The following is a 284,798-nucleotide window of genomic DNA, read 5'->3' as shown; positions in this document are numbered from 1 at the left end:
CTGGTGCATCCCCATTGGGTTGTGCTAATCAATCCTCAGCATGTAACTTCTAAAAACTTAAAAAGTAAAATAATTGCAAATACTGCAAGTCAGTACTTAATTTCCTTTCAAGTTTTCCTCCCAGTTTTGCATCCAAGTCCTGAATTAAGTCCGCTTTACTGGATTGTATCCAGATAGTGCTGTTATGGTGTTGTCATTTTTTCTCTTTAAATCAAATTACTTAAAAATGGTGGCCTGTTGCCTGAACACAAATATTTTGAATTTAGTTTGGAAGATTTTTTTTTTTTTTTCTTTTGGCAACAGCACTTCCCATAGATAATATTTTCTTTTCTCCCAAGTAAAGTCACTTTTATGGCCCACACAAAGTAACTGTAGCAAGTCAGAAAATAAATATTGTCTGTAGTCCAAAGTATAATCAACAAAAAAGCAATCGAGTGATGGCTGGAATATTTTTGTGTTGATGACTGTGATTTTTTTTGTTGTTGTTGTTGTTGCTCCTGTTGTGTTTAGAAAGCTGCAACAGTGAGTTATACTGGAAATATTCAAGGTCAGGTTGGATCAGGCTCTGAGCTGTTCTAGTTGAAGATGTCCCCGCTCATTGCAGGGGGGTTGGACTGGGACCTTTAAAGTTCCCTTCCAACCCAAACCACTCTGATTCTGTGCTCCACATTGAACTGGATAAAACACAGGTGGTGCAAGTGGCAGTATTTACTTCAGAAATGGAACCAGACTGTTTTCCCAACACTGAAATTTAGGAACGGATCATTTCAATTTTTTTCCCCCTCTAGTTCTTTGGTAAATATATCATTGTGCTTATTATTGACTTTATAGTCTGCTCTTTGGGGGGAGACAAAGTATTTAGCAGCAGATCTCAATTTTCATGTATGAGTGTCAATTAAGCTTAGAAGAATTCCCTTTTGCTAAATGAATCTGTGATGTTAATTGTCTCCTGAGAAATTAGCTCAAATAATTTCATTAGTAAAAAATTTCAGGGAGGGCCAAGCTCAGGAAAATAAATAAATAAATAAAAATTAAAAAGTGCTGCTGTCTTAATTTAGCACAGTTCGTGTGTCTATATTTTTAAGTCACATTTTCATGTCTGAGGTGAGTTTTCAGATTGGGGACTGAGTTTCCCAGGAGTGCCAAGCTAGTACATCCAGCTGCCCAAAACATGCTGGCATTAGGCAGGTCAGGTCTGGGACCCCAAATGGACTTGAGTGCCAGCCAAGCACCTACCTGCTTTTGGGTATCAGAGCAATATTTCCCTAACCAGACAGGTCTTTAAATTGGGTGGGTTGGTTGTGCAGTAGGTCCCTAGTTCCTGGAAGCCTCTTGGAGAAGAAGAAAAGCCCTGAGCTCCTGGCTTGGCTCTCTGCAGGATCCCTGGAAGGAGCTGGAACCTTTTCAGTGGTGGCCCTTGGTTACTGGTGCAGTGTGTCACAGGCTGGGACCTGGCTCCCCTCAGCAGTAAAGGAGCTGTGCAAAAGTGGTCTGTCAGCAGTGGCAGCAGCATCTCTGGGGCTTGGGGGGCTGGGGAAGGTGCACCCCTCCCTGGGCTGAGGGACTTACGCTGTGCCACCTATGGCTGGTCACATCAGCAAGGCAGGGACTGGGTAAGGAGCATGAAACAGAGGTGATAAAGTATCAATTGTCATTATTCAATGCAGAGTTAATTAAAAATGTGAAGGGGCTGCCCCGTCATCTTCCCTGCCGTGAGAAAGGTCTCACAACCTCTCTTCAATTCACCGTATTTAGTGGTGAATTAAAAATGGAAAGAATTTGCCGAGGCTCTCAAGAAGTTGAATGATTGTTTCATGCGTTAGCTCTCCTCTTTCGGCCATGCTCTCCTTTTTATTGCTACTTACTGCTGGAATGAGGTAGGTTAGGAAATCCCACAGCTGGGGGGAGACCTCAGGTGTGGTGTCAGGGCATGTGGATCCTGGGCAGCTGGCACAACTTTGGGCTTTTATGTATGCAGCTACAGAGCTGTTTCCTTCCCTCTTTTAATCTGGGTAATTTTCTCAGCTCTCCGTTCTCTGTATACAAAGATATTTTTGGAATTAAGCTCATGAAATGTTTTTTCCTTGGTGATTGATAGATAAATATCACGAGCTTCCGAGCAAATAAATTCCCCCCTCCTGCTTTCCCTGCTCAGCAGTCACCCAGAGGATTCATGCTGCTGCATTAATCTGTATGCAAGCAATCAGGTTGGTAATCTGTGCCAATAAAGGGATTTATGGTCTCTCAGAGCACAGAGGCTACAGTCAATCTTGCTGACAGCACTAGGGTATGCCCCATTTAGTTGTCGGAAGACAGCAGGGTGTTTTTTCCACGCTGACTTTAAAGTGATTTCTGTGACCTAAAGGACATGAGTATGAGAGGACTAAGGACTTTTAAAGACTTTCATACAGAGTCTGTTTTAGAGTGCAGAAGGTGTCTCTAACACCTGCATGAAACTAATAACAATAGTCCTTTATGTCCCCAAAGCTAATCTTAAATTGTGATCTGATGCCTGTACTTGCTGTGCTTCTCTATTCTCTTTTGATCTCTGCCTGTTATACCTTGCTCTCATGGTTGTCTCTGCCATTCCCAAACTAAACTCTGCATTAGCTGGTTCCCCATCCTGGTTTCAGTTATGTCCTTCAGCCTTTCAGCTTTTTTTTTTTTTTTTTTTTTTTTTTAAATTACAATTATTATTTGTTTATTTTATTTAATTTCATGACTTGGTCACAAATCTACCAAGAGCCACAGACTGTTTCTGAAGGATGAATGGAAGGTAACTGAGCAAAGCAAGGCTCGTGTCAGCTGTCCTACCCTTGTTGTGTGGAGGGGTCTGCACTGCTACAGCAAAAGCGCTAGGCTGGAAGTATCCAAAGGGGAGCAGGATTTGAGGCAGAACCTTCTTAGCCTCTGCTTCAGCCACCTATGGTGACTCCTTGTCCAGCTTCGGGCTTAAATAATTCCCTCTATTTCACAGAGAAAGCTCCACTGCTCAGCCAGGATGTAAAGGGGTTCCTTTAGGCCCTGCAGTGTTTGCTGCTGACTTGGTTCTCCAAGGAGCCCAGACCCCATTTACGTTTGGGATATGAGCAAGGAACCTCTCCTCTTAATGCCATGTCCAAAGATGTGGTTTCTGCTCTTTTCACTGCCCTGGAAATATAATTTTACCTGAAGTACAAGCTTGTGCAGAAATTATTTTATTTCTCCACGCTTGTTAAACTGGTATTTAAGCTGTTGAAACTTTGCCTATAGCTATTTCAGGTTCTTCATTAGATCTGGGGTGTGACTTTCACCTACCTGAAAGTGTTGTATTAAGTATTGACCTGCTGTGATTGTTGCACTAAGGCTGGGTTACACTGGTTTATTATCTGGAAGAAACTGGAAAAATTTCTCTATGCCCTTTGACAGATCCCAGGAGTAGATTGTAGGATGGTCAAGACTGATGAGATGTCCCAGCTCAGTGGGGTCAGGAGGACCATCTACATGACATGTGTGTCACTGGGGGCAGCTTCCATCAACAATGGACTTACTACAGTGTGGAGTGACATTGTGTCTTGCAAATGTAATTTAATCTGGATGATATTTAGGTGATATTTAAATGAAGACAGTTCACTGCTTTTAAGAGATTGAAGGTGTCACAATGCTCTTGGAATGACCAAACTGGTTGGGGGGGGGGGGGGGGGAAGGCTGTGTCTGAGAAGGACAAGTCAAAGTAGAAAGGGAGGATGATGTTTTTTCATTTTCCTGTCAGCAGCAGGGATGTGGGAGTCCACCCCCATGGGACACTCTTGTAGAGATCTGTTATTCCATGCAATTTCACCTGTAACCATTTTGTCCAACTCATAAATCCTAACCTCCCCTTATACTCCATTACTGGAGTACCTGATCACAGACTCCTTAGTGTGAAAACACAACCAAACTGAGCAACAAGAATAAAATCTCTAGAATTTCCTTGACGTCATCCCTCCATGCTTCACCCCATGCAGGATGCAGCTCCTGCGAGCTTTGCCTCCTCTTCAGCACACAATCACTCCTTTTCATTTTGACCTTTTAAAAAAACTACCAGGAAGTTCCAAGACTCTGGTTGGGATGGAGCCCTCCCATGTCTATAAACAGTTTAAGAAAAATGAAATGCAGAGGTTAGTAAGAGGCTTGCAGAGACTTCGTTAAACAGGTGGCCATGTCATGGTTTCTTATTAAATAAACAGAGCTAGTCTGGAAATCATCCAAGAGACAAAGAGGTGTTGACATTCTCATTTTCATTGCTGCAATTCAAGTTTTAACTGTTTCTTACCACTGAAAAATGTGATTGTGTGCTTTTTGAGCATTAGTGACAGCAGAGTCACTAATGCAGATTTTCTGTCCCAGCACTTCCTGGGGTGGGTGTTCCTCCAGACCTGTGCCTTCCATGTAGGAGACAGCTGAGGGAAGAGATTCTCCATGAAGTGTTAATTTAACAGGAATGAAAGGTGAAGTTCTGGAAGATGTCTGACAAAGCCAAGGATCTCAAAGCAGTTGAGCTTTCATGCCTGTAGGAAGAGGAATGAAAGTGGAACTTGCCAGTAGAGGCAGCATATAAACCCAGGGCAGACAGACTACCTGCGACAACAGCTTCATCTCTGGAGTGGGGAGAGATGTCTATTGAAAATAAAATAAGCTGCTCCAGAGAGGCAGAGGCATTGCTAATGGCCCAAAGCTAAGGCAGTGATTAACACAGCGTTCATTTTATTTGCATTTTATTCTATTCTTTTAAAGCTATATTGGGAAGAAAAACTTCTAGGGTCAAAATGAGGTGCAGATTTTCAGTACCATGCTCAGTTGAATGGATGCATAAATCCCATTAGCAGTAATGGAAATCAGTTGTCTAACCCAAGTAATTGAAATTGTGTGCTGAATTTGCTTTCTTCCACAGTAGTAGGTCTGAATCCTGCCTCTTGGGTTGCTGTTGGTAAATAAAATGTGTTTTGTTGCTACCAGGACTATGCATAAAGAGAATGTTGTCCTCCAGATTTGAAGGTGTAGTGCAGGTGTGCAGCTGCAAAGTCATCAGGACTTTTTTGGAAAAGGTCATTTGCCTGAGGAAGGTGGAGACGGGGATGCTGCCATAAGGGAGGTGCCAGGCTGTGTATGGACAGATGTGTGTGGAGGATCAGCTGGTGTCCAAGAGATTGTATTTACATGGCTCATCTTTGTTTCTTGCTGAGGTGGGATTACATGTTTGCCTGTTTTCTAAAAAACTACCATTGTGCTGTCCTGCTGTGATTAAGGACACGAGCCTCCAGGCTGGGCATAAAATTGCTCCAGGCCAAGAACTGCTACTTTTTAAAATTTTAACTAGATCTAACAGGCCACCTTCTTCTTTTGGTAAAACTGGTTCTTCCTTGAGGGGTACTTTGAATTTGCTCTCAGCTTCCAGTAGGATTTTAATGTAGGCCAGGCTTACGTGGGTAAAGGAGGACAGCAGTGAGAGATCAGCAGAGCCTTTACTGGCCCCAGATATTTTCCCCTGGTGAGACTGAGTAGCAGAGGAGCCTCCCAGCAGGTGACAGGCTTTGAGGACCATCGAGTCATGCATTTTTGCTCAGTAATTTGCACCTGCATATCCTGGGATGCCAGGGGGAAGAATGCCCATCACTTCAGGAGGAATGCACTTAGCTGGAATGTGAGAGTCAGTGAAATACATGGTGTTGATGCCCCAGAACTGGGCAATGCTGATTTGTCACAACTTTCGCTGGATGAATAAATCATTAATGTGGTTTTTTTCTGAAAGCAGAAAGGATGGTGTGTCATGCAGCTCTGGCAGTCTAGAAGCATGTTCAGTTCTGTCCATCAGCCCTTCTGCAAATGAGAAGGAGCAGTGTTGATTAGGACAGGCTTATTATTCCTGCTGTGTTAACACTCACATGAATAGCAAATACAATCCTAGTGGATCAAGAAATTACTGTGAAAGATGCAGTTCAGACATTTGGGTATGGCTGGGAAATTTTTTACCTTTTCTTTCCTACTTTATAAACCTGGAAATGAGACTCTAGTAGGAATACATGTAGAACTTCACACCCCTTGTCAGATCATATATGCAGAAGCATGTAGGGCAAGATCATGTTTTTCAAGCTTGAAGGAAGTCAGTGATCCAGACATGAAACAACCACCCAGATGATAATGTTGGTTAGGTAAAGGTAGAGAAGAGTCTGTGCATTGAGTTTATCCTGAAAGAGTTTGCAGGATTCAGGCACAGTTTGACTGTGAGAACCCAGGAAGTGCATGAAGTGACATATTATGACCAATTAGAAGGGTGACTGGTCCCAATGGGCCTTTGTATCTTCAGGTAAAACAAAAGGAGTTATCCAAGCAGGCTTGTCAAGGAGAGAATCTATGCAGGCCTTTCTCCAACACGTCTCTAGGAAGAGAAGCCAGGCAGGTAACACTCTACAGGAGTTCCTCAATTGGCAGCACAGTGGGGAGAGGCAGGTGAATGTCCTTTCTCTGCAGAAGGATTGGATTGAGTACCAGGCTTTGTAAACATGCTGTCTTCATTTCAGATCTAATGTGAAATTGGTTCTTTGGCCTGGAATTCACAGACCTAATGAGGCTACTGCTTCCTGACAGCTGTTGATGTCTCTTCTGTGTATCTCATTATTGCTGGGAAATCAAGAGTGACTTGCCTGAACTCACCTTGCAGTGTGACTGGGTTTATAATGTTACAACTGCTTCTTGTGATTTATCAGTTAATGGTCTTCCAATTAACTTTGATTTACATTGATCTATCCATAGTGCTGACTTTGTACCATATTATCCTGCAACACCAGCAGGCATAAAGTCACTCACTTGAGTAAAAAGCATACAGAAGCATGTTGAACCAACCGGGTCATCTTTATCAGCTAGAGCTGAGAATTTCACAGCAGAGTTATCTTGATGGAACATTCAGTTATATTATAATCTTAATTCTTTTGGGTTTGCGTAGCATATTAGCCTTTCTGTCATTTTGCTTGGGTTCATGCAAGATTATAGTTTCATGTCCATCTGCTTATTTTGGCTTATTTTCTTATATTTGGCTTATTTTCTTTTATTTGCTTATTTTCTTCCAGTCCTCTGAAGCACCCATAGCATTCCATTTGTCAGAAGTCAACACTGAATGATGCTAGTGGGTGTCAGGAAAAATGGAATAAGAACTGTTTCCTGGTGGTTTCTCTCTTCAGCCACACTATTCTGCTGTGAGATCCAGAAATGGTCAGGCACAGTAAAAAGCACTGTTTGCAAAGTCTTATTTTACAGACCCTTGTGCAAAGAGAGATCCTCGAAGGCTCATGGACTTCACAGCTCTCCCTTGATTTGGGGCATTTGTGATCAATGCCAATGTCAACTTTCTCAAGGCAGTTTTTCTAAGCTTTTATTTTTCTGGCAACTCCAGCTTATCAACTTTATAAGGGTTCTTGTGTTCCAATTTCAACACTTATTTTCCATGGATGAATCTTATTTCTTCACAGCAGCCTGTAGCTGAGTGTAGGAGATTTTTTTAGATCATTAATTTCAGGGAAGACTTTGACTCAGGTGTGATAGTTGAGATGATTACTGTCATTTTGTTGCCCACAGATTTATTTAGGCTGAGATACTGGCATAAATTTGACCATAACTAGGTGTTAATAGGCCAGGAGTGAACTACCTCTCTTGTGTAAGGCCCTGGTAAAAAACAATAGCTGCCTTGGCTGTACTGGTCAAGCTCTTCAGCAGCCCCAGGCTGGCCCTGCATATACAGCTGTAAACAACAAAATAGCTGAGTGTGCCTAAGAGACAAATGAGTTATTGCTTGGCTCACCCCAAGTAGTCAAGACCTTCTGTGCCCTTAGCACTTGTGTTGTTTTGATATAACTGCATTGAGGGTAGAGAATGTGCAGCAATGGGGAATGGCTGAACCCAAAGGACTCTCTGTACCTTACTAAAAATAGTGTCATTTATTTAAAAAAACCTGTATTTTTGCAGTTCTGTTAGAGAAATGATAGGACAACTTGACCAAACATATTTAAAATGTGAGCTTTGGGGTGGCACTGGAGGACAGAAAGCACATTGTTTCTGGTTGCAGTGGATCCAAACGAACACTTGGCGTAAGTAATCATAGAACCACACAATGTCTTGTGTTTGAAGGGACCTTAAAGGTCATACAGTTCCACACTCCTTGCCACGGGGCAGGGACACCTTCCACCAGGGCAGTAACACCCATCAAATCCATGTTTCTCCAATTTAGAAACAAGGATGTTGTGCAAGACAGTGTCAAACACTGCACAAGTCCAGGTAGATGTCAGCTGCTCTTCCTTTGTCCACCACTGCTGTAACCCCTTCATAGAAGGCCACCAAATTTGTCAGGCATGTTTTGCCTCTAGTGAAGCTGTGTTGGCTGTCACCAGCCACCTCCTTATTTTCCATGTGCCTTAGCATAGAAAGGAGCATCTACTGCATGATCTTGAGGCATGCCAAGGTGACACTGACTGTTCCTGTAGTTCCCTGTGTCTTTTTTTTTACCTTTTTAAAAATGGGGGTTATGTTTCCCCTTTTATAATGAGTGGGAACTTCAGTGTAGTGCCACGACTTCTCAAATATGATGTCTTAGTCACTCCCTCTGCCAGTTCCCTCAGAGTCTGTGGATACATTCTCAGCTAAATGAATGTAGGAGACAGATTGTGCAATTACTTGTCTTTAGGAGGGACAGAATTGGAGAATGAGTATGATTTATAATATTGGAGGGGAGGATTATTTTGATATTAAAAGTTGAGAAATAAAACACCAAAATACAGAGCTAAGATCAAATTTAATTATTCTTTTCAGTACTTAGAACATCTTGAAGAGATTTGTCTTCATTTCTTTATTCATTTAATAATTTGCATAGCACAACACAAGCTCGAGGTGTTTATGGAACCCTCAGATATAGTAAATTAAAAGCCAGGGCCAATTTATCTTGATTAAATCGATCTGAAGTCTAGGTACACAAGATGAAACTGCTTCTGGCACTGTCCCTTAGTGTTCTGATTTGAATTGAAACATGTTGGCTGATAAAACAGACCTGAATATTTCACAGGTCTGTAAAAGGGTGTTGTGCTCCAGTCGCATTTCTCCATGTGGCTTTCTATTTTAAACAAGGTTGATTTTTGGTGCAGGGTACTAAATATATGTGGTATCTCTGCACACTCAGGGAAATTGCCTCTATATTTTCTTATGCATTAAAGGAAGTTAATTACATTGCCAGTTGCTTCCTTTGATCTTTTTAAAGGATAAACACAGTCCATTGTGGTTCATGCTACAGAGTGAATGTGAACAAGATACCCTAGTCACTTAAGAATGAAGGTTAGCATTTCTCAAACCCATTGAAGAATATGGGCGTTGTTTTCAAAGCTCAAAATTTAAAAGCTGCAATTAAAATATTGTCCTCTATGTAATTTTTTTTAATGTCACTTTCCACCCCTTCCTCAACTCTAAAAAGAATGAGAAAATAAAATAACAGAGCAGTAGTCCTTTCAGAGTGAACCCTTGTCCCTAATGCAGGCATGATTTAATGCTTGTTGTTTCTTATGCCAACTTAATTCTTCTAATTTCTGGCATGTCCACAGCGTGAAGTCTGTCCAGATTTCAAACACTTTTTCATTTCCAAAAGGGTGTGTGATTTATGTGTTCTGCAATGACTAGCAGAGCTGGGCTCAGGTGTGGGGAGAGGTAAAATAAGGATACACTCTGAGCAGATAGCTGTTGCTCTAAGGTGAGGTTACTGGTCCAAGTCAGGAGTTGACCTGAAGCTGCTTGGTGCTCTTAGTATAGGACAAAATTTTGGAGTGTTACTGAAATGACTGTGAGAAGTTTTAAGTTATGTGCAAGATTTCTGTTGTGTCTTTTAAGCAGTGTCCTAGGTAGCTGCACATACGAATTATTTTGACTTCACTTCTCCACAATCCTGCCTACACATTTAATTTGGTGCATTTCAAGTAGGTGCTAACAGCACCATGTGAGAAGCCTTTGCAGGAATGGCTTCTGAATGCTGCAGCTAAACAAAATGCCCCAAATTAATATCATTATTATTTTTCTGTAGAGGAGAGGCATTGCAGCAAGCAAGTTTTTACAGATAACCTCCAGCTCTCTGCAGAGAGTCACTTTTGTGGGCGTTCTCATCTGAAGGTATTAAGTTCTGTTTGAGATTTGCTTTCTGCACAGAGTAAATCCCTTATTTTAATCAAATGCCAAAAATGACAAAATGTTTTGGGGAAAATATAAATCTGAGTGTTTTTTAGTTAAGGCTAAACTTTTCATGAGTGCCTAAAGAAAGATGCTGTGGTTTTGATTTACAAAGGTGCTTAACTGGTTAAATTGTGGAAGAAGGGAGGGGAAGTGAGAGTTATGGAAATGCCAGGGTACCTCATTCTCCTGGCAGTCACACTTGCTAGGAATTTTGACTTTTTCCTGTCATTCTTACTAAGCACTGCTCTGAACCTTGAGGGAATGAAATACTTTTTGCATAAGCAGCCCAAAGCTACAAAGGCACGGTAACAAATTTAGCCAGATAGGCGGCTTCTCCTGAGAACAGCCTCCTACAGCTTGTCTCAGCAGTAGTATTTGCTGAGGGATGTCTCGGTGGGTGAAGTTCACAGGCATAGTCCTACACTTTGTGTAGCTTGGATTCTGCTCAGATGGCTTTCTCCTGGTTTTTGTTTCTTTGGAAGTGTGGCGGGTTTTGTTTTTCACTCTGCAGACAACTCCATTTGCCGTGGGAAATCACTGCGTAAAGATGTTACTGCAAAGCCAAGTGCAATAGTTCCTACGGTTGTTTCTCACTTGAGTATTACTTTCACTGCCCTTAAAAGCATTGGTGTTCTAAGCAGATACTTTATATAGGTCCTGTATCATCTGGTGGGAGTTCATTTCACCCACTAGATAGTACTTCATGTTTAAAAGTGCTGATCTCTAGAACGCTGCCTACTAAGCAAGTGAGCAGGAGTGGAGAGCTGCTTGAGCTATAGCAAGGTATATCCATGCCATCTACAGGTAGAAGAATGAAGCTGGGAATGTGCAACTTTGGCACCTCCCGTGCTGTCTAGGTTTGCTCTCATGGATCCTGCCACGGCGGCAATGAGCTCTGCTGTGCTCATGGGGAGAGGCAAGGGCAGCGCTCTGGGGACTGACCCCCATCCATCCTTCTCTGGCAGGGCTGGTAGTGGCAGTGAGGAACCAGCAATTTCATGGGATATAGCTGAGACTCCTGTGTAAGTGAGAGCAGCTGTGGCATTTGTGTCCCTCTGTCACCTTGGCAGGAGACATGAGTGGTGCCCAGTTGTGGGTGCTCCATGGTACAGAAGAGCTTGAAGAAAGTCATCCCAAAACAGGCTGCTGAAAAAGGGTGCTCATAAAATCCCTGTGGTCAAGGGGACAATGTGAAGGTGTTTTACAAGTAGGGAAGGGGCCGGAGAAAGTCAGTGGAGCCCAACACTTTGTTAGGGAAGAGAGAACTTTTTAATTGATTGTCAAACCATAACCTTGGAAACTTAAGGAGAAGAGGCATCAGCATGTCTGTCAGCACAGATAGGCATCAATCTTCCCTGGCTAGACAGCAACATGATTACTTCTGGAATAATGTCAACAACTTGGAAGTGCAGTAAGTTGATTTGGCCTGTTTCAAACAAGGGAGGAGGTGGGATGCACCTCCTCCCCTCATTCATTCAGGCTGTTTCATTTAAGCAGATTGTTTACAGCTATTTTTTAATTAGCAGCAATTTAAACCTGTACCTCTATTTTGAAAGATTTACTTTCATTTTGTTATGGCCTATTCCAAAATAAGGTCAAACTAAGGACAAATATCATCTTAACAATTTTCTTCCCATATTTTCTAATGTTTTTGTGATTTCCTTAATCTTAGCATAAGAGATCCTAGCAAAAGGTATGGAGTGGTTGATAGGAAATACTACTAAATAGCTTAAATTTTATCAGCAAGAAACCAATTTTAAGTTATTGGGAAAATTTTACTTAGGAACAGTTTATTATCTGCAAAACATTTGGAACCAGTCAGCAGTGCTGCACATCCCATGGTGGGAACTTCATCTCCTGACCAGCATTCAGTGCTACTGATGGAGCACCTGAGCTGCCCCCCTTTGCAGGGAGTTGATGTGCCAGCCAGGGCCAGCAGTTTTGGTTGATCCACAGCTGTTTGGTTTAGCTTTGGTTTTTTGTCACCCTACTTGTTATGCTCCAGATAAACTACAGCAGCTCTTTTGAAGGGGAAACGCACTGAGCTGTTGAAAAATTTGGACAGACAAGATTAGAGATGTAATGTACAGTGACTGTGTGACATGATGAGATTTCTGCTGTTGTCATTCTGCCTAGGAAAAAAGAGGGCTGTTTTCTGTTGCTGGAATGCGACTATTGATGAGTGTGGTCTCTGCTCTCTTCACTTCAGCTGTGCAATCTCTTCTTGGTTTTGGAGCACCCCTGTGTTTTCCTGTGTAATGGCAAGGGCCGTGAGAATGAGGTGCATTTTGTAAATGAGATTATGTCAAGACACTGTGATTTATGACCATAATATCACAGTCTTGTCTTGACTTCTTTGCACAACTTATCCTAATGGCATCTACTGTTACCTGGGAGGAGAAACTGAACCTTAGCTTACAGCTCAATTTATATTAATTGCATTTCCTTCTTATGTGCCTGGACCAAACTTTTGATAGTTGTTTTGCAGGAGTTTAGGGAAGGCAATCAACAATACCATGGCCTGTTGTACAGCACATTTCAAACAATTAATATGACATTTTCTGAATTAAAAATAACTAGTAGCATAAATGATCAAAGTGGTTTGTCAAAGAGGAAACGTCTGCGCTGACTGAAAAGCTTTGAAGGCACCAGCCCATTAACACCCATTAAATCGGTGATTTATGGGGCTGTGCTGGAGAGCAGGCTTTGTGGGCGTTCTCCAAACACCTTGGGGTATGTAAATTTTATCTCCGAGGTGCTGACAATGAGTTAAAAAGCCCTTTGGTGTATCTTACCTTCTTTATCCCCACCTGTTCTGCTTTTGGAAGTGCAGCACTTTGGCTGGAGGCTCCTGAGTGTGCAGGTACTGTGTCCAGAGAGGATGTGCGTGTGTGAGCATGGGCTGACTCTGACACTCTGAACTATGGGCTCTAACAGGCAACTTCTGGTTATTCAAGCACGTGCTCAGTTGTCTTCCCAGCTGCTCATGGAAAGAGGAGGTGAATGGCTGGAGACAGCAACTGTCAGTGACAGAAGGATTTAGCAGAAGACCTCAGGTAGCCAGCAAATATCTGATGTAGAAAGCAATAGAAAAACAGAGCTTTAGCCCAAAAGCTCTAGGTATGTTGTGCCATTAAGACATTTTTATTCTATCTGCTCAGCTTTATCTCCACTGCATAAAAATTCCTACCAGCCCTTTTAAATTTAAGCAAATTAAGGGCACATACTGAACTACTTGTTATTAATATCTCAGCACTATTTTCTAATTCCCAATTCATACTTGAAATGGATTAAAACTGCTAATCCTTGACAAGGCAGCAAAATTTGATGCTAATTTACTGACGTGCTCTTTTAAGAAACTTTGGGTTTCTTGTCTATAAATTAAATTTAAACAGAGCATTCAAGGCCCTTTCCAAGTTAGAGAGTAGAGAGTGGAGCTCTGTGTGCTGACACACCACGTCCTTGAGCTTAGCGTGCAGTGTGGCTGGGGAGGGGCTGCCTTTGTTCCTAAAAGGATGCGTTTGTGCCTTGTTAGCTGTCTCTGTGGCTGACTCTGCCGATGGCTTCTGCAGCTCACGCTGCTTGAGTGGCCTTGGCTCACCTTGAAGAGGGCTCCGACCTCTTCTCTTCCTTTTGCTCCTGTCCATAGCTCAAGCTCTGCTCCGTGCCGTGGGTGTTTTTAATGAGCTGTCCCAGATCTGGGATGTCAGTGCTGAGCCTGGAAGAGCTCTGTTGTTCTGCTGGGAATTGTTGTGAGTCCTTGCACACTTTTCATTACCTTGCAGCCCGATTTCAGTCTTACTTCTGTACATTTGTTAGTAACGTGCTCCTTTACCAAAGGAAGTGGATTATTTTCAGAATGTTGCAATTATGTGGCAATTGTCGCTTTCCTTGGTTGTTGTTCTCTTGTCTGGGAAGGCGTAAACCCCGTGGAAGCTGAGAAAAAGCCTGCCATAGGAATCTGTGCTCTGTGCCCTTCTTAAAACTGAGCCGAGGTGCCCTTTGCTGGAACCAGCCTTTTCCAACCACACGGGCGCTTTTACAGCTCTGGGAAAGGCAACAGGAATAGCTTGTGCATCCATGCCAGACTCGAGAGCCCTGCTGGCTGCTGGGGTGGGCTGTCACAGGAGAAGGCATCTCGTTTGTGCTGCGGTGGTAGAGTCATTGGAACTCTAGGTAAAGCAGGTTTCCAACAACATCTTGACCATGGCTGATGTTACAGTGAACCCTGCATGGGCATTAAGGCATCATTATAGGATCCTTTGGGTGGTTTGATATCTTGTCCTACTAGTAATTTTGAGGGTTTGACATTTCTGCCTTGTGTAAGGTCAACAACATGAAATTTTTGAAGCCATTTCATGCCACCACTGCCTCCTTCATCCTGTCTGTTTTCCCGGATATTTTTGGTTTGAAAATGTAAAAAAAAAATCTCATAATTTGACAAATAACTTCAAATGAAAGTTTTTCTGAAGAATATTTTAAAAATGGCAATTATCACCTCAGACATTTCTGGGAAACTGATAACAAGCTTTATCAAATCTAAATGACTTTGCAGTTAAAAAAGGCAAATTGCTAATGAACCCAAACAAAAGTTTCTGACAAACTGACCACAGTAATGCTCTTGCCAACTCTGAAAAACGTCCATTAATTAAGACAACCTGTGATTCCAGGCATCATGACAGGAAGCAGCTGTCTTGATGCAGATGTATTTTTCAAACCAAGAAAGGGATGCAGGTGGAAAGGGACAGGCATGGTGTATCAGAAGATGATGCAGTCAATGCTGCCTCTCTCCAGCCAGTGCAGGGGGGACCAAAGCAGTGCAAGTTTAATATACACATTAATATAGCCAACAAACAGGGCAGCTCTCCTCTTGAGTCTTTAAAAGTCCCAAGTGCCAAGTTTTTCCTTAGGTATTTGCAGGAAGGCATTGATTTTCACAAATGCTGGGCCAGAGGTGTCACCTGCAGCCACTGCAACTCCCTCCCCATGCCCCTTTGCCTTGCAGGGCTCCTTCCCAGTCACTGTGGAGGGAACCACTGGCTCTCATTCTCCAGCATTGCTTGGCTGCACTCCGGATGCTGCTGCCTGGACTCACCCTGAGCTCATTACAACAGGTATTTCCTGTGTGTTTTTGCACAGAAAGCAGTGTTTGTCCTGTTGGTTCATCTTTGCTGGGTCAGGATAATCAGAGTGCTTTAGGAAAAAGTGCACTCAGGTGTCTGTTTCCTTCTGTCTGTCCAAAGACATCCATAGAGAAAGGAGAATGCACATACATGCCTGTGAACAAATACCTGGCCATGTTTCTGTCTCTTTATCACACTTTCTGCACCGTTGCTGTGAAGAACTTCATTGTCTGACTGTCCCTAAAGGGTTCTCAATTAGTCCAATAAAGTTTTGGAAATTCAGGGGAGAGTGAAACTCGTAACTCCCAATGCTAAGGCTGGGTTGATGGGGTTGGTAACTGGTGAAAGTAATGCTTGCCCAGGGCCCTTTTGGTGGTGGATGGGAGTCATTTTTCATCTTGAGTCCAAACACTTCCCCACCTGTATTGAACACAGAGTGAGCTCAGCTGAGTTTCCTGGAATGCATTGTCCTCTCCCCAGACAGCAGCTTTTAAGTGGAAAAAGCAAATGGTGTCTGAGCCTGAATGTGGCAGGGGTAGGAGTGAGTGTTGAGAAGTGATTCCTAGCAGGGTCCTTAGCCTGGAAAGTTAAATGCACACTAAATTGCCTGAGTATAGTGTTTGTTTCACTGCTAAGAAAGCTGCACGCCAGAAAGAGGACAAGACTGGATCTGCCTGGCATTTGAGGCAGGTTTTCACAGCAGGCAGAGCTGGCTCCCATTTACACTGCTGAAAATTCTCTGACAAAAAGCCACTGGCTAAGACACGTAATGTTAATTACAGATAATGTCGAGTGAAATACCTGGAGGAGACAGGCAATAGCTGCAGTCTGTAGAATCCAAAGGGACTTGTTCTGAGTGGCATTAATTTTTAATGCTTTAATCAGGATAAAATCCCTCTACGAAGTCTGAAGGGGAGTAGGAGTAGTCTGTTTAATTTTTTGAATATGACCTGAAGGAGAAAGCAATAATTTTGGCAGTTTCTAGTGATGACAAAGTTCTTAACTGGACAACAGGAAAAACAAACCCCTCAGTTTTACCCAAGACATTTAAAATTCAGCTGAAGCCATATAGAGAGCACAAATTCCATTATCTTTATAAGCCATTCTGTTCGATTTAAATCTCTTGCATGCTCTTTTTCTTTCTTTTTTTTTTTTTTTTCTTTTTCTCAGTGAGACTTCATGCTGCCCAGATAGACACTTCCCTGCTGAAGCCAACAGGTTTTTGCTAGGAAGAGGCAGGTTTCTCCCCTTCCCTGCTGCTACATTTGTGTAGCCAGCTCTGGGGTGAGCTGTGTAGGGAGCACATGCACAGCATGGAAGGGGAGCAGTGGCAGGGGACTCTCTGCACCCCCAGCAGCTCCTCATCCCGTTCTGATAAAATCCTTTCTCTCCAGAACACAATGGTGCATTAATAACCTTTCAAAACCCGGAGCTGTGTTCTACAGGTGTGCAAGGCATATGGCTTCTCCCCTATTAGCAATGCAAATTTAATCAACTGGAATAATATTCAAAGGGTTGGCTCAGCACGAGCCAACAGCCAACAAGCAGTTGTCACTTTTCCCTGCTTTTGACAAACATAAGAAATATCTTTGATTAGAACTTCAATTCTCCTTAAACCGATATCCCTTTGAATGAAAGAAAGCGACATCCTCTAGAAGTTCTATTGTATTTCTACTGTCACTTCCTAAAAAAACTGCTTTTTATGTCCAGATTTCAGCAACATCAGAGAGAAAAATCTGTTACTTTCCAGTTGAAAAGCAATCCCTGTCACCAAACGTGCTGTAATTCAGCAAAGTGACAAAGTTCAGGTTGATCTGCATATTTTCCCATGTGAGACTTTTATCGCATTTCCATTTAATTTCATAGCACGACAATGTTTGTTGTTCCCTGGCTCTTGCTAACAACCTCAGTATGCTGGATGTCTTCTCCTCTGTCTGTCAAGCAGTGTCAGGTCATTGGGTTTACAGACTTCACTACAGAGCAGAAGTCTGAAGTGTTTCAGTGCCCCCCCCGGCTGCAGCAGCACAGCCTTGATAGCCATGGTGGCACTCCTGGGAGGCAGCAGCGCAGTCACCTTTAATTTATGTCATATCACAGGTACCACAACCCAACAGAAGATTCCCTTCACTCACCCCTTCCCAGCTTAGCAGAGTGGCATGCTGCTGGAATGTCCTTGGGGATGTCCTTGTTCCTCTGGGTGTTTTGGAGGCTTTGCAGTGATTCTGGGCCAGTTTGGGCCCTCCTGCCAGCCAGGGGACTGGCACTGACCACATGTAACTAATCAACCTGGTCTTTTACTTCTGCTGACACCAGGTTTGGCCTGATGGCACTTCACTGGAGGTCATTGATGTTGGTGAAGACAAGATCTGGTCCTTGCCTACAAAATAGCTGTATCCACATCCTGTGGCAGGTAAAACTCTTTTGTATTTGCCTATACAATGCACGTGGTGCTGCACCCCAAGGTGGCCTCCTCTTATCATCTGTGCAGTCAGACGAAGCACTATAGTGTCACATAGTCAAATAACTGGGAGGGCTGGGAGACTTCACTTAGAATCTCAGATAATTGTGGCCACTTTATTTTTCATTCACTTAATGAAAGAAAATGTAAAATTACCACAGCAGATAATTATGGTAGTAGTTTTCTTGTATTCTGGTTCATTAAATGCTGATTGGCAATGGTTTGCTAATGACTTTCCTATTTCAAATAATGCCATCATTTACAGGACTAGAAACAGCCTTTTTATTGAAATCCACTTTATCTAGAAGGGCCCTGCTTGACACATCCATTTAATCATAAAAAGCATCCAAGTCCATCTGACTATTGCAGAAACCTGAAATCTGCATTGCCTGAAGATGGAGAGGTAGATGTTGGTGGACAATAGAGCAGGGCTTGTCCTGTTGTGTAGCCTTTCTGCTACAGCAGTGAGGATTTGCACCCATCTGCTGCTTCCCAGGACTGGCCAGAGGCGGTGGCTCGCAGTCTGCAGCAGTGGCTGAGGGTTGCATGGGGGATGTGAAGTTGTTAGGGATGTGGAAGCACTGTGGGGAGATGGGACGAGCCTTGGAGCTGTGTTTTCATGGGGGAAATAAGAACACGGCCAGCCTGAGGAAAATATACAGCTAAAACATGAATGCTGGACTTAGCAACCAGAGTCCATCTCTGCCAGGAGTGGAGGGTGGCAGGCAGGTCTCTGAGATGCCTCCTCCTGCCGTGCTGTTCCCAGGGCTGTGCTGCACCCACTGCTGCTGTCAGCATCCCTGCCTTGCCTAGGAAACAGCATTTCACTGCCCTGTACTTTGTGGATGGGGTTCCTCACCCTGTCTGAGGCTCTGTGATTTATGCAGCAGCTTGTCTGCAGGCTGTTTGCAGAGTTGTCTGCTGCTGATAAGTTGGTGTGGTGGCCAGCATGTTTCTGGCCCCTGGCCAGGTACGGGGAGCACTTCCTGAGACACCATCTGCTCCTTGCTTGTGTGTTTGGGTGCTGCCAATCAGCCCTTGAGTGCCATCACCTGCATGGCCTCCAACCTAACTCAAGTAGTTTATGGGAGCTCTGCAGGGAATTGTCCAAGTGCTCCCTGAGGCCTTCTGTGGGCAGGGTGGTCCTGCGGATATGCTGTTGGCTCTGCCATGCCCCTGGCTGGCCTGTGGGGATGATCAGAGGGTGTGGGAGAACACAGTGGCACTGGAAGGCCAGGAGCAGGCCTCCACCACCACCTGGAGAGGACAGAAGGGCTGAGCAATAGTCCCAGCTCACAAGGGAGCTGCAAGAGGCAGCTGGAGCAGGGCTGCCTGGGGATGGAGGCAAACGTCAGCCCTCAGAGGAGGAAGCAAAGCCCTGAGGCTCCTGATGCATCATCACATGGGACTGTGGGGAGCAGGGATGTGGTGGTGAGCACAAGCGATGTTCCTGCTGCGCTCCACAGGGTGCAGGTCTTGAATGTGTCTCTCACAGAGCTTCTATTTTTGTTTTCCTGGGGGAAAGTACACTTCAGCATCTCTTCTTGCTATGTCACTTCTTCCTCTTATAGCCAGACTGGGAAGCATGAGTGCTTGAACATCTGTTGTGATTCTGGGGTTGTGGCTTGGTTTGGTTTTTTGGTTTTAATAGAACTTGTTCAGCACTGACAAGCAGTGAGCAAAGACTCTTTGGGCACTTTGATTCCCTTGATTGCTGATTTTTGTTTACTTCAACCTCTTGAAAAGTAAAGCACTTCTTATCTCTTCACAGGAGATGAAGCCATTTCTTCAGCTGCAGCCTACTTTAAAAGGGTGTTTTTCTGATGCCTGTGTTTTCCCCTGAGAAAACATAAAACACAATGGAAGGAGTTTAAGCAAAAAGCCAAAGTCCTTGGACTCCAAAGGCATCAAAGCTGAGCTACTTTCCTTTGAAAATAGTCTTGGGTGGGCTGTGATTATTCCTAGGCATTTATAATGCCACCCATCACACAGGTTTTATCCTAGCTAATTTTGTCTTACATTTCTTGATGTTTTTGTCTATTATTTTTTACTTTTGATGCACTCAGCTAAATAAGCTCGAATTTGCTCCCAGGAGAAAATCCAGCTCTGGGAGGTGGTGCAGCTTAGAACCAGGCTGTGCAGGCAGCCCTCCTGGGGAGCCCAGTCTTCCCCAGCCCAGCAGAGTGGCTTCTGCATTGGTCGTGTGTACCAGCAGACCTGTGTGTCCCCTTGCTGCCACCACCCTGGGTGTCCCCTCTCCTCTGCGCTCTAAATCAACCCCTAAAAAGCTCTTGTAATAGACTTTGCCCCTGAGCTTGAATGGCTACAAACACAAGTGACCCTGGCTGCTCTCAACGTGCTCTCATGAGCCTCCGTCCGGCCAGCACAGTAAGGCAGTTTTGGTATTTTGTCTTCTGAGCAAAACGAATGGAGTCCTGCAAGCGAAACATCACCTGCTGATAGCACTGCCGTGTGCTCAGTTCATTTGGATCTGGGAAGGAAACCTGTGCTGCTGCAGTAGTGTTGCAGAAGGAAGGAGTAAAAGGTTAGCAGGGTCCCTCTGCAAGGAGCTGAGTGGCTGCTGTCTGTCAGTCTGTCTAGGGAAAGTGCTCTTCAGAAGCAGCTGCAGCATTAGCTGTGTCCTGTGGGGGGGTCTGAACTCTGCAAACCCAGCTGCTTTTTGGGGTGCATGTGGCATGCAGCGATGATACGGCATGAAAGGCCACAACCCTGTTCTTGAAGATGACCAGAATGGCTTGAGGCATTGATCCCACAAAGGGCTGTGCAGAGTGGCGTGCTTTTAATGCAATTCAAATATGAATCCGGTCACAAGGAAAAACCATCTGTAAGTCAGTCTTGAGCTGAGCTGTGCTCAGCCAGCCCCTGCAGGTGGCTGTGGGAAGCATCAAACGCTTCAAAAACACTTTGGGCAGGAGCAGGCATCAAAAACATCCCAATATGCTGCAAGGCTGCAGGGAAGGGTGTGTGTCCCAGGCTGGGTGTCCTTCCATGCAATGCCTGGGGTAGTCCCATTCCTTCCATCACCTGGCTCTTAGTGACTTAAACTAGGCAAGAAACATTGAAGATTTGCTGCAGAAATTGTGTTCACAAAGTCAGATCTTGAGGTGTGAGTATTTTTCTTATGGGCCTCACTCATGCCAGGGGCAAAGTCCTCTAGTTCCAAAACCTGGCCTGTCCAATTGGCCTTTAAAAATATATCAGGCAAAAAGTTTCCCATTTTCCTACTGAAGTTACTAAAGCAGCTTTTCCTATTACTGCTTCTTTTCTTATTATTCTCTCTCCATTTCTGCTATCTATGCAATCTGCTTATTTGCATATAGTTACTTCATTAGACCTCTTTTGTTCAGATTGCTAGTTTTTAGTTTTGAGGGGTTTTTCTTAACATTAAATTTTAGCCTTGTAAATTGGCTGTTGTGTGATAGATGCAGACCAAGTGAAAGTAATGAGATCAGGAGTAAAAAAGGTCCCAGCAATAAAAACAATGGCAAAAACCCCATGAGGGTCAGATTTTATTTTTCTAACTTACTGCTGATCAGGAATTTATCCTGCAGGAAACCGCGCTGGTATCAATGGAGTGAGAATGGTGGGTGTAACCTGACCTACAGAAGAACATGCTTCCATTTTCATTGTTTGGAGTTCCTTGGCTTCCAGAAGCCTTTCTGAATATGATGGTTCCCTCTGTCAGTATATCAGGAGTTGGAAGTCTCCAGAGCTACTCCCTGCGAGAGTGTTGTACTTCTGCCTGTGTGGGTGAGTGACATCCCTGCCTGTGCACATCAGTTCTTTCTCATTCCTCTGTAAATGGCAGGGTGCTCTCGTTGGGTTGCATCAACATGAATGTTTACTCTCTCCACAAGGAGCATGGCCAGTGTTCTGGGACCTGAGAAAGCAGACAGATTCCAGGCAGCTGCTTTGAGGAGGATTCTTCCATCTGGATTTGCGCCTTTGTGCCCATGAAGCTCAGTGGAGGAGAGACATGATCCCAACAGGACCTTTCTAGAAAAGTCAGACTGGGCTGTGAGGTACCTATGGCTTGGCTCAAATATTCTGTGGTAAAATGAAGGAGCAGCACACCTTGGACAGCTGACTGTGACGTTTGATCCAGTGAGGGCATTAGTGAAAATGGGATTGGAAAAAAGAGCTTCTAGGGAAGTTTAATCTGCAGCTGGGGGTGCAGTGGGTTTTATAGCTCCAAACACAGGGAGCTTCTGATAGCTAAAACAATGAAGGGTGCAAAAACAGTCACTTTAGGAAGTATCCATGACTTTGTCACCCAGCCATCTGTGCCAAAAAGAAAGGAAAACAGGCAAACTGAAAAAAGAAGTGTCACACTGTTACTGCTGCTGAGTGACACAGATGCTAGATTTATTTAGAGTCTGGAACTAATAGCTGTGCTGAATGATACACAGCTGATTTGGGTGATGTATGAATACAACCCAAGTTCAAAAATTTCACAAGACAGTTTTCAAGGCAGAAATTGTTAAGAGGTGCCCTTTACACATCACCAGCTAAGTGGTGTGTGCTCACTGTTTCAGAGCTACTGTGCCAGTTGGACAACTGCCAGGCTTGTAATGCTGCTCTAAAAGGGATCACTTGCCATGCGGAGTTTTTGCTTTTTCTGTTATCCAAACAGACTCACTTGAATGTTAATTTGTTCCTGGCTGCCAAGGACCTATTTCTGCAAGAAGCTGAGCCCTGTGCCTGCTGGAGGGGTTGTTCTCATCCCTGCTCCGCTGGGCTGGGGCTGTAGCCACGTGTCGGGGACACTGGCTGGCTGCACTCGGGGAGCAATCTGTCATTGGGATGTAAAACTTCCGGCCACAAAGGCATTTCCTTCTTTCAAAGTCCACTGCTGTGGCCTTGGCAATAAAGGGACAGCAGCTTTTTTCTCTCATGGGAGGTGACAACTGGAGAGGGCACAGGCGAGTGTTTGGAAAGGAAAAAGCCTCTTGGGTTTTTGGAACTGGGCTACTGTGATGTGCTCTGGTCTTTGGCCAGAGCCTGCCAGGGGACAACAGTGACATTGTGAATGTGGGCAGCTCAGTGTGGGTGATCCAGCCCTTGTGGGTTCAAAGCTAAAACCACCAGGATTCCTGTGCCATCAGCCCACTTCTCCCACAGTGTCTGGGCACCCTGGTCCTTCAGAGGCTGGTTGAGGATCCCTCTGGCTTGGAGGGGCCCTCAGAACTTACTTTTATCCTTCTTTTGCCTTGTTGTATTCAAGGTGGCAAAATAGCAGCCAGTGGCCTTGGCGTGGCTTCCAACAGGACTGTTTGACATCTTTCTAGTTATTTTAAATGTTTTGCAGTATCTTTTGATGGGAATATATAGGTTTTCTAAGTTCCTGTGACAGAAGGGAAGACAAGCAGGGGATGTCCTGAACTGCTCAGGGGCTGCAGGTGGGAAGGGACTAAAATATTGATGGAGACTCAAGCAGGTGGGAGAGGGTAGCAATGCAAAAGGTTTGATGAGAGGCAAAGGGTCCCTGCTGGTGACATTTAATGCACAGACTGCATTTGGCACATCCCATTGTTAGCTTTATGCCAGGGCTATCAATTCTCTGGGCAAGGGAGGTGAGAGGACTCCAGGTTGCAGTAGTGGTACCACACTGATGCTGGTGTGAGGCACTGGAGCCATGGGGATGCAAGGGAAAGAACCCCCCCACTTGTAGGTGTGTAAACCACTGGAAAGTCAAAAGGCACAGGCAAATCTCTGTTGGGTGATGTGCTTGACAAGGGGCTGGGATCTGCGCTGAACCTTCACTGCTTTGATTAGAAGGCACCTAATAAATAGGTTCAAATTTACCTAAATCTTCCTCCTCGTGCTTAGTTTCTTTATCAATGTTTTTGGATGCTTAAAGAAAAATGCAATTTTTTTGTGTCTGTTTTTAGCCAAGGGAAAAAAATAGAAGACTGTTCAAAATTTGATTAAATATTTAAAGCACAGCTTCTATTTAGAAACTGGCACTTTATCAAGTTAAACAGCCCATTAAGCTCATAATCATGCTCCATCTTTTGGGGCACAATGCCTTTTGCATCTTTTGAAATCAGTATTTGTGTCATCACTCAGCACGCGCACAGGGGAAATTAATCTTCCATTGCATTGTTTCATTTTACTGCTGACTGAGGTAATATTTTCAATATCTTTTTCATTGTTTATTTGCATTCTTTTTTTGACACATGACTTACAGAGGAAATTTGAAAACAAGTCACAAAATTGAGATCCCTGATAAGCTTCTGAAACTCCTTAAATATTCATCTTGAATATTCTACCATCAGTTGATTTGAGTAATTTCTTTTTCACTGCTAGCAGAGGCAGTCGTTCCAGCTTTGAGAATTGCTGTGGTCTTGAGGCCCTTTTGAGATTAGGTGATCAAATACTTAAAGGTGTGGCTTTTGCAAAAGAGTGGTGGTCAGTTCTGGGGGATGGAACCCAGAAAAAGCCCTGTGAAGGCCAGAAGGAAGAATTGAATCCTAGACTTCTGTACGGACTGGGGGTGTCAGAGCACCTCCCAAACGCTGGTTGAGAGATGGGGGATCACTGGCAACCACAGCGCCTGTGGCAGTAGTGGCATCCCAGGCGTGACAACTGAGGCTCTTCCAGGTCCCAAGGACTGTCTTTGCAGGGTGGGAAGTGAGTCTTCTCCCATATTCCGTGTTGTAGCGGGTTGGGTTTGTAACCAGGCAGAAACACCAATTTAGTGTAGTGGTTTGGTCCAAAATACTCATTACTGTTTATCCTCTGTGGGATAAGAATTAGGAGAAATGCAAAGCAGGCACCAAACTTGAAAGAATATAAAGAGGTTTATTAACAGACCTAAAAGAAGGGAAAAAAAAAAATCATACCACACCTTCAGAACTCTTCTCCTCCCCCCACCTTCCTCCCTTCTACCACTGACAATGTAAAAAGACAACCCTTAAGATGTTCAGTCTGTTTACCACTTCCATAATAACTTTTGTTCAGTCCATTTAGGAAGAGGAGTCTCTCTTGCCCATGCTATGAAAACATTATCACAACGAGACAGCCACCCGGGTTGGTTCTCCGCTTGCATGTGAGTCCCTTCTCCCGACTTGCAGCTTTTCCCACAACTGCTTTCGAGGGTCCACTCTTGAAGGCTTTTGGGGTAAAATTTTAAGGTTGAGCCGTTCAGGAACAAAAGTTCTCTTCACCCATCTCTGGGAGCATTTCATCTCTAAGAACAGAGGCCCTTCTCCTTCCCTGGGAGCAAAGGTCTTCTTCATCTTTAGGACTATCTCTGGTCCATCTCTAGGAACTGAAGTTTTCTCCTTTTCCATTTGGAGCAAAAGTCCTCACGCTTCCATCTCTCCCTGTTCAAATTTCTCATGAAATTACAGCTGCATCAACATCTGCCTATCTCAGCACAGATGCTTTTGCTCACAAGTACAAGTTGAACGCTCCACCCCCCCCATGCCTTCATGAAATTACAACGGGTACTCTGATACATCATAGCTTTACAGCAGAATTTCAGCTTTAAGCATCTCCTCTTTCTTCTCCCTCAGGTTTTCAGCTCTTCACAGCACTAAAAGGGTTAATCTCACCTAGGCCTTACAGCTGGAGTTTCGCTTATCGCTGTTGATCACATGATCTTTGCCGGACAGCGGTGCAGCTTCAGCTGAATCTTGGCTTCACTGGAGAAGGGGAACCAAGCTGCTCTGGCTGCCCACAGCAGGGCTGTGGGGGGGTTCCGCGGGTGGAACAGGGCCCATCGGCTCCAGGGTGGCCGTGGCCTGGCCTGGCCTGGCCTGAGCAGGGCCTGGGCTGGGCCCACTGGCCCCTGCACGGGCCCGCAGCCACCTGTCCCAGCGCCGGAAACGAGAGAGAGAGGGTCTGCCTCGGAGTTTCCTATTCTTAAGTGTGGATCACAGAGGCGGTCACAACTTTAAGTGGCTCAAAGAATTGTCCATATTCAAACTGGCCAGCTGATAGGTTCTGTCAGGTCACAGAGGAAGCTGTAAGCACCCCTTTGCAAGAACATCACTTCCAGGACTATGCTTGCTAACCCATGGCACACGTGCCAAGCAAGGATCCTCTCCATGTCAGCTGGGTGATCGCTGCAGGGCTCTGTTTAGTAAGTCAGGGTACACCTTTATTAGAAGTGCAGTTGCCACTCGTTAGCCTTACTGCATGCACAGTAATAGTGACTTGAACAGAATTTTTCTCCTCCCCAGTCTTACATCAAGGAAAGTTCTCCTATTTTTGTTACCTCTCAAACTAACAGAGGCAGGCTGCTGGTTTTTTGAATAGTGTGTCTGCTTCCTATGACAAGGCTGACTTAGAAATACATTGCATTCATAGGGTGCAAGATGTGGCATTTTAAAGCCCTGTATCCTTTTGCAAATGTAATCTTTTTTGTGGAATGACTACAAAAAGTGAGTTATTTGCATTAAGAGACTCACAATGAATGCTTGCAGATTAATCTTATAGCGCATAAGTATGGCTGTAAAGGATAGAGACTGCAGCAGCAAAGCCATCACTGTACTTTATGTGTCAGGAGTGATAAGGTTATATCAGCAGAGCAAGCAACTGAGCAAAATCTATTGTTGTTTGTGGGTCGGGAGGCAGTTTGATATCCAAGCATAAAAGACATGTAACCAGGTCACATTCTTTGCTCCGTGCCTCATACTTGGAATTAGTGCCCAGCTTTTTCAAAGATGTTTCCTGTTATTGCTGACAGTTCATTTTCCACAAGGAGTCCAAGCATTTCCTGGCATCCTGAGTTAGATCCTGCTCATGTTCCAAACCCCCAAATGCCATGTTTTCTCAAAATGAACTTGTCAGAACCCACACCTTCTCCATCAAACATTCCCCACACCAACTCTTTCCAGGGGCTTGCCAAACACCGGGCTGCACCAGCTGAGGCTGACCTAGGGAGGCCTCCTGCAGCTCAGCCCCCTTCAGCCTCCACACTTTAGCAGTGGCTTTACACGTGCCACACGTTTTTGTTTTCCTCCTGGGTTTCTCGTTCCTCTGTGGTAGCCCATGTGAGAAGCCTGATCAGCTTGCCCCTGCTTGTTGGTGTATGATAAGCAGTTGTACACTTAAGATCAGCTCCAGGGTCAAAGTCTCTGAGGATTACTATAACTGCTGGTACTAATTAAGTTTCTTTATACCTATTAGTGCCAAGTAAGGGAGCTCCCTGCTTTGCCTATCATGTTGCCATTGACTATTTCCAGGTTCTCCTAGTGACTTTTCATGAACCTCCTTTTTCCCTGGGCAATACAGTAGTCATCCACAAATCTTTGCAGTGAGCAGTGTGCAAGAAAGAATGCTTCAAAAAATACCCAGAGTACAGGCAAAGCCTCTTACACACACGGTGAAGTTTGGTTTCTTTCTGAGCTAATTCCCAGTTCACTGAGTAGGAGGAATGTTCACAGGTGTCACTGTAATATGCTGGTTCTTGGAGATCTGAAATGGTGTTTCTTTCTCACAGCATGGGGACAGCATACCTTATGCTAAAATAATGCAATGCATCAGTGAGCTAGTCTTTTCTTGCAGAAATGAATATTGTTTATTAGATGAGGTATTTCTTCATCCCAGATTTTCAGAGCACAGTTATTTCCTTGGTGAATATGAGTAATTCACACATATTCTGCTACATTTCCTGTTTGATTGTAAGGGAAATACTTGCAGCATCCAGCCTAGAGGTTCTGGTCCCCAATGGGAGGCTGACATGACTTGAAATACGAAAGTACTGAGGAAAATATAAGAAATACGTAAATATTGCAGTTGTTATTGTCAAAACTCATAGACTCATTTAGACTGGAGAAGATCATCAAGTCCAAACATTAACCCAGCACTGCCAAGGCCACCACTAAACCATGTCCCCAAGCACAACATCCACACGTTTTAAACCCCTCCAGGGATGGTGACCCCACCACTGCCCTGAGCAGCCTGTTCCAGTTCTTGATAACCCTTTTTATGAAGCATTTCTTCCCAGTATCCAGTCCAAACCTTCCCTAACACAATTTGAGGCCACTTCCTCTTGCCCTACTGCTTGCTGCTTGGGAGAAGAGACTGACCCCCACCTTGTTACACCATCCTTTTGGGTAGATGTGGAGAGCAGAAAGGTCTCCCTCAAGCCTCCTTTTCTCCAGGATAAACACCTGCAGCTCCCTCTCCATAGAAAATCTTACGCTGTTGTAAGATGCTATTGAACACTGAAACAACAGGGGTGAAGTGAAGTGTTAGCAGCACATTTGCATAGGTGGGAAAACCAAATGAACAGTTAAAATTGATGTGAAACCCCCAGTGATGCATCAGACTGTAGCAGGTTACAAAACAGGAGAAAGCTTAAATATGTGTGGGTATTTTATAACTCCATCATAGGATAATTTAAAGCACAGGGCAAGCAGCAGTGAGTAAATATTTAGGGCTATAATTTTTGCACAGTATTTAGTCATATATTAAACGTTTACGATATACTTCTCTCCCAGAACCCAGCCTACAGGGAAGAATAGTCTGCTTTTCTGGAAAGTGCTTGTGTAAGGCATAGAACAGGCCAGAAGGTGCTTATTTACCCTCTATGCAAAGGTTGCAGTGCTTGCTAGGAGGCACAGTGGAAGGGCTGCCTAGACCAGTCAGATACAACCCCAGGTGATGACTGGAGGTTGTAAATAAATAAGTAGTCCTGGAATTTGTTCCCAGTACTAAATACGCTGTGAATTGGGCACTAAAGCAGGAGATGTGTGTGCCCATAAACCAGCCCAGCTATGAAGAGAACTGTGTGCAGAGATGTGCTTGCAGCTGTGATTCAGCTGTGCATGGGAGGTGGGGAGTGGTTGTGGTGCCTCACACACTCTTGCCTCCTCTTCTCCTGCTACCTGTGGTGGCCTTTCAAGTAGATTTACTTCCTAAATAAAAAATACTGGACAGTAAATGTAATAAAGTCATTTACTTGCTCCTGTTGTGTTTGAATAAGAATAGACATACATTTAGAAAGCCTGACTGCTTCCTAAGTCGTGAGAACGAGGGCTTCTGTTGGATGCTAAATACTGCAAATTAGAGCATGTATTTCTTATAAATGTTCAACAATTTCAGACTGGCCATGATTTGCCTTTATTTTCACTGGTACCAGTCAGGGTTGGAAATCACACAGACACTTTTCTTTCCATTTGATCTGTAAACTCAGATGTAGCCTGTTCTGTCATAGCAGCTGCAACTTCTTTGTTGGAAGGACAACCTGATCAGGTCTTTCTCACCCAACAGCTGACTGAAGGGGCCACCAACCTGCAACTGGATGTAGTGGAAGGCTCAATTGCTTCAGCAGCTCTGAACTGCACCCCAGCTCCCCAGCATGATGTCTGCTTGAAAGGGAAACTCTGCAACCAGGGTAAACACCTGATTGTTTCCTAATCCATGCTATCCTGCATGAAGGTATGCTGCTATTTTAAACCACAGTGATGTAGATGTGTTATAACCACCCTCTCTACTTTTTATCTGTCACCAGCTGGCTGTTGTTGATGATTTATAGGATTAGATTTCAGACCTCATTAACCAACATAAGAGCATCTATGTGCTAATTTCATCCTGTCAAATATTATTTGTAATAAACATGCTGGTAGTTTCCCCGAGTGGGGTTTATTGACTAAAACAGCAATGAGGCAGTGCCCACACACTGATCTGGTGGCTCTGTCATTAGTGAGCAGGCTGGTGGATAGAGCCCCATGTGCTCCTGGAACCCTGCTCAGCATTTGTCAGATGAGAGAGCCCAATCCAGCAATCCCTGCTACTGTCAGTGGGATGGGAACACTTAGAGCCCTCCCTTTTCCTGGTAATTCCAGCAATTTTAAAAGCATCCTCATAACACAGCCCCATACATGGGTATTTTCTTTTTATCTGAAAGCTCGTGCCAGCATTCGTAGCTTAGGCAACAAAATGTTATTTATTTCAAGAGCCTAAGGTACCATCTGTTAGCAAAGCAAGGAAAATAGAAGTATCTGAAGGCACAGCTGGTCCCATGGCTCCTGGCTTTGGGTGCTGGGACCCAAATTTCCTTTCAGTAATGTTCCACACTTGCTCCAAACTATGGAGTGCTTGGAGGTGACATTCTCAATCTGCCTGACGTCCTCCATGCCACCCAAACCCACCTCCAGTTTCTTTCTTCCTTTCAGGAAGCAAGGTAAGGTTATTAATCCCACATCCCTGCTTAGGGCAAATCACTGTTGCCAGGAAAAGTTCCACTAAAACAGTGCTTGTCTTACAACCAACTCCAGGGAGTCCAAAATCAGTGAGTAGAGACTTCAGAGAGCAACAAGGCCACTTGTTCTGCTTCCTGGCTGGCCAATGAGGCTGAATGCTGAGATCCCTGTCAGCTTAGGATGTATTTTTCTCTACTCCGAAATAGCTACAGTCCATGTGGCATTTGTGACATTTGTAAAACAAGAAGACAATCCAAATTCTCTGTGATGGGAGTGCTGGGGTCAAAGAAAGAAGATGGTGCTGGAGAAGGCTGTGCATGCAGGGCAAAGGATGCATGATGTGCCTGTGAGCCCCAGCTTGCGCCTGTAAAGCCATAGGGGAAAGGTTCTGGAGAGAGCTGTCTCCTCTCCAGGCTGCTGCTGGGGATGCTTGGGGCAGAAGCCACCTCCACCACGTCTCACACTCCCACTTTCCCTGGGCACAGAGCAAGGAATGGGCATCTGAGCACTAAGGATTTGTTACAGGACTCAATACAGCCTGGGGTGTTTGTTACAAAAGCAGGCTGTTGGTGTAATACAAATCACAGTAAACCCTGCTGGAATAGCAATTCTGTGGTTTGGCCAATTCCCTGTATTTGGAAAAAAAATGAGTTCTATGTATTTATTAAAGTCTGTAACTGCTGTGATGAGGATTGATACCAGTGGTACCCATTAGATGAACAGATGGTGCTCCTCCTGTGTTTTGTTACTGCTGTCACAGATGGGGAGAGCTCCTCTTTGAGGAAAGCCCTGTTTGGCAAACGTTACCTGCTGGGGTTGGGATGAGCAAAGCAGCCTGGATTTCAGGTCCTTGCAATCTCCATCCCAGAGCCCATGATCGCTGACAAGGATGGGCACTCTGCAAGCATCCTCAGTAGACAGGGCAAAGCTAGCTTAAGAGGAAGGTGTCACAAACCTTCTGTGCTACTCTTTAACACCTCTGGTGTTCCACCACAGCCCAGGCAGATTTACAGAGGGAGGGAGGCTTTTAAATGGTGGCAACTTCTGCACTGCTTCCCTGACGTGGTGCACGCTCCCCCTGCGGGGCAGGGTGTGTGGCACCAGTCCTGTTCCCTCCATCCCAGCAGAGCCCACTGGGACCCAGCTGGTTGCTGCTCCAGCAAGGGCAGCTTTGTGTTGCCCCTGCTGTTCCTCCACCTTGGTATCCACTCACAAGACCTGGCTGTAATGCCCTGGGTTTTCCCAGATATTAACACTTAGGGCACATCCATTCTGAAGAAAATTTGTGCCTGGGCCCTTAGCTTGCAAACCAGGTAAGCTGAGTTTTTGTACTGCAAAAGCACACGTGGCTTTTATCTGAGCAGACTTGTTTTAGAGTAGCCAGAGCTGCTGTGGATTGCATTGGGAAGGAAGATTTTTTGACATAATTTCCAGGTTCCTTTCTGTTTTGCTCCCTGGGCTGCTCTAAAAGCTTTGTTTGGCACATCATAAAAGCCTTTGGGTGGTTTGGCAACCAGATGAGCAACCGGTTGTCTTGTCCCAGTAGCCAGGCCTCCATTACCAGCTCCCAGCTTAAGCTCCTGTGCTGGCTGGGTGCATCTCCTGATGCTCACTGAAGCTGTCATGTTGCCAGAAAAATGTTTCAGCAGCTGCAGTCTTGACTCCAATGGCTCTTGAAATCCCATTTACAGGATTTCCTCTCTGCTTTGCAGGGAGACAGTCCTAAGCAATGTGCTTAGCTCTTTGACAGGCTCTTCTGACAGCTTCAGCAGTGAAACACGGCAGAAAAAGGGCAGGATGGCCCATGATTCTAAAATATTCCTGTTCCTCTGTGCTTGCCATTGATTCTACTGCTCAATTTCCCAGCAGGACTAAGTCTAAATAATTTATACTTAGGCATCTTTCATGTTCTGAAAAGCTTCTTAATAGATTTGTAACTCGAAGGAACATTTTCCATTTTTTTTGATGATAGGGAAAAGTTCTGGAGATGATCACCAATATCAGCACTTCTCCAAAGGTCACAAGCTTAAGCTACTCAGGATTTTTTTTTTTTTCTACTTAATATATAATTTGAATGCAGAACCAAAATAATGAGGATGAAATTCAGAAGAATTGAAGCAAATGGGCTTTGTTTCCACAGAAGCCTGTTAATGAGCAGAGTATTGATATTCACTTTAGGGATGGGCCTTAGAAAGTTCAGTAATAGGATTTCTATTTTAACTCTACTGCCTTGAAGCTTAATTTACCTCTGCAGCATCTTCAGTTTTCAGATGAACAAGCAGTGAAGAGGTTGTCCTTTATTGGGAAATGCTTCAGCCTACTTCTGCACAGTGACAGAGGGACACACAGGCTCCTCAAGGGGACACTTTGTCCCTGCACTAGCATCCAAACTTCTGAGTGCCCTGCTCCACACTGGACATGCAGGTGCTCAGGGATGCTCATCTGCCTCAGTTACAGCTTTTCTGCTCCATACCACCGTGGACCCTTAGGAATCTATTTTCATAGATTTTTTATTTCCTAGATTTTTTATTTCATAGATGAATGGAAGTTTGGCTTTTTTTTTCAGGATTGTTTTTCTTTTCCTGAAAATGTTCACTAACCATTTTTAAGCAAAGACTTGGCTGCCCCTGCATCACACCCAGCAGTCCCTGCTCTTTGCCCAGCTGTGTGCCACACCGTGGGCACTGAGCCCAGGCACAAAGCCTCCCTGACACTCACTGATCAAACCAGTGACCTCCAGCCAGCTGCTTTTAGGGGGCTTTGCCAGGGCCATCCAGGTGTGGTGCCAATGCCTCCTGCAGAGGCCAGAGGGGGATGTGTGTCCCAAGCTGCACTGCCCACTCTGCCCTTCTCATGTTTCCCAAATGTCCCCACCACTTAACCAAGGCAATTTAAAGACTAACACTCAGATGATTCTCAGTACCATCTGCCTAAACACTGCTTTTTCTAGGAAGTCAATTAAGCTATAGTGCTTCTTTGCAGAGAACGATGGCTGCACTCTGATGAGAAATGCACTTGATAATTTAATAGGCATTTTGTCTTTTTCCTAACAAGCTGTGTTGATTTCTGAGAGGTCTGTTATTCACTAAGGGAGGAAAATGTATGAACTGAAGTAAAACATAGAACAATCATTAATGTGAAGGATGTTTAATCTCTGCGAACTAAAAATAAAGCTTGTGAGCTATTTGGATTATTGGCATTTCCTAAATTTCTTTGTCATTCAAATGTTGGGACAGTGGGTGGGGAAAATGGCAGCTCTTTAAATTAAAAAGAGTTGTTCTGAAACACTGGAAATAATAATGTTTTGACTTTTGGAGTAAAAAAAAAGAATACTTTCAAGGTCAAAGTCAAAATGTTCGATAATTTTTTTAGGGCTCCAGTTTGAATGAATCAGTCCCAGGCTTCAAGAGGTTTTTTAACATTTCAGTTCACAGAAGTTTTTGATTGTCTTTGGTGCTGGAATATAGAACATTTTCAAAGTCTCAAATGCAATATGACTGGAAAACTCTTTTCCACTCAGCCCTGGTAAAAATCCGCAAGAAGGGGGTGCAGATATAGGCTCCCTGCCAGAGCACAGGAACTCTGCTAAACCAGCATCTCCATACTCTCTCTCTCTTAGAAAATGCTTTTTCCTCCAAATCAAATAGTGGAGGAGTAGAGGGAAGAGCAGGAGACACAGTGACACTGTCCCGTGCTGGCTGGTAACTCTGGTGCCTCTGGGGCACAGAAGGTCTGAATTTAAGTCTTCCTCTGGTTTGGATCTGCTTCACACAAAGTACAAGCAACTCCTGAAAGGACTGCCACTTCCCAGGGCCTCTCTGCTCATCACTTGCAGGCAGACTCTTAGGAGAATTTGACTTTATTAATAATTTAAGCCTTGCGGGATGTAGACTGACACGGTGAGTGATGGGCAGAGTGTGGGTGAGCTGTGGGGAAGGGGAGAGGCTGAGAATGAGCCACATCAGGAACTGACCGAGGCAGGGCCATGGCATGAATCAAAATAACAGGCCCGGATGAGGAAAGCCACAGGTTTACATCTGGCAACCCCTTGTTTTGCGTCATCCTGTTTTCCTAATAAAAGTTAAATATGGAAAGTAGCATGTAATCTATATAGGGCCACATTTTTGCATTTACTGTAAGTCCACCTGTGCAGTTGGTAGTCAAGTCCCAGTGTGGTTGCAAGGCTGGAGCCACCTTGGTTTGGTGCCTGATACCAGAACTGAACTGAAATGCTGCAAAAAGCAAGCAGTCTGTCACTCCCCTGCCACAGCAGCCTCTTACCAGCAATGCAGGAGGGCCTGTAGGTCTGTGACTGACACAGTGTGCTTACAAGCAGCCACTTGCTCAGCAGGTTGTACAGCATCTGCAGGGGGCCAGCAGAAGAGGTGAACGTCTCTACTATGTTGCAGGGAATGCTTCAACAAACCCAGAACATACTCTCTGAAACTGAGCTTCCACCCCAGCAAGAGGTCACATGAACTGGTATAACCTTTAGGCACCTCCGTTGTATTTGGTCCAGGATCCCCCTGGCACAACTGCAGTCCTGTTGGTGCCCACAAGCATGGGCAGCATCACAGCACCAGGCCAGAGCCCTTCCTGGTGAGCCCTCTCATCCAGATGTTGCAGGACACGAGCACCTGGTGATCTGCTCCTGTTTCTGCCCTCCCTTGCCTTGTGAGCATGTTTTTCTTGTGACTCCTTGAATCTTCTTTAAGCCACATCTGCACTAGAAATTCGTTATACATCCTAAACCAAGAAATACTGTGGTAGGATTGCCACATAGGGAACCTTTTCCCTTGGACTGAGTACATGCAGAGAGAAGCGAGATACAGATCGCTCCCAACTATTCTGCAGAAATGGGCTTACTTTTGCACTTTGTTGTTGAAGAAGATTTGGGGCATTCTGGCATTTTATGGACTTGACTAATGGCTCACCAGCAGTTACTCTGGAGTCTGGAAATTGCCTCTCTGCAGCTCAAAGGAAGAAAGATCAACCTCTTGATCTGAGGGCTGACTTCAAGATGTCCCAGAGGGAGTCCTGGGAACCCGCTTGTCCCAGGACTGCTCCTGGATATCCCCTGCTGTGCTACCAAACGTCCTATTGCTTTGCTTTCCCTTGCCAGGAGGTTTTCCCTGGCAGAGGGCTGGGAAAGGCCCAATAATCCAGTTGGCTGTGGCACAGTTAGTAAATGACAGAGCAAACTTCATAAAGGACACCAGGTTTTAGGATGCTTTCTGTTAACTTGAGAGCAATGTAAGGTTTATGTAGCAGTTAATAATGTGATGTAGGCTCCTTACAGCTTTACTGGTCTCTATATTCTTGAAGTTACAGTTCTTCCTACTGAGTTGAAAGCTCTGAATATAACGTCCTGAGACTAAGCTCTGATGTTTTTTGAAAGCGTGTGTATGTAAATGCCAGAGAGAGGAACAGAGATTAAAACTGCTGGGATTATGCCTGAAGCAAGAGCAAACAGATGGATTTCATGTTTAGGACACTGAAGAAATGCAAAGTGGCCATCTGCCAAAGGTTCCTGTGAGCTCTCAAACAGTACTGTGAGGTAAAACAATATCGTAATATAACCAGAGGGTGAGTAATGCTGCTTCTGGCAGCTGCACAGGGGCTGGAAATATTTGCACAGCCTACACCTACGGATCTTCTCAGGATCCTGTTGGCAGTGCTCCTATGGAAAGGTCAGCTCCTGGTACCTGGGCAGGGACCCAGCTGCTGGGTTCTGGGGCTTAAAGGATCAGTGTTGTTCTGGTGTTGACAGAGATTCCTCACCTGAGCAACACCCAACAGAAGGTCCTGGAACAATCCCAAATATCCTTTAATTGGAATGTATGATTCATTGTTTTAAAAAACCCAATGTGTTAAATTACTGCAATGGTTGAGGCAAGGACTGAATGAAATGGAGATTAAAAGCTGTAAATTAGTTTTGGAACAGGCTTGAAGCTTGTGGCTGGATGGGACTAAAGTCTCAGTGCCTTTGCTGGTGTGTACCATTTGGCACTGCAGGATTTTGTGCTGAGCTTGCTTGCATCACATGCTGTTCATCTGCATTTTACATAGCAAACCCTCTCCCTGCCCCTCCCCTTTCTATCTGGGAAATGACATCTTTGAGTTTAGGTAGAGGCTGTAATTCCCATGTCTCCAAACGGCCCTCCTGAAATGTGCACACCATTCAAACACTGCTTTAAGACGTCCCTTCCCAGGGCGCAGCCACAGCTCAAGGCCAACTTGGCACGACTGTAATCCGAGTGATTAAAATTTATGGTGGCTAATCTGTCAGAAAGCATATGTTAGAGCAGCGTTCGGCTGATCAAATGCGTCATCTGATAACTGCTGGTAACTCTGCTCTGTGATCTACAGCCTGATTCCGAGGGGAAGGTATTTAACCTGCAGCAGCTTATGAGACTAGAAAGAAATAATAAAACCTAGTGTAGACTTAGGGGGAAAAGATAAAAGTTATTGAAAAGCAGCTGATGAAATGGCTGTTACAGCACCAGCAGCATTAAGCAAGAGCCCTGCTAAATCGTTGGGCTGTGTGACCTTGGCTGGGAGAAGATAGGGAATGAGGGTGTCCAGCTCGAGCTAGAAAAATGCAGGCAAATGAGGAGATAAAATAGCAGCCTTTCAAAACTGATCCTGTTCAAGGCTACCAGAAGGGATTTCCAAGGCAATTTTTTTGCAGAATTTAATTAAAGTGCTTTGAAATTTCTGGGCAGTGAGAAATTGCTTGGCAGGATTGTTGGATTTTGGCACCGTGAAGGCTGAAGAGTGAGCCCTCACTGGTGGCCAGGCAGTGGAAATGTGCTTGGCTGGGTCTCATTTTGGAAAGTTTGAGGATTGCCATCAGCAATGTAGGCATCCCAGGCATGGAGGGATAGTAGGAGGTGGGGATCAGCAGCCAGGCATAGACAGACTTGGCCTCGGGCACAGAGGAAGCTTCCTGATTCTCACCCTGCCCAGAAACCATGTAAGGTTGCTTTGACTCATTTCAAAAATGTTCTGGAGATGATGTTAGTAATCCAAGCTGGTCATAGCCTGTCTCTGGGGAAGTATCAAACAGTCTATGCACTTTTCCTCCAGCCTGCCATGATGCTATTTATGCTCCCATTTCTGCTGCTGAGTCTGCAGCACTGTGTGAAGGGTTGGACTCGGTGCTGCTCCAACAACACACAGTGAGGACAGGACACGGTGATCTTCCCATCCCTCCTTCCACCTCTTTGCTGCTGTCGTGGTCCCTTGAGCAGGTGTTTTCTAGGTCAGACTGCAGTTTACCCACAGATTCATTCACCTAATGGCCCATGCAGTGCCAGCCTCAGGATGAGGGACTCATTCCCTATCTTCAGGCAATGAATCCAGCAGACCTTTGCCATTGCTGCTCACTGTGTCTCATTGAGGAGTGCTGGGGTAGCTTCGCTTTAGAAAGAGGAAATGTGCTGATGAATTAGGAGCAGTGCCAGGCTCCCAAAAGGACTTGTCTTTTCTTTTTAATAAGGTGGTTTTCTTTGTAACTTCCTCATCATTTCTAATAAGCTCTTGTGCTGTCAAAGCTGCACTTGTCTAGCTTTCTCATTTTCCATCTGCTTATGAAAAGAGCTTCTGAGAGATGAATGTGTAAGGGGAGATTCTGTTGAGGATGGTTGTCCTGTGCAATCGAGTGGGGTTCCCATCTGGCTTTCTTCGAGTTTTTGGTTGGGTTTCCAAAATAATGTTTCTGAAATGGGGAGCACACCCTGGCACACACATATGGCCCAGGTTCCTTTCCAAAGGGGGCTTGGGGTGGAGACCAGGAGGGTTGTCATGATGGGAACTGAGGTAGCAAAGCAAGGTTTATCCCATAAATTTAATTTTCTATTCCTTCTTGTGTCTACTGGAACTGCACCTGTACTGCTAAGTGGGAACGTGGTGCTGTTGCCTAGGTATGATCGCATCAGTCAATCTTTTTAGCAAGCTTTCTTCAAAAGGCTTAAGTGCGATATCAAAGCGATTCATCTTTAAACTTGGTCTGAATGCTTGATCATGCTAAACTGGAAACTCTTGTTCAAATCTGTCCCAAATACTCCTGAGAAAGGCAGAAATTACCCAGCAGATTGTCCTTACCATGTCTGCATTGGAGTGATTTGTTACAGCAAAATGAAACTGTCCAAAAGTAATAAATTAAAAAAGAAATCTTCTTAATCAGTGCAAGGAGAATGTAGTCTGTAATGTATTATGGCAGTGACAAAAAAGTCTATTGCATGCATCTAACTTTTGGAGCCAGTAGAGATTTCCTACAGCTTCTGTTCTCTTCCTTCTTGCAGGACATTAGACTGGAACAGAGATATTGGCTGTGCCCTCCAGACCCAGATCCCACAGGGATCAACAGGAGCTATGTTTTTGGCTCAAAGAGAAAAAACTCAGCTTATTTTTACCCATGTTTATGGCAGCTGCCTTTGACAGTATCTATGAGTGCTCACCCGTAAGGATGAATCCCAGTTGGGGATTCAAAACTGGCCTGAGAGAACCTCTTTCTGCCCTGAGTACCTTGTTAAAGTGCAAATCTCTGCCAGATGAGTAGACGGACCTTGCAGTTCATTGCAGCTGAGTTGGTGTCACAGTGTGCAGTGGTGTTGTGCCGGTTTGGACAAATTGGAGGAAAATAACCTCTGATAGAAGGCAGGTTACAATCATCCCTCCCCCACCAGGTTCAGGAAAAAAGGAAATTTTCCTCAGAGGAAAGTAAAAGAGATAAAAACTATTTATTTTACAAACACACAGGGAAAGGATAATAATGCTAAATAATAAAACCTCTCGCTGTGGAGAGAAACCTGGGAAAATTTCAGAGTCCTTCCGTAGGTGTGGTCTCTCTCCTCCTCCTCAGAGCTGGGTCAGTGTGGGCTCACCTCCAGGGCCTCCACCTCGGTAGAAAATCCTCCCGATGTGTTCTGATGTTGAAACAGTCCAGAAGAGAAGAAGGGAAAAAAACCCTGACGTCCCAGGAAAACAAAGCTCAACTCTCTGTCTCCCTCCAGAGAAAAGGAGCCAAAAGCTGGCTGGAAAGCAAGGAGGGCGCTCCCTCTGCTCTCTACCGCAGCAGCAGAGCAGAGAGGAGCGTGCATCTGTGTCCTTGAACAACTGCTTTGAAACGTTTGCTCGGTTTTTTCCTCTCCCCCCTCTCAGGCTCAGTTTAAAGGCACAGAAAGGCACAAAATTAATTTCTGGGCATAGAGCAGTGATATGGGATACATACCATAAAGTCACCCCAAGACAGGTGGTTTTGTTTGCCTCTAGGGTGAGTGTGTTGTTGCAATCCTGTAACTCACACGGTGTGTTCAAAACAGAGGGGTCTTCTGTATATTCCTGCTTCACTGCTTTCAGGGAATGACCAGTCATCTGCTTTAATTAAGTGTAACTCAGCTAAACCTAAAAAGTGTTAGTCAATGATATTTCTTAAAGCTTTGTCTGGATAAGTTTATATATTTTTCCAGTTCTAGGAATAGCTCAAATAAAAAATGGAGCTTCTTTAGCCATTGTTTTTGCTTCTAGGGGTCTGAAACGTATTTTTTGTCCAAAAATAGCAATGAGCTTTGTGAGGGACTGCAGTACATTCAAAACAGTTTCTGGTAGCCTTTCTAATGCAATATTCCTTCTCCTCTTCACAATGTCCCAGACCCTTTGTACGTTTGCCAGGCAGCCTTTTATCTCACACTGCTTGGGAAAGCTGCTCTGTGTCTCTGAAAGGGGAAACAAGGAACTCTGTGCCCTGAACCAGCCTGCTCTGCTCTGTCCTTGCTTGGCCCTCTGTGCTCAAACCCACTCCAAGACTCGCCTACAGCCAGCTCAGGGCTACGGCAGCTGAGGACACTGCCACAGGGCCTTGGGGGAGATGCTGTCACTAGAAAAGGGATCAAGCCCCACTCCCCTCTCTCACTCCCTGCACATCACCTACGTGTTCTCAACATCCCCTTGAGGCAAGGGGGAAAAAGCCCCCCAGTCTCCAGGCTGGATGGCTGCCCAGCCATGGGTAACTCAGACACTGAAGTAGAAATGATGCCACCTTCAACCATAAACTGCCCTTGAAATTTTAATTGGGTTGTTACACTGAGATGAAACGTGCTTTCTAGTTTTTAATGTGTTTATTAAGTTGGCATATATGATTTATTATGTCCTTAATTATTAATTTTCTTGTTCATAAGTGCCTGGATTTTTTGTAAATTATGAGATAGGGAAGCGTAATTCTATCACAGGGGAACCTTAAGTGAAATGAAGGGTTTGGCTTTTTAATGCAATTTATATTTATGAGAAACTAATAGAAGATAATTTTATATTATCAAAGTAATATAACTAATCCAAGATGATTTGAAGAATGATGATCAGATAGGTCTGATGTGAACTGATGTGAGTAGAAACTGAACAGCTGTGGGATTTAGGTCCTAATTTTGCAAAATACTTTAAAACTCACTTCTGTTGGTAGGGAGGTTGCCCTGCATTAAGTCCTAAGTTTGAAGAAAGTTACTGAGCATTGCTCAAGGCTACCCAATATTCTGTTTTCTGTGACATAGGATTTGATCTAGGAAAAAATTGAACATGGAATAGATTCAAGCACGATTTTTGCTTGGATTCATTCTCATGAAGCTTCATCTGCTGAGCATTTGCAGAAGATGTTTGTCAAGAATGGGGTGAGCAAGGCTGGATTAAATTGGTTTAATTCAAGTTCATAATTTCTGGTGGGTTTTTTACATCACTGTGGGTGAAAAGAGAGCTCAAATAGTGGATCTAGTTGTAACAGGCACAGATTACCTTGAACAGCAGCAAGTGTCATTTAGCCAAGGAAAAGAACCAGTATTACACCACTTCAGTAAATGACAAGCACAGGGTACAATCAACATTTTTATTGATACAGGTGAGGAGTTCTGAGCCTGCTTGTAAGTATACAGAAATTACTCATGCACTTTCAGACTTCCTTACTCGGTGCTGTGTCTGACTGTGCAGTTTCATAATGAAGTCATTCTAAATTAACAAGTCATTGCAAGTAAATGAAAGAAATCCATCTGAATCCCTTGCATTAAGTGTTCCTTTAATTCACAGCAGTTTCATTTCTGTAGTACAGTATGTGCTGTATGAGGACAGCAATGCTTTCATTCTGTAATTCCAGTTCAAGGGGGGGAAAAGCACAATATTTGAATCCCTATTTCAAACTACTTCCTGACAAATAAGTTTTTCATGATATAAATAAAGGAATTGTCAGAATTCACTTTTCTCAAATGTCAAGGTCAGCTAGATGTTTGTAAATTTGTTCATGCCAAGAGAAATTAATGAATCAGTAAAAAGACAGATACAGAGGTTTGGCTATGTGAACATATTGGTTAATCATCTGATAGTCCACTAAATATGCTTTTGATTACTTTCTTGACTTTATTTCTTTATTCAGTTTGAATAAATCTTAGTCACACCTCAGTTTGCTAGGAGACACATCTCCACAGGTGTCTTCTTGGAATCTTTTTTAGTTTTATATTTAACAAATTTAAAGTTCTTTAACCGGTATGTGGAATAACCATAGCAGTTATTCTGCACACATTTTAGATACATCAATAGAGGTGCAACATAAAACAGGAATACAGGTTATAGGGTCTTTACTAAGGAGTAATCTATTGAAGTGAATGGGTAGCTCTGGTGGACTTCGCAAATGCTACAGGGTGATAACTTCCCAAAGATTCATACCCCAGATGCTGTCACAGCTATCAAAACTTCCCACCCACACTCTGGAGAAAAGAGGAATAAGGATTCAGTTACAAGCACCCATGGAAACTTCATCATCTTAGAGCTCTGAGGATCCCAAAGACCCAGAGCAGGCAGACTCCCTGCCAAGAGAAGGGTCCTGGCCACACACTCACAGCAGGAAGAGATCTCTTTCCTCAGCTAGCTCAGTATTTCAGACTTATTTTTAATTCTGTGTCATCACCTTGATATCTTTTCATGGGTTGTTTTCATTGCGTCTCACTGGAGAAGCACTCAGATTTGCAGAGGCTGTGCAACTTTTGCCTGAGGTTTTCCTGGTGACAACTTCACGACTGGGCTGTTTCCTCTCCTGGTTTATTGTGCTGCATTCCTCTCAATTTTCATCTGCACACTGAAAAATCATAGGCACTGACTCATGAAAACGCAGATTTCTTTTTCCTCTTCCAATTCCAGCTTCATTCTTTTGTAAAAGGGGAATGGAGGTTTTTAAGTCAATAGCTTGACTACATCGAATGTGAATTGATGGTAGACACAAGCAGCTTAATACAGCATTTCAGCTCCTTCAGTTCTGTTGTGAACTCAAGTACATTCTTCGAACAGAATGTCCTCCAGGGCATGGGCAGCTCTGCTGAGCTGATGCCTTGTGCTGTGAATCAAAGCAGCCCCAGTTGTGCCAGGAGGGGAAGAGTCTGGCTGAGGATCACAGAGGTGTGAGAATGGCAAATGGACGAGTACAAACCATGAGGACCCTCTTCCCACACCCTCCAGAAGGGGACATGGCCAGCACCTGGCCTGAGGGAGAGGTTCCCCTGCATAGCTCTCAGAAAAGGCAGCTCACTGATGCAAAGGCAAGAGGAAGTTTTCCCTCTCCCCAACCCTTCCTGTGGTGCCTGGATGTGGCAGCCAGGGCTTCCCCCAGTCCCTCCAGGGGATTGGTGGCCACAGAGGGACACCCCCTGGTTCCTGCTTGTACTTCAGCTCTCACTCTTTCCCAAATCAAAATTCCCACTACCCTCAGACTGCCAGCCCATTCATAGCCTTGCAAAAGGAATGAGTTAAATAAACACGAGAGCTGACCTCCCAGAGGAGGGCAGATAATTGAGCACTAATTGGAGCAACATTTTAAAAGCCTTTATGGATTTTGTTTGCAGTTCAGTAGCTGCTTAAATGCCCGGCTCCAGGGCAAGAGGGTGATGCTCATCCTTACTGCATGGATAAGGTGCTCTCTCTGGGCAGTTGTGTTTGGACACTTTCTGGTTGTGTTTCTGAGAGCTAAAGGAGCTACTGGTTCAGTGATAGCCTGGTTTAGCAACACAGGCTATGTTTTTTAATCAGGGCTAAATTGCTGGCAGCTTATTAGAACATGATGATCACACATTTGCTTCACTCATCACAATGCAACTCGTGAAACCAAAGCAGATAATTAGAGCCCATAATAAAACAAAGGCATTTACAGTAGGTAGTACTAGAGGAGCAAGTGGAGCTCATTTCTAATCATAGAATCATAGATACATTAAAGTTGGAAAAGAGCTTTAAATTCATCAAGTTCAGCCATCAATCCAGCACCACCACAATGTTCACCGCTAAACCATGTCCTAAAGTGCCATATCCACATGTTTTTTGAACACTTTCAGGGGGTGACATTAAGGTCCCTCAGCCGCATGTGACACTGGAGTTATAGTCTCTCACTTACTAGATAAGGACAGTGGGCAAATCCCATAAAAAGATCCCAAAACTACACCCTGTTGCATTCATCTGATCTATCCTCTCTTGGTGTTCCCCACAGGACATTCTTGCATTGCCTCACAGTTCAAAGAAAGCTGATTATTTAACAGAGAAGTAAAAACATTTCCCTGATTTAAGAAATGAAATTTTAAGTCAACTGAAAGAAAGCAGAAAATTTCACTGTACAGCAACAAAAAAAAATTGAGCTAAGAGATGCCAAAAAACCCCAAAGAAAATTAATGCAAAGTACAGTTTTATTTATCTAAGGCTAGCAGGGAAATACTGATGTCAGTGATGTTCTGACTACAAAACATGGTGCAGTATGTGAAGGGTCAGTGAGCTGCTGGCCACCAGCGCACCTGGAGTCATCCCTCTGTGCCTCATCCTTGCCCCTGCCAGCACAGCTCACCAGAGAGACAGGCTCACCTTTTGACCTCTTCAGCTCCAAAACTCAAAAGCAGATAGTTCTTTTGGAATAGAAATCTTACAGGGCTTCAAATGTTTTCAGAGCCCAGACCAGTGTTGTGCCCATTAGTCAGAGAAATATTTCTTCCTCCTCTGAAATCCTGAATTGGCTTTTGGTCTCAGATCTTACGTCAGAGATTACAACTGGTTAATTATGTTGGTTTTCAATAGTTCTCCCTGTAGCTGCATGTCCAACAGTGAATTGCCCAGTTTATCTCTGCAGTAAGCCACATCCCGACTCTGCTATGTTACATTAAACCATAAAAAAAAGCACAGGAATGACAACATCAACAACAAAAAAGTGGCTACATCCTTAGGAGCTCTGAGACCCTTTACCTGATGTGTGATTAACCACCTGATTTGTGCAGTACTCAGCAAGAGCACTCAGGGAAGAATTAGCATCCTGAGGAGAGCACAATAACATCTTAAATCTTGGCCCTGGCTAAGTAGCAACCTACATTAATATATATAAGCTGAATTAAGGAACATAAATAGAAAGGACTACTTCTCATTGGTTTCCACATGGATCCCGAAAAAATGAAATACATTTCCAGATTTGGAAAAAACCTGAATTAAAATCAGCTTTGCCTTGAAAGGCATATCATACCTGCTTATATTAATAATTGCTGGCTTTTACCTAGAATAAAACATATTTAGATTATTTTCTAGTTATTCTATAATCATGATAGAAAAAACGAAAAGAAGTAGATATTTATACTAAATCTGTACCCTTACACTGAACATCTGTGAGCTCCAGGTCAGGCTACGTGAGCAGGTGATAGTCTAGAAGTGCAGATTTTGAGCTGATAGTTGTTCCATGGGAGGGTTATCATCTGCAATTTCAGCACTTTTCAGTAGAGACCATGTCAGGCTAGAGCTCTGAGAGCAGGTGAGATGCACGGCTCTGTATGAAACAGGAAGGTGGGAATTTTGTTCATGCTGAGCTGGATCCACGGCTTGCAGTGCCCTGCCCTCACACTGTGACAGAGTGTGTGCAGGTTGGGTTCCACGCTTGACAATGCAAGAGCATGTGATGCTTTCTCACTGATAAAAGGATGATTGAATGAACAGAACTCAGTGAAAACCCGTTGCAGAAACCACACTGAAGAGGGATTGCTCGATAGAAAGACACTGCAAGATCAAGTAAGCAAGTTCTGCCAGAGGCATGGTAAGAGGTGTTGTGCTGTGTTCTCAGAGGGAGGGCTGGGTTCACTGGGCAGCCCAAATCCCTGTGAGAAAGACAGAGAACTGGTTAGACACAGATTTTCAAGCAAATGCTCAATTGCAACACCGTTGATAACCTCTCGTAGGTCCCCAAATTACTTGAAGTTGCCAGCCTCTTTCTCACTGCCTCCATGACTCACACCACTGCCCAAATTAGCCTAATTGGGACCCAGCCAATTTCCCAGTTGCTCCTCGTTAAATTAGCTCCACTCAGGCAGGGACAGCTAGAGGTTTGTGGCTCTGTGGATGGTGAGCTCTGCTTGCTGGGCTGCAGTTGCCCTTTCCAGGGTATATTGTTTGTTTGGGCTACTCTGTTCTGCCATTTTATAGAGGCACTTTAGGGGTTCCTGGCCTGGGGCGCCTGTGACCCTGCAAGCTGTCCCAATTCCACAGCAGCCTGGTTCCACTGGATCAGCTCAGCCAGCAGCATCTGGTGCCAAGAGAGATAGAGTGAGGGCAAGGTTTGCCTCTAAGTTCAGGTAGAAGGTAAGACAGGAAAAGTTCAGGGCCCTGTGGTTGTGCTTGTGGCGGGCAAGCCTGTGTCTCTCAAGCAGTCTTCCACGGGAGATGGCCTTAGCAGGTGGTTGCTTTTTAGCTTTGCTCTCCCTGCTCTGTCAGAGGGCAGCCAGGTTGATTTCTGCGGAGGGGCTGCTGCAGTGCTGGGGGAGGCTGTATCTGCTCCAAGGCCCATCCAGGCTCTGTGGGCTTGCACACCCACCCTGCCTGTGAGAACGGGGGCTCTACTTGGCCCTTTCTCTCTGAAGTGAGAGGCAGAGGCACAAGGCCTGTAAAGCCTTCTGGTTATCTGCCTTTCTGGTTTATGTGCATCTGGAGTGAGTTCAGTTGCAAAGAGAGAGATGGGCCATGGAGTCCTTGTAGTTTAATTTGAGATTGTCACCCAGAGGTATTGGGGTAATTATCTTTCTAAATTTGTGTGTTTTGACAATGTAGAAAACAATTTGGAGTCAAACAGGGGTCATTGACTTGTTTTATTCTTGTTCAAGAATGACAAATTATTACACCAACATTGTGCCAAGGTTAATGGTAAGCACTGAAATGTGTTATCTCTCTCTGTCCTGCCTGGAATGAAGATTTCACTCTTGTGTGCTCTGGGTTCAGTTTATTGATATACAGCAAGCAGCATGAAAAAGCAAATAGGAGCTCTGCTCTGCACTAGCTGTGCACTAGTTTTGCAAAGAGATACAGGTGGAAACCAAAATACAGGTGAGAGTATAGCTGAACTAGTTCAGCATACAGAGGGGCTTGTTGCTTTGCTGCAGGATGGTAGGTGACAGAGAATATGAGAGAACAAGGGTGCCTGAACAGGGCTAGGGATAGATTTGGCTGTAGAAAGTGTGTTTGCAAAGGCTAATCTCTGAAAGTAATTGGCATGATCAAATCAAGCTCTCAATTCATGTACAGTCAGGCTACTGCCTAGTATATCCTGCCCATCTCACTTAACATCCAAGAGCTAGCAGCAGTTTGTGCCAGGAATATGGGATGACTCATCTGAGCTGTTTTGTTTGAAGAAATCAGGTCCCTGATTGCACTGGTTATTCTGAAGCCTTTCTCTCTCTCACTGAGAAGAACAAAGTATGCCCAGAAGATGTGGAAGGGTTTTTTAGTATGCAAATAACGTCCTTCACTAAGTTTATTCTTTGTCTAAGTAGAGGTGACGGGTGCCCTCCACGCTCTGACAAAATGTGGTACAGCACATACACACCAGGCAAGAGGTTGTTCTTAGGCTGGCTATTCTTGTCTAATTTATCATCATGGGACAGCAGGGGTAGCAGGCACCTCTGGAGATCAGACAGTCCAGCCCTGCTGGCAGCAGAAACAGCCAGAGCAGGCTGTCTAGTGCCAGGCCTGCTTGCAGGACAGAGAGTCCACAACCTCTCTGGGCAACCTCCTTCTTGTGTCTGACTACCCTTACTGTAAGAAAAATAAGCAAAATGCTTTTACTTTTTGCCTGTATTTCAATTTCATCCTGTCACTGTGCTCAGAAGAGTCCATGGAGCTGAGTCCTTTGCTGTTGCTCCATCAGGTATAAGATCTCCAGAGAGACATCTCAAGCCTGGATGTATTTTTATCTTTTCCAAAATACGTGGTTCAGCTGCCAAACTTGTGAAAACACAGATTGTTATATCCATTTTTTCCTCTCTCATCCCCCAACACCACATTTTTATTGGTCTGTTCTCGCCAGCTGTTGCTCTATTTGCCATCATCCTCTTCTGGAGGACGGATGTTTTCCCTGGATGCCAGTCAGCCTCTTTTGCCCTTCACATTGTGCTCTTTCCCATTGCATGCTTGCTCCCACACTGAAGGGTGGTAGTGGTTTGGTGGCCTGCCTCAAGTTTGGTACCCATGAGGTGGCCAGACCTTGGGCCTGGAATGGAGGGTATTTTTCCTGAAGAGAAAAAAGGAGATAAACTTGATTTTCCCTAGTACATATGCTCAGTAAGGCAGCAGCTGTAGAGCTGCCAAGAGGAACTCAGGAGAAAAATGAAATATGTGGGTTTGGGGGTTGGTTTTATCTGCTTCCTAATAGAAGGAGGCACAGTAAACTGCTAAGCTTCTAGGTCATAAACAAAATAAATAGTTTAAATAATAAAATGATCCTTTTAGAGCAGGCACAGGGTTGGTATTGCAGCCCTGCTTCTCCTGAGAGCTCAGCATGTGCCCTGGAGCTGGCACTCACAGAGCTCCATTACTCCAACAAGTGCTCAGAGCAGGAATTGGCCCTTGAATAGAGTTATGGAAAACAGGGCTGGAGCTGTCAGGCTCAGCCAAGCAGGATGTGCTCCTTCCAGGCTCAGTCCTGTGAGTAGAGGGGGTAGGATGGGTTGGGAAGCAGCTGGAGATATCCAGTTTCCAATTGTGTTCCTCCTTAGCTCTCAGATGAGCAGAGTACTGTTCACAGCTCCATGTCCTCCACAGTTCCTTCTCCTGCTGGGGTCAGAGAAAGTGGGCAGAGGTTCAGGACCTCACAATCATGTTCCTTTAGAGCTGCAGAATCTTTATTTAGACAAGGAACTTAGAAGTAGAACCTGAAAATATACAGGTTTTATCCTTTCATATCTGATTATTTTCTTTTCCCTCACAAACAAACATTCTCTCTTACATGTAAATACAAATATTTCCTTCAATAAACTTCCAGCAGAGGCCTGAAATAGCCATGTCTCTCCAGAAAGTCACATTATTTGAATAATTCCTGCTTCAGACAGGCATTTAGGAAAGAAAGTTGTCTGTGAGTAAAGCGCCCCTTTTCGCAGTGAAAAAAAAAGTACTTCAAAGATTAAGACTCTCAAAGATTCATGGTTTTTTTACTGCTGCACTTATGCTGCATTCATATTTCTAGTGGAAATGACAATTCTGTGTTTAAGGGGTTGGCAGACTGTATTTGTATTGAGAGAAATGTTGATGTTGCAAGTTGCATAGAGCAGGTAGGAAATGAAGCTCTAAACCACAGGATGGATAGTTGGCAGGATTTTAATATGCGTTGTAGGGTGGGAAAAGTGTAAAATTCCATGCCTGGCTTTGGAAGCAAAATATCCTGTTGGGGTTTTAGTTTAGTCTTAGTTTTTTTTCCTGTTAAAGGAATTTTCTCCCATATGCATGTTGCTAGGGGACAAATAGCTGTACCTAAGAAAGACAAAAGGGGGGTGGGGCGGGCCTGGCTACTCCTTTGTCTACACCTGGGTGTGGGGTCAGTTCGCTCTGAGCGTCCGGAGAGAGAAGCTGCAGAGAAAGGAGCTGCTGCTTCTTTCTTTTTGGCCGTTCTTTCTTCCTGCTGGAAACAACACCGGGACCCCAAAAGCCGCTTTCCCTGCCCTGCTGGAGACCGGGCTGTGGCTGCCCTGCCCCGCTGCTGCTTCGAGCTTTCGCTACGCTGTAGCCCTGCTCGCCCTGCCTGCCTGGGCCTCCGTGGGGTTCTCCCATCTGGATACATCTCGTCTGCCACCCGGGATTTGCGTCCGTCCCTGCCGTTCCAGCCTGCCGTTCTAGCCTGCCGTTCCAGCCTGCCGTTCCAGCCTGCTGTTCCTGAGAGTCCGGGATCGGCTGCCCAGGGGTTTGTGAGGCCTTTGTTCCATCCCTTCCCGGGATCCCAGGGCACCGGTGCCGCGTGCTCCCTGAGCTCGCTCCGGAGCGCCCCCTGCAGCCGCGGGGGAACCATCGCACCTGCCCTGCTCACCGGGAGCCGCCAGCGCCCCTGCCGGCTGCGAGCGGAACTGCACCCGAGGGGAAATAGCCTGACAGCCGAGAAGGCTGGGACTGGGTTTGTGATTGCTGTTACTGCCATAGTTGTTGTTGTTTTGTTTGACTGGTTATATACATATATATATATATATAGTAAAGAACTGTTATTCCTATTTCCCACATCTTCGCCTAAAGGCTCTTGATTTCAAAATATAATAACTTGGAGGGAAAAGGGGTTATATCTGCCACTTTAAGGGGGGCCTCTGCCTTCCTTAGCAGACACCTGTCTTTCAAAACCGAGACATATCCAGAAAGGATCTTGGTTCAAGGGGATCCACTTTTTGATTGGCACATCCATCAGAGCCATCCACTATTACCTGACTGGAGCCACATGCTCAGAATCATATGATCATTTAGGTCAGAAAAGACCTTTGAAATTGTCGAGTCCAACCATTGATCCAGCACTACCAAGCCCACCACTAATCCATGTCCTCAAGTGCCACATTTGTGTGTCTTTTAAATCCCTCCAGGGATAGCGATTCCACCACTGCCCTGGGAAGCCTGTTCCAATGCTCGACAAGCCTTTTGGTGAAGAAATTTTTCCTAATAGCCAATCTAAATCTCCCATGGCACAACTTGAGGCCATTTCTTCTTGTCCTATTGCTTGTTACTTGGGAGAAGTGATGCCGTAGGTTTTAACTTCCATATTTTTCAAATCCTGTACTGCTTAGTGTGTAACTCTGAAGTTTCTTGTAGCCTGCTAATTTCTGCTCTCTCGTGCTGGGTAGACATAACAAAGCCTCTCTGGGCTTGCTCTTCGAGGACACCCAGATCATCCTAGGCCAGAAAAGTAAAAACCAAAGAGCCTCTAAAGGGAGGCAAGCTGAGGGGAATTCCATCATTAAACTGAAGTTTTAATTGGAGAATTAACCCTGATATACAAATGAACCAAACCTATAAAAGGGTGAAGGACTCGTGACCTGTCATCCATCTTGGGGTCCATCTTGGCAGTAGCCTCTGGCTCCCCAGGGGTTACCTTTGAAGGCCTTTCAAATTAATACCTACTTTGATTCCCTTACTCCTGTCTAGTCTCTGTTTCTAGGAGGCCTCTTCAGGCATCAGAAGAGGCCAACCATCACCTGGCTACAACCTCCTGTTGCGTAGTTGTAAAGAAATAAGGTCCCTCTGAGCCTTCTTTTTCTCCAGGCTGAGCCCCCCATCTCCCTCAGCTGTACCTCATCAGGCTTGTGTTCCAGACCCTTCAATTGCAGCTTCCTGAAGTCACAACAGGGTTTTTGCTGTAGAGAGCAGGAACTCTCCTGATAGAGGCTTTTGACTTTAAGGTCCTCCATCCTCTCTGATATATGTGACATGTGCACCACTTGCATTATGTTGAATGAAGCCCTTCCCTATCCCAGCAGCTGCTCTGAATTTCTCTGTTTTGGGGATTTTGTAACTATTTGAAGCGTCTCTCTGTAATCCTATATCATCAAGCACACTGATCTGGTTTTTTGCTTATTAGCTTAACATATCCTGCAGGTGGGTGTCTTTATTTCGTTGCAAGTCAGGCTGGAACCGCCAAGCTTCTCCTTCCCTGTTTGCGGCTGTTATAACCAAGAAGAAATAAATTTTCCCTGCTCTAACAGCCATGACCTTTTCAATCTCAAGTGCTTGTACTGAATTCCATTTGAGTTAGCAATTTTTCCTTCAGCACCCAGAAAAAAACCTCTTTGCCCTACAAATAACTTTCACAAACACAGAACCTCGTCACTAATCGGGCAGGAGAAATGTCTGGCATTTGGTGAGACTCGTTAAGCTGGTGGCTCTCAACATGTGCACTTCTGTTAAAGGGCACCAGGGAAGGAGGTGAGATGGTATTTGCAACCAACCTCTGCCACTGCAGGAGCATCTGGGGCAGGGAGGTGATTGATCAGTAGAGCTTAAGCAGCACTTAATTTGCTGCTATTGATCTTCCAGCAGAGGCACCAGATACTGTGATCCAATGCCAGGCTGTTGGACCAAGATACAAGGTGCCTACTTCTAAATTTCTTTGCTAACAACATGGCTGAACTTGTTGTGGTGGAGAAACCCACCCCACACCACGTGGGAAGAAGGCAAGGAGAATCCCTTGGTGTTCAGGATGAGTGGACAGTGAGATGGAATGAGACGTGGCTGAATGGCAGATCCCAGAGGGTTGTAATCAGTGGCACAGGGTCTAGTTGGGGGCCTGTCACTAGTGGTGTCCCCCAAGGTTCAGTCCTGTGCCTGGTGTTAACTTGTTCATCAATGACTTGGATGAAGGGTAGGTGTCTACTCAGCACCTTTGCTGACAGTACAAAGCTGAGAGGAGTGGCTGAGACCCCAGAGGGCTGTGCAGCCCTTCAGAGGGACCTGAGCAGAGAACTGTCCAAAGTTCAACAAAGGGAAATGCAAGTTCTGTACCTGGAGAGGAATAACCCCACCCACCAGTACAGGTTCAGGTGACCTGCAGAGCTTGACTTGTACCAGGATAACTGGAAAGTGGACTGGAGAGCAAGAGAAATTGAACCAGTGTTTGGCTGGTGGGCAGTTGGCCTGACAGGGGGAGATGAAGCCATCAGAGGCACCCCCTCTGTCCTAAGCTGGCTGAGACACTCCATGTTTGTTTTTATAGCCTTACACAGGGAAAAAAGACTAGTTATTGTGAGAAACATGCCATATGCTGTTGCATATGGCTGAAACATCTGCATATGTACCCAGGGATCTGATATATGTGATGAGCTTCTGTTACAAATCTAACAGTGAAGGAATTATCTTTTGGAATTTTTTTAATTCATTTTTTTAAACTATCTCTAAGGCTCTTTGCAGGAAGTCAACCTCCTGGCTTTGTCTTAATGGGATTTCATAGAACCTGCAGTGTCCTGTGAACATAGAAGGTACTTACAGTTGTTTGCCGAAGAGCTACCAATACTCCTGCGATCCCTGGGGATGTCTGAAGGCTGAGTGAGTTGTCCAAAACTCTTCCATTAACCACTGGTACCAAGCAAGCAGCAGAGGAGTGAAATAGATTCAAACTAAAATCATTCAAACAACCTAAACAGATGTTTTTGCACCTTTCATCATCCTTTTTGCTCCTGGCTGATTCCTATGACTCATGAAAGTAGTAGAATACAAAGAAATCACAAGGTACTGTGCTTCCAGTGGTGACATTGTTAAGGTAAAGAATTTAATAGAGTTACAAAACTAAGATGGACAACAAAATCTGTATTCGTAGCAGTTCAGATGAAATGGAACGAAGAATACTGCTCCTCATACTTAAAGATGTCACTGATAGCCCAGCTGAGTAGTTAATCCAAGACATCAAGGAGTAGTGATCACAGGAGATCTCTTCATCATACATGAAAATCCTTCTGTTTTCCCCAAAGTTAGTGTCTTCATCAAGAAGGAGTTTATGAAACACTGATTTTGTGTTGTGTTCATACAACACCCAGCATGAGGGAATCTCCCATCCTGGCAAAAGTTGTTAGACAAAAAGGATTAGGGAAAATACCACATATTGGGGAATAAAGTGATGTTTGTCTGGTTCCCCACTGAGCTAGAAGGACACCATGGGGGTCTGAGGCACAAAGTGCTTCTGTACAGAGACAGAGAGCTCTTCATGAGAAAGCAAAACGTTCCAGCTCATTCAGTTGAACTTGTGGTGCAAAATCCTCAATCACATGTAAGTTCCCCATAACTTTTAAGGCAGAAGTCATAGAAATATGGAATCAGTTATGCTGGAAAAGAGCTCTAAGATTATTAAGTTCAGCTATTAACCCAGCACTGCCCTGCTCACCATTAAACCATGTCCCTAAGTTCCCCATGAACAAGTCTCTGGATGTTTTTTCCACCTCTCAGGTGGAACCACTGAGCATCTGAGCCCCTTAAACTTGCAGGTTTTGCACTTGCTGCAGGGAATTGCCTGTGGGATCAGATGGAGCGAAGGGGTGATGAAGAGGTTGGAGGTTTTTCCAGGCTCCTGAAATGCTCCACTTGTACCAGTGCCTACCCAGAGGGAAGCAGTGAATGAAATCTCCTCATAATGGGGATAGCTGCTTCTTAATTCAGTATTAAAATGACCTGTTTCAATATTGAATCAACACTTAAGAAAAATCAATGAAAAATAGATTGTAAAACTATCTGATTTGTGGATGGTCTTGGGTGACAACTACTGAAAAATGAGAGAAAAGAGCCCAGACTGAAGCCCTGTGCTTCGAAATAACACAAAGTAAGAAATAATATATCATCAGTTCATTCAGTATTGCTTGCAACCTGCTTTTATGTGCCAGAGATATGAGAACATACGATTCCTACAGAAGGTTTCTTGGATGGCAAAAATTCCTAGATACTGCTTGAATTATGTGCCAATAGCTCAGCATTTGTGGAAGGTGTCATCTAATTAAACCAGAATTTTTAAGTACCAGACAGCATGAAGACCAGTAATAAGAGAGCAAAATCCATCTGTATTACAGATGGGATATGCAACTCTAATAGTATGGCTTTAGGCAATGTTTAATTGAGTAGTTAAATTATCTTTTCCAGACGGGAAAATAAATTACTGCTCATCTCTCCAATTTATTTTAGCTTCTCCACATTCTGTTTCCTGAGGGAGTGGTGAGGGAGTGTGGGACATCCCCATATATGCCCAGGATGATTTATTCACCCCATGTACCATAATTTCCCCTTCAAGGAGAATGTCTTATATGCATGTGGAAATTGGTGTGTATGTAACTGGCTGTATTCTGCTCTTTTGTTGCAAAGAATATCTGCTAATCACTGTGGTGCTAATTACAGCTATATATTACATACATATGTGTGTGTGGTTTTAAGTATATTCTTTCTAAAAAAGCAAAGGAGAGGATTACTGGTTCACCATCCTTCAGTCAGATCAGGAGTGTATATCACATTGGAGCCATGCAGTTTGTCTAAGAAGCTTTTCCAAGCTTTGAGACAGCCTGAAAATCTTCACATTGACTCACAGCATTTTGTAGCGTGGGATGATTTGTGTCAAATAACCTGAGGACTGTTAGTCCTCAGGTTGCCCAAACTCAGCCAAATGAACACACAGCAGTGCATGTGTAGTACATGTAGTACTGTGTAGTACATGGGACCAGAACTGAAAATGTTGGACAATTTCTGTTGATTAAGTATTGGATCCACGTGATCACAGATCTGCATCTGATGAACATTTTTCATGGTCAAATATCTGCTCACGAGTATAGTCATGCTGGAGTGTGCTAGCTTGTGTGCTTTATGCTGGCTACAGGAGCACAGCTGGTGTTCCATCTGGGGTGAAAACTTCTGCCCCAAAGTCACTCCTTGGAAAGTCTTGAGCAGATCTGAATTGGTTGGTTGGGTTGGTATGTGACTGCTGGGCTGTGTTGTGTGACTGTGATGTTTTTGATCGAGTGCTCTGAGCCTAAAAACAAATTTCTCACATCTTTCTCACAGAGCTACCACCCAAATTCCTCATGATTTCTGAATATTCATCAAGTAGTAGTAACAGGCCTGTGTGCACAGAAGACAGCTGGACTCAGTCTGCCCCTTTCCAAACAAAATCACAACTTGCTTTCCAGTTGGTCACATCCCAGCCATGGGTCTTGGCTGTGGGCTGGATGAGATAACCATGTTCCCCTTGTATGGCCTGAAATTCTGCTGAAATTGTGGGGGACAGAGTAGGATGAAGTAGGTTTAAAAGCACTCGAGGAGGAAAGGCTCTGTAGTAGTGCAGGAGAATCTTGTTGCTATTGGAGTATTATTATCTCTGAGAATAACTTACGGGACTAGAGAAAATGACTTAAAATTACAGGTGGTCTATTTCTCCCCATGGTAAAGCTTTTTCTAACTAAGTTAATAAAAGATTGTTTTAGTGACTACGGATGCTTACATTGTATTGCCCCGAAACTCCATGGGTTTTAAAAGATGCCCACAGAGGAAAATGCTGCCTGAAGAGCAGAGGGTGCAAAGTTGATACCTCAAATCAAAGGTATGTGTCTCTCCAGACATGTTGAGTTTGGAGTGCTTTCAGGCTCTAGAGGTGCAGTATGGTCAGGGTGGGCCCTGGAAAACTCCTGTGCTTGATGTGAGTTGTCACAATTTAATTTTTAAAATGAAGGTGCACAGATGCTTTTTAAGCTGCCTGGAACACGAATTTAACACACACAGTTTGTGAAAGGACTTTACTAGCCTACTACTTTTCAACAATCCTGTCTCTCTTGGACCAGTCCAAGTTTAGGGCTTTCAAGCAACCAGCCCTGAGGCACTGCTCTGTGGCAGGATCAGTCTTGAAGGGATGCACCGTAAGGATGCAAGGCTTGTTCTACACTCAGGACTACACAGAGCAGTAAATACATATTTTACTGCATATCTCTGGACAGCCATAAACGATGTTCCATATTGCAGTGCTTGGAGGGATCAGAGCAGTCTGTACCAACCCAGACAGGCACTGGCCCAGGCATGGGGCATGTGCATCTCTCCAAGGGGACAATGCCAGACAGGAATATAGATGGAGCAAGTGGCTGAGGCTCCTGCAACACCACCTCCATCTCCCCACAGTCAGGCTTCTCGCAGCTGCACCTTCCCTACTGCTGCAGTAACTTCTTCCACGTGGAGCATCACCAGTTGTCTTTGAGAACCTGAATCTGCCTTCTGCAAGTTGTGCCTGGTACCGAAACAAACTGCACAGTGCTGGGTTGCTGTTTGCTGCCTGGCCGCCCAATCCATCCACCTCCCGTTGCCCGGGGGTTTGACCCACCTCTGAGCCAATTGTTATCTTCTAATTTTGGGTGATGACCTAGAGTTTCTCAGCGCCAAAACATCACCTAAACAGAAAAGGCAGTGTGACTTTAAGGCAGATGCACACCCAAGGCATTGCTTCTCTATGCTTGCTCCTCAGGGTCCCCAGTTTAGTTCTTGCACCCTAACTTCAGCTCTTCTTGTCATTGTGCTGTCTCACACCCAGGTGAGAACAAGAATGATGTTTCAGTTCACAACCCTGCCCTTTTTAGTGACACTTCAAAGAAATCAGTGTAGTGACACAAGCGATTTTTATTGAGTTGTAGGACTGTATTTTATGGTCTGAAGGAATACTTACTTCACGTAAAGGCTTTGACATTTTTATAGAAATGGCTATAACTGTGTTATTCTATACGAGGAAGAATTTATTAAGCCTAGATCTGGATCTCCTTTTATGTTATGCAAATGACTAATAACAACCCTTCTTCATTACCAGCTCAATGCCCGGGCCAGGGCTATTAAATTCCCCCTTCCCTTCCTTCAGTCTGCATCTATCAGGCTGCCACATTAGGCTGCAACATCATCAGAATTCATAAAACCGGCCCAGGCTTGTACAAGGATATGAGGCTGCAAAATTAAAACCCAAGTTGCAGAACATGATGGGGTTTTGCCTGTTGTGAGAGGAGCAAGCCAAGGTATTTTGGAGCATGGTGTGTTGAGTGAGGCACGACAACACCTTGTTTGCTTGTGATTATGAAAAATTTCACAACCACCATACAGTGGGGGGAAAAAAAGAAGGGTTCATTTCCCTCACTGCTCTGCTCAGATTACACATCCTGCTTTTTGTATGTTCAGGAGAGGTTTCCACTCTGTACCATCGAGATATGCAATCATCCCCTTCAACTCCTTGCCCCGGTCTTGTCCCGGAGCTAGCTACAGAGGGCTGGGGTGCCTGTGACACTCAGCAGGGCTGCTGGGGCATACCTGAAAAGATGTCACTGCATTCTGAGTGATGTTTAGACATTCACACTTGTAAGAGGAATCTTATTTCTCCGAAAATTCTTTGAATGGGTTGGAGATTTGTTTGGGGGTTGTATGAAACGCTAGAAGTTTAAAAGCAATAAGGACTTGGCATTATGTAAAGTCAACAGACTACAAGAGGAGCCATCCCAGACTCATTTGTTGCTGGATAGTTGGGGACAGTCCCCTGGGAGGCAGACGTGAATTAAACTTTAGAGGTGTATCCCAGAAGTAAAGCCCATTTCTCCTCAGTCTGGGATGACCACACAACCACTTAAACTGGGCAAATGAGCTGAGGACAATAGTTGCTTCTCTGGCTTCTGTATGCTCTGAAAATATCAGCTGAATCAAGTCCTGTAGGTGAGTAAAGTAGAGGAAAACTTTTTTTTTGTGGATGTGGATGGGATTTTGTGTGGGCTAAACACCAACTGTTCAGCATCTTTTGTGGATGGATCTAGCCCAACTGATCTGAAGTGGCATGTGCTGAGTGAAAAAATACATATCTGAGGGAGTTTCTGGCCATCATTTTATGGAAGAAAGGGAGAAGAAAAAGGCAGTCCTGTGAGTTTCATTTTCTTAGCAGGGGAAAGTTATCAGTGTTCTTCCTAGAGCAGTCCCAGGAACTGTAATTATGCTTTTGTGTATCAAAGGAGAAGGGTGTTTACACCTGACCTAGTCTCTGGGTAGATGAGATACTCTGTCTTGGGAAATTGTCACCTTCAAGCTGGCTGCTCTCACACAGCTAATGCAGAGCAGAGATTTCCCCCACAGTGTAGTTGTAGCAACCTGCCAATGTTCACCCAAGGCAACAGCACTTTTCTCTGTTTTCATAGCCTTTAGGTCAGACTCTGGCCTGACAAAAAGTGCTAATGTAGATTCTTCAGAGCTCAGTCTGTGATTTCCACTATAAAGCATTAACGTCATAAAAAAAAGTATTTGTATCCCAGCAAAACACATAATAAAATTGTGATTTAGATACAGGGTAATTACCTGTAGTGAAGTCTGGATTGGTATGAGCATCACCAGCTCCTGGTCTTTCTGAACTCATGTCCAGCCTTTCATTGCACCCTTAGGCCTGCCCCAGGTCTGCTGCAGAAAGGGCTGTGATGAGCACCAGTGGTCCTAGTGCAAGGACAGTCCCAGTGCAAGGACAGCCATGTGCTGGGGACTCTGCTTGTGCTGCATCCTCACAGGTGCTGGTGCAGTTTGAGCCTCTGCTCAGGTATCTCACAGTTCACTGATGAGCAGAGCAAGTAAGGAGTATAAAGCTGCAGTCTGGAAATGAGATATAAATGCTGGATTATAAAATATGCAATTAAACAATGCAATTCAACTAAAATATTTTCCCCCTTTAACAGCCAGAAATAAACTTCTTTGATGAGGGCTCAGCTACGATTCCTTCTATACTGAAATAATTTCAGTAAAGTGCAGCCAGCTTCTAAAAAAGGCTTAAAATAAGGGATTTAATGAAACAGAGTTAAATAAACCTCCAGACCCAGCCATCCTTTCTGCCCAGGACTGTCGGATCTGCTGGGCTTTCCCGGCACCCCAAGCCAGATCTGGGGGCTCAGCACAGTGATGCTGAACACGGGGAGCCCCCAGTCCGGGGGTCGCGGACACGGGTGGGTGGGATGGTGCCGGGTGGGCTCCCGGCCGCGGGTGCTCATTTCCTGCTGCGCAGCTCCATCTAGGGGCTGCTGCGTGCCCGGGAGCAGCTGGAGCCCAGCATGTCCCACCAGGATTCCGGGAAAGGGCGCTGCCCTTGGCTGCTCCGAGCAGGGAGATGCCGTGGCTGCTGGAGCCCCAGCCTGTGCCGGCTCCGGAGCTGCCCCCAGCCCTTCTCGGGAGCGGCGGGGACAGAAAGACTTGGTCATCTGCGGTGCGGCAGTCCTGCCACCAGCAGGAATTGAGCCTGGGAAGCGCAAACAGGATTCAGTGTTTTGGGCAGGCAGAGGTGACTCCTCTTTGCAATGGCACTGGACACGAGGCTCTTAGAAGTATCCACTTTTTATCAGATCTCTTCTCAAGCTTAACCTGAGTAAATTTCTTCAGTGAAAGGGTGGTCAAGTGTTGGAGCAGGCTGCCCAGGAAAGTGATGGAACCACCGTCCCTGAAAGTGTTAAAAAAATGTGCAGATGTGGTGCTCGGGGACATGGTTTAGTGATGAACCTGGCAGTGTTGGGTTAATGGTTGGACTTGCTCATCTTTGAGGGTTTTTTCAACCTCAATGATTCTGTGATTTTAAATTAACTCAGGCTTACCGTGAATTAAGCCTCATTTGGTGCAATTCACTCTGGTTCCCTGATCTTCATCCCTGTGGTGAAAGATGCTGTGAAATCCAGGGGCAGGGAAGCAGGCTCAAGGGCACTTCCAGCTCCCCCTCGGTGGAGGTATTGCTTACGGGGAGGAACAATACAGTGCTCAGGGAGCACAGCAGCCAGGAACCATGGCACCTCTCTGAGCTCTGGCTCAGGTGGAGCTTTGCTGTCTTCAGGGCCACTTCTTTTGCAGGCGGTAGTGACCTTCAGTTAAACAGGCCTGGGATGCTGACAGGGCAAGTTTCTGGTATGGTTTTCTTTGCTGAACTACATAGAAAGGACTTCAGTAAGGTTTTCTGAGGAGGACCTTGTTTTCCAGCTCCTCAGGAGGCTTTGCATTGCTCACATCCCATGAAGCCTCTCAGGTGGGAGGAAAACATATGGAAAAGGTTGGGCTCTAGAAAGGAGTGGAACATTGCAGCCTTCACAGCTGGCATGAAGGGGGGTAAAAAAAGGCAGACCCTGTGGCATTATGCATTAGCCTTCACAGAAGAGGTAAACCTAAAAGTGTGCAGATTCTGAATGCCTAACGTAGGGAAAGGGCTGGGGGAATCAAACTGTGAGTGAAGGCACTCTGCTCCAGGCTTGCTGGAGAGCTGATGAATGGTAATACGATCAAAGACTAGTTGCCTTCAAATAAGAGGAAAACCAGCTCCAGGCCAGCTGACAGGTAACCTGCTGGCTCTGTCTGATGCATATTCAGAAGCACATCAGCAGCAGAGAGAGTCTGCACACAAAATCAAGACTTAAAAGATTTGCTAGTTAATGTTCTCTGGGGAAAGACCTCAGTTTTGCCATAGCCATGAAAAGAAAACCCTAATCATTAACTGAGTTTACAGTCAATCACAGTTACATCATACTTATCCATTTTCCAGTATATCAATAATTTTGAGGGGGTCCCTCTAAGCTGAAGAAGAATTGGCTAGAAAAAAAAACCCTTTTCTGCTCTGTATGCAACAGTCACCACGTCTTAACATGACATTTCATTAAAGGCCAAATTCCTACTAACCTCAGCAGAAACAGTAACAAGCACAGGAAAGACCAGCAAATGAACCATCTTCTAGCAAGAAAGTGGCAGTGAGATTCAGTGAAATGTGAATATTACTTATTTAAAGAGTGATTGCCATATCATTGGTGGATGCCAGTGAAACAGGAACATCTGTCACCTGGCCTGGAGCTAATGCTCCCATTCCCTTGTCCTGTCCTCCATGTAATCAGTGTATGACATTTGCTGCAGCCTTGAAACAAAGCTTTTAGTGTTTTATATTTTCCAACATGCTTAATTAGCAACTTTAATAATTGTCTGTGAATTTCAGCATGAGGGGATGATAGAGCAGAGACCTTTCATGCAGCACCAAATGGATAACTACTGTGGAGCTGCCAGAACTACTGAAGCAGCCAGTTCAGTTCCAGAGAAGGGAGAAGGAGGGGATGCAATCCTTTGGTGTAATGGTGAAAGGCCTGACAGAGGGAAAGTGGTGTTTTCTCATTTTCACACAGAGAACAGAAATGTGTGCTTTTGTGGGGAGGGAAGTCATGGGGCAGAGACATGAGGTAATGGAAAATTATGACAGTGGAAAGCAAACAGAACCCTGCCCAGACTTCTGTACCTCCAGGTACTCTAAGGCTCTCTGTTCTTCAACATCTTCTCAAAACACACAAGTCCCAACATGCAGACCAATTACGGAGGAGCACTGATGTGTTTGTGTGCTGAAAAGACTAGAGGTAATGAGTAGTCTTCACCTAAAAGGAGGGGCCATCCTGTCAAAAGGAAAGGCTGAGAAATACTGGTCTCTGCAGCTCACAGGGTGCTTTGCCCCCTTCATGTCTCCCTGTGACTGCATCCCATCCAGCCAGGGTCTGTGAAGCAGGGTCCTTCACTGCCTGCTAGAGAGCTGCTCTGAGAATCCCTATCTGTCCCTAAGTTCACCAAGGGGTCTCCAGTAGCAGGCTTGAGTTTTTTGTCTTTTCATTGGTAGTTTTATGAAAAAAACCAGAAAAAAATTAAGCCTAAATCCTGAGAAACTCCAAAAGCCTCAGGTGTTTTCCCATGTCAGTTTTAAGGGCTGAAAGTTGTGTTCCTGGTGAGGTCTCAGAAGAGCTTCAGGCAGGGTTTCCATATGCCTAAGAAGAGGATCACCAGTTCTGGTGTGCAGAGGAAGTGATGACTTTCTCCTATCTTCTTGACATCTCCAGATATGAAAATCTCCAAAGCTCCAGATTTTCATATTCCATATCCTTCCTGTGGTTAAAGACAAAACAAATGAGTATTTGCGTTTTTAAGGTGTAGAAATGAACCATCCTCACAGATATTTGATTACACAGTTGTACAGTGACTGCTGCCCAGTGACACACGCTGCACTCTCCTTTTTCCCAGAGCAAAGCTGTCACATGTGCTTGGATACAGCAAAGTGCTTCACTGGGAGCCTTCCCTGAGTGAGGAAACCCTGTTGATTCATTCTGCAGCATCTCCTAGTGACTTGCTCCTCTTTGTGCCCAACAGGAAAGCTGGGCAAGGAGAAAAGCCTGACTTGCACCTCTCCATCCTTCTTGGTTGACAAAATATGAAGCATGCAACTCATTAAATTAAATCTATATATTCATGGTATCCTTTGAGCAGTGTTCATTCACCTGAAAGCCAAGCTAAGGCTCTGGCTGGATTCAAACGTCTTTTGGGTGAGTACTGGATCCAAACAAATAATTCCTGTCACTGTAGCCGACCTTAGAGAATTTTATTAGTTAAGATGCCAAATGCAAAGGACAGAACTCAAGCCACAGTGTCAGTTAAAATTTAGCTACTCTATTAATTAAGTCTGGCTTCCATCCTAACCTGCTGGCATCCTGTGTGGCAATAAGAGTATTACCATTCATTTTACTGGAGAATGCAAATAACATCACTTTCATACTGATGGATGGCTTAGTATGTAACAGGATGGTGGAAAAGCTGGTAATTTTATAAAAGTTTATAAATTTTGTTGTGTGCATGGCCCAGTGTTCTGGATCTCTGCAATGCTTTCCAGGACACAGGACGAACAGGGACTATTTTTTGTGTCAGCTGCAATGAAAATAAGATAGAGATTTTCAGGAGCGGTGAGAAGGGGAAGCAATTTTCATGTAACTGATGTTGTGAAGCTCATCAGAAATTCTTCACATTTAGGACTGTTTCAACAATGAAATGACAGGTTTTTAAATCCTCCCACACAGTGCAGTCACATAGTAGTATCACTAATTGTTGTAATATAGTATTATTTACTCCCAGGCACTGTCTTCCTTATTGCTGGTTTAAAGTACATGTGTATGTATGTGTTCGTATCTGTCAGTCTTCTGTCTACACCAAAACTTTCTGCTTTCTGTCTGCAAACAGCATCACCCTGTTGTCATCTGACCCCAAGTGCTGGGGAAGGCTGTAATGTAACCACTCGGCCAACCTGACTGCCAGGAATGTCTTCTACAGCAGAAGGAAAGCCACGTGGGCATGGCCATGATCCTGCCCCTGCAAAGGACCCTTTCCCTCTTACTTTCCACTAATATTGATCTGAAAGCCAAAGGGGAATGCTTCCCACCAGGCCCTTCCAAAGAACAGGGGAATGCTTCACAACCAGCCCCTACCAAAGAACTCACTGGAGACCCCAGTTTCTTCCTGCTTCTTCACACCTGCAAGCAAGGAACAGCTGAGGGCAATTCTGCTGCTGAGGGCATCTTTTGAAGGAAAAGGGCTGTCATCCCAGAGCTAGTAGGCATAAAGTATTACAGTTCCCATTGCATAAAACGACATGCTTTTTACGAGCAGACAGTATGCAAGCCGTAAAACCCGTGGATGTTTTTGTACTCTGTGAAATGTGTCTTTAGATCTGTCCAGGGAACAACAGCTTTTCCAGTTTATTTGTATGGGTGGATTTAAGGAACACATTCAATGTTTGTCATGCAATCCCCTGCTATTTTGAGTGGGGGATTGCTCTTCCCCTACTACTCCCAGTGCACTGAGCCCGGGTCTGGAGGTTAATGTGCCAACCCCAAAATCTGCTCTGCTGATACAAGTTATTGCCTGGTTGCATTTGCTCTAGCCACTCTCTTGCTTCCAGTGGTGCCTGTGAACTCAGCAAGAGAAGAGGTTTTTTTCTCTGTCACCTTCTGGGACCTGGTGCTGCCTAGCTGCCCCCACTCAGTGCCTGCAGAGCGCTGGCTGCCACAGGACAAATCCCCTCCAGGAGCAAGCTGGAAGAGGGGGAATGGGGATGGTGGCAGGTAGAGCTCATGCCTGTGCCTCAGCCCTAGCTGGTTTTCTAGTATAGGTTCAGGTAAATTCCTTAGAGACTCAGATAAGGAAGGTGAACACCTAACACAGAATAAATGCAGAAGACACCACATACGAACGGTTTAGTGCTTCTGTGTTTGGATATAAACGTAGAAGCATCTCCAGGCTTTCATGGCTTTCCTGGGCTCTTAGAGCAGTCCAACAGTTCTACCTTTGTTGAATATTTTTTTCTTACAACATGTCTTTTGTTAACTAGAAAATAATCTCCCCTTTGTGACAAAACCCTTCTGGCTAAGGTGGAAAATGTTCGTGGTCTGCCTCAACTAAACAATAATGTGATGTCATCTAATAATCTAGTGTGAAATTAGTCAGATGTGACTTTTTTGCCCATGTTATCAACTTGCAATCAAGGAACAGATTTTAAGCAAATGAAGAGGTAGAATTTCTCTAAATTTAATTGTTGTTGTACTCTTTTATCCTGATACAGTGGCAAATAAGTTAGAGAATTATCCACAGTCCCCCCTCCCCATCTTTTTCTGTCCCACAGAGTTACACTTACGGAAAAAGGGTAAGTATAGGCACTCTAATATCTCAGCAGTTGGGGGTAATGAGCTGAGCAATAATCCGTCTATTGAAAGATCTTTGAAGAGAATGCTTTGATCCACAACAACATTCCCGGTGAGAAAAGAGGCACTGCCTGAGTCTTCACAGCCAGAGCCAGGTGCTGGTTTGATGTTTCTGCGCTTCTGAGTGGGAACAGCCCCTCAGGTAAAGGGTGCAAAGAAAACAGTCCATGAACCAGTGGAATGAGGTCATTGTCTAGGGAGCTCAAAACCAGAAAACCAGAAACTGTGGCCATGCGATGTAAAGAGTCCACTGGTTAGAGACCCCACTGAAACTCCTGTCATGCCTCACCAGTAGTAAGATTTCTTCTGTTTCAAGAGCTTTCTTGTGGCCTCCTTAGGCTGTGAGTTTCCTTTCATGTATTGGATGTTCCTGTTAATGTCAAAGCTATTGTCATGGCTGTTCTTAAATTGTTTAATGACCACTGTGTTAGAGTTTAAATAATTCTGGGTTACATTAATTCAGTTAAATAACTGTACTGGGTTACATGGCAAGGTTTTGGTGGAGGAGTCTATAGGTTGAGAAGACACCAGAAGCTTCCCCTTTGTCAAAGTCAATGCCACCTGGCAACAAGACAGACCCACCACTGGTCAAGGATGAGGCCATCAGAAGCACCACCCCTGTGACTCTCCATCTTCACAAAAACCTTCTGCATTTTCCACAGCTGACTATAGCTCAGACAGCAGTGGGAAGGGGATATGTTTTCCATGCATTTGTCCTAACACACACTACTTTTTGGAAAAGTACCCCCCCCAAACCTGCAAAAAAATTTGACACTGCCCATTGTGTAGTCAGCACTGTTTGTCTGGGCAGGGGTATAGAATATCACATACTGGTTAAACTGCATGTAACATGTGAGACTGTTTACATTTGCCTCTACAGAAAAAGTGCCTCTTTCCTTCAGTATCTAGAGTTTCACCTGACACTGGTTAAGTATTGGTTGACTTGTGTCAGCTGTGGGAATGAAGCCTTTTCCACTCTGTTTATGTAGGTGCCACAGGTATTACACAATGCATGTGGAAGGCAGCCACTTCCATCAGTAACCCTGTGTTTTCATTGCAAAATGACAGCAATAATAGAGAGAGGTGAAAATTACACTGTGAGACTTCCAGGCTCCATTAGCTAATAGGGGTGCCTGAGCTCTTTGCTCTAACTTATCTTGGGATGTGCAATAACAGGGAATATAGCCCTATAATGCCCAGAGAAATGCTTTCTTTTCCAACCCAAGCATTAATGTCACTGTGGTTCTATTCCCACAGAAGATGGGTGGTCAACTATGTAACATGCTCTGTGTTTTCTGGGCTTTCAGCCAGCTATCGTGGAGAATTCCAAACAGAGTTAGCCAATCCATAATTTCTCCTTTAATGAAACGTCTTTTCTGGGGTGTAGATGTTCGCAGAACAGATAAATAAAGTATTTATTTATATATCATCCTTTTTGATACATTACCATGGAAACAGGTCATGAAAAAAAAATACTCTCAAGCAGGTGGTTTTGTTTCTAAATACTGTCTTTTCAGCTTTCACCTTTCCAGCTTTGCTCCTGTTGGGGGATTGGATTCTCTTTCTCCATCTGCCACTAGATGGTATTGCTTTAGCAGGCACCTTCCTGCCTCTTCTGCACCCTTGAGACACAGACCCCCAGGAAAGCAGGGCTGCCTGTATTTTTTATATTCTTCAATCATCTCCTGGCAAATTTTGTTGAGGACAAAGTCTTAGAATAGCAGATATTTAGTCCCACAATTGGCAGCTTCATGTGCTTGCAGCACAGTTTCTGCTTAAGGACAAGTTTTATATTTGATCTGTAATCCAGAAGGTAAGACAGGTTTGTGGTCTGGCTGAAATGTCAAAATACCTGATGTATAAAACTTGAAGCAAACAGACAAAACTTTGCATACTCCAGGTCTTTTAGCTAATACAGAAATGTAAATAAAAGGCTTCTTTTTCTTACACAATTGCAAAATTTTTCTAATAATTTTGTATTTCCTTTATGTGCTCATAAAAGAAAAGCAGCTAATATGCAGGAAGTTATTCAGCAAAACTGTTATTAGTCTAGGAGACATCATTGTGATGAGATATGAAGTAACTTTATATTAAAAGTTAATGACTTGGACTGTTCAGCCTTAAATGATTTTTCTACTTTCTAATCCTTGATATGCATCTTTATGGTAAGTTTATATGATGTGAGACTTATTCCACTTTTATATTTCCTTGTTTTGTTGTTTTGTTATTAAACTGTCTTATGTCATTTCTTTCCCTACTGGGGAAACAAACAAGAAAGTCAAATCGGAAGTGGAAAGAACATCCTCTAGTGATTAAATGTTCTCTATACCCACATTCGTATTTTTTCGGTGATCCAATTTCTATCTTAAATGTAAATTAACTTCACTGATTTTTTTTCTAAATTATTTTTAATTGCTTTACTTGTTTATAAGTAAATAAAACCTGCTCCCACATTTCGGGTGAATGTTGTGATTGGCTATCTGGAATTTTATTAGGTGTTTTGAAGAACTGATTGAAAGTTTTAAGCTCAAGTTACACGGCGAACCTTCCTTGCATCCCCATCCGACTGAGTAGGGGCTACAAGGCTCCCCCTGGTCCATGCCGGCCCCTTCCTGTCCCCCTCATGCAAGCTGTCACTTTGTTGGCTCAGGTGGCAGTGGATTCAAAGGTGAGAAGGGCTCTTCTATTTTAGAAGAGCATAAAATTGGTTGGTTTACAGTGAAAGCATGACCCCAAGACCCAGACCTGACCCCGTAAGTGCTGAACAGCTTGAATTCTGCTGCATCTTAACAAACACGAGGGAGCTGCTGGCTGAGCTTTGTTCATTGCTGGGGAAAAAAAAAGCTTTTAACAGAATTCACTTTCTTTCTCATGCATACCAGAGAAAACAAAATAGAATACCTCAGTATTCATATTCAGAGTGTAGAAAATCAATGCTGCAGACAGTGCTGCTCCTTGCCTTCCACCTTTACACACTACAGCTGCTGGTACTCATTTAGTGTCTACTGCCTCCAACCCAGGTGAGAGAAACTCACTCTGAGTAAGATCACAGTAAGTAAGATCACAGCAGGAACTACCAAAACCAAAGTGCTTATTTTCTCATCTTACTGATTGCAAGGAAAACAACCCTCTCATATTTCTTCTCTTCCAGGGTAGCAGGATGCTTCCCCTCCGTGCCAGGAGGGGAAGAAGAGGCCCCTGTGCTATGCCTTGTGCTGTATGGCACTGCAGCAAGGAGCAGGGCAGAGGCTGCAGGAATGCTGGAGGGCTGCACACTTCAGGGAAAGATGAGGAAGGAGTCGTGTGGAGTTAGTGACTCACATGATTAAGGTTTGGCATGGCTGAGTGGCAAGATAACATCATGGTTTTACCTTAAAAGGGGCAAATATGTTATTACTGTGGTATATGAGATTCGATTAAATGGCAACGTCAATTAAACAGCTTCCAGAGCTTTTGTTTGGAAGCTTGCAAGGCTTTGTTTCCTGCAGAAGCTGTTCATTGAGTATTAATGATTAGTTCCCCTGCAAATGAGACTGATTGCACAGCAGAGATTGCAACACTGGGCTTCTGTTGGAAAGCTGGGTTCAAGTCCATCCCTTGGTGAGTATTTATTTAAGCAGAGTAGCTTCAGCAGGAATGTGAAGGAATAGCTTGAACAGAGTGTAACCTTGGAAATGCTTAGTGCTCATCAGGCTGGAGGAGTGTGAACTCTGCAGGAGTCCTTGGACTCTCATTTGCAGCACCTATTAGTTATGATGGGGACTGTTTCTTTCAGATTTTGAACAGAATTTTTTTTTCTTTGGCTGGAGAAGGAATTTCAGTTTAATGCCTGGAGAGCAGAAAACCTTTAAGTGAACAAGCCTCCCTCCTAACAAGACAACATAGAGACAATTTGCAGTCTCCCTTAGCCCTGTGTTATTTCATTTGTAGTGTTTTGTGCTGGTGAGTTCATCAAAATATCTCCATACCATAGGTTTTACTGGCTCCAAGACCACGGCCATTTCCTGGAAAGCCTCAGCCTTCACCCAAGACATTTGACAGCAGTTTTGCCGTACACAAACCCTCTCCATCCCCTGAGGAAAGCACCTGTAAGCAGCACTAATTGCCCTGCTGTTCCAAGATGGCAGTGAGTCTGCTCGGGGTAGTTTTCCCGGTAGAGATGACCTCGCTCAAGCCCAGCTGAAGCCGCTGCTGTGGTCCAGGTCCCAGGCTGCCTTCTATCCCCCCATCTCTCTGGCCCTCCATTGTTCCGTCCCTCTGTCCCTTCATTCCTCAGTCCCTCCATCCTTCAGTCTCTCCATCCCTCAGTCTCTCCGTTTCTCCTTCCCTCAATCCTTCTGTCCTTTCTTCCCTCCATCCCTTCATCCCTGCATTCCTCCCTCCCTGCGTCCCTCCACCCCTCTATCCCTGCGTCCCTCCATCCCGTCCCTCCATCCCGTCCCTCCGCCGGCCGGGCGGGCTCGCTGCAGTACTCACCGTCCACCGCTAGGCCGCGCCAGCCGCAGGGTTGCTATGGCGACGGCGGCGCTGCTCCCCGCGCATGCGCGGCCCTTGTGGCGGCTTCCGGCGGGCCCGACGCGGCGGCGGGGCCGCGATGGAGCGGTTCGGGCCGGGGCCTGTGAGCGCCGTGCCGGTGGCCGAGTTCAGGCCGTGAGTCCCGGGGCGGCGGGGGAAGGGCCGTGCGGCGGGAGGGCCGGGCGGTGGGGTGCCGGGAAGGCTGCGCGCTGGGCCGCGGCGCGGGGGAGCGCGCCGAGCACCGGCAGCCCGCGGCGGGGCTGCAGCCACGGGGCACCCGGGCAAGAGCGGCCGCGGGGCGGGAGGGGAGCGGCAGCTCGGGCCAGGAGAAGCTGGAGCGGGTGGAGGAAGATGCCCCCGGTTTGCCTTGGTCACGCTGCGTAACCCTGGGCCACCCCGAGTTCCGAGCGTGGCGGCTGCCGGCCCTCAGGGAAACGCGCCGAGCTAGGCTGAGCTTATACACGAATGTTGGGTTTTGCTGCGTAGGGGAGCGATGAGAGTATGTCAATGTAAGAAAAGTATTTGTCAGCAGTGGAGTTTTTAACTTCGGTAATAAGCTGGAGGTCATCTTACTCTTCTATGGGTAAGTGTTGATAGAATGGTTTCTAGTTTCCATAGGGAAATTTTGAATGCAGTTACGCTCTCCACCCTGACAGTCCTTCAGGCAAACGCTAGTAAAGGAAAAGAATTCGAATGTTTTTCTTTTTTTTAAGCTACCTAGTATGCTGCCTAAATATATGGCAGTGCATGAGCAGCAAAAAGTGCTGTTGGCTGCAGTGTAGAAGCTGTGCATGGCTGCACATAATTGTCAGAGGATGAGATCTTTTTTTTTCTTCATTTCCACTTTTTTTTCCAAAGAAAAACACACATATTTGTGTTTCAACGCCCTAAGGACGTCCTTGAATCAGGCAGTCTTTGAAAGTCAGAAGAGTATTGCCTGGCTTACATGTTCACTTCAGCATAAAATAAGGTAGTCAGCCAGGCAGAGTGAGTGAGAACTGGTAGAAGCACACACAAAACCAAGCTGTATGTGGTGTTTTGTAAACACAAAACCTGTTCTAGCAGATCAGGTTCAGGGAGACCCACCCTACCAAGTACTTAAACCTTCATAAGCCCTTTCTTGCTAAAGGTCTTCTAGGTTTAGAAGACCTTTGCCTGTGAAGGTAAAGTTTTAGTGTAGTGGCTGCATGTTCTGAGTGTTGCTACGCTTATTTCAGCTTTCTTAGTTAAAAACTGAGAAATTATTTTTAAGTAGAAGAACAAGACCCAGTAAAAAGGAACTTGGAGTAGTAAGCTGTTAAATTCATTCAATGTACTTCCCTTTCTATCCCAGCCTGCAGGATTCATCATTTTCCTGGACTTGTAGTTACTTTAAAAAAAAAAGGGAACTTGGCAAGTTTTAATGCAGAGTACTGTCATATGACAAATGCATGTGAAACTAATACTAGGCATTTAATAATTATGCAGTAATACACTGATAAACATATTAATATAACCCTCCAGTGTTACAGTGCTTGCAAAGCAGTAACAGGGAAAAATCTAAAGATTGTTTTTAATTTTGTTTGTGAGCTTAGACTGGCAGAATCATTACATTGTTTTGAATAGTGTCATTTTTGTTGCAGCCAGCAAATGCATGCTCCAAGTCTTTATTGCTTCTAAGCAATACAGTTACTCAGTTCTTGAAAAGTAATTGGCTTCTGTTTGGAACAAGTTCTTGTCCTGTTTCAAGCATATATGTTGTGATCTTCTTTTGTGTGTAACTTCTCTTATTTGTTTCAGAAATGAGGGTTCATTAACATCAACTTTAAGAACGCTTCTGTTCTTCACAACTCTAATGATTACATTACCTGTTGGGCTATATTTTTCATCAAAGGCTTATGTATTTGAAGGTAATTCTGTTTCTGCCAATTAGCATTATTATTACAAAAATAGAGGAAAAGCACAATCCTCTAATAGCATCTTTGTTCTTCCTGTTTTGAATATTTGTTTCTGTATACAAAGAAAAGGTCCTCTAATGTCTAATTAGAACAGAAAATCATATAAATGGTCAGTATATCCTTACCTGCCCTGTCTGCAATCCAATATGTGCTGTTTGTTATACAATGGTTTACACGGTACAGAGGTGCATTGTTCCCCTTACCGAAGGGGTATTTAATACCACCCTGCTGCAGACTTTTGTCAGAATCATCAGGGATATGTTTCCTGCAGGTATTGTAAACTAATCATATGTTTGAGACGGAACAATGTTGTTTATGAGGTTTATATTCTGCCTTTTGAAACACATGTGTATTTAAACAAGTTATATGCGATTTCAGATATTGAATGTGGTTGCTTGTAGAGCTTTCTTTTAATTTAAAAAAAAAAAGGAAGAGGGATTTTTGGCTGTTTGTTGAACAAGCATCCGTGTTGTAGTCCTGATTCTACAAGGCTTTAACACTTACCTCGTGCAGTTCTAGGAAGTTATCTCCTTTAGAAGTGGGGAGGAGAAGGGGAGAAAGCAGCTGCTTTTAAGAGCAGTTTATGAGTGTGTAACTGAGTTGTTCAGAGACAATTCTCGTTTGGTGTGTACTGCTGTATGTAGTACATAGAAGGCTCAAAGCTTGTGAAGTCAAGATCCTTTTCAGCTTTTTTTTTTGAGGTGTAGCAAGCTGAGCTTTAACTTTTCTGTGTCAGTTAATGGCAAGATCCATCAACACTGAAAGAATTGAGTTTGTGTTTGCAGGGTGGTGGTTTTGGAGTGCTGTAATGTGTGGGGCTTGTTTGCTTTTGGGGAGACTTTGCTGGTTTTATTTAAAATTAATTAAGGGAAACAATATTTCAGTGTTGGTCTTCTAATATTTGAAGGCTTATTTGAGGTGCATTCATGTACCTTAACTGCTGACATTATTGTTTTACAGTCTAAATACAGAAGGTAATAGTCCTCTAAATTTGATTGTTCTTCTATTGTTTCAGTTGCAAATTAATCATAGAATTCTCCCCCTTCTTCCTCCCACTTCCCTCCCCCATTTTACTGCCCCAGGAAGAGAGTTACACTTAGGAAAAAAGGATGTTGAGGTTTGTTTGGTGCTGGAAGATACTAACAGAAAAAAAGAATGTTGTAGAACTCTAAGCTGTTGACATCAAATCTAGGATATTTAATCTTAAATCTTGAATATTGCTGTGTTGCTTTGTTCCAGAAATAGTTTCAAGGCCTTTAACTATCATGGTGAATTCTTCCCTGTGAATTGTTTTGAGCTCAGACTTTTGATACAGGAGTAAACGTAACTTTAATCTTTAGGGAGAATTGTGACTTGCCATGTCAGAGTTCCTAGCTCATAACTAATATTCTTTACTTTCTTTGTTTTCTCAGGTACCTTGGGAATGTCTGACAGAGACAGCTATTTTTATGCTGCCATAGTTGCTGTAGTCACTGTCCATGTGGTGCTTGCTCTCTTTGTTTATGTAGCCTGGAATGAGGGGTCACGGCAGTGGCGAGAAGGCAAACAGGACTAAAATGAAGATCATTGGTGTCTGGTGTCCAGAGACTGTAAATCAGATTTTTTTGTGAGCTGAAGGAAAAGCGTTCTTCCAAATGTCTAATACACATGCACAAAGAGGAGGCTGATGCCTCAGTTGTGGTTAAAATAAGACTTGTGCTCATCTTGACTGTGTTCTGGTGTTTTCTGTAATGGTGATGGAAGTTGTTCTTTAGCCAGCTTCTACTATGTTGAGCTGAGGAGGCCTTCACCTGCAATTAGAGTGGAATAATTATATAGTTTTGAAAACTCCTGTAGCTACTTTTGCCATGCCTAGCATTTTTCTGGCTTGCTCTGGAAATAATACTGGCATGAAGCAAGCATTACATTTTCAAGGAATTAAATTGCTGCTTAAAAAGCTACATTACTTACTATCCAGCTACAGTGGAAAAGATGGAATTTCACTCTGCTGTGAATACTTTCCTGATTTATATGTGTTGTGGTTTAACTCCAGCCAGCAATTGAGCACCATGCAGCTGCTCACTCACTCTGACCCCTCAGTGGGATGAGTGGGGGAATCAGGAAAGCAAAGCGAGAAAACTCATGGGTTGAGATAAAGACAATTTAATACATAAAGCAAAAGCTGCACAAGTAAGTGTGTTGATTTTCAGTAAAAATTCAAACCATAGCCCCGTGGTAGCTATTATGAAGAAAACTACCTCTATCCCAGCCCAAATGGACACAGTGGGATAGGCATAATTAATCTATATCTGAGTTTAGAAGTAATTTAAAAAGCAGAATTGTTTAGAAACTCAGGTGATGTCTTTCTAATGTGAAGTACAATTTTTTTTTAAAATATATTTTTAACTGCAGTGTAAAATTCAATCTTTAATTTTCTTTTGGGAGGACTGTGGTATTACGCATTGCTCGTCTTTCTCCTCTTCTGCAGTTTATCCTGATGATGCAAAGGAAAGGGCATAGCATATTTTTTTGTATGTCTTTATTCAAGTATGTATCTCCTTGCTATTTGCTGAAGTGTGCAGTTGGATTTCCTGTGGTAAAGCACTGTCAGTAACAGTCATAAGCTGCTGTAATGGCTGATAGGGGAAGAAGCAAGAGAAAACAAGCTGTAGTTGTCTGCAAATGGTGTCCTTTATGAAGCAGAGGGCACAAAAGTGACCACATGGAAAATTGGCATCTTTCTGTAACTACTTACTTGTACATTGTGAAATGATACAATATGTTGATTGTTTTCTTTTTTCCTTGGTTGTGCATAGAACTTCCTGTAGTCAAACCTTAGTGAGATTTTTGTGTTGTAGGATAACATGAATTCCATTCCACTGTTGTGCTGTTGTTAGCAAGCTTTTTAATCTCTGGCTAAAACATTTTTCCTAAAGGTCCAGCAAGGCATAAAACTTTCCTAACCCTGATGATGGTTGTTAAGCTGTTATGCTTGAGGTCATTCTGTTAATTTGAATTTTCCAGTTTATCGTATTCGTTTAGCCTTTCTTGGAAGTTTTTTCCTTAATACAGGGCTTGGCATGGTTTTGGTGCTGCATGTCTGTGGTAAAACTTAAGTATAAATGAGGCAAAAATTGGTTATCTGTGCCCAGTGGCTTGAGAATTATGTCCCCGAGCCTCATTCCTGTCTTGTCCACCCCTGTCCATAAGCACCGTGACACACTAATGCAAGTCAGTTTTTACACTTTGTTTCTGCCATGTTACCTTTTCCCATCCAGAGCCCCATTGTCAGGTTGCTGCTGGCAAACTGGAGAATCATCTCAGAGTACTTGAAGTGCAAAGTCACTTTGTACATGGGCGTATTGGCTTCCTGTTCTCCAGTGTATGAAGTGTATGTTGTGTGTGCTGAACACTTTTTGAATAATGTCTTTAATACTGCACATGTAGAATACAGCTTAAGCAAAAATATAGCCCTGCTCAATACCTTAGCTTTTTTTTTTTTTTTTTTTTTTTAATTAAAGTGGAGAATAAAGGAAGAGTTAACACTTGTGAAATAAAGAAGTTGGAGTTTGTTTGGTATTGGAAGACAGTGGGAGAAAAAATGAATGTTACAGAAGTCAAAGATGTTGACTTCAAGGGGAACACACCTGCCATGCTCTATTAGCTGGGTCCTGTGCTGTGTCTATTTCATGTTTCATGTAGCAGAATCCCTAGACACAAAGTTAATTTCCTAGGAGTAATGGGAAAAGAACTCCTTATTATAACTGTTTAGTTACAAAAATCTGACAAGTTTGGCTTCTGCTGTATGTGCAGGCACTCTTAATGTCTCGGCAGTTGGGGGTAATGAGCTGAGCATTAATCCATCTATTGGAAGATCTTTGAAGAGAATGCTTTGATCCACAACAACATTCCCGGTGAGAAAAGAGGCACCGCCTGAGTCTTCACAGCCAGAGCCAGGTGCTGGTTTGATGTTCCCTGTGCTTCTGAGTGGGAACAGCCCCTCAGGTAAAGGGTGCAATGACAGCAGCCTGTGAAGCGTTGTCCCCCTGCAGCCCAGGGAGGTCCACAGGGAGCATTCTCTTCCCTGCCTCCTTGCCAGCGGTGGGGACCTACACTGGAGCAGTCTGTTCCTGAAGGACTGCACCCACACTAGAGCAGTTTGTGAGGGACTCTGCTGGGGAGGAAGGAGGGCAGGAACAATATGTGAAGAACTGAGCACAACACCCATTCCCTGCCCCTCTGTGCCGCTGGGGGGGGAGGTAGAGAACTTGGGAGTAAAATTGAACCTGGGAAGAAGGGAATGCTGGGGTGAAGGTGTTTTATTTTGCATCACCCTACTCTGGTTTGATGGGTAATAAATAGATTTCCCCTAACCAGGTCTCTTTTTCCCATGATGGTAATTGATGAATGACCTGCCTGTGCTTGTCTCAACGCAGGAGCCTTTTGTTACATTTTTGCTCCCCTCTGCATCTGAGAAAGGGGAGTGATAGCACGATTGTGATGGGCATTTGGTGCCCAACCAGGGTCAAACACACCACATGTAAACTGATAAAAGTTGTAAGCAAATCAGAATTCTTGTTGGTTTGATTTTTTTTATTTTCTATAGAATGGTGATGTAAAACTTTTAACAGTGTAGTACTGTAAAGTGGTACTGTAAGTTTGTTAATTTTACTACTAGGAATGGATTTGAGACAACTCTTAAAAAGACAGCTGGGAAAACTGTCTATGTAAGTGCTTCAGTACTTCACAGTTGCCTCTCACTTAATGGTCCATCATGCGTTTGCATGGGTTGACAATTAGTTTAGCTAAAGCAAGCAATTGTATCTCACAGTGAACAAATACCTTGAGACAGATTGTAGCAGAAATTTTCCAGAACATTTTCCAAGACTGAATAGACAGTGGGGGAATTGAGAAGTGGGAAATCAGTGACTTTTCATTAGTTTTTTGTCTTCTGTACTTGCCACCTCTGTTTTTTTAAATGCCTGCAGGACACTGTGGTGGTGGGTACAGAGCGTGCAGGTGAGTGAGCAGCTTTGGTTTGTGCTTAGGGACGCCTGACTTAACTCATTATTAACTGCCAGCACTGAGTAAGAAGTCTCCAGAGCAAATGGTGATGGTGGTGATCATGCTGTTAACAGGAATTATCATTGATTAAGGTACATGAACTTGAAACAGTCTTTACAGTACACTTGAAACAAAATAAAGCACTGCCTACCTGTATCTTGCATTGTAAGAAAGGACCTAGTAATAACTCTCAACATTAAGAAAAAACCAAAACCCCAAGAAAACAGCCAAACACAAAAACAACAACCGTACCCTCCAGAAGGCCCAAGCTCCTGTGTTATTTTCACACTCAGGCTGATTGCAGGCTGGAGGCTGTGGTTTTGCCGTGCTGCTAGAGCAGCATGACAAACTAGAGGGCAGGCTTTGCTACCTGATCACTGAAGGGCATGGGGAAGGTGTGGTGCTCGAGAAATTATGTTCTCAGTGCATTGGTGAACAGTAAAATGTTTGCTGTTACTGCAGTTTTGGTGGGTTTTAGCCTGCTGTAACTACTGTAGTTAAACTGTGCTTACGCTTCTGACAGCCCGTGCAGCTGGACAGGGTGTGCTGAGAGCCTCAGGCAGGGGTATGGTTGGTAATAGTTCAGATGAGTAAGAGATGGGAAAGCAAAGAGCCCTTAAATAACCAAGTGAGCCACACACGTATTACAAAACACCGTATTTTGAGTATGACAAATGTAGGTAGGGTGCAGCCCATAGGGCAAGAGGAGAAAGGGGTCCTGAGAAGCCAGGGAGTGACTCGGGGAGATGGGATGAGAGCTGGAATGTGCTAGCATGGCTTGATATATGATGGCAGAGCCACCGTATGTTTTGTTTGGAAGTGTTTATTCCACTGTTTTTCAAGGGATTATGTGGAACCATTGGTCTGAAATATTGAATGTAAATCATACAAAACAGTGAGCTAATTCCATTTTAAACTTCCAGCTAAAGTTGTTCTTAGGTTTACAGCTTTGCTCTGTGAGATCTGGGACACATTTATTCACTTTGTCTTGCACAAATCAGCATTGTTACTGACTCTGAGTCATCTCATAGGACATGGTCAAGCCCTTGGAGTGTAAATATTTCTTTAAAAATACCAAAGAGCAACTGCCATTCTAATGTTTCATTAGCTCCAATCAATTGTCCATTTAAGGGAGACACAGAAGCTGTTTGTTTGAAGTTGACAGGGAGCAGAGCTTATTGTGTCCCTGTAAGAGGAGGCCCTCAGGTGCTTGAATGGGGCTTGCAAGAAGAAATTGCTGTATGATTCAGGGCCGCCACAGTCATTCTCTCATCTGAAGATACACCAGTGTCTGAATTTCTGAGCCATTGGCATAGAACTTGAGTCTCTTTGTTAGGTGAAACACAGTGTTGTGTGACAATGCTGAGCTGTAGTTGTAAGACAGGAAATGGAGGTAGACTTTTGGGACTTGAGCTCTGTTTGAACCTAAGGCAGTAAGAAAAAGGATGGGGAAAATGCATGTGGATTCCTGTAGAAAGCAGTTTTTTTAGCTGCTGGTCTCCAAGTTCTGAAACCGCGAGACAGACCCAGTCGAGGTCCTGCTTCAAAAGGCAGGGATACTGACTGGGAAGCTTTGTGGAGAAGGATGCCCAGGGTGAAGAGCTAGGAAAGTTGAGTAGTTAATTTGGTGACTGGCTGGCTGAATGCCTGGGATGGAGTTTTTTTGGTGCTGGTTTGCTGTCACACTTCACAACCCTTTTGTCCTACCAGCTTTGGACGGGATGTTCTTGCTGAGATGATTCCCCTGTGTGCCCACTGTTTGGAGGGGTGATGAGGTGCTTACCTGCAACTGTGCTCTTAAAACAGTACAAACTGCTCACAGGCCTGCAAAAAAAGCTGTTGCTGCTTTTAGTTGGCACATGAGACACTGTGGTTTAATAGTTTTAGTGGAAATGGCCCAGGGCGTAGGCACAGGGGGTATGTTATTAATTAAAACTGTTTTTAATTGAAGAATGATTTATGAGTGAGACTAATAGCAGTCAGAGATTAAGAACAAACACTGCTGTGGGTGTGGGCCCATGCTTCAGGCACCATGGAGAAGACATTTAATACCTTTGCAGTTCTTCATCCTCAAGATGCAGTTTCTCTTAGCATGCTTGAGTCATTAATATAGTTCTGCTAATGTTAGAGATCAACTGGAAATTTGTCTTCACAGCTGGAATGCTGCTCATTTCAAGGGAATGAGTCTTTGATGGGTAGGTGGTTTTGTGTCTGACAGAGAAGATGGAAGAATCCACTTTGCTCTCAAACCATGTCACACTTTGAGCCCCTTCCTAGAATAATTCCTACAGAATTAGCAAGTGTTGGCTGATTCTTAATGTGAAGCATTATGATAGAGCATAGTTTCCTTTACAAACTTGTGTTATGTCTGCAATACCATGTTTTTTTCTTCAGAGTAAAGTATGTCCTCACCAAAAAATCCAAACTGCAGGTGATTCTGATGATTTGGGTGTTGGAACTGTTTTGATGGCTGTTTGTGTTAGGTGCAGCTACCTGTGTTTAAATGTGGAATGGCTGTAGCTCATCACCTGCAGGTTTTGCCTAGTATCCCTGAGACGGGTGGACACCAAATCCTGTGTTTAATAGAGGTGCCTCTGCTGGCCTTATTGCTTAGGGGCTTTAAGGCAGCTCCCATTTTTACTAAGTGAAAACTGGACCTTGGGTTTTATATTTGAATTATAATGGCCTTTTTCTATATGGTAATGGCTGACTGATCATTAAGCCAGTTCCTTTATTGCTATCTAGCATTCATTTCTAACCTGTTACAGTTCTGCAGACAGCAGCAAGTTACTCCTTTTAGTACTTCTTCCTCTCTACCTCTCCTTGTTAAGTGCTTTCCATGGAAGCAAATCTTTCCTGTAGTGTGATATCTCGTGTGATCCCTAGTTAAGATTGTTGAACTTTGTAAGGCGAGATAAGGTTTTTTTAACACTTGGTGGGTATTTTGCTTTCCTACCCATGTATTTTCAGAGTTGTTTGTTCTATCAGCTCTGATACTTAAAGCATGAAGAGGAAATAGTTTCCAGTTTTGTAGACAATTCCTGTATCAGTTATCTGTCATGGGCCTTTGGGAGGTGCAATTAGCAACACCAAAATAGCAGCACATTTCTGTGTTGTCAAATGCTTATTAGGTTCAGAACAGTCCAACTCTGCAGTCAAATGTTTTATTTAAGCATATTACAGGACTTGAGGACATGTAAGTGCACTGAGTAGCATTGGCAGTGGGATCCAGGCTGCTTTCACTTCTCCAGCCCTAAAAGAAAGCTACACTGAGCCTTTTGGTAAGGAAATCTTAAGAGACCCTCTCAGGAATATATGATGGATGCGGCTCTTCAAGATGCCTGCCCATGCCAAAATGCTGTGTTTGCTTTATATCAAGCTTATGCAAGGGATTAATTTGGAAGCAGAGCTGCGTGGCTTGTGAACTTTCTACCACAGGTCAGCTGTGCTCTAACTGCAGGGTCCAAATTGCAATTTGATGGGATAAATGATTTTTGCATGTTTTTTATGGACTTTGTTCAAAAAGCAAACAGGTAATTCATCTCAGCCAGTAATTCTGCAGAGCACCAGAACAAATTTGGTACAGTTCTAGTCAGTTAAAGAGGAAACAATGCAATAATGTGTCGAATTACATAAGCATGAGTTCAGTTGATCACATCTGTATATGGATATAACACATGAACTGATTGACCAGTAAAGCTGACAGAGTAATTTATTTTGTGTTGTCTCCTTGAATTCTGACAAGACAGTTTTCTTTCAGTTCAAACTTGGCAGTTTGCTCCTCTCAGAGATTCCTGTACAGACTGATTGACCAGTAAGAGGAATTGATGTGTTTGTAGAAGCCAGTGTGCTCCAGATTCCTGTGAAGAGCAGGTGAGGCTTTACATTGTAAGGGAAGTGCCCTTGCCTGCAATCCTGGCTTTTGGAGAATTAACAAGGACTGGTCCCAAATCAGATGATAATTGAAATGCAGAAAATGAGGTATTGGAGGTAACTGTGCCAGGACTGCTATGGTTTGGATGGGTAAGAAGACTATCCATCAGTAACAGGATATCAACTGACTCTTCTTTTTCTCATTTGCATTCCTAGCACTGGGAAATCAGTATAAAGCCATCATTTACTCTTAACAGTCTTTGAAAAACACAATCTGTCTGTAATATTTCCTCAGGAAAAAAATTCTGCTTTAAACTAGGCTTTTAAGACTTGGTACAAATTTAAGCTGCTTTAGCCAAAAAAGGAGCTTTTGGATAAAACTGGTGGTAGTGTTGATGGATTTTTCTCTCCAGAATACACTGCATATTCCTTCTGTGCTAAAAACAAAGGTGAATATCAAAAATACTTTATGTGGCGGCATGTTACAATATCCAGATACCACTTGCCTTGCATGTGCTGCCTGCTCTTCTTGCCTCTATTGCCAAAGAACAAGGTAGGATCCAGCTGCACTCAGTCTTATGAGCACACAGGGAGAGCTGGTTGCTGTCCCAAAGAGGTCACCGTACAACAAGATCCGTCTGGCTAAAGGGGTATTGCCAGCAAACACAGCAAATGTGTCCAGGTGGAAGTAGAGAGGTGTTTAGTGCAGTTAGTACAGGATAACTCCTGGAGTCATTGGACCTGGCCTTGGAGCTATGGCACATCTACCCTCAAAGAGGTAAAGAGATTCACTTTGCTTGTTATGGCAGGTCGCAGGGTCAGAACTGCAGGGCAGGTGGGGGAAGGGACTGGAACTTGAGTTTTTTACCCACTGCTCTGCCAGCAATATCTGCCATTCACTACCACCCATCCACAGGGATTTTCTAGGGATTGTTTCTGGTGAGAACTTGAATCAGTGGATACCTGGACTTTTACCTAATTTTACATAGCTTGACACTCTCGTCAAAGTCTGCAGACATTGTAGCCCATGCTTTCTTTCCTTGTGAGTTCTTCTGAATGTTCCCTTAAACCCCTGTTTCCTCACTTTTTTGCCATTGTTCAGGTGGCTTTAGACTTTTCTGGGCTTCTTTCAGGTATACCTTTTCCCTACCTTATCATTTCCTTCCACATCTAAAATCTTAAAGTAATAAAAAAGGCTCATTGAAATTTGCACACCACTGAAGGATGGTGCTGTACTACAACGGTGCCATTTCAATGGTGTTAGTGCGGGGCTTTTGTCCTGCTTCACACTTCAAGAGGACATCCCTTCATTTGCCCACAAGGTTCAGCTGGGAATGAGTTCAGTGGTCAGGATGCAGAATATGCATGTGGTGTTATCCAGGCTAAGGCTTGGCATGAGACTGGAAAAATACAGCAGTGAGCAAATGATAAAGGAATTAAACTAATATACAGACCCTATTTTTTCATGTATGCCTTGGGGTATGTGCACATCTTAGTCTTAGCTCTAAGCAGTGTATTGTTTGGGAAAGTACATTCAAGCATGACTAATCTGCATTTGTCTCCCTCTCCCAAAACATTGTTTCATTTGAAATGTTTTATTTCTCTGTATTTAAAGAATATTCTTTCATGATGCAAAAGCTATTTTTCATTTTTCTAGAACAATTTGTTGAAGTGTTTCTATTAATCTTTCTATTATTTAAGCACTTCTATCTGCAATACACAATAGAAACAAATGAATTGATTTTTTTTGAGACAAGCTTGCTTTTTATCCTACAGAAACGATGACTCATGAGATTCATCCAACCCTCATCTGTATTCCTCCCCCAGCTAATAAGTTAAATGTGAGTTTTGTGTTTGTATTAAAAGACAGCCTGTGCGTACCTCACCAGGGAGCTTGTTTGAACATGGAGTTCACGAGAGGAAAATTCCTTGCCACAGTAAAACTGCTTCATTGGGCATTAAGCAGCTTTGCAAAGTTTGCTCCCTAAGTAAAGAAAACAGCATTAGATTTAATTAATTGCTCACACTTACAGTGATCCTGGTCCGGCGTGCTTGTAAGTCTTCATGATGATGCCAGAAGGTTTGTGGTTCTGATACATGAAGAGACTGCAGAAGGCAGAGACCTGTAATGCTTTGTCTTTGGGCTTGTTAATCCTGCAGATGGAAACTATCAGGATGTGTAAGAGTCTACACTGATCTAGGATAAAAACACACTTTATTTTCATTCTGAAACAGTCTTGCAAATGGTTGTGCTGGTCTCACTAAGAAGGGAGTGTGGAGGATGGGGATGGGTGCAGGTATTTGTTGTCAGTGTACCTGCTGAAGTCCCATGTGGCGAGGAGACACCCTTAGCTGAAGCTGACTCCACATTAATGCAGAGAAGCTTGTTTAAAGCTAAAATGAGGTATGGCCTTGCAGCTCCACGGTGTGGATAGACCACGGGGTTTAGCTGGGAGGAAGTAGAGCCTTATCAGTACGGTTCACTGCATGAAAAATAGCCCATTTTTCTGCAAAGCTGTGGATTTTGCATTGGACTTTTTTAACTGAGCAAAGTCTTCTGGGCATCCAAGGACTTCTTTTTTGTGAAATCTGGAGAGGTATTACAAAAGAAGAAGCTTTCCAGAAAGAAATTTACACTCTGTACATCAACCTGTTCCTGTTTGGACACTGCACACAAAACACTGCCTTTCAGATGTTGGCATAACTGGTACTTAACTAAGGAAAGACTGATGAGATTGATTTTCTATAAAAGATAAAAACTTCACACATAACTATCTCCTCCCTTTGCCTTTCCCTAGGGTGGAGGGATGGGCTGTAATTGCAGAGGCTGCACAATAGATAATGTCTATTCTCTTTGCCAGCCAGAGCTAAAAGCCTTTTTCTGTATAAATCTAAAGCCAGACTATCTATGGATTCCTGTTAAAAGGGTTTTTGAGATTTTGCAGCACTTCTGTTTTCTTGGAACTCTCCAAAGCAAGTATGCTTCTGTGAATGGAGTTCTTGATAGGTGAACCTGCAGAAGAGCAAGTGCCTGTGATCTGTACAGCAAAGGTTTAAGAGAACATACATCTGCAAAAATGAAAGATGAAAGCAACCTAGACCATTAATTTCACGTTTTCTAATGGAGAAAAACACTTTGAGCAGATACAGCATGTGGAAGGAAGAAGAAAAACACCACCATTGGCAGAATTGGGAAGTTGAACTATGTGTTGAAGCTCAGAGTTTGAAGGCTCCAGAGGGTAATTCACACTCCTGCCTTACAACTCAGTCAGAATTATGGCTGCAAGTGCAGTGAGCACCAAAAGCTTATGAGAGAATTCTGCCAAAAATATGCTGGGCAGCTCTGTGAGTAGGCAAGGAATGTCTTTAGTTTGACAGGTAATATTTACTTTCTCCCATCCTATCTCCAGACAGCTGCAAGAGAAAAGTACTGTGATTCACTGCAGGCCAGTAGGCCAAGAGAGATTTTTACATTTCTCTGACAAGAGTGGATTTCAGTTGGCTTCAGTGGACACGGTTTCATGGACACTAGCACCAGGACTGACCCAAGTGCAAGTCAGGCGGGGTTTTCTTTTGGGTGGATTTCCCTTGGCTGGTATTGACAGCTTTCCTTAATTTGATTTTCATAAACGATGTGTTGGTTTGACATAGTCCTGTGCATGAGCTGAATGTAGTATTCCAAATTTAAGATTGCAAGGTAAACAAATTGCCAATGCAAAAGGCAGTCTTAGAGACTTCCAAAGGCTTCTCATGATAAAAGTAATTTCAAAGTAAAAATCTGTGTGCTGAAAAATATTTAATTTCACAGAAAAGTAATTTAAGCAGCATGTATTTTGCAGTTTGATGGTTTCCATATAACACAGTATTAGTTTTCGATTTTCATTTGTAGGTGTCTGCTCATTAAGCAAGATCTTCCTTACAAAGTATAGGGGCTGTTTAAATGCTTTAGGGGATGAGTATATTTATTATGAGCTGATAATCCTTGTAACTTGTTACATTAAAATATAAATGGATTATATTCTGATGAGAAGCATGAAAGTGATTACTAAACTGTGGAAATAAATGTGCTAGAACCCTAAATAGTGTAATAATCCTCTAAGGGGAAATTGCACCTCATTCATTTATAATGGTATTGTGATTGGCTTTGTTTTAGTCCAACTTTTGAGTCAATGCCTCCATGAAATTCTCATGACTTGCCTTCCAAAATGACATCAAAGATGAAAGGAGAAAAACAGTCTTGACAAAACCAGGTCACTACATCAACAAGAGCAGAGTGGGCTGAGCAGCTCTGCTTCCTAAATCAAAGCCTTGCTGCAGGAGCACTGCTGTGCTCCCATTAGTGTGTCACAAGTGCTGTTCTCTGCAGTGAGGGACCAAAAAGTGTCACAACTGCAGAAAAAGGGCTGAAGGCTTTGGCCAAAGCCTGGTGCCTGTCTCGTCAGAGCGCTGCTATGCTGAGATGAGGATGTGGAGGTCCTCAAGGTATCCCTTTTGGGGGATGTCCTGGTCCCAGCTATACTTTGTAGCCAGGAATGCACAAGGAATGAGGGGGAGTAGTGAGTCCTTTGTGCCTAAATCAAGCAAAAATCCCAGCAAGGGTTCTGAGGTGTTCTGCCAGCCCTGTCCTTCCAGAAAAGCAGAGGTCCTTTCATAGTCTTGGCTAAACTCCCAGGTCTGGGAGAGACTAAGGGTCTTCTAAAGGATACAAATCTGGACTGTGAGAGAAATTTATGGGCCAGAAGCCCATCTCAGTCTGCCTTCAGAGCAAGGAACTTTCAAGAAACCATCATCTCCCTCTCCTGCATCAGTTCCTGCGTATCCCCAGAAGACCTGTCCATCGAGAGACAGAGAGGGGAATTTGAATACGCACACAGGGCCATGCAGGCTGTTTTGAAATTGCCATTTGGTCAAAATAACTCCATGTACAGTTTGGCTGTCTGCAGTGGTGGGGTGGGACCTAGAGTACACTCAGGAACAGGACTCTCCTCCTGGATCCTGTGTGGCTGTATCCTCCAGACTTTTTTTGTAAAGGGCCAATATAGTGTCTATAGCCAAAACTTAACGAGATAATTATAGCTGGCAGGGCTTGGTAATTAATGTCTAGTACAACCTACTGTAACATACTGCTGCTTTTACATGTGTTTTGTGCAAAGTGGGAGTGCTGAGGCGTGCTCGTTTGCTGCTGTCTGATGGGGAGAGGGTGACAAATCCTCCAGGAAGAAGGAAATGTGCTTCCCATCTTTTGGGATTTTAATTAAATTAACTGCAGTGGCAGAAATGGCAAAGTGCCAGCGTTTCTCTTGTCACTGAGCAAGCACTTGCAGAGAGGCAGCCTGGGCACAGGAGGCTCATACAGGTGTCTGTGTTCAAGAACAGCATCTGTTCTGGCTAACAAGCCTCGCTCTGCGTTGCTGATTCACTTACTGAAGAAGAGACCTTCACCTGTGTCTGTGACCATGTGGGTGCAAGGGTTTGGTGTTCCCACGTGAGTAGCAGCAGGAGCACATGGTCTCTGGCAGGTTTCACTAAAGCCATCTAACAGCATATGCAGCAAGTGCTAATGAAAGCCACATGGCATAAGCTTTGCTCTTTCTATGGAATACCTCAGAGAAGATTTAGCAGAAGCAAAGACCTATTCTGGGGCTTGGAATGTCACGCTGTGCAATGTCTCCTAATGCAGCTACTACTGCCTGCTGAAACCTGGAGTCTGCTCCTGCACTTGAGATCCAGAGTTTCCCTGGCTGCACCTTGTTGGTAGAGACATCCCAGTTTCCAGGTGATGTAGCTCACAGAGGGGTTCAGATCAGCTGCCTCTCCCCACAGACTTCTCTTGACACCTTGCAAGTGCTGCAGGGGCATGGAGAGGAGGCACCTGGGCATATGTGGGTCCATGTCTCAGGGGAGGCTGTGACAGTACAAAGCAAATGCCGTGCACAAGCTGCATCTGCCCTGATCCAACAGGTCATCCAGAGGAGGAAACTGGGGGAGGAAAAGAGAAACTTACTTTTTTTAATGTTAGGAAGGCTTGCCTATTTTTACCTCCATGCAAAATAGATGACTTCTATCACCTGGGACTTCTCTGTGTAGGATTTTGAGCAGAACAAGCTAATAATGACTGTGTCTCATTGGGATTTAAAATGGAATTCTTGCTTCTTGGTGTAAATAGAAGGTGATAGCGTAGCATGTAGGAGGTCTTTAATCTTCTAGATTTATTACATTTTGTAGGCTTATAATTTTTTTTAAAGCTTTTTGTTTCATCTTGAGCACTGACAGAGGCAAGCAGGTAACTGAGGGTACACACACAGCATTTTGATGGGACTTTTTCCTGAATTCATCTGAAGCCAAGCCCCCTGTGACCAGAGCCCCACCCTCTCATCTGCATTTCATAAGGGTATTACCACTGTAATTAATAGGACTTGTATAACAGTACCTAATTAAAGTCTGATCATATAGTGTAAATTTAACTTGATTATTGTTAGCCTCAGTGAACTCTGCAGGAGATTAATCCTGGTGATTCACTCAGCACAGAGAGCAACAGCGGCAGCTCTGCGGAGGACCAAAATATTAGCGAACAGCAATGCTCTGTGCCCCCAAACCCTGCAAGGTAGGTCTGGGTACCGATGGTAGCACCGGTGTCAGGGAGGGGTCTGTGCTGGGACAGGAGTCTCCCTGTTTTCAAATGGTTTAAAAGCCACTGGGATGCCAGCAGGCTTCTACAGCACCGTTCTTAAAATCACTGAATAAGGAGTCTGTGAGAGGATTATGGCTTACATAAGAGTTTTATGTCTGTCCTAAAGCTACAGCCCTATGCATTTGTGCGCTGCATAGTGTGTCTGCCAGTGATTCGTGGACACCAGAATGTCCTGAATGACTACAAGCCACATTTTGTTTAAGATTATTACTGATACAGGACCTGGTCCCGGTCTTATGAAAGCTGGTGCGGTTTAGTCTGTGGGAAGAGAGTAGAGGCAATAATGTTATATTTTTTATATTAATTACTGCATATTAAAATGCTGTATGCTTTGCTTCTGCACATTGTGCTGGAGAATTCTTTGCTAAAAAAACAAATAAGCCTTTGGTAAAATAATAGGGTTTTCTCTGTATGTAGTTCTGAAGTACAGGGCATGGGGTTTGTCCTGTCTTTGGCTGAGCACATCTGTTTGTTTGCTGCTAATAATAGTTTAATCAATGGGGCTGATTCCTGTATATTCTCTGTCTGACAGTAGCCCTGAAGACCCAGATGGCAGCAAGAAAAGGTCTTTTGTATGTGTCACTTTTTTTCTTTTTTTTCTTTTTTTTTTTTTTTTTTTTTTTTTTAGATGTGGCTTAATTAAAAGCAAAGAGAAAGTTTTACTCCTGTTTGCATGAATGGTCACATCAAACAGCACAGGAAAATCTAGGCCAAGCTGCTTTCAGTGGGCTAAGGAACATTATACCATTGCACCGCTTCCTTTCATAGTAGCAATGCCTCTTAATAAACGTCAGGCACCTTCTGAACTTTCTTTGAAACCGTTACCTTTGCTTTCCACAAGTACCCCGTAGCCCACCTTGCCCCCCCGGCTCACTGTGGCACGGCTGTTGTTAGGAGATGTGTCCGTGTGGGATGGGAAGGAGAGGGATGTGCGCGGGGTGCATCCTCGCTGCCTGCAGAAACGGTGCCGGTTATATAACGCCCTCGCTGGGTAACGAGGTGAAACTCTGTCAACTCTTCTGCAGGAGCTTTCAGAGGGTTTGGGGCTGCTGGCTGGCTGAAGGGTAAGTCAGGGATGTGTTCCTCAGGGGGGACTGTGTGTTGGGGTGCACACGCAGGTGTCAGTGTGTACAGTGCTGAACAGGGGCTCCAGCATTAATGACTGAGATGTGGGTGCAGGTAATGGTACCTCAAGCAAACACGGCCACTCAGCACCTTGCCTGAAACAGATCATTTTAGGGTATTGCTACTTTGTGAAACAGCTGTGTAATGTCTATGCTGTTTGTCTGTTTTCCTCTTAACATGCCTGAAACTCAATTAAAAATAAGCTGTGCTTAAGCCACAATGGCTTTCCTTTAATAGTGGTAATAATACTTTGTGAGAGAAGGCTGTGCTCAGGCAGCTTTATATCAAATGATCCAGGATGCTGATACTATTCAGAATATAACTTGCTGGAGCTTTGCTGTTGTTCTTTGTACTTGCTGTCATTTCTTGCACTTGCAGACTTGTACCTGCTGTGTTTGCTTGTCCGAGTGCAACTGTTCATGTTGACTGATGAGTGCATGCTGGATGATTATGTCCATGAGTGCTGGATATCCTTGTCTGTTTTAAGACTGAGACTACAGGTCTGGATGTGCTTGCCGCTGTCATGGAAGAGTTACTTGTATGCATAGCTGCTGTCAAATGTGCATCTCAGAGCAGAAAGCAATCTTGGTTTGCAACAAGATTAACAAAAGGAATGCCTGAGCTTTTCAGGGTTACATTGTGGAATCTGTGTTTTCACTGTGAGTGTTGTATGTGCTTCAAGTACCTGGGAGTTACTGGGGGAACTGGTTCCTTGCAGAGACAGAAGGGCTGTGGGGAGGGGCTGTGCATCCACAGCTCAGGCAGCTGTGAGCTCAAAAGATTCCAGCAGCGAGAAACGGAGCCCAAATGAACCTAAATAAGCAAGGGATCTGAATTATTCACAAACAGAAATGCTTGTTCCTGAATAGTCAGGTATCTGAATCCGGAGCAGCCTCAGGCCGTGGGACTGGCATTGTGAGGGTGAGTGTTGTCCTAAAATGACCTGTGCAACAGAAAAATTGGTTGGTAGGAGATACAGGCTCGTATTCCCCTGGGACTGAGAATCTCTTGTACTCAATTTTTAGACTCTTTTTTTTGTTATCATCTCAAAGGCACTTGATGCCACAATTCCTGTCACTTTGGCTTTTGCATTTGTTCCTTGCAATATTCAGCTGGAATAGCAGCCTACCAGGGCCCACATCCTATATCCTATTTCATCTTTGTTCTCCTTCTCTTGCTGTGCTTGAGTCCAGTGGTCCCATAGGTCTGGCTGGTCCCTTGGTGGTTGTGTGGCCTTTGTGTGAGGAGATGGGTGTAAGCACAGGGGGACTTAACCTGAGGGCAGAGAGTCGCTCCAGACTTAAGGGAGCTGCACAAGGACTGGCTGCCACGCTGGATCTCTGGGGTCATGGGCAGTCAGATGTGTGGTGGCCCCTTCTTTTGCATCTCCCCATTGCTAGGGCTTCTGATGTGCTGCAGAAGTTTTGAAGGGAGCAGCTCCCCGATGTTTTGTACCCCCACCCAGGCACCTGGAAGGGGTACAGCAGGGGGAGCTGGAGCTGTTGGCCACAGTGTCTAGGACTCGACCCCAGGAGGGGAAATGAGCTGATGAAGTCTCATCTTGGTGGCAGGTGTGGCACATAATCATCTTTGCACCAGGGGAGGTGGCTTCTCTGTGCTGCAGAAACACCATGCCGCTTGGGGGAAGATTGCTGGTTCTCCCAGAACGGTAAAGACAGCAATGGGGTCAGGCCATCCAATGCTGCAAACTCCCAAGCATCGTGTACATCAGTGAGGATAGGTAGATCGCCGTAAGTGGCCATAGGTAGAGAAATATCACATAGCTGCCTAGTTTTTCATACATGATCACTGAGGTGCTGGTGGCTTTGTAACTTATGCAGTCCCATAGCTGAGCCCTCAGGGTCATGTTTGCTGCCTCCAGATAGTGAGCCTTGCCCTATATATCAAGCAGACTTCTCTGTGCACATGCCTATGTTTAATTACCATTATGAGACAGATAAAAAATTTAAAATGTCATTACAATGTGGTGTGGGGGTGGGATTTGCAGTCTAACTGCAAGCCTCCTGTTGGTGAAACTGCTCCAAGTTTGTCTGAACTTTACCACTGGACAGTTGGTGTCCTCTAGGAGCTGCTCTCTGAGGAGGCTGATGTGGCTTGTTTTGTTTGTCACTGACTTGCCTAGGTATGTCAGTGTCAGCACCTCTCCTGAGACTTTCCTATGGTGGAAATTCTGCCTGGTTAAAACTCCTACCATCCAGATACCTCAGCAAGAGCAGTGCTAGGCGTGCTTTGCCCAAGGAGTAACATCCTTCTTGAAGGAGAGTTATTTTGATGTGGACAAGGGTCATTAGGACTGCACTGACTTCCTGATGTTGGTACCTGTTCTGAGAATGGGTGCTGATCCCACCTTACCAACGTAAAGCCATTTGATGCACTTTGCAGTAGAATGACCCTCTGGTGCTTATAAACCTTTCAGGGTATTAAAATGGCCTTAAACCCTACTGTGTTTCTTGCTTTAGCTTGGAGCTGGCTCAGAGCTGGGTTTGACTGGCAACTCAGCCACTGCTTGCAGTTTAAGTTTCTTGGGATGGGGTGATGGATCCCTGCCCTCTCCCAGTCCTGTCCCCCTGCTGCTTTTGGTGCAGGCTGAGCCCTGAGAGTTTAGCTCCAAGCTGCAGCCGGTGACATTCTCGACATGCAAACCTCAGCAGCAGGATCAGAGCCACGTTTCTCAAATTGACAAAGCAAATAAAGGCTTTTATTCTGGGGGGAGGAGAGAACAAGAATTATTCCAAACATTCTAATAAGCCCCTAAAGTAAATAACTAAATGTTCTTCCATTTCAGTGTAGCTCTTGGAAAATTTCCCAGGATGTCTTTAAAGAGCTCATTGTAAAATAGTGGGATGTTCTTTTCCCACAGGTGTATGTTAAAACAAAAACATTTCACTTGGAATTATTATAGAATTACCTGGTCTTGGGATTACTATGAAGAGCTTTGGGAAATCATTCACCTGGGCTGCATTACCAGGGAAGTGCTGCTGCCATGCAGGTCCATGGTTTGTATAGCAGGGGAGGCAGAGGTTCAGAACATGATCTTCCCTGACTTTAAATGGGAAATTGTAGGGATTCTATTTCATCAGTGAAATTGGTTCTGTTCTTTAACTTGAACTTTTTAGAATACAAAGGGAGGCTTTACTACAAATGGTATTGTTTGCAACAACCTCATGGACCCGCCAATTTTTTTTCTAGCTGAAGTATTTTGTTGCAGGAATCAACAGAGAATTACTTCCAAACTTGTTTTAACATTGTAACACAAACACCTGTACATAGGAAGCAGAGGTCTTCCTCTGTTTGCATCCTTCTCTGTCTACCTGGAAGAGCAGTCTGGCCCTTCCCTGCTGCCACAGAGCACCTTGAGGAAGGTGCTGAGCCCTGTCAGGGAAAAGGAGCACTGGTACTGATTGCTTGGGGAGCTGAGCCCAAGGCAGACCAATGAATTGTATTGTTTTCATTGACCTGGGTAACGTTTTTATTAATTATCATTCCCTTCACAGACTCAGGGACCAGAGTAATAAAGGTAATGAAGGATGAGTAATAAAGGCAAGCACAGATGCTTATCTGTCCTAGTCCCTCTGACATGCCAGTCCATTGAACCTGTTCACTGTTTGGACCTCAGTTAGAATTTGATTTTGAATCTCCATATGTGTGTGAATTGGGAACTCCCCTGCTCAAAGCACTGCTTCAGCTGTATGGAAAATACTGTGCCAGGCTGTATGGTTATTAATAAGCTGATTTTGCTAGAAGAATGGAGCACCATGTCTGAGCTCTTGTGCAGGGCAGGCTAATGATATTGGACAGTGAGCAACTGTCACTTTTGCTAAATCTGTCATATTGCAAGTAAGCTGCTTACAGCATGCAGTGAAGATGGGCAGAGAGACAGGCTAATCCACCTTAGGGCTCTACCCAAACTGAAATTTGGAGTCTGCTTTTCTCAAGAACACTGTTGTCCCTTGGAAACTGTTGTCTCAGAAGCACAAAGAAAGCTAAGGATCTGAACAGGCATCAATTTTGCTGAATAAACTCCATCGGTGTGTCCGCTCAAGGTCTTCTAGACCCTCATTCCTGAGGAACAGAAGCAACACAGAATTTTTCAGAAAACATATCCTTGTACATTGCTGAAAAATGCAGCACAGATTTGGAAGCAAATCTGAGGATTTGCAAATCTGAGGAGGAAAAGGGGAATGAGACCTGGTCAGCAGTACTGGACTCTCAGCAAAGCTTTCATGGGTGGGAGCTGTGGAAGTAGCACACAGAGGCTCTTGGTTGTCTCCTGTTACCAGTGCAGCCAGATGCCAATTCCCAACCTAGAGACCCCACTGGAACCTCATCTGCAGCAGTGTGAGTGCAGTCCGTGGGCTCTGCAATGGCTCAGTGATGGGTTTGGAGAGGTGGGAAGATGGATATGGGCACCCACTTCTGCTGACACCTTCCTGCACCACCTCCTGCTGAGCCCTAGGCTGTTCTTCCCTGTTGCTGCTTTAGGCATGATTGTCCCTTCGTGCTTCTGTGGTAGAAAAGCAGTGTATTTGTCCCAGGTTTCCCTCTCTCTTTTTACATGTGAGACTTCACCTGTTCACAACATGTTTTTCAGAAACAATCCCCCGTTTTGGCCTCATTTGGCCAAAGTGCGTAGCAGTTCCTTGAATTTGAGTAGATAAATAATCATGTTGATGGAGTTGCTGCTTAATATTAAACTAAGTCTGTTGCTGAATCAGGTCCTTGATCTTTGGCAACCTTTGTGCTACAAAAGTATTTATAAGTGTAAACATTAGATTGTAGATGCAGTTTCTTGAGATAACACTGCAGCATATGGGGCACAGGGCTGAACTTTATGGGGCAATAAAACTCAGTGCTGAACACTGGGAATTGTTTCCTCTTTGCAGGCCTTTGTATCCGCTGTTAACGACTGTTCCTCCGTGGCATTTAGTAGTGTTTAAGAATATCTTCATTCCCCTAAAATTTGTCCTGTCACCTGTGCAGTGCTCCACAGGCAGAAGGTGTTCGCTGGTACTATTGTCTTTCCCGTGGTCGCAGGAGAAGTTCCATATGAGATTGGAATACTGTATTAAGCTGGGACAGTAGATCATGCATAGGGTTTGAAGGCTGTCAATTACAGTATGCATTTTGCAATGATGAAGCTGTACAAAATATGCTTGCAATGAGCTTCAGGAGATCCCCAGCTTTGTGGCTCCCCACAAGGGGATGCACAATGGTCAAAGGTAGAGAGGTGCCTGCATGACTTACAGCTTAAGAAATTACAGCTTAGGAAAACAAGACAGGAAAGTGGGTTTAAATGCTATCAGAAAAAGGAGATAGGAGATAAATTAAATGGCTTATTAAAATCATTCAGAGGTAGGGTTCTAGGTTCAGTCCTACCTGTCAGCCCAACAATGCTAACAGTAATCACAAGCCTCCAAGATGCAGAGCTGAGGTCCCTCCTTTTCCTGCAGATACAGGGAGCATGTGAAACTCATTGATGGCCATTGTAGGCAACAGGTTGTGCCACCAAGGATAACAATTCATGAGTAGCTGGTTTAAGACCAAAGAAGGCAGTTCCGTCTTCTGCTCCCTGCAATCTCCGCTGCATTGGCACAGTAGTGGCAAAGTAGTTGAAAGCCGATCGTTACAAAATATCTCTCCAAGCAGTAGCTTTCAACCATGCAAGCGTGATTTTTCACACAAAGGAAGTTGGGTGTGGCAGAAGCGCCTTTCCAAGGGTGAGATTTGCTTGAGCTGGTCATGAAACTGCACCCTGAGGGCTGCTGAATCAGGTTGCTTGTAAAAGTCAAGAGTATTTTGATGTACAAGATGTTTATGTTCCCTCTTGAAGTGTTATAATGAGGATACAGCGATAGCATCAGGGCAACGGGGTCACAGAGCGGAGCCCTCGGAAAGCTCATGCCTGGCTCCTCTGGTGCTTACCTGGGAATGTGTTTTGGTTACCAACTGCTAAACATAGCAAAGCTGCAGCTGCATTATCATTCTACTGAATGCCAAAAAGTTTGTTGTGTCTTACTGGAGAGCACGTCACTGTGGCCTTAACCAGCTCTAATATAGAGGCTGTTGAAAAGCACGGCTCTGTTACCATCACAGTCCTTTTATATATTTTTACCTTCAGGAGGAAGTATTTGTTGAAATTAACTTCTAGTTCCCCAAAGATGAAGACATTTCTAGTTGGAATGGTATCTATGAGTAACTTTTTTTAAGGGTAGAAAAATGTTTTCTGGTAGGGTTATACAATTTGGTTTATATGTTCTCTGCAGTCTTCACCACCATAGAATCAGGTGAGGGGTTTCAGATGATTTTAGCAATAGCTTAGGAGATGATGGACAGTCTAAGGTTTTGAATACTCTTTAGATGATACCTTAGTATGAGGCCTACGAGGATGAGAATGCTGCACTGCCACAGGAGAGATCCAATGAGGCATTTATGCCTAAAAAACACTCCCCAAATTAGCCTGCCTACCAGACAGGGGCTCCACCTTGAAGGCATTGTTGGGGAACCCATGAAAAGTGCTGGAGAGCACCCCAAACAAGTGATTTCTTGGAAACTGGATCCTTTTCAGGCATTTCAGTTTGGATGTCCTGAGCCACTTGTCAGAATTTTAATAGTATTTACCTCAAGTGAATCTGGCCGTGGGCGTTGGGGTTTTTTTGAGGAATTTAGTTTTAAATAACATTTCCCCTGTCTAGATCTTTATCATTTTAGAAGGGATCTCAGTCTGATTGCGTGTGAGTTATTACTGGCTCTCACAGGCATGGCTGTGTTTATACAAGTCAGGATTTTTTCCTGGAAGGTGGGAAGGTAATCATTGCCCCCCTGGCACATTATGGGGGACAGTTCTGCAGCCCGGCTTCGCCTCGCTCTACCAGAGAGTATTTCTGCAGTTCTGACAATCTGGTGTCCTCCATGTCAGGCTGAAGCTGTTAATTTTATTTGGGGTGGTTTTATTTGGTTGGTTTTGGCGAGGACGTCTGAGGTGGGTTTGACCTTTTTGAGCTGGACACTGGGGTTAAGGCTTCTTCCTAAAGGTGCTAACCAAGGAAACTGAGCCATGTTAGAAATAACACAAATACCATTTGCAGTCTTGCTTCTGGTGAGAGATAACTACTGGAACACAAAAGCTGCCATTGAATTTTTCTGTTGTGCAGCAGCACTTTGTTGAACAGGGATGAACCTAAGCATGAGTTCAGTTTCACTACAGCACTTGCTGAGTAAGGGTCTAAGTTAATAACATCAAATAACAGCTGGTGCCAGAACCGCTTTCAACTATGTAGGAAATTTAAGACTATATTTCTCAAATAGACAAGCCCATTGCACTGCAATGCCAAGAGGAAAATTTCACTTTGCATTTGCCAAAGCTGAAATTTGGTGGTTGCAATGAATCTGCTTTGCAGTAACAGTGCACGGGGTGACAGTGCTGTTGGAACAGAAGCTACCACTGGTGTTTGGAAACAGCCCTTGTATGGAAGAAAAAAAGGCTGTTAAGACATTCTTCTGTGAAATAGCTCCAGACAAAGCATTGAGCACACGGCAGTGTGTAGGAGAAGAAAAATGTGCATTAAGGCTTCTTTATCTGTTGCATGAGTAATCAAAACTTATGTAAATATGCCTTCTTATAAACTGTATTTATCTTATTCTTATGGAGGAAGCAATGTTAATGCCTCTGTCCTTCAGTTGTATGTATGGAGTATAGATAAGCAGCATTACATGTCCTTATCCCTGTGGATCACAGAGGAAAATTAACCAACTAAAAGCAATTCCCCATGACCGTTACTTGGGAACTTTAACAAAGTCCCAGGCCCTCTCATCCTGGATGGTAATGCTGTCAAATCTGTATCTGAAAGACAGGTATGAGAGTCTGAATAACATGTCCGTTTAAGATAATCTTCCTTTTTTTTTTTCACTGGTACGTATTGCTGCATGTGCTTCAGTAGGGAGACGATGTTAAGGTTAAGAGGCTTTGCTAGTATAGTTGAAATCTTCTTGAAATGTATCTGAACTGGCCAGCAAGAAGAGACAAGAGCTAAAATGTGGTTTGACACCAAGAAAAAGGATCTCAGATTGTGTTGGTTCAAATTCAGAAAAGTGCTGTGACAGCCTGCCAGTGTGAGTCATGTATTTTGGGAGTGTTTGTGCTTCGTAGCCTGTTCCCCAATAGAAGACACTTCTCTTTTGGAAAACTTTCAGCCTTGTGCAATCAGTCCATCTGCTTTAAAGATAAATATGTGTATATTAATAATGAGAGGTCTATTAACAGGTTGACATTTCACAGGATTTTAGGGATGAACCTCTGTCTGCTGAAGTCAGAGGCAGCTTTGCCATTAACAAGTATGTTTAGTCACTGGATAGTCTAGCAGTGCAATTGCCTTTATAGACTAGAGTTATCTAAAGGCATTCTGTAACTGTCAAACAAGGTTTGACTGGGGTTCCTTGTGCATTATTTTGTGAGTAACTAGGGTGTGGGAACTAGATTTTAGAAATCTATCCATATGTGGAATACTTCAGAAATTTACCTAAAGATAAATGAGTAACAGACCTGATATTCCTAGGTTTCTAGTGCCTGGATTTTGAGAGCTGCAGTTTTTTAAAGGGCTGGCATCTCCAAAGAAAAGGGGATTTTTTGCTGTGATGTACATTGGGCTTTGGAGATGGTTTCATATTTCGACCATATTTCGACCAACCACTGACATATCAATATGCTACAACCTATAAATCACCCAGGGGAAAAGCATGAGGTCTTTGATGTTGTAGCAAAATTCTCTGATGCCACAGAGCCTGGCATCAGGCCTGTGGGTTTTATCCTGGCTCTCTCCTTCCTGATGTGTTTGCCTGATGTTTGAACTCTGTGTAAATTGACTCAGAGGATCCTGGAGTTTCAGCTCTGGAGTCCAGGAGAGCAGAAAGGATGCTCTTGGCTCCAATGCCCTAACTGGCTTGTCCTTTGTCTAGGACAGTGCAAGTTCTTTCCAAGCAAATATTTACAAAGTAAACAGCAGGAGAGAGTTCACATACAATTTGTTGGCATTACGTCAATACAGATTTATTCTGTTGTGTGTTTTAGAAGTTTAATTAACATGAGGTTTGCAATATGTGCTGGAAAGTAAATAACAGGCACATCTTTATTTTCTTGGGAGAAGAGTATTGCTTCTTTAGAATAAAAGGTATGAAGGCTTTTCCTAGTGCATGCAGCTCTGTTCACTGGTTCCATGCAGGCCATTCCTCAGTGCACACATCTTAAATCCCCTATAAGCCCAAATATCAGGCTTAGGCGAGACTAAAGTGCTGTAGAGATCTCACAGTGAGCCTTTGCACAGGGAATGTGTTTTATCCCACCATCTGAACACCATGCAAACAAGCAGTGAGACCTGAAGTAGATTATCAACTCCATCAGTTTGGCTGTTGTGCAGAGCTGTTTGTGGAAAACATATCAGATGCACAAGCTGATGCTGCTTTGCAGATTTTGCCATGTTAGTGATCAAAAATATCCAACATGACCAGAACATCCACAATTGAGCTGCTTTCATTTGGAAGGACTTCTTACTGAGAAGTCCACTGAATTATAAATCTTATTCTTATAGAGGAAGCAATGGTAATGCCTCTGTCCTTCAGTTGCAGGTATGGAGTATAGCTAAGCAGCATGGAGTATAGATAAGGCCAGCAGGCTTTTACAATAGAGTCCTGATATAACCTTTAGCAGAGGACCACAGATGACAACCATGTGAGAAGATTACTGGGCTTTTGATGCCATCTGCCCTGTAATTGCCCCCATAACCGATGTGTTGTATCCTAGAAGTGATACATCATTCTCTGATGTCTCATCCATGAAGTCTGGTTCTGGGGCCTTGCAGTTTATTTACATGTGAGGTTTCCACTGGGGATTCCAACGTACAGGCTGATCAGTGGTGAAACGTTGCTGCCAGCAATGGGAGCTCTAGTTAGAGATAAGAAATCACACCTTACTGGAGCTGTCAGTGAACTTTTAGCTCTCTAAACAAAGAATCTTCATTAGATTCCCTGGAATTGCCTGCATGCTCAGGGCCAGTTATAGGTGTACATGTCTTCAGGGCTTGAGCTCAGCTGGAAAGGAGAAAAGTCCTGCACTGGGAGAGGTCTCTCCAACATGATCATATCCTGGGCTCATAGACAAGGTCTCTTCTTAGTAGACTGCATCCTCCAATCTGCTGGAAATGTTCTCATGCTTCTTCTGGTGCCTTTGATGTAACATCTCATATCTGGGATAATGATGTCTTTATACTCCCTTTTTTCCAAGAAAACTTCCATCATTTCATAAGCAGCTAAAATGTGCATAGCCACTAACTTCACTATTAATGTAACATTTACGACAGACTTGACAACAAGGAACAGATTTCCTGTTCATGGTTAGCCCTGCTTGGCTGAACTGAACACAACAGTCAAACGTCTCTTACTTTTCTCAGTATTTCTGTTAGTGTGTAACTGACCTTTCCCCCTCCTTCATTCCTATTCCTCTTCCTGTTTTGTTCTTCAAATATCATTTAAATGATGTTTGATGTGAGTTAAATGCTATAGAAACGCTATTTGCTGTTCTGTTCAGATTTGTCAACTCAGTTATTTTAAGGCATCGGGTTGACAAACAGGTTTCTAACACCCTGAGGCAATGAATATTTTCCCAGGTTGGCATTGTAGAAGAGTAGAGTAGAAGTATATTTTTTCCAAGGTTGTGCAAGAACAGGCACAGTGTTTGTTAATTGTCCCTCATCTCCCTGTACATTTTTATTGCTCTGCCACTGTGAATAGGTTGTTACTGGTTGGTTTGTTTGTAGCCATCCCCTGCACTTTGATAGAGAAATTGCAGTGGGTGATAGTTGTTCTCTGGACCTCTTTAAAACTCTTCTTTCATCTGCCTCCTCATTTTGTTCTGCCTATTGAAATTTCATGTATTCTGGGGGGCTGGCAGTCCAGATGTTTTCATGACAATGGTGTCTTTATCATCAGGATTTCATAATTAGGCAATTATTTTTTTTACAATACAGTCATTCTGAGATTTTTGTGTAATAAGCAGTTAGATATTATAATTTGCAAGAAATGTCTTTTTTGTGTTAGTATGGATTAGAATAGATTTTAATTTTACAATTTGAGAGATCTAAATTAGACATTGTAGTAAAGAAAATTTACTTCTTATTAGAACACTTACATTTGTGTTGTGCTTATGCCAGCCAGAGTAAAATAGTTCCATATGTTTTTAATCTTAGGTTAAGTTAAAACTGCTGGTAGAAGAGATGGTGGGAAAATGGACTGTGATGATGCAAGAAGATGTAGCTAGAATTTTTAAGATACTGCAGTGCCCTATCCCCTCCTGGTCTGCAGCAGGAAGTCCAAGTGTCAACAGAAATAAAATCTTAGTCCGTTTGAGCCAGCTGGAAGGTGCAATAACTTCAAGTCACTTTGTTATGATTATTTCAACTACTTCTTTTTGCATGTAGCTGGAATATTCAAGCAAAAGTATTTTCATTTCTACCTCTTCCTATTTTGTGTGTGTTTCAGCTGATAGATGCAGTGGAAGCAATTGCCTGCAAAAATGGGCTTGTTTCAGTAAAGAATCATTTCCCATCATTTCCCTAAAGAGCTCCCTCTGTAATGTCTCTCACTCTGTCTTACCAATCTTATTTCTTTTCCCTAATGTGCAGTAAAATATTAATCTTTTCAAATGTTAAGCCTGAGTTTAGTCTTAGTTTATGTTTTGCTTTCTAATGGCAAGTGTTAAACAGTGATTTCTAAGGATGTTCACAGTGGCAGAGTTGCAAAGAACACTGGATGAGTATGATTTCTGTTTCTATGCTTTTTTTATTTGTAGTAGAAAACTGCCTGAAAACTTTATTCCTAGTCCATCTTCATTTGTGTTTTGATGAGAAAACTCCCGATGGCTTTAGGCAAACAAAATACTTCGAAGATGTAGATGTTTTGCTGAACTTAAGCAACTGTTAAGCTTAAGACTTAAGCTTAACCATTCGTTAGGCAGGGACTGTCTGTGGATGACAAGTGCCACAGGTTACCGTGTTTCTTCTCTAGCAACACTCTGTCCAGGTGCATTTCAACCAGTGATGCCACTCCTGTTCACTAAAACAGAAAGAAGATAAACTATGTATAAGTTGCAGGAGAAAATCCCTAGTAGCCCATGAGTTGTCCTGGAGAAAAGGGATGCTGCACATCCGTGAGAACATATATTTTTCTGGCATATTTAACAGTTCCCCAAGATCCTTTATTAACCTCATCAGAGATAACAAAGTTTGTGAGTATGGGGTCAGCTTTGCTGATTAAAGGAAAAGCTGTGATGGGGGAGAAATCTGGGGCAGCAAAGAGTGGAAGGGGAACACAGATGCCATCCCAGAGCTGGTGGGTGTTGATGGCTGCTGTTGTTGCCCTGTTGAAGGGAGAACAGGTATAGAGAGCAGCTTTGGCTGGTCACAGGGGTCTGTAAGTCTTTTCTGCTTTTAAAAACTGTGCTGTCTGAGCACCACGTCAGGTCAGACTGAGGGAGTTGGAATGAAAATAGCTAAAGCAGCACTGCAGAGGTGAAACAGGGGTCCTTCATGAAGGGTTGTTCCCTTGGACAGTTTCTTTGCCTGTGGCTGTGAAGCTGATGGTGGCACTGGTGCTGTAGCCAAAATTTCAGATGGTGGCTGTGAACGACTTGAGGTTAGAAACCACTCACTCTGTGTCTTCTTGTGTAACCTAAACAGATCTTTGTGGTCAGCATGAAGTAAACAATGACCACGTCTTGTCTAACTCTTTCCGACCGGACCCACTATTTGCCTCTACGAAGTTAAGTAAGAGGTGACGTCGCAGTCTGAGCTAGGGGTGGCTTTCATGTTACATGGTGCTCAAAAAGTAGGTTACTGGGTCAGGAACAGCAAGTTCTGACTGTTTGCCAGCTCGGCCTTTTTTTTCCCGCGATGTTTATACTGCTGTGACCTGCCACGCTGAAATGAGTCTAAAATCAACAGGAGCAGTGCTTCAGACCAGCGAGGTGGGTGTGATTGAACTTGTCCTTCTGTACCTGCATCAGATTATCTGTCTGCAGGATGCTTGCTGTATAGGGCTCCTTTTTTGAAATTAAAAGTAAAGCTAATTGGAATCCAGTGGCTAGAAAAAAAGCCAGTCCTTTTAAAATTATTAGCTGGAAGCCAAAAAACCTTCTAAACTCACTGGAGAGTGAAGAGATGTGGGGTCACAAATTCACTACTAGGAGAATTTACTCCCAGATCCAGGGTTGTGTTAGAGAAGCAGCCTTGGGACATCTGGATATTTTGAATCTAGCTCAGAACAGTGAATTTTGGGATAACTGAGTTTTGATTACAGTTGTGATCAGTTCGAAATGCCTCTTGCTGTTTGCACTGCTTTGTCCAAAACTGGTTTCTCCCCCACCCCTGGTGTTCTGTCCTTTTAAGCCTCCACAAAGCCAGAGCTCAAGACCTGCTGCAGGGCATGGGGATGGAGGGCAGCTGCTGCCAGGACCGAGTCCCTGAAAGGGAGCAGAGTGCCAGGCTGAGGGTGGGAAACCTGACAGAGAATTGCAGCCTCCTTCCTAGCCAGAGCACAGGGGCAAGGGGATGATGGTTGGACTCAATGATCTTAAAGGTCTAAAGGTCTGAAGCATCCTAAACACTGATTTTGTGTTTTATGACTGCAAAGGTGAAGCTGGCACAGGCTGCACGTGGGTGTGTACCTGTCCCAAGCATTGGACCCCACAGTCCCTCCTGTGCTGGGTGATGGCAGCCTGGAGCAGATCACTCATCCTGCTGCTGCCATAGGCTCCATCACCCCACAAGTGGAGCACGGAGGCAGCAGCAGTGGCTCCTTCATTTGCAGGGCTGGCACGAGCCCCTTCTGGTCCTGGTCACATCCGGCTGCCATTAACAGCAGCTGCACACAGCTGCACTGCCCCAGCCTTGCAGCTGGACATACAATGTTATATCCAAAGGGAAATTCCTTTGGGTTGGAGGCAAGTTTTCCTCTTGCTCAGTGCCTTTGTGCCCAGATTTCTGGAGCATGATACTGCAGCTCTCCACCCCTGGTTAAGTGCAAAGAGTGGGGTACACAAGGAATGGGTGGCCTGGCTTCAAGTATTTGAATAATCTCACCAACAAAAATATTACTCAAAGGAAAGCCTCAAGATATATTCAGTGGCTCGCTGCCAAAGCTGACTTAAGAGGAAACTATGTGGGCCATTCAGTCAAGTGATTCATCAAGCTTTCAGTGCTTCCGAAAACTCATCTAGAAGAAATTAAAGAAAAAAAAAAAAAAGGCAGAAAAAGCAGGATTCAAAGAGAGATTGCACCTCACAAAATCTCTGTCTTAAATCACAGAAAGCTTTCTGCTGCCAGGCCAGATGTAGCAGGAGAGAGAAAGAACAGCATTGCTTAATGCTCATTGCTGAGCTAAAATGGCATCTAATCACAATGCATCAGCAGCACTCCCAGAAAACGGTCCATGCAGCCTGCAAAGGCCACCCTCAGCACTCTGGTTTGCACATGCCTCTTTGTGTTCCTCGTCCGTGACTCGAAATATCTGCAACTGGAGGAAAACTGTGTTTCGTAAAGAAGGGCAAGGTGGGTAATGCAGCTAATAAACACACAGATCTCCATATTTTAAAGCAGGGATCAGCTCATCTTCTTACTATTTAATGAAATGCAGTCAGACTGCAGTATCTCATAGAAGACCTGTTATTTATGAGACTATCAACCTCTCAGAGCTGCAAAGGTTCCCCACTGGTGATGGCTCAGCAGGGCCCTGGTTATCACTGCTGACTTACAGTTCCCTCTCTGCTGGCAATCAGTTCGGTCACTACCAGAGAATATATGTTAAATCTCACCCCAAAGACCCCAGTCCTGCGAGGTGCCGAGTGTTTGGTGTGGAAAGCAGCATTACAAGAGGCAGGAAGGAGGTGAGTATCTCACCCCCTGCATGCCCCCTCTTTCTTAGAAGGCTGTATCAGATTCTTAGCTGATAAAAGTAGACACGGCTCTGTTGCCTTCAGCAGAGCTCTGCTGATGTATGCTGGTGCAGAATATGGCCAGGTGTCTGTTCAGAAGCTAAAGCTCTAAAGGTTTAAGGAGAGGCATATATTTAAAATGCAAAATACCCAGCACTAGTCCTTGCTGGCCTTGTTTCTCAGGGGACTGTGTTGATATTAAATTGTGCTGGAAGTTGACCTGTGTGAAAATCCACATCTTTCTCTGGTGTGCCATCCTCGGTGGCTTTGCAGGCACTGCACAGCTTGATCCTGCCTTTCCCTTCCCATGCAGGGTTAGCAAAGGAAGTGATGGTCTGTTGGTTAGAGAGAGCTGCCACATCACATATGCTCACTTCTGCTTCTGCCCTTGCACCGCTTTGGGGTGTGATCTTCTGCAAAGCCTGTGGCTGTGCCTGGCCTTGATTTCTCTCTCTGAAAAACAATGATGACAGCACTATCTGAATGCTTTTACCTATCTTTTTTTTTATTTTGGGGTGTAAAGTGACACAAAAGAGCAGCAATCTGTGTCTGATCTTCATTCCCTGCTGCACAAATAGCTCTTCAGCCCAGCTTTGTCACTTCAACAGCTGTAGCATTAAAGCAAAAATAAAGCTTGATATTGGGGTTCTGCTTTGAAACTCACAAACCATTATTACACCAAGGGAATGCCCTCATAATACTCTGCTTCCAGTCAAAGAACTGATGGAACCAGATGATCTTTAAGGTTCCTTCCAACCCAAAATGTTCTATGGTTCCATGATACTCTCCATGTACAAGATTCTGATCTATGAATCTATAGTTACACTTAATAAGATGTAACAGTTGCTTGGGGGACTGATAATAGGATACAGAGACCTTTATCTCTGTGTCATGTGTTGAAATCCAGACCAGGCCGTTAGCAATTAAAAGGTCTTTCCATCTGATGTCACTCCAGTGACCTGTGCAAAAGGAGCCACAGCTCAGCAGTCAGTGCATAAACTTTTCAGGTTTTAGATTGCTGGACTTTCTCCTCTCTTTTTCTTTTGAAGGGAGGAAAGTGTCTTTTTCAATCCCATCCCTGCCCTCTTTAGCACCGTGACCAGCTGTTTGTAGGCAGGCAAGCAGCCAGGCAGACATGGGGCTGTGGTGTTTTCCCTCCCTGAAGAAGGTTTTCCAAACCAAAGCTGAAGTATCTCTCCTGAGACCCTCAGGAGAGCAGCCAGCACTGGCTCTACTCATACTGAGTTTGTTTTGGGACTAAATACACTGTGGTTTTTTCTTGGCATCTCAATACAGCAGCTATTTAGGCATATAAAAATAATAACTCCTAAAGTAAGATGCATGGGTTTCCTCTCTTTCTGTCTATATGAAAAATACCCCAAATATTTACTTTCAAGAGTATTTGAAAAATGGAAAAGAAAGATGGAAACCTTTACTTATTGCATTTTCATTCAGACACAAGCATGTTTGTATTCCATTAACTTATGGTGAGACTTTATATTTTATATATATATATATATATATATATCTCTTTCCCATTTATTTATACCTGCTAAGATTTTTTTTTCCATCTGAAAACTGCCGACAAGTGTGAAAGGCTCCATAGTTACCATTCATTGTGACAAATGCTGTGGGAAAGGAGGTATTTTCTTTTTTTGTCCTCAAAACAAGGCCATGCTAATGTTCACACACAGATGTTTGTGTTTGAGAGAGTTTTATAGCAGGAAAAGACCATTGTTATCAATGGCTGGCCAAGCACAGAATTCAAATTTTCTGTGAGCTGAACCCAGGTCTGTGACTTGCAGCTGGGGTTTGAGCAGTCCCCTCTAAGTGATGGGCCCTGGGGCTTCTCGGGGACTGGGCAGCCCCATCTTGGTGCTCACGTGTGACCAAGTGAAACTGGCTGGTTCCTCTGCCACCTTCCTTCGCCCCGCTGAGAGCTCCCAAGGAGGATTCATGGCTGCCCTTCCCTGTAGGACTCGGAGCCTGGCACTGACTTCCCCAGACCACAGCCACCCAGGAGCTAGCCTCTGCCATGGTCCTCACCAGCTCCAGAGGAAGGTCCCACCTCCCCCACCTTCAGGCTCTTGTGAAACATCACCAGTTTTGGAGGAAAATGGACAGCAGAGAAGAAGAGGACACAACTGAAACCTAATTACCTGGAATATTTTAGCAAAGACTGCCACTTCCAAGCTGCTCTTGAGCCATGTCTTTCTTGGTGGAGATCTGAGTCCTGGAAGATTCCCTCCAATGGGAAATATTGCAGTGATAGGACATTGCTCCTCATTCCTCTGATCTGAAAAGTGCACCTACTCCCAAATATAGGTCCTAAGGAGCACTTGCCAAATGGCTTGCCAGAACAGCAGGACTAGGAATCTCCCACTTCCCTTTTCTCAGTACCTCTGAGAGCTTTGAATTCTTTTGTCAGAGTTTACCCCTCTTGGACAACCACTGACATATCCATCAGCACAGCCTTTATCTTGTGGGAAGGAAATGCAAACAGACTCAGTGAGCCGGATTGCTGGCTGATGTGTATCGCTCTTGGTCTGCTCCTGGTGCTTCACACCAATTGAAATCATGGCACAGCCATCCCTGCAGCACTCCAGTAAGCTCCACAATTATTTAGGTGTTTTCTTGTAGTCACCTCAGGATCTAAAATTTTGGCCCAGAACCTTTCGTTTCATGAAAACCAAGCATGAGAACTGGGGATTTCTCCCTTTCCCATGCACTTATATTGTGATGTTCCAAAAATTGGCAAGTGTTTTCTTTCTGTGTTAGTAAGGAGGACCCCTGGTATACCAAGAGAAGGCTGGTTGTACAATCTCCCTAAGTTTGTAGAGGGCAGTTTCTAACAAATTCCTTCAGGTCATCTCTTTATGTAAGTTCTGACCTGGCTCACCTGCCTGAGCTCCCAGGTCCAGGTGGAAAGATTAGCTCATGTGCAGTGCATGGTGACTGCTGAGCTGTTCTCATGTGAAGAAACCCTGCCCTACATTAGAGTCCCAGAATCACAGACTCACTTGGAAACTTTGGCAGAAATCAAGGTTGGATCCAGCCTTGCTTATCCAGCTCAGTGGTGGCCATACCAAATCTATGCTGCTTCTATGCCCAGCACCGCCATTATCTCTGCACTGCACCCACTCACGAGTCCTGTTCCACCTCTCCATCTGTTCCCCAGGACTCTGCACTTGGTGTAGCTAAATTCTTTATGAAATGATGTTGAACCTGATCCAAATATCCCAGGCAGACACCAGCTCTGTTGCCTCTATGACCATGGCACGGCTAATCCCAAATCCAGAGTGACTGCCTGCAGATACCTGAGGTGATGCTGAGCAATGCTCCTGGAGACAGGAATGGTGCTGATGGACCTCATTACTCAGAGCCCAGGGGTGTCAGCAGTCCCATTGTGTCCATTCCCTCTCTGGTGTTTGAAATGCAAGTCAGCTAACACCTGGAATAGCTGTCTGTGACATGGGAGGTGGTTTGCAGAATTTACATCAGGATATAATTACTATATCTGCACAGAGAATTCCTCACTGAATATTTTTGTTTCAGATTTTGGAACTTGACAGAGGAGAGGAGGTGGAGAATCTCTACTTCGAATGAACTAGAGATTTGAATTTTCTTCCTCTCTGGGTTTGCTATCCACCCATCCATAGACTCTTCTTAGACTGCTCTGTTTTTTCCTTTTTGTATTGAACAGTCTGAGCTGATGATGGACAGAAATGCCATTAAGATAAGCACCTGTACTGTACCCAGAAGGATCACAAGCATCCTCTTGGATGCCCTTAATAAAATGTTCAGCTCTTTTGAAGGTTGAAGAAGGCTGTGATACAGATCAAATCCTTAGATCAGCTCTTGGCATGCTCACCTCTCAGCAGCTCCTCAGATGCTCAGTGGTGCTGCTCCAGATTAATTAAGTGGACAAAGTCAAGCTTGAGCATTAGCCACATGCTCTTAATTGCAGCAAAATATGGCAGCTTTGTGGTTTTGTTTTTTGTTATGAATAGGAAGTGATCAAGGCAAAGGAATTCTAGAGTAGGCTTTTTTTGCATTTTTTGGCCACCACAGGGAGTAATTAACCTTTTAAATACTAGACTCATAGACACAGCAGGCTATCTTCATGCCTGTTGTTTCTGGCTATTTAATTGTCCCCCATGAAGCACCACGTTAGGTAGGTTAGCTGGAAATTGGGAAAATCAGCCATTTTCAGGGAGAGTTTGAGCATGGTTGCAGGGTTTAGTCACCTTGCCCCCAGATTTGCCAAAGCCCATAGTGAAGGAGTAGTGGACAAGTGAGCACAGTGAGCCCTGAACAGCCTCTTCCCTGGGCTGTGTGGCAACCAAAAGTGGTTTTATCTATATTTCACCTGAAATTGTATAAATCATTCTCTTTTCTACTCTTTGTTCTCACCCCTTTCAATTTTGTGTTGCCTGATAACAAGGTTTGAAATGAGGCTGGCATGGCAGGAGGCATGTCCAAGGAAGGCTGCCCGGCTTTGGGGGCTGCTCTTGGAGCTGCAGTGGAGCCAACGTGCAGCAGCTCAGGGCTCTCTGACTGCTTGTGGGATTTGATGGCTGAGGAAGAGCCACTAATTCCAGCTCCATATCTGAATCCCAATAGGAATAATTGCACAATGCCCACCTGAAGAGCCCCCTGTGATTTTGTTGGGGTCTCCCACGCCTCCTGCCCTAGGTCAGCGTGTCCTGAACTTTTGCTACTTCCCTGCTGCCTTTTGCCCCAGGTTTGGCTGGGCTTACCTTAGCGATGTGTGGTTGTCTGTCCATCCGGATTTTTCATTGCCCTCTGGGTCTCCCTCAGCTGAAAGACTCTGCTTCAGTCTTTTAGGACTTTATTTCGTTCCTCTGTGGCTTGGGGTTTTTTGCAGGGAGGGCATTTGCCACTGTTGCTCTGACACAAGCAGGCAGGGGTTACTTAACTACCCACATCCTCTCAAAATAGAAATTCACAGCCCCACAGTACTTAGGCACATTTTCATTAGTGTATACAGTGAGCTTTCTTCCAGCTATCCCAGTCTATTAATAACTGGTCCAAACCTTTGGTTTGCCCAAGCATTTAGGAAAATTCACTTTTTCCATACAGGGGCTGTTGGTATTTCTGTACTCTGAGATCAGAGATGCCATCCTGTTCAAGTGCTTGGTGATGGAGAGAGGGTACATGGCTCACTCACCCAGTTCTTTCTTTCCTTAGATCTGCCCTTTCCCAAGGAGTACAAAAATACGTCTTTTACTTACCCTTTAACTAAGAACTGACCACAGAGAAGGGGATGGAGAGGAAAATTTGGATATACATTAAAGTGTAGGAAATCACAGGGAGATAGAAAAAATAGCAGAGAGACGAAAAGGTGGAAAGAAGGTGCCTTTTTGTTGTGAAGGGATTAGCTGAGAGTCAGCTTTCAGATGCTTTTTAAATAAGGCATTCTCCTGGAAAATACAGATCCTGATCGATTCCGAAACCCTCGGGGATTTTTGAGGTCAGAGCTCCCCTGGGAAACGGGACCAATTAAACTGAGCAGCAGTGCCATTCACAAATGGGCTTATTACTTTTCAGTGAGAAATGCTACCAAAAGGGTTTATAGAGTTCCGCTTGAAGTTTCAAGTAAAAATGTTCTTTCGTTATTTGCCCCATGAAAAACTAAGGAGGGGTTCTTCAAGGGTGGACAACAAGGCTTGCCTTGGATGGTTAATGCAAGCAGAAGTGCATGGATGATGCAGGGAGGACCAGCTCTGCAGGAGGTGTGACTCACATGGACCTTTCTGCTCCACACTGGCAAGGGGCTGTTCTGAGCATCCTGCGGCCCCACAGTGCCTGTGGGTCATTTGTCCCTTTCGCCTTTCCATGAGGTTCAGGCCTGTCATGGTTTAGTATAGTTTGGTCCCAAGCAGGGAAGTTTTTCATGTTGTTTCACTGACACTTCCATAGAATCATAGAGTGGTTTGTGTTCTAAGGGACCTTAAAGATCACCTTGTTCCAACACCCCAGCCATGGGCAGGGACATATTCCACTAGACCAGGCTGCTCAGGGTCTCATTCAACCTGGTCTTGAATACCTCAAGGGATGGGGCAGCCACAACTTTTCTGGACATCCTGTTCCAGTGCCTTGCCACCCTCACAGGGAAGAAATTCTTCCAATAACCAGTCTAACCCTGCTCTTTTTCAGTTTAAAGCCATCCCCCCTTGCCTAATCACTCCATGCCCTTTTCAAAAGTTCCTGTTCAGCTCTCTTGTATCCTTACTGGAAGGTGCTATATTTTCCTCCTTTCTAGTACTTGCCATAACCCAACCCTGAGACGTTTGCAGCCTGTGAGGTTCCCTCCCTCTCTGGCCTTTCTTATTTCTTTACTCACAGCTGGAAAAGTTTAGTTGACACACAGGTTGATTCCTGACAATCCAAGAAAAAGCTGCCCTCTCCATTTGTCTTGGGGTCACAGTTCAGCCCCTGATCTGGCTCTGCGGTCCCGCTGCTTATTTGCATTTTTCTGTACATGGTTTTTCCATTTCCACACATTAATCTTTCTTTGTTAAGACTCTACCCCATGCTGAACAGACAGGAGGCACAGATGGCTTGATGCAGGTTTAGTTTTGGGGTTTTTCTACTCTTTAATTTCTGCAGTCCATTGAACAGGAGCAAAATTTAAGTTACCTAAATATTAAATATATTATTTTTAATGGAAATTGCACCTGCTTAGCCTAACCCTCCCTAGCCTTACCCTAACTGCTTGCCTAGTGCTTGGGAACTTTCTTTTCGGGTGTAGCATTTGGTTGTTCTGAGGAAGGAATGGCGCTCCTTCTCTACTATGGAAATCACCTCAGGCTGCTTGGTTCACCTCAGCTGATTCCCCCAAGGACAATTTTTGGAGATCCTTTGGAAGTCCTTTCTCCTTGGCACTTCTTTAAACAGCCTTCATGCCACCAGAGACCAACTTCAGCACCTGCTACAGACTTTGTGTTTCAGTCTTTTAATGTCCAGTCAATGGAGATACTTTGAGTACCCATGAACTGTAGGTGAACACCTAAATTAGCACATAGAGTATGTGCTTTGAGAGTTTTTCTTGTCTTTGTTACTGAGCAGGGAAGTAAGAGGATGCAGCCTGAGCTGATGATCCTCTCAGGCCTGGCACAGCAGATGCCCAAAGCCTCACCTCACTCTGGATCTGGGCCAGTGCTCCAGGGAGGGTCCCTTTGCAGGCTTCCCTGGGTCATCCCTGCCAGGTGACCACAGACAAAAGAGGAGACAACCCAGCCACTTGTACCTTCCTGCTGAGGGATGGATTGTCTCCTCCACTTCAAAACCAAGACATGGCTTAGCCAAATGCTGCTCACCAGCTGGGGCAGCACGTTTCAGAGACGGACCCAGTTTTGGGAATGCTGCTGAAACTCCTTGTGAGGACTTAGAGAATAGAGTTTAAATTTCTTCAGGCACTTCATCACTTCCCTGGTTGCAGGTTTTTCCCTGTGGTGGGTGAGGCAGATGCTGTGGCAGTGACATTGCTCTTACAGGGGGCAGCTGCTCGGGGCTGCTCTTTGCAGTGCTCTGGTGTGGTACCTCCACAGCCCCACTCCCTGAGCTGCCACTGGCAATTGGGACTGCTCCATTATATTTTAGAAAGCTGGTTAGAGGCCTGATTTATAAAACACAAATCTGTCACACTAACAATGTAGATTTTTAATATACTCAAGCTTTAAAATCATCTGTTTTGACTTTTTCCAAAGTTTTCTTTTTTGCAGCTCAATTGCAGTGCTCCCTACTGGGACTAATTGATGAGGAAGAAAGGACACAATGTACTTACAAGTGTAAATGGTGTATGTTTATTCCCCTGAATGGAATAAGTGGCAAACCCAGAGGTTGAATAAGATAAGTTCATCAGCTATGTACTTTTAACTTTCTTTCACCAATTATGATAAAGTTCTGTACTTCCGTGTCAGTTCTGACATATAATAATACTGGGTAGTCATGTAGCTTTTATAGTAACTGCAGAGAGTGAGGGCACTTGTCCCAGCTCTGAAATGCAGAGCTCATTAAAATGGGATTGAAGGCATTTAATATCAGTTGTTGTATTTTCTATTTGTATTCAAAATGGCCAGCTTCATTATATGGGGCAAATTCAAAATAGTTCTGCTGAAGTCACAAAGCCCAAATTTACACCCTCAGAAACACAAAATCAGTCTCTCCAAAGTGTTCTCGGAAAACTTGAGTTTCTTGTTTCTAGATGAGTTCATTTACATTCTTTCAGAAGAAGTTTTTTACAAATACAGAAAAAGAGAGAGGGAAGGAGAGTTCCTCTTTCCTACCTCATAGTCCCAAGAGACTGGGCAAGTGGGGGCCCAGAGTCAGACACAGCCCACAGTACATGGGACGGGTTGGGATGCAGAGAGAGGTGGGCACTGGACACTAGCATGGCCCAAGATCACGATGCAAGTACCAGTGCTAGCTTCATCAGTCCCTCCATGCTGCTCATCCATCCATCTAAACCAGCACAGTGTCCTGCCCACTGCTGCCATCTCCAGCTCTGCAGAGAGGTTTCATGAGAAACCAGCTGTGTTTTAGCCACTGCCTGCTCCTCTGGCCATTGCAGGGCTCCTCTGGCTCCATCCCATCTTCCATGTGTCCTGGTGCTCATCTCGGCTGTTGTGCCATAGTCTCTCTGTCAGCTTGAACTCTGCTTGTACCCTTTCCCTTCTGAGCTTAGAGATCCATGTTTTGGCACATTCTCTTGAACAGCTTCGCCCAAGCGTGAAGGGAGGCATGGCGCTGCTCCGCAGTGCTGCAGTGCCGAGGGACTCTGGCAGCAGACGTGACCCTGCAGGTTCTCATACGCTTGGGTTTGCATCAAGGTTCAACTCGCCCTTTTGATAAGCACTGGAGCCCATCTGCTGCTGGGGGATGCTGACTGCAGGTAGTCCAGGCTTGCCTGGGACATGATGAACTTCTCTCCATCTCTGTTGGCTTGTAACTGGTCACTGAGGTCTACACTCCCTTCTGGCAGTTTGCAGGAGATTGTTTTATCGCTTAGTGACCAGCTTATGGACCCTCTTGTTTGGTTTCGGTTTTAGTGCTGAAGGTTTCACATGGGTCCCTGGTTATAAGAATTACAGTCATCAGGCTCAGGGCTGTATTTTCCCTTCTGCCCTGCCATGAACACAGAAAATCCAGTGCCAGGGCACAGAGAAGGCCATAACACTGAATCCACAAAGTGCATCCTCTTCCCATTCCCTGACCCGTCCCACCTACTCAGTGCAAGTGGTTGGCAGAAGGGACTGGAGCCATGAGGCACAGGGGGAGAGTCCTCTGAATTTCCCAGCATGAGATTTAACCCTGAGCCCAGCAGTGATATAACTCCAGTACTTACAGCTCTTCCATTGCTGGAAGAAGTCAGGGTTATAGTTATAATTAAAAGGTTCCTGAGCTGGGAGTCAATGCTGGCAGAGAGTTCAGGTGTCCCTCCAAAGGCTGCTCTTGGGGCTGGCTGCCTGCCATCAGCACGATGCCACTCATCTGGCCCTCAGATGATTAACCATCAAAAATAATAATAGAAAAGGCTTCTATAGCCTTCATAGGTGCAGTCCCAAGGGTGCTGGAGGTGGCACAGGGATGCTCAGGAATGGCTTCTGCTCCCATTTACAACTCTATGGGACATTTGAGTTGGTTGTTACTATCAGCAGCTGAGAAAGGTCTGCTGCATCTCACTTGGGACTTTTTTCATCTTCATGGTTGCAGCTAATATGCACTTTTGTCCCTGTATAACTCACTGAGAATTTGATCAACAAATGACATACTTTGCTGCCAGACCATTGGAGGGAAACAAAAATTAAGATGTTACCAGTGTACTCATTTCTTGTCCCTGTGACAGTGAATACCTGGGCTATGCTGAAGCCCACATACTGCTTAATTCTTTTACCTACTTGCCTTAAGACCTGTCTCTACTCAGAAAAGATAGGCCAGAGGAGGGAGAGAAGACACAAATTGTCCTTCTGCCTGCTCAAACCCAGAAATTTTCTTGTCCTCTGGTGAGGAATATTTGAGAGTACAAAGGTCTGCATGCAAACTCCCTTGAAAGTACTGGGCTTAAAAGTCCATGATCAGGAATTCAGTTCTTTCCTCACTTTGTTGTTTATCTTCATAATTTATGTTATGTGAACACAAGAGAATTATGGTTAAAATCATGTCTTAAACACCAAAAATCAAATAAATGTAACCTAATAAGGAAAGATCACAGCATTCAGCCGGGGCTGAATCACGTCCTCTTTCCCTTTCCCAGCTGCATTTTTAAGTCACCAACGAAATACTAGGCTATTCATTAGTCAGATGGCTTCTCTTTTTCTAGGAAGGCAATGCAGGAAAATAAGATGTTTCTTCCTTTCCCAAATTACAGAAGAAAAACATGCTGTCTTTATGCAAGCTGACTTGTAAAGTTTTGCAAGGCTGCTGCTGCAAGTACTGCTCAAAAAGGGTACTCCAAGCTTTGGCCATATATATATATACACACATACACATATATATATGTTTTATGTTCATTACAATTTAAATACACAGGTGCAATACGCATTTCAAAATAAAATGCACCATCAAAGAACAATTTCCTGCCCATTGTAGAGGGTCTGTGAAGATAATGAAATAAACCCACTTGCAATTGTTGTTTTGCAGCAAGTGCTGGTACATTTTTAAGCTACTGACAAGCCTGTTAAATAACTGGCCATCTTTTAAGCTCAGGCACCCTGGAGTGTAGGAGGCAAATAATTCTCAGGGGGGATTTAACACAGTTATGTAAAATAATCTGAAGCCATCCTGGTTGCTCCAGAAGGATTATAATTAAGCATGAAGTTGTTTTTTAAATGTCTGCTATCATCAGTTGATTCTTCTTTGCAACAAAGCAAAACAAAAGTCTTTTTCTCATTTGTTTGAGAAGCGGTTTCTGTTCCTCTCATGAAGAGGAAGAGGATTCGGACATGTTGCTGAATGCTCTGCTGTCAGTCGGGGTATTTATGTCACAGAATATCTTTTGAATAGTAATTTTTAACATCTGATTAATCTTCCATTCTGTTTGAGCAGAGAAGCACCGTCATGCTGGGCTAGGTGCAGAAGGGTCTTGGCACTCACTAACCAATGTCATCCTCTGTAATGGCTTGCAAGCAAAATCCCCAGGGTTGGTGTTCAGCCTTGCCAGTCAGGAGCTTGGGAGCTGCTTAGCTTAAAGTTGGGGGAGCACATTTTTTACATAGGAGCCCATGACAAGTAGATTTTACAGCAATCCTCTGGCATCCTAACACGTACCTAGGATACACACAGAGAGCAGCCCATGTACCCTCACACGCTGTGTCCCTGTGCAGGGTAAGGAGGGGACCCCTGGATCAAGCTGAACCTTGTGTATTTTGTTACCTTCTGGTTTAACCCATTTCTCTCCTGTGTCCCCTCACTATGTGTCTTCTGTCTCCTTGTTCACCCCTGCCCTCCACATTACAAGTTCTTTTATATCATGGATAAAATAGCTTTTGAATTAACCTCGCCATGTCATGATTTAAAGAGAAAATCCATCTCCATGCCAGCTGGCTGGGCTGGGAGTTTTGCTATCTGTGCCACTGCATCAGCTGCCACCTGTGCCACACATCTGAGAAGGAAACCCTCAGCTTGTGTTTGATAAGCTAGTAGCCAAGGCAGATAAGCCACTGTGCTGCTGACAGTCTCCCACAGCTGCATGGTTAAATCACAGTGGCCAGAGTGGAGGGAGAATTGTGGAATTTGTTAACTGGTACCTGGTTTTTTTAATGATGCTGCTGGGTTTTTATTTGACTATAACTACAGCAGAACTTCTCACAGATGACTGTGTTTAGGGTCATTTGGATGCCCTGCAATATGTTCACATGTTTTCCACTGCTGAATGAAAAGGAGAAAATGAATGTGATACTTGTTGTAGGTGTCTGTCTTGCTTGCGGATGGTCTAGATTTCTGCATAGCTGCTTCTCTGTTACATGGGGCTTTCAGATTTCACTATTGATTAGAGTGGTTGCTTTTCTAATTAAAAGAATTCCCAAGTCTAACTATTGACTTGGACAGTAAATGTGCCGGGTTATTAAAGATAAGAGGCTTTGGTCAGAAAATATGGTACCTTCTCTTGCAAAAGAGGTCAGTGTAACTCGAGCAAAAGAGTGTCCTAAAAATCAGAAAACAAGCAAAGGAAACGAGAAAGGAAGAGCCAGGCAAATGCTGCTTATGTAATCACAGCAAAGCAAGTAGGACAGAGGAGGGAGCGGGCAGCCGAGCTCGGCTTCCGCCTGCCTGCTGCTCAGGGCAGGGCACGGCTGCACCTGTGGCTCTTGTTCCTTCTGTGTGGGGGCTGATCTCACCAAGAGAGCCTGCATGACTAAACAGAGGGTGGATGTACTTGCCCGTGGTGAAGGGACACTGATGGGAAAGTGTCTCTTGTTGGGATCAACTTTCACAGGGCTTCAGTGTACAGCTGCTTGTGGTAGGTCCAAGTGGGTTTGAAGATACATTTCAATCCCTTCTGTAAAATGTTCCTTCTCGGCTCTTGACACATCTCCCCAAAATATTACAACAGCACAACCATTTCTGGAAAACAGAATTTCCTGCAATGAGGTTGAAGTCACCGGGCAGCCTCCCATGCCTTGCCCAACAGACTGCCATGGCAAGAGAAGTTGCATGCAATCTTCATGCCTCTGAGTCAAAGTCTTTGAAGGAGCCTTTCCCCCTCCACTGTTTCTAGAAACAAGTCAGCACAATTAACTGGGAGTAAGCATTGAGTTCTTAAATAATTCAGTTCGGTTGAGATGAATCCTCCCCTGGGGAGCCTGAATTCCTTGAGGTAATGTATGATTACCCTTGTTAGAAGTTATTCACACCTCTGGGCATAGGTCTTGTATGTGGTTCTCAGTGTGTAGTGATAGTTACAGGACTTGCAACATTTTATTTGCACACTCACATCCATCACCTGGGGACATGAAATTCCTGCTTATAAGGGTCAATGGACAGGTGTTTGCTGCTGGGCAAACAGAAATGAGTGCAGTCAGCAATGATGATTCTAAAAGCCAGCCTTGGCACTGGGGGTGTGATTTTTAATTCTGCTTGGTCTCAGGCACATGGAGGCACTGGGCCGCTTGGATGCTGAAAAGCACAGAAGAAATCAGCAGTCAGGACCCACAGGAGTGTCGAATGTAAGGTGGTCCTGGAGGCAGTGGTGGATCCAGCAAGCAGTGGGAGAAAGGCAGGATGACCAGGAGGTGTTGCCAGGGTGGCTCTGAAGGGTGCCTGAGCCTTTGTGATGTGGCTGCTTCAGAAATCCTCTTTCACAGTGACACCAGGGTTGCAAACAGTAAGGTTTTAGTAAACACACACCCATACATGGAAGAAGCACATGTGGTTTTGGTCCTGCTCTCTTCACGTCATTAAATGGTCTTTCTTTCCATTCTCCACTTCAATCTTTTCAATTTTCCTATGCTTTTAGAGAGCTTTACCTTACATCAGATGACTTTTTCCACTTCCTTGTATAAATTTTACCCTTGTCTCCAGTCCTGAAGTATTTATAGCTCAGTGGCACACATAACCATTGGGCATACAGTAATTTCTCTTTGAATACTTTCCATATCTCTCCTGTGTGCTTTTCCACCCACACGTGTTCCATTGCCTTATCCCGAAGGATGTCTTTATTCCTCCTTTATGCTTTTGGTTTCTCTATTGTTTTTTTCATGTCTTTCTTCTTGATGGGTTGGGTGTTTTTGCACATCACACAGCTTGAAAAAAATTTCCCTTCAGACTCTGTCACTGAACCAAATCCTACTCATCTGATATGCACACAGACTGAAATTCAGTCCTGAGTAAAAGAGCAACCTAGCTGCTGCAGGGAACTGATTTATGAAGAATTTTTGGGACAAAGGCCTCAGATGGGCCTCTGCACAGGGAGTAACTTCACCTACAAAAGAATCCCACTGGCCACAGCACAGTTGTGACCTTGAGGGTTGTAATTGTACCTAGATTTTCTTGGTGGCATTTTCTTTCCTGTGGTTTTTTTGCACCAAAGCAGAAAACTGAAATTCTTTTTTTTTTTTTTTTTATTTAGCCCTGTAAGGTAATATTAAGGGAATAGTGGCCTATGGCAAGCACATGGGTGTGGGCTGATTGAGAATCATGCATCAAAAGAAACAGATGGGAAGGCAGGCTCACAGGATTGAAAGTAACGACTCTGAACAAGACTTTAAGAGTTACAGTTAAATAGTCACAGTGCGTTAGAAGGACTACAGTTAGGGATATTAAGTGATGTTGCTTCTGTTCATGCAAGCATTCCTTTAATTCAAGAAGGATGATAAAAGTCTGCAGAGGAACAAGAGTGACAGAGGCACTGGAAAATGCAGAAGTTGGTAAAGTGTCCACAACTTCCACCATCTGGGCTTGCCACAGAAAAGGCTTAGGGCCAACTTGACTGCAGTCTAGAAAGTGCTAATATTCCCTACAAGGAACATTTCTGAGTAGGGAGTCCTCCTATTTAGCACATAAAGGCATTATGAGAGTCAGCATCTGGAAGTTGAAGTTAGAATTCCCAAATCAATTCAATTTGCACAGATCATTGTGGCTCATCAGAGACCAGATCCTCATGTGCAGGGCAGTTGCAAGTGCAGACAGACAGACATTTTAATGTGCTGGTGGCCAGCTGAAGTGTGCTCCAGCTAGAGATACTGGCAGCACCTCCTTGGGTACCTCCACATAAGGACAACATGGAGTGGCCAGCAGTCACGGGCCTCACAAGCTGGTGGCGTATCCAATGCTCGAGCACTAGCTCAGGGAGCAGTTACTGCAGACATTGCATGTGCTGCATCAATGCTTAGAGCCCTGATGGGATGGCCAAGATAGATTTAGCTCATAGGAGCAATATTCCTTTTATAAAGAAATGCTGCAAGAAATATAACACTCTTTGGCCTGATTTTTCCAAGATAAAGAGTGCCAAGGATGAGTTGAAATTTCTTTAGGATTTCTGAAAATCAAGCCGTAACTAATTAACCCCTGCATGCCAATGGGCTTAATTATTTTTTCCCACTTGATGTAAAAGAGGAAAAGGGAAACTTCAGGCTTCTCAAAACTTTTTTTTGAGAATTTTTTGAGCAAGTTTGCAGCATGGTCAGAACTTGGAAGATCCTGAATTATTGCCCCATCACTACTTCTTCCCCTTTTCTAATTGACTGAGCTTTTACCATCACCAGTGCAACCTATTATATAGCATAGACCATGCAAGCTACAGGACAAACCCCAGGAACACCCCTGACTGCATTCCCATTCAGAGCTGGGATATGCCAGCCAGGAGCACATCCTGCCTTTAATTACACTGAAGAGGTCTTGGTGATTTGGTGTCCTACATCAGTATTAGGAAGCTTGGGCATTGAATTGCTATAAATCAGGAGCTTTGCTGCTCTCACAACAAGCCCAGTGGGAGCCTGACTTTCTCAAAGAGCTTAATTAAAGAGTGCTTATTGTCAGCTCACCCCTGTAGCCCATTAGAGCTCTGCAGAGATTTCTGTTCTCCAACATCATTGTGAAAAGTGGGACAGTCCTTGCTTCTTAGGAAGCTCTGTGTTCATAATCACTTCCTCTCATGTCAATACGGTCCTGGTGATCTTATAGTCATGGTGCAATTAGTTGGTGATAGGTGTGAACAGGCCATATCTGAATAACTGTTTATGGAGATCCTATTGGCCAGACAGTTATTCAACAGAGTCATAATCTTCCTCCTAGCTCCTAACTTTCTCTGGCTTTATCTCAGTGTGCTTGAAAAAGCAAAAGTAATGTGTGACATTTCCAAAAAGCAACAATTTTCTTTCCAGAGAAGCACGTACATCCCTGCCCTCTGAAGGATGCAGCCCCTTGTGATTTACAGAGAGAACCCAAGTTCCCCTGTCATTAAAGGCCCTTTGAAACATTACTCACTTTTGGCTTGAAATCCATGTCACGGTAGAGTTGTGCTGTAGTTAAATGAATTATTCAGACTGTAACCTCTGCTGCTTGGTAGAACCAGCTTCAGTTTTTTCTGTGCATAGGGCTGGTGTACTTGGGACCCCGTCAGTCTCATCCACCTTCAGCAGCCTATTTGCATGTGCTTTATTATTGAAAAAACAGCTGCCATCAGACATCAGCATGCACAGTCGGGAATGGGTGACAAGAGAGGGGTCAGGTTGCGCTGCACATGGTGCAAGGCCTCTTGTGGGTCAGTTCCTTCCCAAGCTTGTCCTGCCCTCTTCCCAAGCTGAAGCCATCAGGCACAGTCATCACCACGTGTGTCCTAGGAGTGCTGAGAAAGAGTTTTTAGATTTGGTTCAGAATGGACACTTCCCCCCATTACACAGGCACAAACAGCCACCTCCCTGCACGCCGGACATGGGCAGTGCTGCAGCCAGGCAATCCAGGGATTGCACAACTTCTGGCTCTGCTGGCTAACCCACATCCCAAAGGAGCTGAGAGGACAAACTGATTCAGGTTTGTCCATCACTAAGTATTATTTCCCAATGCATTTATGGAGTCATCCTACCTCCAAATTTCAGCCCAGAGAGGTCAGAGATGTTTGAAGGCTTCAAAAAAAATTTTGGACAGCAGAAAATGAGAGGAAATGTCATGGATCTCGACTTTGCAAGTCATTCTTAGAACTTTCACATCCTTCATGATTGCAGCTATAAATCAATCTAGTATTAATTAAACTCTGGCCAAGTAAATGTGCCAATAAGATTAAGGAGCAAAGTGTAGGCTGTCATCCTGCCAGTGGCTAGTCCCAGTGCAAAACTGACTTAGCAGAGCCATCTGAGAGACAGGAAGTTTTTTGCAGTGATACCACAAGGAAAAGACTCCTCTGACTTGTGTTCTTTGTTATTACAGTAGTGTTTCAAACTTGCTGAGTTCTTGTGTCCTTCACTCTGCACTAAGCAATCCTTAAATTGTTTTCATTATATTGTGTCATCGTTGTCTTCCTGATGTCTGCTTCCCCACCCAGGAAGTGTTTACAGGATCCTCATGGAGAACAGGAGTTTATCCTAGAGAATAAGTGGCCCTGGAAGGGAAGTTTTGCCTGTCAGCAAGTGATATATTGTAATATGTAAAGCTGGCAGCCACTTGCTTATGGCTCATGGCTCATGTGGTGGTTTGCCCATAGTCCCTCATCCTGCTGTTTCATTGTGATGTCTTTTGTGCAGATACAGATCTGTCCAAACACAAACTCTTCGACTGCCTTTTGGCACAGGTGAAGCACTGCAAACCCCACCTGCACACCGTGCCTTAAATGCCTGCAACAACAAGTGACTATCTGGCACGAAGGAAACCCTTTCCTTCCCTGGCACTCTACATACAGCAGATGCTGTGCCACAGGCCTCAGGTGGCAGCTGCAGCAAGCCAGGTTTGGGAACCAGCTCAGGGGATGGAGCAAGGGAAGTGCCACCCCAGGGCAGGCACACCTGTGTGTGGCAGAGGCAGGGCCTGAGCAGGGACCCCCAGGGAGGCAGGATTTCCCCATGCAGCCTAATCATTTTTCTCAGTGGAACTGGGGAGCAAGTTTGACTCATCAGGCACATGGAGATGGAGATCCCCAGAGCACTGGCAAAGGGAAAGGAAATGCAGCTCCAGTCCTCCTGGTGTGAAAGTGGCCTAGTTTTGCAGAAGAGGTGGGCTCCTGGCTTTGAGAATGGATCTTAAGCAGCAGAAGTTCCTGAGCTGGGTCTGGTGGAGTATCCCTTGGGATGGTACCCAGTGACTGAAGGGAGCAACTTCTGAGCAATGCATGTTATGAGTGATGAATATATAATTGCCAGCTCACTTGGGCATAATAATATATTTAGATAAAGACCCAGCCAAGCCAAACCAGCCCATTTTATCAGGCCAAACCTCACCCTATTCTTTTACCGGAGGAAAGGATGTTTCCCTGCTTAGTTTTTAAATGCTTCTTCTCTGCCAGATCCTACAGTTCTGACTTGCCATAGCACTGCCTGCTCCATGGCATTTTTGTATTGTGTCTGTTAGTTTTATTCTGTAATGGAGTGATCAAGTAACTAGAAAACATGTGTTCTGTTCTGAATATATGCTATGCTGCCCAGAGAGGTTGTGGAGTCTCCTTCTGTGGTGATATTCAAAACCCTCCTGGGGTTCACCCTGTGCAAACTGCTCTGGGTGAACCTGCTTTAGCAGGAGAGTTGGACTCTGTGATCTCCAAAGGTCCCTTCCTCCCCAGCCATTCCATGATTCTCTGATTTACTCTGCTCTAGTATCCTCTGCACTTTGTCACTTCTCATCAGATGAATTTAGGACTCAACTTGTCCTTTTGGAGAAGGATAGGGACAGGCTGCTCAAGACTGTCTACATTAGACCATTAGACTTCTCAAACTAGGCCAGTTGTTTCCCATATTGAATTATATTGATTAATTTTGGTGGTGCATTAGCAATGATCTACATACTTTGCAAACCTGTGGTGCTGTAGCAACACCTGGAAGTGTATTCTTGAGAAAAACCTCCATTTGGCATGGTGGGAACAGCAGGCAGCAGTAGTGATGTACATGGGAAGCAATATAAGAAAGTGATGGGCACACACCAATGTCCTGGCAGCACTGATGGCAACACTTTGCATGAGTGTATCTGCTGGTATGAGCCTTCCCTCCTTAGGATGGGTCTTCTAAAATCTCCAGAGCTCTCTCTCTTTTACATGCAATTTTTCACACACTTGCCTACTTCCTTCAAACAAAACAATCAACCCTCTGAAGTTTTATGTGTCACCTTTCACTAAAAATTAGCACCTGATAATTTTCACTGAAAATTCTACGTGTTTAACTAACTGAGCAGGTTTCAAACTCCTGGAGTTTAGCTGTTCCTTTCCCCCAAAAAGGCTTAAAACTGAAAGCTCTGCTTCATTTATTAACCATTGAACCAGAAATTAAGATCTAAGAGTTTGAGTACACTGCATGTCACAGTACTTCCTATCAGTGCACACCCAAAGCTACTCCCTCGTCCCCACTTTAACCAGTTTATCTATGATAGTAAGTAGGATAAAATTTTCCTCCTTATTTACTAAAATAATACTGGCAAGGAAAATGTATTTTCCATGATCACTTCTCAGTCTGAAACACTTCTAGGCTAAATATATTCATCTAAGATACATGCTTTGGGCATCTGTTTTCAAGCTGCATTCTCCCTGCAAGTGGCACAGAAGATGCTGTTCTTTGCCATCACTGTGTGCAGCGTAGGTAGATCTAAGAAGAGAATTCTGCCTGAAGATTTCTGTTGTCTTTTTGTTCAGTCAGAGGATATAGCTCTACTTGCTCCCATTTTAAATTGCACATAAAATACAGTCATACGCCTGGCTGAAAACCTTGGTTATACCTTCCAAGCTAATCTAAAAATACAACTCAGGCCCTGCAATCCCAAAAAAATAAAATCCAATGCTTGAACATGCAGGGGAGCCTAAGAGAGAGAGCTCCTTCCCAGCACACAGTTATCTCTCCCAGAAGAGAATTGATATTCACAAATGCTTATTTCCCTTTAAAATTTTGCCCATTATGTGTTTTATGAGGACACAGAAGCAAAGTTCCCTTCTATTACCATTCTGAGAGGATTTTGAGAAAATGCAATTAAGTTCTCTCCCCACCAGACTTCATGAAGGAAGAGATACCTCACCCTCTGGGAAGTGTAAGCAATACCATTTTTGTAGTAAAAAATACTGCGTGGTTGTTCAGCCTTATTTTTACAAGTGTCAGACTTAGGCAAAGTTCAGTGTCTCATCTTTACTGGTCCACAGTGCATAGTATTCCAAAACACTCTCCAAGGCAACTCTTTTTCGCTTTAGAGGTCATGATTAAATGAGCCCCCATGACGAGGCTGAGTCCAACCCAGGCAGTTTTGTTCTGTGAAAAAATCAGTATTTGTTTCTAGCATTTGCATCTGGGCTCTTGTCTGTTAGATCAAGCAAAATGCTCATTTGCTTGCACTCGTCTGAATAAGGAAAGGTCACAATACAGAGACATTAAGTCATAGGATCATTGACTCATAGAATAGTTTGGGTTGGAGAAGACTTTTAAAGGTCATCTGGTCCAACCTCCCTGCACTAAGTAGGGACACCTCCAACTAGATCGGTTTGCTCAGAGCCCTGTCCAACCTGACCTTGAATGTTTCTGGGCACAGGACATCCAGCACCTCTCTGGGAAACCTGTCAGTGTTTCACCACCATCTTCATTAAAAAGTTGTAGTCTAAATCAACACTTTTTTAGTTTAAAGCCCTTACCCCTTGTTCCAGCACAACAGGCCCTGCTAAAAGGCCCATCACTTTGTAGCTGTGGACAGCAGTAAAGCTGCATAAAGGAGGAAATTCTTTTTCCAAGGATGACAAATAAGCACTATCTGGGATGCCTCGGCTCTGCCAGTCAGCCTCAGGATGAAGGGTCTGTCCTGTGGATACCCACATTTCCAGCACCCACTACACAGGATGCAAATGCTTTTGCATCTTATTTCTGTTTACTGTGCAGCGTGTCAATGCTGCAGCCACTGTGGGCAGGGGAAGCTGCACATCAGACCCCTGCTTTGGCCTGGGCAGAGGAAAGCTTGCATTGCTCCTGGTAAAGGGGCAGCTTTTGCAGTCTAGATGACTTGGTATAGGAAAGACCCATGTTCAAAAGAATGGGCTCCACCTTCTGATCCAGAAAAGCAGACCAACAAAAAGCAAACAGACCTTTCATTCTTCTTATAATTGATGGATGGGCAGAAGCCAGTACACTAAGGTCTCTGGGTCTGGAAATCTGAACAATAAAAACCAAGTTATTGCCACAGAGAGCAAAAGTTCTCCCAGCCCCCTCTCTTCTACAACCTGTCAGCACAACCTTAGACTTATCTGGGTTGGGTCACTGCCAGCATTCAAGCCCTGATCCTGGCAAGACAGTAGGTAAGCCAATCAACTGCTCCAGCCAGCTCCAGCAGCTGAGACCTGAAATAGAAACGTGCACCTGAATGTTGGCCATGCACAGGGAGATCTCCAGGCCTTCATGGAGGGAGGAGGAGGAGCTGTTCCTCAGAAATCATTTCACTGCTCCCTGGCCCCTGTGTGTTTTGATCAGTGATAGCAAAAGCACCTGATGTTCACATGGACAATGGGTTTTGCCTGTGACTAGTAGGAAATTACAAAGTCAATTGGTTCAGTTCTTCAAACTGTAAGTCTTTCTTTTAGATGAAACCTGTTGAAAAGTTGAGGTTTGCCCATCTTCACCACCAGCTGTAACTCTAACCTGTACTGAGTATGAAGATTAAAAAAAACCCCCAAAGCTGTAGTCTCACAGTCACTAATCTGTGATGAAAGCTGCTCTTCAAAGAGGACTGATCTGGCTCCTGTGAAATGAAGAAATGCTCTTCTAGCTCTTAGGGGCTGTGATGAAACCCTGAGACATGTGATGAGAAGTGCAGGAGCTGCATGAGACCACGTGCTGCATCTTTCCACCAGGAGGGGAGGAGCTGCAGGCCTGGATGAATCAGGATGTCTTTTGCACCAGCAGTGAGTTCCAGGCATACACAGGCAGGAAGTGAAAAGCTTGGGTTTAATCATGGCTGGGAGAAACTCCTTGCTCTCTCCTAATGTAAAGGTCATGTTTTTAATCTCCTTTGGTCCCATCACTGGAGGCCCCTGGGCTCTCAGCACCGTCACCAGATGCATTGAGGAGTGACTGCAGTGCCCACGCAGGGCCCACTTGGGAGCACCCAGAAACCGCAGGGTGGTGAGACACAGAGAGCTGTGCTTGCTGAGGGTTTATGAAAGGCACATGCAACAAGAACAGCCTGTTCCTTTCTCATCTTTATAGATGAAAGGGTAACCTGGCCCCTAGAATGAAATACTGATTTTTAGTGGAAAAAATTATTGGGGCTTCTTATCATTTTAAGTATTTCAACCCGTCTGCAGCTTATTGTACTAGTTCTCATACCTCAGCCATTCTTAAGAGGCTTCTTCAATCTGATAAGACTTTGTTCACAAGAAGTTACGTATTTATTTACTGAGGAGAGGACAGCCAGAAGGGTTTCTGAGCAGATACAAACGCATGTACAGTTAGGCTGAGACTCTGAGAATAGCTTGTGTAACAACATGACTGATGGACAGGTAACATTTAGTCAGCCACCTGCTTGGGGAGTTAGGATGGAGAGCACTTTGCCCAGCACTTTCTGAGGCATGGAAATCACACAGGCTGCTCCGCCAGGGTTTATGGGTGTACATAATGACAGGCAGTCGTTATGTACAAGTGCTCAGCATAGAGGTGGAAAAAATCCAACCCTTCAATCTGAACAAAGGCCTGAAGTCACTGTTAATTCTTTGCAAAATTTACCACCCCCACAAGCAGGAAGGGTTAAAGACACCAATCAGGCAAAACTGTCTTGGCCATCAAGGCCACCATATTCAACTGAAATATCCAGGTGATTTATATGGTCCTGTTACTCATTCAGGGCCACATAAGAGCAGTGTTTTCCAAGATGCTGTTACAGGATATGTTGGCTCCTTGCAGAACATATTGGAGTCCACATCTTAAGAAACAATTTAAAGTAAAATACAAAAAAAAAAAAAAAAAAAAAAGAAAGGAAACTATTGCCTCCATATGCAAGGAGAAATTAATTTAATTATGGAATGAAACTTCTATGCAGCACTGCCAAAAGGGCAAACAACTGAGAACTTAACTAAAAGGAGAAAATTGTCAGTCTTTCAGCGCATAAGCATTTTGTTCTGAACAGCAATAATTATGGAAATGGGCAGAAGACTGTTTCACTGATGATAAATCTACAACATGTCAAGCAATACTTGAAGATTCATATTTAATTACTGTGACTACGCAAATTAAACAGTGGAAAAAAGTTGTCAATGCTGTTTTTTAAAGTAGGGAAATAGATCCAAAGCCAAAAGCAACATCGTTAACGTCGGTAACTCAAAGAGAGAGAGTTTCCCTCTAGGCTAAATTTTATGATAAAGGAGAGATGTCACTTATTATGCACTTTTGAACATGTCTGGCAAGATTAAGGGGTAAATAGCCAGAATAATTATTGTCTGGGTTGGTAATGGTTTTCTCAGTCACATATTTACTCCAAGCACATTCTTGGTGTTCCAGGTTACTCATAACTCTTGATCACAATTTGTTGTTTTCTTTTTTTTTTCCCCCCAGAAATTATATTAAGGCACCTAACTTTAGAAAACTCCATGCTCCACAAGTGGACCGGGCATGGCAGGGCTTCAATGAGTTCTTAGGATAAAATAAGTACAACCTGGCCACCCAAACTGGTGGCATTTGCTCGCCCTGTGTCACTGGCTGTGCCTGTTGGGGAGCAGCACGAGGTTTGGCATGAGGAAGGCCATCTGCCAAAGGGCAGTGCAGGCTTGCAGGGTGCTTGGAGCTGCAGGTTGACCAGGATGAACACAGCAAAGACAGCGTGTGCTCTATTTTAATGTGCACAGCTCTGATCAGCAGCAGCATGCACAGCTCCTCTATGTGAATGGGGAAAGATGTTTTCAGAAGCATCTTCTGGAACAAAATGCCACAGGGAGTGCAATCCTTTCTCTGCAGAGGTCTGGCTGGCACAGGGAATGCCCTCCATGCCCAGACTGCCTACAGTGTCCAGCAGTCATGCAGCCACCCAGCTGCACCCCAAACCAGGGGTCAAGGAGATCACTGTGGCATGTTGTTCCTGTCCAATCAGAAGTACAGATGCACTGGGATCACTGAAGTTTTCCCCAGCAGCTGTTCTGCCCTGATGGTGCAGATTTTGGCTTCAGAGTTCATCCCACCTTTTTGCAGTGAGAGCCATGCTCCTGTCACTGGCCCGAGTGATGTGGGTACAAACACCAGTCCTGATCCTACTGCTCTGTGGGGACTCATGTGATTTTTTTTTGCCTGAATTGCTCATCTGGAAAATAAACAGAGAAGTTTTTTGTAGATATTACCTTTGCAAAGTGCTTTCAGATGTATTACTGAAAGGGGTATGTAAGAACCAAGTAACAAATAGTATTAGACACAAGGAAATATTCCACAAGGAAAGTGCAGAAGAATTAACCACTGTGCCTGAAAAACACACACTGAATTGCTCTCAAGGACACAGAGTTTTGTAGGATGTATGAATGGGAGTGGTTCCTTTGGAAGATGCTCTGTGTGAAGTGGATTATGTGCTACACTCTGCTGCAGTTGTCATGGCAAGTATTCATATTTCCCATGGCAACAGGACCGTCAATTTTTTATGCAGTAAATAACTGCATAAAAAGCTACATTTAGTGACCAGGGCACGAGTTAATTCTCTCATCAGCATCCTTTGCTTCAGCCCTCTTATGGAGATGAAACACTCCACTGAAAAGCAAGTGTTTCCTTCAGCGTGTGACAGGTTTCCTCTTCATGGTTTCATTATGATTCACCCACCAGTTGCTGTGCTAGTGACACTATCTGTGCCGGGTATGTGGTACTGCATGGTGTCTGAATTCACTGAGGGAGATGATGACAGGGCAGCAAACCCACAGTGAGTGCTGCTTTTGTAGTGCTCTGTGCAAGTGCTGTCTAATGCAGGTCACCCAAAGCGCTGCCACTGAAAGGACTGAAGCTCTAGAAGAAACAATGCACTTTTAAAAATTTATTTTTGGAGTCTCTCGATGTTGTTTTTCCTCAGTTGAAATGACTTATTCTGCAAACTAGCACCACCACCAGGGTTAAGGGCAGGCAGATGTATTAAATGGACAAGGGAAGGATGAAAACTCAGGGAAACTAGATGTCACTATGACAGCAATGATGGTCCAAAGAAGGAAGCCTTTTGCTTTATTGAAAAGAAATTTGTTGTAAGCTAGCATTTTCCTAAAAGTGGTTTGCAGTGCTCTGAGAGCCATCAGGCTCTTTTCTGCAGAACTATATTGTTTGCATACTGTGCTGAAATTTAAAAAAAACCAAAAACAAAGAAAAACAAAAACAAAGAAAAAACCAAAACAAACAGGACAACAAAAACCAAACAAAAACAAACAAACAAAAAAAACCACCAAAAACAAACAAAACCCCCACCAAACCCAAAATCTAAAATAACCCACACCCACACCACAAACCTCATCAGGCTCATCTGGCTGCCTGCAAATGTGCTGGGAAGGTGCTGCTTGGCTTGCCAGACAAGATGGATGCTCTCCCGGAATAAGACGTAAGAGGGGGTTTCTTAATGAGGACAGAACCAGAAACTGTTTCTAAGACAGTTGGGGTGCAGTGAAGGTTTGGGGTCAGGATGAGAAGTGTGGCAGTACATAACTGCCCACATGATCACCACCATGTCTGGGCCAAGTAAAAAGCCAAGTCCAAAGACCAAAAATGCAATCCATTTTTCACAGGTCTTACTTCTGCAAAACACTTCCCGAGTTTCATGTAAACATGTTCACTAGAGAGCTCCCCTCTCCAATCCCAGCTTCTCATTCACAAGCCCTGACCAAAACTGATCTTGATATTTCCATTTGGATGAGGAAATTCCAACTGTCTCATATACTCATCTTCTACAGACACACAAAAATGCCATCATTTAGAGCTGCATAATGGAACCTGATTTCCCCAGGTTATTTCCTCTTATTAGGGATGACTTTTTGCAACACTGCTTGTAGACAAAATCTGTCACATAATACTCGTTTCCAGTATAATAATCAATTCACTGATGGTGTTCAGCACCTCCCCTGTGCCCGGAAAAACCATGTGCTTTTCTGTGAGTAGAGAGTGCAGTGACATCCCATGCAGTTCTGAATAACTTTGGCACATTTCAGTATCATTTTGGGGTAAAACACAGTTCTAAAATCTCATAGACTTGCAATTTAACTTGCTTTTGTTTGGGTATGAGCAGAGTGGCACAGCCTCAGCAGCATGTGAGGCTTTCAGTCCATGTCCATCCTGCTCCCTGGGCAAATTCTCTATTGAATATCAGTCCACCTGTTTTATGCATTGATGAAATTATCTAGAAAGTTTCTGTGTTTTTAAAAAAGGCAGAAGGAAAACAGTGGAAATTACCCAAGAACCCTGTTAACTTTGGTGCACCTGGGATGAAGGACACACCTTTTCTGTGTATCCTGAAAGACCATTAAGGGAGGTGTTTGGAGAGTTCTGCCCTGGGGCCTGTGCTCCAGGCTTCTGTCCTTTCCAGTGTTGTCAGTGGTTGTGTTGTCATTGGTCCCTCAAGACCATCAGGCTGCTTAGTTCTTCTAAAGAACCACTGGCACAGTTTGAGCTTAAAATGCCGCTGCTTGACATTTATAATCCGACTGTCAAACTATGCCTGGTCTTTCCACAGTGGTTGTTTGAGGTGAGCAAGTTTGCATGGTGTCAGCTACATACACAGATGGATTTGCATAGTTTTCTCGGTCTTTGCCAATCAGGGTGTGGTAGAAGTGTCAACCCCACCATCTTCTCAACACAAATGCCCTGTCTGCTTCCTGCTGCATCCTTATCCATCTTCAATAGTCTTGATTTTAATGTCTTCTTGTACAGAGCTGGGAAAGGGCCACTCAGGTCACTTGGTCATGAAAAGGAAGATTTTGCTTTCCTTACAAAGTGAAATCAGCAGTAGCTTCTCTCAGCACTCCACTGTAGGTGGTTCTGCAGAGGGAAGGTTTTCCCACCAGCAAGGCTGCGCAGGGGGCGAGTGGGGCTGCTGCAAATGCCTGTGAGTCACAGCCATCCTAATGCCACTTTCCGACCCAATTTTGGGAGGAGATTAGGGTATATCTGGGAGCCCTCTGGCCACAGCCCAATCCAGGCAAAACAGAGGAGGAGGATGGCAGTAGCTGGGAGACAGACGGGGAGGTATGGACAGAGGCAGCTCCTGTACCAGCACAGCCTTCACAACAAGCATGTCTTTGTCACCCACATGTAAAACCTGGGTGTCTTCTCAGACCCTGGCTTGTAGTAGGAAGTCCAGGTGACAAGGGCAACTTTCCATCTGCCATGTTTGGCCAGGAGCCCATTGGGTTTTGTCTTGGAGTCAGCAGTTGCTGCTCTAATCCAAGATGTTGAAAACTCTGTGAGATGATGATGTTACCTTTGCATGTGCCCTAAGTAAAGCCCCAAGAGGGAAGGAATAGTTGACCTGCACAATTCCCAACTGCTGTGTATGGCATCAAGTAACTAAGAATGGACAAGCACCAGCGAGAAGCTTTAAAGCGTTACCAGCTCGTAGGAATAAAGCTCAGCATCAGCATAAGCATTAATAGGAAATATCCATGGTTATCAATGTGGATTTAATGTGCTAAGTAGTAACCACTGTGATTTATTAGGAAGGATGCACTTGCAGATGATGGACAGTAATTCTGCACTGACTTGTTTGTTCCTCCTCTGTGCTTCTTACATGGGCAATACTGCAGCTGTTGCCGTTGCCTGGTACTCCCTCTGCTCATTCATCCTCTGCCTGCTGAATTCAGGGGGATTTGGGCCTTTAACATAATTATTATTAAGTTTCTATTTTATGTCCCTGTTCAAGAGGCCCCTTGGTAGCTGATTAACTTAATCAGAGGTGACTTAGCCCATATTTAAATGCAGCAGTCTGAATTTGTCTTCAGCACAGTCTCCAGAAGATATGAACTAAGCATCAAAGAAAATTAATTCATAGGTACTTTATCCTGTGGGATCAAGCTAAAATGTGGTCAAAGAGCTTTAGCTTTAGCTTGTATGCTCTCATGAAAGGATATGGGCAGAAGAAGGCAGCCATGCTCTTGTTTGTGCAAGTTTCCCCCCCTCCCTTCTTTGAATTAGGCAGAATAACAGATCACAAGAATACTTATCAGAGAATATTTTACTGCAGTTAAGAGAGAACACTTTTTCCTTTACAAAAATAATAATTATTTTTGGAAGTATGATCAGCCACATGAAAAGTATTCTTTAAGCTTTTTCTGGGCCAAAAATATGACTTGAGCACTTCTCAGCTTTTCAAATAAATACATTCATTTATCTGGCCATGGTATTACTCCAGCACAAGGAAATACAGGGCATTAAATACACACAAAATTTAGGTACTACTATTGTCTCTAAAAGAACCATCTTAAACCATTTTCTACAAAATAAGGTGCTGGATGATGGAAATTAAAATATTCCAGTTGGTTCTCAAAAGCCTAGATGGAATTTTGTCCTAAGTGGTGATTAACTCATTCATGTATGTTCCTAATCCTTCTAAGCAGTTGCATAAATATTCCAAGTGGCCCTCGAAGATGCTGGGTAGGAGAGTAGCTCATTTCAGCCCACAGGGATGCAAGATCTTATGCTAGGGGGGAAATCCTGTTCACACTGGAGTAAATGTGGTTTTTCTTCTGCCTTTAATGGCGTTTCCGTTCCTTTTTCTGAACTTAATTGAGAATGGGATTTCACCCATCTCCTCACATGACTGTGCCTCAAACCTGAATTCTAGCTTTGAGTCTTTTTAAATGGGAAAAATTAAGGTGAAACTAAATAAGCCCAGAGAATAGATCCATCTCCAGATGGAGAAGGACTCTGATAAGTGTTGGGTGTTTCCTGAAGCAGACATGTGCTCTAAGCAAACAGTCCCTGCAGTCCCTGCAGCGCTCCAGGTGCTGGGGAAGCAGCTGTGTCACCTGACTGCACTGCTCTTACAGGTGGGCAGCATTGTCGCTGGCCAAAGGGCCCTTCCGTCTCCCACCACAAACACAGGGGATGTTTGGGATGAGGAGAAGGTCATAATACCCCAGAAGGGAAAATGCACTGCTATTTCCAGGAATTTTCAGTGAAACTTCAAACTTCACAAAGATAAGGCTAGATAAGGAGGTGCAGGGACAGAGTTCACACAGGCAAACTCTTGGGCAGTGTATTTTTATATTGCAAGTAAGTGAGACGAAAATATTCCGTAAGTTTTTTCTATATTCTTTGCATTAAATCCAATAATTAGTTATTAATCTCCCAGCTTTGATTTTGTTAAATAACCAATACCCTAATTCAGAGGCAAGAATTTAATCCATAGAAAATTCTGTCCTTAGAGAAGATCAAAGTGAGTCCCGTGGTGTTAAGCACACACCTACAGCACTTGATCCTGAAAAAAAAATTAGGCGCGTGTTTCAATCAGCCTATCCCTTCTTACTGGTTCCCATGCATTAACCTAAGCCTCTGTGGGAGCATTTTTGGTGCCAGGATCAAGGACCTGTGGAGATGTCACACAGGAGAGCAGGGCTCTGAAAAGGTAGCAAGCAAACAGGTGAGAACCCCAGCAGGCTGTGATGGCAATGCCTCCTCATTCCTCTGCACCTACCAACGCTACAGGAAGAGACTGAAAGTCTCTGGGCGACATAAATACGCTCGATAAGCTCGTACAGAGAACACAAAGGTGAAATGGCCCTGCTTATCAGGCACAATTAAAATGAATAGAGGATGACTAATAAAGAGGCAGTTTAAAATCTTTACATGACACGGTGTCAAGGCAACAGTGTTGTGCAATAGCACTGACACAATTAACACTGTGTCCCTGCCTTGGGCAGAGCCGGGAACGGGGCTCCCGCCGGCCTCGCCTGCACGCTCCCATGGCGAGCGCTGGGTGGGCTCTGCCGCTCCAGCTCTCCGCTCCCTGCCGCATCCCAGAGCCACCGCGGAACCTGCGCAGAAACAGCCACTTCGGACCAAGGCAAGGGTGCTTTTTCCACTTTGTCATCTCTGCTCCTCTCTTTCCTTTTAGTTTGCGTGATCCCAAGCCTCACGGTTACTACTGTGTGAAAAGGGAAAAACATCACGTTGAATTTCTGGGCACACTCAGAAGGGAGTGGAGGGAGACAAGGCTGAGGTGCCTGATCCTGAACCGGGACTGGTTATTGACTTAGCACTGAGCAATGCGAGCATTTCCTGGGTAGGAGTTTTTGCAGTGTGTAATTTAAAAGCTAGTTTGGACAACCCTTTGCTCGGGATAATAGATGGTAAATTCGAGTGTGATCTTCCAAAATACAGCCCAAGGTGTCCTTCTAGTTCTTCATTTAATTATGTTGCTCTTTAGTGGTGCCTGTCAGGCTGCAGGATTCCCCAGTCCACTGGGTGAGTGCAGCAGGGACAGGCTGGGTTTTATATACATATATATAATTTGTATATACATGTATGTATGTATTTTTATATAAATATACACATAGATACAATATAGATATACTTCTACTCACACACAAGAATATATATAAAAACATGCAAGAATATATATGAGAACAACAGAGAAAAATTTTTTTCTTTGATGTTCGTATTTTCTGACCAAAACCAGCTCTCTCTCGGTTTTATTGCTGCTGGGATGTCTTTGCAATGCAACACTGTCAAAAACTAACAATATAAACAAATTTGAGGCTATGCCAACTATTGCTGAGCACAGCCAAAGCTGCCCAACACCACAACTTGCTGAACAATGTGTGAATTCTGTGGTGGCAGAAATGTCTGTTTCCCTGTTCTTTCTTAACTTTTGGAAAGATCTTGGTGGAAAGTGTGTTATTCTAAATGAGATAAATAAATTAATTGATATGAAGATTCCTTCACCATTGCTCCAGGAGGAAGGGCCCCTGTATGTGCCAAGCCTGCTGGCTCTACCTGCCAGGGGCTGCAGGAGAGTTGATTTATATAAATCATATAAACTTCATATAAAACATGATTTCTGGTCAGCAAATAATGTTTTTTATCAGGTAAAGTGGTATTTCTGAACGGTTTGCTTTATTAGAAGGCAGTATTGATGCTGTTTCCTGTGCCTGCCAGGCCTGTGGGATAGGGGGTGGCCATGGAATTGTCCCAGCAGTGCTAGCACCCCTGGCCAGCTGCCAGCACAACTCAGGGCAATGGCTGTGGCACTTGTACCTTGAGGGGAAACCTACCCCAACCTCTTTGGGGCCACATCCTGCCTGCCTGCACTTCCCACCCATCCGTCTGTGGGTGCTTAATCTTAAAATGCCTTAGTCACAGAGTTCGTGTTCTCATCATTCCTCACCTACTTCCCCAAATGTGTATCTCCATGCCCGTGTAGGGAGGCAGTGGCATCCCCTCGGTGCTGGTCACTGTTGTGACAGGGCTGCACTGCAGGCTGCAGAGACACCTTAACCCGAGTAAAAGTGGGGAGAAACACTGCATTTGATACCTATTTGTATCTCACCTGACACTGAGCAGGAAAGATTTTTACCACATGAATGAGGGAAGGGTTGCTGTGTTTCACATGATGAGGCCATGCCTCAAAAACCCACTCTAAGTGAGAAAAAGAGGTTTGCTATTTGTGGCAGGCAGCACAACCACGCTACTTTCTTTGCCTCCGATAAGAAAGCAAATAAGAAATATTAACTGCGTGCAAAGGTGCCCTTTTACTTGTCCTCATCAATAACAGCTGATGTTCCTCAGGGTTATTGCTGTAACAACGTCACTTCCCTTTCCTCACTGGCATCAGGTTTATATTAAAAACCTCATAGCAAAGTCTTTTGTCAACTGTCCCCTTTGTGGTTCTGCTTTTGTCCCCCGTACTGTGCTTTGGGGCACTGGCACGTGTGGGGATGGGGCCGTGCAGGCTGCCTGCGTGCCTGCCCCTTTCCTCCAGCAGAACGAGGGCTGGGAGAGGAACAGGAATTTTGGCTGAGCAAAGAAAGCCAGCGGTGAGGATGCCAGCTGTGGGAAAGGGCTACTATGCAGTAAGGTGCTCCCAGAGGGAGCAGACCTCCCAGCACTGCATAGGTTAAGGAGCAGTTTTCCAAGAGGAGCTGAACGGGGGGGGGGGGGGGGGGGGGGGGGGAAGCACCCAAAAAAATTAACTTGTTGGTAAGGGAGTGCACGCAGTTTTGGAAGCTACTTGGAGCAGCCCGGGACCGGAGTCAGGGACCCAGCGATGTTCCCCCAAGTCGCTCCAACTGTGGCATCAACCAGTGGCTTCCCACCGTAGCACTGGTCCCCTCCTGGCAGTGTCTTGAGAAGAGGAAGGGACTTCAGAACAGCCTTGATGCCCCAGCTTTGGCACCTACTGCTTCCAGATGCAAGACGAGCATAAACCAAACTCTGGCGATGGGCAGGAACACATGGTACGACTGAGCAGCGACCCCAGCCCGACTGTCCGGCGGCACCGCGGCAGGGTCGGCGGGACCCACTGCTCCTGCCGGCGGCTGCGGCTCCGCGCCCGCAGCTGGGCACGGCTATAGTCGCGGGAAGGGGAAAGGAGCTGCCCGCTGTCCTTGGAGAGGAGGGTAAATAGTTACAGTGGAGAAAGGGAATCAAAAAAACCCCAAAAAAACGATGAGGAAGGAAGCGGCAAATGTTCAATGGGTGACTCACGGTACGGGATGACTAATCCCGTCAGGGCACAGCTCGTGCCGCGCAGGGAATCGGTGCCGCGCGCCTCGTGGGGAGCGCAGAGCGGCCGCGGGACCCGTCGGGGCGGCCGGGGCCGGGCCTCGCTCCGCTGCGCGCAGCGCCCGGCGACAGCTGCGCACGGAGGGAGGATGAGCCGGTCCTGGCAGAACTTCGCGGCCGAGGCCACCCGGCGGCCGGTGCCCGCGGATCGGCGGCGGTGACCTACTTTCCGCCGGCTCCTCTCGGCGCACAGCACCGCCGCTGCCCGCGCCACCTGCACGGCCCCGCCCGGGCCCCGCGCCCGCGGAGGTGCGCTCCTCCCGTGCGCTCCGCCCCGCGCCCGCGCTCTGCCCGCGCTCTGCCCGCGAGTGCCGGCGGCGGCGGGGCGGGGGAGCAGCGCGCCTGTGCAGTGCCGGGGGGCCGGGCCCAGCCCGCCGCGTTACACAACCGGCCGCCGCCACAGCCGAGTTTCACAAGTCCCGCCGCGGCTGCCCGCAGCCCGCGCCCCCCGTGCGCCCACCCCCGCGCCGCGCCGCGCATCGCCGGCACTGCCCCCCGCCCTGCCCGCGCTCATGCCATGTCACCGCCGGGCAGTGGGACCCCGCGGCGAGCGGTAACCCCTGTCGCCGGGGGGGCACCGCGCCGGGGCTGGGCATGGCACTGAGAGCGGCTCCGGGACGCGCATCCTCCTAGACGGTACGTACGCCCGCGGGGACCGCGAACCCTGCCGGGGGGAGGGGGGCGGTCCCCGCACTTGCAGCCGGCGGGGAGCGGGGCAGCCCGGGTAAAGCCCCCGCTGCAGGGCCGGTACGCGGCACTCGCCGCTCCGCGCTGCCCTCGTCGGACACTGCCAGGACGGTCCCAGGTAAGTTCTGAAAAGGAAAACTGACAGCCGCAAGTCTTCTGATTTTTTGCTTAAAAAATCCGTGTTCGGTCAGGATGGGCACAGGACGCAGCGCAGGATGTCCGGGGGTCTCTGGCCGTAGACGGCAGGCGGGAAGGGGACGCCGGGACAGGGATGCAGGAGCGCGGCGCACGCCGAGGCTGGGCATCGACATCCCTGTCCCTCAGCGCCCACGGACCCGGGCGCATGGAGCGGCTCGGGAGTAGCCACGGGCTGAGCGCAGCTGAGAGCTGCGGTGATTTGGTTTTGGGGAAAACCGATTTTCTGGAGACTGAAATGGGTCTGATCGCAGTCTTCTCGTTTTGTCTTGAAGTTTCGTCGTTCAAGGATTGTGTTTGGCTGAAAAGAGCGTGGAGAAAAACCTCCGAAATGAGTCTTGAACCTAAAGATAGCATCTGAAATCCAGATTGAAAAGTCACTCTTCCCACCACGGTTGTTGTGTCATTTGATTTTACAGAATGTTTATATTATAAGTGGGAAATTAAGAAGGCTTTGAAAGTCCCTCATATGTTTCAGCCATGGATTTGTGAATGATAACTCCATGCCTTGCCTTGGTCCTTAGTGGAAGAAATTGTGAAGTGATTGTTCTTGGTAGCTTGCACTGGAAGCACAGGTCGGAGCTGAGCCCTGTGTGATTCATCAGTGAGGTGTCACACGCGCTTTGGAGAGCTCTAGTCCTTTGTGAAGTGCCACAGTCCCCGAAGGCAGGAGGCTCCTGAGCCATCGCAGAGCAGGTCCGGTAGATTTTGGAGAAGTCCAGCATGTCAGTCCCTTTTTGGGGACAGAACTGGCATCCAAGTGCCAGCTACCTCTGATTCCTGAATGAAGTTGTCTCCTTCAGCAGGGGAGTGGCCCCGGAGATAATGTCCCTGAAATCAAAGGTGTTAAAATGCCCCATGCCTTACCTGCCTGGGAGGGTGCAGGATCATCCGGGGAGGGCAGGGTTATTTATTAGCTGAAGTTTATTTTGCTGTGTGCAGTGAAAGCTGCGGTGCTGATTTCACTAGAGGGATGAGACGTTCTGGTGTAGACATGAGAAGATGTTAGGAGTCACTTCCTTCATTTTTGAGCAGAATGCCGGTGGCTCCCCTGTCCTTATTTTGCTGGATCACTGCTGGCTAATCCCTAGCTCTGGAAATGGGAGTTTGCCTGAAAGAGACAGCTCGCTCTTCATGAGTTTGATATGTAGGGTTTACAGTTCTCACAGATCTAACGGATGTTGTGTGAAGCAGCAGACAGTTTCAAGAGTACGCAGTGTGAAGCCCTGGTACTGAATGTCTGACAACGTGGTGTTTTGGTTGGGAATTTGTGTAATTTTTATAAGCTTCCTAGGCTGCAACCCTTCACCATAGTTACTCAGTCAGAAAAATACATTTGGATTTTGGGTTTTTTAGAAACTGTAACTAAAAAAAAAAAAAAATAGATCATTCTCCCGTAATGTGCTAATCAGAGTAAGCCAGTGTGTCAGTGCTGCATCAGGGAGGACCAGAGCCCTGGCACTGATGTGCCAGAACAACAGCACTCGGGGCTCTGCGGCTGATGGAGCCCTGACAAACGCAGCAGGCACTAATGAGGACAGGAGGCTCCAGAGAAAGCCAAAAGTTGAAATTTGTGTGGAAGGGAGGCATTCGTATCTCTTGGGCTAAACATGTTTACTACCTAATCTTTAGAATTATTCTGGAAGAGGTAATAGGAAAAATGCAAATGGCTTTAGGAGTGGTTGCTTGCTGCTCACTTATCCTGATCATTCCAAGCTGTGGACTACAGTTACTTGATTTAGAGGAAAAAGTAAAATTGGTTTGAAATTTTTTTTATAAATTGCAAACTTCAGTAAGATATGTGATGGTTCCTGGCTTTTAGCCACTGAGACTATATCTGTATTAATTATTTTTCTGGTTTAAGACATACATCAAGTACACAAAAATAGCTCAGAGTTAAAGATTAAAATTAGCAAATGAGTAGTTCATAATTAAAGTCTCATGATGGAGGAAGTGGCATTACATTGCAGAGATACTGATGTCAAATCCAACTTCTGCTCATTAGTAGTATCAAAATATTGGTAGAATGTCTTTACAGTTTGGAGCCAGGGCTTGTCTATGCACAGAAGTTGCTTTGTTTTGTCCTAAATTACGCAACCTCCCAAGATTCACATGTAATGGTACAAAGGTTTTAATGCCAACATAGCTCATTCTTTCAAGACTGGAGAAATAAGCTATGTGCCTATATCAGAACAACTGAATTCAGGCTTGTACTGGAACAGTTATGGATCCCAGTGAAGTAATGTGGCTTTAAACAGAATAGTAAAACTTATAAAAACCAAAATAGTATGAAGCAGTGTTTTCTGATATTATTGAAATGATACACCTCTCTATCACTTCAGTTCCAAATCTCTGTTAGGGAAGTCAGGCAGGTACAACAACTGCATTTATTTGTTAGGACCTGGATGACACCCTTCTTTTGGGCGAGTCCTGGCTCAGCTGGGGTCATACTCTGCTCAATGTCCTGCTGCAGCAGCAGCTCTGTGCCTGCCAGTACAGTCCTGGTGATGGGCTTGCCTGGCTGCAGCTCCACCAGCTCTGTCCCATCCTCAGCCCAGGCTGAGGCCATTCCTTTTTTTCCTTGTTTCACTGCTACTTTTGGTGTGGCACAGTGTGACTTCTTGCTCTGTGGCCCATAAACTGAAGGAGCAATGTCCCTGTAGAAAAGTCCTACAAGGCCCTATTTATTGTTACTCCAGTCTCACTTAAGCCCGGGTTTAAGGGAGGCTGACATGGTGGTAGGCCCCAACAAGCACTCTGTGCACATCTGGGCTTGCTGGCTGCACATCTGCCCAGCCTCAGAATCACCAGATTCAGTCAAACCACAAAGGTGTGTGCAGTTAATGAGAGAGTTTGACCTACTTCATATTCCTTTATTGGCTTTGGCCTTGTCTACATGGGGAGATTACACCAATTTAGTTTAAGTCTGTTTTTAAAGTGATTTGATTAACCTGATGTGACCTTGTGTAAGGACATTCTTATTTTGGTTCAAATGAGCTTATTTGGGTTCAACCAAAACCTGCACTTAGTCAATTTGCACAGAACCGAAATTAGATGTGCCTAAACTGGAAGGGGAACTGATGTCTCTAAATAATGACACAACTTTCTCATGAAAGCAGAACCTTCTGTAGAATCTGGAACAGAGTGTAATTACTGACAAATCTGCAGGCAAGTGAAAGCTATTCATAGCAAAGTTTTCAAAAAAACCCAGAGAAAACAGGCAAAACTTAAATATCTTAGTGAGACAAATGAAGAGGTGCCAATAATCCCACTCCTGGAATACTGAAAGCAGTGGCACAAGGCTTGCATAGCTTGCAGCAAGGCTCTCCCGTCGCTCTTCAGATGCCAAAGAGGGCAGGCATTTGTGTCCTTTAGAGAGAGTCCATAGAGAGTCAGAAAATAAAAAAGCAATGCAGGAAATGTTAGCCCAGCTGGTTTGAACGTCTCATGACGTATTTTGTAGGAAAGAATAATTAGACATGGAAATAATGAGGAAGCAGGCTAAATTACAACACGATTTTATCAAAGATGGATTGTGCTAGACTAATCTAGCATCTTTTTCATATAACAGATTATTTAGATGGGGTAGGGCAGGAATGTAATTTATCTAAAGCTAAGCATTTGATACCATGCCCCACAGGACATTATGGCTTAAAATGAAGATGGTGGTTCAAGGCAAGAATTGAAAGGTGGAAAAGAACCTGGCCAAAGAAAAGATACAACCTTTGCATGCAAATAAAGTTGTCTGAATGGAAAGAGGTATTCAGAGAAAGTCATCAGGATGGAGGGAGGTTGGTGGTGTTGCTCCCTCAGGACCAGACTGTGAGATGTGTGCAAGGTCTGGGTGTGTGCCCAGGAGCTGTGTGGGATGACAAAAACTTGGGAGGTATTGTCAATACAGAGGAGGATCAGGTTATCATATGAAAGGAATTTAGATGACTTTGTTGATTGGGAGTGATAGACATAAAATGGCATTTAATAGTGCTGAGTGCAAAGTCATGTAAAGTTGTAAGCATGGAGACCAGTAACAAGAATTTCCAGTGTGAAATAGGAGCTCATCAGTTGTCCATGACAGAAGGGAGAGATGTGGATGCACTGGCTGCTCAGGAGATACCTGGGAGCAAGCACTGAGATACAGCTGGGAAGGGGACCACTGTCATCCTTGGATACCAAAGGAAAATGATATGAGAAATTCAGGGAAATGTGATACGATCATCGTACAGATTATCATACAGGGTGTCAATACAAGAGCTTTCCATTGCTTGTGGAGCAGCCCACTGGCATTTTGCATAGTTCTGGATACCCTTGTCAAGAAAATGTTAAATTACAACAGTAGGAGGGCTACAGATGTGGTTACACAAACAGACCATCTGTGGTACAAAGTGAGGTTAAAGAGCATCATTTGTTTAGCTCTGGCCAGGTGAACCAGCAAAGGGACAGGCTACATTGGGGTATTTTACATACAATTGGCACTATATAGCAAGGGGGCAGAAAAAAACAAGCTAAAAAGATAGTATCTGCAGGAGGTCAAATTGTCTTAAGTTGGTCATGAATAAATTTGGGTGGGGAATTAGAAGAAAGCTTGTAGCTGCCCAAGGATTGAAGTTGCATAAGAGTCTTTCAATTAGGGTAGTTTTGAGATAGATCTTGATAATCTTATGAAAGAGATTATACAATTAAATTAGAGTTCCCGGAGATAGGAAATTACATTTGCAGAGTTAATTCTTTGGTCTGCAGTGTAGTCATATTTTTAATGTATACTTGAAAGGAGAATGGACCTGGTTTGTTTACACTTTTAACCCCATGTGTCAAGGCTTCTGCTGTTTTCTTGGGAGTTGAGGGAAGAAATAATTTTTTCTATTCCTGCAGGTTTGAATATTTTTTCTCCCATATCTGCCTTCCTTTCAAGCACTAGACATCGAAAATGTACAGTGCAGACTCCATGTAGCATTAGACAGGCACAATTGCCTGCAGATTTTTCTGGCATGCTCTCTGGTTCAACCTGTTCATCAGATTTTGGGCCAGAGACATTTTTCCTTCAGACTGTGTTGCCAGTAACCATATACCAAGTATACTTCATGGTGTATTTTCTGGGATCTGGATTTTCTGTTGCTGGCGTTAATGAACTCTGTGTGACTCCAAGGACTTGCAGTACTGGCAGTGATCTTCACCTCCCCTTTGCTGTGTCACAGCACGGTTTAATCTTGCATGCTTCTGATATGTATCATAAGTTTATTGTATGACATGAGGATGTGTTCTCGGGCTTCTGGTGCTCCTTGGCAGGTTGAAGAGATGTTGTTAAGCAGCTATTAACAGCATTGTTTTCAAAGACTGGAGTGATGGGTTGGTGTTCCCTTTTAACCTGATATTCCTAAAATAAATTGGAAACCTGGACTTAGTATCAGCTCTGCTCTGTTGCTGATCAGAGCAAATTTCTCCAAATCACGCAGGATAAAATCTAGAAGAAAGAAGTGACTGCTGACCATTAGTGATGAATTAGTAACTTTAGAAACACAGTTGGTTACTGGAAAGTTGAGTGTATGATGTCCGTCTTATTACAAGAAAGAGAGAAGGGAATAAATAAAAAAAAGACAGAAATTAAGCAGGCAAGGAGGAAGGAAAACAGCTCAACTTAGCCTGCAGCAGAGATCACCTACCTGCCAGTTTGCTTGTAAAGGGAAATTGAAATATTGAAAAACAGCAGCGCCAATGAGGGTAACACTGAAATGGTAGAAGAGGAAGTATGTTAACCAAACTCCATGGAGCTGTTGAAATGCATTGAATCATCTGACTGACTTGTATTCTTACGCAAACACAATTGTACAATTGATTAATTTGTCGACATGCCTTTAGTGCATAACGCTATGGTAACCGAGAGGCTGATAAACATTGCCGCGGGAACACTGCAAAACATCTTTCCTTGGGAGAGAGGGAGGGAGGCAGAGCGAGACCTTGGAGCTCTGGCCTTGGAGGACTGATGCACGCCACAAACACGCGCACAAACGCACACACCTGAGCAGTTGGAATTGGGCTCCTGTTGCAGGCGGTGGAAGGTGAGCATCGGGCGGTTTGCTGGCCATGCACATGTTCTGGGTGTGATCAAAGAGGTGACCTTGGATGACAACTGCCTTCAACGCTTTTGCTACCTGATCTTTGCACAGCTGATGGACTGGGGACAGCTATACCACCCTCCTGCTGGATCCCTGTCACCTGGTGTCCTGAGCAGGCAGGGACAGCAAAGGATTTGGTCTTCCCTGCACCACTGTCCCACTGCATGGAGGGCTCTGCCACCCTGCACATCACCTTCCATCAGCTTCTGGGATCTCAGTCCTTCAGGACTGCTCTGCAGGGGCCTGTTGTGTGAAATAGAAACATAAAACTTTTCAGAGTTTTACACCCAGTTCCCAGGTCTTGACTGGCTGCTGTGTGGTACCTGCACTTGTACCTGCACTTGTTACCTGCACTGTTCTCTGTGCCCTGGCTCTGGGCAGAGGCTTCAGCCTCCCTGTACCCAGCAGCAGTGTCACACCTCAGCAGACACCTGTGCTGGGCCTCTGTGTCTCCCCGTGATTATGGATTATTCTGAGTTGGAAGGAACCCACATTGAGGATCATTGAGGTGTCCCCCTCACCTATAAGTAAATGTGAGGTGCTTTGTTGAGTGTCAGCTATAGACAGATTAATTAATTGATTGACTAATAGATAAATGCAGAGATATTTGTAGGTGTGTTTATTCTTGTTTACAAACTGCCCAAGCCTAGGCAAGATTGTCGAGTATGTAGCAATGGCAGGAATCATATCCATAAAAATGCTGATCTTCTCTCTTGCTTCATCTGTTCAGCCCACAAACACACGCATACACACATGCTTAAAAGAAATTAATAAGGTTTGTTGGTTTTCTTCTGGGCTCAGCCTACTTTAATCTTGGTTTAATGCACAGCACCGTGCAACACATTGCTTCCGGACAATAAAGTTTTGATCATAAACAACACACTCAATAAACCATTTTTTGGGGTAATTAATGAGCAACAGATGAGCTGATAAGAGCTCCCGTTGCCAATAGGTATTTTGCATAGACATGGCAGCATTATAGGAAGATTTTCAAGCCAGTACAGAGGCTTTATCTGAAGGGGATGAGATCAACCCCTGGCCCTGATAAAGACAAAGGTTGAACTTCCACCAGCTTCTTTGTGGGGACCTCTCCCAAAGTATCAGCTGAGGAGAAAAATGGATGTCCCTGGGAGTCAGTCCTTGAGTTTAGGCTGTTCAAAGCTCTGCTGCACAAACTGCAAATAGGTGTTTATGCATAGAGGAGGATGCTGTGTGTTTGGTCCGCTGGTGGCTTGTCACAGCAAAGGCAGCAATTAGGGAGGCTCTAATAGCTGGGGAGGGTTACACCCCTTGGTGAGGAAGTTTGACCATAAACCTGTTTGTCCTGTCTCTGAGTGCAGTGTACACTGGCTTGATTTACAGTAACTTAAAAATATTCACTCTGATCAAACTGCTTCCAATCAAATTTTATTAAGTGATGTGTTAAGTGTGTGTGTTAAGTGAGTCACATGAGGCAAAAAGGCGGGACTTGGGTTGACTCCACTACTGATGTGTATATTAAAGATGAGTATTAACAGTTTGCCTTTTCTCTTAAATAGAATAATTCTAATGGCTTCCTTTTGGGGCAGGCTTTCCATGGCAAGGGCACAGCAGGAAGTATTAATAAAACAAACTCTTTGTGCAAATCTTAACACCTATGTTTTCTGTTTAATTTCGCTTATGCAGAGGGCTGAGCCTTCTCATTAGTGGAGACAATGTGTCAACACAGGAAAAGTGAGTTACTGTATTTTCTTTCCGTCATAAACTCTGGGGTTAACCTCCCACACGGCAGCAGTGATGTGGAGCTGTGTAATTGCAGGGAGAGCTTACGCTGGCCCTTGAGCGCCAGTCCTGGGACAGACAATTCTTATTGCTCATTCTGCTGCAGCATGGACTTCTGAGAAAGCACCTTCTCACCTGAGGCATCTTCACATCTCATGGGACTTGGCCTTTCAACGGCAAGACCTCCTGGTATCTGTGTCTCACTGGGACTGGAGCTGAAGTCCATTATTTGGGGAAGTTTGTACAACTCAGGGAGCCTTGCTGAGAATTATGTTACATGGGAAAATTGACTGCAATTCTGTTTCGACTCTCTGGAAATCATTCAGAGTGTGTAAGGAGAGGCTCCCAGAAAAAGGTTGTTAGAAGGAAAGTGTATATGATTCTGCAATAGTCCTGGCATATTGTCTGGAAAGGGCAAAGATCCATTGCCTAAAATGGGAGAAGAATAAAAAATAGTGGACTAAAATTGTCACTAAACCATTTGTAAACCTGAAATGAGGCTGAGTCAGAACTTTGTCTTATCTAGGGCACATGTTTTGAATCTGGAGCTGAATTCCTTATATTGGATATATTCATAGTTAAAAAGGCAAGGAGTGTTAGAATGGAGTCTGGAGTGTTAGAATGATTAGTTTGTCAGTAGTAGGCTGTTGTCAGTAGAGCAGAATTTCTGTTTTCACTTGAGGGATAAAAAAAAAGACTAATGCAGACAAGAACAACTTCTGTATTTTGATTTTTTTTTGAAGGAAAGCATGTGAATATTAATAAATGATCCAGCTGGGATAGCATCTTTCTTAAAAATTGTCCTTAGAGATAGTGTATTATATTAACAAACATGAATTTAGTTGTACAGTAAGTAAAATTTTATAAATATAAATCATCAACTTATTTCAAAAGTTGCTGTGCTGAGGAAACTGTTCTGGGATTTTCCAATATAGTCTCATTTGAATTGTTTGAATAAGAAGATATATTGGTGAATAAATCAGATAATGAGCTGCTTTACATAGAAGGCATAATGCCTATTTATGATGTATAGAAGTCCTAAGAGAGATGAATTTCCAGTTTAATCTTCTTTGGATTGTGTTTGAAATCTACTTTTATGCAGCATTTCTGACTGTTTCAGAGATTACTCTTCAGACACTTACATAGACTTCATTTCTATTTGAATTATGGCTCTACAAGGTTGTTTGCAGGCAAATGTGCATTAACTTCACTTGTTTTTCAGTCCCTTGACCTTGTAGTAAAAGCCAAAAGTTTCCTTCTGACCTAGTTGCTCTTTTCAGAACTTAGGAAGCCCAGTTTTCAACCTTACCAGAAGGAGCAGTAATAGAGACCAACTCTTTTTTTATTGGAATCTTTGGCACAATGTGGCAGCTGACCTGAGAGGGATGAAGATTTCTCCCTTGCTCTTGCAGAAATAAAGAGTATATTAAGATAAATACTTCTTTTTCCTACTTTTTTTGGTAAGTTCTTTTGACAAATTTCCTGTGGAAAAGAGGATTGTCAGATGAATAGGTTAGCTAAACATTAGATTTCTCTCTCTAATAGTGCATTGTCATTGACTCTTTACCCATGAAACAGCTTTTATTTGAGGAAAAATGTGTAATTTATTTTTGTCTTTCCTGACATGAGCATCATGGTTTATGAGGGTATCATGTCAATCAGCTTTATTAGCAGCTCGTTTTTCTCACAACCTTGCAACGCTTGCAGCAGCTTCCATCAAAGGGCCCCAATGGGGAAACACTGGTGAAAGGATGACATGCAACCCTGGAGTGTGGTGGAGCAGGATTGCTGCTCTGCATAAAGAGAGCCAGCATCTGGGAGATATTAAAAACTTTTGATAGGGATAGGAAGATAATTCTCAAGATAATTCTGTGTCAAGCTCTACTGTAGCTTCTGTCTCCTACCGGGCTTCCCAAGCCCTGGGTCACAAGGTTAGAGAAAACTGTGGGCTGATTGTGTCATCCTTCACCGGCAGATGAAGCAGAGCTTCCCCATTGCATTCAACCACCACCAGACCCAGAGAGGCTGTCGTCACCCTCCCATTAAGGATGATGGTTTCTAAAACATTAACATTCATGTCAGGTCTAGATAGGGATCAGCAGAGGCTTAAATCATTGTCAGGAACAGATGTGAGATACCTAATCAGTTATTTCCTAAGGAAAATGAGTTTGATTGCATGAATAGTTGTAAATATTTCATTCAGCAGTTCAGCTACTACAGCAATGGTAAACAAGCCTCTGAGGCTGAAGAGAAGCATTTTGAGGCACTGTACTTGATTTCTTATTCATTTTAACGTCAGTGTAGAATAAAGAAGTTTAGGTACTTTGGATTACATTTTGTGACAGCACTGATCATAACCAGGGGCTCACTTTGAAGACAGCCAAAGAGAATCATTGAAAGGTTTGGGTTGGAAGGGACCTTAAAGATCATCAAATTCCAACCTCTCTGCCATGGGCAGGGACACCTTCCACCAGACCAGGTTGCTCAGGGCTGCACCCAACCTGGTCTCAGACACTTCCAGGGATGGGCATCCACAGCTTCTTTGTGCCAGGGCCTCACCACCCTCACAGTGAAGGATTCCCTCCTAACATCTAATCTAAATCTAATCTCTTTTAGTTTAAAAACATTCCCCCTTGTCCTATCTGATTATGTAAAAAGTCACTCTCCCTCTTTTTTATAAGCTCCCTTTAGTCTTTGAATGCCACAATGAGGTCTCCCCAGAGCCATCTCTTCTCCAGGCTGGACAACCCCAGCTCTCCCAGCCTGTCTCCATAGCAGAGCTGCTCCAGCCCTCATCATTTTTGCGGCCCTTCTCTGGACTTCCTGGAGCAGGTCCACATCTTTCTTGTGCTGAGGACCCCAGAGCTGAATGCAGAACTCCAGGTGGGGTTTCATGAGGGCAGAGTAGAGGGGGAGAATCACAGTCCTTTACATCCCTAACCCTGATAAACATGGCCAGCTCAGTCCTGGTTTACAGTGTGCAGCGCTTGTCCTCAGGATGAGCACAAAGCTGGAGATTCTGCCACTGGGAGATGTTCATGGCACCAGAGTAAATTCTGGCTTTGAGAGGAACATGACAGCCTGAGCACCCATCCTCTGCCTTGGCTTTGCACTGCCCAGTTGGTGCCAAGCTGTGGTGGTGAGCACAGCTCGTGTGTGCTGGCTGAGCCAGGATAAGGTGCTCTGTGCCCCTTCGGGCAGTGGCTCTCATATCTCTGCTGGCTCTTTGAAGTACTCGCTCTACGTAAGCAATAGTTAAGGACACAGCTTTAATGTCTTGTTTGTTTTGCACTTCTCACTTGTTAAAAACAAAACCGAAATAAATTGGAAGAAACTTTGGCATTAAATCAGGGTGGGTGCAATACCAATTTTGAAGTAGATAAGAGTTTCACCACTGATCTCTTGCAGAAAGGCTGATGAGAGGAAGGAAAGGAAGGAGGAAGTTAGCTTTTCTCTCTGCCTAATTGAATGTTTTCTCTGTTTGAGTTTCGGTTAAACTACTGTGTAGTTTGCTTGTGATTTTTAGCAGATGTGCACGTAAGCAGTGCACTAAGGAAGGAGGCTGGGAGTACAGATGATGTTTGCCTCTCAAACAGTGTGGAATTCTGAGGAAACTGGGACTGCCAGCTAAAGGTCATGGGCATTTTTAACTTCTGCTGCTGGGCTCATGCTCCTGCGTAGATGTTTGTCAGGAATCTCGCTGGCCTTGGTGGTATTACACAGTCAGATTATCACAGAAATAAGATCCATGTGGTTTTTATGCGTGTACATTACAGTGTGATTCCTTTCTTCAGCTGATTTTAATGCGTATTTTCTCAGCCAGCCTAATTTTGTTCTGTTGAAGACAGTAACAGACATTGTTAGTATATGGTTATACAGTTTAAAGTACTTTTGTCATTAAAGCCCTAGGTAAAAAACTCATGTTTACCCTAATTTTGGAAAACACAAATCTGTTTTCACCCAAGAATTGCACAGATAGTTAAAAATAGAGACATGTGCCAATGGATCTGGCTAAATGAAGGGCCAAGCTCTAAATGCTCTTTTCACTCTGTCCCAGGTGAAATATGTTCTCACACTGCAGCCTTTTCAGCTCTCTTACTTGAAAACCAGGGACCAGAGGTGTCAAAGGTTCAGATCCACCATCTTTGTCACATCCATACAGCCAGGATTGCTGAGCAGGATGGCAGTGTCCACTGCTACTGCCATTGACTTGCTTGAGTAGAGGAGAATTATCCTTTGAGAGAGAGGGACCCATGTATTTCATTTAATGGTCGTACTGGAGTCATGATTTTGAACTGATACTAGGAGGATTCTTAGTACTGGACTATTGAAGATGTGAAATAAATTATATTTTAAAATATTCAGTGTGCTTGCACAATGGTAATAACCCATGGACAGAATTTAGGTGTCCAGGAAAACACATATGTCCTTAATATCAAGGATGCCCATCCTTGAGGAACATGACCAGTTCTCTGTCCTGCAGCCTCCCTCTGCCCTGAGGAGGGGATTTCCATGAGAAATCCCCCTGTCCATCCTGCAGGGAGGACGAGGGACCCTGCACCCTGCAGCGCTGGTCAGAGCAGCTGAAGAGGCCAGAGCCTCTTTGAGGGCATGGCAGCAGAAATGTTGCTGTTTGATCCGTTCCCTTTCCCCTGACCTCTGTGTTTAATCAAATCTTTTTTACATTAATTTTATCTGGGAGGGACACATCTTTTCTGGTCTTCAATAGTTAAAAAAAAAACCCTCCAAGAAAATCCCCAAAGTGAATTGGACATTCAGCCATGCTGAGTCATACTTTGTTATTATGGCTGATTATCCAGTCAGCCATGCAAATAAACTGCAAGGGGAAAAAAAAGATGTGTGTGAATAGCTTATCTACGACAGAATGAGGCCTTGGGTCTTTGTGCATAGTATGTGTAACAATAATGACCTAGTATGAAAGTGTTCCAATGACTGACATATTTGCAGTCTAAAAAAGATAAGAAAGTAATGACAGAGAGATCTGTGGATGTTTATCTTCTCTTTTCTTCTTCCTGAAGGAAAGTTTTACTTTCTCATTACATTTCTAGTGCATATTCATGGTACCATGCAAGATGACGAATATGACTGCAGTTAATTGTTTAAATATTCCTTTATTCCCAAAGCTTTCAAAACAAATAACCATCTTTTGAGGAGCTAGTTGAGAAGTGATGTGGGCAAGATAATGCAAAAGAGAATATTGGATGTGAAGTTAAAAGTGCCTCAGAAAAGAGAAGGAGAACTGTGTGGGGGTGTTTTAAAAAAAGGTGTAAAAACCCCAGTTACATTATTACCAATACCAGTTATATTATTAGCAATACCAGCATAAGCAGCAACAATTCTTCTTGAAAAAAACTTGTAAACTTCAATAGTACAAATCCATCCTTGGTGTACCAGAGAAGGAATTACAGTTGGGTCAACATCTTTTCTGTTGCATAAGTCTTCTAGTGTTACTTAATGCAAATACTACAAATGAGTACGACTTTGTCCAAAATACACTTGCTGACTATATTTATCATCTGTCTTCTTCATAGTAAACAAGAATAGACATCTGTGGAGAAGGTCTGGTAGCCACAGAAAATATTTTGCATCACAGTCTCTAAGTGGTGCCATTATGAGCTATTCTCAGCTCAAAGAGCCGTTCTTTAGGGCAGCTGGAACACAAATGTATATTTGGTGTTTGGGCCCCTTTGCCACTGTGTTATATATTTGTAATGCAGGGAGTAAAACACTGGATGGAAAAGTGCCACTTCAAGACACCTGTGAGTGATTTTGGAAATTGTGAGTAATGAAGTGGGTTTTCTCACAATAATGCTCAAGTCTAGCCCTTAATCATGCACTTGAAACAAGTGGGCCCAGACCTTATGAAAGGTGTTTACTTACTCAGCTTTAAGGCACAGGCCAAGAAATAACTTGATCGGATTAGCCGAGTTTGAATAGGAACAGCAGCAAATAGAATCAAATGAGTGTGAACGATGCTGCTGTGCTCTCTATTAGAAAAATATCTGCCAGCTGCCATTGCAGAGAATAATCCTGCAAGATGCTGACACCTCCAGTTTGCATTGCCTGAGGGAACTGGACCAGGGCACTTCAGGCGTGCAGCTCCCATTACTCACCTTAGCCGAACAATGTTTTTTCTCTGAAATCCTACTTTTCCCTGTTATATAAAGGCTGCCTCTTTTCTGCCTCCTCCTTCTTGAAAGGCCCTTGACACTTACAGGGACTGAGTGCATTGCTGGTTATTCTCAGCTGCAAGATTACAGAGATGGCAGCGGTCAGGTCAGTGGGGCATGAACACGGCTCAGCTGGAGAGCAGATGTGAGCAGATCATTTAAGGAAAGCAGCTGAAATTCTGGGAGCCAAATGAGGATAACACAAATTTTGAAATCTAAGTGCTTTGTTTAAATACCTTTTGACTTAGGTGCACATTATAGCTGGAATGCTCCAGAATTAAACACACCAAGAGGGTAAGGAAGTTTCTTATGCTTGAACTTGAATGCATGAAGCCAAAGATGTAAAATGAGGTCATTTAGCTCAGCTGCAGTGAATCCTTTGATATTCATTTAATGGATAAGTAGATAAAACTCTGAGCTTGGAGGGAAGACTTTGAATTTTAACTACTAAGCTCTTTATAATTTTCTCACAGGTCTTTTGCATAAACTGGACATTGGGAAGCTTTTCTTTAATGAGAGGGTAGTCAGACACTGGAACAGGCTCCTAGAGAGGTGGTCAATTTCCCAAGCTTGATAGCATTTAGGAGGCATTTGGACAATGCCCATAATACCACACTTTAACTTTTGGTCAGGCCTGAAGTGATCAGGCAGATGGACTAGCTGATCATTGTAGGTCCCTTCCAACTGAAATACTCTGTTGTATTCTGCTGAGCAGTTAACTGTACAGACAGGTAGTGCTGTTCCACTTCTGCTGCAATACCAGTCTCCTCAACTTGTTCCCTCATTTCTTCTGCCTCTGAACCAGAGGTGAGAGGTGGTCTGGCTCTGGGAGGTCCATTGTTTTTGCAGTGTTTGGTTTGAGATACTGGTTGAGATGGAAAAGTTGAACTCCGGACAAGGAACTGGATCCTTCTCTGGTATAGGGAGCCTTTCAGTCTGTTTCAGACCTATCTCTAATCCCTTTGTTCTAGTATTTCCTTTTATTGAATAGCTTCCTTATGTATTGAGTTCCAGAAATTCCAGGTTGGTGATACACATGGGAAACAGATTATAACAGAGAACAGATTTAATTACTCAGGTCTAGAATTACTGAGGCAGGACATTTTTTCTTCATGTTGTTTGAAAAGGGAGAAGAATCTTCCCTTTTTTATTTATAGGAAGAAGTTTGAGATCAAACGACTCTGAGCTGCCCTTTCATTGGTCATTCAGTGATCACTTGAGGAAAAAATAGTGAACTGGGTTTTTCCCTTCCCTCCTTAATTTGGAAATCAGGTCTTACCAGTGCTGCGTGTTTAAGGGAGTTCTAAGACTATAGTCTTAGATGCTTCAGGAAGCTTATTTTAGGAGGGAGGACTTGACTGAATGCCAGTAGACAGAGCTAATCATCAGGACATCTGGATTCACTTCTTAACTCTGCTGCATGACCTTGGGTCAATGATTTAGGTCGAGCTTTTCCAAAATGTTCAATATTGTAGGTGCTTATGCTGGATTTCAGCATTACTGAAAATTAGGCTGTAACTGCATTCACTGTTTCAAATTCAGCTTCCCACAACTGGGACACTTGTAAAAAGGAGACAAGTAAAATGTGTACCCGTTTCCTCATTTGTACAACAAGGATGGATAACTGTGTTTGTAGAGTGTGCTGAGACTTCCTGATGTAAAAGCACTAGACAGGAGAAAGGATGGCAGCAAGCTGCTTGCAAAGTGTCAGAAAAGTAGACATTGTTCAGTAGAAATCAAAGGATGCTGAACAAGGGCCAGACTTCCAAGAGTTCACCAGCCAAAGGGCTCCCCAGGCTGCATAGAGGACCAAGCAGATCTAAGGAAGTGCAGAAATGACAGGGCCAAAGGTTGCTGGCTGTCTGCAGACTGTCTGTGCAGCATCCTGCCCATCCAGCTGCCTTCCCACCTGTTCCCAACAGCAGCAGAGGAGCAGCTGAATTGCCCTTTCTTGGAAGGGGGATCCAGAGACACAGGACTGATCACAGTCAGGGTGATGCAGGTGTAGCAAGCTGTGTGCTTGTAACAGACTCTGATTTGTGTCACACACAGCCAGTCTGAGCATGCCAGAGAGGGGCAGACCTGTTGTGCAGGTGTGGAGCAGCTCTGCTAAATGTCTGCTCAGGTAGTGGAAGAGTCCTGAGAGTATTTCCTGAAGTGGGCTGGGGAGCTGCTCGACTCTTCCTGCTTTCACGGGTGGTGAGTACATCACTTCCACGGCTGCATCCTGGCTCCAGGGTCGACTGTGGCTGCTCTCAGGCTTTAAAGTGAGTTGAAGCACATTTATAGAGCAATGCTCAGGGAATAATGCTTGTAGACAGAAGATGTTCACGTTTGAAAGAAAATCCTCCAGTCCACAAATAGCTCCTACCATCTGCTGGTCCTGCAAACTGGGAGTAGATGCATCATGAAGCCAAGTCATATGCAGTGGTTTTGCCCCACTGGAGCAGAGCACTTCTGCAGTGTGGTCCTGGAACCACCTAGAACCCACTCCTGACCCAGTTGAAAGCCCCTGCTTTTACTGTACAAGGCAAGCAGCCCCTCAGGCCTCACATTTATTTTTGCAATATCGCTTCAACCTCCAGCACAAGCAAACACAAAGCACAAGTGCTCATCTTATCTGTACCGTCCTCAAGCATCTGAAATGCATTTTATATATAAGATGGAGAAAGGCAAAGGAGAAACAAAGCAAAAAATGTATTGTTTGTGGAAAAAAAGAGAACAGCTAAGGACATGAACGCTACTATTGCCTCTTTCAATGAACTGGTAGTTGCTGGGGGTATTCTCTTACTCAGAAAAGTAGAGGAGAAGGTACTTAGTCTGATTAGATCACTGATTTTCTTTGCTGTCTAATGATTACATTTATTCTGTGCACAGGGAGAGTTCAAGGCATAAAAGTAGGCAGTTTACTGACACACAGACTTTATGTAGCTCTCTGCTTAGGATGAGTTTGACCTGTAGTAAATAGAGGAGAAGAGGAATTACAAGAGGGATTTCAGGGTGATGCATCCAAACAGGCAGCTTTGACATGTTGGTCCTTGTACCTACCTTGTTGCCAAAACAAAATCCAAAACCGAGAAAGGACCCGATGACCTCATTCAATGCCACCAATGCAGTTGCTGCGAGCTGTGTCCTCTTGGTGGGAGTAATGCACAGCACCTCCCAGGGAGTCTGGTGCTCCCTGCTCCTGCTGGCGAGCCCTGAAAGTGGAGCAGGAGGGATCAGGGTGCCCAGCACCAGCTTTGCAGGCAGTTCTGCAGAAGATAACTGCCGACAGAGAAGAGTGCTGGTTTCTTTTAAAAATGTCCTTTGCTGGTTGGCTCTGGTAATGGTAAAACTCTTCTGAATGAAACCCTGCAATGAGCCAGAATTTCAACACCAGGTTTATGATCGGAAGGTGTTCCGATTTTTTAAGCTGGATAATCAATAGCTTTGGGAGGGATTTTTTTAGCCTGTTAAGTAACTGTTTTCGTTGCTGAAATTTATTGAGTTGACCTTCCCACACCCCCCACTCCTTTGTGATTTGCCAGAGAAGTGAATATGATAGGAAGGGGCCTGAGGCAGGAGTGAGGGAGCTCTGCTCACCTCCCTTCCCATGTACTCAGCAGCAATGGTTACTTAACTCCCAACATCAGGAGGTGAGCGCTGCAGGAGTCATCCTGAATGTCACCGCTGCTTTCCTGGGTAGAAATTGCTCTTGGTATTTTTTTGCAAATTGCTCTGAAGTAAAATGTGTTTATGCACTCACCCCCACACACATGCATTTTCATCATTTGGATCAGCCAGAAAAAGAAACAGAGCTTTAAGAGCTGGAAGTTTTGGAGAACATTCTGTTCAAAAGACTTTTGTCCATTCACTTTCAGTATTCCTGCCTTCTCTTTAGCTCTATGTACCTTTTTTGGAAGTAGTTCCATGAAAACACAATCTCAACTGCTGCTGAAGGGATTAACTGTGAACAGCTACCTTTGCTCTCATCCTACATGAGGAAAAGCTATGTTATTATTTGAGGATTATTTGGCTCTTTGTCTGAGTCAGGTATGGTAAAGAATTGTTTATAGGTTGGACATCATCATTTCATACTACAACATATATTTATTTACCTTTCCTGTAGTAACTGAATGGCTATAAATGAACACAGGTATTCACCCAAGACTGCAGAAGAAGTATTATTTGCATATGCATTCTCATCCTACCCTGTTTGTGCCAAAAGTACAGTTTTGTATTTCTTAGGGTTGTGAATCAGCATTCTGCTGTTTGCCATGGTTTGGGAATTTTAAGGGGCCATTAGACAAATTGGTAGAATTAATTAGATGCATGCTCTTCTTGTTACAGAAACCCCAGAGACATTTTGAATAATATTCTACAGTGTTGTATCTTTATCCTGCAAGGTTCAGCAATTTGCTAGAACAGAACAAACTTGGCTGGCTATTTTCTCCAGGATCTGACAAAAATCCTAGAGAACAAAATGTTCCAGTAATCATCTTTTCTTTTCAAGTATCTGTTAGTTTTTAATCCTTTTCCGCCTTTCTTTTTTCAGAAGCACCGTATACTGGTTAAAAAAAAAAGAAAAAACACCAAAAGACCCCAACACACTACCATTGTTCCTGCCTGTATCTTTCATGTCGCTTCTGTGCTGAATCACAGTGTTCCATTACAGCCCTTTTTATGGTGCAATTGTTTTGTATAATCCATTTTCTTTGGACACCTCTTAGCTTCTGTCTGAAGCTGTTACTGCTATAATGAACATAGTCATAAATCTGTCACAGGTAACAAGCTAAATTTAGAGCTCAATAAACCAGGGGAGAGTATGCTGTACATAAGTAAGTTCATTGAGATGCAACAGTTACAATAGTGGCACAGAAAGTCCATTTCTGGCAGGTTAACAAAGGGAAAACACAGAACATTTGGTTCCCTCAGCCACTGACCACCATCACCCATGTTCTAGCAAACAAAGATGCTGTGTGAAAATATAGGTACCTATATATAGTACCTGCAAAGAGTTCCAGGGTGTGCTGTGCTGGACCACATCCCTCAGCCACCCCACACTGTGGATGTAGGGTGGTGTTTCTGTAAAGCTTGGAGCTGCACAGCTTTACCACTGACCTGAGGGAGATCCCAGTTCCTCCAAAGAGGGTCTGAAACTGGGATTGGGAGCTGTCAGGCAGGACAGGACCCAGTGCTCCTGTAGCTGGACCAAGGTGTCATGGGAGCCAAAACCCATCAGATCCCCACCAGCATGATTCCTAAGGCAGTCTGTCCCTAAAGAGAATCTGTCAGTCATGTGTGCCTCAGACCTGGGCCAGCCAAGTTCCCACGGTGAAATGGCTGGGTGATTGTTAAAACTGAGGCCATTGTACATTTTTTTCTCTTTTGAGAAAAGGAAAGTGAAGAACATGGAGAATAAAAAGCAACGGAAAGATGAAGGCAGGTAATATAAGAAACAGCAAGATGGGGGGAAACCGTGTTCAAAAGAGATCCAATTCTCTGAATTGTGATCCAGTGGATGTTAAGCAAGGGGGATAAGTGAGGGAAGGGCAGGAAAGAGTGAAGAACAACAGCAGGCAAGGCATGGCAAGGAAAGGAGAGGGTGAAATACAGGCAGAAAAAATTAAACAAGCAGATCCAGTAACACAGATATGCAACTCCTTTGCTACACCTGGTTTAGTCTTTGCATTTCTGCATGGTGGCTTCACGCTGAGCTGTGACACAGCAGTGGTGAGGCTGTGCCCTGGGGGTGCTCTGGCGGGTGGGAATGCCACAACCCTGCCGAGCTGCTGCTCTTGGCCCGCTCACTGTGGCACTGGGGCAAACATTTGTGTGACGGGAAGATGGCTGGGAGCACAGGGTGGGTGGCACAGCACCAGTGGCAGGGCCGGGACTGCAGGGCTGCTGGGCATCAGCAGAGGTGCTGATCCTTCCTGTGCTGAGCATCCATAGGGATTCAGCCACACTCTTTGGTCTCTCGAATGCCGTTTACATAAGTGTCTTACAGCTGAATCAGTAGCACTTTACTGAAGAGGTTAAATTCTGCCTTTCAAAAATGAAATCAGCTGGTTTGCTGCCAGCCACAGTCGTGCCCTCCTGTTGCCTCAAGAATAATGAAACACTGGCATACTGACATATAAATCATATTGCTAGAGAATGCATTATCGCTCTTATTTGTGATTGCATTGTGCCACAAAGTGCTGCATCTTGTAATTGAGGGCTCTCTGATGAATTCATTGCATGCAAAGTATGTGGAAATTATTAGCACAGCACATTTCCATAATTAAAATGTTTCCTACAGTATAGATTTGAAGACTCCCTAACTGCTGTATGTTACTTTAATGCAAAATTCTAGGAAAATTTAAATACAAGCTGAACAAAGTTTTTATGCATAGAGAATGTTTTTCATTAGACCAGTTGTTATAGCTGGGAAAAGCAATCAAACCATCTGGGTTCAGGGACACTTTTAGGTGATGGATGAAAGCTTTATTCATTGCTGATCAAAGAAATGGGCAGCATCTCACATAGAAATATCTTTGCCTTGCCATCAGTGACATAACCAAATAATTAAAATTTAACCTATAATAAAATGTTCATAGGAGCTGTTGGTTTCAGGGCACGGGTCTGACTGTTCCATTAAGAATGATCCCAAGGTAGTGTCAATGTTTTGATGGTTTGTGTGGTAAACATTTTCTTTAGTCACAGGTTTGCAGTTTTAGATAGCTCCTGAAGTCAGATAGTTCTGCAAAACAGAAAATTAAAAAAAATTCCCTCTGCCAGTCTCTCTTCAGTAAAAAATGTGCCAAAATATAGCAGATAGCATGGAATAATGCTTTAACTATTAGTTGTTGTCTGCAAAGTCCATTTGTCTTGTTAAGGCTGTCATTTGGCTACATTACCCTTTCTGTAACCCTGGAAACAACTTCAAATACTGTGATATTTGAAAAGTCTAAAATATAACATGCCCTTAAAACTCTCTGAGTGGTTTCTGAGGCTCCCTGTACAAAGGAAGAAAAAAATAATTTCCCTTTACAGAGGGCATTAAGCAGTGATGGATGTGCATTGCTTTGTGAGAAAGCTGATCCTCACCTGTTGTAGGTGGGATGAGAAATGAGACCAAGTCTCCTCTTTACTTGCCCACAGAGTTCAGGAATCCCTCTCTCAAAGTGTTACAGAAGGGGATTTTCAGGAGGCAATAAATAAATTTTGATCCCTCTGGTTAATACAGTTAAGGTCAAAGAGATTCTATCTGGGGCTATTTAAAATGCTCTTAAGCTGCAGACATACTGCTGTCAGTAGTGCTAAGTGCCTTATCTGGCTGAGGAGTGTATACAACCCTTATGAAACTATTCTTAAGTATTCTGGTTACTATATTTAGCTCTGTCTCATAACAAGACAAAAAGCACTTAGCTAAATGTAGGCCTGAAGTGCTTAAGCCGGTTAAGATTATTTTGTCCTTAGGTGTTTTCTACTAAGACTTTTTCTAGCTCACCATCCTGCTGCATCATGCAAAAAGCTGCTCTGTGTGGTTGGGCCTGTGAATTCTTTTATGGCCATTTATTCTGTGAGCTCCTCGAAGGCTGGTGTTGGCTGAGGACATTGCTCATATTCATTAGGAAGCCCCATCCTTCTGCTTCTGGCAGCTCACATCAGCTGTACTGCAGCAGAGTGATAGCTCCTCCTGGAGACTGGAGAATCCAAGCTTCGTTTCCCAGTTTAGACTCAGTGAGCATTAGCTGGGCTGTTGACTCTCTTGGTGACCAAACAGCTTCCCTCAACTTGCTGCTTTTCCAGCTGGCTGGGAGGCCAACCATGCTAATGAGGCAGAAAACCCACCAGGCTTCCTGGGTGCTTTCAGTTGTCAGACAACCTGCGGACAAAGTTTCCATAAAATCAATGCTTTGCACTCCAAGCTCAGGAAGAATCCTTTTCTTTAGCTGAATTTTTGCATGCTTAAGTCCTCATACAAAGAACGTTCCCTGAAAAATTGTGATAGATCTTCCTGTGTATCCACAAGCACTTCTTATAATTTAATCCATTGCTTTAAAACTAATTTTCTTTATACCTAAGTATCTCTGAACTCATCCCAAGTCACCAAGACTTCTGTAGGGGTCATTCTTCTAGAGAAGAAACAACTGTGTGATTTTGATAGAACAGCACTGAGGGATGAGCAGCAGTGGTAAGTGCCTCAGCTCAATAGGTGGGTGACAAATAAGGTCACACACTCCTTTTGAACCAGGATAAAAACATGTCACTTGGCCAGGGTACAACTGCTGTGAGAACAGAGACAGAGCAGATCCACTGAGTTTAAGTTTGCTATGCAGGTGTTGTTTCCAGTTGCAGCGTCACTGAGGGTGTCAGGAGTTACATGACATTTTCCCTAGATTTTGTGTGTCCCATCAATTGCAAATCTTAAGGGGAGGCCTTAAGTCCATCCACAGGTGGGTGGTTGTGGCTTGTGCTGATTTTTGCTGATCATGTTTGTCTTGAAGGAGGTTTTGGTTGCAAGATGTGATAGATGAGGTACAGGTCCTACTTTTGGTTTCACAGCACACCAGGTAAACTGTCATACTTTGGAAGAACTCCAGTTGACCCTCGGTGGCTCCAAGCCAGTAGGGCCATTCCGCCACCCTGCTAGGTCACATGGCTTTTTGGACATGAGGGGTCACACTGGCCTTCCCAGGCTGCTTCTGTGGCAGTGGGTGGTGCCCACAGAGCCAGGAGCCCAAGAATTTGGTCCAGCTCCCATTGCTGGAGGCTTTGCTGAGCTTTCATCAGTCACATTTAGGCATGTTTCTAATTCGTGGTGGTAGACTTTTCTCAGCTTGAAGTGGTTGCTGCTGTCTAGGCTAAGTCTTGCCTGCAACTGTGTTTTAACTGGACTTGCTTTTCCTTCCAGGATTAATTTTTCTCCATCTCTATTTACATGGTGATAAGAAGTGCTAATCCCACTCTGTCAGTCTGGACTGATGAATCTGAGGAATAGAACAGGTAATTTCTAATTTGGCTTGTAGCTTTTGGTGACTCAGGCAGTGAGAACCACTCCCTCTTTATGCAGTGCATTAATAACAAAAGAATTCATACAGTTTCTTCTGCCCAGGTCATATGCAGGGAGGGAGATCCTTGCCCTGGAGCAGGGAAGAAAGGATAAAATTTTGTAGCTGTTGCTGTGAGCAGCATCTTCAACTTCCTGACAGTTGTGGGTGGTTCTATTTTGCATTACTTTGATAGCTACCAAGTTGTTTGAGCTTGGAGTAGTCTCAAAACAGAGAAAATCTTTTGGATGTACCTATTGAAAAATGCCCCCTGAGTTCTGGGCAGCATGAGAGGGTTTTGCAGGGAAAGTGCTCACTGGAGATGGGGGGCAGATTGGTGCTGATGGTGGAGACAGGTGCAGTTTCCTCTTTGGAGGTGTCTGAAGGGGTGCAATCCAGCAGAGCTGACCTGGGCAATGTGGCGTGGAGTGACAGCAGCTGCCTCACGTGCACCTCCCTCACTGTCTGTCCCTCAAACTCAGCCCATCTGAGTCACAGAAAGCAAGTCACCTTACCCTTGTGTTGAATTTTCCATCCTTTAATGGGGCTCGGGAGTAGTGTGTCCTTACCGGGAGTTGTTGCCAACTGTTCTCCTTCCCTGGTTAGTGCCAGGTGAGGATGTTTTAAATTGAAGCCTTGGGTGTGAATCCCAGGACACAGCTCAGATGATGTGGGAGAACTCCACCAGTGCAAGCAGCAGTCATTGGCTGCAGGGTGCTTTGGATGAACCTGTCTATCATACCATCTCTTAGATACCCTGATAATATCCTGCTGTTGCCTAATACTAATCCTTTAGGGGATTAGCACCGTTTCTTTCTTTCTCCTATGTCCTTCCACTGGAAAAGAAATCCCAGATGTGTTTCAAGCAGTGCAGTGCTTGAAATCAACCAGCTGTGGTGCTGCCTGGTGCAGACACCAGGTCATATCTCTCTCTTTTTTGCTCTCCCATTTGCCAGGAAGATGCTGATTCCTGTGCAGAGATGGGTGCTTCAGCAGGACTCCCTATCCTGGCTCAGGGGGCAATGCCAAAGGCAGGCTGAGGGGCTGCTGGCTTTCAGATCTTTCCCTGTTGTTGTAGCTGGATGTTTGGGCATGTAGCAGTGGTCTCACTTCTCATGCCTCAGTAGCTGACTGAACAGACAAGGAAGGACATACCGAGAGTGGAATTTGGGAAGGGGAAGATTGAAACATCCAGGAGGTCTTTAAGTACAAACCACTATGCTCCATGTTTGGATATTCTTAGCAAGATCAGGGAATGTGTCTCAGTAAGTACTTCTGTCTTTTCCTTGCAGAGTCCTGTGTTGTGTAAACGAACTGATGGATGAAGATGAGAAGGACAGGGCAAAGAGGTATGACAGGATGCACTCCTGGAAGAGAATTGTAAATGCTGTGTTGTCCAGTGCTTGACAAAGAACTTGACCCCACTGATGTCAGAGGCAAAGCTCCCACACAGTTTACAGGCTGTGTATAGCTGACCACATGCAGCATAATTTAAGTCACCATTTTTGGGTTTCTCACAGAGTTTGGCCACCCCTACAATGGGTTGTCTGGCTGAGTGGTCGTTAAATTACATTGCTGTGCCCTCAGGATCTTGTGCTATCCCATGACTATTTAGTATCTTGAAGCAGGATTCCTGACCTGTGATTTTATTGGCATCAAGCAGTACTGCCTGCCTGGGGTAGAGTTCCTGCTTTAGCACAGGTCTGAGTTAGTCTCCTGTCAGAGAAGCACTTGGCTCAGTTTTATTTAGTCATTACACACGAGTGCCAAAACAGAGATGGCTGTGAACGTGAATGCTGGATCTGGAACATCCAAATGCCAACCTGAATATGAATGGAAATGCTTTCTGCATACCACCCTCAGTCTAGGTCACAGGAAGTTGTGTCATCATGAATACACTTGAAAAGCAAATTAATTACTACTGGAAGAGGTCATATGAAAAGAGTGTTATCTCAGATATAAGCATTGGGAAGAACACTTTGTAAGAAACTGGATGGATTTGCTTTCTCCTTTATTGTTTTTAATGGAGGGGAAAACCCTAATAAAACATTCTTAATTTGTATCAATGTGAAGTGAAAACTAGTCTGCAGTTCTGCAGCCAGACTCTTAACATTCCCAGTTTCATATCATAGCAGTAGATTTTCAAGACCACATACAAGATTTTATTCTGCAGTTCAGTTGACTCTGCAGTTTGTCTCTTGATAAGCTCCTTTTGCAAGTTCAGATCAGAGAAATCCTTCACATTTTGACGTTCATATCTGTGTGTACTAACTGCAGAACAAAAGTTGATAAAATTAAGTGAGCAAAACATGAACATACATGAACATACTTTTCTCTTAGTGAAGGAATTTCTCCCATAACACCTTCACTATCACTGCCTTTGAAACAGTGGGAACTGCTGCCAAAATGTATGTAAGGATATGGCCTTTTCTAAATGAACCCAGACACACTTGTTACCTCCAGGTGTTCCTTGTGGCTGGTGAGTTCAGTCTTGCTACAAGGCTCTAAGCACCAGCAAAATCCTTGTGTGCAAGCCCAATTTTAAACAAATTAACATTCCCAGCAGAGTTTAAATTCTTGTATTTAAAGTGTTTTGCTGGGGCAGGGTAGTTTACCTCACCCTGGCTTGAGCTGTAGGTCCTTCATTCTGCTTAGTGGCGTTTATGTTTCTGTCACTCAGGGCATCACGCAACAAATCTGAGAAGAAGAGGAGAGACCAGTTCAATGTCCTCATTAAAGAGCTTTGCACGATGCTGCAGGGCCACGGCCACCCTCTCAAGATGGACAAGTCTACAATACTGCAGAGGACCATCGACTTCCTACAGAAACAGAAAGGTACTGGAGGGTGCTGGCTCTGCATCTGCCCAGCAGCCAGTTTCCACTCAGAAAATGAGAACTGTCTTTCCCAAGCATCTCAGACATCTACAGAGGACATGAGCCTAAGTGAGGGGCAGGATAAGACCCAGCAGGTGGCCTCAGGAAATGGGCTAGAGCTGACTACATTGCTGACCAGTTAAACATAGCTTTGGAAAGATGCTGTATGCTTTTTACTGTGAAGACATCATTTCCCTTACTGGCCTCTCCATCCCCTGGCCTGCACTGTGCACTCTCAAACAGAACATGAGGAGGGCAAAACTGAGGAACAGCACCCATTACAGAAGTCAGGAGAGGATTCTATGCCATCTTCCCAGGTCTCTTGGATTAGGAGATGACTGTCAGCCTGTCCTGCTCCCTGGGCATGCACAAGAGCCTTTCTGAAACAGCCTGAGATTTGCAGACACCCTTTGCTCACAGGGATGCTCTACTACACTAAAATTAGCCCATTGACCTTAACTTTTTAATGTTATTTTCAGGCCACCTAAAATGTCTTGATTTCCATTTCTTGATTTCTGATGCATTTGTATCATGATGGCATGGAAAATGACTGTTGCATGCAAGAAGACTTTGTGTGAAGAATGATCTGAGGATGATTCCTCTAAAAGCCTCTTTAAAGAAATCTAGTGTTACTTGAAAATGAAAAAAAAAATGCAAGTAGCATGAGTCATGTTGCTTTTTTGATATTTTCTCTTTAAGAAATCACAGCACAGACAGAAGCCTGTGAGATTAGACAAGACTGGAAGCCTTCATTTCTTAGCAACGAGGAGTTCACCCAGTTGATGTTAGAGGTAAGAAGAAATGAAATATATTAGGGAGAAATAATCAGTTCAGTGGAGTAGTTCAGGGATATACAGTTCCTTTTCCCCTGTAGGTCCCAATGTTAATGATTTCTACTCTGATGGCACATGCAATACAAACCTGACAGAGACCAATGTTGTACTAAATGCTTTGCAGACACAGAATTGAAAATGTGATTGCTTCTCCTTGAAGATAAATGGCTTTTCCTTTAGGAATGAAGACTGATTTGGCCTGGTAAGAGAGGAAAAAGAGAATTTCCTTTCTCAGAAGAGCTGCTAGAGCTGGCAGTTTTAAGAAAAACTTGAAAGGACCTGAAAAAAGAGAGCAGCTCTCTTCCTCCCACATCCCATTAGCCAGGCAGCATCGCCTGTGCTGCCTCTGCAGCTGCTGGCTGTGTGCTGCTGTCCTCGTGATGGGAGTGCTGCCTCTTTTGCTTGAATTGCCTTTAAGTACATTCAGGAAAACAGCTCTGATACTCCCACCTCTAAAATGCTTTGCTGATCTAGAAACACCCCCCAGGCCTATGTTTCTCCCCTCTTAAGGATGTGGCTCTGGGTTTGTGCTGCATGCTCCTCTCGCAGGGACATCTCCTACCCTGTGTGGGCAGCTGCTGCTCTTTGCCCCACCAAAATAAGGGTGTATGCTGGGCTGAGCTGGGAGGTGCTGCTGTGTCTTAGTTATTCCTTTTCATCAGAATGTCATGACTCACCTCTCTGGAAAAGTCTGTTCATTCTTTCTGGGAATCTCTCTCACCGAACAAGCTAGCTTGTTCCAGCTGAATCAAAACAAATTCCCCCCGAAGATTGGAAGTGGTGGAGGAGAGCCAGCCCTTTAATAAGTGATGGTTTGCTGGACTCTGGTAGGCCATTAAACAGTTTGCTTAAAATCAGTGGTTTTTTTCCAGAGACGATTCATTTTGAGCAAAGGCAGAGTGTGGCAGTGAGGTGGGGGAGATGGTGAATGCTGCATCTTTGGCTCCCTGTAGCTAAGCTGCAGAGCAGCCTCACAGTGTCTTTAGAAGAGCTGGCTTTGTGCACAGTGCTGACCAGCTATTAAACCTCCTAGATCTTGATGTTAGAGAAGAATAAGGACAGACACTGGGTAAATGGTACAAGGAGATGTTATGAAGAATAGGGAGAACACAACACCCAAGGAGAAAAGCACAGGCAGTGACTTAAAAGGGACAGAGAGTTTTGACTCTGGGACAGAAACCACTGTGAATAAGAAAGGGGAAACAAAACAAGCCTTAAAATTGTTTTGTCACTAGCCTTACAAATCAGTGCTTTAAGCAAAATAAATGAGGCTTTAGATCTTCTTCATATTGTCCATAAATTGCTAAAAATACATAATTGTATCATTTTTCTGTCTCTGCTTATCCATCCATCCATCCACAATGCCGGGTTTGCCATGATGATATCTAACATCTCCTTACGCACTGACCTTGTTAACTATGGTGTAATTCAGAACACATAACGAAATGACTGAAGTCACCAGGATTGTGTGGGTGTTGAAATTATAAGCATCACTGTCTCGCTTCATGTTAAACAAATACTCGCTGGGTGAAAAATACAAGTCAATTTAATAATAATGAGAATGAAAAAATAAGAATATAAAAAGAATGTTGAATTAGACAGCATGTGTAATTTTTATTTTTCCACACTGAACTGTCATTTCCATGATTAATTTCTGCTAGGTTTAAGCTGTTAGAAGCATCATTAAAGAATCAATTAGCCTAAAATATTTTAAGTTTTTCCCTTGCATAATTCTGGTTTGGTTTTTTTTCTTTTTTTTCCTGTCTATTATCATTAGGCACTAGATGGCTTTCTCATTGCTCTTACCACTGATGGGATTATTATTTATGTATCTGATAGTGTTTCGTCTCTGCTAGGACACTTACCGGTAAGTTCTGACCACGCAATACACTGAAGGCTCATTCCCCTCCTTAATGCAAATCAGCCAGTGCAGGGCTGGGGATTGGTTTTGTCCAACCAAAGAGGCAACTGACTGACTGTGGGTGGGAGGTCAACCAATGAACTCTTGTGGAGTTTCTCAAGTTCCTGTGAATAACAGATTCTCTCCCAGGGTCTATGAGTTAGCTTCAAAAAAACCCAACTACGCAAAATCACTGTACTCATAGCTCATCACTTGGCTGTACATCTAAAGCTCTGGGAGATGTTTGTCCCACCAGGTTAATGGAAAATCTTATGGTTGTGAAATCCATGCCAAAGCTCTTCTTAGATAATGTAAACATTATTTCAGAACTGAATCTATGCTCTTCTAATGACATTGGGTTTTTCTACTTTGAGCCCATTGCCTTTAGTAACAAGTGTGTGGCCTCAGGGTTTTCTGGGAGAACTTCTAGAAACCAGTTAGTTGTCAGGTGCAGAAATTTCAGCTTGGCTCCTCAAAAACATTTTTCTCTTTATCTGGTGCCAAGCATGAAGCACCAAGGATGCCCTATATGAGGGGAAATTTGAGCACACAGTTACCTGAATGTCCTGGTATGCAAAGAACAAATCTGTGCTGACATTTTGGTAGAACCCCTTTAGTCAGAATGTGTGGGTCGATGAGCACTGAATCACTTGCAGGTCAAGCTGATTTTGCCAGATGTTCAGCCTAGAAGACAAACAGAGGATGTGGGGAGGAGCTCTCCATCTTCTGTGTCATGCTTTCAAAGAAAAATGCTTCACTTCTCATCATTTTATATTCCAGTGGTACCAGGGTTTCTTCTCCAACCTATGTCTGAACTGAGGGGCAACCTCTGGGACTCATTCAACCTTTTGCAAATAGATAGTAATCCTGGGGTAAAATAGCCTAAGGGTTATGTTCTGCCCTAGATCCATCTACAGATTGACTGGGCTTCCTTGTCTTAGGCATCCGTGCCAGACGGGCAGCGTCTGTGCTCTGCTTAGGGATGAAAAGGCATGTGGTTGTGTCAGGCTGTGCTGCTGAACATGACAAAGCATTCTTTTGTATCAGTCAGATTTGGTGGACCAAAATATATTAAACTTTCTGCCTGAGCGAGAGCAGAGTGAAGTGTACAAGCTCCTTTCTCCACATGTGCTCATGACAGATCCTGTTGCAGCTGATTTTCTAAATGGTAAGTTCTGCTCCTGTCTGTTGGTCAGGGAAGTTTGCCAAAGGTAAACAGCTCCCAGGGGAGTCTGCACAGAGCTCTCCAGCTATTTAATGCTCTTGCCTGCCACTACTGTTCTGCTGCATTTGTGGGTTTAGTGCATCACAGTTCTAATGTTCCTGTGTGCTCCCAGTACTTGCTCTTTGATTAGGACAGTCTTTGTTTTACCATCTGCTCTTCCCCCATGGAGTTGCCCTCAGGAGATGCTTTTCCCCAGGTGGGATGCTAGACTAAGCCTGAAAAGGGAATGAGGGCTTAGGGGAACAAAAATTTGGAGAAATCCCAAACAGTTTTGGCAGAGCTGTTATTCCTTAGGAAGCTTGCATGTCTCAGGACACGAGAGAAGCCCTAACGTAACTTAAGCACCAGCCTCCCTATCTGAACAGTCTGTCTGAATCTGTACTGCTGGCTGCTGTGCCACCCCCAGAATGTCCCTTTCCCTCAGAAAATGTCCCCAGGACCAGAGCAGGCAGGAGCATCTTCCCATCACCTGCATTTCACCAAACCTGTGCTGGGCCCCACCCTTTTCCTGGTGGGTTTGGCAAGGGCACCAAGCAGCACTGGGCTCCCCTCCCTGCTGCCCCATGAGCATCAGTGGGAGCTGAGCAGCCTGATGATGCTCTGCCTTGGGGGTGGTTTCCTTCTGGCTGAAGGCCTCGTGGCCTAATCCATGGAGTTCAGACTTGGGGCAGAAAACTGGATTAGAGCTTGGCACGGTGCCCTTCACTGTTAATGGCTTAGGGTGAGTTCAGTGCGCTTTGGGTCCTTCTGAGCAGTGCCAGAACAGGATACTGCAGTACCATGTAACTGCTTTGCATGAAATCCTGCATCCATGAAGTCAATGCTGCTGACCAGTATAGCCAGGGTTTCACACCCAGTTTACTGGGTGACTGCAGAGACAAGAAAAAAAGGGTGAGAATACATTTCCTTAAGCAGAAACAACTGATAATTGCTCCTAGCAGTTAAATATTTACTTTTGGGTATCAGAAGCATCCCAGCAGGGTGTGCCCAGATACCACCACAGCAGGGTTGGTATATAAATTAAATATGTGAGCGAGCTAAGGTGCAGACTTCTAATACCACTGTCTGTGTCTCCCTCTCTCTCATTTCAGCGGAAAAACAAATAGAGTTTTGTTGCCATTTAGCAAGAGGCAGCTTAGATCCAAATGAACCCCTGATGTATGAATATGTGAAATTTGTAGTGGATTTTAAATATTTTACTCATGGTAAGTTACTGTTTCGGCCTACCTTTGCCTCTCCACCTCTCTCCTTTAAATTGTGTTGATCTGTAGCATCCTAAAGGCTCTGCTTCTGCTGAAAATGCCCTGTAATTGTCAGAGATGGAATGAGCTGTGCATACATTGGATATATTTTTCATACAAAAGTGGTGGGGAGGCTGTTGATCAGAAGAGTGCGCTCTCCTTCATGCTGTGCCTAAAGCTGATACCATACTGAAAATACCTCTGACCCACTGCCTATTGTAAAGCAGCCTACTTATTCAAATAGCCAGTAAAATATGGTATTCTGTTTCACTTGTGGCAGTGAAATGACACTTTACAGAGATTAAGTAGTTTGAGGTGCCTGTAAAATCCCAAATCTTGCAAATGTTGGCCTGGAGAAAGGCTGACAAGGAGACTGCAGCTGCACACTGTGAGCTGCTCAGAGCTGTCTTACAAAGCTCCCGTGCAAACCAGGGATAGGTGGTTACAGCTGTGTAACTTGGAGCCTAAAGGGTCATGCTTTAAATAACATCAGCGTGGATCAGCGTGGCATCACCCCGTGGGTAGGAGGAGTTTGTTGCTTGGGTTTCATCAGTCACCCTACCTGCCTTGACATGAAAAGAGAGCTCTCCTTCCTCTTCTTCTTAAATAAATTGTCTGGTTGTTTCTAGTGCCTACACCCTCCTGTAATGGCTTTGAGTCAGCTATTGCACGAGCTTTCAGGTCAGCCACGGAGGAGCAGATTTGCCTGGTAGCGACTGTTCGTCTTGTCACACCGCAGTTCTTAAAGGTGAGCTCTGTGCCGCCTCTGCCCTGGGGCGCGGCCGCGGGCACTTCGGGAGCCGGGGCTGTGGCACAGGCTGCTTGTGCACGGGCTTGGGAGAGCAGAGAGGACACTGCTGTGGCTGGGAGTGGGAGATGACACAAGTGTGTATTTGGGAAAGGTAAGGTATAAAGCAGGAGCTGCTTTTGAGAAGAGCTGGTTTTGTGATGGGGTGTCTCAGAGGGGGCAGCCTGGGAAGCTCTAGGACAAGGGGACCAGCTACACCACTTGGGAATTTGCAGCCTTCAGAGATATCCATCCACCACTCCTTTGTGCAAGGAAGCCATCTGCATCTTGAAACACATGGAAAACGTGTGTCACGGGCTCTTCCTGCTGGTCTGTAAATGTCCTGTGGCACTGTGCACTGATGACAGGGATAACAACCCCAGGTGCTGCTTGCTCAGGAGGGCATTAGCCAGCTCAGTTAGAGGCTGGACCTGGAGCTGTCATCCATATTCCAATACCAGTATTTGCAAAAAGCTGTGGAATTTTGCCTAAAGAGTGCAAGATGAAACCCTAAGACTATTTATCCTAGCTCTGAAATTCAGCTCAAGGTAAACTATTCAGCCATTTTTCATCAGTTCATGCATCTATAAAACAAGTCTTACACATTCCTTAGAGGAAAATAAGTCAAGTGCTTTTAAAGCACTGTATTTTCCTGTGGTTTATTATATGAACAAAGTGGATCCTAGGTTTTGATAGTGGACTCCTTTTGTCATTTCATAGAATTAAATGTGTGAATGTGCCCACTGTTTTGCAGGAGCTCTGCAACATTGAAGAGCCATGTGAAGAATTCACATCGAGGCATAGTTTAGAATGGAAGTTTTTATTCTTGGACCACAGGTAAGAGATCTGGGTTTAGTCACTGAAGAATAAATAAACTGTAGTTTAAAAATAGAAAACTTTCTGTACCTCTCGCCTGAGATCCCAAATGGAATAGTTCTAATTATATGCAACTTAGTAAGTAGCAATACTCTGAACTTAGCTATTAGGCATCCTTAAGTGCTTCACTATTTTCCATATTTTAGGCAAGTAAGAAACCATGGAAAATGTCTAGAAAAATGTCTGATCTTCTAACCAAGATAACAAGCCATTGAAAGTGAGCAGTGTGGGTCCCAATATGTTCCCCATATTGGTTTAGCTCCTCTGTTTTACAACTACAGCTTCTAGGAATCCTTCTAAATCTTTTGCTGTGTCAACAAACTTTTGATTTTTCATCTTGAGAAATTATAGAATTTCTAAAAATAAAATAAAAACCAGTGGATTTTATTATTTAATTGCAGATTAGTTTTGAGCAATGCAATATGGTGAGCTAGAATTCAGCTTGGTGAATGAAACAGACTGGAACCACTTTATTAAGCTGCTTAATTTAGGATTCATTTTCTTCAAAAGAAGCTGGAGGGTTTTATTCACTCTTACTTCTCTGGATTTGACATATGTGCACACTGAACAATAAGCACATTGAAAAATCCTACCCATTCCATTATCCCTTCCCTTATGAGCTGTGCAAAGGTAGTCATTACTAAAAACAGAAGACCAGTAAATAAGGCTCTGAGGAAAAAAAAAAACATCAGTGAGGGAAAATATCTAAATATCATCTGCACATTTAGAGCAAGAAAGAGAGAGAGCAAATACAAATGAATAATAACTTCGATTTATACAGAACACAAGGTGTGTGCTTCACACCTTGAAGCATGGAGGAGCTGACCCAGCGACAGCCCTACAGCTGATTATGCGTGGTTTGGGACAGTTGGATAATTATTCATTCAGATGAGATCTTGCTGGAGTGGCTTTGTTAGACTTTAATTGGCCTGTCTGATAATGCACATTTTGAGAATCAGCTGATTAATGTTAAGATTTGTAAAAGAGCCCTAAACCCCTCACTTCACTGATGAAGCGAGCTGCTTTTCCACAGGGCTATGTCCCAGCAGCTCCTGTGAAAAATGTGAGTAGGAGCTACTTTGAAACTTGTCAAAGAGTCTTTGATGAATCTGGTTATGACTCAGAGAGGAATCTCTCTGCTGGTGCTTGCAGACACTCCAGTCCCACTGATATCCCCAGCGAGGAAACCATCGTTACTGAGAGGAAATTAAGATGATGCAGATGCTGAGGCAGAGTTTGTGACAACCCCAGATGCAAGCAGTGAGCTCAGACCCAAGAATAAGCAGATCATGGGAATTGTCTCATTTAATCTGATTCAAAGCTCTCTCCAGTACAGTCTGCAGGACACTGGGAAATGTTGCTGTTTCTTGCTGATTTGCATCACCACAGGCTGCCTGGCACTGAGGTGTGCTATCAACAGGGGCAGAGGGTACCCAGCAGGAGCTGGAATCAGGACCTTTGCTATCATGATTGCAACTTAAATCAGAGTAAAGACAGATGCAATAAAAGCATTCCATAGATCTGAATAAACATGAGAAAAATAGGAAAAGTCTGTATTCTGGGTCTATATGTAAATATGTGTAGAGAAAGAAAAACCCGTCAACTTTGATAATGATCTGTTTCTCTTCTGCGCTGTGGTACTGTTCTTATTTTCCCTTCATTTATTAAAAGACTGCACCCAAAAGGCTCTCTGAAGACTGTGCCTTCCCATTTGCACAGCAAGTTGCAGGTCTCAGGGCTGGAACTTAAGCTAACAAGACACTTTTAAATTGCTCCACAAGGCATCTCCTTGTCAAACGACAGATGAGGAGCATTTTGTGGCTGCTTTCTTATATAAAGAGCTCTGGTGATATTCAGGAAAGCATAATACTTTCCTGATCAGCTTAAATGTTTATCTGATGTGCTTCTGAAAGATGTTATTGTCTTGAATATAAGCATGTCATTAAAAATAGGAGAAACAGTGATGCATTCTGCCGAAGAGACAGCAAGGAAGGACACTTTGATAAATACACATATTATCATCATTAACAGAAATCTGGGTCACATAAGGAAAAGGAACAGAGTGCTCTATGAAAAGTTACTTGAATAAATAAAGCTGTATTGTGGCAGAGACCACTGTGTGCTCAGCACAGTCTGGTTCAAGAGATTTGCTGTGGAGTGGAGGCCTGGCTCTGCCAGCTAACCCCTTGTGCTGGGACTCGGGAGCTCCTGCTCACACCTTGCTCCTCCTGGGGCTGCTGTTGAGCAGATCCCTAGATGCTCCTTCCCCCATTTCCCATTTGGTGCCAGACTGCCTGCCTGCAGCTGTGGGGAAGAGGGAGGTTACAGACCTGCCTGGGCTCTCTGTGGCTGAATAACTGATGCCCACTGTGTCTCTCAAGAGCACAAATGTGGAGCTGGGTGGCTCAGCCAAGAGAGAACTCCACACAACCAAGAAACTCAGGGCTGATCCATCCAAACCCACAGGTACTACACTGAAATAACTTTTTGTTCATAGTCCTGGCCATTTTATGGCCTTCTTCCTTAAGAGCAGTCAGCATACCAGGAGCGGGGCAGCAGGAGAGGCAGCTTTGATGCGCACCATCCCCTTCAGCCTGCCCCATTTTGAGTTATTTACCATTTTGCCCTGTTTTTGAGAAACACACTGAACTTGGCAGGTGAACCTCACACTACCAGCACATCCTGCAGCCCGAACAAACAGGTGGAGCCACATTAGCACAGGTTCTGCCTCACTGAGTGCTTAAGTTGGCGCAGACAGGAGTGTACCTGAGTGCTGGAAGACGGACAGTGATAGGAAGGAGAGAAAAAAACAGTGGTTTTCTCCTCACATTTCAGTGGTTTCATAATCATAAGCTATCAGGCTCTGGTGAAGGCTGCGTTAGGACACCTGCAAAAAAAAAAAAATCTCTTATTTTGCCTAGAAAAATGAAAATCTAGAATTGATAGCAAAATAGTGAGGTAAGTCATTGCAATGTGCCTATCTAAATACTTCATCAATTCCTTCCCTACCAGGCAAAACAAAATCAGCCCTAAATCGGCCCCATGCCTATTGCTATCTGTACTCTCAGCACAGAAAGTTTTGTTGGCTGTAGTTTCCTAAGGTTTTCCAGGGGAGCAATTACTTCTTCCCAAGCTGGTCCTGACACACACTGCAGCTTCCCACTTACTCTCTCTTCCACAGTTACTACCCAGGTGACGTTTACATCCAGCCTACCGGATAATTTCACTCCAGCTCCGAGTTGTTATGCGCGGGATCGGCCATAGCGTTTCTCAAGCTGTGTCTCCTTAATGAATTGAGTCACTCACATACGTACATGCCTGTCTCTACACCCACATAATGAATAGGCTGTCAAAGAGTAAACACACACCTTTTCATCTTCTCAGTTTTTACCTCTCCCTTGCTGCGGGGTTTTTTTTTGTTTGTATATGAAAATGTATCACTGCCTGTGGAAAATCCACTCCAGATTTCCCTGCCAAGTGAACGAACGAGGTATTTGTTGCTGGTATCACAGCTTATCTGCCAGGATGTCAAAGCATCAAGTTTTGTGCTCACTCCCTGCTCTTTGCTTCCTTTCTAGGGCTCCACCTATTATAGGATATTTACCCTTTGAGGTTTTGGGAACGTCAGGGTATGATTACTACCACGCAGATGACCTGGAGCTTCTTGCTAGGTGCCATGAACACTGTAAGTTGCCATCCCTCTGCAATGTGTCTGTCTCTGATCTCATTTGTCACTTGTGCAAAACCTTTTGCTGTCATCACAAAAGGCTTCATCTTCAGGGGCACGAGGGAACTCTCCCTTCCCATGACAGACTGTCACAGCTGACACTTACCTGCGAGGTTGAAACCTGCAGAATTCACTCAAATCAGAAACTGTTTGTGCAGATTTCCTAAATTGGCAGATACCTTGTTTGAGCACAGGTTGTCTCAGAGTGAAATGAGATTAAAAGATTGGGAGTTAGAACTTCCCCCCTCTGTCCTGCAAGTTTTGTTGATTCATCACAGTTCATGGGGTCTTGCCATTCCCCTGGGCTCCAGAGTCAGCCAGGAGGCTCAGCTCACCAAAACACCTTCTGAGCATATCATTTGGATCACCTGCCTGTGCAATTAGATGTTGTGAACCTCACTTACTCATTAGTAAAATGCTTCTGGAGATTCAGTATTATTTTAAATACAAAACTACTGAACGCAATTTCCCTGTGGGTGAGGATTGCTCATGTTTGGTCGACCTGAAAGGAAAACAACAAAGCAGAGGAGTCAAGTTCAGGCTGATGTGTGAACACCACAGAAGGTCCGTGAAGTTCATTTTCATGCAAGCAGAAGTGGTGTGACCTGTGGGAGCCAGAATAGAAGGAGCACTCGCGTGAGTTCCACAGCAGTGCAGCCCAATGCTGGAGAACCATGTCCTGCTGAGGGCTGGAGCCAGTGTGAGAAGGGCAGAGGGTGTCTGCAGATGTGGTCTACTCTTAATCAGTGTGCATTTCTTAGCAGGTGTGAGATGTTTTATCCCCAAGACCCAGATTTTTCCATTTTATTGGGTGCATTTCAGACTGAGATATTGAGCCAGAGTTACATGTGTCCTGCGGTGGTTTTGCACTGCCAAGCACTGCAATGAAAAATAACTACATACTTTGTAAAATGCATCTAGGTAATCAGGTATTTTGCTAAGAAATATTACTTACAGGTTTCCTGTTGGGGACAGTGTCTGTCTCTCTGCTATCTCCACTTGAAAGGAGAGTGTTTTGTCAAAAGGAAATGAGGACACCCCAGAGAGTGGAGCAAGTGGGATGCTGTAATTGCTCTGAGATGCAGAGCAGCACGATGCTGGGACCAAGAACCACAGCGTTCTGGAGACAACCCATCTCTGAGCTGCAAACCACCCCCATCTCTACCACAAACCCTGTACCACTTACACAAATGAGGAGCTGAGGGACCTAGGAGAGAATGGGGGAGAATACTTCCCTGCATGTCAAGTTTCCCTGCTCCACTTCCCTGCTGGCTGCTCTGCCCTGTCCAGGCAGAGCCACTGGTACAGCCCCTGCCAGGGAAGTGGGTTGCCTGGCTGAGCACATGGAGGAAGCTGTGACAGGGGGGACACACAAGTTGTGTCAAGTGCAGCAAAAGCATAGATGGGAATATTAACAGAGTATTTTAAATGTTTTCAAGTACAGTACTTCTTAGTGCTGTTTGCTTAAAAGACGATTCAGATACAAGTGAGATACTTAACCAGACAGTGGCCTTTTGGTAATGCATGTGCAGTTTGGTATGGACACAAACTGTATTGAGAGTGGGTCAGGTCATTCAGCAGAGAATCAATTTGATGATTTATATTCTACATCTCTATCAGCCATGCATTCCTCTTACCTATTAGAAGAATATTTGCACAACACACCTGTAGGGAAGGATCTTTTCATTTTACTGCACAGGGAAACAAAGTAAAGTGCTGGCAAAGTGGCTTAGAGAAGTTGCTTCAGGACATTTCTGCCAGGACTAGGAGCTGAGGGATCCCCAGCATGTTATGTTAGCCAGAAAATCTCTGCTAAGTGCTTCATCTAAAGCCCATCACTGTTAATGGGATTGCTAAAGAAGTCAGTCCTGATATTTTAACAAAGTAGAGGTGTGCAGGTGAGTTAAAGACCACTTGGGTTAGTGTGGCTTGCTAAGTTCCTGTTTGTCACACTGACACTCTGGGCAGGCATCTTGTGTCACTACTGTCAAGTGAAATGGGTTTGTTTAAACCACATTTGTATTTTACTTTGCATTAATTGTGGGTATTTTAAGTGGGCATGTTTCATTTTGTATTCCCTGCAGTTTGGAACATTTAGTGTGGTTATTTAACATAGTTCCCCTCATTATTTTCCAGTTGTATTACAGAACCTGAGATTTTTCTGGATGTAGCCTGATAATACATACCAGGCTGGCCTAGGCCAGGTCTTGGAGAAAACTCTCAGTTAAACTGTTAAAACTCCACTGTCTTGTTTTGTGCCATTATTAGGATTCTTACGTCACACCTTCAGTCTTTGAAATGCATTCTCACGTACTTATGAAAAGCAAATAATTTGTTTAATTAATGTTATTTATGCTTATTTCAGGGAAGCCCATGAGTAAGTTATAAGAATGTAGCTAGTTATATGGTTATATACCAGTTATAAGAGCAATCTCAAAATAACAAACAGCACTCCGGAAAGTCAGCAGGAATGACCCTAAACAAAAGCCGAGTACCTGGTTGTGTATCATCTGTCTTGTTTATAAAGCTCAAGAGCCACTTTAGCACTGCCCTAGTCTGGGAGAAGGGTGTGGGACTGAATTGTTTTTCCAATCACCTTTGCACCATGAAATCCCTGTTTGCTATGAATTGCTTTCTCTTTTTGTTAAACAGTGATGCAGTTTGGAAAAGGAAAGTCCTGTTACTATCGGTTCCTGACCAAAGGGCAGCAGTGGATATGGCTGCAGACCCACTACTACATCACCTACCACCAGTGGAACTCCAAGCCCGAGTTCATCGTTTGCACTCACCTGGTAGTTAGGTAGGAGCAAGCACCAAACTCTTCACAGTGTATGTTATGTCTAAGTGTTGAGCCATCGCTTCTTCTAGTTCTGCTTCATGTTAACCAAATACCTGCTGTGCCTACTGACACACAAAAATGATATCTAATTCCATGAAACTGTTCCAACAGGGAATATGTGTTTTATTTACCTGTTTACTTTTTTTTTTTTTTTTTTTTTTTTTGGCAACTGGGGCAATAGCCTGGAAGCCACCTCTGGCCAAATCTATCAGTGTGGTACATTCCCCTTTTGTCCCTAGTGATGACATGGCCATAGAAAGAATTAAAGCTGTTGGGAATCAGACAGCTTTCTGGGCATGAATGAGATCACATAACTCCTACAAAACCTTTTGATCAGAGCTTTAAATATTTATGACTTATTAAGCTGCTGGCTTGCTGGCCTTATTCCTCACCCAAATCCAGCCCTGGATCCCCCCCTAGTGGGAAGCTGCTTGTGCTGAGCTGCAGCTCGTGCTGGAAGGCAGTGCATGTGTGAATGCACAGATGCTCTGTGAATGCACCTTCTGGGGGGGGGATCTGCTGGATCAGCGCTGCCATCTGAAAAAAGACTGTGTTAAGAGTAAGAATATGTTTTCTGAAGGGCTTGAAAAAATAGTGACTCACTGTTATTAACTGCTCCATTAACTTGAGTAAAGTTACTGCTCACTGTGTATTTCTTTAGTGTCAGGAATCAATTTCTTTCTGGTCCCCTCTTTTTCTGTCAAACATCTGGAAGAGCAAACACTAGTAAATCTGAAATACATGGATCTGTTGGAGTGAGTCAGAGGAGGGCCACAAAGATGCTCATAGGGCTGGAGCACCTCTCCTGTGAAGACAGGAAGAGAGAGCTGGGGTTGTTCAGCCTGGAGAAGAGAAGGCTCCAGGGAGACCTTAGAGCCTCTTCCAGTGCCTAAGGGAACTCCAAGAGAGCTGGAGAAGGACTTTGAACAAGGACTTGGAGTGGTAGAACAAAGGGGAATAGCTTCAAACTGTCAGAGATAGGTTTAGATTAGATCTTAGATAGAAATTCTTCCCTATGAGGCTGGTAAGGCACAGGAAGCCTAGAGAAGCTGTGGCTGCTCCATCCCTGGAAGTGTTCAAGGCCAGGTTGGCTGGGGCCCTGAACAACCTGGTCTAGTGAAAGGTATTCTTCCCACAGTAGAGGGGTTGGAACCAGATAATTTTTAAGGTCCCTTTCAACCCAAATTCTATTGATTCTGATTCTATAATCTGTGATATAAATTACATATGAAGTGTTAACATAAGCAAATGTTACACAGAGAGGTTGCTTCTCAGTTGTCTTGCTTCTGCCATCCTTCAGGGAATTCAGCTTCACTTTAAGGTCTGAACTTAATTGTGCATTGATTTGTTTCTTCTTTCTGGTTCCAGTGCCTCTTAAACCTAACAATGTAGCCCTAAATAGATTTTGAAGTTCAATTCTGTTTCAGATAGTTAAGGTTTAAAATACATTACTGAAGTACACAAGTTAAAATGTTGTTTCAGGAAAATTCATTGCCACGATTATATAAGTGAGGTCAGTTCAGCAACTTCTCTTGCCTCCCACAAAGGTTGTAGCTCATTAGTATTTCATCACCCTAAAGTCTGGCACCTCTCAGTGCCCATGATCCATGAGCACTCAGAGAGTCTTTGAAACATCCTCTCCAGTTTATCCAAGTGGTGACTCATGTGGCATTTGTAACTGTAAATATTTTATTATTTAAGAGAGGAAAAAGTAAGGAAAGAAAATATAGTCTTTTAGAGGCTCATTATAGGGATTCCTGCACTTCACATTGCACCTGGGTTTTTATTTGGAACTTCCACTGGAGTGCAGAGTGTTAACTCTGATGCATGCACAGCTGTGTGCACCCTCAGAAGGAGGGACCTGACCTTGTCCTGCCCAAGGCACTGGCGTAGGGATCACTGAGCTACCATGCAAAAAAGTGATTCTTGTTCATCATCATTAGGTTAGAAAATGAATGTACACTTGTTACAGCAGTTTACCTGCACAGGAGCTGTAGAATAATTTTTGGGGTTTTTTGTTTCGGTTTTTTTAGTTATGCAGAAGTTCGGGCTGAGAGAAGGCGAGATCTTGGCCTCGAAGAGTCATCAATTGAACTGGCATCCTCTTCTCTAAAGGTACCATGTTCCTTCACAGTTGAATGAGAAGATGTTTAAACCAAACTGAGTAATAGCTTACCAATCTTAGGAACATATCTGTTCTTTCTTCTCCATTTTCTTTACTCCCATCTCATTCCAAGCCTTCACCTGGGTCAGGACTCAAGCAGCCCCTGAGAAGCTTTCCTCTGCATGGCTCCAAATTGCCCATGTTGGATGAGGCTGGATGAGCTTTGAACAGCCTGATCTAGTGGTGGATGTCCCTGCTCGCGGCAGAGGGATTGGACCTAGATGATCTTTAACTCCAAGTATTATCTGATACCCCAATAACTGCGAATTCAGCAGTTGCATTGCTCTGTTCTGCTCCTTGTAATCTTTCTGAGACCATGACGCGAAAAACGGGTTAAACCACCTTGTCTCAGAAGCACAGCTGGAGCTGGAGGCCAGATTGCTGTACCTATCACCCTCAGTAAGGCACAGAGGACCCAAGAGAAGGGCAGTACCACAGGGTACCTGTTTTGCTTGTGCCAGATCATCACTGATACTCAGATGAGGATGGGAATTGAAGGAAAAACACTTACCTAGATTTCAGCTCTGTTGCTGGATCACACGAAGTGTAGGATTGTGACCAGAGCAATAGCTTCCATGGCTTGAGTCAGTCTGGCATCACCACACATCAGCCCAAGTAACAAGGTCATTTTAACTTTTAAGTTTTTTCTCTTGGTAGTTTACAAATAAGACCAGAAATCAAAGTAATTTCAAGGGGATTATTGTGTAGTTGTCATTCCATCAGCCTCATTGCTGTTCAGACATTATTTTATGGGAGCTCAGGCTGTTCCCCTCTGCTGCCCAGGTCGTGCCCAGAACAGGCTGCTGGAGCCACTCCTCCCCAGGGAGCAGTGAGTGGGATTGCAGCTCTCAGCATTGCCCAGTACCTGTCCCCCTCAGGAGGCTGTAGGTCCTCTTGGGGCTCTGGCTGATGTCCCCATGCCACTGCTCCATGTCTCTTCCCAGTCATCTCTCTCCATCTCTGCAATGGATAAAGCTATTGCCCAGGTAGCCCCTCCTGCCACCTTCATTCATTGCCCCTGCCATCACTCCCCAGAGCGCCACAGCCAACCAGCGGGGACATCCCTGAAGAGATCAGGTGGAAAGAGGCTGACGACAAAAGCTTATTTCCTGCTGCCCACGGCTCTGTGGGCAGGGGAGCAGGAGGGTGGCACACCAGAGTGCAGGCCACAGGCAGCAATCTCCATGGAGGAGCAGTCCTCCACTGCTGCTCGCTGCCATCAGACGGGTGCCCAGGGCATGACTGTGAGGGTCCTGTGTGCCCGAAGGCTTTCGGGTGAACTCAGAGTGAGCAGGGTTTGGTGGTGTGGTTCCACGGTGCTGCACACCCAGCCTGCTGGGTTCATCTGCAAACAGGAGCTCAGGGAGGTCCCTTCCGGGGCCATTCCCACCTGCTGACGGTCTCACCGCTTGTGCTTTGCTCCCCGCAGAGCCACAGCAGCTACCTGGACGTGGGGCAGTGCGGCAGCAGCCAGGACGCCAGCCGGGAGGGAGTGTCACTGTCATCGCACAGCTCCCGGCACTCCTCGCACACCGCCCTCTCCGACTCCACCTGTAGGTGCCGGGGCAGCCCAGCCTGGGTGCAGGCAGTGGTGTGGAGGGCAGAGCAGCCTCCAGAATACTGGGGTTCGGCTGGAAGGGACCGAGTCGGGGTGGGGGGGAATGCTCATTGCTGGCACCAACATATCGCGTCATGACAAGTCACAGAGCAGCAACAGAGCCACGGCCACCTGCCGCCTCCTCCCTCTTAACCCACTGCCTGTGTGAGAGCAGATTTCTCCTGGCTTTTCACCAGCTGAGGGTCATGGCTGTCTGCTGTGGTTCAGGGGACACGAGGTGACTCGCTTGCTTGATTGAGCCAAGCTCACTGACAAAAGTTTTATGTTGGGATAATATAATTTTATTGTGGGGTGTCTGATGTGAAATCCCTGCAGAAGGAGCACAGAAGGATGCCTGCCTTGCTGGCAGCTTCATCCCAGCTCCTGTGAGTGCCCACCTTGCCCTTCGGGAGGTAGCGAGGTGACTGCAGTGCCCTGTGTGGGGCTATGGGTAGGAAACTCAGGGGACTTTTCTTGAGGTACTTGCTGTGGGGAGAGCAGGGATCTCATCTAGATATACCCATGGAGGGCAGGCTGAACAGGGGGTTAGCATCAGGAGGGAACCCAGCAAGTCAGGTGGGGAGCCAGAGGGACCACAGAGGGTCTCACTTTGGCAGTGTTTGGCCCATCTGCATATGCAGAGTTCAGGCTTAGCCAGGGTAGCCAGGCACGGGTCTGCTGTATCACAGTGAATGTCTCTCTTGCAGCCACATCATCCATGCGGCGCACGGACACCAGCACCCCCACCCAGCCGGCCGTGCCGGGGGCTCCGGCCGAGAAGGCGGCCCTGCGGCTGGCAGCAGTCAGGAGCGCTCAGGTCAGTGGGCCTGAGGAGCAAGAGCCTTTCTGAGGCTGTTGTGAAATGAGCTCAACAAGCATTGATCTCACCCTCAGAGATGCTGGATCCCACACTCTGAGTGTGCTGGGACTTCCTGGGGAGTGCCACTGGCTGGCAGAGCTAGTGGAGAGGTGCTAGAGGCTCCTCTGCTGCCTTCTTTCAGGATTCAGTTTGCTCCTCTGGGCCAAATGCCTTTTCACACCACCAACCCTCTTTTCTTGGGGTTAGTACACATGAAATGGCCTTTATCCAAAATGGATGCTGACACCAATGACTTGCAATTAGCAGGGGCATGCAGGAACCTAAATTCTCCCTGCAGACTTATCCTCAGATCTCCAATCTCAGTTGTCCAATTCCCTGCACTTGTTCATCCCTGGTATGAGCTGGTACAGCACCAGCTCTGCACTAGAGGTGCTATGGACCTACAGTAAGGCAAAATTTTCATTTCTAGGCCATAGCCACTCCTCAAGCCCCTGGTGAACACCTCCCTCAGAACCCTGTGGCTCAGCTGGCAGTGCCCTCCCAGCACCCTGTGATGGTACGTGGTTTATTTTTGTTAAGTGCGCTGGTGTGTCCTGTCAGCAAGGCAGCCTTGGTGGCTCTGGTTCACTGCCCTCCCATCCTTGCTGGCTCATCCTAGAGCGGGGACAAGGTTTCTGTGCCCTTTTTGTTGCTGTTACTGGGATTTACCTGCAACCAAATTATTGCAACAGCTTATTTCAGCGAGCAGAGAGAGCAGGTGGGACACCCAAAGGAGGATACAGGAGAAGGTTTACACTTGTCAAAAGCATTGTGAGCTGCTGAAGGCTTCTCCCTGAATCTGTAGCAGCTACCTGCAGGCTGATACAATGCTGAAGAGTTTTAGTAGAGGAAGGGGATGTCATTTAGTAGAGGAAGGTTTGAGTTAGTCCAGGAAAAGAAAAAAAGAAAAAAACAAGAAAAATGTGGGAATCATAAACCGTAATGACAAGGTCTGTCCTTACAGGGCTTTGATGTCAGTGCAGTAAATGTTCAGACTATAAAACAGAGATTGAAGATGGCCAGGGTAGGTGTGAAGGATGGATCCCCAGGTGGGATTGCAGCCTAACTTGGGCCTGGCATCTGGTAAATACCATTAGCAGCACAACTGAAAGCCCAGCCAGGAGGTGTGGCAAGGGTTTGGATGCAGTGTCTGCCACAAAACACAAGTGGGCCCAAACCAGCAGGGTATTATCCTGAGGGGACAGGAGAGTCCCATGTGTAGACACTTCATCTGTGCAGTAATCTAAAGACCAACACCTGGAGGGAGGCACTGTGTGTGAGCCAGATGTGCTGCTGCTCTGGAACTACAGTGGCACTTCAGTTAAATATGCAATTGCCATTTTTTGTCAGCATCATATTTTTTATGGCAAAAGCTGAAAAGCCATCATTTTTCTCAATCCAGCATTGCTATGAATGTGAGTACCGGGCCTGGTCCTACCCTGTCATCCTTTTTCTCTCTTCCCTGCAGCCAGTGTACCATTTCCCCACCCAGCTGGGGATGATGCACCAGCTGAAGGAGCAGCTGGAGGAGAGGACTCGCATACTGCAAGCTGACATCAAGACACAGCAAGAGGAGCTCCACGTCATCAAGGAGCAGCTCCAGCTTGTGCAGGACTCCAACCTGCAGGTACCTGCTGCCCCTGAGGCTCCCAAACTCACCAGCCATTTGCTTTTCCTTTAAGCACACAGAGCAGTAACAAAATTGTCTGTGGCAAAAGTATTCAGGAATGAACTCTGGACAAATTGGTAACGTGTTTTCAGATGTGGGAGTGGTGTTTCCCGAGAGATGAAGTGACATCAGTATCTGAGTATTGAATCAGTGATTTCCGTGATTTAGAAAAACCAATCCCAAATTAATCCAAAGTCTCCTGCGCACAAAAAGCTTGGTGGTTCTGTGTCTGGTTAGTGCTGCTGGATCCCCACTGCCGCTCCTGCAAAATACAGCAGGCACAATGGAGCTGGAACGGTCCTGTCTCTGAAAAAATATTTGACACAAGCTAACATTTGATTTTCCGTTGCTCATAGTTCACTCTGCCCCTGGATTTAGAGATACTGCTGCTGCTGCAGTGTTATTTCTGCCAGGTGGTACAACCAACAACTCCTGTTCCTCTTTTGTTTAAAGATGCTGATGCAGCAGCCGATCCCCGTCGTCTTTAACAACGTGCAGCAGCCGAGCCCCCGGAGGCCGCCGCCGCAGGGGACACCCAGGCAGACCACGGCCAAGAAGTCACAGCAGCCAGGCCTCATGGGGACGAAGCACTACTGCAGCACCCACCTGCTGTCACCACGCCCGTTCCTCAGGGACCCCTGTGGCACAGCCCCCCAGGTCACTGGCTGCTTCGTTGTCTTCATGACCCCCTTTCCTGGCTTCCAAATCCTTGTCTGCCCCGTCAGTCCTCCCCGTGGTCCCGAGCATCCCCTCTGTGTTGGTTTTACTGCCTAGGTGGCGTTGAGAAATTTGTGTCAAGAGTCAGTTGTGAACAACATCACTCAACTGTAAAAATAAAAGCCAGGTAGCCAAAAAGCATTTGAACCCCAGGGACTGCTGGAGCCCTCCTGGTGACTGGGGAGGAAGTGAATGGGAAGTCTGGGCTCTCATCAACACAATGCTCATTCATAGCCAGTGAGAATTGTGGTTTCATAACATGGGAGTAGGCATCATTTTAAAAGATTAATTTTCCTCTGCCTGAGGAATCTTGGGAGGCAGCTTTGAAAAAACAATTTTGTCATCAGTAGACCTAAATCCACTATTAAGACCGGAAAGACTTGAGTTGTTCAAAAGCAAAGCAAGCCAAAACTGCTGCTTTAAAGGACAGATGAGATGCTTTCCTTGGAGACTTTGGATTTGCACTTCTTCTCTTAAGCTGTTCTTTTCTTCCTCAAGCCTTTTGTGCCCTTACCTAATTTCTCAAGAGACTGTCTGGGGATGCCAACACCTGCCTTGCAGGGACAATAAACACTAATGGGTTGGTTGTCTTGAATAGATACACTGTTCCTACTGCTGTGTTCAGAGACAATATCCTATTGTTCCTTCTCCTTTTCCCATCTGCCCACTGTAAGTGATTATTTTATCCTTCCATTAGGGAGCTTTAAAATGTGCATGGGTACCTATGTCTTCATTTCAGGTACAGCAGCAGCAGCAGCAGCAGCAGCAGCAGCACCCAATGAGAGGAAGCCAAGGGCAGCAAATGTGTGTGCCAGGGCAGGCGAGCATTTCAGTGCCCCTCTACAACAACCCCATGGTGTTCTCCCAGACACACCCCATCGCTGTGGCTGCGCAGGTGCCAACTGACAGCAGTGAGAGGCAACCACCAGCTGACTACAGCCAGGACAGGAGCCTCAGGTACCCACAGCCCTGCTGGGACCATCCTGGGGGCAGTGACAGAAAATAGCAGTACTGGGGCAGCAGGGAGGGCAGGTGTAGCTGGGCTCGGGGCACTGGGCTCAGGATGCCACAGCAGGTATAAGGATGTTCCCTCTGCAGGGGTGAGCCCAGTGTGCAGGCAAGCAAGGTGCTGTGCACGTCATGCTGTATCAAGGGCATTAAATCCTTTTCTCTCCAAAATTCCATAAGTTAATCTAACCCTGCCCTCTGTCGGTTTAAAGCCATTCCCCCTTGTCCTGTCAGTCCATGCCTTTGTCAAAAGTCCCTCTCCTGCTCTCTTGTAATCCCTTTACTGGGATTACAGGTGCTATAAGGTGTCCCTGGAGCCTTCTCTTCTCCAGTCTCAACAATCCCAATCTTCTCAGCCTATATTCACAGGAGAGATGTGAGGTGATAAGAAGCATCCTGTTTCATTAGCTTGTTTTCAAGATAGTGGTTTACCCTCTTTCATGGAGGATTTTCAAGGAGTTGTTGACAGGAGCTTGGACCTCTCCCTTCCCTGACCATCCTCTGTTTTCCTTCCACCACAGGATGCTGTTGGATCAGTCCATCCAAGCCATGATGCCTGCAGCCAACAGCAGTGGCCAGCCTGTGCAGAGCAGTGCCAGCAGGCAGCAAGGAAAGTGAGTCTCTGCTGGCCCTTGTTTTCCTGCAGTGTCTTAGCAGGACACTTAATGGCACTGAAAAAGACGTGGAAAAACTTGCACCTGATTGTGCAAACACAAACAGTCTGAAGTGAAACAAAAGTTCAGCCAGTTAGGAGAAAAACTAATGAGAATAGTTTTTAACTACAAAGAACTTTTTGATAAATAAAGTGCTTTGAAAAAAAAATTAACCATTTTCTGGCTTTTGCAAAGCGGAAAATGCTTGGCCAAGACACAGAGAAAATGTACAGCCTTGAAAACCTTTATCTTCAGCAGTTGCAGTCCGTGCTTTGTGGGCAGGGGGGAATCTGGGGCCTGCTGTCAGCAGGGTCTGCACGGTTTGGCCAGCCCTGCTCCAGGCTGGCTCCTGCAGCAGCTGGGCTCCCCCGTGCCCTTTCTGAGGGTGGGTCTGGGTGTGGGATCTCACGCCTGGTTTTCCTCCTTGTGGCAGATTCGTTGCAGAGCAGCAGACCCTGCCTCCCCCAGCGCAGGTGCAGCCAGTCACCTGCAGCGCCGTCCGACCTCCAGCCCCGCCACCCATCTTCTCCCCGTCTCTGATGATCCCACACACCAGCTTCACATCCCACCAGGCCAGCACACCAGTTCATCTCCACCAGTGGCCACAGCAGCAGGTTCAGCAGCACCGCCTCTACCTTCAGGTATTGGAGCAGGTTTCTGAGGAGGTACAGGGATGGCTTAGGGATTGGTTGGGGTTTTTTGAAGAAATGGGGCTTATCTGGCTGATCAAACCTGGTCAGTGCCTTTGCACATCCTCCGTTCCCATTGTATCTCCACAGAGCCAAGTGCTCTACCTTTGCAGGCTGACTGCACCCGCTCAAGGCCGTATTTTCCAACAGAGTTGTCACAGCATGTACGGAAGAAATACCCAGTTTTTCAAACACAGCTTTTCACCCCGAGGAGGTGTGGTGGGAAGCTTGCTGTAGTCATGAAATATGATAAGAGATAAGCTCTTTGGAAAACATACCTCCTGCTGTTACATCTCAGCAGAGCAAGGTTTTTGTCAGCTGCCCTCAGAGCTTTCTTTTAATAAATGGGTATTTCACAACACGCATCTGGACAAGGTGATTTTGGTTTTTCAACACACAGTTTACATCAGTATATGCTGAACTAGTGACACCGCCAAGGAGAGGGGCTGTTGAAACTAGTAATTCATTAGTAACACTCTCTCCAAGCCCTGCCTGGATGGCAGAGGTCAGTTACAGTCCTCCAGGCAAAGATGGTAGAAAAGAAAACAGGAGGAGTAGGTACAGTTGAAAGCAGCCACACAGCAGGACTGGATTTAGAGTGAGAAATGAATCACTGTTGTTAGCAAATGTGGCATGAACTGTCCCTGCATTGGGTACATGTCCTCATGGGCTGCATGGAGGTCCTGAGGACGAGCAATGTGGACACTGGGGTGAAACAGCAAGTCCAGGTCTTTGGGGTACCAGCCATGGGTGGATACATGGTCACTCTAGGACCTCTTCCTTGGTTGTTTGAAGGTCTTTCCCATGCTAGATCAAAGCTGCACATCCTGCAGATTTTACCTTGCATTCGAGTAGTGTTTGGAGGTCTCCATTCCTGCTGGGCTCCCCATGAGCCTGTTAGGACAGATGGGTCCTGCCTCCCCCCTGTGCTCTCCAGGCATTGTTGGTTTTGCTGACAGCAACAGCATCCTAAGGGGCACAGCTGATACCCTCAAGTTTAGGACTTGCTGCACACACTCCTGGGCATGAGCCTCAGCATCAGCCCTGCAGCAAGAGAGGGACAGCTGGGTGATGGAGCAGGTCTGACTGCTCAGATTTGTGTCTCCCGACAGATGCAAGGTCCTGAGCTGGTGCCTGGGGCTCCGACGCAGCGCATTTTCCAGCCACCCCACACCCCACAGCAGAACCCCTTGAGCTACTTCCTCCACCCGCAGCAGCAGAGCCACCACACGCAGGGCCAGCCCTGCAACCTGCCCGACCTGCCTGAGATGCAGCTGCCCTGAAGGTCGGTTCTGGGAGACAAGGACCACACGGCTGCAGCTGCTGCGCGCGGGCGCACGCAGGAGAGCACGATGCCGTCAGAGCACGGCACGGGAGAGGTCAGGCTCCGTGGGGAGGTGGTGGCCAGAGGGATGATCCCTGACAGGGATGCATGGCTGCAAGGGCCTTGTTTGCTGGGATTCCCCTGCAGCAGTCCGTGATGCTGTTCCGGCAGCAGGGTGTGCCCTGGCCCAACACCGTGGTGCCACTGGAAGTGGTGGCTTTCTGGCTGCAGGGAAGGGAGGTATCAGGTCGCTGTGAAGCTCAGTTTGCAATGGAAAAAACCCTTTTCCATTCAGGACTTCAATGCTGAAAGTCACTGTGAATTTAAGCCCAGCATTTGGAGCACATAGACTGTACCAGTCCGCAGGACACCATTGGATTACCGTGTACATAACTCGTTTTGCTGTAGTAGGTCCATTGTGGATTCTTTTTCCTTTTTCCTTTTTCTATACCTCAGTCCCGCATATTTTTGTTTTCCAGGAGATTGGATAATGCTGCTAATTTACATAACACCACTTTTGCCTGAATTTCTTACTGTTGTTATACCAGCTCACATCGCAGCTAGTACAATATTTGTCATGTTTTGGTTTTGGTTAACAAGTGAAGATAAATTTGTATGGTTTTTACTCCCTGTAGCCAAATATTTTTCAGGTTACAGACAAAGAATCTTTTCTCCTTTTTTTTTTGTTTGTTTCAAGTGATGTAGTTGTATATGTTTCTATACATAAAAACAAACAAACATGCATAGAACAGCATATGACAGCAAACTTTGTGGTTTTGCTAGGTCATGTTTCAATTTGGCAAACCCAAAATGTATAATCACAACGCACGCGATGTTACAAGCCCATAGGGTCAGCAATAAATTGTATTTTTGTAAATTGTCACTTTTTAACTATATGTTTATATTTATGAATTGAAAAACCAGTTTATTCCTCAGTGGGTGTATAGTTAAGTGTCCCTACTGTTTGTGTCTTTCCAAAGGAAAAATTAAAAAGTACATTTTTGAAGTGTTAGTAGCTGAGTACTAACTTTGGGCATTGTTAGAGCCCAAACATAGGTGGGTTTGGCCATTACTGTAAACTTTGCAGGGCAGTGGTTAGTTAGGACCAGGTCCATCTAGCAGTAAAGCTCCAGCTGGCAGACAGAGCAAGGTTTAGAGAGGAGTTAGCTCCTAATGTTTAGTTGCTAGCATCTGTTGAAACCAAGCAAAGAATGCTTGGTTTTGCCTTTTTTTTTTTTTTTTTTAATGGGGTTTTCTTTTTGTGTGTGTTTCCTTCTTTTCCTTCTGCAAGCCACTTTCTTGGCCCTTCGCAGCACTGCAGCGGCTGGTGTTACTGGTGCTGTTGGCACAAGCAGCTCCAAGCAGCCCTGTGTTTCAAGAGAAGGGCGCAGTGGGGCTCGTCCAGCCCTGGTACACCAGGGGCTGTTTCCCAGCAGTTCTTCCTGGGGAAGGGGATGGGGTTTTGCTGTGCCACATTGCCTGGGGAGTGGTGGTGGGAGGACAGGCTGCTGGAGCTGGGCTCAGCCAGGAGCTTTTGGGGCTGGTGCAGGGCCCCAGGGTGCTTTGGTGTTTTGAACAAAAGCTGTGCCAGTCCCTGGCTTTCCATGTGTCCCCTCCCTTGGCAAAAGCATCTGCACGGGTCAGCTTTGACTGGGACACTGAGTGCACAACTCCCGGGGTGCCAGACATGATGGATCGTGGGTTGCAGAGCTGGCCACATGCAGCATTTTGGGGAGTGTTCTGGGCCATAGAATGGAGGCAGTGAGGTGCCCGACAGCCTGGGGTCTGGTATCGGGGCTCATGCCTTGTCAGCACAGTCCCTGGCTGGGCCCCAGCTCACACAGCACATGCAGCCCCTGGGTGCTGGGCAACCGAGCAGCTGCTCTTGGACACGGAGCCAGCCCCTCCATTTCAAACCATCACAAGAAATTGTGGCTACAGCAGAGCCATGGGCTGGGGCCACCTCACTGCTGGTAGTGGGATGTGGAACACCTGCCTTTGTGGGGCAGTCTGGAGCTGAAATAGTAACACCTGGGGCTTTCCTACTCTGCAGGTTTGTGCTGCAGTAAGGGCCAGCATAGAGCCTTCAGGGTAGGAACCTTGTGTTTTTAAAGCACTATTAGTGTTAGGGTCTCCCTCTCCCCATTCTAAGGCAGTGGGGTGGCTCATGAGGGTGCAGTAGGTGGGGGTTGTATTTTTGGGATTGTTGTTTGTGGGGGTTGTTGTTCGTGGGATTTTTTCCACCATAGCCTTGGCACATAATGTTGAAGGGGAGGCAAACACATATATTTGTGTTAGGGCTCCGGCACTGTGCAGTTTGTGGCTCAGGGTGGCTGGCTGAAGGGAAAGGCTGTGCATTTCCCTGGCTTCCCCATTAAACCTGCATCACCCCAGCACATCCCCATGGCTTGTCTGCAGTGCCCCATCACCACACATGAGCCCAGACATGGCAGGTGGCAATCAAATGGATCTCAGAGGTGGTGGTGGTTGGGGTCGGGGGCTTGGGGGTGTATTTTTTTAACAGGGCGTGGTAGGGAGGTAGCTGAGGCAGAGCAGTTTTCTGGCATTGCTGTGGCTTTGGCAGTGAGTCCAAAAAAAAATAGGGGTGGGAAGGGGTTCCGGGGGAGGTGGGAGGCAATGGGTGTGCCAGATGGGGCCGGGCCCTGGGCACGGCCCTGCTGATGGCAGCACTGGGCTGCAGGGACAGAGGGCTGGGGGCACAGCCCCTGCTCACAGCTCCCAGCAAGGAGCACAGGAGCTTGGTGAGGATGTTTACATGTTAGATCAGCCTTGCTAAAACCAGACACCTAAAAATGCACTTTATCATGTGCCCCCCCCTTAGAGCACCCCCAGCCGCTGGCCTCGCTGCTGGTGGACGGGGGCTGCACAGTCCCAGGCACTGCCTCAGGGGCAGGGCCTTGTTTTCTTGACATGCTCCAAAGGACAAAATCCCACTGTCCCTTTCTGGGCCTTGCTTGGTCTTTGCTCAGTCTGTCTCCAGCCAAGGGGGAGGCTGAGTCAGGGCCAGGAGGGTTTTGCCTTATATTGTCCCTGATGCTCAAAAAAATAGATGGATAAAAAATCTCTTTATTCAGGTTGATTTGTATTTGTTTACCTCGGTGTTAGCTATGACCTGTGTTTTTATGACTCATTTGGAATTGAGGGTTGCTGGTGGGTTTGGTTCACACCCCTCCAGCCGCTTACAAGAAAACACAAGTGTGACTTGTTGGTGACAAGCAGAGGGCAGGGACGTGACCGATGGCAGCAGGGTTGGCCTCCAGTGTCAGTGTTGACCTATCAGTCATAAATGTTCTGAGGTTCTCTCATACACAATTACCTATATACTATAAGTCTATATATAGATGTACGTATTTTTAATATACATTTATATGTATGGAGATGTATATCTATATATAAATATATGTAGGCCACACAATTCCAGACCTCTGAAAACACAGGCAGCTTTAATTAATAAAGTCTTGCACTTTTAGCGTATTTGTACATATAAGCTAAAGCCTGGTGGGTATAATCAGGCTGATTTGACAAACACAATGAGAAGTTACTGTATATATTGTATAGTCCATGCAAGAAAAAAAAAGAAAACAAGAAAAAGTCAAGAATTGAGTATAAATCTTGGTTTATTTTATATGATGTTGAATATAAATACATTTATAAATGTTACTATTCTTAAAAGTATTTTGTAATGGGAAAAAGTAAGTGTCTTATGAAGATGAACAGTAAAGATTTTATTCTTGTTTTGAATCTATGTCCCTGCACAGCTCCATTGAATGGGAGCCCGTGCATTTTGACAAGCTTTAAACAGATTGTACATAGTATTTAAAAAAAAATAAGAAGAAATAAAATAATACTCTTACACACTATGTACTGTTGTTATTCCCTGGGTGGTGTGGGTCTGTTGGGGATCTGATCCCTACTCTCCAGGAGAGACAAGAGCAGCAGCCATTGTGTCCATGTGCATGGACAGCTGAAGGGATGGGGCTCAGGACAAGGAATGGGATTTCTGTGACCAGTGCCAGAGGCAATAGGAGCAATGCATAAATTAGAAAGAACAAGAGATCAGGGTCTGCACACTGTTTGAATTTGGATGCAAAAAGCAAGTGCCAGTACTCCTGGGCTCTCTCACTTACCAGGTCAGCACTGAAGCCAGCTCGGGCTGTACTCCAGCCTAAACTAGTCCCAGGCTGCAAAACACAGGTCCCCATTTTTCTTCCACTTCTGGGAGGCTGCTGTCCCAGCAGGGGCTTTGGCTTGGTCCTTGTTTCGGAATGCACTGACTAAACATGGCTTTAACATGGCCAGCACTCTTGAAGGAACTTCCACAACAGGCCATCACAAGAAATAATAGTGCCTCAAAGACAGGGGTTTTTTCTTAAGGGAAACAATATTTTATTTAACATCCCATTTGTCTTACAGTACCTCTGCATACAACACATTGTTTAAAAGCCAATCTGTCAACACAAACATGTGCTGCCATCTTGGTAAAGTGACAAAGCTATAGCAAAAAAGACAGAATAGCCTATTTTTCTGGAAACAAATCGGAATATTTCCTTCTGTTTTAGTCCAGATAACAACAGCAATCACAATCAAGAACCTTGTATGGTACAATTGGATGAGAAACTTCTGACAAAATCAACACACAGCTATTTCTTAGTCACTATGGTAGCAAACTCTTCTAAAATGACATTATTATTCAGCCATTAGAGTGATGAACAAGTGGCCTGTTTTAGGAATCGATGGAAACAGAAAGTGATTTTTCTGTATCACATGGCAGCAGCCACTTCCATGTCCTGGGAAATGCTACTGGTTGAATTACCATCAGTTCTCCCCCATGGTGGAAAGAGCTGGTATTTTTTGAGTTATTTCCTCCCCTCACATGCCCAAGGCCTGTGCTGGGCACACAGAGCAGCCAGTTCCTTGTGGGGGTCAGGGCTGCCACTGGTCACCCCAAGCACAGGGAGCAGCGCCAGGCTCCAGAGCAGCACATTCCATATGGCAAGACCGAGAAGACATCACAGCTCTGCTGGCTGTGTCCCCAGGCTACTGATTAGGTCTGACAAAAGGCATCTCAGTACACAGCAACAATGGCCCAGCCACAAGGAAGGACTGTGCAGTGTCCTCAAGAGCCACTGTCAGTGCTGTGGAGTCCCCGTGACACAGCTGCCGAGTCACAGGGGTGATGCTGCAGCAGGCACTGCAATTGTCAAACTGTACAAACAGCATCAGTAGTTGTAGCAATCTATAGCCTACCTACAACTGCCTATTTTGTACTGAATGATACACCTGCATTTATTTCCTATGACTGAACCTGAAAATAAAGGCGGAAAACTTCATGAAGACTTACAGAAAGAAAGTAACACAGATGAGTGAAGTGACACAACAGAAGTGCTTCCTGTTTGTGGGCACACCCAGCGCCCTCAGGTGATGTGATGGGAGTCTGGGGCCATCTTTGCATCACCAGCTTCACCTGGCCAAGAAGCTGTATGGCACAGGGACCTCTGTCCCTGACTGTGCAGGGCTTTGAAGTCAAGGTATCACTCTTCAGGAATGAAGGCAGGGAACGAGCTGCTGTTGCTCTAGCAAATCCCAGGTAAACCTGCATCTATTTGTTAGCCAGCCTGTCTGGAATAGGGATGGAAGGAGCTGGAATAGGAAAGCAAAGGAAAGAAGCTAAACACTAACTCCAGAGTTACTCTGTCACAAGCAGAGCTCAACTTCTGGTGCACTGTGGTAGTAGCTCAGCAAACATACCTCTGGGTCACACTCCTTGGAAATCACTGGCACTTGCTACATCTACATCTCCCCAGAGGACCAGCCCATGCTCCAGAGGTTCCAACAGGAAGACCCTGCCAAGGTGGGCCATTGCCTGAATGCTGCCAGCCTGCTGGAAGTGACCTCGCTCCACCCTCCATCCTGCTGAGACTGGATGCCTGGTCACTGGGACTAGTCTTCCTGGATCAACCTGCAGGTGTATTACAGGAAGAATTTAAAGACACCACCTATTTTGGGAAAAAATATTAAAAAATTGAACAAAAAATCCATGCAGTTAATAAAAGTTAGTGTTCCCCTACATATCCTAACTTCTCACTTTAAATCTATTTTGATATATATATATATGCTGGTAATGTTTCTTTATACATAGACACAACATCTGACAAGAGCTTCTACGCACCTGGCAAAGGCTCTACAGTCTCTTGGGTGGGCACTGATAGAAAAGGGCATTGTAAAAACTGAGCACCTTTTTACAACCAGCTAACAACAGAAGGTTGTTGTACTTTGCAAGTTCCTTCACCACACTCTTCTGTACTTAGATATTCATATCTTGGCTCTTTCTCATTTAAAAAAAGTCTTTGAAATTTAAGACTTTCATATCTCTGTTACCTTGATTAGCAAACAGTTCACAGCTTTGACTACTTGTTGACATAAACAATATCTCTCATAAACCTCCAAAAGCTTTTGGGATGGGCAGCTGTATGTATTTTTGTGAGGCTCCATTAATTCATCATGGCTATTTGCAGTAGAATTACTCACTGATCAAACCTTATCTGAGTACATCCTGGACTAGAACAACAATATCATCTGCTTTGTATTTCTAAACAACTTTGTGAAAACAGTGAGTAAATACATTTTCAGAGAAGTAATACAGTGTGGCCCTATACAAATCCACTTAAATGGATAAATTAGTTTTTCTATTTTATACATAAAAATACAAATCAGCACTGTATTGTATCAAGTGCAATTACTTTGTGAAGGCTTCTGAAAAAAACTTCCTCATTCTCTACATGTATGATAAAGCTTTTGGACTTCTTCAGTAAAACTTTATTTTACATTAATACCTGAGACTATCGGGGAGAGTATAAGACATAATTCATCAATTTAACACCAACTGCAATGATGGCATTTCACAAAATGCCTGTAACACAAGTCAGAAATTTGTTTTATTCTTCATTCACACTAGTATTGCAAGAAAAGCCTCAGAAAGATACCATCCCCATTCTGCTTCTTTAAAAAAACATGCACAGTATAAAAATAATGCTGCTCTGCAGAAAAAGATTGTCATACAGGCTTTAGAAACAGACATTTTTATCTAGTTTAGCACAGACTCCCCACTTACTTTGCTATTGTTATTAAAATACAAGCTCTTACCCTCCTCTGAATGCCTTCTAGCACCAGTTACCAAAGTCAACATTTCTCAGCATTTACACTGGCAGAGCTTTCCTCCACAGGATCTCCACTATATCATATTTTCTATATTAAAAATTTCAAGTCAGATTCAAGGGGGTTTTCTTGTTGCCTTGAATCCTGACAGATGGAAAATATTACAGCAGCAATAATCCCGAGTGCTATAGAAAAGCAATAGTAATTACTGGGTTGAGATAGGGACTCAGGGTAGGCAAAGAAGCAACTGCAATCTGTCCCTGAGCAGCTCAATAGTCAGCATTCAGCTACACTTGGCCTGTGCTTGGACTTTTCAAACACCAGCAAAAACTCTACATTTCATCAACATGCTCCTAAGAAGACAAGAATGGCTCCTCTTGCCACATAAAGTACAAACACCATGTGGTCAGACAGATTTAGCCACTGCTTTCCCTTGATTTCAAACAATATTAGGTTTTGCATCCTTGTGCAGCCTGGATGAACAAATAAGCTTCTGTCCTTTTCACCTTTTTTTGTAGGAGGATTGGTATGAAAGTGGGAAAGAGACCTCTAGGCCAAGCTAGAAAAGCAGGCAACCAGTTTTTTTGTTGCAAATACTGAGCCACGGGCTGGGAGAATGCAGTCTGCAAACTGCTGTGAGGGGCTGGAATCTGCTGGAGTCCAGACCCATGGGTAACATTAAAGCAGAGGAATAGAGAGCAGGGCAACTTCCTTCTCTAATCTCATGGTCTTGTGCTACCACAGCCTCTGTTCTTAGTCTTCACCCTGCTTTGACCCCAGTCCACATGCAAGTTTGTAAATAATTAATTACTGTGGAAGACAACCTCCAAGCTGTTGATACTCCTTTAAAGTGAAAATGGAAAAAAGTAATTCCTTTTATCACAGTAATAGAAATGAACCTGGAGAACACTCACTCTAACAACAGTCATTCAGATAGGTTTGCAACAGGTACACACCCAGTATCTCCAAGCAATGTGGCATGTTTTAATAACATGGTAAAGACAGTTTATTATTCAGTCCCTTTTTTCGGAGTGAAACTTATGAACAATGCAAGAAAGTGATTGTGCTTCAAACTATTTTTATTTACATTACATACCAGTAATCTGATAATTAAAGCTAACTCTTCAAACTTCATTCCCCATGTAAACACCAGACTTGATTTCCATAGTTACGGCCTTCATTTGTAAGCATTTCATGTGATTAATTCAGAGTCAAAGGTAAAGAAAATTACACTCTGGTTCTTGCTTTAAGCTGTAAATTTTTAGCACTCTCTATTTTAGCTTTTATGTCATGAGGTTTTTCAAAAAATCTCACAAAGGCTGGCTCATTTAATAAGGATGCCAGAATCTGTTCAAAGGCAAAAGACCATTCATGGTTCCCTCCCGAACTCTGTGCTCTACTGCCTTCAGTCTGCTCAGAGCTGCTTTCCTCCTGCCTTTCTTTGGGGACTCCAGCAGCCATCTCTGTATCAGCAAGTGGACTTTTGACAGGTGACATGGGACTCTGCAGTCTTCTGCCAACTTCTTCCATTTTCAGCAGGAGGCTGGTCACCACCGCGATAGCCCGATACAACAGCTCCTCCTCAGGATCCCCATGGAACAGATTGTAGAGAGTTTTTGAGAACTGGATAAACTGAGACTACAGAGAGATACAGAGGAGACTGTTCAGAGAAGAGCAACACAACTGTCTTGTTTCACTACCTGTTGTGCTCTCATTCCAGTGCCTGCTGCTGCCAGGCACCTGGTGCAGCTGCTCTAATGACAGCATGGACCAGCTCTGAGAAACCTCTGTGTGTCTCAAAGTCCCTCTCTTCATACGTTACAGCAGTTTTAAAAAGCTACAGTCCAATGATTGATGTGAAGATTTGAAATTTAAGGGATCCTACAAATCCTTTAGAAATATTGTAACAAGACTTAAAGGGTAAACTTTCAAGATAAAATAGACTGAAATAAGAGACAGACCGTTTACCTGATTCATTCTTGGCAAATCCTTGATGTTTTCTTCTTTTTTAAGAAGTTCATCTTGCCATTGCTTCAGATATGCCTGAATATCAACCTTCCCCTTCCCTTTATGAAGGGGAAGAAGTGAAAAAAAAAAAAAAAAAAAAAGTGAACAAACAAGAACTAAGAGCTTCCCACAAGAACTAAGAGATGATAAGCAAAAGAACTGGCATCTTCAGTGTCATTCCTTCTCAACAGAGTGGTGGGGCCAAGGACTACACAGGAGCAGAGTTTACACTGCCCTTTTGCTCCCACAACTACACTTACATAAGTGGAGAGAATGTTAGCAGCGCACTAAGGATGATGTTACTGAATATACTCTGTCAGCACACACTTTCCCAGCTCTACTCCCCCAAAAGACACAGTTACCAAATGTGCCACCAGGATTCTTTTACCTTTTTCTGGGCTGCTCTTCAAAGAATCACTTTCAAGACTATCCCCAACAGATGAAACTACAATTTAGGAGAAGAAACAAACAAACAAACAAGTTATTTATTTCAGAAAAGAGGACCAATGTTTCATTTCCCTTATCAAAAATTCCTTCCTTAAGGGGCAAGACCCTCAATGTTCTCAGCACAGATTAGGTAAAGAAGAAACCACGTGGTAAAATTTGCATACTTTCTATAAAAATAGAAGCCAATGTGAGGCAGAAGATCACAAATGAAACTGCTATCAGTTATATCAAATAATCTTTATAATGTTCATGGTCCATTACTTGAAGAGCAGCAGGAACAGTACCTATTTATTATCTACTTCGGGCAGATTTTAAAAACCAAAAGGGGATCTGTCTTCCCTATAAAAATCACACAGCTTTCAAGAGTATTTGAAACAGATTATTTTATCAACTCCATAAACTTACTAAACCTTTTTCAGGTTTGAATTTTGAAACACTTGCTTATGTGCCTCAAAGTAAGTATGGATTTGGTATTTTAATTCTTGAGGCAGAAAATACCATCCCTTTATGCCCAGGATGCAAAAATAAAACGACCATCACTTCAAAACCACAACAGGCTGCCTACAATGCTGAAAAATGCCAACCAAATACGCTCTGCTATTTCCATGTAAACACCTATGGCCTTTGAATTCAACCATCAGATGAGCTACCCACAAATTCCCCACAACTTTATTAAATTTTAACTATCTACAGAAGATCTTCACAGAGGATTCTGTTAACAGGGATATAATTTACTGGATTTACTAGTTTTCAGAAGAAATCCCCATTTTTCACAGGATAAGTAATAGATCCCTTCTCATATTCTGCAGGCAAAACCTCACACTCTGGAGCTTACCACTGAGTTGGCTGAAGTGGATCAGCTCTTCTTTTGAAAGATCATCCCCTTTGGAAGGGCTTAGATATTCTACTTCAGTAAAAGCTGCAATAAATGATTGAATAAAGTGGGTTTGTGGCACCCAGGCATTACCAAAGCAGTAATAACAATGACAAAGACCAGAAACAGCTCTCCCCAAATGCCACTGCTTCTCACTTACCTGGAGGGATGTGCAACTTAAAAAGAAGCTTGAGTTTGTCAGTGAAGCTTCCATTATACATCGTATCTGTTAGGGGAAAGGACAGTCTATTCAACTGGACCAAACTTTAAAACACTTGTTTAACCTAAAGAAATACAACCCAGGGAGGTTGGAACTGGACACCTGCCCTACCTTACAGGGAGTATAATCAGAGATTAATCTTAAGGAAAGCACTATCACCTGTGGTTGAGCCTGGGGTTAGCCTATGCTGAGGAAAGAACACTAATAATGTCTATGACTTACTAAAATAAAACCACAGCACCAAAGAAATACAGCACTAACATCTCCACATTTCCCTTACATTTTTGTTTCCTGAATAATACCACTTTGAAAACAAGATGAAAGGAACAGAGCAGTGAGCCAAGAAAGCTTTCAGTTCCCCAGAGATACAAGGCATTGGTCATCCTGCACAATCTGTGTATAAGATGACTTAGTATGAAGATTTATCATAAACCAAACAGGCTGGGCAATGAGATCAGACCATTCTAATTTTTTGATATTTTGATCGCCAAGCCATATTTAAATTTAATCTCCAAGAGGGGATTATTCTGTCTGTGATAAAAATCACACTATTTGACCCTGTGTTAAGAGACTAAGTCTCCTTAGCTCTCCATATCGTGTATGGAAGGTGACACACCGCAGGACTACTCCCAGGAGCCTCGTGAACGTGCTCATGTATGTGTTGTTGCCATACCAAGAACACAGGCAAATTGTTTGAAGTTTATAAGGCAGTCAGAGCCCTCATCCATCAGCCAGAATGTCCACAGGGCCAGGGAGTCCCTGTTGGCACAGTGTGACCAGGGGCTCAAGAGATGGCAGAGAACCCTGAACTGTTGGCAGTCAATGCGGTACTGGTCAAGGTAGGGCAGACTGGCATCATGATGTTGCAGGACAGGACTATTTACACTCCAGTAACATGAAAGAAAGTGCTCCTTCTGCAAAGAAAGATAAAACATGAGGTTTAAGGAAACAACAAGTCACTCCAGGGGAAAGATGTGAGGAGTTAACTACGTAATCAGATTTACAGCTGGCATGTAAAACATACATTGAGTCCAACCTTTATTTATTAAAGCCATATCAAAGTCTGTTCAGTAAGTGAGGAAAATGGCACATTACCTTGAACAATTCATAAAGCTCTTCAAGATCACTAGGACTGAATTTTACTTCTTGAGACACAACACGTAGCTGAAACAAAATTAAGAAAAAATTAATTAATGGGTCTTCCCTCTTTGGAATAAGGCCATAAAATAAAATTATGGGAGACTTAACATTACATTAAGAGACACTGTTTGCATATTCCAGGTTTTGGCATGTTACAATTAGAAGTAAGAATAGCACTTCTTTTAAAAAGTAATCAGAAGATTATAGATTAAAAGAAATAATGTCTCAAAAAAAAGAAAAGCTTAAAGCTAGTCACGTTACTAACATACATGGAGCCTACACTATGAAACCCAGGAGATAAAACTCCTTAATATTTGCAATTATTTATAATGACGTAACATATAGCTTCCTTTAAATGGGCAAATGCATGTTCAGCTCTCAACAGTGAAGCTGAAACCTCATTTTTTTAAATTAAAAAATTGTTCACAGCTTTTTAAAACAAAGTTTGCTGTAAGACCAGCTTCCATCTTCACAATATATATGTTTTGTAAAATGAAATGCAACAATGCCATCTTAGCATAAGCACCAGCATTCACAGTTTCTGTTGCTACAAGCCACACTTACTACAGAAAGAAGCACTGGGTGGTGGACAGGCTAGTATTATCACCACCAGGTATTGGAAATGAGCCACTGAAAGAAAACAGGCAAACAAAGGAAGCTCCTCACAACCTCCACCTTCATTCATCAGTCTGAACTGAAAGGATGAGATAGGCAGATGGAAAGCTGCCACATTACCAGACATTCACACACATCACAGACAAAAAGCAACCCCTGTTGAATGCACTACAATAACCTCTTCAGTGCTGCTTCCCAGAGTAAAAATGCAGGTGCTTAATTATTTTACTGTACAGTGCTCTGTGCCTCTAAGAGAAATGCATTAACATCAGCAGATAGAAATATAGGTCAGCCTGTTCCAATCCACACAGAGTGTGAGAGGTATTCCAGCCTTTGGAAGTGGCTGGCGAAGGTGTTACTTGTAAGAAGACCAGAAGGTCATGCTGTGATTCACAGACTGAAAACATCACAGGCCAAGCCTTAGTTAACAGACACCCTGCAGACATGAGGGGGCTCAGTGTATAAAATAATATATTTGGCCCTGGAAACTGTAGCTCTTCTCAGAACATTCCAAAAGGGAATGAATTTTATCAGAGAGAAGGCTGAACTCTTCCAAGTCACTCACCACATTCTGCTTGGTCGTGGCTTCCAAGGTCTGGATCACATAAAGCCTGTTCCTGCAGCGCAAGCTCTCCACATCCTCATAGCGAATATCACCGTATCTCTAAGAAGAAAAGCACCATTCCATTCAACTCTTGGGAGACACATCTAAACAGGTATTTTTGTCTTTCTTGCAGCTAAGCATAATATAGGCATGGACACAAAGGAAGTTCACAGAAACTCTGAGGAAAAAATAATTTATTAGAGCACTAACATTCTCCCTAACCAGTGTAACTCTCAAAAGGGTGTTTAAAAAGTGTTTCAGAGAGTGATGGAGAAAGAAGAAACTGAAGTAGTTCCCTTTGTGGGAAGACAAAGGAAGGGATTTTACTGTGTGTTGGCTCTATGCCCAACTGCTATCACATGGTGACTACTACTGCAAGGCAGGAAAGTCTGAGATTTGCATGTTGTCAGGAATTGAAGTTCACTCTAGTGAAATTAAGAAATTACCTAAGTAATTTCTGAATCATTCCTAGCTACCTCTGTAATTTCTGAAGGACAGGATAGGTGTCTGAGCACTGGAGTAGAATAAATGCATTTACATTTAAGGAAAAGTGGGATAGGAGGCAAAAACTGGAAACAAATTATCAGAGAAATCATGGAACAAAATTATTAAACAATTAAAATCTAAACAGAAACCAGGAGATCAAAACAGGACAACATTCTTTATCAAGACCGTGCCAAATCAATTTAATTTCCTTCTATGAGGAAATTCAGTAGAAGTGAAACAGCAGATTCAACTTCTCTTCTGTAAGTTTTTTTGACACTTTTCAACAGCACAGGCAATCAGGAAGACACAGCCTAACCATGACCACCATGCACTGTGGGCAAAACTGTAACTAAAATTCTAGTAACAAACTTTGAGAACAAATGAGTGATAAACAACCAAACTATGCAGGACTTTCCAGAAGCTTTTCTGCAGTGTGTTTGTTTCATTATCAGCAATGCCCTTTAAACAAGATATGAAAAACTGCAACACAGACAAGAGTCTGAGCACATTAACTTTGATGAAAGGTTAAAGGAACTGGTTGTATTAAATCTAGAAAAATAACAGATCTGGCAACTCCCTATTGGGAGAGCAATCTGTAGGACTCATTCTTGTAAATTAAGAGTCATGATGAGGCTGGACTCCAACTGAGCAGCCTGATCTAGCTGCTCCTGCTCACTGCAGGGGCATTGGATTAGATGGTCTTTAAAGGCCCCTGCCAACCCAAACTATTCTATAATTGATTCTATGACCAGACTTGAAAGGGTAAATGATGAACAACGACCTAATAGCAACAAGGAACTACAGAGAAAACCACAACCAACTCTCCTTGATAGCGCTTTATGAACATCCAAGAGAAATTATACTGGATATTTTCCCACATGGGCAGAGAAATCCTATAATGGACTAATGATTTTGCAGATTTTCTTTTGTTGAACTGTTTCAACAGCACTAGACTTTTTAAAGGATGATCTGGGTGAATGCTGGACAGGAAGCTGGACTGGATGACCTGTGGAGTTTCCTCCCAGAATTGTATTTCTATGTTCCTGTGGAGACCACTACCAGCATCCTTCTGGCTTGAAACAAAGTGGAAGCAGAGAGAAATTGCATTTCTGGATCATAACTCATTCACTGGTGTGGCTTCTGAGCACTAATATTGTGCAATGGCCGTAGTAAGAATATAAATACAATGTCTAAGGTAATTCTGAATTACTGTAATGTGATAAAACATTATAGGTAAACATGACTTCTTAATGCCTGATTAGACTGCCAAAGAATCTGCATTTGTGCCTGAGCCGAAGGCATGAAACTAAACTACATTTTAAATTCAACTCCATACCTTTTCACTTAAACTCATTTATCTTGTGAACACCTGTTCAAAACAACAGTATCACAGAAAGTATCTCTGTTCACTTCTCCATAATTTGTAACCTATTTGCGGAATGACAACTCTACATTGCAGCAATCTTCCCATTTAGAAATTTGTTTTATTTCCACAGTGGTATGAAAATAAAACCCTTTACCAAACCACAACTGTATTAAAATTAACTGTCTGGTCAAAATGGGAAGCAGGAAATTGACTCTTACTTTGTATGAGCAGTTCTCAAATATGAGACACTTGCCAGCACTGAAGAAGCTTAGTTTCAACTGAAGACAATATTTGCATATGAAAAAGGGCCTGTGAGATAGAAACTGGGATATGGGCCTAGGAACAGGGCTGTCAGCTTGGAAGTGGAAAGCTCAGGTTCAAAGATCTGCCCAAAACAATGTTCAAAAGCCATACCAAACCAGAGACTACTGCTTTGGTGCGGTCTCCTGCAGAAGAAAGTGAATTTTTGTTTTACAGTCATGATTCCATCTCTGTGAAAGCTTCAACTTACACTTCTGAATGCAATATACAGCACTTCATTATTTACTGTCTCTGGTCTCTATTCTGCATGTATTCATCCTCACTTTGAGTTCTCATCATGACAAGAAAGACCCATAATACCTTGCAACTTTGTTTTCAAGAATCATAAGGCATTTTCCAAACATGTTTCTTCAGTGTAACGTTCTTGTAAAACAATACTATAGCAGAATACACTTTTGTGTGATTAGCCCAGTGCCATAGACAGTTCCAAGAGAAACTGAGTTTCTGATTCTTGTCATTGTTCACCCCATTGAAAGTAACACCCTCTTCTCAGAAAAAGATCAAAGAAGACAGTTTCTAAATTGTACAAATTACAGTTAGTTAATCTTCTCTGAGTCAAGGTCAGGACATCTTTTCAAGAGATGCACTGTGGATTTTTTATTAGAAACATGACTGAGAATCAGAAAACAAAAGAACAATCACACAGATAAAAGAAACCAGTTAACAGAAAAAGCAAAATATGAACATATCTTTTCTCTCAGCTTGCCTTCTGGTGAGCTGAGCAGAAACCTATCTACAAATAGATTAATACCCTGACTCACATCATGGCAAGGGAAAAAAATGTCTGATGAAAATCTGGGGACAAAAAGGAGAAGCTAGATGTATTTCCTCCCCAGTGCAGAGCTCCAAAGCTTAACAACGCAGAAAGTAAACTTGCAAATTGAAAGAAAGTACTAAAAGAATATAGCTGGTCTTCCTCACCCATACCATAAACTACTCAAGTACATAGTTTCCCATATACACTGTTATGTCAAAAGTTACCAGTCTCTGCAATGCACAATAATCAGTCTCAAGGTAGTATAACACAAAGGCTGTTCCTGCTGTGTTTTGTCACTTAGTTAACATCCTAATAATGCAAATGAGGGATGGTAATACATGACCTGCAGTGAATCTAGGGAACTCCACTCAGGATAGACTAGAAAGACCTTCTCAGCAGTTAAAAACCCAAAACAACAGAAAAGCAAACCTATCCCATAACCTCTAAGTTTTTCAGTGAGGCTCAACAAAACGCAGAGCCAAATTTCTACCAATCCAGACAGATTTTCTTCCCTAGTTTGTACAATGCAACTGTACTATTTTGAATTAGTCCATGAGACATAAACACTGCACAGGATGCAAAAACATACCCACAAGAACACATACTTCATTTGACTCTCGGATCAGGTCAGTGATGTCCACTTTTGGATGGTCACTCTTTGTATCACTGAGGTTGGAGCCTTGCTGCACAGCTGGAGGCAAAGGACTGTCTTTGTTAGTGACACTGTCAAAAAATCTGCACAAAGCAAACACATGAGAAATCAGCAAGAACCAGTTTATCCCAATAAAACAACAGCATTGGCATCTACTGAAGAAAAAGCGTGCAGAGAATGGGAAAAAGCAAAGAATATCAGAGTCAGTAGCACAAATGTGCCGTAATACCAACAAAGATACACAAATATGGGAACTGCCCACCCAGAGAAGGCTGTAGAGCTTCTAGCATTGGGAATTTTTAAGACTGAGCTTATGTGACCCAGTGCTAGCAGTAACCCCCTTTTGAGCGGGAAGTTAAACTAGACCCTTTCCAAGGTCCCTTCCACTTGGCATTCCCGTGGTTTTCTAATCCATATAGCAAGGTTGTACTAGGTGGGACAGAGAAAAATCCTTGTCCTGAACTGTGAACAAGACAATCCTAATTCCCCCAGATGTATAAGCCAAAGACATGCCTGATCTGTACCTGCTTATCACACCTACATAACCAACCTACATAGACCCAGTGGGGAGGCCAGATTTTACAATAAACACCAGACTGCACGATCTCATAACAAAAATTACATTTTCCTCAATAATTCTGTAGCTCCTACCCCATTCAAACATGTAAAACATGCATGCAACATGTAAAAGCCTCACTGAACAGAAATTTTTCTTATCAGTTCTTAACAGTTATAACTCGTTAACTCTTATAGCACAGTAATTTTGCTGTTTTAATACTCCATGATACACAACCACAACATCAACAAGAGAATTTAGTTAGTCAAGAAAAAACCGTGCAAGTTTTGTTTGCAGTACATCAGTTTAAAGTGCACTTCATGTTGCCAATATAGAACAAACATCTCATCATGATTGAACTCACCGCATTTTTTTGGTCTTATTTCTGTTTTAAGCCATTAATAGCAGAGGATTCAGCAGCCTAAACTACAAGAACTGAGCTAAAGAATTTGCTGCAAGTTGACGCCTGAACTCTCTGGGGCAGTCATAATGTGCTTTTGATCATCTCATCATTAGGAAAGATGCCTTCTATACATGATACAAATTCAAGGTAAAAAGTACATTGCTTTTTCTTTAAAATTCACAAAATAGTTTTGGTTTTAGAAGAACTTGAATGTAAGGTGGGATTTTCAGAGGATCCAGGCCCACTTTCCAGCCACCTCTTCCAGAATTTCAGCCTGAGATGAACACTAATTCCTTTGAAGCCTTTGGAAGTCTTGGCTAGCTGTCTTCTCAGTTACCTCAGAATGACTTACCTATATGCAATTATAGAGCTGCTACGTAACCTGAAAGAGTAAGTTACACTGATACCTGTTGAGAACAGTGACTGCTTCTGCATCATCCTTACAAGTGAGCAACTTCTCCATGTTGTATTCCAGCACTGCAAGGCCCAGCTGCAAGATTGCCTTTATTCCATCATAGAAGAAACAGTCCACCACATTGACTGCACTTTCAATTGGCAGCACACTGATAAAAAGGGTAAGGAACCAGGAGAGAGAGACCGAGGAGAAAAAAGTCATGTCCGTCATGTGGTCTGTCAACTGAGGCAGATGAACCCTGATGAGCTCCTCAAACACTGCCTGATCTACCAAGGCACCTGCAGGGAAAGGATAACAAAACCACCACCCAAATCTTAATACAGAGAAACACACTTTTCTCAGAGCACCAGCCAGAAACAAAGTTCCTGTCCTAGTGCTGCTTTGTTGTACAAGCACACACAGGCCCAGCTGCACGGAACCATTGGCTCCTTTCCCCGTGCTGGGAGCTGTGCTCTCCATGCATGGGGCCAGAGCCTTAGGCATGCTTGAAGTGTGTTGGCGCTTTGGTAAGTGCATGGCTGCTTCCAGTGACTCTCCTAACAGCCAATACACTCCCTCTGCAACAGGAGAGAAACTTCACACCCCATTTTCTTCTAGCATATACACCTTTAAGAACTGCATATGAGATCTAAGTCTAAGTCTGGACCTGGAGTAACTCCTTTTCTTTTATCTAAACTGGCTAAGTTTCAAATAAATAGTAGGAATTGCAGTTATAATTCCGAAAGAACAGTATAATAGTGTAACTGACTATTTCCTCAGTAGTTATGCCTAGAATACTGACAACATCTGAAAATCACATCCACGCTTATTTAGGGAGGAGTCATGGGATGTTCTCTGAAACCTCCATTTTCTACTCAACAATACCAAACCAAATGCAATGATTTCTCTCCACAGGTCAGTCTTCAGCTCACTTCTTACATTTGTTCTTAACCATGGACATTCAGTATAGATAGACATTCAATTCAAGACAGATAAAAAGGCAGATGGATGCTACCAATGATTCGGCGATTGAAATAGTCAGGGAGCATCCTCTCACACACAGCAACCAAAAGCCAGAATGCCTCCTCCTCTTTAGCATACAGCAGAAGCACTGATGTCAGAATATTCATTGCCTGCAACATTCAAACAGGAAAGGAAACATTTCAGAGAAAAGATGGTGAAAACACAGCTGGTGCTATTTCTTAGAACTTGTATTTCTGAAAGCACTTTACAGCACATTTTTAAAGTGCTGGGATAACCTACAGCCATGTCCAGGACAAGAGTTATTAATAAAAAGAGTCATTAAATAAAGAGGAGAGTATTTAAAGTACATAAAAATATTTTTTTGTGCTATATGCCTAGTTGGAATGCAAATGCATATATGAAGTGGACATGACAGCACTTATAAACTAATTCAAGTACAATGTAAAAGCCCATTTTACACAATGGCATGAAATAAGCAAAGTAAGTGAACCACTAAGCAAGAAACTATTCCACAATTCTGTGACAGATTTTATGAGGTGCTACCATACTGCCATCATGAGCTAATATTTCAACAACCAACACTGAGACTCTCAAAACTGCTGTACCTGACAATATCCAATTTGTGGATTCCTGTATGCATAAGCTGTAAGAACTCTCCTGAGTGCAGAAATTCCTGTGTCACTTTGAAAAGCAGGATGCTCAGGTAAGGAGCGACGTAAATCTCGTTCAATTTCGTCAGTAGCCAAAGTGCATGTTCCTAAGGACTTTTCCACCAACTCAGTGTAATAACCAGGATTGGATGCCATATCATTTACAGCACCTGCCAATACATTGCATTGCACACTATTAGAGGACAACAGCACAGCAGTTATTTGATTGCTCGCAATTTGTATAAAAATTTTGGTGACTACTGAGGTACTTCATGAATCTCCAGATATTACTGAAGTAATGTGGCAGAGTAATTCTACTGAAATTAATGGAATCACTCTGCAATGAAAATTGCCAATGATGACTCCCAAAATAAATCAATTACACTTGTTATGCAATACCTGAGAAGAGTAGCCAAAGTTCTCCTCTTAATGCCTCTGGGATGCCTCTTACAACTAGGTCTCGAGTCTTCTTTGTTCGAAACATACTGACCCCATGGCCCCGTTCCGCAAACAGGATGTTCCACGATTGTTCCTTCATTTTTTCTTTCAACTACAAAAGGCAGAAGATAACAAGCATTAAGTATACTGGTAGATTCTCCCCAGGTTTCAGAGAACAAAAGTAAATTTTGCTCCCTGTTATATTCATGTAAATTGGAAACTGCAGCGTTGGCATCCGTATTGATGTGGGAAATGAATGCTGAAGCAAATCAGAGCAAAATCCAGCCTATGCAGGGCACAAATTTAGCATAAAATGCCATCTCATACATGACCTACTAGTCTTTAAAGTATGTTTATAACAGATGAGACAGAAGGTATATCTAATCCAGTATCCCATCTGGGAGAAACCAACAAGTGCCACAGCACAGGAAGGTCAAACGGACATTTCTCTGAAGCAAAGCAATTGCTGATTGGGTGCCCCAGCTCATGTGAGGCTCCAGGGCTGAGACAAGGTGAATGTCACCACTACAGCTTCTGTGCATGCAGCACTAAGATTTAACGTTGTTAAAGCAATTAACGGTGCTGAAAGGAAAAGTAGATTTTGTCCACTTTTGTTCAACATACTATAAAAAGCAGGACTTAAAAATCTGGACCCCCTTTTGTCCTGCCCAAAGGATATTTATTTTCTGGTATTTCTAATATAAAAAATTGTGCATCTTAATTTACCCAGTTCTGCTGAAAGACTTACTTTGAAATGAAACCTGTCTTCTTGCACATACTATGGAGAAGCAAAAATTGGATGTTCTGCTGCAAAAGCAACTACATTAATATTCTCCAAAGCATAACTTTGTTAGATAGTGGTGCAGAAGAATGAAACAAGGAAGAAGTTAAGTCAATTTCTTATAACACTTTCCTTGCTCCCAAAGAGTTTGTAGTGACTTTGTATCTTTAAAACTCAGATAGACGTGCAACATGTTCATTATCATAAAACAAGCAGCCAACTCTTCCCTGAGGGGTGGAAGAGCAGGAGAAATTAACTCCACGAAGATAAGGCATATCATTATTAAACAAGACGAGCAGAAAATTGAATGGAGCCATGAAGAAGCACCCTGTGGACTCCAAATACAGAAAATGCAGATGAAAGAAGGCTGGCAAAGACCCAGAGGAAATCAACAGCCTGGCTGGAATTCATTTTGATTCTGTCCTTTCCAATTCAATTCCAATGACTATTGGCCATTTTATCCCTTACCATTTTAGAGTCAAGGTTCTCAGCATCCTGAGGATGGTAGACAGTCATTAGTGCTTCTGTACTGACAGTTTTGCTGTTATCTCTCTGGCCCATCTTTGACTGTCCTGCACCAAAATCCTTTGGACTGTCAGTGGCAGAACCAGTTGCAACCTTGAAAAAAATGTAACAGTGGTATTCATAAATAACAAATAATCCTCCAAGAAGTAGCATTGATACCAGACCATCATTGTTTACTATACTAAGTTACAGGTACCAAATACAGGCTTCTAAAATAAATGAAAAACAGCAATCCCTGCTCTGCACAGCTGGGCTTTCAGGAGGCCTCACTTGGGGGAAAAAAAAAAAGCCATCTCTTGAGCAAAAAAACAAAATTATGAAAGGACAAATATTTGTAATGAAAACTGAGAATACGAGGATAGGAAGGCTTTGTTACAGCGGGGATTACTGCAACAAGCATATATCAAACCAGGAGTCCCGTAGAAATGAAGTATATATGGACAGATTCGTGGTAGATGTTTCAGAGATCTTTGTTTCTCCAGCCACATGGCTGGGGCTCAGCTCAGGAACTCCTCAATCACAGGACCCCAGGGTCCTTGGCCACACCAGGGAACACAAACCAACCAATGGGAAATGAGACTGACCAGGGGCAGGGAAACCCCGTGTCTCCCCCCCAGGGCCCCTCTCCCAGGGCTCCATGGCAGGTGGGAGACCCCAACAAGGCTTGACCATCCATCACCACCAAAAAAACCCCATGCATACAATGAACTATACAGAAAACCTGAGAGCACTTGAAAACCAGCATTAGAGCTGGAGTTGTTTTTCAAAACCTGAAGAAAAGCAAGGTAAAAGAACCCAAACCGTAATGCATTCACAGGAGTACCATTGTTAAACCCATTTTGTTTCACATGAGTACAGTCATTTATCTTTCCAAACCTTAAAACCAGAGGTACATGACTTATTCCTATGAACAAATTCTAAGAAGTTAGAATAGCCAGAGCAGTTACCTCAGTACTTATGATGTGTTGTGGACTTGCAGTTGCATTGCATTTCATTCTGAGCTTTGTCACAAGCAGTTCAAAATCTCTCACCTCCGTGAAACGAAAAGCTGTTTTCCCTTTGGTACTAATGCTGACTCCTCTGTTGGCTGGATCTGCCTTATCCACCCCTGTGACCTATGGAAACAAGGACACATAAATTAAGCAAGAAATTTTACCTGCTTACTTATAAAAGAGAAAACCTGTTAAGAATACATGTGTAAGTGAAACAGGCAGACTTGGTAACACAAGTATAAGTTGAAAGCTCAATTGCCTGTAGCTATTTTAGCAAAAGGCCCTAAGTATTATGCAATAGATTTTTGACAGAGTACCAGAAATCTTCAAAAAGGTTTTCCCAGCTGTGAGTACTCAGCTTATTTGAAAACCTTGTCTCCTTCTACCCACTGAAGCTGTTGCTTTTTTTTTTCTTACCATCCAAAAGCAGAGAAAACATGACTTCTGTAAGTAATCAAATGAAACAAGTTTTACAAGACTGAATTTCCACTGAGAATGCCCTGTCAAAACAGCTGTCATAACACATGACAGCTGGAGCTGACTTTAATTGCCATGATGGAACAGTTACAGATTAGAGCAGTTAAAACACTTTAATCATGCAAGTACAAGCGTGACAATCATGAGGATCTAGACTGGCATTGCTGATGCATTCACATGGTTAAAGGTAAAGAATGGAAAACCTCTGAGGACATTGTTACAGGTAAAGAAGGAAACACCACTGAAATGAGGTAACTGCAGTACTGTAGAACAAATAGTGAGGGCCCGACAGTCCATAAGAATAAATTTAGAGCCAGCTCCTTTAACACAGCCTCTTACGTTATGGAAGTCTCTAGTGGTTGCAGCACTACTTACAGATAATCAAATAAATTGTTTTATGTAGGTGGAGAAGACCAAGTGTATTGCTGAAATTAGTACAGCTCACCCCCTATGCCAGGTGTTAGGCAGTGAATACACAGAGCATGTAAAGCAATTACAGAGCAAGGTTTATTTGTGGGCTATTGTAAAATGTGTCTGGTGTTGAGGAAAAGCTTTTAACACTGGAAGACTGAAATGTGGCAATGTCCCAGATCACATGAAGTCAAGACAGGAATGGAAAGGCTTGGCTGTTTTTTCCCAGAAGTTATTCTGCAGTCTACTATAGTACTCTATAGAAATTCCAATGCTGTGTCCTTTGCTATATGGTCCTTACTCTGTCCTTATAGTCTGTTGAGATTATCAGCTGTAATGGCATTGCTACTTGCTCACTTGCCAACAGGATTTTGCTACACTTTTGAACAGACAGCACTGCTCAACTGCTGCAAAAAAAATGCCCTACTGAGCTAAGAAACATGGCAGTGATTACTAATCTTCAAAATCCTTTACGTGCTACAATCCTTTACTTCTTGAGAATGTCTCATTAACTCACCTTCAAGGACTAAGCAAAAGCTTTTTAATTAAAAAAAAAATATTAAAACATTTGGATTCTGTACCAAGCTACATAAATTAAGAGTATATAGAAAAGGGAAAGAAGGTAGAGAAACAAATCTGACACATGAAAGCAGTTCTGAAAACTTACAAACAGAATTCCTACATGCAGTATCCAGGGTAGGGGGAAATACATGACATCACAAAGTAAAGAGGTCCTAATGAAAATCTGCTAAACTGACATAAAACCACACAAGTGCAAAACTGCTGGTATAACTGACTCTGGTAGTTTGCATTACCTCTCTCAATGGAATGATTACACTGCACAGGCTGCCATCCTGGCTAGCAAAGCAGATGTAGTTTTCTGAAATGCACATTTTCCCATGGGTGTTGTAATGACTGAAAGGAACCCATAAGAAGCACTCATGAACTTCCTTCAAGGACTCTTCTTTAGGTAGCCTGAAGAATGCACTAAACTGCTCACTGTGGGCACGGCTCTCCAGGCCTCTGGATTAAAAATAAAACAAATAGGAAGGAAAGACAAAAGAAAAATTAAGTAAGTTTTAAATGTCTTTACAAAAACAAAAGTCAAAAATATCTTAGGAAGACCATAAATCATCATGCTCTCCTCTCCCATAATCTATGGGGTCAGCCTGGAGGGTTCAATGTTTTTCTTGAAGAGGCAACAAACGGCAGGACCACACCTACCTGTACATGCACTTAACAAAATATTTGAGTACGTCACTAAACAAGACCAGATTCAGTAATGTTCTTACACAGGTGAGCACTACAGGGCCTACAGGTAGTGCACAAATATACTAATAGTATAATGTGCTCTGTTTCCCCATACATCAGAATAATCCATTTAAAAATAAAACAGGTTTTGGCTTGACAGAGGATTAATTAGCTAGAAATGTAGCACATGTTGTAAACATCTGCCATGGGCTAATTTTTCCCAGATAACTGCAGCCAGAAACAATGTTTTGGTTGTAGACCAGTATCCCTCTCCAGCATTGCTACCAAACTGAGGGATCAAAGGAAAAGGAAGGATCTTAATCATTAAGATACTGATATTCATGTCTTTCCCACCACCCAAAATAATATTTTACTTCAGGAAAGCCATGCACCCACCTGCAACTCATTGGTTTTATCACTCACCTCCAGGGACTTTCAGAAACGCCATGCAGTTATCATTTACACATGTTTATTAGATGATTTCTTCCCCACCTTATCCTTCTTCATCAGGTATCTCTGGAGACACTGTAGCTCTAATCTGAATTTTCTAATCCTAAATGCTGCTAGAACACCTTTTCAAAATTCAAACTAACACAAACCCTTTAGTTAGAAGACCAGCTCTGAAGATTTGATTACCCCCTGCCTTCATACAGACTTTGGATCCTGCCCAGTAACAAAAAATTACAATGCCTCGCATGGCTTTGGTCCAACACTTTAATGAGACCCTTGGTTAAGACAACACAGCTTTGCTGATATTTACTATCTCTTTGAGACAAGGATTCTCCTTCTCTTTGCCTAAACAAATACTGGGTGCACAACAGATAAACTATAAGTAATACATTACCTCTTGGTGATCTGCAGGGGGTCATGAAGGACTGGATCATTCTCAAATGTCTCCTTGTCAAAAAGTCTTCTAACTGCATAGTTTGCCAGCTGCTCCATGAGAAGGAATGTTTCACTAATATGCAAAAACATGGAAAAATAATGATCTTCCCCATGGGAGCACACATGAATGCTCTCTGTCAGAATCACATTGGAAGTTTTCTCAAGTTTTGATATTTCATCCCAGGAGATAATAAGTTTTACTGAAAATAAAAATATAAGGACATGTGAGTCACTTCTCAGTATCTGCTTGTATTAAAGAAAGAAACGCAGTGGTAGCAGCACTAATAAAATATAATTAAGCAACACAGTCAAATGATAACACACTTGAAAAGGATTACAAACTAATAAGCACAAAACGCATTCTCTTCACATTTCCTAAAAAATAGTTCCATTTTAAAGAATTTTATCGAAAAACATTAAAAGACACACCATGTATGACAACACAAGTCTACATCATCTTTTTCTTGCTCTTATGTGAAACTGCAAACAGCAAACAAACACCATCATACAAGCCAACCCCCTTCAACAGCTCACCAATAGGGCTTCTTAAATTAAATCCATCATGTATTGGCATGTAGAGGAACTGTGCCCTTTAGCCATGGCATTTCTCAACACAGATCAAAGTAAGCTTTGAAAGGATCCTACTTTCTATATGTTTTCCATTTTTCACGTAAGTACAGTTATAATACACATTATTAGAGGCATTTGTTTGGGCATTTCAAACTAATGTTACACAGGGAAAAAAAAAGTCATGTGCAATTATCACCAGTGTGTAGTGCACCCATGTGAAATATTAAGCCTGTGTGTGAAGAAATAACTGTAATCTTCATAAAGTTAATAATGCAGCATGAACTAAAGATGGACAATTTTTAGCTACAATCAACTTCTGGAAGTCTGCCTTCTCTCTGAAGCTTGAATGAAGGAAGCATAATAATGGATATTGTGTAGTATGTTACACAAATGTATGCATTTCCATAAATCACGTTGGCAGTTTTAGCTCATCTCTGTTGACATCTGCCCACATGACAAAATAGCTCCTTTAACACATAGGAAGAATTCCTCCTAATCTGAAAGATAAGCAGTGAAGCATGAAGAGACTCATCTTAGCATCAAGGTTTACTTACTTTCTGCTCCAAGCAAAAATGAGTAGAAGCTAAGGAAGTTGGTACTAAGATAGAGCCATCCTTGGCAGGGCACTCTGCCCTTCCAGTAACTGCACGAGTAGTAGGTAATCAACTTCTCCTGCTCCGGTAATCCAAAACACTTTTCAAACTTCATAAGACCTTCACGAAACTTCTCAGGATCATCTTCTTTTACAAAAGAACCTTTTCCCTCTTCAGCAATCAAACCCTACAGCAAAAAATCACATTACTTTATGTATGTGTCCATGTGGGTGGGTGTCATATATTCATCTGCATGCACACAGTACAGCATTCTCCCAACAGGAGAATAAGTTTTAGAAGGGGAAGAATAGTCTGAGGATCAAATCACAAATCACAAGTAAAATGTGCTATTTCAGACTCATCCACCAAGTCTCCCACACAGCTTAGGCAAGACACACATTCCTGTGTCTCCTCTTCTGAAACAGACATATTTTCCTCACTTAATCCCAGGAGTTCCTAGGCTAAATATTTAGCACATATAGAGTGAACAAAAATAGACCATATGCTTCCCAGGCACTGTTAAAATTATTGTGAAATAATTTATCAACAGTTTTAGACCACTGTCTAAAGGCATTTGATGTAGCATTTACCAAGCGGAGTTTATGTCAAACAACCTTACTTAGCTGTGGGGCAGAGAAACAGACACAATGGCCCATGTTAAAGTTAACAGTCACATACTACACAATCAGAACAGGCAGCACTAGCATGCTGTCCTTGGATATTCTACAGAGCATGTATTACTCATGTACAGTTAGAGGAAAAAAAGTACTTAGCCTTTCCCAATTATGCCTGTTACTTACTCTTATCTTTCCCTGGACAAAGCTCGTAATGTCTTCATTTGAATCAAATACAGATAAAGTCTTCATAACATTGTGTTCTAACCACTCCCAGTGTTCTGTTATTTCTTCTCTGCTGGATCCTGATTGAAAAAGAAAGTATTACTTTAAATTAGGACAGCCTTTAATCATTTCATCAAAACTATTAATCAAGAGAAGACTTAGCAAATTCCCGAGTTGCACAGTAACTTAGATACACAAGTCAAAACCACAAGTCTCGAATTTGTTACCTTTGTGAACACTGAAAACGTATTTAGTGTACATGAAATGTGCACTGCTATGTTTTTATCTTTCAAGCCCTTTATGCAGCCCTATTTCTGGCCTTCAAATCCAAAAGCATCTCAGCTTTGTTAACATTATGTGGCTCAGTGGTGAAGCCTGAGTTAGACTGACAGTTCCTTCCTCTCAGCAGTACCTCCCCAACACGGACAGCATAGCCCCACTGCAACACTCCCAGTCTAATAGTCCAGAACGTGCGAAATGTGAGACCAAACCAATGAGGCTCAGCAGGAAATTAAATCTGTGCCTTTGATATCCTCAGCTTTGATCACTGGCCCGTAACAGTTTCCAGAGCAGAATTTCAAGACTAGGACTTGCTGTGCAAAACCCCTCCTAACACGTGTGAGGATGTAAAGCAAACATCACCGTAAACAGGGAAGCAGCAAGGATTGAGATGCCACGAGGGAAACCGCAGGGTTTCAGCAAATTCAATACAGAGTCAGTGCTTTACAGACAGGTGACTCCCTGTCAGATGCTGGCACACAGGGAGAGTGAAAGAACTTACACAGGTTTGAATAAAGGCATTCTAGAATATAAATTAATTGGCAGCTTCATCCTCCACAAGAATGCTCACCAATCAAAGCAGGCAGTGTGATCACATATTATTGATATCCTCAAGCAAGAACACACCTTGAACAATTGCTTTTTTCTCCGCTTACTTTATAAAAGGTAATTAACCAACTTTCAACAGGCTCCACAGGATTAAAGTGGCCCTGTGAATGAATAGAAATTGCTCTAAACACAGTTAAATAGTCAGACTGCATTACACTGGGTAGACTTGCAACAACACTTAAGAAATTATATGAAGAGTAATTAACATAGCAATTACATCACAAAAGTAATTCTTTTTCTCAGACTATACATGTAGACCAATTATTTGAGTTACAGTGTGAATCAGAGGCACAGAGGTGACCCAGGAATGATTAAACATTTTATTAATTGTTTAAATAGTTTAGGAGCACTGTTTCAGACTCTTAATATGTAACAGCAGGAACGAAGTGTCATCCCTTCAATTTCTTCACAGAAGAAACAATCTAAAACAATTAGGACAATTATATTATATAGCTTTCTGTTCTAAAGCATATCTATGCAGCACAAAATCTATATATATTCAGTCCTAAAATGCAGATTACCCTTTGTATTTTCCAAAGGGCTGACCTGATGGCAGTTGAATTCCCCAGAGTGTACTTCCAACATACATATTAAAGTACTTTTTTGATAGCCTGTCACCAGGTCTGACTTCTTCAGAAGTGACCCTGAAATCTTATATATTGTCAATTCACAAACTGTTCAAATTCTATAAGGCTGCCCTTTGAAAGTGACATGCAATTACATTAAATTAAAGCTACAAGAACAAATCTGTATTTACTTTTCCATTCCCTATTGATTAATAACACAACATGAGAAAGAGAGAGAACTTATACCACAAGAGCAACAGATATGAGGAAGAATTCAGCTCTGGCCATGACTGGGAACCTTCATGTTTTAACATGCAAAGACAAAGTAAACAAAAGTATTAGGATAAGCATCTACTGTTATTCCTACCTACAGCACACTTTGGGATAAGCTGACCCTGAGGAGTCCATCCTGAACTGTGTCAAGTTATTCTTGCACCTTACAGAAGAAAGGATTGTGCCTCTGTCACTGTAACAGTGCCCAAAGGCTTCGGTACCTGATGGACTCCTGCAAAAAGCAGGCAATCAGAAGGTGTAATAGGAAGAGTCCAGAGATCTGTTCTGAAAAACTGGAACCACACACTGCTGTCGAGCTCAGGCTTGCAAATGTTTTTAAACCATTTAGAGGTCAGGAGAATGAATAATGATATGAGAGGATTAAGCCAAAAATGGATCCCATACTTTTCACCCTCCTTTTCCACCTTCTGGACTCGGTCGGCTCCCAGAGCACGGTACGTACCGCACGCGATGGACCAGTAGACCTGGGAGTCTGGAGTCTGATGCAGGATGCGAAATGGGGCGACTTTCGACGTCGAGTCCAACACTGCATCTAATGTTCCCACAAGGAGACCTGTTGTGTCCAAGAAAATGTACACAGCACAGTGAAACTCAAGTTTTGAAACGTACACTCCCCTCTCCTTCGTTTCTAGGGGAACAGGAATGCTGCCCAAGTAAGGACTAATGAACTCTGAGAAAATAAGAAGCACAATTGAGTAGAGCATGAAGTATTCCCAGAAGAACTTCTTTGGGAGGCGATATTTTGATCCAGTAAAAGCCATGAGGCACAAATGAGGGTGAAGAAGTTTTTTGAGATGACCCCCATGGAAGTGACAGCTATGCAGTATGTGAAACCAGAGCACAACCAGAAATGTAACAGGGCAGTTACTTCAGCCTTCAATAAGCACAAGCAGCAATTGAACTACCTCTTAATTAGTAATTTACTGTTGTTCTGTTTTCTAGTCACAGGAAAGAGCCCTTGAAGACCATAATTGGATATGTCACCTCTCTGCCAATTAACTTCCATTAAATAGAGTTCATATGAAAATATACTAATTTCACTAAAGAGCCAATCTTCATCTCTCCAGAACCAGGACAAAAACATTTTCTGGGAAAATGAGGATGCACTTTATAATGACTCAAAATCATTCTCTCTCACTGTGCAGTAATAAAGATATTAGCCCAGATATCTTAACTGCTCCTTTAAAATCTAAAAATCAGGAAATTCTAAAAGAAGAAAAATCAATACTGAAGAAACAATACAAACTTTTGGTTCCTAATGCACCGTAAGACCTTTTCTCGTTACAACAGAAACAAAAATACAATCAACAGGACCTTATGCTTCTTCCTGTATTTTCTATGTTTGCACCCTTCCATCACGGCCATAGAAACAGAAAATTCAATTGAAGCAAAGTTACCAAAGCAGTCACACTGGGCTCTTATTCTCCTACAGAAGAACAGCAAAAGAAGAGACGCGATTACCCAAAAAACCATTACACAATTACCCCAAGACCAGCTGTAAAGTCTGTTCCACAAATCTGTTGAGAACATAGATGCAAAGCATTCCCAAAAAATGCTATTAGAGCAGAGAGCTGGAATGCAAAACTAATATGAACCGTTGTAGCACCTTTATATCTTTGAATACCCTTCCCTGTTTAATGGAAAATGATCTTTTGATTTTGGTTTTTAATATTCTATAGAAGCACTAGATTTAGATGACTTCAAATACATCACTCAAAAGTTATTTCAGAATTTTTAGGTTGGCTTCTTTGGTACTTTGGGTTTCACTTTCTTTCTATTAACTCCCTCTCAAATTCTGAAAAAAAGAAATTGTGAAAGAATACAAGAAAGCAAAATAAGGCAAAATTAAGAAGTCTAGATACTCATCCACAAAGCATGGTTTTCCTGAGGATACACTTTCAGCATAGAGCCTGTGAGACTACCTCACTGTGGCTATTCAAGTTTCAAATGTTTTTGCTTCTTCTCAAAAACATGGAAGTAAGTAATTATGAAAAACCACAAAAAAACCCCAAACCAACAACCAGGGGAAAAAAAAATCAAAACCAACAAAAAACCAAAAACAGACCAGTACATTACATCTCTGGTCTTGTCTGCAAATAACAGACTGTAAGTTGCTGTTGGAAAGTAGAATTATTTTTTAGTTCCTGACTGAAGACAGACATTGAATAAGTAATAACATTGATGTCTGTTTAAGCAGCTTCTGCTTACTGAATGAGTCACGACACTGAGCTGATCTCAAAGTTGGCTTTGCTTCGGCAAATGTTGCATTAATTCATTCACAATTCTCCTAGTAACATTTTCTGTTATACTATACACTACAAGGATATTATTCACCATTTATAAGGCTAATGCAACTCGACTTGAGCCAATGGTTACCACAGTGCACTAGAAAGCAGCACTCCTCAAAATGCCATCACAGCTCCTGTATCCTTGGAAGGTCATCAGATTTAGACACAATGAACTGTACCAGGTGAGTATCCATCACGTCAGCATTCCCACAAGTCATGAATGGGATCTAGACTACAGGTTTGAGCCTAGGACAATAAATACTCCCTCATTACAGCACAAACTAATTCCATGGCTATGGACACTGGCATAACTGTGAGGAACAAGCACAGGCTCACTCATCTTCTCATCCTAGTTCTGAAAGTGCTCCACAAGTTGCCAATGTTTGGAATACTGCATTATCAGTCACAGTTGCCATACCCTCACGTTCTTGTGTGTTTCTCAGCAAGCACTCCCTTGGATTGCTGTTTCCCAATGGGAACCAAGGGACAACTTACAGAGGGTCCTCTACTTTCATCTCTGCTTAAAGCTAGAGTTTCTCCCAGGTATTCCACCTTAATCATCCTCCTGCTTTCCTCAGGGAATGACTGCAGTACCTATGGATAGTGATGCACATTTATACGGAGAAAGGGCTCTGCTTTCAGAAAACATTTTCAGTTTCATAGCTGCCTGAGTAAAACTACTGGGAAATACCCTAGATGCTTCAGTAAACAGGATAAAATACCCTAGAAACCAAAATACACGGCAAGGATCCAGAATAGTTTTGAAATACACATGTGTTAATCCCAAGATGTCTCTAAAAGACTTAGTTAGAAAAATATCAACATAAGCTCAGAGATGTGTCACAAAACATCAGCACTGAATTTTGCCCTCAGCTGTACCAATTTAGGGCACATACCAATTGACATTACTTGTTAGTAACTGCCCAGCATTGTGCCATTTGGGGTCAGCACCACTTTGTCCTTCTATATTTATTTCACCAAGTACACCAAAAGAATACTAATATTGGTGCTTTTTTTTGGTCCTTTTAAAACCAGAGTCTCAAATATTTTTATTTTCTTCTCCTGAAAGAGCACCAGTTACAGCTTTTTTATTTCTAAGGATCTACTTTATTTATAGCAATTTGACTCCTTCCTATCCTTTGTGGGAGTAGTGTAATGCAAACAATAATATCAGTTTTCTCTTACTAATGAAGAATCAGAAGCAAAGAAAACATGAGGCTGTCTTTTTTTTTTAAAAAGCACTCTTCTTCTGAAGCAAAGTTAGCACAGGCCTGGTCTCCCCTCTAATGCATAACAGTGCCTTTGAGGTCAATAGTTAATTATATTAAAACTGGATCAGACAGCCTCCTGATTTGCTACATTAGAAGTGTTAAGGAATAGAAAATATTTATAAGAATGCAAGGGTTCCTTACAAACAGAAATGTTCTATTAGCACCACACAGGGCAGCCCCATTGCAGCAAGGATTTTGAACAGCAGATATGTTGGTGTACAACGGCGTTGTCGCTTTTAGTTTATTTACATCATGATAAAAAGAGTTGTTGGAAAACACTGTAAAAGCTCTGCAGACATTCTACAGACATACTGCAGACATTCTGCAGCTATACCCAGTTTCATTCCAGCAAAAACTGCTCCCTTCTGCAATCTGAAGAATTCACAGCCTAATCAGAGCAGAACCAAAGAAGGAAAAACACTGTAAAACAATTAAGTTTGTGATAGAGAGCTGTTGTGGGTTGGCCCTGGCTGGATGTGCCCACCAAGATGCTCTATCAACCCCCTCCCCAGTGGGACAGGGGGAGAAAAAAATACACCAAAAGCCCACAAATGCAGGTCCATTGGAACCAAAACTACCAGCCTAACATAGCACATGCTCAGTAACTTCCTCTAAGGCTTCTCTGGTATAGGATGCAGTAACAGGGGAGAAACATAACAGCAAATATTTCTTTACAGTGACAGAATAAAACTTCATTCTATAACAGCAACTATTTTTATAGAGCATTTTGGTTTTGTTTAAAAAAATGGACTGAAGTTTCAGATTTCAATAATATAACCCATGAAAAGACATCATCTGTGTGTATTTGATTTAAATTAAGGAATGCCAACTTGTGAATCATACTCCTTTTCCAACAGCCTCAAATTAAGCACAGAAAGATGTTTGGCTTCATTTTCTTTCATAAGTGAACTTGATTTCATGACTAAGAAACTCCAGCTTAAGGAAATACTGAGCATGGGCTGAGATAGGAATGTTCTAAGACAATTCAGACATCAAACACATCAGTTTAAGCCTTTAGAGCCAAAAGATTTCAACTCCATTTACAATAACTCAAGTGCGTTATGGTCAGTGGTTGTGACTCAGTAAGACAACAGTAACCAATTAAACTAAGGTGTGTGTCCAACCTTGCCTCTATGCAGCAAGAAAGATATCCTTAGAAATAGGGAAAATTACAAGTGCAACTCTGAAAAAATAGTAAGTTTTGGTCTGCTTGGTAAGAACAGAAAAAAGTATTGCAGATATCACAGCTCCTCTTTGGTTTTGTTTCTAAAAAGCTGTCTGACAGGAACTGGGAAGTACATGTTGGTCATTTTTTCTACCTGTCATCCCCAAATGTAAACACGCATCTTAACAGAAGGGTGTTATTTGTCTCACCAGTATAGGCACTTGCAAAATAATCTTTGCTACAGCTGCTGAAAAAAAACCCACATAGCTGACATAATTGCAGATTCATTAACCAGCAAGTTTCCCATTTGATTCCTATCCAGGTTGAGGACCCACAGTAAGAAAGCCACACCAAAAGTTCTGTGTGCTGAAACACCAGCAGGGATAAATGATTCCTGCCCAGACCAGGAAGTCTGGAAAACCAAGCATCTTTGTGCTGCAGACTGGGTCAAGCTAGATCACAAGGTTCCTCTCCCATTCTGAAGTTCCTACCAAAGTAAATATCTCTGAGTTTGTACAGAGATCACCAAGTACTTTTTAAACTGGTCCACCAGGAAATTTTGTTAGAGACAACATCCTTGCCACTGACATCCACAACTAATACTTGAACACTGCTCCTTCTGTCAGATGTCAGAGAAGGAAAATTTCCCCAGCTCTGTCTCCCTTTCTCCCAACTCCCTGTGCATGCAAGCCAGCCAGCAATGTCCCAGCCAACAAGCCACGGCTTTTAAACAGTGGGAATACCAGCAGGGGCCTTTGACAGATTTGGGATGGCAACAACTGCCACAGGAGATCCAGGACGTGGGAGAGTCACAGGTTTTCCCTACCTTTCCAAGCACAACACAGGAAAGACTAGTTCCAACCATATATTTATTTCACTGGTAAGTTTTTGTCCTCTCACAGTTGCATTTTACTTATCTTTGTCAAGCAGAATGAGGCAAATTGAAACAGTAGAAACAGAAAGTAAACAATTGGTTTGTTCAAATTTCAGTGAAAGATTGGAATTTTATGACACCAAATACTCACTTGCATCACTGCTCCTGGCATACCTATCTCTTAACCAAGGTCCTGCCTAAACTAGAACCAAAGCTAGAGCTCTGTAACCAACATGCTTAATCTCACTAGAGCTTGGTTACAGCACATGCATTCACAAATGTATTCCTATCCATCCATTCTGAAAAACCTGAGCAGCTCTCCCAGAGTGGCTCTACAGAAGACAGAACCAGAGGCCATGGCTACATGGTTGCACTAACAGACACACTTTGGGACAGCCCACTACTGCATGATGAATTTTCCAATAGAGCACCACTCAGACAGGTTACAGCATCAGTATCCTTAGGGGAGCTCTTAAACAAAGAGAATGAAGTGTAAAGCTGAGCAAGTACATATCTGCAAGGAGAGAGCCAAGGCTGAGCACAACCAGCACAGGGTGCTTCTGTGCCTGTTTACAAGTTATCCACATGAGCAAACTCAGAACTGTGGTGTGTGCGCACACAAGCCGTAACAGCTCCCTGTGTCATCTACAGATTACAAACTGGTCCTGCCCCTGTCACTCCAGAAGGGTCATACAAACAATCCAACTGCAGACTTCATTCTTTTCCTAGGACAGCACCAGAATTCCCAGCCTTCCTTCAGGTAAGTACCTCTGTTGTAATCTATCTTTTCCTCCTTTGTCTGTACCTTTCTCCAGGTACTGGCTGCTTCCTCAAAACTCCCCTCCTTAAAGCCTGTCTTACCAAGTGTACTCCTGTATTTTTGGGAATCCTTTGCCAGGTCCCCATTACTGCTATTCAAACCCTGCAGCACTGCCCATCTTTCTTTCCATTCCTGTCTCGAGGCATTGTCCCCCTCTTCCCTCATGACTCGGTCTCGCACTGCTGCCTCCCTCTTTCACTCCTAACTCCCCAGTCCCTCTGTGCTGTTAGTCACCTCCAGCCTTGTCTCACCAGCTGTAAAATGCTCTTCAGGAGAACAGGATTGTACTGGGACATTTGAGATGATTTCATACACAACAGCTGTGCTTTGCTTTTTCCTAAAGGAAGTGCTAATTTTCTCGAGTGACACACAGCAGTATCAAATTAAACCCAGGCACAGCAAATCATGCTGGCTCATACCTAGGAGGTTTGAATATTTTCAAACCTGCAAACACAAATATAATTGCATTTTTATGCAACTGTCTTGTTAATCTTTCTTAATCACGATTTTAATTCAATAACATCTCGCTCCTTTTGTTTGTGTCTAGTGACAAACGTAACTTGCACAGAAGAATCGGTAAGAATTTATAAGAAGTTACAAAAATAAAATGTGCAATGCCACGTCAAAAAAAAGCATAGTACAGCAACTATCTCATCCAAGTGTTTTTCCCACACTGTCAACAGCCACCCACGACAAGAGAGGAGCAATAGAAGCCTCACCTTCACCAAAACCCAAAGGGCAATTGGAGGGCCCAGCTGTAAGCCTATAAGGAGGTTTTCAGAACAACAACTTATTCCAGTTCTCATTGTTCCACATTCATTGTAGTCCTTAAATGAATTTTATCATGTAGAAAATCAACCTTCATACCGACTCGGTTTCCTTGGCTTCCAAATATATCAAGGCAGAAAACAGGCCATCAAGCCTGATCCCAACACTTCCAAGCTTGCAGTGTATCACCCTTGGTTCTAAGCCAAAGCCTGACATTATCTATCTGCTTATAAGACTATGATATGCATAGGAACCTGGGATTTGGGGATGCTTTCTTTTACACTTTCCATGTGCCCTGCCAGTGGTTCATTCAGATGCCAATGAAGAATGCACCACCTCCTGCTGCAAGGGCCACTTCTACATCTGAAATTCACCAGCCAGGAGTTTGAACCTTGTGGTTTTGTTCAGTAAAATTAATAAATGTTTCCACAAGACAATTATGCCTCATGTTTACCATAACTTGCTTTAGGATGACACAAATTAGATAGAGCCTAGAAAACCTACAGAGATGCAAAACACTCGAGAACCACATCCCACGGAGGAATGACTTTGTGCTGATTCCCTGTAGCATTTCTCCTTGACAGGGTCAATGACAGACACCACCAGCCTATAAAGGAGTCAGTTCTAGTCAGAATAGCTGCCACCATCACATAGGTCTCAGCAGTAGCTGGGGCTCCTACAGTGCCTGATGATACAAACAGGCGAGAATTAAAAATAGAAATTCAGCTCCATACCTTGAAGTTCTCATGGAATAAAGTTTATTATATGATGGTCATTGTCCTGACCCCTCTGTCACTTTCCTGACCCACCACTGCTGACAAGCTCCATCAAACCATATGCTTGTTTTTAAAATAAGCGATCAGAAATGCCTGAGCAGGAGTTCATCTCAAGCAGCCTCAGATGCACGCAGGAAAAGGGATTTGGAAATGAGCATCTTGCCAAAGCAAGACAGATCAGTCCTTCTTCAGAAGGTGTCCACTTCCACCAAGCTGCCCATGGCGGTGTGCCGGACTCCACCGGAGCAGAGGCTGTTCAGCCCGTGCCGAGGCTGGGCTGTGCTGCCCTCAGCTCCCCGGTGACTCGGGGGCCCAGGGCACCAGCCGCTCCCAGCCCCGCCGGGTGCCCGTCCCCGCCGGGCTCTGCTGCCCCTGGGGCCGCGCTACGCGGGGAAAGGAAGGAGAGAAGAGCCCCACGAGAAACCCAGGAAGGTCCGGGGCTCCAGAACTCCAGCAGGCCGCCTTCCTGCCCCTCTGGCCGGGGGTCCCGGGGCCGACAGACCCCCGTCCTCCCGCTCCAGCCCTGCCCCGGCCCCACGGGGGCAGTACCTGCCAGCCCGCCTCCGCCCTCCTCGCCATAGCCCCGCCGCCTCTGCAGCACGAAGTACTGGTTGGAGCGCTCCTGCACCCACAGCTTGAGGGCATTTTTCAGCAGCACCTCCTCGGGCTTCAGCCACATCGCGCGGCCCCTCACGGCACTGCGCTCCCGCCGCCGTGCCCGCTCCGCGCTCGCAGCTGCTGTGCAAGGCAGGGGAGGGCGGGGGAGGGGGGGCTTCCCAGGGCATGCTGGGAGCTGTAGTCCTTGCCGCCGAGGGGCCGCGCTGCGCTGCGGCCATAGGACTGCAACTCCCGTCGGGCTGTGCGCTCCCCTGCCTCGGGACTACAGCTCCCGTCGGGCCCTGCGCGCCCCGGGCCGCGTGGCGGTGCTGCCGCTCGGAGCCCCGGGGCCTGTCCCGGAGCGGGGTCGCGGATTGCGGCTTTGTGTGCCCCGGAGCGGGGATCGGGGGCTCCGAGTCCCGGCTTTGCTGTGCCCCGGGGAGCGGCTCTTCTGCCGCTCCCGCACACTGCACCTCCCCCGCCGCAGGCGGGGCAGAGGCTGCTGCGGCCGCTCTGCCCATGGCACAAGTCCCGTTTTCAGTTCTGGCCAAACCTGACTCCATTTTCAGCCCAGAGGACAGACGATCGTCACCAGAGACGGTGTGTGGCGCCCAGGTGTGTTCCAGTCAGCACTGGGCCTGGCACTGCAGGCGAGGGTTGGGGCGCAGAGAGAAAGAAGCTGATAAAAAAACCAAACGAGCTTCAGAGGGCTGGAGGCCCTACTGCCTACTCTGCTCCAGTCTCTGGTGCCGAGGAGTTCCCAGAGTTACCGTCTCTTCCCACCTCCATGCAAGATTCACTCCTGTTATAACACCATCTGTCATTCAGTACTGAGTAGACCTTCCTGTTTCCCAGGAACTTCTGTGCACTTCCCTTAGCACTCTATTTCCAGCATAATTGACCTTCCTGAGATTTTTCAAGGATAATGCTTTATTGATTGTGTGTCATACAAAAAATGCAGCAGACAGTTGTTTAAAGTCAGCCTCTACTCTGAGCTCTTTCTAAAAAAAATTACGCACATTGTGCACTAACTATACATTGCAACCTTGGCACTTTTGCTTCATCCTGCCTTCCTTCATGGTTTTCAATAGTACTTCACCAAAAATGCTGCTGCCAGCACTGGTCTATTTGTGAGCACAGGCACAGCGAGGTTTTGCCAAGCAGTCTCAGAAATTATTTAGCAATGCTCATCCACTTCCAGCTGCATAAGCAACCACCTACACAAAGGGCCAGTGTGAAAGCAGACCCAAGTGTGCAATCACATTTAACTCACAGGAAGCTTCAAAACTGGGTGAATGACACGGGTATAAGACTTTTTTTTTCCTTTTCTATCACTCATTGCACAACAGCAAGAGGAGCTATAGTCTTGAAGAGTTCTACTTTGGGGACCAAATATAGATTTAACTAATACCATTTTTTTACTTGTTTTTATAACAGAAGAGGAAGCAACAAATTTCTGGTGGTCTACCTTTACTAGAAAGGAAAAATAAAAGTCATTAGCCAGTACGTGGTAACTGACACAGATCAAACATTAATGAGAGTCCCAGATACCCTGGCACACAGCTCTTCATGAGGCAGCGTCTTCAATCCCCCACCTGAAGCCACAAGTTAACAGACATTGCTGGGGATTTACCAGCTGAACTGATTGAGTGGTTCCTGCATGGATCCTGCTCCTCTAAGAGCATTCCCAGAGAGAGTGTTTACCATTTAATTTTCCTCAATTAGACAAGCCCCTGGATACAGAAAATTAAGGACCTAACAAAGACCTTCTAATTCTGATGATAATTTTAAGGAAGAGGCCCTTGGCATTTCGTACCCAGAACTTGCCTTTTGTTGACTCATGCACACACTGGACATGTTAGGACATGTGTTACTTGCTAATGTAACATTCAAACTTTTTTAATTGGATAAATATTTAACAGTAAAATGCTACTGCTTGGAAAGTGTTCTGTTTTTCTCTCCTCGTTTCAAGGTCTTGAATGTCTTTCTTTTTTCCAATTCCCTCAGGCACTGGATTCTTAATCAAATCCTGTTAAGATGCAAAGAGTGCTCCTCTATGGACTTGGAGAAATTTATATATAGCCATTTGAAAACCTTAATCAGTGCACAATCATGCTACAGTGTAATCAATGCGTTCTACAGCAATACCGATCTATTTAGGGCTGCAGACTTTTTCTTTCACTTATTCAAGACTTATATTAGATATTGTAAATTATTTCTTTCAAATAACCACGTCAAGATAATATAAATAAATAGCTATATAAATAAATTTTGGATTCACTCTGTATAAGCAACTGTTGAACAATGCAGAGTTGCACTAGGAGTATTACATAATTTTTAATTCACACAGCATGAACGCTGCAATTTGATTTCAATTTTCTCTTGAAACCAAAATTAATTGCTGACGCCAGTAGATTTTCCTTGATCTCTTCCAAACCGCAGACATTACACCCCTGCAGGAGAGGAGCCCCATTCACATCTGCACAGGAAAGGCATCAGTCTAAACCTGAGGGAAAAGGCAGGGCTACCTTCTGTGCTGGTGTGTTAAACATGGAAAGAAATTTAAATCACACAGGCAAGGTAAATGTCTGTATTTATTATGTCCAATTCTTAGGGGACTTGTGAAGTGCAGAATTTCCCCTCTAAAGACTGAGATGGACTAAGTCTCTCCATTTTATGGCAAGAGTCCAATAGCCCCTGTGACTCAAACTGCTTTTATATGTTTGCAGGCCCTCATCGGAAGTCCTGCTTTATCCTTTAAGCAAAATTCTCATCTGAAACTACATTTCTATACGGACACCTGAAAGTTTTCCTCAAGATGAGAAAATGGTCTTATTTTGATTTGGCATTTAAAATTAAGTCCTGCTGTTGTAAAGCCTGATTTACAAGAGAGCACAGTTATCCAGCACCAGGCAACAAGGCTTCCTCTCCACCAGGGATAAAAAAATTTTCCCAGTTCCCCTTTGAGACCACACAAGTGTTCCACTCAAGTGGCTAGATCAGGGCATTCCTGAGGGAGAGGGGTGACTCCCTTCCTTTCCCTGAGGGAGTGAGTAAACACTTGGCCACGATGCCGGAGCCTGTTCAGTTTGTTCTTTGGGGACAGAAGAATTGACATGTCTGTGTGACTCAGTGGGAATATTAACAGTCAATAGGCAGACATTTTAGCAACTGTACCACTTGTGGGCTCATCATTTCATCTATATCATTCCATTATCCACGAGCATTGGCGTATCTATAGAAAACGCCAAAACTACTGCACAATAACAGCAAGTTTTTACTGCTTGTCAGGAACAACTCTATCCCCAGGTACATTCCTGTTGGCCTCTTGCTTAGAGGAAAGAGTCTGTCATGCCAGGGCACAAACACATACATATACACGACCCGGAGACATTCTAGCCCGTGGCATCACCAAAAACAAGTGACAATTTTGCTGCACAGTTCCCTAAGTAGGGTTGGTTAAAGACAGCTGCTATCCATGGAAACTTGGAACTACAAAAAGTGAGAGTGGAACTTTGAAATTTCTTTAAGGCAGTCTGGCAGCAACAGTCCCAAGTTTAGTATCACAGATGGTGTTCATGAAATTTACACTTTCGTTTTTAAACCGAATCCCTTGCATAGCTACTAGTTATAAACAAACCTGCACAGGTAAGAGCATGGCAGACTTGCAAGTTAAGCTGCAATACTGGAGAACCATTAAGTTCTGCCTAACAGTAGCTCAAATACTGCTCTGGTACTTACCCTGAATGTGTTCCTTTAGCAGTGGGTCACCTTTGATATAAGAATCCCAAATATCTCTCTGAAAATTAGCGAAGTGTCTTGAGCAAGCAAGCTGCTGCCTTGGCAGATCACATACACATCACCTGATCCTACACCAGTACAGGTTCATCAACATGAGCTTCTGCACCCCCCCAGTTCTCCCCTAGTGCATTCCCTGAGAAAGTGCTATGCATTCACATTACCCTTAGAAATACAAGTACTGGGGAAAAGGCAGATTTGTTCCTCTTAAAAGGCAGTAAATGTAAAGCTTGAATTCTACAAACAAAGCAACCCAAGAAGTGCCTTTCAATGTATTGAATTGATCTGAATCCTGTTTTTATTTTGAACATCAAATTTTGCTCCCATTGAATACAAGACTGGGAGATGATTTCATGAGACTGTATCCTCATAAGATTCCACTACATTGCAGCTTACACACCACAACAAATTTATACCAGCTTTGTGAAATGGAATGAAGTGATCGGGGGCTGCATAGTTACTGCTTGGCTGTTCCTTTCACTGCTCTGCACTTGAGAGGTAGAATAAAAAGGCAATCACAGCAAATTACAGCTTCAGAGTGGAGTCTGATTATAATCAGCTTTGCAACTGGAGCTTAGAACCAACTGGTATTTTCTAGACTGAACTTGGAACTGAGCTAGAAAGAAACACAAGACTTAACTGCTCCCAAACTGGCCAGGAGAGCGACAGGCTTTTACTGTATATCATAGCAGAGTATAGAACAAAGGACACATAATAATTTTTAAAATGTTTTTTCTTCAAAGCAAGCACACCCTTGGGTAAGGAAGGGCTTCTGAGCAACTTGACAGAGGAAAAGTGAGATGCAGCCAGTCTGGTCTGAAGTGCACGTGGCAGACTGCCTTGTGCTGAACATGCCTTGTAGAACAATTCAACACGCCCTTGTACACACCCTAAGGTGCTTGGATTTTCTTTAACATTGAGTACAGCTACTTGGTTTAAGCCCCTCAACACAATTTCAATCCATGTAACAGCAGCATCCTGCACATAACTAGCACTCCTTATTCCAATTACTTTGAGCAAACACTGCTGCTTTTTGGCCTTCCAAAAGAAAGATGTGTTTTGAGGTTGTGGGACAGGGCAAATTCATCATCTGCTTCCATGAGAGCTGGTAATATTTTATGTGAGTCAGGATCATCAAAAATAGAGTTTTATTTACATTTACATTTTCATATTCAAATTCAATACAAATTACGAAATATTTACAACCATTTCATTTGTACTATAGCTAAGAAAATGCATTGCTTTCACCCCCCAGATTCTTAAGTTATTTATTGCAGGCTTTAAGACAAAGTCGTACTAAACATTAGAAACTAGTCAGAGATGCAGAGGTAAAAAAATAAAGTGCATTTATAAGATGTCCTTAGTTACCTTTGCTGGACAAGGCCAAGTCACTTACTATTGAGGCACCCAGTGCTCCTCCTTGACCCCATCTCAACTCCACACAGAGGACAGACAGCTTCTCCAACCCTCTGTTACACTCTCAGGACATCGGATCTCCCTGCAGCTTGTGCACTTGAGCAAGACAATGTACAGCAACAGTCCAGCATTTTTCAGAGGCTGGATCATTTTCTGAACAAAACACAGCAGATCCTTTTGTAAGAATCTGTCTTTTCATCTTCAGCTGAGTCTTTCCTGAAGTTATCCCAGACTCCCACAAAGCCAGGACTCTGGCATATTGCTGGTGCTAGAAATGGTTTTAACTCCCCAGATCACTTGAGGATCTTTCAGACTAACAGGCTAACGTGAACAAGGTTTGAAAAGTTCCTGCAGTTGTTCCCTTTACAGAAAGTCAGATTTGGCCTGTCAGCTTGCAGCTCTCTTTTCTTCCCCTTTAGGAATGTGGGGTTGGCAGGCTGGAGTTGAGAGGTAGAGAATCCGTTGGTTACTAGAGAACCAAAGACACTGTGGACAAAATCCAGTTTGACAAGCATTAGTTTGCACTTTCTCCTATCAAACATTAAAGACCATGTTGCTTTAAACAAAACTGTGTCTCATAAGTAAGTATTAGAACAGATCAAAATAAATTTGTTTACAATGAAAATCTACTTGAATGAAAACAATAAACAACAAAAAGACCCAACTCAAAACGATTCCCAGTGGAGACAACTATGATGTAAAAAATCTTCTCATTTAAACAACTCAAATACGGTACAGAAGCTTTGCTGAAGATGGAACTTTTGTTTTAGTGAAGATCTGCTGGTTTTCTTTATCTTTAAGACAGCTTTATCTGGAGAGTGTTAAAACTCCTGCGGGAAATACAGTTTTAAGAAAGGCAAACCATACAATTATGATTTGGACAAGTCTATTTATCTAAACATTGCCAATGCAGCATTTTCTGCAACAGTCTTGCAACTTTTGGTTTATATGGAATGGCAGTAAGCAGTTCCTTGCAGAAGGCTTGCACCATGTGGCTGGGCATGTTCTCAGAGCGTGACTTCACAAACAATCCTGCCTTCACAAACTTGTGTTTCATCCCCCTCAAAACCTGGGTTGTCACCGTGTGAAAAGACAGTCACAGTGGAGGGCTGGGATTCTTCACTTACAGGATGTGTGTTGTCATCTGTCCAGAAGAAAGCCAAGTGAAGACAAGTTAAAAAGTGTCACAGCCAAGCGTTAGCACCTTAAAGCAAACCACACGCACTTGATTTGCGCAAGCTCACTGCACTTTTCCTGCAGAGATGGAAATCCAAGGCCATGCTCCCACTACCTCTCTCCTCCTGCCCCTTGTTAGTTTGGGAGCTCACTCTTGTCACTGCCTGTCCTTTCTGGAGACACCTACTCAGCTCAGTAGTGCTAAGCAAGCTGAAGTTGTGTGCTTAAGCCACAGAAGGCCCCTACATGGCTACAAAATCCAACCTGGAGGATATTACCAAGTCTTGAATCTTTAGGCTGCTGAAGGCAGGCATCAAGAGCAACTCCTAGAGACCAGGCTCTGGATGAATTAGGCCGGGGGCTATGCTGATTTGGACAGGAAGGCCTTCTCCCTACAGACTAACCTTGTCTGGCTGATGTCCCTGTGTGCCCTTCCCACTCCAAGTGAGAATACACGAGAATGACCCACGTAACTAACCCAGCACACCTTGAGTTGCTTAGGGGGATGCAATTTCAACTTCTGATGTTTAGCTCATAGGAAGTGTCCCCTTCTCTACTGGGGTGCTTCAACAGAGCACTGCTGAACACACACCACTTGCTGCAGCAACAAGTCCCACAGGAGGCAGGCAGCAAATCCCAGATTTTCCTGTCCGCTAGTCTTCCCATGAGAAATAGAGCATCCCCTTCCTAAGGCTATGCCACAATTCAGGGGTAGTTACTTTCATTTGTTTACCTGCAACCTTTCCATTTTTAAAGCCAACAGCCACACTGAGTATGTGTTGGCAAAGCTGACCACTAAAAAGACGTTTTCAAGTGGTTTGCTCTTGTTCAAAAAAATAAGGTATTTGGAAAATCTGATAGTCTTTCCAAATTAACACTCTCTAAAAGTGTTCAAGGATGACTCAGCCTTAGCAAATCTGAAATTCAATTGAAGTATCTGCCTCCTCTCTCTTGCACCATCTGAGCTAGAGCAGGTCTGACTCCCCAAAAGTTTTCTGTAAGTACCTACTTAAAGCAGATGATCTGGTAGCAAAGCAACACTCACTCATCCAAATGAAATCTCCAAAGAGACAAAGGGGTAAGGGACATATTTGGAAAAATCTCTGCTCTTGAAGTAGTAAGCCTCTGACTTTGAACTACTCTTTCATAGACTTCGGCTTTTAATTCACACTAAGGCTTCGTTTCATTTGAAAACAAAGACCAAGTGTCAGAGCTAAGGGCTAAAACAAAAGGGAAGATTAAGATAACCCTGAAAAACAAAAGTATTCAAGCCCTGTGAGATGCTATGAAGGCAACTCCCCCTAATTCACAGCCTAAGCAGCCAAGTGCAACGTGATCTAGCAAGGCAGATGAAACAGTAGACAGACGTACTTTCTGATGGTGTATGTGCCTCCTGAGCAGATTCATCTGGTCCCTGTACAGAATCATATCCAGATGATGCTGTTTCACTAAGATTGTCCTCTTCATTAACTATAGTAACAGTGGATAGAGGTCTCTGGCCACTGGATCCTGGGGCTTGCACAGGCTCAGACCGTGGTTCTACATCCATCTTTGTGAACAAAAGAGAAAAGGGTTAAATTGCAACTTGGCAGGAGACTGCATCTTTCCAGGAGAACAGTGCCCACAAGGACTGAGCCCAGAGCAGTTTTATGCAGAGGAAAAAACATGAAATGGAATAAAAGCTCTGCTGTTAACCTCCAGCATCAGAGGTGAAAACCAGTTACTGCCTAATTGAGTGGGAAGTTCAGACACAGCTTCTGCATTGTTTGCCCAGTACCAGGAAAAGAGAATCTTCCTTCCACTCAGTGGAGATCTGCCTCCCCCAGGCAAACTGGCTTACATTTTAGCTGGTCCAGGCAGCATCAGGCACTAGCAACAGCATCTTCCTCTGGCACTTGCAACAATAAGCAATTACAGAACACATCAGAAATTCCTGATGTATCCCAGGAAATCATGCAGTTCCAGAAATGTCATACATGCTAACACATTCACTTTTCACAGACTCCAAGTACTGAGCAGCTGAAGAGAAGCTGGTTTCAGGGACAGTATGAGTTGTTAAAGTCTGCCTGAAGATATGAGAAACACCCTTAGCTGGAAGCACAACAGTTAAGACCGAATCTTCTGTCAGGCATGAGTCAGCTTTGGCTAACATTCTGCCCAAGCCTTTAGGTGATACCAACTCACACCAGGTCAGCTGCAGGCTTCCCTAAAAGGGACACAGCAATTACTCCTGTAGCATCTGGGCACAGACATGGCAACACCTGTGTTTATCACCTGCACTCTAGAGGCAGCATGAAATAGCTCAAGATGTGGCCACGACAGCAGTGTAACACTGCAATTGGCAGCTGCTGCAGCAGCTTGGAAAAAACACAGAGACCACTGCTTCTTGTAGCAGGATCCATCTTTATTACACACACTTCAGTATTTATATGTTTCTACCATGGGAAAGTTTTAAGGAAGTTTTGGGAACGTGCAGAGGGAAAGACAAAACAGCTACACCACCAAACATGTGGCAGGGCAGACTTTTCTGCCCCTTATCAGCCATTCACAAAAACATGCCATCTCCCCGTGTTCTGGGAGATAAAGGAAAAACATTCACACCTGGTGCTTATAGCTGTGGTCATTTCCCGGGTATGCATCTTCCAGAGAGAACAAAAGACCTCTATCAAAGTTAACATACACAAGTAACAAGCTGCTCTCTACACGGGACTCTCGTTAAGGGCAGGATGGCCTCTGCGGCTGCCACGACCACAGGCTGCTGGCTTACCTCAACACCCAACACTTTGAGGATGTCACATTTGCACAGAGGACACGTCCCGTGTTCCAGAAGCCAGGGGTCAATACAGGTCTTGTGGAAGACATGGCTGGTGGAAGAATGTAGTCGACAAGTTAGTTTTCATACCAGGAAGATTGCTCATGTGCCAGCTATGAAGGACCCTTTTGTAACCCCAAGAATTTATTCCTTCTAGAACAGATGACCTTGTTTTGCCACAAGTTTCAGCTGAAAGTTATGGACAGTTGATCTTTCAACCTGTAGCTGGTTTGTGCTTATTAGTATCCCAATACAACTTGCTAGAATTCAGCATTACCCTTTTTGCTAAACCAGTCTAAAGCTGTTTTTCCAAAACTGTGTACAATACACTCCTAGCCAATAATTTAGATGATACAGCTTTTGACATCTCAGCCTCAGCTTTAAGGTTAACTTCTGTCGTGCAGATGCAGATGACTAAATAGCACTTGTTTTTGTTATAACTACATAGGCAAATCATCTCACAGACTTATGTCCTCAAGATAAACTGTACTCCCACCCATTTACTGTGTCTGTACAATCACTGTGTATCCCAAGTGGGTATTTGGCAGGCTTTACACTTAAGAAAGTAAATATAGCTCAGCCATCACAGATGCAAATGGATGCTTCTATTAAGACACTCAATTCCACAATGGGTTTAAATTAGGCCACAGATTTAGGAGAATGACTTGAAATCCTCTAATCTGCCTGTTCCCTCAGCCTGAATAGAAACAGCAAGGCAAACAAGCAGTGCTCAGTATTAATCAACTCTATTATGAAGTAAGTGTGGAGATCACCACATCCAGTGCTCAGCAGCCCTACACTCCAGAAGGATCCAAGGATTCTCCAATTCAGCTCACATAATCGGCACTTCCTTCCAGCTACATCAACACCATGTTTAGAATAAAACCTGAGACTTCCTTGACACCTCACTATTTTAAGTCCTTGAACTTAACACTGGACTTGCGAACCTCTCCAACTATAAATGCATTCAGTTTGACTCTGTGGACATGAATGCCCTCGGCAAATACCCACACCCTAGGGACTCAGATACCACCAATGTGACTCACAGGAGCACTCCTTTGCGTGGTTCTTTCATAGATACAGTTAAATGCTTTCAACAAGTACGCTCGAAGTGTTGAGGTCAACCACCAGCATGTTCTTGCAGTAAATATCAGTTTATAACTCATGTGAGGGAGAATTTTATATGGTTGATACTGGCAGATATCACCACTTGTGAAGATTATCAAGTCCATGCAGTCATTTTAAGCTAGTGTGCCTCTGAGAGCTACATTTGGGCTGCAGAGGAATGTAACATCACAAATGTACATAAAAGCAGTCTCAGAGCAAATGCAGGAAATTCGTGTATGAAGAACACATTCAAAAGATGTTACTCCACTCTTACCCAAATAAGTCATGCTTTGTTTGCAGGTTCATACCAAGATTAGCAGGGCTTATAGGGAAATAATGAGAAGTCAGGTCTCCTATCAAGGAAAAGTTGTCTGGAGCCTGTCTAAAAGTTCCTGTACTCATGGGACTTTGTCCATTACTAAGCAAAACTACCCATGAGCATAAACATAACAAGACAACTGAATAGTCATTAACACACGTGCCTGAAAGGTTATTCAGTTTTGGTTTTTTCTAAAGTTTTAAGCATTAGATCAAGAAAGCTGGTTGATAACACTTTAGCAGACCAACTTTGTGTTATCAAAACAGCTTAGAGGTTCTACTGCTTGGGAGCAGAGAAAGCCTTTGCAAAACTGTAACCTGGTGCACAGGTAACTTCAGCTGAGATTTGACAGTGTTTGACAGCACTGCTCAGCACACAACAGCAGCTACCCATTTTTCTATTCTTCAGAACTTCATTATCCTACATCAAAATGGTTCCAAGTGCTTTTTGTAACCCTCCCTAAGGGTTATGACACCTCTTCCTATGCACAGTTTGGGCAGTTCACCTGGCAGCCCTCTGATTTTAGAAGCTTGGCCAGAGCATTCCCAGTCAGCAGGCACAGGGGGAAATCCCACAGAACAAGTTTCCTTAAGCCTTGAGGCTGCTTCATTGCTCACCTTAGGAGCAATCACATTAAAGCCTTAGTGCTTCACTACTGAGCTTCCACAGCAGCACAGGAATGAGATACAACAGGAGAGAATTCTAGAAAAATAAACTGCTATAGCTCTATTTTGGTCTCTATCTCAGAGGATGCATACAAGAATAGAAATGCTTTATTTTAAACTACAAAAGCCAGCATGATTTAACAAATTTAGCAGAAACACAACCCTCTTAGTAAGTGGTAATGTAAGGGACAAGAAATGGGCAACATTTTGCCAATTATCTGCAAGTTAGTGGTAACATTCTTATACACCAGCAAAGGAAGAAATATTTTAAAAGCCCTGGCATCCCCTTGAGGGACACTGTGGTCTGCCAACTTGTGTGTGTCAATGCACTCACAGGGGAAGTGATGAACACAAGCCATTGGGGCACACTACAAATGTGTATTCACACATTTTCTGTTGTTCAAAATATTGTTTTGATAGATATTCAAGAATTCTCACTGTACAACAACTTGATGAAAGTTTGTTAACAAACATGGCAGAGTTTTGGATAAAGGGGCAGTTTGGAAGACAACTTACTTGCAAGTCAGAACACGCATTACGTCATTCGCCTTGTACTGCTCAAAGCACACAACACAGGAATCTCCATCTGGACCAGTTTCCTAAAACAGTGAAATGAATTTACAGCTTTAACACACTTTGAAAGCTTCCTCTGAACTCCAGTCATATTTATTGCAGACAAATGGGTCTAGCTAGAGTCATCCATGATGCTCCTGAATATAATCTTATATAAACACACTTAGTGGATTAGTCACAGTCAAGCTGACACTTCAAAAGAAGCACTGAAAGTTTAAACCCATGGTTTAGAATTCCAGCTGAAACCATCATTGGATTACTGAAGGCACTACTGTAGAGGTTTAGAAACTGCTACCTCCAGTTTTAGTTACAGGAAGAAGAGCCAGGAAAGCTGATTAGATACTAGCTTATGTTTAAGCATCCATGTCAGCAAATTAGGACCTCTCACATCAGCAAGACTACGAGCAAGCAGCTAACAAAATAAACTGATTTATAAGAATGTAAGTCTTGCAGCCTGGAAAAGGACCTGGTCTGAAAGAGGAACTGTCTCTGCCACCAAGAGTTACAGCCTCAGAGAGACTTCTGCATCCTCCTCCAGCACGAGGGAGCTCGCTGGGTTCTGTGCAAAGGCTGTGCTGTAAAGCAGGAGAGATCACAGGGTCAGTCCTACCTTGTCCCCTTCCTTCAGGGTGCGTAGCTGCATCTGTTCAATGGCCTTCTTAGCCCTGGCCCTCAGCCGCCGCTGTGACACAAAGCAGTTCTGGTTAGACACAGCCATTTTTCTATTCACTTACTAATACTTACCCAGGGGCCTGCTGCAAGCAGGTAACAGTTCTAAAACTGATGTTATCAAAACAAGCCAAGTAAGCATGACCTGCTATTTTGGAGACAACAGTTTTGGGACATACTGATATGGTTACTGACTGGGTGACACACCAAGAAGGCTTAGGTCTGCTTTGGTTGTAACCTAACCTTTTCACAAAGCACAGGAAATCCAAGGGGTTTTGAAAAAGTTTTTTTTTTAAAGGTGCAAGATAATACCTTGATCAGATTAGACCCAGCCAAAACAAAGAGAAGCCTTCAAACTGACTTGGTACAGAAGACTGAACATTGAGTTCAACAATCAACTGTTTTATGTTTTACTCACTTTAGGACACCTTCCTGCCACAAACTCACATTCTGATGAAAGGTGAGAGAGATTCTTTTTACCAGTCAGCCCACTTAGCACCAACACACCCTGAACTACTCCTCTGCTTCCACTGCTTTACAGCTTGCCTGGCAACTGTTGCTGTCCAGCTGTCAGTGCAGTGCCTGGAATTAGCCCAGGAGCCAACCTCTGTTTAAAGGTCACATGTTGGTGCCGTTCCACCGACTCAGAATACGACTGTCCTCTCCCTCCCCGGTGCACCTCAGGCAGCTCTGGCAGTGCCATCCCCAACACAACACTTACCGCAGGGACAGAGCAGACTCAAGTTTTGCAGCTAACCAAAAAGCCTCTTTCCAATTCAACTGCTCTGTGCAGGAGCCCTGCACTGTTAGCTTTCCAGCATTCCATCTCCTTCGGCATTTTAGCTCATTTACATGAAACTTTTCCAAGTGCAGTGCTGGTGGCACAAGTACAGAAGGGCAGGTGGGAGGAGGGCTGTTGCTGAGACCTAACAATCTTGCAAGGACTGGCCATTCAAATCTGCATAAGATTCCTTGTGCTGAAGCAGTTAATATCAAACAAGTTGATTTACACATCCCCCTGGGACTCTGTCAAGTAGTCTTGGTACAAAATGAACTATTTTTGTATCAGTGTTGTTTTTGTGCCCTAAGAGTACCCATGTGCATGCTTTAAGAGTTTAACAGCTGACAGCTACCAACAGCTATCAAGGAAGAGACACATACAGTCCAAAGGTGAAGGATGCAGATGTGCAGATTTGTTTAGAAACAAGAACTACCGAGGTTTTCTTGGAAGTTTGTGAAGTTCTGCTGAAGACATCAATATATGTTTCTGTATGCTGCTTATGGTTAACTTTGAAATTATGTTGCCCTTGTCAAGCTTTGAGACTGAAGCCACAGAGCAGCAGCCACACACTGCTGTTTACTGAGGTCCCCGAAAGTCTGAGCAGCGAACAGGGTAACATCAACAGAGCAGGAATGCAGCAATGTAAGTACTTCTCATACGTGGCCAGAATTGTCACCACTACTTGTTATTAACTGAAAACTAAACTTTCTAGGAATGTACTCCCTCATATCTCATCTACACATCTAATGTCATGCCAAGCATATTAGACAGGACCCAACTGGCTGCACTGTTAATAATTTACTGAAACAATATTTTAAGTTTTGCATGGGTACCAGTTTAATTGCTTCTCATTAAATGCATCAATGCCAAAGTCACCTTTAACATTGATTTTGGCAAGTACAGCAGAAAATCCCTCCAGGGGATGGAGAAAGGTTGCAGAAGCAGTTTTTTGTTGAATAGTCTACCAGGATACTCAAGCTTGGAATGTCAAAGCATTTTGTGAAGCCAAGTTTTTCAAGCAAATGTGAAACGTGAATTATGTTAGAAGTATAAAAACCCCAACCCAGAAAAAGCTAGAAGAAATAGCTAAGTTGAGGAAATAGAGTCAAGATATTACAAAACAGGTCAGGTTCCAGCTCCTATCCAGGCTCTGGCATGCTGAAGTAGTGAGGTACCTAACTGGGAAAATCAGGTTTGCAGTCGCTTAGTCCTCAGTCTCCCTTGTTCAAAGATGCCAATTTTACCTCCAGCCCTTTCTGCATAAGGGTGCCTTTCTGGGACCCTGTGAGCATGGTCATGGCAGCGCAGACCAGACAGCTCTGAGGAGGGTTGGGAACTCCTGCTTTTCTCCTGTAAGCTAAGGAAGTTCTTCCCCACAGGTAGCTACTGCCATGAAAGCAGTTTGAATTGGTAAAAGTTGAGCAATTTGTCTCCTCCAAAGCCATTAATTAGGTCATTTCTCAGCTGCAACATTTAATCTTTATGAAATCAAAGGAAGCAAAGACTTGAGCTGAAATTAGAAACCAGGCCACAGATAACATCATGGGTCATTTTGCACTATTAAGAAAGGTTACTATTTTGAGAACTGAATTTTTCAGTACTCCACTGACTAGACAGGTAGAAAGCCACCTACCACGCTTGCCTCAATTTTCCACCTTCTTGCTCACTGACCTCCCAATGCAGGAAGAGACTGCAGAAGTGGAGACTTGAATTTCAAGTCCAGAAGAAAAGATGCATTCAAGAAGGAACTAGGAGGTTGCACAGTGTAGCTTGCTCATGAGGAAAGAGCTACTCTGGTTTAACTGTTAGGTTAGGATAGATGTGCTACTAAACTTCTCTTTTTGCTTGGACCAGAAGCTGACATGACTGGCTCTTCTCAACAGTCACTCAAGTCCAGGCAATCTGGGTTTTCAAAGGGCTGAACGATGACAGGAGAGGCACCAGGACGTACCACACAAGCCAGGAAGTTGTTTAACTAATATTCAGTACTTCATGGAGCCAAAGCACTTAAAACTCTCAAACTTTGGATCTACACTGAAAATCCAATCAGCAGCTAACAGGTCACATGGTAGCATTACCTTTTAGTAGTTCACCTGAACTAACAAGCATTTTCTTGTTATTCTTTACTCACCTAATCACTGTGAGGTCAGTCTGAGATGCCAGGGTACAATAAGAACCGAAAACAATTCTAGATTGTCTTTGAGTTTCACTTTAACAGAACAGTACATTTTTACACCCTGACAGCAGAGAAGCTTTCTTCTATTCTTATACTCTGTAAAGCACTTATTTGGGCTCCTTGATTTCAGTTCTGCTGAAATCACGTGGAACTAGCACATCATTTATCAATGTTATTTTTCAATCTAAGTTCCTTGTGCACATGGAACCCAAGACTGCTAGCCAAGCAGACTAGATTTTCCCAGTACCAGCTATCACTGACGCATTAATAACCTCTGTAGTTTCTTGAAAGCCTGATAGCTCACAACTGCACTGTTAAGTACCTTCAAAGGAGGAAACATTTCAATTTGATTTAATGAACAGTGCATAGGGCACCCAGGTTTTCCTGTCCAGATTTATTTAGCATTATTAAACAGAGCTGTGAGACTAAGGTAGACGGCAGGGAATGAAAGAGAATTCATCAGCAGGAGACTGACTGTGCATCTCTTTCCACAAATATCAGCAAGCAGACAGCATCAGGTTACACAGACAACTCCCCATTTCATCCAGGAGTGGCAATGCTGCATCTCACAGGCAGATGACAACTTCCAATACTTCCAACCCTAATTGAGTCTGTCACTGTAATTCTCAGAAAGCTTTCAGTCAGAAAGCAGCTTTCAACAAGCAGCAGGCTCCCAACCTGCAGCTAAAGTCGTGCCCCATTTTGCAGACACACTTCCAGTCTTGTCTCCTGTTACAACAAGCACATAGGCAGTGCTAAGTGGGAAGGATGAAAGCAGTTAGCTAAAAGCAGTTCAGCTCTCTCACAGTCCCCACGACATCAGCATTACGGCTGCACTGCAGTTCAGGAAGTATTTCTATGAGCTGAGTACAACCAGCTTTTCTCCACAGAATTTACTTTTGGCTGTTCTTAGGAAAGTTTTAAGCTGTGCAAAGATGTATCTCTCAGCATTTTAAAGATCAAACAAACAAATTCAATCATTTTCATACTTAACCAAAGAATACAAACCTTGAGATCCACACCACGGGGGGATGGGAGTATAAAACAGCAATGACACAAACTCACCTGCTCCCTGGACTGGGCCCTTGCCATAATGAGTCTCCGAGCAGAGTAAGACACATAGCAGCCCAAGGTTGCTGCTGCCACGACGAAAAATGACACGGAGATGAAGAGGATGGTGAAGATATTCATGGAAACACTGCGCTTTTTGCCCACTTCGATGACCATGGTGACTTTCATGCCACTCTGAATCCGGTGCAGGATTTCCATGCCTTTCAGGTTGCCAATCATAATTGCAACGATCTTTTCAGCACCTGCAAAGGAGAAGGGGAATCCATGCTCAGTTCCCAGGTGTTGTATCAGAGTCATTGTCTTAAATATCCTGCTTCAAGTGCTAAAGAAATGACTGTGGGAACTTTCTAAATAGTATTTGTAGATTCAATATGAACTGATGGAACAATGTCATGCAAAACAAGTGTCATCACTATATGTTTGTCCAGCTGAAAGTACGTCCCATTACCTATGAGCTGCATAAGTGAACCATGCTTAGAAGTCATTGGTCTCCATAGCACTCCTCACTCCTATAGAGGACACAGCCTGTCCTATTTTAGACACAACACTTTGGCGATTTACACTTTAACATGCCTTTGAACTACAGGAAGTTAAAAATAAATCCTCTACAGAGTAAGGTCACTGGGGATTGTGATATCTGTATAGGGATTGCTTCCTGTAATGGATCCAACTCCCCCCCCACTCCACTGCTACTTCTTAACACCTCTTCTCTAAATTTGACAGTACTTTTGAGTATTTCCCCAGACACTGAGCAATCAAATACATAGATCACCCTTTGCTTCCGTATTTTCAGCAGCAATTGAGAAATGATTGAGGGAGATTTCATTGTGAATTTCAAGTGAGTTTTTGTGAGCTTCTACTGCAAATTCAGAAGGAAGCAAATATGGAGGAAGGCGTGCTCCACTTTTAAACAGCTAGGGGCAAGATGGCAAAGGCCATCCTGATTTTAACAACAGGTTTTATTGGCTCAGCTGAACACCACAACAAGTCAAAGCAATCAAGGGGTTTATGGTAGGAAGAAATTTCAAGCAACTCCAGTCACCAAGCACAGACCAGAGCAAACCAGTTTCCTTTCAGTGACATGCAAGGGCTTGAGGACACTTGATACTGTTTGCAGAAACATTAGAAAGACCCAATATAACAGATAGGCTCTTAAGAGAGGAAAAAAAAGGGAGAAAGGGTGATGAGGAAATTATCACTGCTCTCTCTCTAAACTAAATACAAGAAAAGGAGATTTGAGACCAGCTGATCAGGAGTCTCACTGCATTAAACCATCACCTGCACAACATTCATAAAAGACATTGCATGGGGGAAGAATAAAGACTGTTACGAAGTACTATTTTTAGCTAAACCCCCAGCCAAACACTCTTTAATGGGAAGACCAATTGTTTTTCCCTCTGCTGAGTTATTCAAGTTATTTCCCTCTGCTGAAAGTTACTCAGCTTTCAGCTACCAAAACCCCCTAGAATTGGTGTTAAACCACAAAGGCTGTCATTGGAGAAAGTGTATATTAGTTTTCCAGCTTGTTCCCATAATGCTTGTGATCCAACACAGCAAGCAACTCTCCTCAGTGGGACCAAACTCATCTTTTATTCAGAAAGCTCCTTGTAAAGACAAGGACATCACACAGAGAAAAAAAAGTCTCCGAGACTGCAACTACTCTTTAGGATGAACTAGGGCTTATACATCAGTTACAAAATGAGCAGGTGGTATACATCAGTTATAATATGAGCAGGTGGTAGCAGCAAGCAAAGAATTAAGCATCAAGTCAGAAGCTGAGACTTGCTTTCATAAGCATGGAAGAACAGGCTGCAACAATGAGAAAATAAAAAGCCTGTCAAAAAAAAGGCAAAAAAAGGTTTTCCTACCCTATTCCCCTATATTTCTGCACATCTCACAGAAGATCTATCTTGTGGTTACGCACAACACAAGACACAGCACAGGGATTCCTATTACTGAAATGTCACCATCAGCCTGCAAAACCATTCAAGCTACTAAGCCATCCATTGTGAACAAGTTTTACCCTTAAAAAAAAAGTCCTCCATTTAAGTTTCAGACTGCATAGTTCACAAGGATGTCATCAGATGACAGCTTTAATTCTCACTGACACTTCTCAACCCCAGAGATTTCTGCTGCAATTTCAGCTCTGCTGAAATTAGATGAACATACACGAGTGGCCAGCTGGTGGCTTTTGACACTGGCACTACAAGAGCAGAAGCGAGTGGCCATTTCCATCAGCACGTGTTTGCGACAACTTCTGTGCTTCCATAACAAAAGCAAGAGGATCACCCCCACCCAACACTTCCTGAGCTGTTCACTTGGGTCCCATCAGGACAGGTACTGAAACATGTTATCATGGCCTTGAAACCACCAACCTACACAGAGGCTTCTGACAGGGCTTGGCCATCATACAGGAAACCAGGTATTTGAGGGGACATCTGCAGAGGTATCTCAATTACAGCAGCTGCTCTCAGCTGTCAGCCTTTTCCCCACCCAGACTCCAGCAAAGCAAGAGGAAAGTCAGTTAGTTGTGCATGGCAAAAACCTCACAGAAACCCACATTCTTTGCCCAGGTGTCAGCTTTTGTGGTTCAGGTAAAGCTTCTGAAACAGTTTTTAAGGGACACTAGAAGGTGAAGTTAATCTGCTGCCTGTTTAGTTGATAATGGGCTCATTGCTAAACAGAAGCAAGACCTGTTCAGTTAAACATTTCCCAGCCTCTTTCCTTTGCCATTTCCTGTAAACTGGAGAGGGAAAGTTATTCAACTCTTTAAGAAAACACAGCCTGCCTCTTTGGGCGCCCCCCATATTGTAAGGCAGCAGATGGACAAAATCTGAAGGAAATGGGTTGGCACAGATGAGGCACAAGAACCCCAGTGGTTTGTTGGGGCAGGGAGGAGCTGGGGCACAGCACATTGGGCCCACAAGGAGAGTGAGTGCATGACTGGGATCTAAGTTTTACCTTCCTGGATCAGTTTGACTTAGATGTAAAGTTGCATCTATTTATAGCAGTATCAATGCCTATATGAAATACTGCCCTGCAAAGACTTCACTTGTTCTGCCATTACACTTCGGCTCCTAAACACAAAGTTACAGGTTTGATAATTCAGTAGAGAAATGAGATGTGCAAGGGGGGCACAGAGCTGGGAGAATTACCTTTTGCATAGTACACACCTGTCTTTTCACAATCATTTAAGGTGATTATTCTAATCCAGTGCTACATTTTTGTGTGCTACAGACGAATCTATCCCAACAAGTTGTGGAGCCTGGAGAACACTCGCCCCATGATATTTAGAATGCAATGATACCAATGTGTGCCTTAACAATGCTCACTTTTAGCAATAAAATCACAATCTATTAATGCATTAAAGCACATCAAGGCAAGGATCAGATCTCGAGGCCAAACAAATCCACTGACCAATGCCAACTCAGGAACTCCAAGTCAGTTCCTCTACCCTCACTCAAAAGTAATTTCTCAGCTCGTTTAGGCATTGCAACCATTTTGCATTGTTTAAACCAAACAAATTCAGCTTCAATTAAGTCATGAAAGACCCCTTCATTTTGGCTTAAAGGCCTCAGTGTAAATTCCATACATTTTTCTTTTCTTGGACAGGGAGAGCCAAACCTCTCTAATGTCTCTATCACCGTTTACCAAGAACGGGATGTAAAACTGATGGACCCTTTTCCTCTTTGGGAACAGACCGAGCTACAACACAGTTCAGTGAAAATATGTGAGGAAGGCAATAATTTTGAGGGCATTTTTAAGAAAGAAGGTATAAAACATGCTAAGTAGGCAAGTTATTTCAGAACAAGGAAAAAGCTAGCGTGCCGCACACAGCCTCCAGCATTTTGGATTTTATTGTTTTTTTCGCCCCTGCTTTCTCAAAGTCTGAAGTTTTGCCTCATCTTTAATCAGACTGAAGTTAAGTGCCCACAGTTTTACCAGTATTCCTTCACTCTGTCCAGAGAGCACCTTGTGCAACCAGAGCCTCTGCTATGGCACAGCCACACTGCTTCTCCCCAGGACCAGCACAGCTCACCCCAGCGTGCCCAGCGTTCCACTTGGGAATACCCCACCCCATCCTTTCTCCTGGTGGGATCACCAATACATTTCAACAACCCCAGCTGACCACCACATAAGCCACCCACTCAGAAAAAGAGCAATGGAAGAAATTGATTTTGAATGTTTCATATATTAAACAAACAAACAAACAAACAAACAAAAAAAAAAAAGGAAAGGAAAATGCAGACTTTGGAGTTTGACTTATCAAAGAATGGACAGTTTCTCCTTAACCACAGCAGAAACCCTATCTGAAGGCTCTTTCAGGAGACAAAATACAACTCTAACCTTGGTGCCTGGATCATTGCTTTTATCTACAAGATATGGTGCTTGCAGCACAGATCAGTACTAGCTGTGCTTTAAGCCTTAGTCAGAGGAGCTAGAGGTTTTTCCCTGGCACCCTTCCAACCCCCCCATCAGCAAAAAAGGCATTAGGAGATCAAGCTATCTACTGTTCTTTAACATGAAAGACACTGTCAGTGTCAGTTGACACTCCAACCATTTCCTACCAGTTTAGCACACCTGGCTCTTCAGGCATGTAAGAGGAGTATCTGATAGCCTATCTTTCATGTTTAAAAAAACCCCTATATAATGTCTTGAACATTGCTTGTCTCACTATACTGGAATAGTAAGAAATGAGATTTCTGGTGGTTATCAAACAGGATGGTACAAACTTACTGTTATCTGTTACAGTAGGAGGAAAAATAAACTAGCAGTGTACACAGACGGAGGTGGTATTACCAACCTTATGTAATTCACCTCAGATGACAGGCCAGCACTGCACATAAAAGCCATCAAGCCTCAGCACCACACCACTCTAGGAACATGAGGGCTGTCCCTGGCCTCAGACAATATGAAACCAGACCCTGCCAGCCAGCTCTGCTCTCATCGGTGGTACAGTGTGGATTAAAAAAAAAAAAAAAAAGTGCCGATTGCACTCATCCACACACACAAGGCAAAATCTCATCAGGAATGTGCCCATCCCCACAATCATCTGCCATCTCAGACACTGTCAAAAGAAACGCCTTTATTGCCCTGTGATAAGCTCTTCACTTTGCAAGAGGGGGGAGGGTGACTGAACTCATAGTTCAGAAGCAATATAAGCCTGGATAAGCTGATGTCAGTAGGCTTGTTCCTTCTCCTTCCCCTGCTTTGCACGTTGTCCACCCCAAACATTACCTGGCACCAAGATAAGAGAGTAAGTCACATCCAGGTTATTTTGCAGTTATTTAAAGCTACAGCCCCTTATGATCTAAACTGTTTGTCTGAAATGCCTTTTTCCTCACACTATCACCTAAGCTTCATTAAATCTACTTCCAGCTTGCTTTACTTGACAGATGGCACTATGTCTGATCTCTTCCTCCTAAACACATAAGCCTTTCAGCATACAGGGGCAAACAGTCACACAAAACCATGGAATGGCTGGGGTGGGAAGTACCTCTGGGGTCCATCTAGTTCAAACCCCCCTGCTAAAGCAGGTTCACCCAGAGCAGGTTGCACAGGATCACATCCAGACAGGTTTTGAATATCTCCAATGAGGGAGACTCCACAACCTCTCTGGGCAGTCTGTTCCAATGTTCAGTCACCCTCACACTACAGTTTTTCCTCCTATTCAGATGGAACTTTCTATTTCAGTTCGTGCCCACTGTCCCTTGTGCTGCTCTAGACACCACTGAAAAGAGTCTGGCCCCATCCCCCTGACACCCACCCTTAACACATTTGTGTGCCCTGATGAGGTCCCCTCTCATTCTTCTCACCTCCAGCCTAAATAGGCCCAGCTTCCTCAACCATTCATTGTACAGCAGATGGCTCCAATCCCTCATCATCTTCACAGGCCTTCTCCGGACTCACAGCAGGTGCTCCATGTCTATCTTGAACCAAGGAGCACAGAACTCCAGGTGAGGCCTCACCAGGGAAAAGTAGAGGGGCAGGATCACCTCCCTGACTTCTTCCTAATGCACCCCAGGATCCCACTGGCCTTCTTACCCACAAGAACACACGCTGGTCGTGGACAGCTTGTGTCCACCAGGATTCCCCAGGGTTTTCTCCACAGAGCTGCTTTCCATTAGATCAGCCCCAGACTGTACTGATGGCCAGGGTTATTCCTCCCCAGGTGCAGGACCCTTGCTGAACTTCATTAGGTTTCTCTCTGCCCAGCTCTCCAACCTTTCCAGGCCTCCCTGAATGGCACCACAGCCTTCAGGAATATCCACTCCTCCCCAGTCTGTATTATCAGCTCAGGACACACACTATCCCTTCATAGACATCAGGGATGAATAAGGTGAACAAGACAGCAAGACACACAGAGAAGGAAGATTTCCACACTAAGAAGTGTGGGGAAACTTTTTTACCAAACAGGCTAGGTGTATAAAGGGGCACATCAAGACCAAATGTCATTTTACATGATACGAGTTTCCATCAGTCCCCAGGAAATACTGGAGGTGGAAACCAACCTCCAATCTGTTCAGTTTAAGTAATGTTATTATTTGTCAAGTGAACCCAACAGTTACTAACCCCTTTTTCTCCCCCTCCTCACCTTCTGAGCCTTAAAGTCTCATGTAAATGCTCCCATCCTCCTAAATCTTAGAATATTTATAACAAGAAATCATCCTCTAAAACAGCAGCCAGGACAGTAACACTTTTCAAGGGCACAGAAATGAATGAGATCTGTAGGACAGCTCTCTTCACACGCTGTTTGGTCAGTGGCACCTGCAAGACTAAAGCACCGCCTTTCAATCTAGCAAACAGGCTCTAAAACCCCCTGGAGAAACAGCAAGCAACATTCCTAATGAAAATTCTTTGGTGAGTTTACTCAGCAGTTTTGATTTAGTAAATACATTGCTCACCCTCTTTGAATGAGGCTGAGCTCACCACTAATATCCCTTGCTCTCCACATGCTGGTGGCAGCTAAGTGCTCACAAGTGAGTTTGAGAAAGCTAATGATAAAATGATGTAAGTGGGCACAGTGTCAGCCAGAAAGCATCTGTCTGTGGAAAGATGACAGGTCACACTGGACACAGTGGGGAACTGTGCTGAGCTGACTGCTGTGTGCTCACCAGCACATCCAAGGCCGGAGGCAAACAAGCACTGTCATTGTTTTAGGGACGATGTCTCTCACAATGAAGCCTCTGCTACCACAGCTGTCACTTAGGATTTTAATGCATCCTTTCACATTTCAGCAGCCCAGTAAACCCAAAGAGCAAGGGCACTTCACAGACCTATTCCAGGCTATCTAAGGGACAATATATATAAGGGCCTACCCTACAGTTTTCCATGTCATAGAGGTACCTAAATTATATCAAAGAGCAAGGGCAGGGATCAGAAGCTGTCAATAGCACCAGTTAGTCTAATCCAGCTTCTCAGTGTCCCTCCTGCTTGCTCACAGACTGTGGTGCTGGGGGCAGCCCCAAGTCACTGTCACACTCTACCATCCTCTGAGGAGATCAAGGTCACTCATGTGCCACAGTTGCTTATCTGAATGTCACTACAGCTGTGACATTAATTTACTCTAAACCAGGCAGCCAGGAGAACCAAACTGAGGTTTGAGCACATCGAAAAGCTATTCTCAGATGCAAAGAGCTACAAACTCCAGACACTACAGACTCCAAATACCACCCAGGCACAGTAGATGCATGCAAGGTCCATCTCAAAAAGGAACTGTAGGAAAGGCTAAATAATCTGCAGAGGCTCATCTGGCCATGGCCAAGGAACATGGGAGAGGAATTGTCATTAACTAGATCCTGCATCCTCATTCCTCTCCTCAGATGCCCTCAGCACAAGTCTTCCCTCATTGCAAAGGGAGGTACACCATCTGTTTACACAAGGCTTACAAAGTCTTAGCACAGCCCATCTTGGGATTACAATTCTGACTCAATCTTTAACAGTTTTACAGCTCACATCAGCATTTTCATACCTTGGAAAAGTTTTAGCTTGTTTCTGAAGATCATACCTCACAAAAAGTACTGGAGCACAACTAGACACTTCTGCCATACACTGTTTTCCCTAAGCATATGGAGGTAAGGCTTCACCTCAGTGAAATTCCTGCAGAAGAAGTTTAAGTAGCAGTGCTACATATTTATTTAACCTTTCCTTCCCCTTTCACCCACTGATTCAAGTTTACACTTGAACCAGATCTTGTTAGCCTGAGACATGCTGTTACTGCTTGAGCCAGAATCATTTAGCTGTGTTCCCCCAGAATAAGCCCTCTGCAGATCAGGTGATGTGCTTCTTAAGTCTAGAGTTACACCACAGGAGAGAAACCAAAGAAAATGATCACAGTTGCTTTCTGACCTACAAAGAATCCTTCTTCACTAGCTGCAAGGAAATACTGAACACCAAAGAATGCTTCCCACCGGCACCACCATGCCCTCAAGCCAAAGCCACCTAACAGCCTAGTTCTGCGTTAAGGCAAGGTCCACCTTTAAAAAAAAAAACAACTCTTGCCCTGCACTTTTTCCCCACATGCTGCTGGTTTTCTCCAATCAAATGTCTTTTTCAGAAGGTCAATAGAGATTACAGAGAGGTGCAATTATGAGCACACAGAATTGTACTTTGAAACCCTGCTCAGCCTGACACAGAGCAGTACCATCTTAAAATGTGCACAGTTAAAATTCAAGTTTGCTAACTGATACAGGTTTGTGCTTATAAATCACAAAGCAAATTTTACTTTGGACTCCATTAAATTCTTGACATTCTACATGTTAAAGATGATTAGGCAGGATTTGATCATATCTGATTTGGCTATCCACTGCATGCTGTTGTTTTAATTGCCAGAGTGAGTTGCTTTTTGTTGTTTAGGGTTTTTTTTTAAGTTGGCACACCAAAAGGTTACATAGAGCACTGATGCAATAAAGAATTCATCAGACTAAACATGATTATAAGAAAAAAAGTCTCTGGAAGCACGATGACTAGGACAAACCCTGCTGCAAATACAGGCCCATTTAAATCTCTAAACAAGAAAGTTGCTTCAAAAGCCAAGTCTGAACACCCAGAAAAAGGCACACTGCATTTTTAGACAAGCTTCTGCTAATAACTTTGTGTTTTGTTGCTACCAAAGTTCTTCAAAGAAAAGTGTGTTATGCCATACATTTCATCAGAGCCCACCCACAGAAATCTTCCTTCTCTGCCAGGCAGATAACAGCTCCACACCCCACACTTGAGAGGAAAGTCCTCAGTACTGCTACTTAATTCCCCCTCACCCCAGCAAAGCCATTTCCTGCTACTTCCCACTGCCTCAGCTTGGAGGAAGTGTTTGGTTTCACTTGATGGTATTTGATGGCCCCAGTCAGAGCAGAAATGAAGCTACATAGGAAACCCAGATTGCAAAGTCACTCTTAGCACAGCTACAGCCGTTACAGCCATGGCAGGAGTTGTGGTTGCACAAAGGCCATTCTTTAATGAGCAGGGCCACTTTCCCCACCGGCTCCAGGTTAGAGCACCCAGTGCCACCAATGAGGCCAGGAGAGGGGAGCCATCCCAAAGCACAGCTCAGCAAAGGGCATTATGACCAGCTCTTACCTCCTAAGTTTGAGGGGTAGTGCTGTAGGCTGAGCTCATCAGCATTACACAGGGAATATCCTGCACCTGGCAAACCGAATGAGGCTGGCGACTTGTAGATTGCTCCATCTTGGCCATGCCACGTTCAAAGCCTGCAACATTTGTTGAGTTTGACCAGAGAGCGCTGGCCCCCAGCAGGGGCAGGAGGCAGGGGCACCCCAAGCACAGCGTGTCACCAAAGCCCCATAAGCAGAAGGAAAAGCATCGCTGTGGGAAGAGCCAAGAACAGGGACTCGCAGATAGACGTGATGATAGAAAAAACTCAAGTCCAGAGAAGAAGAAAAGGGAGGATGGAACAGGAAAGAAAGTGAGGGACTAAAACAAGGACAAGCAATAAAAGCAACAGCAGCAACAAGCTTAGCCCAGTAATTGTGCTACGACATGGCAAGGAGGAGTCAGGCAGATTAAATAAGTGGTTTGACAGAAGCTGTCTTCTCCAAGGAGTCCCTGTCCTATTTGTCTGCAGTTCAGCTGGGAAATTTCAACATGCCCTCGAGTATCCATCCCATCATGCAGGATAATCAGGACAGCTAGAGCCACTCTGACATAAATGCCTCAGCAGAAAGCTTAAGGACAGCATAGGAAAGGAGGGACCTCCTCTTGGAGCAAACCCCACCGAGAGCACATGGCTCATTTCGAGAGGCAGCTCCCAGCAAGGTTAAGACGCTGTAAGTCTCCCAGCAGCCGGGATGGAGGAGGGGCAGGAGCACATGGCCCTTCCCCTCAAGAACAGGTTCAGCAGTGACCTACCCAGGCCAGCAGTGCCAAGGGAGCTCCTCCAAGAGCTGCAGGATGAGGCAGGCACCCAGTGAACAGGGCTCAGGGGCAGGGATGCTCTGTCAGTTCAGCAGGAGGAACTCACCCAGCAATAGCCAGATCTCAATAGCATTTGTCAGCTGATGATTTGATTACGTAAGAAAGCCTTGCCTCAGAAAGGCCAGAGCCTATCCAGACTGTATGTTTTGAATTCTTAAAGCAGAGTACCAACAGTCTTACAGCTCATTAAGATTACACACAACAAACCTCCAGAGACAGCTACTGTTTCCTTGTCTCACCAGAATACTTGCCTCCACTGCTAACAGAAATCGTCTCCACCCCTTCTAAGAAGGTTGCTGCAGGGATATAATTATTTTTTGAACCACTCAGACCCTTTAAGATGCACTACTCATTTCTATTGTTCAGTTTATCCCCAGAAGATGGAACTTCCCAAAGCAGTGCCACTTCACAGAATTCCAACACACATGGTACTGGAGGGTGTGCGTCCATCCAAAAGCTGGACAGAGCCACCAAAGCCTCTCACCCTGTGATACACAGGGCACCTGCTTGGACCATCACCGGAAGGCACTTACTCAGCTTTCAGCCTTGGTCTGTTTCTCAGGCACCATTAGCCTAAAATACAGCCAAAACTCATTTTTCATTTGAAAGATGGGCAGATCAGGAAAAACGTTCTAGCAAATAGGAGACTTTCTATAGTAAGAGAAGAGGAGTTCTGTCATCAGCCTATGCAACCGGAAAACAACCTTTAAAGGCCTTCAGCTACTTGCATGAGAAGTGGCATTTTGCTGCTGAAAAGTTACCTACAGAGGAGTCTCGTACTTCACTTATTTCTGCGCTGGTTAGTGTGCAGGGCATAGGGAGAAACAGTGTCTGACCGTGGAAACCCAGCCCACTTTACGGCCCAAATCAACTCCACAGTCTTAACAGGCACTGAAAACCTCAGCATCCATCACCTCTGGCGACTACAGGCTCAGGCCAAAAACCTGAGCCCCGCACACCTGCAGCCAGGGCCCGGCCCAGCCCAGCTAGAGCGCTCAGCAGGCGCCCGCTCGTCCTCAGCCGCAGCAGCAGCCGCAGATTTCGGACACGGTTACTCATTAATCAGAGAAAAAACATCAGCAGCGCCCGAAACAGCACCGGCCAGTCCGGGCAGAAACTCCCGTGGTGCAGGAAAGGCAGCGACATTCCCGGCTGTTACCGAGGAGCCGCGCCAGGGATGTGCGGCGGGGGCTGCGCCCGGGCCGTGCCATGTTCCCGCACCCGCCGACAGAAGGGAGGGAGGGAGGGAAGAGGCCGCTCCCAGCGCGGGGACCCCCCTCCTTCGAAGCCCCCCCGTTCTCCGGCGCTCACCGTGGTGGGACATGGGCAGCACTGCGTTACCGGTGCCGCGGTAGTTGTAGATGACGGCGGCGGCGGCGCCGCGCTCGGCGGCGAGGTGGATCTTGTCGGCGAAGGAGCAGCCGCCGCCGCGCTGGATGAGAGCGAGCCAGCCCGGGGAGCCGCCGGCCGGGGGGGCCCCGCTGAAGTTGGTGAGCGCGTTGCAGGCATTGAAGGCGTCGGGGCTGTCGGGCAGCACCAACAGCCCCTCGGCCGACTGCAGCGGCGAGTCCAGCCCATACAGGCCGCTCTCGCCCGCCTCCCAGCCGCTCCGGTTGCGGTCTGCGCTGTTCTCCCATGACACGTTCAGCCAGGCGGTCCACGCCGCTGCCGCCGCCGCCGCCCCGCGGGGACCGGGCGGCGGGACGGCGCAAAGCAACGCGGCCAGCACCAGCAGCGCGGCCCCCGACGGCATACCAGCACGGCCCGGCCCCGCCGCCCCGCCGCCTAAAGCCGCCGCCGCGGCTGCCGGGGGAGGAGCGGGGCCGCCCCCGCCGCGGCACGCCCCCAGCTCCGCGCGGCACCGCGCACCATCGCTCCGCACGGCCCGGCACGGCACGGCACAGCCCGGCACGGCACGGCACAGCCCGGCACGGCGTACCACCGCACCGCACCGCACCGCGCACCACTGCACAGCACCGCCCGGCGCCGCGGGAACCCCGCCGGGAGTGGACCCCCGCCGCTGCCCGGGGAGTGGGGATCCCGGGCGCTGCGGCCTCGCCGGTGCTGGGCGGGGTGCGCAGCCGGGCGTCCCCGTCGCTGTATTCTCTCCGGGCGCACAACCCACGTTTCTCCCGGGTGGATGCGGAGGGTCACCCGCCCGGGCCCCCTCTCAGAAGTGATGGCTCCTCCTGACATCACGTCTCGGGGTGATGGGTGATCCCCCGCGTGCCACCCAGGAGTGGTGGCTCACCTCCTCCATCACGTCCCAGCACAGCGGCCTCTTCCCCCAGCCCGCCCCAGTGCCCACAATGGACAGAGCACGGGGCGTGGCGTGGGCAGCGGGACCTCTGGAAGATGCCGATCTCCTTGACACTCCACAGCAGCCCGGAGACACAGTGGCACCAGCGCAAGGTGCCCAGCCGTGAGCCAGCCTGCTTCCAATGACTGAATTCATGTTTGCTCAATACTCAGCAGCACAGTCAGTCCTGACTGAAGTTGGCTTACGAAATACTGGGTTAGTACTGTTCCCTCACTGGACTGGCCATTGCTGCCCCCATCATTTGACAGATGCTTCAAACCTGCCACTTCAACCAGCAACCCCTTTTTCTACTTATCTGTTAGCTGTGTTGGCGTCATTATTATTTGATCTATGGAACTCACAATAAAAAGTCCTGTTACTCCAGGGCCCTGCAGTTACTTTTGGGGCAGCCACTTTGCATGCACCAGTCCCTTGCTCCAGCACTTACACACTTTTGCCAAGTTGTCCTGCATCAGGCAGTGCGATCAAAATGCTGGCAGAGTCACTGCAACCACGAGTGTGACATGCTGTAGAGTCCTGCCAGGGAATTTGAGGCAACAAAGGAAAATAACAGGAGAAAGAACATTTTGAGTTCCTCTTCTCCACAGAGCCACTCTTTTGATGGAGAGGCCTTGCCTCCTATCAACTGCTCTGCAGGAATTGCCCTCAGTCCCAGGAGCCATTCAAACACATCCCAAACAGCCACATGTCACTATACGCAGGCTGGAGGTCTGGGTGAGAGCCCGCCATTGAGAAAGGAAGATTCCTGAGTAGTGATTACATGGCCCAGGATCAGCTGCTGCCTATACGAGCACCAAAAAAAGCTAGTGTAAACACAGAGTTCAACCCTTTCTCATAGGAGTCACCACTGCTCAGTTTTTACCTCAGGCTTTGGGCTGATTCTGAACTTGTGTGACTGATAACCAATTAACTCACCATCCGTCTGCAGTGCCCATTTCCCTTTCCTTTCCCTGTGCTAGGAGCAGCACACTGAGCATTACACAGCCAAACCTAGGTCAGGTTTGAATGCCTCCCTGGGGACAGGGGCTTTGGAACCAGCCCACTCCCCCTGCCAGCTACAGGCACTTCAAAACCAACTCCTCCACCAGCATCCACCCCACCAGCACAGCAGCTCCAGGTTTTGGCAGCTTAGTAGCACAGGGAAATTGGTCTGGTTTTGCTACTTCAGTAGCAGTGTCCAGAGCAGCTAATGAAGAGCAGATGAAGCAATTTGCTCAAGATCAATATTGCTAAACACACAAAGCTTACTAAGTGAACATTTTTGTCCTAACCTAAACAAACCTTTCATTTTCCCATTCCACATCTAAGTAGACAACTTATTTCAGCAGTAATAGCTCAGCTATAATAACAAGTAAATCCATAAGCAATCAGAGAAATGTGGTTTTGTTTTGAAACCTATTCCATGTAGGGGCAGGGAAGAACTTAACACCCCTCTGAAAATACAACCAAGCTTTATGCAATCAACAGCAGCCAATCTGCTCAGACTCAAATGCCTCCAAAGCTTTAGGGATGTTTAGCTCTAGCATTTTCACTGAGACAAAACTGAACCAAAGTCAAAGGTTGGAACATTCTCAGAATACTAAAATTCCTATAGTTCTGGGGATTTTGAGCATAAGGCTTAGCCACAGTCTCTTATACATGCACACATTACAGTACATCATATGATTAAAAAGCACAAACCCAGGCATGGTGAAGAATGGATTGAGAGCAGCCCTGAGAAGGACTTGGGGTGTTGATTGATGAGAAGCTCAACCAACCTTGTTTGGTGTGGCAGGGAAGCCAGTTACTGAAAGGGTCAGCAGTCCCTGTACATTCTGGGCTGGTCAGTGGCTCCTCTGGGCAAGCAAGGAGTGGGTCAGGTGGCTGGGAATCCCCAGCAGAGCTGATATGTTTTGAAACTCAGAAGATAATTGTACCTCATTGAAGCCACATATCTTACAGTGAGAACTTCCTGGCTGTCAGACTTAGAAAAATTCAGGAAAATAAAAAGGCAAGATCTAGCTTACAAACTGCAAAGCACATACAGCAGACACCTGTACGTTCATTTGTGTCATCTAACCATGAAAAATACACTGGTGCCTTCAAAACAAATACTAAAGGTTGCTCCGCACCACTGTCTAAAATACTTTCCAAGTTATACAGATAAAAAACAGGACTCACTTCAGACACTCAGCCCCTTCCCTGCACTGCACCAAGCGCAGAACGGAACTCCATGGTCTTACTGACTAAGCACTGAAGTCAAGACTCAAAATGCATAACACCTTCTTTTTCTAATTGAATCTCTTGATCACAACAACACTCCCCCACAAACAGCCCTGGTTCCTCAGAGCCTGCCTGTACATTCCTGAAGTAAACTTCAGAGAAAGAAATGACCGGGTTTCTGCACCCTTTCATTCACCGTGATGCGCCATCAGGAGGCTGCTGTTGCCTCTGCCTTGTGAATTGGACCCCACGGCTGCTGTGGCACCCCTTCCGGCTGCCAACTGCATTTTTCAGCCAAACTGCAACTGCCGCTTTCCAGCAGGGCTATCCAAGGTGCATCCCCCTAATGAACTGCCTCTCTATTCCGTAGGAACACCATCGTACAGCCCCCCGGAATGGAACCACTTTGGCTGGTACTACGGCGAGGCAGCGACCGTCTGGTCCCTGGGCATCGTGCTGCACCAGATGGTCTGCGGGCAGCACCCGTTCCCGAAGGGCCGGAACATCAGCTGGGGCCAGCTGTCGCTCCCACAACGGCTCTCTCAAGGTGGATGCTCATCTCTGCGGCACGGGGGGAATAGCAGTGCTGGGAGACAGCAGCGGGCTCACGAGCATCCCGCTCTGGCAGCTGCCGAGGAGGTGGCACATGCCCCGCTCTCCTGCTCTCCTCCAAAACAAAGAATGGATGGGAAAGTTCAGGCACAGCTTGGAGCCCCCATGGCATGGCCTGGGCATGGCAATAGTGGGGCAAAGCGGACAGGAGCCTTCTGCAACTGACCGGCGCTTTCTGGTTTCTCCCCGCAGACTGCAAGGAACTCATCAGATGGTGTCTGTCCCTGCACTCCTTGGACAGGCCCTCATTAGAAGACCTGTCGTGTGATCCTTGGCTGCAGGATATTCACCATCCGTAGAAGAAGGGAGAGAGCCACAGGCACACTTTGATCCAGGGAGCCGGTAAGTTACAGCTCCACACGTGCCTTGGCAAGAAGAAGCCAAGAAACGCAGGCTTTTTTGCCCTGCCTGTATCGCTGCGCAGGGGTCGTCAGATGGGAACACGCAGCCCTTGTGCTGGAGCTGAGCTGCTCTTCCCAGCACTGGTGGCCGCCGTGCAAGCTGCTTTTGCTTGTCCTGCTCCACTGACAGCCGGGCCCTGGGCGGGGCACTGACAGCCTGCTCTCAGCCGCAGGGAAGAAGGAGCCCCTGGAGAAGCTGTGCCAGGTGGGGCTGCTGCGTCTGGAGATATGGAGGACGACGTCAAGGATGACAAGCTCTTCCTCGACCTGGCCACCGGCAAGCTGAAGATGATGGGCTTTGATTCTGGCACCTTCTTCAAAGCCAGGCTCCACAGCGAATTTACAGATGAGTCCACACCCAGGGGGATGCTCCCAGATTTGGGCATTGCACGGCCTGGCCGGGAAGCAAAGGTTCCCCCCTTTGCTGGGGCGGGTGCAACTAATTCTTCAGCCGGCTGCCAAGCTGCTTTTCGGCGGGGCGGGCGGGATGGGCTGGGGTGCTTACGAAATGGGAGTCGGCCCCTGGCCCTGCCAACAGCCCCCACCACCCACTGTTCCCCGGGCTGGGGCTGGGGCTGGGGCTGGGGCAGCCAGCCCGACACAAACAAGCCCCCATGGCAGGAGCAGAGGTGGCGCTCCAGGAGCTGTGCACGGGCTGCTTTGTTTTGCGGGGAAGGAAGGGCTTGGGCTGCTCCACTCCCCTTGTTTGCTTCGGGCTCGCCGTGCCTGTTGGGGGGCAGTGCAGGGGGGAAGGGAGAAAGCGTGGGCTTCCCTCGCCCGTGGGTGGGTTTTTCCCCAGCATGTAGGGAAGGTTGGGCCTTCCTCAGGCCCCCGAGAGAGAGAAGATTTTTGACCTTTTCTCTTGTTTCTCCTTTTGGTCTGTAATCCCTTTTCATTAATTTGTTGTTTGTTTTTCTTCTAGGAAGCGTTGTAGGTGGTGTCCAGTCTGGATCGGGAAGTGCTTGGGACCAGCTGCGGCGTGGATGGCACGTGGCCTTGGAGAAGGCCGAGGACATGGCTTGGGAGCAGCTTTTCTTCCGGCGGCGGGTGGCGTGCGGTGGGTCCCCGTCTTCTTGGCACGGGTGGGATAAGGGCTTTTGGGAGATGGCAGCGAGCACAGGAGCATCCCGCTCTGGGCAGCTGCTGAGGAGGTGGATCTGCCACGGCTGGCTGCGGGTGGTGGCACGTGTCCTGCCATCCTGCTCTCCTGCCAAAGGCAGCAGGGACGGGCGGCTTCGGGCACCGCTCTGAGCACGGCCAGCACGGCCTGGGCACCGCGGGCGGCTGGGACAAGGGGGACAGCAGCCTTCACGTGACGGGCGGTTTCTGCTTTCTCTCCTTGCAGCCGGGCTCTGTGGATGCTGAGGCTGCTCTGGGCTCCGCCAGGGCTCTGCTGCGGCTCAGCACCGGGCCGGAAGAAGCCAAAGAAGAACCGGTGTGAGCTGCAGCAGAGACGTGCCCGAGCATTTCGGCAACGCAGCTCAAGCCTGCAGAGTGCACGCCTCCAGGGGAAAACATGACACCCCCCCCGCCCCAAATAAACTTGTTCAATAACTTGTGAAATGAAATCAATGTGGGATGACCCCAAATGACATTTCTCAGCTTGCTCAAGCTTTAGCTCAGCCCTTCTCTGAACAGTTCTCTGCCCCACCTGCCCTTTAGTTCACAAGTGCTCCCTCCCTCTTTTCCGCCAGTGAGTTGCCAGCTCAGGGCAGTCTCTGTCGCACTGTAGCCTTCCTTGATGCCCCTGACCACGAGGAGGAGGAGCGAGCCCCAGGTTTAGGGACTCATCCTGTCACTGGCAGAAGAACAGCAATGTCTCAGAGGTCCGGCGAGACCTGAGTGTCATTCAAGAGCTGCCCTCCAGGCCTCAGCTCTCCTCACTGTTAGCTTCCCACTGCCACTTTTCCTCGTCCTTGCAGCAGGATGAGCTCTGTGAATGCCCCTTGACCCTCCCCACTCCTGCCAGCCCAGCCACCCAGCTCAGTTCGGCTTAAGCTGAAGCTTCTTTGTCTCCTCTGGCACGCCAGTGCAGTTCCCTCTGCGGGGAGCAGCAGCCCCAGAGCACAGCAGGCAACAGCGCAGGCCGCACCTGCACCAGCTCCCCTCCGCGCGTGGCTGGGCTCTTGGTGGCAACTAAATGCTCCCTGTTTGCAGCTGTCACTGGAGGATGGCCCCAGGGCAGAGCCCAGCCGGGCTCCCACCGCATCCCCCGGAGCTTGGGGCAGACAGTGGTCCCAGAGCTGAGGTTAATGGTGCGCAGCCGGCGCTGCGGCTCGCAGTCAGTGTTTGCAAGTGTTGCCTTCTCACCTCCTGCAACTTGTGGGGAAAACGAGCTGTGCGGCCGGGCCAGCACTGCCCCTCTGGGCACTGACAAGGCTCAAGGTCTTTGCTGTTGCAGAGGAGCCGGCATTGAGCCTTAGCAGGGCCCGGCAGGTGCGGAGCCGGATCTCGCCTGCTGCCCGGGGCTCGCTGCCCGCCAACCGCCCCCACCCGCCGCGCTGCGTTCTGCAGGGATAGAAGGCTCTGTCTGCACAAGGGTTCCCATAATGTCTTTGTACCCGTGGCTGCGGAACGAGCACGGAGAGCGAAAGTGTCAGTCACGTTGCTTGTGCAACGCATCAAAGAAATGCGGTCGCCAGTCGGGCTATAACCAGAGACGTTTATTAAAAGTGTCGATAGCTTTTATAATCTTTTCACCATCGGCTTAGAATAGTGTGAGCCTGGATAGCCAATAGTAAAATTGTTCATAAGCTTGCTAACCAATAATAGTCGTGATCAATTCCCTAACAGCAACATCAGACTTTTCTCCCAAAGATAAATGCTTGTGTAATACTTCTTTCTGCAAACTATTGTGCACCTGCTACTTGTTACATTTTTAAAAACTTTGTTCCATCTCTCCTGCCTTGACTGAATAGTCCTTGCTTTCTAACTAAACGCTCTGTGTTCTCCCAGTTGCAAGTTCCCGGTGTTTTCTTACTCTACTGGGTCTTTCTGACTAAGCACTGAAGTCAAGACTCAAAATGCATAACACCTTCTTTTTCTAATTGAATCTCTTGATCACAACAACACTCCCCCACAAACAGCCCTGGTTCCTCAGAGCCTGCCTGTACATTCCTGAAGCAAACTTCAGAGAAAGAAATGATCGGGTTTCTGCACCCTTTCATTCACCGTGATGCGCCGTCAGGAGGCTGCTGTTGCCTCTGCCTTGTGAATTGGACCCCACGGCTGCTGTGGCACCCCTTCCGGCTGCCACCTGCATTTTTCAGCCAAACTGCAACTGCCGCTTTCCAGCAGGGCTATCCACGGTGCTTTCACGACAGCGAAGTCAGTCTTTTTGTCGCAGGCATAAGGATCAGCAGATACTGGAATGCCCACCACCCCTGAGCACTAAGGCGAGGAGAATGAAAGCCATACAGGCCACATTCACAGCGCTCAAACACAGCCCTGTTGCTGGTGCTCTTGAAATAGAATCAGCTGACAGAGGCCAGCACAGAAATTGCCTCTGGAGTGTGGAATGAAACGAAAAACTCCACCGGGAGAAAGAGGAAGCAGAACTTCTGCACTCGCTTCATTGCTTCTTCCCAGCAGCAGGAGACGTGGATGTCCAGAGGCACGTCCCGCTGCTGCTGACCACGGTGAGAGCACAGCCTGCTGCCCAGTCCCAGCGGGAACCCCAGCCCAGCCCGGGGAGCTCCCGCAGCGTCGGCAGCTCAGCGGACGCGGTGCCGGGGCCGCAGCCCCGGGGACACGCCCGCCCATTGTGGGGCAGCGGCGCAGGCGCAATGTCCTGCGGCCCAAACTTGCTGCTGCTGCCACGCAAGGCCCATCCTTCTCCCCCTCCTCCTCTCCCAGCACGGCGCAAATTGCACCTCGCGGGATGCTTCCCCGGAGGCTGCTCAGGCGCCCCGCTCCTCTTTCCACCTGAGCGTCACTGCGGAGGAGTCTTTGGCGCGCTTCCGTAAGCCCGGGCCTCTGGCTTCGTGCTGAATCGGGGATGCAAACGGCCTTGTTAAGAAAGTCAAAAGCCAAGGGAACGGATTAGGAATTATTAGAAAAAACTACCCTTCTTCCAGGCAAGGTACACCAAGTCATTTCCCACATTTCTCCTTTGCAGATTCTTTCAGTCATCTGCTCGGAGAGCTCCAGCTTCTTCTGGTGCTTCCCACGAACCGATTGTACTCTTGATTTGCACACCAACGCACCAGATGTGCAAGCATCTACGCTGAACTCAGAAACCAACCGCCTCTGTCAGACCATTCTCACATTCCAGGTCACTTGCAAGATGTCCACTGAGAGCTTGGAAGGATTAGCCCACAGCTCTCCACTTCTGGCTGCAGGCTCCGGAGATTCTTTCTCTCCATTCAGCCAGCCTAACAACTGCTGCTACCCCCTCCTCCTGTTTCCTTAGCCTAGAACAGTAACTACGGAAACCTTACCCACCGCACAACTCGCTAGTCCACCAGGAGGAGAAAGGACAAGTTGTCAAGCTCTCAAAACCTTGGTCCTGCTCTGCTGCAAGAGTCGTGCTGCACACACAGTGTGGCAAGCCAAGAGAAGCTGCACGTGATGGCACATCTTGTGACAGGAGCTCGAGCAAGGTCTCCAGGAAAGGGTCTTGGAAAGAGCAGACATCACTGTGGGCAAGATTCTTGCAAAAGCAAAACAGCTTCCCAGAAGTGACATGCAAACGGAAAGAAACAGCCCAAGATGTTCCCGTATACTATTAATTGCTTCCCTTCTAGGCTCCCCTTTTCTGTCTTGCACTAGTTCTACCCCACCGTCATTCCAAACTGATCTTACCTAGAAGACCTAGGACTTAGCAAGTTTGAGACACTCTACAGTATCATTAGCTACACACAGTTTGCCTTCTCCCTGTTTGGCTTTGAAAGCAATGCTGGAGACACCAGAAGCCTGCCAATGGAAGATTTTAGAGCCCAGTGCATTGCTCGGCTCTGGCTTCTAGAGACAGGGCATGTGCTCCCATGGGACTGCACCCTCAGCAGTGACAATAGACAGCAGAAGCAACAAAGGTGATTCCCATGACACTGTCGCAGGGCTCAAGACTCCGTGTCTTGGCTTCACATGGCAAAGTTCACTGTCTGTTTGGACAGACTCAGCATCCAAACGAGTCTGCTTTTCTACCTGTGTCAATGAACAGCAGGAGAAGGAAACCAGCCTGCAGTTTCTTTGCAGAGAGGGCCTTTGCTCCCGGCTGAAAGTGCTGGATTGGCAGGGAGGAGGCAGACAGCTGAGAGCTGAGCTGCTCTATTGGACTGGCATCAGAACTCGGCAAAAAGAGTGCTTCCATTCTTTTCCTTGAATCCTCCTATCGGCAGTCTCCGATTTTCACCTGGAACCGGATAAGAAAGTAGCAACAGCCCTGCAACGAGGGCACCGCGCCGGGCACGGCCCCGCCGCTCCCACTGCCCACGCCGAGCGGCCGGGGAGCAGCGCTGCGCCCCGCAGGGGCTGCACGTCTCCCTCCTCACGTCCTGCTCTGCCCTCCCACGGGGCGGGCTCTGCCTGGCGCTGGCAGGCGCCTCATTCAGCACTTTGCTCTGCTCCAGGCAAAAAGTGCGGACAGCGCTTTGCTTGCTCGTGAGCAAGAGACCGCGGCGCGGGGCGAGCGAGCAGCAGGGGCAAGTTGCAAGACTGCCGCAAGGAAGAGTTACAATCTGGTGAAGAAGAAGCTAAACAAGACGGTGCGTGTGGCGCGGCTGCGGGAGGAAGAGATGCTCCGTGACTCCGCTTCGGCCCCGGAGCGCAGCGGCCCGTGCTGGCCCGGGGCGCGCGGGGCTCGGCCGCGGGGCGCGCGGCGGAAAAACGGACACCCGGGCAACAGACACACGGACACGCGGACAAACGCTCCCAGCGCTTCAGCGGCAGCGGCGGCAGCGGCAGCAGCGGCAGCGGCGGCAGCAGCAGAAGAGCAACACAAAAGCAGCGGTTCTCCAGAGCCTCCGCGTTCCTTCTCCTGCTCCTCCTCTCCTTCTCCCAGTGTCCCGCATCCCCTGTCCCGCTCTCCCTTCAGTGCTCCACCCCCTCCGCCCCTTCCGCGGCCTCCCTCTCCCCATGCCAGGCCGGGCCATGCGCCCGGCCCGCCCGCGGCCCCGGGCGGGGCTGCGCCCTCCCCGCCCCCGGGCGTCCCGCCGCGGTCTCGCCTCCGCCCGGCTCTTGCACTACTGGCGGTGGCGCTGCTGGGCGGGCATCAGTGCCTGCCTCTTGGGCAGCATTGCCAGCCTCTGGCTCCGGCTGGCCCGACTCCGGCCCCGGCCCCAGGCCCGCCTCCGCCTCCGGCCCCGGCCCCGCCCCCCGGCGCCGGCCCCGGCTCCTCCCGGGACCCGCCGAGGACACAGACGGCGCGGCCGCTCCCGCCGCGTCCGCGGCGTCTTCCCCGGTCCGAGCTCTTCCGCTCGGCAGCGCGGCCCCCGCCCCCGAGCCGCCGGTGTCCCCTTCGAAAGAAGCAACATCTGGGGATACCCGGCCCGGGGCGGTTGAGGAGCGGCCGCGGGCCGTTTCTGGCGCCGGGCCGAGCGCTGACAGCCGCGTGTCGCCGGCAGGGAAGGCGCAGCAGGGCCTGACGGAGCGCTACCGGGTGGGCTCGCTGCTGGGGCGCGGCGGCTTCGGCAGCGTGTTCGCGGCGACGCGGCTCTCGGACGGCGCCCCGGTGAGTGGCGGGGCCGGCGGCGGGCGCAGGAGGAGGGGGGGCGGAGGAGGAGGAGGGCGCAGGAGAAGGAGGATGGGGCTCGGCAGGGCGGGCGGCGAGCTCAACCCGCTGCTTCCCTTGGCTTGCAGGTGGCCATCAAACGGGTGCCACGGAACCGCATCCGTCATTGGGGCGAGCTGGTGAGTGAGCGGGGGGAGGAGGGGGGTGGTGGGCAGCGGGAGAAGGCGGGGCGTGACGGGCGGGGATAAGCCGAGGCCCGGGAGGGTGGAAGGCGGCAGGACGCCTCGGGGGAGAGCGGGCGTGGGGGCAGCGGAGGGCGCAGAGCATCCCGGGCTGGGCGAGGGCCTTCCCGAGCCCTGGCACGGCATCAGCCCCACTGACGGCATCGTGCTCCTCCCGCAGCCCAACGGCACCAGCGCACCACTCGAGGTCGTGCTGCTGGACAAGGTGTCCACCGGCTTCCCTGGTGTGGTGCAGCTCCTCGAGTGGCTCGAGCTCCCCAACAACGTGGTGCTGGTGATGGAGCGGCCGGAGCACTCTCAGGACCTGCTTCATTTTATTCGAGAGCGGGGCTTCCTGTCAGAGGAGGTGGCACGGGAGCTCTTCCGCCAGGTCCTGGAGGCCGTGCGGCACTGCACCAGCTGCGGGGTCCTTCACAGGGACCTGAAACCAGAGAACATCCTGGTTGACCTGGCCACCGGCCAGGCCAAATTGATTGACTTTGGCTGTGGCACCCACCTGCAAGACACAGCCTACACCCGCTTTGCAGGTGAGTCCCCGCCGGGGTAGGCTCCCGGTGCCGGCATCTCGCGGCCCAGCCTGGCTGTGGCAGCGGGGATTCTCCCTTTTGATGCCAGGACCGAGTGTTCAGCCCAGTTGCTTTTGAGGGTGGGTGGCCGGGGGGCCATCTTCCAGCGCTGCTGGCAGCCTTCGCCAGCCACTCTGCCCAGGACTGGCGCTGGGGCTGGGGCAGCCAGCGTGACAAAAACACACCCGTGGGTGGGGGTAGCAGAGAGGGCGGGGCCAGAAGCTGTGCACCCGCCGGTTTGGTGTGCAGGCGAGAAAGGGCTTGGACTGCTCAGCTTGCCTGCCTGGTTTGCCTTGGCTTCAGAATGTTTTTTGGGGCAATGCAGGCAGGGAGGGTGAAGGCATGGTTTTTCCCCCCAGCACTGAGCGGGTTTTCCCTTTGTGTGGAATGCTCGGGCCTTGCCGGGGCTTCCGCTGCCCTCTTGCGACACCGGTGGCTTCTTTTACAACCCACAGTTTGTCCCCAAGTCACAGGCGCTGGCGAGAGGGCAGCGGGTCACGCCGCGTGCCACTGGTGCGGCCCCCGCGTGCCCAGGGATGCTGGGGCGAGGCTCCGGGAGCAGGCAGCATCCCCCTAATGAACTGCCTCTCTATTCCGTAGGAACACCATCGTACAGCCCCCCGGAATGGAACCACTTTGGCTGGTACTACGGCGAGGCAGCTACCGTCTGGTCCCTGGGCATCGTGCTGCACCAGATGGTCTGCGGGCAGCACCCGTTCCCGAAGGGCCGGAACATCAGCTGGGGCCAGCTGTCGCTCCCACAACGGCTCTCTCAAGGTGGATGCTCATCTCTGCGGCACGGGGGGAATAGCAGTGCTGGGAGACAGCAGCGGGCTCACGAGCATCCCGCTCTGGCAGCTGCCGAGGAGGTGGCACATGCCCCGCTCTCCTGCTCTCCTTCAAAACAAAGAATGGATGGGAAAGTTCAGGCACAGCTTGGAGCTCCCATGGCATGGCCTGGGCATGGCAATAGTGGGGCAAAGCGGACAGGAGCCTTCTGCAACTGACCGGCGCTTTCTGGTTTCTCCCCGCAGACTGCAAGGAACTCATCAGATGGTGTCTGTCCCTGCACTCCTTGGACAGGCCCTCATTAGAAGACCTGTCGTGTGATCCTTGGCTGCAGGATATTCACCATCCGTAGAAGAAGGGAGAGAGCCACAGGCACACTTTGATCCAGGGAGCCGGTAAGTTACAGCTCCACACGTGCCTTGGCAAGAAGAAGCCAAGAAACGCAGGCTTTTTTGCCCTGCCTGTATCGCTGCGCAGGGGTCGTCAGATGGGAACACGCAGCCCTTGTGCTGGAGCTGAGCTGCTCTTCCCAGCACTGGTGGCCGCCGTGCAAGCTGCTTTTGCTTGTCCTGCTCCACTGACAGCCGGGCCCTGGGCGGGGCACCTGACAGCCTGCTCTCAGCCGCAGGGAAGAAGGAGCCCCTGGAGAAGCTGTGCCAGGTGGGGCTGCTGCGTCTGGAGATATGGAGGACGACGTCAAGGATGACAAGCTCTTCCTCGACCTGGCCACCGGCAAGCTGAAGATGATGGGCTTTGATTCTGGCACCTTCTTCAAAGCCAGGCTCCACAGCGAATTTACAGATGAGTCCACACCCAGGGGGATGCTCCCAGATTTGGGCATTGCACGGCCTGGCCGGGAAGCAAAGGTTCCCCCCTTTGCTGGGGCGGGTGCAACTAATTCTTCAGCCGGCTGCCAAGCTGCTTTTCGGCGGGGCGGGCGGGATGGGCTGGGGTGCTTACGAAATGGGAGTCGGCCCCTGGCCCTGCCAACAGCCCCCACCACCCACTGTTCCCCGGGCTGGGGCTGGGGCTGGGGCTGGGGCAGCCAGCCCGACACAAACAAGCCCCCATGGCAGGAGCAGAGGTGGCGCTCCAGGAGCTGTGCACGGGCTGCTTTGTTTTGCGGGGAAGGAAGGGCTTGGGCTGCTCCACTCCCCTTGTTTGCTTCGGGCTCGCCGTGCCTGTTGGGGGGCAGTGCAGGGGGGAAGGGAGAAAGCGTGGGCTTCCCTCGCCCGTGGGTGGGTTTTTCCCCAGCATGTAGGGAAGGTTGGGCCTTCCTCAGGCCCCCGAGAGAGAGAAGATTTTTGACCTTTTCTCTTGTTTCTCCTTTTGGTCTGTAATCCCTTTTCATTAATTTGTTGTTTGTTTTTCTTCTAGGAAGCGTTGTAGGTGGTGTCCAGTCTGGATCGGGAAGTGCTTGGGACCAGCTGCGGCGTGGATGGCACGTGGCCTTGGAGAAGGCCGAGGACATGGCTTGGGAGCAGCTTTTCTTCCGGCGGCGGGTGGCGTGCGGTGGGTCCCCGTCTTCTTGGCACGGGTGGGATAAGGGCTTTTGGGAGATGGCAGCGAGCACAGGAGCATCCCGCTCTGGGCAGCTGCTGAGGAGGTGGATCTGCCACGGCTGGCTGCGGGTGGTGGCACGTGTCCTGCCATCCTGCTCTCCTGCCAAAGGCAGCAGGGACGGGCGGCTTCGGGCACCGCTCTGAGCACGGCCAGCACGGCCTGGGCACCGCGGGCGGCTGGGACAAGGGGGACAGCAGCCTTCACGTGACGGGCGGTTTCTGCTTTCTCTCCTTGCAGCCGGGCTCTGTGGATGCTGAGGCTGCTCTGGGCTCCGCCAGGGCTCTGCTGCGGCTCAGCACCGGGCCGGAAGAAGCCAAAGAAGAACCGGTGTGAGCTGCAGCAGAGACGTGCCCGAGCATTTCGGCAACGCAGCTCAAGCCTGCAGAGTGCACGCCTCCAGGGGAAAACATGACACCCCCCCCGCCCCAAATAAACTTGTTCAATAACTTGTGAAATGAAATCAATGTGGGATGACCCCAAATGACATTTCTCAGCTTGCTCAAGCTTTAGCTCAGCCCTTCTCTGAACAGTTCTCTGCCCCACCTGCCCTTTAGTTCACAAGTGCTCCCTCCCTCTTTTCCGCCAGTGAGTTGCCAGCTCAGGGCAGTCTCTGTCGCACTGTAGCCTTCCTTGATGCCCCTGACCACGAGGAGGAGGAGCGAGCCCCAGGTTTAGAGACTCATCCTGTCACTGGCAGAAGAACAGCAATGTCTCAGAGGTCCGGTGAGACCTGAGTGTCATTCAAGAGCTGCCCTCCAGGCCTCAGCTCTCCTCACTGTTAGCTTCCCACTGCCACTTTTCCTCGTCCTTGCAGCAGGATGAGCTCTGTGAATGCCCCTTGACCCTCCCCACTCCTGCCAGCCCAGCCACCCAGCTCAGTTCGGCTTAAGCTGAAGCTTCTTTGTCTCCTCTGGCACGCCAGTGCAGTTCCCTCTGCGGGGAGCAGCAGCCCCAGAGCACAGCAGGCAACAGCGCAGGCCGCACCTGCACCAGCTCCCCTCCACGCGTGGCTGGGCTCTTGGTGGCAACTAAATGCTCCCTGTTTGCAGCTGTCACTGGAGGGTGGCCCCAGGGCAGAGCCCAGCCGGGCTCCCACCGCATCCCCCGGAGCTTGGGGCAGACAGTGGTCCCAGAGCTGAGGTTAATGGTGCGCAGCCGGCGCTGCGGCTCGCAGTCAGTGTTTGCAAGTGTTGCCTTCTCACCTCCTGCAACTTGTGGGGAAAACGAGCTGTGCGGCCGGGCCAGCACTGCCCCTCTGGGCACTGACAAGGCTCAAGGTCTTTGCTGTTGCAGAGGAGCCGGCATTGAGCCTTAGCAGGGCCCGGCAGGTGCGGAGCCGGATCTCGCCTGCTGCCCGGGGCTCGCTGCCCGCCAACCGCCCCCACCCGCCGCGCTGCGTTCTGCAGGGATAGAAGGCTCTGTCTGCACAAGGGTTCCCATAATGTCTTTGTACCCGTGGCTGCGGAACGAGCACGGAGAGCGAAAGTGTCAGTCACGTTGCTTGTGCAACGCATCAAAGAAATGCGGTCGCCAGTCGGGCTATAACCAGAGACGTTTATTAAAAGTGTCGATAGCTTTTATAATCTTTTCACCATCGGCTTAGAATAGTGTGAGCCTGGATAGCCAATAGTAAAATTGTTCATAAGCTTGCTAACCAATAATAGTCGTGATCAATTCCCTAACAGCAACATCAGACTTTTCTCCCAAAGATAAATGCTTGTGTAATACTTCTTTCTGCAAACTATTGTGCACCTGCTACTTGTTACATTTTTAAAAACTTTGTTCCATCTCTCCTGCCTTGACTGAATAGTCCTTGCTTTCTAACTAAACGCTCTGTGTTCTCCCAGTTGCAAGTTCCCGGTGTTTTCTTACTCTACTGGGTCTTTCTGACTAAGCACTGAAGTCAAGACTCAAAATGCATAACACCTTCTTTTTCTAATTGAATCTCTTGATCACAACAACACTCCCCCACAAACAGCCCTGGTTCCTCAGAGCCTGCCTGTACATTCCTGAAGCAAACTTCAGAGAAAGAAATGATCGGGTTTCTGCACCCTTCATTCACCGTGATGCGCCGTCAGGAGGCTGCTGTTGCCTCTGCCTTGTGAATTGAACCCCACGGCTGCTGTGGCACCCCTTCCGGCTGCCACCTGCATTTTTCAGCCAAACTGCAACTGCCGCTTTCCAGCAGGGCTATCCACGGTGCTTTCACGGCAGCGAAGTCAGTCTTTTTGTCGCAGGCATAAGGATCAGCAGATACTGGAATGCCCACCACCCCTGAGCACTAAGGCGAGGAGAATGAAAGCCATACAGGCCACATTCACAGCGCTCAAACACAGCCCTGTTGCTGGTGCTCTTGAAATAGAATCAGCTGACAGAGGCCAGCACAGAAATTGCCTCTGGAGTGTGGAATGAAACGAAAAACTCCACCGGGAGAAAGAGGAAGCAGAACTTCTGCACTCGCTTCATTGCTTCTTCCCAGCAGCAGGAGACGTGGATGTCCAGAGGCACGTCCCGCTGCTGCTGACCACGGTGAGAGCACAGCCTGCTGCCCAGTCCCAGCGGGAACCCCAGCCCAGCCCGGGGAGCTCCCGCAGCGTCGGCAGCTCAGCGGACGCGGTGCCGGGGCCGCAGCCCCGGGGACACGCCCGCCCATTGTGGGGCAGCGGCGCAGGCGCAATGTCCTGCGGCCCAAACTTGCTGCTGCTGCCACGCAAGGCCCATCCTTCTCCCCCTCCTCCTCTCCCAGCACGGCGCAAATTGCACCTCGCGGGATGCTTCCCCGGAGGCTGCTCAGGCGCCCCGCTCCTCTTTCCACCTGAGCGTCACTGCGGAGGAGTCTTTGGCGCGCTTCCGTAAGCCCGGGCCTCTGGCTTCGTGCTGAATCGGGGATGCAAACGGCCTTGTTAAGAAAGTCAAAAGCCAAGGGAACGGATTAGGAATTATTAGAAAAAACTACCCTTCTTCCAGGCAAGGTACACCAAGTCATTTCCCACATTTCTCCTTTGCAGATTCTTTCAGTCCGTCTGCTCGGAGAGCTCCAGCTTCTTCTGGTGCTTCCCATGAACCGATTGTACTCTTGATTTGCACACCAACGCACCAGATGTGCAAGCATCTACGCTGAACTCAGAAACCAACCGCCTCTGTCAGACCATTCTCACATTCCAGGTCACTTGCAAGATGTCCACTGAGAGCTTGGAAGGATTAGCCCACAGCTCTCCACTTCTGGCTGCAGGCTCCGGAGATTCTTTCTCTCCATTCAGCCCGCCTAACAACTGCTGCTACCCCCTCCTCCTGTTTCCTTAGCCTAGAACAGTAACGACAGAAACCTTACCCACCGCACAACTCGCTAGTCCACCAGGAGGAGAAAGGACAAGTTGTCAAGCTCTCAAAACCTTGGTCCTGCTCTGCTGCAAGAGTCGTGCTGCACACACAGTGTGGCAAGCCAAGAGAAGCTGCACGTGATGGCACATCTTGTGACAGGAGCTCGAGCAAGGTCTCCAGGAAAGGGTCTTGGAAAGAGCAGACATCACTGTGGGCAAGATTCTTGCAAAAGCAAAACAGCTTCCCAGAAGTGACATGCAAACGGAAAGAAACAGCCCAAGATGTTCCCGTATACTATTAATTGCTTCCCTTCTAGGCTCCCCTTTTCTGTCTTGCACTAGTTCTACCCCACCGTCATTCCAAACTGATCTTACCTAGAAGACCTAGGACTTAGCAAGTTTGAGACACTCTACAGTATCATTAGCTACACACAGTTTGCCTTCTCCCTGTTTGGCTTTGAAAGCAATGCTGGAGACACCAGAAGCCTGCCAATGGAAGATTTTAGAGCCCAGTGCATTGCTCGGCTCTGGCTTCTAGAGACAGGGCATGTGCTCCCATGGGACTGCACCCTCAGCAGTGACAATAGACAGCAGAAGCAACAAAGGTGATTCCCATGACACTGTCGCAGGGCTCAAGACTCCGTGTCTTGGCTTCACATGGCAAAGTTCACTGTCTGTTTGGACAGACTCAGCATCCAAACGAGTCTGCTTTTCTACCTGTGTCAATGAACAGCAGGAGAAGGAAACCAGCCTGCAGTTTCTTTGCAGAGAGGGCCTTTGCTCCCGGCTGAAAGTGCTGGATTGGCAGGGAGGAGGCAGACAGCTGAGAGCTGAGCTGCTCTATTGGACTGGCATCAGAACTCGGCAAAAAGAGTGCTTCCATTCTTTTCCTTGAATCCTCCTATCGGCAGTCTCCGATTTTCACCTGGAACCGGACAAGAAAGTAGCAACAGCCCTGGCGACGAGGGCACCGCGCCGGGCACGGCCCCGCCGCTCCCACTGCCCACGCCGAGCGGCCGGGGAGCAGCGCTGCGCCCCGCAGGGGCTGCACGTCTCCCTCCTCACGTCCTGCTCTGCCCTCCCACGGGGCTGGCTCTGCCTGGCGCTGGCAGGCGCCTCATTCAGCACTTTGCTCTGCTCCAGGCAAAAAGTGCGGACAGCGCTTTGCTTGCTCGTGAGCAAGAGACCGCGGCGCGGGGCGAGCGAGCAGCAGGGGCAAGTTGCAAGACTGCCGCAAGGAAGAGTTACAATCTGGTGAAGAAGAAGCTAAACAAGACGGTGCGTGTGGCGCGGCTGCGGGAGGAAGAGATGCTCCGTGACTCCGCTTCGGCCCCGGAGCGCAGCGGCCCGTGCTGGCCCGGGGCGCGCGGGGCTCGGCCGCGGGGCGCGCGGCGGAAAAACGGACACCCGGGCAACAGACACACGGACACGCGGACAAACGCTCCCAGCGCTTCAGCGGCAGCGGCGGCAGCGGCAGCAGCGGCAGCGGCGGCAGCAGCAGAAGAGCGACACAAAAGCAGCGGTTCTCCAGAGCCTCCGCGTTCCTTCTCCTGCTCCTCCTCTCCTTCTCCCAGTGTCCCGCATCCCCTGTCCCGCTCTCCCTTCAGTGCTCCACCCCCTCCGCCCCTTCCGCGGCCTCCCTCTCCCCATGCCAGGCCGGGCCATGCGCCCGGCCCGCCCGCGGCCCCGGGCGGGGCTGCGCCCTCCCCGCCCCCGGGCGTCCCGCCGCGGTCTCGCCTCCGCCCGGCTCTTGCACTACTGGCGGTGGCGCTGCTGGGCGGGCATCAGTGCCTGCCTCTTGGGCAGCATTGCCAGCCTCTGGCTCCGGCTGGCCCGACTCCGGCCCCGGCCCCAGGCCCGCCTCCGCCTCCGGCCCCGGCCCCGCCCCCGGCGCCGGCCCCGGCTCCTCCCGGGACCCGCCGAGGACACAGACGGCGCGGCCGCTCCCGCCGCGTCCGCGGCGTCTTCCCCGGTCCGAGCTCTTCCGCTCGGCAGCGCGGCCCCCGCCCCCGAGCCGCCGGTGTCCCCTTCGAAAGAAGCAACATCTGGGGATACCCGGCCCGGGGCGGTTGAGGAGCGGCCGCGGGCCGTTTCTGGCGCCGGGCCGAGCGCTGACAGCCGCGTGTCGCCGGCAGGGAAGGCGCAGCAGGGCCTGACGGAGCGCTACCGGGTGGGCTCGCTGCTGGGGCGCGGCGGCTTCGGCAGCGTGTTCGCGGCGACGCGGCTCTCGGACGGCGCCCCGGTGAGTGGCGGGGCCGGCGGCGGGCGCAGGAGGAGGGGGGGCGGAGGAGGAGGAGGGCGCAGGAGAAGGAGGATGGGGCTCGGCAGGGCGGGCGGCGAGCTCAACCCGCTGCTTCCCTTGGCTTGCAGGTGGCCATCAAACGGGTGCCACGGAACCGCATCCGTCATTGGGGCGAGCTGGTGAGTGAGCGGGGGGAGGAGGGGGGTGGTGGGCAGCGGGAGAAGGCGGGGCGTGACGGGCGGGGATAAGCCGAGGCCCGGGAGGGTGGAAGGCGGCAGGACGCCTCGGGGGAGAGCGGGCGTGGGGGCAGCGGAGGGCGCAGAGCATCCCGGGCTGGGCGAGGGCCTTCCCGAGCCCTGGCACGGCATCAGCCCCACTGACGGCATCGTGCTCCTCCCGCAGCCCAACGGCACCAGCGCACCACTCGAGGTCGTGCTGCTGGACAAGGTGTCCACCGGCTTCCCTGGTGTGGTGCAGCTCCTCGAGTGGCTCGAGCTCCCCAACAACGTGGTGCTGGTGATGGAGCGGCCGGAGCACTCTCAGGACCTGCTTCATTTTATTCGAGAGCGGGGCTTCCTGTCAGAGGAGGTGGCACGGGAGCTCTTCCGCCAGGTCCTGGAGGCCGTGCGGCACTGCACCAGCTGCGGGGTCCTTCACAGGGACCTGAAACCAGAGAACATCCTGGTTGACCTGGCCACCGGCCAGGCCAAATTGATTGACTTTGGCTGTGGCACCCACCTGCAAGACACAGCCTACACCCGCTTTGCAGGTGAGTCCCCGCCGGGGTAGGCTCCCGGTGCCGGCATCTCGCGGCCCAGCCTGGCTGTGGCAGCGGGGATTCTCCCTTTTGATGCCAGGACCGAGTGTTCAGCCCAGTTGCTTTTGAGGGTGGGTGGCCGGGGGGCCATCTTCCAGCGCTGCTGGCAGCCTTCGCCAGCCACTCTGCCCAGGACTGGCGCTGGGGCTGGGGCAGCCAGCGTGACAAAAACACACCCGTGGGTGGGGGTAGCAGAGAGGGCGGGGCCAGAAGCTGTGCACCCGCCGGTTTGGTGTGCAGGCGAGAAAGGGCTTGGACTGCTCAGCTTGCCTGGTTTGCCTTGGCTTCAGAATGTTTTTTGGGGCAATGCAGGCAGGGAGGGTGAAGGCATGGTTTTTCCCCCCCGGCACTGAGCGGGTTTTCCCTTTGCGTGGAATGCTCGGGCCTTGCCGGGGCTTCCGCTGCCCTCTTGCGACACCGGTGGCTTCTTTTACAACCCACAGTTTGTCCCCAAGTCACAGGCGCTGGCGAGAGGGCAGCGGGTCACGCCGCGTGCCACTGGTGCGGCCCCCGCGTGCCCAGGGATGCTGGGGCGAGGCTCCGGGAGCAGGCAGCATCCCCCTAATGAACTGCCTCTCTATTCCGTAGGAACACCATCGTACAGCCCCCCGGAATGGAACCACTTTGGCTGGTACTACGGCGAGGCAGCTACCGTCTGGTCCCTGGGCATCGTGCTGCACCAGATGGTCTGCGGGCAGCACCCGTTCCCGAAGGGCCGGAACATCAGCTGGGGCCAGCTGTCGCTCCCACAACGGCTCTCTCAAGGTGGATGCTCATCTCTGCGGCACGGGGGGAATAGCAGTGCTGGGAGACAGCAGCGGGCTCACGAGCATCCCGCTCTGGCAGCTGCCGAGGAGGTGGCACATGCCCCGCTCTCCTGCTCTCCTTCAAAACAAAGAATGGATGGGAAAGTTCAGGCACAGCTTGGAGCTCCCATGGCATGGCCTGGGCATGGCAATAGTGGGGCAAAGCGGACAGGAGCCTTCTGCAACTGACCGGCGCTTTCTGGTTTCTCCCCGCAGACTGCAAGGAACTCATCAGATGGTGTCTGTCCCTGCACTCCTTGGACAGGCCCTCATTAGAAGACCTGTCGTGTGATCCTTGGCTGCAGGATATTCACCATCCGTAGAAGAAGGGAGAGAGCCACAGGCACACTTTGATCCAGGGAGCCGGTAAGTTACAGCTCCACACGTGCCTTGGCAAGAAGAAGCCAAGAAACGCAGGCTTTTTTGCCCTGCCTGTATCGCTGCGCAGGGGTCGTCAGATGGGAACACGCAGCCCTTGTGCTGGAGCTGAGCTGCTCTTCCCAGCACTGGTGGCCGCCGTGCAAGCTGCTTTTGCTTGTCCTGCTCCACTGACAGCCGGGCCCTGGGCGGGGCACCTGACAGCCTGCTCTCAGCCGCAGGGAAGAAGGAGCCCCTGGAGAAGCTGTGCCAGGTGGGGCTGCTGCGTCTGGAGATATGGAGGACGACGTCAAGGATGACAAGCTCTTCCTCGACCTGGCCACCGGCAAGCTGAAGATGATGGGCTTTGATTCTGGCACCTTCTTCAAAGCCAGGCTCCACAGCGAATTTACAGATGAGTCCACACCCAGGGGGATGCTCCCAGATTTGGGCATTGCACGGCCTGGCCGGGAAGCAAAGGTTCCCCCCTTTGCTGGGGCGGGTGCAACTAATTCTTCAGCCGGCTGCCAAGCTGCTTTTCGGCGGGGCGGGCGGGATGGGCTGGGGTGCTTACGAAATGGGAGTCGGCCCCTGGCCCTGCCAACAGCCCCCACCACCCACTGTTCCCCGGGCTGGGGCTGGGGCTGGGGCTGGGGCAGCCAGCCCGACACAAACAAGCCCCCATGGCAGGAGCAGAGGTGGCGCTCCAGGAGCTGTGCACGGGCTGCTTTGTTTTGCGGGGAAGGAAGGGCTTGGGCTGCTCCACTCCCCTTGTTTGCTTCGGGCTCGCCGTGCCTGTTGGGGGGCAGTGCAGGGGGGAAGGGAGAAAGCGTGGGCTTCCCTCGCCCGTGGGTGGGTTTTTCCCCAGCACGTAGGGAAGGTTGGGCCTTCCTCAGGCCCCCGAGAGAGAGAAGATTTTTGACCTTTTCTCTTGTTTCTCCTTTTGGTCTGTAATCCCTTTTCATTAATTTGTTGTTTGTTTTTCTTCAAGGAAGCGTTGTAGGTGGTGTCCAGTCTGGATCGGGAAGTGCTTGGGACCAGCTGCGGCGTGGATGGCACGTGGCCTTGGAGAAGGCCGAGGACATGGCTTGGGAGCAGCTTTTCTTCCGGCGGCGGGTGGCGTGCGGTGGGTCCCCGTCTTCTTGGCACGGGTGGGATAAGGGCTTTTGGGAGATGGCAGCGAGCACAGGAGCATCCCGCTCTGGGCAGCTGCTGAGGAGGTGGATCTGCCACGGCTGGCTGCGGGTGGTGGCACGTGTCCTGCCATCCTGCTCTCCTGCCAAAGGCAGCAGGGACGGGCGGCTTCGGGCACCGCTCTGAGCACGGCCAGCACGGCCTGGGCACCGCGGGCGGCTGGGACAAGGGGGACAGCAGCCTTCACGTGACGGGCGGTTTCTGCTTTCTCTCCTTGCAGCCGGGCTCTGTGGATGCTGAGGCTGCTCTGGGCTCCGCCAGGGCTCTGCTGCGGCTCAGCACCGGGCCGGAAGAAGCCAAAGAAGAACCGGTGTGAGCTGCAGCAGAGACGTGCCCGAGCATTTTGGCAACGCAGCTCAAGCCTGCAGAGTGCACGCCTCCAGGGGAAAACATGACACCCCCCCCGCCCCAAATAAACTTGTTCAATAACTTGTGAAATGAAATCAATGTGGGATGACCCCAAATGACATTTCTCAGCTTGCTCAAGCTTTAGCTCAGCCCTTCTCTGAACAGTTCTCTGCCCCACCTGCCCTTTAGTTCACAAGTGCTCCCTCCCTCTTTTCCGCCAGTGAGTTGCCAGCTCAGGGCAGTCTCTGTCGCACTGTAGCCTTCCTTGATGCCCCTGACCACGAGGAGGAGGAGCGAGCCCCAGGTTTAGAGACTCATCCTGTCACTGGCAGAAGAACAGCAATGTCTCAGAGGTCCGGTGAGACCTGAGTGTCATTCAAGAGCTGCCCTCCAGGCCTCAGCTCTCCTCACTGTTAGCTTCCCACTGCCACTTTTCCTCGTCCTTGCAGCAGGATGAGCTCTGTGAATGCCCCTTGACCCTCCCCACTCCTGCCAGCCCAGCCACCCAGCTCAGTTCGGCTTAAGCTGAAGCTTCTTTGTCTCCTCTGGCACGCCAGTGCAGTTCCCTCTGCGGGGAGCAGCAGCCCCAGAGCACAGCAGGCAACAGCGCAGGCCGCACCTGCACCAGCTCCCCTCCACGCGTGGCTGGGCTCTTGGTGGCAACTAAATGCTCCCTGTTTGCAGCTGTCACTGGAGGGTGGCCCCAGGGCAGAGCCCAGCCGGGCTCCCACCGCATCCCCCGGAGCTTGGGGCAGACAGTGGTCCCAGAGCTGAGGTTAATGGTGCGCAGCCGGCGCTGCGGCTCGCAGTCAGTGTTTGCAAGTGTTGCCTTCTCACCTCCTGCAACTTGTGGGGAAAACGAGCTGTGCGGCCGGGCCAGCACTGCCCCTCTGGGCACTGACAAGGCTCAAGGTCTTTGCTGTTGCAGAGGAGCCGGCATTGAGCCTTAGCAGGGCCCGGCAGGTGCGGAGCCGGATCTCGCCTGCTGCCCGGGGCTCGCTGCCCGCCAACCGCCCCCACCCGCCGCGCTGCGTTCTGCAGGGATAGAAGGCTCTGTCTGCACAAGGGTTCCCATAATGTCTTTGTACCCGTGGCTGCGGAACGAGCACGGAGAGCGAAAGTGTCAGTCACGTTGCTTGTGCAACGCATCAAAGAAATGCGGTCGCCAGTCGGGCTATAACCAGAGACGTTTATTAAAAGTGTCGATAGCTTTTATAATCTTTTCACCATCGGCTTAGAATAGTGTGAGCCTGGATAGCCAATAGTAAAATTGTTCATAAGCTTGCTAACCAATAATAGTCGTGATCAATTCCCTAACAGCAACATCAGACTTTTCTCCCAAAGATAAATGCTTGTGTAATACTTCTTTCTGCAAACTATTGTGCACCTGCTACTTGTTACATTTTTAAAAACTTTGTTCCATCTCTCCTGCCTTGACTGAATAGTCCTTGCTTTCTAACTAAACGCTCTGTGTTCTCCCAGTTGCAAGTTCCCGGTGTTTTCTTACTCTACTGGGTCTTTCTGACTAAGCACTGAAGTCAAGACTCAAAATGCATAACACCTTCTTTTTCTAATTGAATCTCTTGATCACAACAACACTCCCCCACAAACAGCCCTGGTTCCTCAGAGCCTGCCTGTACATTCCTGAAGCAAACTTCAGAGAAAGAAATGATCGGGTTTCTGCACCCCTCCATTCACCGTGATGCGCCGTCAGGAGGCTGCTGTTGCCTCTGCCTTGTGAATTGAACCCCACGGCTGCTGTGGCACCCCTTCCGGCTGCCACCTGCATTTTTCAGCCAAACTGCAACTGCCGCTTTCCAGCAGGGCTATCCACGGTGCTTTCACGGCAGCGAAGTCAGTCTTTTTGTCGCAGGCATAAGGATCAGCAGATACTGGAATGCCCACCACCCCTGAGCACTAAGGCGAGGAGAATGAAAGCCATACAGGCCACATTCACAGCGCTCAAACACAGCCCTGTTGCTGGTGCTCTTGAAATAGAATCAGCTGACAGAGGCCAGCACAGAAATTGCCTCTGGAGTGTGGAATGAAACGAAAAACTCCACCGGGAGAAAGAAGAAGCAGAACTTCTGCACTCGCTTCATTGCTTCTTCCCAGCAGCAGGAGACGTGGATGTCCAGAGGCACGTCCCGCTGCTGCTGACCACGGTGAGAGCACAGCCTGCTGCCCAGTCCCAGCGGGAACCCCAGCCCAGCCCGGGGAGCTCCCGCAGCGTCGGCAGCTCAGCGGACGCGGTGCCGGGGCCGCAGCCCCGGGGACACGCCCGCCCATTGTGGGGCAGCGGCGCAGGCGCAATGTCCTGCGGCCCAAACTTGCTGCTGCTGCCACGCAAGGCCCATCCTTCTCCCCCTCCTCCTCTCCCAGCACGGCGCAAATTGCACCTCGCGGGATGCTTCCCCGGAGGCTGCTCAGGCGCCCCGCTCCTCTTTCCACCTGAGCGTCACTGCGGAGGAGTCTTTGGCGCGCTTCCGTAAGCCCGGGCCTCTGGCTTCGTGCTGAATCGGGGATGCAAACGGCCTTGTTAAGAAAGTCAAAAGCCAAGGGAACGGATTAGGAATTATTAGAAAAAACTACCCTTCTTCCAGGCAAGGTACACCAAGTCATTTCCCACATTTCTCCTTTGCAGATTCTTTCAGTCAGTCTGCTCGGAGAGCTCCAGCTTCTTCTGGTGCTTCCCAATGAACCGATTGTACTCTTGATTTGCACACCAACGCACCAGATGTGCAAGCATCTACGCTGAACTCAGAAACCAACCGCCTCTGTCAGACCATTCTCACATTCCAGGTCACTTGCAAGATGTCCACTGAGAGCTTGGAAGGATTAGCCCACAGCTCTCCACTTCTGGCTGCAGGCTCCGGAGATTCTTTCTCTCCATTCAGCCAGCCTAACAACTGCTGCTACCCCCTCCTCCTGTTTCCTTAGCCTAGAACAGTAACTACGGAAACCTTACCCACCGCACAACTCGCTAGTCCACCAGGAGGAGAAAGGACAAGTTGTCAAGCTCTCAAAACCTTGGTCCTGCTCTGCTGCAAGAGTCGTGCTGCACACACAGTGTGGCAAGCCAAGAGAAGCTGCACGTGATGGCACATCTTGTGACAGGAGCTCGAGCAAGGTCTCCAGGAAAGGGTCTTGGAAAGAGCAGACATCACTGTGGGCAAGATTCTTGCAAAAGCAAAACAGCTTCCCAGAAGTGACATGCAAACGGAAAGAAACAGCCCAAGATGTTCCCGTATACTATTAATTGCTTCCCTTCTAGGCTCCCCTTTTCTGTCTTGCACTAGTTCTACCCCACCGTCATTCCAAACTGATCTTACCTAGAAGACCTAGGACTTAGCAAGTTTGAGACACTCTACAGTATCATTAGCTACACACAGTTTGCCTTCTCCCTGTTTGGCTTTGAAAGCAATGCTGGAGACACCAGAAGCCTGCCAATGGAAGATTTTAGAGCCCAGTGCATTGCTCGGCTCTGGCTTCTAGAGACAGGGCATGTGCTCCCATGGGACTGCACCCTCAGCAGTGACAATAGACAGCAGAAGCAACAAAGGTGATTCCCATGACACTGTCGCAGGGCTCAAGACTCCGTGTCTTGGCTTCACATGGCAAAGTTCACTGTCTGTTTGGACAGACTCAGCATCCAAACGAGTCTGCTTTTCTACCTGTGTCAATGAACAGCAGGAGAAGGAAACCAGCCTGCAGTTTCTTTGCAGAGAGGGCCTTTGCTCCCGGCTGAAAGTGCTGGATTGGCAGGGAGGAGGCAGACAGCTGAGAGCTGAGCTGCTCTATTGGACTGGCATCAGAACTCGGCAAAAAGAGTGTTTCCATTCTTTTCCTTGAATCCTCCTATCGGCAGTCTCCGATTTTCACCTGGAACCGGACAAGAAAGTAGCAACAGCCCTGGCGACGAGGGCACCGCGCCGGGCACGGCCCCGCCGCTCCCACTGCCCACGCCGAGCGGCCGGGGAGCAGCGCTGCGCCCCGCAGGGGCTGCACGTCTCCCTCCTCACGTCCTGCTCTGCCCTCCCACGGGGCGGGCTCTGCCTGGCGCTGGCAGGCGCCTCATTCAGCACTTTGCTCTGCTCCAGGCAAAAAGTGCGGACAGCGCTTTGCTTGCTCGTGAGCAAGAGACCGCGGCGCGGGGCGAGCGAGCAGCAGGGGCAAGTTGCAAGACTGCCGCAAGGAAGAGTTACAATCTGGTGAAGAAGAAGCTAAACAAGACGGTGCGTGTGGCGCGGCTGCGGGAGGAAGAGATGCTCCGTGACTCCGCTTCGGCCCCGGAGCGCAGCGGCCCGTGCTGGCCCGGGGCGCGCGGGGCTCGGCCGCGGGGCGCGCGGCGGAAAAAACGGACACCCGGGCAACAGACACACGGACACGCGGACAAACGCTCCCAGCGCTTCAGCGGCAGCGGCGGCAGCGGCAGCAGCGGCAGCGGCGGCAGCAGCAGAAGAGCAACACAAAAGCAGCGGTTCTCCAGAGCCTCCGCGTTCCTTCTCCTGCTCCTCCTCTCCTTCTCCCAGTGTCCCGCATCCCCTGTCCCGCTCTCCCTTCAGTGCTCCACCCCCTCCGCCCCTTCCGCGGCCTCCCTCTCCCCATGCCAGGCCGGGCCATGCGCCCGGCCCGCCCGCGGCCCCGGGCGGGGCTGCGCCCTCCCCGCCCCCGGGCGTCCCGCCGCGGTCTCGCCTCCGCCCGGCTCTTGCACTACTGGCGGTGGCGCTGCTGGGCGGGCATCAGTGCCTGCCTCTTGGGCAGCATTGCCAGCCTCTGGCTCCGGCTGGCCCGACTCCGGCCCCGGCCCCAGGCCCGCCTCCGCCTCCGGCCCCGGCCCCGCCCCCGGCGCCGGCCCCGGCTCCTCCCGGGACCCGCCGAGGACACAGACGGCGCGGCCGCTCCCGCCGCGTCCGCGGCGTCTTCCCCGGTCCGAGCTCTTCCGCTCGGCAGCGCGGCCCCCGCCCCCGAGCCGCCGGTGTCCCCTTCGAAAGAAGCAACATCTGGGGATACCCGGCCCGGGGCGGTTGAGGAGCGGCCGCGGGCCGTTTCTGGCGCCGGGCCGAGCGCTGACAGCCGCGTGTCGCCGGCAGGGAAGGCGCAGCAGGGCCTGACGGAGCGCTACCGGGTGGGCTCGCTGCTGGGGCGCGGCGGCTTCGGCAGCGTGTTCGCGGCGACGCGGCTCTCGGACGGCGCCCCGGTGAGTGGCGGGGCCGGCGGCGGGCGCAGGAGGAGGGGGGGCGGAGGAGGAGGAGGGCGCAGGAGAAGGAGGATGGGGCTCGGCAGGGCGGGCGGCGAGCTCAACCCGCTGCTTCCCTTGGCTTGCAGGTGGCCATCAAACGGGTGCCACGGAACCGCATCCGTCATTGGGGCGAGCTGGTGAGTGAGCGGGGGGAGGAGGGGGGTGGTGGGCAGCGGGAGAAGGCGGGGCGTGACGGGCGGGGATAAGCCGAGGCCCGGGAGGGTGGAAGGCGGCAGGACGCCTCGGGGGAGAGCGGGCGTGGGGGCAGCGGAGGGCGCAGAGCATCCCGGGCTGGGCGAGGGCCTTCCCGAGCCCTGGCACGGCATCAGCCCCACTGACGGCATCGTGCTCCTCCCGCAGCCCAACGGCACCAGCGCACCACTCGAGGTCGTGCTGCTGGACAAGGTGTCCACCGGCTTCCCTGGTGTGGTGCAGCTCCTCGAGTGGCTCGAGCTCCCCAACAACGTGGTGCTGGTGATGGAGCGGCCGGAGCACTCTCAGGACCTGCTTCATTTTATTCGAGAGCGGGGCTTCCTGTCAGAGGAGGTGGCACGGGAGCTCTTCCGCCAGGTCCTGGAGGCCGTGCGGCACTGCACCAGCTGCGGGGTCCTTCACAGGGACCTGAAACCAGAGAACATCCTGGTTGACCTGGCCACCGGCCAGGCCAAATTGATTGACTTTGGCTGTGGCACCCACCTGCAAGACACAGCCTACACCCGCTTTGCAGGTGAGTCCCCGCCGGGGTAGGCTCCCGGTGCCGGCATCTCGCGGCCCAGCCTGGCTGTGGCAGCGGGGATTCTCCCTTTTGATGCCAGGACCGAGTGTTCAGCCCAGTTGCTTTTGAGGGTGGGTGGCCGGGGGGCCATCTTCCAGCGCTGCTGGCAGCCTTCGCCAGCCACTCTGCCCAGGACTGGCGCTGGGGCTGGGGCAGCCAGCGTGACAAAAACACACCCGTGGGTGGGGGTAGCAGAGAGGGCGGGGCCAGAAGCTGTGCACCCGCCGGTTTGGTGTGCAGGCGAGAAAGGGCTTGGACTGCTCAGCTTGCCTGCCTGGTTTGCCTTGGCTTCAGAATGTTTTTTGGGGCAATGCAGGCAGGGAGGGTGAAGGCATGGTTTTTTCCCCCCAGCACTGAGCGGGTTTTCCCTTTGTGTGGAATGCTCGGGCCTTGCCGGGGCTTCCGCTGCCCTCTTGCGACACCGGTGGCTTCTTTTACAACCCACAGTTTGTCCCCAAGTCACAGGCGCTGGCGAGAGGGCAGCGGGTCACGCCGCGTGCCACTGGTGCGGCCCCCGCGTGCCCAGGGATGCTGGGGCGAGGCTCCGGGAGCAGGCAGCATCCCCCTAATGAACTGCCTCTCTATTCCGTAGGAACACCATCGTACAGCCCCCCGGAATGGAACCACTTTGGCTGGTACTACGGCGAGGCAGCTACCGTCTGGTCCCTGGGCATCGTGCTGCACCAGATGGTCTGCGGGCAGCACCCGTTCCCGAAGGGCCGGAACATCAGCTGGGGCCAGCTGTCGCTCCCACAACGGCTCTCTCAAGGTGGATGCTCATCTCTGCGGCACGGGGGGAATAGCAGTGCTGGGAGACAGCAGCGGGCTCACGAGCATCCCGCTCTGGCAGCTGCCGAGGAGGTGGCACATGCCCCGCTCTCCTGCTCTCCTTCAAAACAAAGAATGGATGGGAAAGTTCAGGCACAGCTTGGAGCTCCCATGGCATGGCCTGGGCATGGCAATAGTGGGGCAAAGCGGACAGGAGCCTTCTGCAACTGACCGGCGCTTTCTGGTTTCTCCCCGCAGACTGCAAGGAACTCATCAGATGGTGTCTGTCCCTGCACTCCTTGGACAGGCCCTCATTAGAAGACCTGTCGTGTGATCCTTGGCTGCAGGATATTCACCATCCGTAGAAGAAGGGAGAGAGCCACAGGCACACTTTGATCCAGGGAGCCGGTAAGTTACAGCTCCACACGTGCCTTGGCAAGAAGAAGCCAAGAAACGCAGGCTTTTTTGCCCTGCCTGTATCGCTGCGCAGGGGTCGTCAGATGGGAACACGCAGCCCTTGTGCTGGAGCTGAGCTGCTCTTCCCAGCACTGGTGGCCGCCGTGCAAGCTGCTTTTGCTTGTCCTGCTCCACTGACAGCCGGGCCCTGGGCGGGGCACCGACAGCCTGCTCTCAGCCGCAGGGAAGAAGGAGCCCCTGGAGAAGCTGTGCCAGGTGGGGCTGCTGCGTCTGGAGATATGGAGGACGACGTCAAGGATGACAAGCTCTTCCTCGACCTGGCCACCGGCAAGCTGAAGATGATGGGCTTTGATTCTGGCACCTTCTTCAAAGCCAGGCTCCACAGCGAATTTACAGATGAGTCCACACCCAGGGGGATGCTCCCAGATTTGGGCATTGCACGGCCTGGCCGGGAAGCAAAGGTTCCCCCCTTTGCTGGGGCGGGTGCAACTAATTCTTCAGCCGGCTGCCAAGCTGCTTTTCGGCGGGGCGGGCGGGATGGGCTGGGGTGCTTACGAAATGGGAGTCGGCCCCTGGCCCTGCCAACAGCCCCCACCACCCACTGTTCCCCGGGCTGGGGCTGGGGCTGGGGCTGGGGCAGCCAGCCCGACACAAACAAGCCCCCATGGCAGGAGCAGAGGTGGCGCTCCAGGAGCTGTGCACGGGCTGCTTTGTTTTGCGGGGAAGGAAGGGCTTGGGCTGCTCCACTCCCCTTGTTTGCTTCGGGCTCGCCGTGCCTGTTGGGGGGCAGTGCAGGGGGGAAGGGAGAAAGCGTGGGCTTCCCTCGCCCGTGGGTGGGTTTTTCCCCAGCACGTAGGGAAGGTTGGGCCTTCCTCAGGCCCCCGAGAGAGAGAAGATTTTTGACCTTTTCTCTTGTTTCTCCTTTTGGTCTGTAATCCCTTTTCATTAATTTGTTGTTTGTTTTTCTTCAAGGAAGCGTTGTAGGTGGTGTCCAGTCTGGATCGGGAAGTGCTTGGGACCAGCTGCGGCGTGGATGGCACGTGGCCTTGGAGAAGGCCGAGGACATGGCTTGGGAGCAGCTTTTCTTCCGGCGGCGGGTGGCGTGCGGTGGGTCCCCGTCTTCTTGGCACGGGTGGGATAAGGGCTTTTGGGAGATGGCAGCGAGCACAGGAGCATCCCGCTCTGGGCAGCTGCTGAGGAGGTGGATCTGCCACGGCTGGCTGCGGGTGGTGGCACGTGTCCTGCCATCCTGCTCTCCTGCCAAAGGCAGCAGGGACGGGCGGCTTCGGGCACCGCTCTGAGCACGGCCAGCACGGCCTGGGCACCGCGGGCGGCTGGGACAAGGGGGACAGCAGCCTTCACGTGACGGGCGGTTTCTGCTTTCTCTCCTTGCAGCCGGGCTCTGTGGATGCTGAGGCTGCTCTGGGCTCCGCCAGGGCTCTGCTGCGGCTCAGCACCGGGCCGGAAGAAGCCAAAGAAGAACCGGTGTGAGCTGCAGCAGAGACGTGCCCGAGCATTTTGGCAACGCAGCTCAAGCCTGCAGAGTGCACGCCTCCAGGGGAAAACATGACACCCCCCCCGCCCCAAATAAACTTGTTCAATAACTTGTGAAATGAAATCAATGTGGGATGACCCCAAATGACATTTCTCAGCTTGCTCAAGCTTTAGCTCAGCCCTTCTCTGAACAGTTCTCTGCCCCACCTGCCCTTTAGTTCACAAGTGCTCCCTCCCTCTTTTCCGCCAGTGAGTTGCCAGCTCAGGGCAGTCTCTGTCGCACTGTAGCCTTCCTTGATGCCCCTGACCACGAGGAGGAGGAGCGAGCCCCAGGTTTAGAGACTCATCCTGTCACTGGCAGAAGAACAGCAATGTCTCAGAGGTCCGGTGAGACCTGAGTGTCATTCAAGAGCTGCCCTCCAGGCCTCAGCTCTCCTCACTGTTAGCTTCCCACTGCCACTTTTCCTCGTCCTTGCAGCAGGATGAGCTCTGTGAATGCCCCTTGACCCTCCCCACTCCTGCCAGCCCAGCCACCCAGCTCAGTTCGGCTTAAGCTGAAGCTTCTTTGTCTCCTCTGGCACGCCAGTGCAGTTCCCTCTGCGGGGAGCAGCAGCCCCAGAGCACAGCAGGCAACAGCGCAGGCCGCACCTGCACCAGCTCCCCTCCGCGCGTGGCTGGGCTCTTGGTGGCAACTAAATGCTCCCTGTTTGCAGCTGTCACTGGAGGATGGCCCCAGGGCAGAGCCCAGCCGGGCTCCCACCGCATCCCCCGGAGCTTGGGGCAGACAGTGGTCCCAGAGCTGAGGTTAATGGTGCGCAGCCGGCGCTGCGGCTCGCAGTCAGTGTTTGCAAGTGTTGCCTTCTCACCTCCTGCAACTTGTGGGGAAAACGAGCTGTGCGGCCGGGCCAGCACTGCCCCTCTGGGCACTGACAAGGCTCAAGGTCTTTGCTGTTGCAGAGGAGCCGGCATTGAGCCTTAGCAGGGCCCGGCAGGTGCGGAGCCGGATCTCGCCTGCTGCCCGGGGCTCGCTGCCCGCCAACCGCCCCCACCCGCCGCGCTGCGTTCTGCAGGGATAGAAGGCTCTGTCTGCACAAGGGTTCCCATAATGTCTTTGTACCCGTGGCTGCGGAACGAGCACGGAGAGCGAAAGTGTCAGTCACGTTGCTTGTGCAACGCATCAAAGAAATGC

At 46.0% G+C, this 284,798-nt stretch overlaps 8 protein-coding genes and 3 long non-coding RNA genes across 32 annotated transcripts in view; 8 read left to right on the top strand and 3 right to left on the bottom strand.

Moving 5' to 3' along the window:
* The first annotated feature begins 21,370 nt into the window (after positions 1-21,370).
* Positions 21,371-29,278, top strand: LOC116451191. Its single transcript, XR_004243120.1, has 3 exons — positions 21,371-21,567; positions 21,675-21,839; positions 29,044-29,278. It is a non-coding gene; the product is annotated as an uncharacterized LOC116451191 (long non-coding RNA).
* A 32,254-nt stretch (positions 29,279-61,532) lies between these two features.
* On the top strand, positions 61,533-68,652 carry LOC116450988. Its single transcript, XR_004243037.1, has 3 exons — positions 61,533-62,077; positions 62,766-67,882; positions 68,256-68,652. It is a non-coding gene; the product is annotated as an uncharacterized LOC116450988 (long non-coding RNA).
* Positions 68,653-68,807: 155 nt separating this feature from the next.
* VMA21 (vacuolar ATPase assembly factor VMA21) lies at positions 68,808-74,266 on the top strand. The gene is made up of 3 exons (XM_032124051.1): positions 68,808-68,932; positions 70,577-70,686; positions 72,147-74,266. The coding sequence occupies exons 1-3, from the start codon at positions 68,823-68,825 to the stop codon at positions 72,287-72,289; spliced, it is 363 nt and encodes a 120-aa protein (XP_031979942.1). The 5' UTR covers positions 68,808-68,822; the 3' UTR covers positions 72,290-74,266.
* Positions 74,267-86,043: 11,777 nt separating this feature from the next.
* Positions 86,044-189,630, top strand: PASD1 (PAS domain containing repressor 1). Of its 6 annotated transcripts, none has more exons than XM_032124047.1 (22): positions 86,044-86,254; positions 158,632-158,723; positions 160,060-160,116; positions 161,448-161,602; positions 162,341-162,432; positions 164,252-164,341; positions 165,422-165,542; positions 166,691-166,804; positions 167,470-167,588; positions 168,382-168,464; positions 172,082-172,188; positions 174,883-175,030; positions 177,103-177,184; positions 178,663-178,786; positions 179,538-179,647; positions 180,120-180,206; positions 181,158-181,316; positions 181,812-182,015; positions 182,815-183,032; positions 183,605-183,697; positions 184,170-184,377; positions 185,538-189,630. In XM_032124047.1, exons 3-22 carry the CDS (start codon positions 160,085-160,087, stop codon positions 185,706-185,708), a joined length of 2,517 nt encoding a protein of 838 aa, XP_031979938.1. In that variant the 5' UTR covers positions 86,044-86,254; positions 158,632-158,723; positions 160,060-160,084; the 3' UTR covers positions 185,709-189,630. The 6 variants fall into 6 exon arrangements, with proteins under 6 accessions (XP_031979938.1, XP_031979936.1, XP_031979939.1 ...); XM_032124045.1 differs by lacking the exon at positions 86,044-86,254 and adding an exon at positions 87,179-87,405; XM_032124044.1 differs by lacking the exon at positions 86,044-86,254 and adding an exon at positions 135,257-135,439.
* A 3,053-nt stretch (positions 189,631-192,683) lies between these two features.
* Positions 192,684-223,633, bottom strand: TBC1D8B (TBC1 domain family member 8B). 5 transcript variants are annotated; one of them, XM_032124041.1, is made up of 21 exons: positions 223,423-223,633; positions 215,354-215,464; positions 213,125-213,243; positions 212,286-212,511; positions 211,121-211,361; positions 209,841-210,048; positions 208,093-208,260; positions 207,089-207,238; positions 205,801-205,951; positions 205,357-205,571; positions 204,783-204,900; positions 203,781-204,066; positions 202,368-202,497; positions 198,794-198,892; positions 197,569-197,637; positions 197,147-197,387; positions 196,414-196,479; positions 196,215-196,298; positions 195,321-195,377; positions 194,894-194,991; positions 192,684-194,563 (listed from the first exon to the last, which is right to left on the bottom strand). In XM_032124041.1, the coding sequence occupies exons 1-21, from the start codon at positions 223,550-223,552 to the stop codon at positions 194,153-194,155; spliced, it is 3,378 nt and encodes a 1,125-aa protein (XP_031979932.1). In that variant the 5' UTR covers positions 223,553-223,633; the 3' UTR covers positions 192,684-194,152. The 5 variants fall into 5 exon arrangements, 3 of the variants coding, with proteins under 3 accessions (XP_031979932.1, XP_031979933.1, XP_031979934.1); XM_032124042.1 differs by lacking the exon at positions 215,354-215,464; XR_004243035.1 differs by lacking the exons at positions 192,684-194,563; positions 194,894-194,991; positions 195,321-195,377; positions 196,215-196,298; positions 196,414-196,479 and having other exon boundaries at positions 197,281-197,387; positions 202,368-202,453; positions 223,423-223,582.
* A 4,766-nt stretch (positions 223,634-228,399) lies between these two features.
* LOC116450919 (E3 ubiquitin-protein ligase RNF128-like) lies at positions 228,400-252,336 on the bottom strand. Its single transcript, XM_032123906.1, is given in 8 exon segments — positions 228,400-229,828; positions 231,232-231,409; positions 232,628-232,724; positions 235,280-235,362; positions 235,947-236,018; positions 240,028-240,275; positions 251,776-252,258; positions 252,261-252,336. Coding segments are annotated over 8 exon segments (1,374 nt in total). The 3' UTR covers positions 228,400-229,691.
* A 3,011-nt stretch (positions 252,337-255,347) lies between these two features.
* On the top strand, positions 255,348-257,571 carry LOC116450922. The gene is made up of 4 exons (XR_004243015.1): positions 255,348-255,533; positions 255,791-255,940; positions 256,167-257,056; positions 257,345-257,571. It is a non-coding gene; the product is annotated as an uncharacterized LOC116450922 (long non-coding RNA).
* A 3,837-nt stretch (positions 257,572-261,408) lies between these two features.
* On the top strand, positions 261,409-266,293 carry LOC116450920 (serine/threonine-protein kinase pim-1-like). The gene is given in 8 exon segments (XM_032123907.1): positions 261,409-262,320; positions 262,322-262,669; positions 262,798-262,848; positions 263,072-263,438; positions 264,078-264,254; positions 264,512-264,661; positions 264,889-265,778; positions 266,067-266,293. Coding segments are annotated over 6 exon segments (1,296 nt in total). The 5' UTR covers positions 261,409-262,074; the 3' UTR covers positions 264,619-264,661; positions 264,889-265,778; positions 266,067-266,293.
* A 4,428-nt stretch (positions 266,294-270,721) lies between these two features.
* Positions 270,722-275,012, top strand: LOC116450918 (serine/threonine-protein kinase pim-1-like). The gene is made up of 7 exons (XM_032123905.1): positions 270,722-271,391; positions 271,520-271,570; positions 271,794-272,160; positions 272,797-272,973; positions 273,231-273,380; positions 273,608-274,497; positions 274,786-275,012. The coding sequence occupies exons 1-5, from the start codon at positions 270,798-270,800 to the stop codon at positions 273,335-273,337; spliced, it is 1,296 nt and encodes a 431-aa protein (XP_031979796.1). The 5' UTR covers positions 270,722-270,797; the 3' UTR covers positions 273,338-273,380; positions 273,608-274,497; positions 274,786-275,012.
* Positions 275,013-279,320: 4,308 nt separating this feature from the next.
* Positions 279,321-283,733, top strand: LOC116450999 (serine/threonine-protein kinase pim-1-like). The gene is made up of 7 exons (XM_032124063.1): positions 279,321-280,113; positions 280,242-280,292; positions 280,516-280,882; positions 281,523-281,699; positions 281,957-282,106; positions 282,333-283,222; positions 283,511-283,733. Exons 1-5 carry the CDS (start codon positions 279,520-279,522, stop codon positions 282,061-282,063), a joined length of 1,296 nt encoding a protein of 431 aa, XP_031979954.1. The 5' UTR covers positions 279,321-279,519; the 3' UTR covers positions 282,064-282,106; positions 282,333-283,222; positions 283,511-283,733.
* Positions 283,734-283,779: 46 nt separating this feature from the next.
* Positions 283,780-284,798, bottom strand: part of LOC116451000 (serine/threonine-protein kinase PAK 3-like) — a 113,482-nt gene continuing 112,463 nt past the window's right edge. For all 13 annotated transcript variants that reach the window (XM_032124069.1, XM_032124065.1, XM_032124072.1 and 10 more), the window contains one exon: positions 283,780-283,841. In XM_032124069.1, the coding sequence (XP_031979960.1) occupies positions 283,780-283,841 (62 nt within the window). The remainder of the gene's footprint in view (positions 283,842-284,798) is intronic.

Source organism: Corvus moneduloides, chromosome 14 (assembly GCF_009650955.1).
Source record: "Corvus moneduloides isolate bCorMon1 chromosome 14, bCorMon1.pri, whole genome shotgun sequence".
NCBI lineage: Eukaryota > Metazoa > Chordata > Aves > Passeriformes > Corvidae > Corvus > Corvus moneduloides.
Note: the sequence above shows the minus strand (reverse complement) of the source record. Positions and strands in the feature narration are given on the sequence as shown.

Excerpts from the sequence above, each read along its gene's own strand:
- VMA21 (XM_032124051.1), top strand. The coding sequence starts at position 68,823 with ATGCGCGGCCCTTGTGGCGGCTTCCGGCGGGCCCGACGCGGCGGCGGG. Across the intron at positions 68,933-70,576 it reads CCGGTGGCCGAGTTCAGGCC|AAATGAGGGTTCATTAACAT; the intron begins GTGAGTCCCGGG and ends TATTTGTTTCAG. Across the intron at positions 70,687-72,146 it reads AAAGGCTTATGTATTTGAAG|GTACCTTGGGAATGTCTGAC; the intron begins GTAATTCTGTTT and ends TTGTTTTCTCAG.
- PASD1 (XM_032124047.1), top strand. The coding sequence starts at position 160,085 with ATGGATGAAGATGAGAAGGACAGGGCAAAGAG. Across the intron at positions 175,031-177,102 it reads TGCACTCACCTGGTAGTTAG|TTATGCAGAAGTTCGGGCTG; the intron begins GTAGGAGCAAGC and ends CGGTTTTTTTAG. Across the intron at positions 183,033-183,604 it reads AGCCAGGACAGGAGCCTCAG|GATGCTGTTGGATCAGTCCA; the intron begins GTACCCACAGCC and ends CTTCCACCACAG.
- TBC1D8B (XM_032124041.1), bottom strand. The coding sequence starts at position 223,552 with ATGTGGCTGAAGCCCGAGGAGGTGCTGCTGAAAAATGCCCTCAAGCTG. Across the intron at positions 213,244-215,353 it reads CTACTGGTCCATCGCGTGCG|GATCCAGCAGAGAAGAAATA; the intron begins GTACGTACCGTG and ends TTTTTCAATCAG. Across the intron at positions 198,893-202,367 it reads TGATCCGAGAGTCAAATGAA|AGATACGGTGATATTCGCTA; the intron begins GTATGTGTTCTT and ends TTTTCTTCTTAG.
- LOC116450918 (XM_032123905.1), top strand. The coding sequence starts at position 270,798 with ATGCCAGGCCGGGCCATGCGCCCGGCCCGCCCGCGGCCCCGGGCGGGG. Across the intron at positions 271,392-271,519 it reads GGCTCTCGGACGGCGCCCCG|GTGGCCATCAAACGGGTGCC; the intron begins GTGAGTGGCGGG and ends CTTGGCTTGCAG. Across the intron at positions 272,161-272,796 it reads AGCCTACACCCGCTTTGCAG|GAACACCATCGTACAGCCCC; the intron begins GTGAGTCCCCGC and ends TCTATTCCGTAG.
- LOC116450999 (XM_032124063.1), top strand. The coding sequence starts at position 279,520 with ATGCCAGGCCGGGCCATGCGCCCGGCCCGCCCGCGGCCCCGGGCGGGG. Across the intron at positions 280,114-280,241 it reads GGCTCTCGGACGGCGCCCCG|GTGGCCATCAAACGGGTGCC; the intron begins GTGAGTGGCGGG and ends CTTGGCTTGCAG. Across the intron at positions 280,293-280,515 it reads TCCGTCATTGGGGCGAGCTG|CCCAACGGCACCAGCGCACC; the intron begins GTGAGTGAGCGG and ends CTCCTCCCGCAG.